At 52.7% G+C, this 269,681-nt stretch overlaps 4 protein-coding genes and 3 long non-coding RNA genes across 14 annotated transcripts; 3 read left to right on the top strand and 4 right to left on the bottom strand.

Annotated features, from left to right (window-relative positions):
- Positions 1 to 20,137: 20,137 nt before the first annotated feature.
- LOC135977730 (fibrinogen-like protein 1-like protein) lies at positions 20,138 to 28,997 on the top strand. 3 transcript variants are annotated; one of them, XM_065578993.1, is made up of 3 exons: positions 20,144 to 20,438; positions 22,865 to 22,983; positions 24,335 to 28,997. In XM_065578993.1, exon 3 carries the CDS (start codon positions 24,433 to 24,435, stop codon positions 25,012 to 25,014), a length of 582 nt encoding a protein of 193 aa, XP_065435065.1. In that variant the 5' UTR covers positions 20,144 to 20,438; positions 22,865 to 22,983; positions 24,335 to 24,432; the 3' UTR covers positions 25,015 to 28,997. The 3 variants fall into 3 exon arrangements, with proteins under 3 accessions (XP_065435064.1, XP_065435065.1, XP_065435067.1); XM_065578992.1 differs by lacking the exon at positions 22,865 to 22,983 and having other exon boundaries at positions 20,138 to 20,438; XM_065578995.1 differs by lacking the exon at positions 20,144 to 20,438 and having other exon boundaries at positions 22,572 to 22,983.
- A 44,922-nt stretch (positions 28,998 to 73,919) lies between these two features.
- Positions 73,920 to 268,117, bottom strand: LOC135977726 (class I histocompatibility antigen, F10 alpha chain-like). 4 transcript variants are annotated; one of them, XM_065578973.1, is made up of 11 exons: positions 267,976 to 268,117; positions 267,323 to 267,415; positions 257,881 to 258,029; positions 257,341 to 257,616; positions 255,440 to 255,715; positions 253,586 to 253,687; positions 253,159 to 253,191; positions 100,954 to 101,217; positions 90,530 to 90,805; positions 88,629 to 88,904; positions 84,087 to 86,863 (listed from the first exon to the last, which is right to left on the bottom strand). In XM_065578973.1, exons 4-11 carry the CDS (start codon positions 257,498 to 257,500, stop codon positions 86,703 to 86,705), a joined length of 1,548 nt encoding a protein of 515 aa, XP_065435045.1. In that variant the 5' UTR covers positions 257,501 to 257,616; positions 257,881 to 258,029; positions 267,323 to 267,415; positions 267,976 to 268,117; the 3' UTR covers positions 84,087 to 86,702. The 4 variants fall into 4 exon arrangements, with proteins under 4 accessions (XP_065435048.1, XP_065435045.1, XP_065435047.1 ...); XM_065578975.1 differs by lacking the exon at positions 257,881 to 258,029; XM_065578974.1 differs by lacking the exon at positions 267,323 to 267,415 and having other exon boundaries at positions 267,976 to 268,116.
- Positions 103,811 to 121,088, top strand: LOC135977727 (fibrinogen-like protein 1-like protein). Of its 3 annotated transcripts, XR_010595143.1 has the most exons (5): positions 103,811 to 106,946; positions 111,955 to 112,060; positions 113,449 to 116,738; positions 119,709 to 119,804; positions 120,975 to 121,088. XR_010595143.1 is itself a non-coding variant. In XM_065578978.1 (3 exons), the coding sequence occupies exons 2-3, from the start codon at positions 111,991 to 111,993 to the stop codon at positions 114,126 to 114,128; spliced, it is 750 nt and encodes a 249-aa protein (XP_065435050.1). In that variant the 5' UTR covers positions 103,811 to 106,946; positions 111,955 to 111,990; the 3' UTR covers positions 114,129 to 116,981. The 3 variants fall into 3 exon arrangements, 2 of the variants coding, with proteins under 2 accessions (XP_065435050.1, XP_065435051.1); XM_065578978.1 differs by lacking the exons at positions 119,709 to 119,804; positions 120,975 to 121,088 and having other exon boundaries at positions 113,449 to 116,981; XM_065578979.1 differs by lacking the exons at positions 111,955 to 112,060; positions 119,709 to 119,804; positions 120,975 to 121,088 and having other exon boundaries at positions 113,449 to 116,981.
- LOC135977735 (uncharacterized) lies at positions 131,400 to 133,048 on the bottom strand. Its single transcript, XR_010595152.1, has 2 exons — positions 132,451 to 133,048; positions 131,400 to 131,721 (listed from the first exon to the last, which is right to left on the bottom strand). It is a non-coding gene; the product is annotated as an uncharacterized LOC135977735 (long non-coding RNA).
- On the bottom strand, positions 153,368 to 183,855 carry LOC135977736 (uncharacterized). The gene is made up of 3 exons (XR_010595153.1): positions 183,677 to 183,855; positions 172,544 to 172,698; positions 153,368 to 153,565 (listed from the first exon to the last, which is right to left on the bottom strand). It is a non-coding gene; the product is annotated as an uncharacterized LOC135977736 (long non-coding RNA).
- Positions 198,499 to 216,414, bottom strand: LOC135977733 (butyrophilin subfamily 3 member A3-like). The gene is made up of 9 exons (XM_065578998.1): positions 216,051 to 216,414; positions 215,091 to 215,372; positions 213,108 to 213,224; positions 211,950 to 211,982; positions 201,013 to 201,045; positions 200,878 to 200,910; positions 200,079 to 200,099; positions 199,948 to 199,974; positions 198,499 to 199,001 (listed from the first exon to the last, which is right to left on the bottom strand). The coding sequence occupies exons 1-9, from the start codon at positions 216,397 to 216,399 to the stop codon at positions 198,499 to 198,501; spliced, it is 1,398 nt and encodes a 465-aa protein (XP_065435070.1). The 5' UTR covers positions 216,400 to 216,414.
- Positions 227,013 to 231,088, top strand: LOC135977728 (uncharacterized). Its single transcript, XR_010595144.1, has 2 exons — positions 227,013 to 227,436; positions 228,930 to 231,088. It is a non-coding gene; the product is annotated as an uncharacterized LOC135977728 (long non-coding RNA).
- Positions 268,118 to 269,681: the final 1,564 nt, after the last annotated feature.

Genomic DNA, 269,681 nt, shown 5'->3' with positions numbered 1-269,681 from the left:
TGGCACAGCTGGCTCTGTCCGTCAGTGACCCAGCCAAGGACATCAGCCGGCAGGCCAGGGAGGGGGTTTACCGGCTCTACCAGCTGCTGCTGCACCAGTGGGGTAAGGAACCCAGCTGGGAAATGGCACCTGCTAGAAGAGTGAGACTGGGACCGCAGCCAATTTCTCTCAGACTGACCCCGGCTGGAGGATGAGTCTCTCTATCTCTTTCTGTGTTCCACACCACGCCCTGCAATTCTGTTGGGCCGGGCACGCAGCGAGGACTCTGCCCAATGTGCAGCCACCAATGGGATTGGAAGGACACAAGCCCTGCAACCAGAAGGACAAATGTGTGTGTGTCTCTCTCCCTGTCACCTACTCCCTCCTGGGGGAAACCCAGCAGCTGATGGGGGACAAGGTGAGCAGCTGCATTAGACTCAGGAGATTGTGGCGGGGCCCAGGCCTCATTCCCATCCTGTGGGGCCTGGCACAAGGAGCCTGGTGGGGAATGAAAGGGAGAGCAGGTGCTCCTGGGAAGGGAGATGAATTCGCCTACATGAGCGGGAGCGAGCCAGCTTGTCCCCGGAGCAGCTCCACCCAGCTCTTAAGCCAGACTAATTAATGACAAGCTTTGCCTCATCCCAGACTTATGTTCTTAGGACAGGGTGCTATCGCTCTTGGGAAGGGCAGGAGAGTCCCCCAAGTGCCCTCTGCGAGACTCTCCTGTCCCACAGGGCCGCACCCAATTCCTAGTGGTCTGGTGTCTGTGTCACCCGAGCCACCACCCAGAATTGCTCCCATCACTGGCAGCCTGGGAAGCCAAGGACTGACGGGTGATGGTGTCTGACCAGGCAGGGCTGAGGCACATGGGCAGGGGACGCTTGTCCTGCTGCTGGCAAGGCTGGACCCGTTCTGGAGAGAACTGGAGGATTCAGTCAGCAGTCGGGTTACCATGTCTAATAAATAAAAAAAGAGGACCCTCCACGGGCCCTGGCCCCGCCCATTTCCCCACCCTTAGACCCGCCCCAACTCCGCTCCTTCCCCGCCCTAATTCCGCCCCCTCCTCCCTACCACTCCCAGCCATGGGGAAAGGGCTGCCCCAGCGCTACCGGCTTCACGGTTTGCCGGGCAGCCCCCAGACCCTGCACCCCCGGCCGGCGCTTCCCCAGAGCACCTGGAACCTTAAAGTCTGAGAGGGGAGGAGCGGAGCAGCTCAGCTGGAGCCGGGGAGGAGAAGTGCCTGGCCCGTGGCTCAGGGTCCGGAGGCAGGGGGGGCTGCCCGAAGCCAGTAGCGCTGGCTCGGGCAGCTCGGCTCTTAAAGTCTGAGAGGGGAGGAGCGGAGCAGAGCAGCCGCGGGAGGGGAAGTGCCCGGCCGGTATTTTCTCGGACATGTTTGGCTTTTCGGCAATTCCCCCCGGACGGGGGTTTGATTGCCGAAAAGCAGGACATGTCCGGGAAAAAACGGACGTATGGTAACCCTAGTCAGCAGGGGCTGCCGATCCGTCCCATTCACCAGGGCTGCCATCCTGCGGCTTCCGCATTAGTGGCTGGGGAAAGGGAAATGGGATGGGGGTGACTTGGGGAAAGGTCTCAACCTCCCCACATCCCACTTCACTGCTGCCAGAATCCCTCCTGCCCCCCCGCTACAGTCCCCTCCCTACCCAACCTGGGTGGGGCTGGAGGAGAGGGGTCTGAGGACTTGAGCTGTGGATTGGAGGTGGAACAGCTGTCAGGGGCACTGAGGGGGAAGTGGCAGGAGCTCCCCGTACAAGGAGGGGGGTTGGCACTGGAGGTCACTAGGAAGGACAACAAGACTCCATCCTGGGGGTCAGGAGGGGGAATCCATCCCTCAGAGGGGGGCAGGGGCTGGGTGGAAATGCTGCTGGTTCCAGGGGCCGTTAATCCCCCCTGATTCCTCGGAGGCGTCTGAGTCTCAGACAGGTTCTCGTTCCTTGCAGCAGGAGGATGTCACAGCCAATGTGATGCGCCAGCTCCGTATCATGCGGCACTTGCGCCAGGTGCCCGAGGCGCTGCAGGGCCTGTGCCTCTGAGGCCACCAGCAACTCCCGCTCCCTGCTGCAGGTACTGCTCTGGCTCTCTGTAAATGGGGAGCTAGTGGAAGGGGAAATGGAGCCCCCTGGCACTCACAGAAACTCTCTCCCCTCTCTGTGGAGCAGGGTCCTTTCCTCTGCCCCCAAATTCCTTCATCTGGGACAGGAGCTCTTTCCCTCACACCCATTCCCCTCCCCCCTTTCCTTGATCTACCCCCATCCCATTCGCCCTGCGCCCAGGCAGAGCTCTGCCTGCCCCATATGGTGCAGAAAGGCCTGTGATATGCAGGGGGTCAGATTAGATGCTCTAACTGTCTCTTCTGCCCATAAAGTCTACTCATTTCTGAGAAACCGAGTGTAGCATTGGGAGCAGCCTCTGCTGTTTTACTGTCTAGCCGGCTTGCTTCCTAGAATGAACACTCATTGAGCGGGGTGATCCACAGGGAGTAGCTCAAACCTCCAAAGGGTCTGGCCTGCGGCAGGACATTAGCACTGCAGGGGAGGGGTGGGTGTGGCAGTGACATCACAGAGGTCTTTTACAGGACCTCAGCCTATTGGCCAAAGGTGCTGGGGAGGTGGTAACCTCACAGAGAGATGCTGACATCAGCCAGGCAGGACAGGGGCGCAGGGCCAGGGAAACCTCTGAGTCCCCTGTAGCTTTCCTTCAGCAAGTCTCCTTCTCGAGGTCTCTCTTTGAGGACTGAGAGAGTATTAGGGGTCACGTACGTGAGCGCCAGGAGGAACCTCTTTTGAGTTTTCTCCTTTCTTTTTCCTGATTTCCCTAGAAAACAGATGTCCCTGTTTAGAAGGTAGGAGCCTCCGAGAGGTTTGGAACCTGTTCAGTCTGATCCATCTGTTCCACAAGTCCTTCAGTCCAATCCACTTCCCTAACTAATTTCCTTAATTTTTTTAAGTTAGCCCTTTTGAAAAAAAAAACTCTAGTCACAGATCTATTTTTGTTTACCCTTCCATTTAGTTTAAACTGAATTAGCTCATGATCGCTCAAACCAAGGCTGTCCCCCACAACCATTTCTTCTAAGAGATCCTCACTACTCACCAAAACCAAATCTAAAATGGCATCCCCTCTTGTTGGTTCAGCAACTACTTGGTGAAGGAATCCATCAGCTATCACATCTAGGAAAATCTGAGCCCTATTATATTACTAGCACTTGTCCTCCAGTCTATATCTGGGAAGTTAAAGTCTCCCATGATCACACAATTCCCATTAGTATTTACTTCATTAAAAACATTGAAGAGGTCTCTATCCCTATCCAAATCAGACTCCTGTTCTAACAGACAGCAACCCCCCCCCACCCCCCACCCCGAAAGGCAGAGATAGAGCCCAGGAATCGAGATGGTGGGGAAATTTCATTGAAACCGTTTCTGACCGAAAATCCTATTCAAACTAAACCAGTTTGTTTCTTGAAATCATAACAAGTGGCAATGAAAATTCTTTGTCACAATGTGTTAAATTGTCTCGTGGCACTCAAAGAGGAGACACTTAGATCTCAAAAATTAGATAAGATGCTTCAGTCTGAGCTAAGTAGTTGCTGCTCTTAACAATTGCAAAATAATACAATACAAATAAAATAAACTATTTCAGCCATTCTATTATGTCCTAATCTGATCTGAGTAAACATGATAGGACACCTCATCTTATGCACTGCTCCTAGTGACACTCTCCAATAGACCCAGCAGTCCTTATTTCCAGGCCCCTTCACTAACCACTGCTGCACACTCCCTCCCACAGCTGGCAATTACAACCAGGCCCTCATGTCCGGTCCCCCTGCTTTGAGAGGGAGTGTGCTCTGTTGGAGTGATTGGAGCAGGGAACTGGGAGTCAGGACTCCTGGGTTCCATTGCTGGTTTCCTATTGACCTGTGGGACTTGGGGTAAGTTGCTGCCCCCTCTAGGCTCTGTCCCCAGCAGTCAAATGGGGATTTCATACTTTCCCACTATTGGAAAGTGCTGGGAGAATCCCCCAGCAAAAGCTGCTCTGACAGTTCTAAGCAGCATCTGTTTGCTTGTGAGAGTGTCCTATGGGACTGTGTCAAAAGCCTTATTAACACCAAGATAGATCACATCTACTGTTTACCCACCTCCACTAGGCCCCTAACCCTGCCAAAGAAGGAGCTAGGATTGGTCTGGAATGATTTGTTCTTGACAAGTCCATGCTCACTAGTCCTAAGAACCAAATTGTCCTGCAGGTGCTGACAAACTGATTGTTTAATAAACAGAGGCTGCTCCCAATGCTACACTCGGTTTCTCAGAAATGAGTAGACTTTATGGGCAGCAGAGACCGTTAGAGCATCTAATCTGACCCCCTGCATATCACAGGCCTCCTGTCTACCACAATAGCTACTTTTGGGGCAAACACATTCCGGAAAGGCATCTAGTCTTTATTAAATGACATCAAGAGATGGAGAATCCACCACTTTCCATGGTAGCTTCTTCCTGTGATCAATCATCCTCGCCATTGAATATTTGTGCCTTATTTGTCATAGGAATTTCTCTCTTTTCCCCTTCCAGCCATTGGGTCTTGTTCTGCCTTTCTCTGCTCGATTAAAGAGCCCTTTAATACCCAATATTTTCTCTCTGCCTTTCCAGTCTCTTCTTTCTAGGAGTCCCCAGGGCTAAGGTAAAACCCCTGCTGCCCCTCCCCATTCTGCTCACCTCCAAGATGTGCTGGAGTTTGTCTGTGCTGGGGGGTGCTGTCAGCAGGATCGAGAGCTCGTCATCCATGTTCTCTGGGCAGGCCTTGCTCAGAGCCTGCCAGCGGAGGGAGACCAGGGGTCAGGATTATGGAACCTGGGGTGACACCTGCCAGGATGACAGCAGGCTCTGTAGTCCTTGCCCAGAGCACATTTCTGCAGAGGCCTTGGTGCACAGCAGTGTAGGGAACAGCCAAGCTGCTAGGGATGGGAGCTGGGCTTCCTGGCAGAGTCCAGCACCCAAAGCCCAGCATCTGCAAGGAAGGGACTCCCCACAGAGGGGCAACATCATCTTCCACACACAGGGAGTCTCCCCCAACACTTGATTCATCCTATGGCCTGTTCCCATCTCTGCCCACCACACTCCCAACTCAGCAGCTCCAGCTACCGAAGGGAGCACGAACCAGAGGCCTTCCTGCTCCTGGGACAGAGGAGTAGGTTGATGATCTACCTGGATGTGAGCGTTGGCCTTCCCCATGCCCAGGGTCTAGACTCCATTCAGGGCAGCGCACAGGAACTGCGATTCCTATTCTGGATCTAGTGGCAGCTTCAGTTCACTGGCAGGAGACTGTACATGAGACCTTGCAGTTGCGGGGGTAACACAGGCACTAACATGTGCATGGGAGTTTGAGCAACAGGGCAGAGGCCTGTGTGGGGCAAGGAGGGCAGGGATTTGGGAAGCAAGAGCAGAGGATCAAACCCTTTCTTAATGTGGGTCGGGATGATCCCCATTTCAAAGACAGAGAAAGTGAGGCACCAGGTGGGAGAGTGACCTGGCCAGGATCACGTTACCGCTCAGTGGCAGGACTGCAAACAACCCGTTCCCTGATCTCCTCACTCGACGCTGCCGCCCCTCCTGTATGACCCCTCCAGCCATCCTCGCCCACAGGCCATCCCCACCACTCTCCAATACCAGGCTGTTTCCACAATGGAAGCAGGCTTGTAACAGAGTTCACTCACTGATAGGTGCCCCTTCCTTCAAGGCCTGGGGTCACAGATTTCTTGGGCTAGCACGCCCGCCAGCAGGTTTTGGGCTGGGAACTCAGCCCTTCGGCCAGGCGACCATCTTTTAGTCCCACTCCTTCCTGGGTCGTGCTCATCCCAACGAAAAGTCAAAAAATGTCTTTAACTGAAACAAGATCCTCTGTCCCTTGGGGGCTTTTCCTCAGCCTGACTTTGGCTCGGCCTGCCCTTGCTGGCCTTGGTAGCCCTTTCTATGGCCCTGTACACCCCCTTCCTTAGAGACCGTGGGAGAACCAGTCCTACCCTGGATTCTAGGTTCTGCCCCAAGGCCCTGTACCGAACAGCTAGGCCTGCTCCTGTACCTTTGTTGCAGTTTCCCCTGGTTTCCCCTCAGCTGGAGCTCACTCTGTAATCCATTTGGCCTAGCTCCAGGCTTTATAGCCCACAGGCCAAGCCCCCCGTTATATACCCTCCTCCTTAGAACCTGGCCCACGCGGGGGCAAGTTCTATTCTTCTCCAAGCTTCATCCCTCCTCATCTCATCGCTGTCACCGGCTGCGCGCTTGTACAGCCTGTGCGCAGGGTCTGCAGCTCCACTCCCAGCTCGCTCGGGGCAAACCTTCTCTTCTGCAGTATCCCGACGCTCTTCCTGCAGCCACTCAGTCTCATGAACAGCTGCTTGCAGAGCCTCTTCTGAAGCCTTTAGCGTCTTCTGTTGCCTTTTTGCTACTGCCGCTGCATCTGCCAAAACCTTTTCGGTCAGGGTCTGAGAACCCACCATGGACTGCTCCACCCTTGTGTTTGTCCCTCCTCCACTCTGCTTCATCTCTGAGCCAATCATTTCGTCCTTCATCTCTCTGCAGCACCCAACAGCCACCCCATGGCCACCCCAGCCACCTCCACCTTGCCTGCCTCATGGGGGATTGTGTCAGAGGACACCTTCTCCTTTCTTTCTAACTTCTTAGGGCCCTGGCCCCTCGTTCAGCCACTCAGCAATTTCCTAAGCAGGCCGTGTCTTTTGATATGGCCTGCTTCTCTGCCCCCAAAACAAAGAACTCTTGCTCCCATCTTGGCATTAGGCCACGCTTGTACCCTTTCTCATGCCCTTCTCCCTGGGCTAACCTTCTCAGCACAGCCCAGGCATGCTCTCCTTCTCTGCTCTTTTTGTCCATGGGCATAGCAGACCCTGGGTTGATTTCCCTTTGCAGGATCTCTCACAGGTATTGCTGCTGCTGCGTCTGTAGCTCCACCTGCACTTCCTTCTGCGTCTGTTGGTTTTCTAGGAGCTGCTGGAGAAACCCCTAGATCTGCTTAGCCAGTCCCTGGAACTGAAGTGGGAAATCCAGCGACCAGCTTGGTCCCTTGATACACCTGCTTGGGGGAGGGATAGCTCAGTGGTTTGAGCATTGGCCTGCTAAACCCGGGGTTGTGAGCTCAATCCTTGAGGGGGCCATTTAGAGATCGCGGCAAAAAACTGTCTGGGGATTGGTCCTGCTTTGAGCAGGGGGTTGGACTAGATGACCTCCGGAGGTCCCTTCCAACCCTGAGATTCTATGATTCCTTCAGCAACCAAGACTTCCCTCACGGATCACAGGGGGAACTCAATCCTGCCGACTATGCCAATCATAAATGAATCTACTCATCGTTAGGTGCCCCCCCGGCGGCCAGGCATGGCATCACAGCCCTCTCGCTGGGCTAGCGTCCCCCATCCATGGTCGCTCCAGCACCACGGCAGTTTCTCTGCCTGGTAACTCCGGCCAGGTCACCACCTTTAGTCCACCCTTCTGGGGCCCAGCTTGCCTCACACTAAAAGTCCAAAGAGGTCTTTCCACAGACAGAAGTCCTTCTGCCATCGCTGGGGCACTTGCTCAGCCTGTAGCCCCCTTGCTGGGCTTGGGAACCCTCTCCAGGTGCGTGTACGCCGCCTCCTCTGGGGCCGGTAGGGGAACCCAGTCCCACCCTGACATTGATAGCAGCTCAGGGCCCTGGACCCAACAGCTAGGTCTGCACCTTTCTCTTTGCTGCACTTTTCCAACCTCTCTTCTCAAGTTCCCCTCCAGGCTTTCCTTGCTGCTCTGAACTTCCTACCTCGTTCTCAATCCTGTTGCTACCCCAGCTGGGCTGTATCACCACCGAAGTCTGGCTCTTTACGGGGGCGGATATGGTGCCTCTCAGTTCGGGCTCATTCTGTAATCAGCTTGGCTAAGCCCCAGGCTGTGCAGCCCAGGGGAAAGCTCCCTGTTACAGGCCTGGTCTGCCCACTCCTCCTGTTACTGGGCTGGGGTCCTTGCTCCCCATTTCACACCTGGAGTCCAGAGGGGCTGAATACGCACAGGCTCCTCTGCCTGGAACTGGAGTTTGCTCGTTCTGGTGACTCTGACATTCAGGCCCTTCATCATCAGAGGCTGACAGGTGTGGTGAGGGAGCTGGAGAAACCCCACTGCTGAGCAGAAGGGGGTCAAAGAGTTGGGATTCTGGGAGCTGATGGCTTCGTTTGCCCTGCTGCGGGAAGTGGAGCTGGAGACCGGAAATGCCATGTGAACGAGACTACCTGATGCTCTCTTTATGCCCGAGGGGCCGGAGCCTCCTACTGGAAACGCTCTCAGGAGTCCAGGTTCGGGACGTCTCTGGGGAGCCTCTTCTTAGGAACAAAACCAGGGTGGCACGATGATGGAGGCGTCTCTGTCCCAGAGCTGGGAGCCAGGGACAGGGGAAGCTCTCAGCCAGGCTGTGCATCGAGGATCCCATTTCTCCCCCAAGAGACCCACACGCCCCAAGGAGTAAATGGCTCCTACCTCCATGAGAGAGCAGGGTCTCCCATCTAAGGCTCTCTGACACCCAGCATTCCTTGCTTGGATGGGACGAGGTGACCTGTCCCCACTGCTCCCTGACGGGGCTTAGCGGCAGGCTGTGCCCGTCTGGGAGGCTTTGCCAGATCCCAGGGCCTGGAAGACAGCTGGGAATGAGGCTCCGATTCATTTCACACCCAGAGACCCCATAGAAGGGCCAAGGGGAGAATAAAGGGCAGGAGGTGAAGCTAGCCCTGAGCCTCTATCCCACCCCCACCTCCTCAAAAGTGGAGCTTTCCGAGCTTCAGTGGGGCTAGGGGTGGGGCCCTGACACAACGGCCTTTCTGCACCATATGGGGCAGGCAGAGCTCTGCCTGGGCGCAGGGGGAATGGGATGGGGGTAGATCAAGGAAAGGGGGGAGGGGAATGGGTGTGAGGGAAAGAGCTCCTGTCCCAGATGAAGGAATTTGGGGGCAGAGGAAAGGACCCTGCTCCACAGAGAGGGGAGAGGGTTTCTGTGAGTGCCAGGGGGCTCCATTTCCCCTTCCACTAGCTCCCCATTTACAGAGAGCCAGAGCAGTACCTGCAGCAGGGAGCGGGAGTTGCTGGTGGCCTCAGAAGCACAGGCCCTGCAGCGCCTCGGGCACCTGGCGCACGTGCCGCATGATACGGAGCTGGCGCATCACATTGGCCGTGACGTCCTCCTGCTGCAAGGGAACGAGAACCTGTCTGAGACTCAGACGCCTCCGAGGAATCAGGGGGATTAACGGCCCCTGGAACCAGCAGCATTTCCACCCAGCCCCTGCCCACCTCTGAGGGATGAATTCCCCCTCCTGACCCCCAGGATGGAGTCTTGTTGTCCTTCCTAGTGACCTCCAGTGGCAACCCCGCTCCTTGTACGGGGAGCTCCTGCCACGTCCCCCTCAGTGCCCCTGACAGCTGTTCCACCTCCAATCCACAGCTCAAGTTCTCAGACCCCTCTCCTCCAGCCCCACCCAGGTTGGGTAGGGAGGGGACTGTAGCGGGGGGGCAGGAGGGATTCTGGCAGCAGTGAAGTGGGATGTGGGGAGGTTGAGACCTTTCCCCAAGTCACCCCAGCCACTAATGCTGAAGCCGCAGGATGGCAGCCCTGGTGAATGGGACAGATCGTCAGCCCCTGCTGACTGGATTCTCCTGTTCTCTCCAGCAGGGCCGGCTTTAGGAAGGGCGGGGCCCAATTCAAACATTTTTGGCGAGGCCCCGGCAGGGATGACTAACAAAAAAAATAATGTGAAAAAAAGCCTTTCATTTCTTCCATGTATTATTTACTTTCCATAACTATATAAATAATAAAATTATATATTATGTACTTTGCATCATATATGCTGTTGATCGGTTATTAATGAGCTCCGTTTCACGTGTGTGGGTCCCCGCCACTCCCTGGGGGTGTGCTAGGGTGACCAGATGTCCTGATTTTATAGGGACAGCCCCGATTTTGGGGTCTTTTTCTTATAGGATCCTATTATCCCCCACCCCCTGTCCTGATTTTTCACACTTGCTGTCTGGTCACCCTAGTGGTGTGCACATGTGTGGGTCCCAGCTGCTCCCTGCCCCCCTCATTGAAGCAGGTGTGCAGGGTTACTGCCCTGGGAACTGCAGGGCACCAGTGGACATGGGACTGGCTGGAGGCAGGGCAGGGGCTCACTGGAGGTAGGGTCTGGCTGCAGGCAGGGCAAGGGGTGCGGGGCTGGCTGGAGACAGGGGTGTGTGGGGCTGGCTGGCTTTGGGCAGGGCCGCAGGGGGGTGCGGCAGGGTTTGCCTGGAGACAGGGCAGGGGGTGCGGCAGAGGCTGGCTGTGGGCAGGGGGTGCAGGGCTGGCTGAAGGCAGGGCAGGGGGGCGGGGCTGGTGCGGGCAGAACAGGGGGGGCGGGGCTGGAGGTAGGGCAGGGGTGCAGCAGGGGCTGGCTGCGGACAGGGGGTGCAGGGCTGGCTGGAGACGGGGCTGGCTGCGGGCAGGGCAGGGGGTGCGGGGCTGGTGCGGGACGGAGTGCAGCAGAGGCAGCTGGAGCCCCGGCCCTTTAAATAACCTCTGAGCCCCCCGCTATCCCAGGGCTCTGGGGGCTATTTAAAGGGCCCAGGGCTCCCCTGCTTCTACCGCCCCGGCCCTTTAAATAGCCGCGGGAGCCCTGGGAAAGCAGCGGGGCTCCAGTGGCTATTTAAAGGGCCGGGGCGGTAGAGGCAGCGGGAGCCCCGGACTTTTTAAATAGCCCCCAGAACCCCGCAGCCCTACCCCAGGGCTCCAGCAGTGGGGGTCTGGTAGCAATTTAAAGGGCCTGGGGCTCCGGCCCCTGCTGGGAGCCCTAGGTCCTTTAAATTGCCCCCTGGGGAAGCCAGGCCACCCTGGTACAGCGCACCGGCTCTTGCCGGTACACCATACCGGGGCTTGGGCCCGGGGCCCGATTCAGGGGAATTGGTTGAATTGGCCTAAAGCCGGCCCTGGTGGGGGGATGGCCACAGAGCCGCAGGGAGGGGAACCCTGAGGTGTGGGGGCTGGGTGGGTACTGGGAGTTCCTCCTGAAGGGACGGGGGTTGGCCAAGGTCACTCAGCCCCGGGGTGTGGGAGGGGGACTGGCTGAGGGCACTCAGAGCCCCAGGAAGTGCGGGAGGCTGAGGGGAGGGACTGGCCAGGGGCACTCAGAGCTCGGGGGGGTGCTGTCCGGTGGGGCACTCACAGCCCCAGGAGGTGGGTGGGGGAGGGGCACACAGGATTTCAGGAATTCCCTGGCAGTGAAGAGCTGCTGGCGGCAGGGAGGAGCCAGCCGTGACAATCCCCACTTGGGATCCCTGGCTGGGCTAGTGGCTATGGGGGCCCGTGGCCAAGCTGCAGCGGAAGGTGACCTGAAGGAAATGCCTCGGCCTCGGCCTCCGGCTAGGAAGGGCCTGGGCCAGACAATGACCCACCGCGCAGTGTCCCAGCTCCCTGCCCCACACCTGCGGGGCACGGCCCCTCCTCTGTAGGGAGGTTGGCATGTACCTTAGTGCTGCTTCCTCCATCTCCAAAGGCCTCTCCCAGCCAGTCTCTGGCAACCCCTGCCGTTCAGTACGCACATTACCCTGCTGTGCCATACCGGGGGGGGGGGAACCCTCGGGGATGGGGGGGCTGTCACACAGCTGGGCAATTTAACCCGGCTCGGCCGGGGGGACTGTCTCCCTGGAGCTGGGGTCTCAGCCCAGGTGTCTCTCTGCCCTTCCCCCCAGTCGCCCCCGGGCGAGGTGGGAGCTCCCTACGTTGCGTTCCAGCCCCACATTCACACCCACAAGTCCTGGTGGGTTCCAATCCCAGCTGAACACGCCCACCCGGCCTTAGTGCAGAGCAGAAGGGCCCAGCGCTGCCCCACAGACCCTCTGGCTCTCCGAGCCCGCTCTTACCCATCACCACAGCACGTCTGGCCCAGGCTGAACGCTGCTGCTCTGTGCAGAGAGGCTGGCACTTCTCGCTCCTGCCGTACGAGGGGCAGGTGCTGCTACCGACTGCTCCCCCTAACCCCGCCCTGCTGCGCTCTGGGGATGCTGCCCTGCTGTGGAGCTCTCAGGTGTCTTGAACTGGAATTTGTTTGGAGAGAAACTGCTAAGGAGCCTTATCAGCCCCGAGCAGAGAGTACCTGGGAGCCTGCCTGGGTCGGGCAGGTCTGGTACAGCCTCCCCCTAGATAAGGCTCTTCCCTGGACCTGCCACCCATTGGAATCTGGAACGATTCCCTCCGAGGTAACACCCAGGGCAGCCAGGGCAGGGCAGGGCACGGTCTGCTCCCCTGGAGCGTTAAGGCTTTCAGGTGTCAGCGGAGCAGGTTGTGGTTGTACGTTAAAGCAGCGAAGAAAGTTGGGGGGGGGCAGAGGAATTGAGTGCTGTGGCCCCCCCGTGCCTGGGGCCTATTTGAAAGGCAGCTGTCACACTGTCCCCTTTATCGGGAGTGCCCACTACACCCATCTCATGTAGTCCTCGGCACGAGGAGGGGGAGCATGTTCCCAGCTGAACGGCATTCGTCTAGGACTCACCGACCCCTATTCCAGGATGGGGGAGTGACCTGAGAGAGAGGTCACCATGTAGCCTGCAATTATCAGTGGCTTCTGGATTCCTCTGGGAAAGGGTTAACCAGGGGCTTAGTTTAGTCCACACTTGGCTTTCTCGGCAGTGCTGGACTCTGGTGGCAGGGATGGGTCCAGCTCGCACCCTTTCGCACCCTGGCAGGGAAAGTGCCCTAAAGGTTAGGATGTTCTCACAGGCTGTCGTAGTTACTGGGACCTTGTCAGGGAGGATTGGTGGCTTGTGGGGCATCGGATACCTCCCCTCCTACTAGAGCTGTGCAGTAACCAGAACATTACCCCCGCGAGGAGAGGGTTTCGGGGACCCTGGGATCTTGGGAGCCAGGGCTTCTCTCAGCAGCCTGGAAGCCCAGGCCCCCCATCAGCCTGTCAAGCAGGTGGGCAGGCGGGCGAGCTGGCAGGGAGCCAAGCAGCTTTCCGTGCGAAACCTGCCTGCTTTCTGTCGGAAGGTTTGTCCAAATCGACGTGTTCCCACGAAAGGTTTGGATTTCGACAAGCTGGCAATTTCTGATGGAAAAAACAGTTCCACTGGCAAATTCTGACCAGCACCTCTCCTGACCGCATAGCTCCCTGCATCTCTGCTGAGCGTGGAATCAGAATGGACTTGACACAGGTGGTTGTGCCCTGGGATGCCATCTCAGCCCAGCTCCCCCAGTGCTCCGGCGCTCACATTCTCCTAGTGGTGACGTCTGACCCTGGGGAGATGAAAGGCCTCTGCAGGTTGTTTCCTGCAGTGTGAGCTTTGGCTGCAGGCTTCTGTCCCCAGCCATGGCACGAAGGAATCTGTCTAGCCAGGCTGGGCGTCCTCCCTCATCTGTGGTCAGAGCTCACACGGGCCCTTCCAGTGACAAGGTGGCAGCATCTGGCCCTGGGAAAACAGACATCTGCTGTGTGCTCACCCCAGAGATTTCTTTCTTTCTGCAAACTGAAGAGGCCTCTTTCCTGTAGCCTCAGCAGAGGCTGCGAGGAGGCCAGCAGGCCCTGTGGCCCCCCGCAGACTGGGGGAGGCCCTGACCAGTAGCTCTAAAGGCCAGAAGACCCCACAGGACAGGTGGGGAACGGGACTGTGACGTTACGTTGCTGTTCCATGGTTCCTTTCTCCTCAGCTGAAGAAGAAACTGAGCCCTGAAGCAAGGCACCAGACTGGCTTGTCCGTGCAGTGACCCAGTATTCACCAGAGAGGGGAGAAGGAACAGTGAGGCTGGTGGGTTCCTTCTTCTAAAAAGAAAACAAATCAGAGCATGTTTTTACATCCGGCTTTTGACTCCCCGGCCAACGGGTGTGATCGTCCCAGGTAGAAAAGTCAGCCTGTAATGCCCGGCTCCTGCTGGCTGCTCCGATGCAGACTCCACTTCCCCTCTCCTCCCCGTAAGGCAGGGGAACTGCCAGCCACTGCCTGGTACTGTCTGCACCCAGCAGCAACACTCCTCTACCTCCCACTGCCCTCTCCTCTGCTGAGGTCCCCCGTGCCCTGCCCTGGCACCCTCTCTGCTATGGGATCAGACACGCGGGGAGAGCAGGGCAGGTCTGTGCCCTCAGCCCCGGGGCTCTCGCACAGAGCTCTGCCCTCAGGCCCAGCCCTGAACATCACGGCGTCAGAGGAGCTTCTCCCACTATCACGGCAGCTGCTCCTGTTGGTGCCCAAAGCCCGGGACCCGCACTCAGCCCCTGAAAGCAGGGCCGGCTCCAGGCACCAGCCGACCAAGCACGTGCTTGGGGCGGCACCTGGTAAGGGGCGGCCAATCTTGGGGTGGTGGGGATTTTTTTTGGGGGGGGGGGGAGTTTGGTCGCTGGGGGTGGGGTGGGTTGTTTTTGTTTCGTCGGCTGGGCGTGTAGGGGGCACTGGGGGGTGGGATTCGGCAGCAGTGCTCCGGGGGGGGGGGGTGGCGGCACGGCGGGGCGCTCCGCGGGGGCAGGGGCGCTCTTTGGCAGCATGGCTCGGCGGTGGGGTGTTTGGCGGCGCGGCGCTCGGTGGGAGATATGTGTGGCGGTGGGAGGGTTCAGCAGCACGGCGCGGCGCTCCGCGGGGGGGGGGTGTTCGGTGGCGCTCGGTGGGGGGGGGGTTCGACGGCACGGCATTTGGCAGCGCTCCGCGGGGGGGGGGGGTGTTCGGCTCCGCGGCGCTCCGCGGAGGTGGGGTGGCGTCGTGGTGCTGAGGGCGTGTGTTATGGCGGCGCTATGGAGGGCGGCACTCTTTTTTTTTGCTTGGGACGGCAAAAAAATTAGAGCCAGCCCTGCCTGAGAGTTGGGAACGTTGCAGCACGGCCCAGCCCCGGCTGCTGGGAGAGGAAGGCCACCCCACCTCCCTGGCTGGGAGAGCTGCCATGATCCCCCCATCTGCCAGCCCCAGTTGTTCCCTATGAATTTAAAGATGCGTTAGGCTCCTTGATTTCCTCGGCAGGACCAATGTTCTCATGAGTTTGTGCGCGCGTTCCCCTCCCTGACAAGCATGCAAAGCTGATCCGTCCACGGCCGAGTTCTCAGAACAGTAATGTTCTTCTCTCTCTATTGAGCCCTGATGTATTAGAAGGTAAAACTCCTGTGAAAGGTGCGCTAGTAATGTTCAAAGCTGGCCGGCAATGCAGGTACTGCCACCAGGCTGCACGGTGATTCATCTCAGAGACATCTCATTAATTTAGCAAATACTGCCTGAAAGGAAGAGAGCGCCGGCCACCCAAACTGTTCACACAAATAAAATCCGTATCAGACGCCGCTCACCTTTCCGAGGCGGCTTTGCCTTCCCCTCCCCTCTCCTCTGAAATGTGCGTGGATATAGGTGAGTAAGCAAAGGTGCACTCACACACAAACACACCGTGACACATCTATAATCATACAGTGCATCACTCTGTTCCTAGGATCTCAACAAAGTTCACCTCCGCTCATTAAAGGTGACATGCTAAACAATTGGGTTTGAGCTCTTATTTTTTTCTTCTTTATGGTGGATAAAGAAAGCATGAAAAGGCTTTTTTTTTTAATTGTTTCTTTCTTGTTTTTCACTTTAGACATACCCAGTCTTAGCTTCCCTGTTTCTGCTGGTGGGCTCCAGAGGGAGTTTTCTAATCCCTCAAACCAAAGGAGCATGACCACTGAATATTTAGCAAAGAGAGCTTTTCTCCCTACTGTGTGTTCGGCATTTGAGTGAAATGGGTGCCAACCAGAACAACCGACCTCCTCCCCATGCACCTGTTTCAAGCAGCCTGACCAAAACCCCCTTCCTTCCTCCCTTGATCACTCAGGTTTCATATCCTTGGTACTTGTGAGAAAGCTGTGCAAATCTGTGATCACACTGAGTGTGCTGTGCACGTTTTAGTATACTTCTCTGTCACCCTGTTTGGACTGTAAGTTCTCTGGGGCACAGACTGTGGGTGATAGTTTTGCTTCTCTGGCACAGTAGGACGCTATAACAAGAGACAGGTTTCAGTGTGGTAGCCATGTTAGTCTGTATCAGCAAAAACAACGAGGAGTCCTTGTGGCACCTTAGAGATTAACAAATATATTTGGGCATAAGCTTTCGTGGGCTAGAACCCACTTCATCAGATGACTTCATTAGACTGACCTCCCACTTGGTAAGACAACTCCCATCTTTTCATGTGCTGTGTATATACCTGTTAGTCTCTAAGGTGCCACTAAGGACCATCCCAAACCGCCCCACCATCCGCTCCAATGCAAGGCATTTCTTTACAGCGCCTTCTCTGATATACACACACAGCAACGTGTGTGTGTGTATTATTAAAAAGCCCTCTTGATCGGGCACACTTCTCACCCTTGGGAGAGGACAAGGGAACAAATATGTGATGGGTGTTAGTCATGTAGCGTAATGCACCACTGGAAGGTGCTGTGATACTGTGGTGGTGAACGTGGTATAATGACCTGCACAGAACAGAATAGCACGGCAGTGACACTTGAGGTATGTCTGTACAGCCCCAGCAAAAGTAGGGCCCAGCTGATAATGGTCTTTCAGCACTACCACGAGAGAAACGTTAAATAATAATAAACCGACCTCGTCAGCCCAGTAGTTCTGTTGTCACCCATAGAGCCAGCCACGAAAAAAGAAGGGTGGACAAGATCTGCATCTCTAATGTAAAAGCAAATCAAACCCCACAGGGCTTTAACAACAACTACCCTTTATTCATCAGAAAGAAGCCAAAAGGAACGTGCCCTGTATTTGGTTCCGAGCACAGGTCCCCGTTTGAAGGATGTGCTGACCTCAGGATAGCCGTATAGGTTTGGTTGAGGGCACAGGCCTGTGCGTCAGGACACCTGGGTTCTATTCCTGACCTGCTCTTTAGCTTTGGTCACTTCATTTCTCCGTGCCTCTGTTTCCCCACCCACTTTTTGTCTGTGTAGACTGTAGGCTCTCTGGGGTGGGGCCAATCTCTCATCATGTGTTTGGACAGCGCCTAGCACCAGGGGGCCCTGGTCTCGTTTGTGGCCCCTAAGCCCTACCGAAATGCATTACCTAGGGAGGTGGTGGAGTCTCCTTCCTTGGAGGTTTTTATGTCCCGGCTTGACAAAGCCCTGGCTGGGATGATTTAGTTGGGAATTGGTCCTGCTTTGAGCAGGGGGTTGGACTAGATACCTCCTGAGGTCCCTTCCAACCCTGAGATTCTATGATTCTATGATTCTATGACTGTCCTCTGCGCACAAACCCTAGCCTCTCCCCTGCCCCCCACATCTCCCTGAGCCTCCCTCCTGCCTCCCTTAGCCTCCTTCCTGTCCCCATCCCCCTGTACCCCCCTCAGCCTCCCTCGGCTCCCCACACCCCGGCCCCCTTAACCTTCCCCCACATTCTTCTGCCCCCTGCCCCCACATGCCCCTGCACCTCCCTCAGCCGCTCTTATATCCCACATGATCACCTCCAACCCCCTCAGTTTCCCCTCTGCCCCATCCCCATGCCCCCCTCAGCCTTCCCCCTGCCCCCCACACTCCCTGGCCCCCTCAGCCTTCTTCCTGCCCTCCACACCTACTACCCCTGTCAGCGTTCCCCCTGCACACTCTGTCTCCCTCATGCCCATATCCCTCTGTCCCCCTCAGCCTGCCCCCTATCCCTGGCCCCACACCCCCCTGCAACCCGCTCAGCCTTCCCCCCACATCCCCTCACAGTCCCCATGCGCTGTCCAGGCCCTGAACCATGGCCTCAGCCAGTCTGCCTGTGGGCTCGGCTTCAGCCTCCTGGAGCCCAGCGGGAGGTGGCAGCCAGCGTCAGGAGGGCAGCCTGCCTGCCACATGCAGACAGAGCGTGGGGACGGGGCGGCCCTCGTGCAGGCCTCAGCCCCGCTGGCAGCAGTGGGAGATGGCGCCATTTTGATGAAGGGACAATTGGCGCCTTTGGCCATGTTTCCATGGGACAGGTGAGAAGCCCCCACAATCCCGAGTCACAATCAGAGCGTGAGGGTGGCCGTGCTGCTGCCCCTGTTGTGCATGGGGTCGGCCCAGCACGCCCAACTGATGGGGGTGATCCTGTCACGGAGTGTGGGGGGACTCAGGGTCCTGCACCCCCGGCTTCCTGCGATTCACCATGACTCTCAGCCAGCCAGTAAAGCAGAAGGTTTATTTAGACGACAGGAACACAGTTCAAGACAGGTCCCGCAGGCACAGAAAACAGGACCCCCTCAGTTAGGTCCATCTTGGGGTCCTCGGGCACCCCAGCCCCCTTGGGAGGTCAGAGCCCTGTCTGCCTCCCAGCCATTCCACCAGCCAGCTCCTGAAACTCTCCCTTCAGCGACCCCTCCCACAGCCTTTGTTCAGTTTCCCGGGCAAAGGTGTCACCTGGCCTCTAACCCCTTCCTGGGTTCTCATGTTACATGCTCAGGTATTCTCCGGTCAGTCTCCCATCCCCCAATGCAGACTATCCCAGCCACACTCCCCTGTCAGCATTCAAAGACCACAGTAAGAACAGTCCCAGTTCGTCACAGATGCGTAGCCAGAATCAGCCAGAATCCACTGGAAGCTGCTTTACCAGTTTGTTGGGGCAGCCAGACTTATGGGGCCGGCTGCAGCTGGCATTCGGGGTGTGCGGGCAGGGGGAGGAGGCAGCATGAATTGCATGTGGGAGATTCATTCGTTGTTTGTGTGACAGCACAAACTCCCCCTCATCCCAAAACCTGGTCCCCAAATGAGCAGACTGGAGCACATCACACTAAGCAAACTGGTGCCACGTGCAACAAAATAAACAGGTCCCATCTCGTGTCCTTTGTTGCACATTTCGATGGCGTGTGCCAGGTGCTGGCAGGTTGCAGGGTCGAGAAGCGTGCATGCGGGTGAACCGCCTGGGTGCTCTTTTCCAGAACTATACGGACGTGGAGCTGTTCCCTCTAATGCACCAGTTCCTGCCCCCTGTATCCCAGCCAGAGAGCTGGGACACAGAGAGCAGCTGCCTTGACAGTCGCTGAATGAATCCAGTTTGATCCTCTTCCCTGTGGGACAGATGCAGCAGCAGCGCAGTCTCGCTCCAGCCCATCCCACTCAGGGATCTCCTCACCCGGCCCTGACCTGTCGGGACAATGGCGGGAGCCGGGGTTCAGTCTCTGTAACCCCACGTGCTAAGCAGGGGTTAGTGATACCAAATGGAACTGAAAGTCCGAGAGGGGTGGGGAGAGGGGTTCCCACCAGGTGTGTGGGTTTGGTGAAAGGCGCCTACAAAACGTTGGGTCTGCCCAGTGCTTAAAGACAGAGCTGACTGGACTCAGCTGGAAGTCCTGGTTTCTTCTCAGTGATCCCTAGAGCTGAAAACACTGTGAAGCCGGTTTGCCTGGGCACCATAGAGCCGGTGCTGTGGTGAAAGACAGTACAGCGGGGAGCAGCAGGGAGGTTCCCCCTAGCCAGGGAAGTCACTAAGAGCTGGACTCACTCCGGGCTGGAGGCCCCTCACAGCATGGCATCGCAGCTCCAGGCAGAGACAGCAGCATGGAGCAGCAGCGGTGCAGAGCAGAGGCAGAGGCATCCCTGGCCCACCCCTTCTCTCCCTGGGGCAGGAGGCGAACCCCCCCCCCCCCCGAATCCCGCCTGAACTCTCAAACTCTGCTGAGCTGGGCCCGTAAACTGGGTAAGGGGACAGCAGAGGGAAAATGGGAGGGGTGTGCCAAAGGGACATTCGTCCATTGGACTCTCTCACCCCAAGCTGGGAAACTGAGGCAAGAGGCTGCTGCCCAATAGATTGTAGGGCGGGCGTTTCACTCACAGTTCACATACTGCTGAGTCACTCTTGTGGTGGTTTCCCCAGTTCATGCTGCGTTTCTTTCTCCTCTAAATAAAAGTTCTCGTGTGTTAGTCTCAGACTCAGCGCTCGCGACGGGGGAACAGCTGCCTGTTAGGGGCGTGCTGGTCAGTTTCCCAGATTTCTGGGAGGGGCGCTCCAGCTGGTTCTGCTTTGCAATGCTAAGAGGAACCCCGAGATCCTGATTCTCGTCCTTGTCACTGCCAATACCACCTGGCACAAGTGTTACACCCCCATCGCGTTCTGCACAACCCCCGTTCCTGCCATCTCCTCTGGCTTGATCCTCTCCATTTAGTGCGTCCTTCGTCTGGAAGGCCGATGATACGGTAATGCCGCAGAGTCCCACTGAGAAATTAAATCCCTGGCTCACACCTGCCCGGCTTCAGAAACGTTGGCATTCTCGGGGAGGAGGGAGGGAGCCCAAGAAATCTGGTATCTGCGGTAAATAAAGGCTGGGCAGACGTTCCGGAGGGGGCTCCCTCCCTGCCCACAGGCCAGGCTTGAGGCCAGCGGTTGAGAAAGCAAGATAAGCTGGGTGTGGAGTGGCGCTTTCCCCATAAAGGCATGGAGCCCCGGCTCTGGTTTCTGATGTAGAAGTGGGACGCTTCAGGGTGCTAACTCGCCCGCTCAGCTGCAGTGTCGGGATGGGTGAGTTTTATTGAAATGCCCAGTATTTCACACAGCCTGGAGATGTAGGGCCAGAGCCTGGTGGTGGGCACCACAGCCCCAGGCGGTGTGGGCACGTGGGGGAGGTGCAGTGGCAGGCATGCTATGTGGCCCCTGTGGGACACCATGTGCCCTGAGTGCCCGGGCACAGAAAGGAACGTGCCCAGACAGACGCAGTAACTACCGCATAGAGAGGGGCAGCCTGCACTCCTCTCAGTGCCGCCCCTCAGCCCGGGCAGGTGCACAAGGGGGAGGGGAGCCCTGGTGCATCCTCTGCTTTCCCGACCCCGCCTGGCCAAGGCACAAGGGATGGGGGCGCAGTGAGGTACATGCTGCTTTTCCTTTGAAACGGAGCAGCATTTCCCCCAGCAAGTGCATGCTGCAGCATGAGCCTGGCTAGCTAGGAGTCTGGCAGTGCCTCCTGGTGGGTAAAGAGTGCCCCCGGGGCCATGGGGTACCAGGAGCCTGGTGGAGATCCCCTGCCCAGCGCTCTGCTGGACCCTAGGCAGGAATCCTCCCTCCCTGCCCCAGGTTCCTTTGGGCATTGGGGCCAAAGTACTTTAGAACACAAAGGAACTAGCATAAGCCATGTTTTAAAAATGGGGAAACTGAGGTATGGTGCAGTGTAATGAGTTTTCCAAGGTCACAGGTCGAACTCAGGCCCTCTGTGTCTTAGACTACTACAGTGTGTGAACGGCTGCTAGCTGGCAGCGTCCCCTCTCCTCTGGGGCGTCAGGAGAAGGGGAGGCATGTTTTCAAGGATGAGTGACTCCAGATTGTTATTTCACTTCAGTTCCAAACATTGTAGTTCTGGCTTGTCAGACTCACTGAAATCCTTCTCCTTTAAAGCGTTAACCCTTTGCCTGCCATGGGGTTATGCCTCTCTCCTCTCTCTCACAAGGATACCTGAGATTGCTGGCAGCGTGTCACAGTTACTTGGGCTGTGACATTGTCTGAAGAATTTGGGGTCCAGGCAGCTCCAAAAAGAAGATGTTTCCAATGAAATCTGTCTGGGGATCATGTCTGGGCAAAGTGTTTCCATTGCGACAGTGTGTTTCGGTGTGTCGTTTACACGGTGTTCTCTCTCTCTCTCTCTAATTCATTTGCACGTTTGTATCACGGTCACTTGTGGGGTTAGTTGTGGACTTTCTAACTTTGCAACACCACATGAATACAATGATGGCTGACAGAAAGCACGGTGCCGGACTCCAGTGCGGCTTTAGCCGGTTCTGGTTTGACACACACACACAACCTATTTACCACTGGGGGCTGCATATGCCGTGCTCTGCGTTCTGTGGGCTGTAGCTACACAAGATGTAATACCAGGGCCGGGATAGATATACCTGGGGGGGGCGGGGGGTGAATGAGCCGGTTTCTGTCCAAGAGTCTGGATTGCTCTGGGCTGCTGATCCCGGCAAGGTCATTGTGAATCCCTGCGCTGAGTGCTGAAGGTGGCCTGGGAAAAGCATGTGTGGGGCGGGGGAGGGGTGTCTATGTTAATCCCGGCTGAAATAAATGGCCATGCCCTTGCTAGGGCAGCGCTTACAGTGCACCCCTCAGCGACCTGGCTCCATTTTGAACTCTTTTTGGCCAGGACTGTGGCCCCTGGCGACTCTGCCCACTTTAAGCCTGGCCTGAGCTGGGCCCACAGAACAGCTGCAGTGTCAGCAGCGTGTCCCCCTCTGGGCTGCTGGGCTGCAGTGCAGGGGGCAGCATGCCTGGCGTGGGGCACACAGCAGCTCTGTGCCCTGGGCCCCTCTCACCTGGTGCTCATCTGAGGGGGGCAGAGCCCTGCCGGAGGCTGCCCAGCTGCTGTCTCTGTGTGGGTGAGCGGGCACTGCCCTCCGGCTGGTGGCAGTGACTGTGGACGGGGGGAGCTGGGACAGAGGGGGTTGCTCCGAGCAGCACTCCCCTTGCAGCGGTGCAGCGCGGGGAGAGAGGAGGCAGCTCCTTCCCCACCACAGGGAGCGCTCCAGCCGGCCCTGACCCGCCCGGGACCCGGGAGCCAGGCCATCGGAGCCGCAATCTTTGAATGGTTTTTACCCTGCAGCTGGGTCCCAGCTGTGTGCTAATCGGGCCGGCTGCAGAGACGGAGACAGTGGCCGGGCCGGGGGAGAGGTGAATGGTGGGCTTCACCCCGTCTCCAGAGACTTGGGCCAACCCCCGCCATGCTGACCCCCTTTGAACATCCAGCCATGTCCTGCGGTGCCTACCTGGGAGCTGAGCTCTTCTGAAAATCTGGCCCAGTAGTTGAGCCCTCTGAAAACTCTGGCCTTAGCGTCTAAGGGTAACATTTTCAAGAGTGGCTAAGTCACTTAAGTGCCTAAATCCCAGTGACGTCTAGTGGGATTTAGGCACTTGTGAAACTCTCTCCTGGTCTCATGTCCAGCGGTTTCTGTCCCCTGCAGGGTTCCAGTCCAGCTCTCTCCTGCTTCTGTCTGCGCTGTCCATGATGGCGCTCCTTTGCGTAGCCCCCGTGCAGGGCAACGTGACCCTGGCCCACAAGAAGGTGGGTGAGTAGAGAGGGGTGAGTAGAGAACCCGTCAGAGAGCTTCTATCATCTGCCATATCCGAGATCAGGGCATCGTGGGCCTGATTCTGCTCCTCTCCCCCATGCTGGGGTCACCCCTAGATCCACTTATCCACTGAATGCACCTTCCCGCCCCCCCGCCAGCGCTGGGCCCAAAGAAACGCTGAGTTCTCCGAAGGGATCGCAAGGCCGGCCTGCGCTAGTGAGCCCACTACTCCCATTCGCAGGCTTCCAGCGCCTGGGAATGGGCCAGCCGGGGTGGGGGAGGTGCTGCTCGACTGGCTGTTTGCTTTCCACAGCTTCGTTATCCCTTTCTCCGGTAACGGCTGCCAAGCCCCCGGCAGTGACTGAAGAGCGCTGGTGCCAACCGCAGGGCAGCGTGTGGGAACCAGGCACCCCCCCCAAATTGGCTGGGAGTTCTACCCTTCCATCTCACCAACTCCTATTCTAGGGCTAGCCCCGGCTAACAGCTGGGGATCTCTCGCTAATGCCTAGAAGCCTTGCCTCCAGAGTCCAGGCAGCAGGGAGAGCCAGTTCCTCCTTGTCAGGGGTTTTCATTCCCTTCTCCCCACACCTCCAGCGGCTCTGGGAGCTGCTCAGGGGCTTGCCCAGGCCGGCCAGGGGCCGAGCCAGCTCCAGAGGTGGCCCTGAGCCCCTGCCCCCGCAGTGCTCAGCAGCTCCTCCCCCTCGGCTCAGCTATGGGGGAGGGGCACACAGGGGGATTGTCAGGGGGGTAGGGGAGCTGGGGGGCTCAGGCTCGAGGGAGGACCCTGCGGAGGGGAGGGGCAGTATAATCACAGTGCTCTCATTCTACCAGGATAGTTCGGAACAATTTCCGCCCCAAAGACAAGCCCTTCGATAGGATGTCTGGAATTTTCAAAGGCGCCACAGGGAGTTGGGTGCCTAAATCCCACTGAATTCCAATCACAGTCGGGTGTCAAACTCCCTTAGGCTCTTTGAAAACTCCCATTTAAATTGTCACCGATGGGTTTCATAATTGACATTCGCTGAGATGGATCTGGCAGCGTCTCCCCCACCCTCCCCAAACGATTTCTTCAGCAGTACGGACTCAGGAAGGATACAGAGCCTTGGTTTACACTTGATTCATCTCTTCAAGGTTTCTTCAAAACCAGCAGAGCAAGAAACTATTCTTATTTTATTTTATTGGTAAAATGAAAGTGTAAGATCTGGAGCCGGATTCTGTGGCTGTAGTATTGTGAAATACACAGGACCTGACTCTAAAAACCCAGCCTCCAGTTACCCCAGGCTGATTTGATTGAGCTAGCTAGCGCGCGCTCTCTCCCCCCCTCCCTCCCGCCCCCTTAACCTGATGTTCGTGGCATTTCAGGGTTCCCCAAAGACTGCAGCAACATTCCCAGGGACAGCCCCAGCGGGGTCCATGTCATCCAGCCGGCAGGCTCTCCCCCTCGAGTGGTGTGGTGTGACATGGACACCGAAGGCAAAGGCTGGACCGTTGTGCAGAGAAATTCTTACAACACAGAGATCACCTGGAAGGAGTCCTGGAGCACCTACAAGTACGGCTTTGGGAACGTGCAGCAGGATTACTGGCTGGGCAACGAGTACCTGTCCCTGCTCACGCGGCAGAACATCTACAAGGTCCGCTTTGTTGTGGAGGACAAATCCAACAACACCCGCTACGCAGAGTACGACATCTTCAGTGTCGAGGATGAGCCCAGTGGGTACCCGCTGAGGCTGGGCAGGTACTCTGGGGACGGTGAGGACTATCTCACCACCTACCACTCCGGCCTGGGGGGCATACACGACAACATGAAGTTCAGCACGACTGACAAGGATCAGGACCAGTCCAGTGGGAATTGCGCAAGTAGCTATGGAGGCTGGTGGTACGACAAGTGTCAGAACGTCCTGCTCAATGGGAAAGGCTACATCTACTGGGCAGGGTTCTGTAAGAGTGGGGAGTGCAGGTCTTCCCTCATCCTGGTTAAGCCAACAGACGTGTGCTGGGTCCGGCAGGAGGAGCCCATCCTCCTTGGGAGCCGGCGCCGCTGAGAAGGGGAGACAATATTAGATCAGACACGGCGCGCCAGCCCCCACCTAATCAGTGCAGTCCCTGCAATGCCTCTACTCTGCTCACTCCCTTCCTGTTGGCTTCTGCATGGTAAATCCCCTGGAATAAATGCTGAGAGCCGACCCCGCCGGTGCGTTCGAATGACACGAAAAGCGTGATTGGTGTGTATAACTGGACCCCCGCTTCCACTCTGCCTCGCTGGAAGCCATGTCACTCACTACGACTTTAGACCCACATTAACCTCTGCTTCTCCCAGCCCTGCCACTGCCCCTTGGCATTAGTGATCAATGAATCATGACACTGGATTTCTAGCAACTGTCATTGAGCGTTTCAATGGGGGATGACTCAAAGCCAGGACTTTACATCTGAATTCTGCATGTATTAGCAGTGGTGAGTTTAGGTTCAAAAACCTGGCCTCTGTGTTTTTAATAAATATGGTTATTACATGAGAAAACATTGCAACAGTAATTAGTTGCTGATGAACCACTGAGATTAGATAGACGTGCAACGAAACCACACAATAAAGATATTGGTGTCCCTCTTCAACCCAAGGGGCTAGTCAAAGTTTGGGGCCCTGGGGATGTTCCAGTGGGGAGCAGAAATTGGCAATGGAGTCTGGTAATTGTTTGATGTCTTGTTTATTGACAAGGAACATACAGAGTCCTGCTTCTCCAAAAACAGCAGGAACCAACAGCAGGGATTAGCCTCCCTGCTCTCAGCTCCAAGCCTCTTTAGCCAGCACCTGGCCCAAAAGCTCTCTATGCTCCTCCCAAGATCACACCATGCTCACAGGCTCTGCTCGGCTTTCCTGCTCTGCCTCCGTGTCCTGGCTGCACTGCCCGGCTTGTCTCTGTCACACACGCACCAGCTCAGAACAATACTCGGTGGCATCCTCTGCCCACCTGGGGCTAGTTTCTGGGCACACGCCATCATGGCTTGTTCTACACGAGGCCCCCTTACCTGTTGCTTCCAGCTGTCTTAAATGAAGAGTGCATCCTCACAGCTGTGTCAATGAGATTTTAACTCCACCCATCACATGGTATAATCCAGCTCCTAGCAGTGTATTTATCTGTCAGGCTGACGTCCTCTGAGCATCTCTGAGCATTTCCTGCCTGTTTGGCTTCAGTCACTTCAATCAAAGTTCATTGTGAGCACATGCTGAACACCATAAATGCTAACAGCCAGGGGCAGGAGCACCCCCCCCCCCCGAACAGGGAAAGAACAGGCTAAAGAACAAGTCAGCTGGGCCTGATGAAGTTCACCCTCAGGCAGGGCTTCCAAATCGTGGGCTGTAGCCCAAAGATGGGCCATGACGTAGTCCTGGCTGGTCCACTGGCAGGGTGAAGATGGGGGGGAATGTGAAGGGGCATTGCCCCCCCCCCCCAAAACTGCATCTTTCCAGTCCCCTCCTGACCATGGCCCTTCAGTGCATCCCCAGGACACAAGGCCCTGTCTAATTGGCCTTCCTGACAGAGCCTGCATGGAGAGCGTGCGTAGGGGGGAGTTTGGGGAGCAGGTTTGGAAAGAGGGATGTTTTCAGGGGGAGGGAAGCTGGGAGCCGCTGAGGTGCAGCTGGAAGGATTCCTCCTCCCTCCTCAGCATCTGGGGTGCAGACAGGTGTGGGAGGGGGTTGCTATTTTGCAGTTGGGAGTATCAGGGACCCCTCACCCCCCCGTGCACTGAGCTGTCCCCTCCATCTCGGTTGCTGGTGGTGAGGTGGGGTGGTGAGGGGGGTGGTGAGGTGAGCTGTTTTGCAGTGGCGGAGCGGGGGATCCCCCTGCCCAGGGCACTGACCTCTCCCCTTCCCGCCTCCCATCTCCGCTGTCCATGCTGGGAGCCACCCCCACCCCCAGTCTGCTCATTGCAGGCTGCGCTTGGTGCCCTCCCCAGCCAGCCATCCCTCGCCGGGCTGGAGCATGACGCTGCAAGCGGGGACATCCTCAGCCTGTCCCGGGCAGCCAGCTCGCTCAGCCGTTTTGCTGACTGGGGGCTCCCTGCCAAACCCAGGGTTCCCCTGCACCATTCCCCCCAACTTGGGGTCCCACCCACACCCCAACTCCCCCCTGAACATGGCTACCCCTCCCCTTCCAAAACAACCTGAACTCTTCATACGCCACAGCCCACCCCCGCCCCTCCCCATGAGCCACCTGGCAGCAGTGCCCTCCATAGGACCAAACTGCTCTCCATGTCGCCCTCCCACCCCCACCCCCCAGGGCCAGGCTGGCGCTCTCTGGGGCTGGACCCCGTCTGTGACTGGGGTTTCATCACTCCTGCTTCACAGATGTATACAGAGCACTGTATAACCAGAGTTGTCATAACTATAAAGGGAAGGGTAACAGCTGTCCTGTGTACAGTACTATAAAATCCCTCCTGGCCAGAGACTCCAAAATCCTTTTACCTGTAAAGGGTTAAGAAGCTCGGATAACCTGGCTGACACCTGACCCAAAGGACCAATAAGGGGACAAGATACTTTCAAATCTTGGTGGGGGGAAGGCTTTTGTTTGTGCTCTTTGTTTGGGAAGTCATTCGCTCTTGGGACTGAGAGGGACCAGACATCAATCCAGGTTCTCCACATCTTTCTGAACAAGTCTCTCAGATTTCAAACTTGTAAGTAAACAGCCAGGCAAGGTGTGTTAGTTTTTACTTTGTTTTCTCAACATGTAAATGTACCTTTTACTAGAGTGTTTACCTCTGTTTGCTGTACTTTGAATCCGATTTCTAACACAGCGTTTTGCTCTGGCCTATTGCTCTTTAAGTTTGATTACCCTGTAAAGTTATTTTCCATCCTGATTTTACAGAGATGTTTTTTACCTTTTTTCTTTAATTAAAAGCCTTCTTTTTAAGAACCTGATTGATTTCTCCTTGTTTTAGGATCCAAGGGGTTTGGATCTTGATCCACCAGGAGTTGGTGAGAGGAAGGAGGGGGATGGTTAATTTCTCCTTGTTTTTAGATCCAAGGGGGTTGGATCTGTATTCACCAGGGAATTGGTGAAAAGTTTCTCAAGGCTTCCCAAGGAAGGGAATCCACTTGGGAATGGTGGCAGTGGACCAGATCTAAGCTGGTAGTTAAGCTTAGCAGTTTTCATGCAGGCCCCCACATTTGTACCCTAAAGTTCAGAGTGGGGAAGCAGCCTTGACAAGAGTCTAGTGACTCTCTCACCCTGGGCTCTCCCCAGTATAGACTCTTGTTCACACTAGTCAAAATGATGTTCAAATGCTGAGAAGGAGCAGGGAAGAGGCACAGAAATGACTTGTGGCCTGGCCAGCACACCTTCAAGCAGGCAACCCGACTGGCTGCAGCTAGTCAGCTTGACTAAGCAGTTCCGAGCTCTGTCATTAAGGTCTCTAGTCACCCAGCAGGAGGAGGTAGCTGCATTTCAGGTTTTTGCTCTAGCAGACAAAGGTGTAAGGAGAGTTGGCAAAGCTGATGTTAGAAACATTGACACTGGAAATCCATGTAAGTGTAGAAGAGTGACGGAACCAATCGTGCGGGGATGTGGGAATTCACTCTCACCTGGCCTCTGGGGATGGAGGCAGCACGTGGCTGGCACTTCTCGCTCCTGCCGTACGAGGGGCAGGTGCTGCTACCGACTGCTCCCCCTAACCCCCAACCTGCTGCGCTCTGGGGATGCTGCCCTGCTGTGGAGCTCTCAGGTGTCTTGAACTGGAATTTGTTTGGAGAGAAACTGCTAAGGAGCCTTATCAGCCCCGAGCAGAGAGTACCTGGGAGCCTGCCTGGGTCGGGCGGGTCTGGTACAGCCTCCCCCAGATAAGGCTCTTCCCTGGACCTGCCACCCATTGGAATCTGGAACGATTCCCTCCGAGGTAACACCCGGGGCAGCCAGGGCAGGGCAGGGCACGGCTTGCTCCCCTGGAGCGTTAGGGCTTTCAGGAGTCAGAGGTGCCAGCGGAGCAGGTTGTACGTTAAAGCAGCGAAGGCAGTTGGGGGGCAGAGGAATTGGGTGCTTTGCCATTGCACTTGATCAGCTCAATTTGAAAATTCTTTCAAAGGAAATCCAGATGTATAGATCTGACTGGGGTACATGTACACACATACACACGCACACTCACATGTGCACACTCTCATGTGCACATACACGTACACACATACATACGCACATGTACACATACAGATGTATACAGACGTACACATACACGCACACACGCTGTCCCTGGAGCGCCCCAGGATGCGACTGACGGGGTGGCTGGCTATTATGGAGGCAGAAGGGGTTTGGGAGAAAATAATCAAGAAGAACTTTTGCTGAAAATGCAAACCTAAGCTGGAAATCTGTGCAGGGCTGGGCTCAGCGAAAATGATCTTTTGAGCTGCTCTTGTTAACCGTGGTCCTGTACTTCCTGGTTTGCGTCGGACCCAGGCAGGAGACTGGGCTGCTCTCAGCTGTAGAAGCCATTGGAATGAGCCAGGTCGGAATGAGCCAGGCCCTCAGAGCCTTCTGCCACCAATCGCCCCAGCAGTCACTGATCCACACCAAACCACGTCCTTCCAGTCAGGCAGTTTCATATGCACACGTCAAACCCTTGGTTTGCCACTCAGACACCACGGTGATGGGCACAGTAAGGACCGAGAGACGCTAAACAGGCAGACAGACAAGGAAATAGTGGCCCTGGCTACAGGTGTGTGTGTGGTGCAAACGGATGAACACCAGTTGCTGGCTGAAGGCACAACCTTAATACCCGCATCTCCTGTCTGTCAGCTATCGTTCGTTTGGCAGCCTGAGCTCCGATTTCTAACGCAGCGTTTTGCTCTGGCCTATTGTGGTTCTCATGTCGGGGGCGCCTTGGCCCCTGGTATCAGGAGCGGTGCGAAGGAGGCTGCTTTTCAAAGGTCCTTAAGTAGAGTTGTCAACTTTCTACTTGCACAAAACCAAACGCCCTTGACCCAACCCCTTTCATGCCCTTCCCCAAGGCCTCACCCCCACTCACTCCAGCCCAGCCCACCTCCCTCAGTCGCTCGCTCTCACACCCTCACTCACTTTCACTGGGCTGGAGCTGGGGGTTGGAGTGCAGGGAGGGGTGAGGGCTCCAGTGGGGATGCGGGCTCTGGGATTGGGCTGGAGATTAGGGGTTTAGGGTGCCAGAGGGGGATCCGGGCTGGGGCAGAGGGTTGGGGTGCGGACTCTGGGAGGGAGTTTGGGTGCGGGAGGGGGCTCAGGGCTGGGGTAGGGTTTCTGGGTGCGAGCTCCGGCCAGGCGGCGCTTACCTCAGCCGGCTCCTGGTCAATGGCACACCGGTGCTAATGCATGCTCCTGACCCCTGGTGTCCCTCCGCTGGCAGGGTCTGAGCAAGGCCTGCCCAGAGAACATGGATGACGAGCTCTCGATCCTGCTGACAGCACCCCCCAGCACAGACAAACTCCAGCACATCTTGGAGGTGAGCAGAATGGGGAGGGGCCGCAGGGGGTTTACCTTAGCCCTGGGGACTCCTAGAAAGAAGAGACTGGAAAATCCATGTTTCTATTGGATCCTTCCGACTATGCATTCGTGATATAAACTCACTGGGTGACCTTGGGGTAACTCACTTCCCCCTTACGGCATCAGTCTTCTCCACTATCAAATCTACACTGGGGAAGAAGGACAGAAGCCCCGACAACCACCTTCACCTCTGGGTGTCTGGTCCTGGGAGCCGAAACCAACTGGACTATCTGCCCCATCTCCTAAACTGCCCTGTCTTTCCCTCCTAGGGCCTTGTCCTTAGTGCTCAGCCTGGCCCCTTCCCAGCTTGTCCCTGACCTTTAAAGGACGCTCCAAGCCCCTCCCATGCCTGCTTCCCTTGGGATCTCTCTCCTGGCTGAGCACAGGCTGCCCTTCTATCTCTCAGCAGGCCTGGGTCCTAGTCACAGGCTGCGTCTTGTCACGTGACCCCCACACTTATTCCCTTCGCCCTTGGGAGCTGCATCACCTGGGCCAGGTGCAGTTCAGCTCCAACCCCTTTCCTGGCCATCTCACCCTGGGACAGGTTGAAACTGGAAACCTGTGGGTAACAGTAACTGGTTGCTCCCAAAGGTGCTGAAGACACAATGGAAGAGGAAATCCTTTGGCCTGGATTGAAATTATTCCGACTGAAAGTGAATGAGAGAAAATAGTTCCAGAGTTCTCTTCCTAGCAGCAGAAAATGTAGCGATTGATAGAGGTTCAGGTCAGAAAGGACCATTCTGTGCATCTAGTCGCCCCTCCTGTATAACTCAGGGCCTAGAATGTGACCAAGTGGTTCCTTCAGCCAACCATAGCATGGGACTGAGCCAGAGCACGTCTTTTGGAACGACATCCACATGCAGGAGAGCCAGCTGGCTACCAGAAAATCTCTCTTCTGCAGTGACGTGGGGTTAAGGGACACGGGGGAAAAGACATGGAGGCTGTGACTAAACTTAGAGCAGCAAGGCCAGGAAAATCAGGGTTAGGTCCCAGGCCTGGCTATCAGATCTGCTGTTTTCTATTCCTGGCTTTGGGACAATGAGCGAGTCTCTGCACCGCTGGGTGCCTCGGTTTCCCCAGCTATCAAATGGAGCTAATCAAGGTTTTGTTTGTTCTCCCCATTTTACAGGGTGGGAAACCGAGACACAGTTGGGACCTGTCTACACTACAGGTCTGTCGTGCGTTTGTAATCTGCTGACCCCCACATGTTGTTCAGAGCCTATGGACAACACAGCTCCTAAAGGTACGTTTGTTCTGTGCTTATCCCATATGTACCAGCAGGGCTGGACAGCATTTCTCACTGTGCTGTGGGGAGCAGGTCCTGGGTACTAAGGGTCTGAAGAAGCTCTCAAGGACTAATTTTTTAAAATAATTGTTGGGAGAAAACATACAATCACTGCGGATAAGATTGGGGGGTGACAAAATACAGGCAGAGTGGTAAATCCTGATGGCGAGAGGGCAGTGATACACAGCGATCTGGCTCATTCGGCCAGCTGGACCCATTCAAAGAAAACAAGTTTGAGCAGAGCCCAATGCAAGGTCCTATATGTAGCCACAAGGCATGCCGGCCACACCTCCAGAATGGGGACGTGTATCCAGGAAAGCAGTGACTCTGAAAAGGATTTAGGGGCCATAGTGGAGAAGCCACTCAACATGAGCTCCCAGTGTGATGCTGTGGTGAACAGGGCTAAAGCCATCATTAGACGAAGGAGCAGAGCCGTGAGTAGGATAGGGAGGTGACACAGCAGCAGTGAGACTGCTATTGGAATACTGCCTCCAGTCTTGGTGTCCTCCTTTGAAAAAGATGGTCCTAGAAATTGGAGCTGGGGCAGCAAAGAGCCACCAAATGTTCTGAGGGCTGGAGAAAAATGCCTTCTAGTGAACTATTGAAAGAGCTCAACCTGTTTAGCTTATCAAAAGAAGATTGAAAGGTGACTTCACTGAAGTGTTGAAATGCCTTAATGGAGAGAAAATATTGGGTATTAAAGGGCTCTTTAATCGAGCAGAGAAAGACAGAACAAGACCCAATGGCTGGAAGGGGAAAAGAGACAAATTCCTATGACAAATAAGGCACAAATATTCAACAGCGAGGATGATTGAACACAGGAAGAAGCTACCAAGGAAAGTGGTGGATTCTCCATCTCTTGATGTCATTAATAAAGACTAGATGCCTTTCCGGAATGTGTTTGCCCCAAAAGTAGCTATTGTGGTAGACAGGAGGCCTGTGATATGCAGGGGGTCAGATTAGATGCTCTAACGGTCTCTGCTGCCCATAAAGTCTACTCATTTCTGAGAAACCGAGTGTAGCATTGGGAGCAGCTTGTGATGTTTTACTGTCTAGCCGGCTTGCTTCCTAGAATGAACACTCATTGAGTGGGGTGATCCACAGGGAGTAGCTCAAACCTCCAAAGTGTCTGCCCTGTGGCAGGACAGTAGCACTGCAGGGGAGGGGTGGGTGTGGCAGTGACATCACAGAGGTCTTTTACAGGACCTCAGCCTATTGGCCAAAGGTGCTGGGGAGGTGGTGACCTCACAGAGGGATGCTGACATCAGCCAGGCACGACAGGGGCGCAGGGCCAGGGAAACCTCAGAGACCCCTGTAGCTTTGCTTCAGCAAGTCTCCTTCTCGAGGTCTCTCTTTGAGGACTGAGAGAGTATTTGGGTTCATGTATGTGACCACCAGGAGGAACCTCTTTTGAGTTTTCTCCTTTCTTTTTCCTGATTTCACTAGAAAACTGACGTCCCTGTTTAGAAGGTAAGAGCCTCCGAGAGGTTTGGAACCTGTTCAGTCTGATGCATCTGGCGCCAGCTGAATTCTAGGCATGGAAAACACTAGCTTAAGGTGGTCGAATTTTATTCCCCACCTGGTATTTTGTCCCTTAGAATCACTGGGGACATTAGGGTTTGTCCTTTTTGTTTTACCTTTTCCTCCATCCCTCCCTCCTTTCTCTTCATCTCTTACGTCTTCTGTCCTTTCCTCTGTTCCCCTCCCACCACCAGGAGGACTCTGTGTGTGTGTCGTGGGGGGTGCTCTGCAGTGGGAACAGGGACAATTCTCCAACTTTGGGCAGTCGAGAGCCTGGGTGAGATAAGGGGCGTTAAAGCCCTTTGTGAAGGAGAAAGGGGAGTTTCACGGTGTTGAGCACCAAGGAATTCTAAACTTTGCTAAAACATCTAGTCTGCAGAAACCAGAAATGGTCGGGGCCACATTGTAACCATTGTCTTTTTTAAAGCCCATTGAGGGATGTGAGTCCCACCCTTTTAGGTATCTGGGGTGCTGGGAGAAGAGAAGGGGTGCCTGTCTCCATTTTATGGCCTCAACAAACTAAGTGCTGTGCCCCAGTTCTCGTCAGAGATCCCTGAAAAAGAACATCTTCCCATCCATTAACATACCTGGAAAGATACTGGAACTCCTTATTAAACAATCAGTTTGTCAGCACCTACAGGACAATTCGGTTCTTAGGACTAGTGAGCATGGACTTGTCAAGAACAAATCATTCCAAACCAATCCTAGCTCCTTCTTTTGCAGGGTTACGGGCCTAGTGGAAGTGGGTAAACAGTAGATGTGATCCATCTTGGTGTTAATAAGGACATTCTCACAAACAAACTAGGGAGATGTGGTCTAGATGCAATTAGTATAATATGTGTGCACAGATGGTTGCAAGCCCGTACTCCAACAGCCCAGAACCAAACAGCAGGAAGCAGATCATGCAATGAACTCCTGCCAGTGCGTGTAGATTGCATTACATGCACCCCTGTGGGGGAGGAGGAGCTGCTCTGGCTGGGGCAGGGATGGGGAGGGACCAAACAGGCTGGTTAGTGAGAGGCTGCCTCGACCCCAGACTCACGCACGCTCCCCGCTCGGTTCCAGGATGGCCAGGCTCCTGAGGAGGTTCAGGAAGAAGGCTCTGCAGGTGGCCCCAGAGCCTGAGGGAAGCAGCTGCCATCTTCCCCCGGAGCAGAGCGGCTCCTCCGTCCCCACTGGCGGGGAAGGAGCTCCCGGCCAGGCCAGGAGGTGGAAGTGCCCAGCCTTCTGGCGGAGAAAACCCGCTCCCAGCGCAGGCGCCGAGGTGAGAGAGGCCAGGTCGAAATGGAGCTGGACTAGGCTGCGGCTGGGCAGGCAGGACCCAGCGCAGGAGGGGAGCCAGGCAGGGTGACTCTGGGGCATGTTGTGTGGGCAGCAGCGGCCCCAGGAGCCCAGCCCTGATTCCCAGCAGGAGGCATTGCCCTGCCCGGTCACTGAGGACCTTCCAGCCTCCCCAGGGCAGGAGGTGGAGGATCCCTGTCCCACCACCAGCAGCTCGGCCCGCTCCCCATGGGACAGCAGCAGTGCCTGGGACTCGGGCAGCAGCGAGGCCGATGGACGCCGCAGCTTTGTTCCAGGTGAGGAGCCAGGCTGGGCTCAGGTAGAGGTGAGGGCGGGGCTGTGAACACCCTGGGCCCAGACCCTCGATCAGTGCTATGGGAGCGGGTCCCCAGCCCAGGGGTCTGGCCTGAGCCACATGAACCCCACTGACACTAGATGCTGCCACTTTGGTCCTTGGTGCTCCAGTTTGGGGGAGGCATCTCTCAGGGAGTCCAGGACAGCGTGTGGGGGGGTCTCTTTGCTATGGGCTCCTGAAGGAGTTGGCTTTGGGGAGAGGCTCACTCCCAGGATCAGATACAGGAGGGGCGGCAGGGTCCAGGGAACAGGTGCTATTCCTGCCCTGCCACTGTCTGTCTGAGAAACCTTGGCCTTGTCATTCCCTGGCTCGGTGCCTCAGTTTCCCTTCTTGCCAGCCTGTGCCTATTTCCCTGCAGTTTCACCTGCGTGTTGGTGCCAGTCCCATCCCCGCACTGCACAGTCTAATACCGGCTCCTCTCTCTTGCCAGCACCATGACACCTGCCGTGGAGCCAGAGCTGGAGACCCACCTCCTCCGAGCTGCCCTGCACGCCGTCTTCACCCTGGGCATGGAGAAGGACACCGCCCAAGTGCAGGTAGATCATGCTAAAGTCATGGATAGAAGAGCCAGCTGTCATCCTGCCATGAATCCTTGCTAATTGCCTGCAGTGGGATGTGAATGAGAGAGGCCAGGATATGTATTTGGGGGTCTCACCAGTGCTTCCCAGAGACCCCACTTCCCATCCTGTGGCAAGTTTAGCCCCAGTTTCCCTAACTCTGACCCATGGCTCTCCCTTGCTTTCAGGATCTGCCTAGGGTCTTGCCAGACCTCCTGGACGCCATGCTGGGGAACCTGCTGGCAGAGTCCCCAGACACCGACAGGTTCCAGTACATCTTGGAGGTGAGCCCGATGAGAGGGATGGGGGCAATTTTACCTTCACTCTTAGATCCATTTTCCAGTCAGTCCTCCTAGCCGGGCCCCCAGTGGGCATCCTTGGTCAGGGCAGTCAGTGCAATGCCTCCTTTCCCCACAGCACATTAACTACTGGATCGTGTCCAGGGTGCCGCGAGAGAGAGCCAGGGCCGTTAAGAGCAGCACAGCCCTGCTCAGATCCACCATCACCCTCCCCGAGTTTGACATAAGTGACCTCTGACCCCAGCTTCCTGACTCCAGGGGTAGGTGATCTGGCTCCGACGGGCTGTAGGATCTGCTGCTGCAGGGGCTGTGGGTTAGGAGTGTTCCTCTTGGGGAGGCAGAGTCAGAGCAGAGAGTGAGCCTGGCTTGTGTCAAGTTCTTCTTCTCCTAGTTAAGTGGTGACTCTGGGCTTTTAAGGGGACTGTGCTCCAGGTTCATGCCTCCCTGTCATCCTGGAGCAGCTGGGGAAGCAAGTCCTCATGGAGGGCCCTGCCCACAGCCCTGTGCTCAAGGCTTCCTTGGGGGCAAAGGAAATTAAGGGTCTGGCTCTAGCATCTCCTGCAGAGGGGCTGAGGGGAAGGAGAGTCCTGGCCCGGGGGGGACTGGGAGCTGACAGGAAAATGCTGATGGAGTCCCCTCTCCCTCTCCCGTCCATTAGAACTCAGCGGAATTCCCCAGGATGGGTCACCACATGGCACAGCTGGCTCTGTCCGTCAGTGACCCAGCCAAGGACATCAGCCGGCAGGCCAGGGAGGGGGTTTACCGGCTCTACCAGCTGCTGCTGCACCAGTGGGGTAAGGAACCCAGCTGGGAAATGGCACCCGCTAGAAGAGTGAGACTGGGACCCCAGCCAATTTCTCTCAGACTGACCCCGGCTGGAGGATGAGTCTCTCTATCTCTTTCTGTGTTCCACACCACGCCCTGCAATTCTGTTGGGCCGGGCACGCAGCGAGGACTCTGCCACTGTGCAGCCACCAATGGGATTGGAAGGACACAAGCCCTGCAACCAGAAGGACAAATGTGTGTGTGTCTCTCTCCCTGTCACCTACTCCCTCCTGGGGGAAACCCAGCAGCTGATGGGGGACAAGGTGAGCAGCTGCATTAGACTCAGGAGATTGGGGCGGGGCCCAGGCCTCATTCCCATCCTGTGGGGCCTGGCACAAGGAGCCTGGTGGGGAATGAAAGGGAGAGCAGGTGCTCCTGGGAAGGGAGATGAATTCGCCTACATGAGCAGGAGCGAGCCAGCTTGTCCCCGGAGCAGCTCCACCCAGCTCTTTAGCCAGGCTAATTAATGACAAGCTTTGCCTCATCCCAGACTTATGTTCTTAGGACAGGGTGCTATCGCTCTTGGGAAGGGCAGGAGAGTCCCCCAAGTGCCCTCTGCGAGACTCTCCTGTCCCACAGGGCCGCACCCAATTCCTAGTGGTCTGGTGTCTGTGTCACCCGAGCCACCACCCAGAGTTGCTCCCATCACTGGCAGCCTGGGAGGCCAAGGACTGACGGGTGATGGCGTCTGACCAGGCAGGGCTGAGGCACATGGGCAGGGGACGCTTGTCCTGCTGCTGGCAAGGCTGGACCTGTTCTGGACAGAACAAGAGGATTCAGTCAGCAGTATGGTTACCATGTCTAATAAATAAAAAAAGAGGACCCTCCACGGGCCCTGGCCCCGCCCATTTCCCCACCCTTAGACCCGCCCCAACTCCGCTCCTTCCCCGCCCTAATTCCGCCCCCTCCTCCCTACCACTCCCAGCCATGGGGAAAGGGCTGCCACAGCGCTACCGGCTTCACGGTTTGCCGGGCAGCCCCCAGACCATGCGCCCCCGGCCGGCGCTTCCCCAGAGCACCTGGAACCTTAAAGTCTGAGAGGGGAGGAGCGGAGCAGCTCAGCTGGAGCCGGGGAGGAGAAGTGCCTGGCCCGTGGCTCAGGGTCCGGAGGCAGCGGGGGCTGCCCGAAGCCAGTAGCCCTGGCTCGGGCAGCTCGGCTCTTAAAGTCTGAGAGGGGAGGAGCGGAGCAGAGCAGCTGCGGGAGGGGAAGTGCCCGGCCTGGATTTTCTCGGACATGTTTGGCTTTTCCGCAATTCCCGCCGGACGGGGGTTTGATTGCCGAAAAGCAGGACATGTCCGGGAAAAAATGGACGTATGGTAACCCTAGTCAGCAGGGGCTGCTGATCCGTCCCATTCACCAGGGCTGCCATCCTACGGCTTCCGCATTAGTGGCTGGGGAAAGGGAAATGGGATGGGGGTGACTTGGGGAAAGGTCTCAACCTCCCCACATCCCACTTCACTGCTGCCAGAATCCCTCCTGCCCCCCCGCTACAGTCCCCTTCCTACCCAACCTGGGTGGGGCTGGAGGAGAGGGGTCTGAGAACTTGAGCTGTGGATTGGAGGTGGAACAGCTGTCAGGGGCACTGAGGGGGACGTGGCAGGAGCTCCCCGTACAAGGAGGGGGGTTGCCACTGGAGGTCACTAGGAAGGACAACAAGACTCCATCCTGGGGGTCAGGAGGGGGAATCCATCCCTCAGAGGTGGGCAGGGACTGGGTGGAAATGCTGTTGGTTCCAGGGGCCGTTAATCCCCCCTGATTCCTCGGAGGCGTCTGAGTCTCAGACAGGTTCTCATTCCCTTGCAGCAGGAGGACGTCACGGCCAATGTGATCGCCAGCTCCGTATCATGCGGCACTTGCGCCAGGTGCCCGAGGCGCTGCAGGGCCTTTGCCTCTGAGGCCACCAGCAACTCCCGCTCTCTGCTGCAGGTACTGCTCTGGCTCTCTGTAAATGGGGAGCTAGTGGAAGGGGAAGTGGAGCCCCCTGGCACTCACAGAAACTCTCTCCCCTCTCTGTGGAGCAGGGTCCTTTCCTCTGCCCCCAAATTCCTTCATCTGGGACAGGAGCTCTTTCCCTCACACCCATTCCCCTCCCCCCTTTCCTTGATCTACCCCCATCCCATTCCCCCTGCGCCCAGGCAGAGCTCTGCCTGCCCCATATGGTGCAGAAAGGCCTGTGATATGCAGGGGGTCAGATTAGATGCTCTAACTGTCTCTTCTGCCCATAAAGTCTACTCATTTCTGAGAAACCGAGTGTAGCATTGGGAGCAGCCTCTGCTGTTTTACTGTCTAGCCGGCTTGCTTCCTAGAATGAACACTCATTGAGCGGGGTGATCCACAGGGAGTAGCTCAAACCTCCAAAGGGTCTGGCCTGTGGCAGGACATTAACACTGCAGGGGAGGGGTGGGTGTGGCAGTGACATCACAAAGGCCTTTTGCAGGACCTCAGCCTATTGGCCAAAGGTGCTGGGGAGGTGGTGACCTCACAGAGAGATGCTGACATCAGCCAGGCAGGACAGGGGCGCAGGGCCAGGGAAACCTCTGAGTCCCCTGTAGCTTTCCTTCAGCAAGTCTCCTTCTCGAGGTCTCTCTTTGAGGACTGAGAGAGTATTAGGGGTCACGTACGTGAGCGCCAGGAGGAACCTCTTTTGAGTTTTCTCCTTTCTTTTTCCTGTTTTCACTAGAAAACAGACGTCCCTGTTTAGAAGGTAGGAGCCTCCGAGATGTTTGGAACCTGTTCAGTCTGATCCATCTGTTCCACAAGTCCTTCAGTCCAATCCACTTCCCTAACTAATTTCCTTAACTTTTTAAAGTTAGCCCTTTTGAAAAAAAAAACCCTAGTCACAGATCTATTTTTGTTTACCCTTCCATTTAGTTTAAACTGAATTAGCTCATGATCGCTCAAACCAAGGCTGTCCCCTACAACCATTTCTTCTAAGAGATCCTCACTACTCACCAAAACCAAATCTAAAATGGCATCCCCTCTTGTTGGTTCAGCAACTACTTGGTGAAGGAATCCATCAGCTATCACATCTAGGAAAATCTGAGCCCTATTATATTACTAGCACTTGTCCTCCAGTCTATATCTGGGAAGTTAAAGTCTCCCATGATCACACAATTCCCATTAGTATTTACTTCATTAAAAACATTGAAGAGGTCTCTATCCCTATCCAAATCAGACTCCTGTTCTAACAGACAGCAACCCCCCCCCCACCCCCCACCCCGAAAGGCAGAGATAGAGCCCAGGAATCGAGATGGTGGGGAAATTTCATTGAAACCGTTTCTGACCGAAAATCCTATTCAAACTAAACCAGTTTGTTTCTTGAAATCATAACAAGTGGCAATGAAAATTCTTTCTCACAATGTGTTAAATTGTCTCGTGGCACTCAAAGAGGAGACACTTAGATCTCAAAAATTAGATAAGATGCTTCAGTCTGAGCTAAGTAGTTGCTGCTCTTAACAATTGCAAAATAATACAATACAAATAAAATAAACTATTTCAGCCATTCTATTATGTCCTAATCTGATCTGAGTAAACATGATAGGACACCTCATCTTATGCACTGCTCCTAGTGACACTCTCCAATAGACCCAGCAGTCCTTATTTCCAGGCCCCTTCACTAACCACTGCTGCACACTCCCTCCCACAGCTGGCAATTACAACCAGGCCCTCGTGTCCGGTCCCCCTGCTTTGAGAGGGAGTGTGCTCCGCTGGAGTGATTGGAGCAGGGAACTGGGAGTCAGGACTCCTGGGTTCCATTGCTGGTTTCCTATTGACCTGTGGGACTTGAGGTAAGTTGCTGCCCCCTCTAGGCTCTGTCCCCAGCAGTCAAATGGGGATTTCATACTTTCCCACTATTGGAAAGTGCTGGGAGAATCCCCCAGCAAAAGCTGCTCTGACAGTGCTAAGCAGCATCTGTTTGCTTGTGAGAATGTCCTATGGGACTGTGTCAAAAGCCTTATTAACACCAAGATAGATCACATCTACTGTTTACCCACCTCCACTAGGCCCCTAACCCTGCCAAAGAAGGAGCTAGGATTGGTCTGGAATGATTTGTTCTTGACAAGTCCATGCTCACTAGTCCTAAGAACCAAATTGTCCTGCAGGTGCTGACAAACTGATTGTTTAAAAAACAGAGGCTGCTCCCAATGCTACACTCGGTTTCTCAGAAATGAGTAGACTTTATGGGCAGCAGAGACCGTTAGAGCATCTAATCTGACCCCCTGCATATCACAGGCCTCCTGTCTACCACAATAGCTACTTTTGGGGCAAACACATTCCGGAAAGGCATCTAGTCTTTATTAAATGACATCAAGAGATGGAGAATCCACCACTTTCCATGGTAGCTTCTTCCTGGGTTCAATCGTCCTCGCTGTTGAATATTTGTGCCTTATTTGTCAAAGGAATTTGTCTCTTTTCACCTTCCAGCCATTGGGTCTTGTTCTGCCTTTCTCTGCTCGATTAAAGAGCCCTTTAATACCCAATATTTTCTCTCCATTAAGGCATTTCAACACTTCAGTGAAGTCACCTTTCAATCTTCTTTTGATAAGCTAAACAGGTTGAGCTCTTTCAATAGTTCACTGGAAGGCATTTTTCTCCAGCCCTCAGAACATTTGGTGGCTCTTTGCTGCCCCAGCTCCAATTTCTAGGACCATCTTTTTCAAAGGAGGACACCAAGACTGGAGGCAGTATTCCAATAGCAGTCTCACTGCTGCTGTGTCACCTCCCTATCCTACTCACGGCTCTTCTCCTTCGTCTAATGATCGCTTTAGCCCTGTTCACCACAGCATCACACTGGGAGCTCATGTTGAGTGGCTTCTCCACTCTGGCCCCTAAATCCTTTTCAGAGTCACTGCTTTCCTGGATACACGTCCCCATTCTGGAGGTGTGGCCGGCGTGCCTTGTTGCCACGTATAGGACCTTGCATTGGGAGAAATGCCGTCCAGCCCTGCTGGTACATAGGGGATAAGCACAGAACAAACACACTTCAGGAGCTGTGTTGTCCATAGGCTCTGAACAACATGTGGCGGTCAGCAGATTACAAACGCACGACAGACCTGTAGTGTAGACAGGTCCCAACTGCGTCTCCGTTTCCCACCCTGCTCTAAGTTTAGTCACAGCCGCCATGTCTTTTCCGCCATGTCCCTTAACCCCACGTCACTGCAGAAGAGAGATTTTCTGGTAGCCAGCTGGCTCTCCTGCATGCGGATGTCGTTCCGAAAGACGTGCTCTGGCTCAGTCCCATGCTATGGTTGGCTGAAGGAACCACTTGGTTACATTCTAGGCCCTGAGTTATACAGGAGGGGCGACTAGATGCACATAATGGTCCTTTCTGACCTGAACTTCTATCAATCGCTACATTTTCTGCTGCTAGGAAGAGAACTCTGGACCTATTTTCTCTCATTCACTTTCAGTCGGAATAATTTCAATCCAGGCCAAAGGATTTCCTCTTCCATTGTGTCTTCAGCACCTTTGGGAGCAACCAGTTACTGTTACCCACAGGTTACCAGTTTCAACCTGTCCCAGGGTGAGATGGCCAGGAAAGGGGTTGGAGCTCAACTGCACCTGGCCCAGGTGATGCAGCTCCATAGGGTGAAGGGAATAAGTGTGGGGGTCACATGACAAGACGCAGCCTGTGACTAGGACCCAGGCCTGCTGAGAGATAGAAGGGCAGCCTGTGCTCAGCCAGGAGAGAGACCCCAAGGGAAGCAGGCATGGGAGGGGCTTGGAGAGTCCTTTAAAGGTCAGGGACAAGCTGGGAAGGGGCCAGGCTGAGCACTAAGGACAAGGCCCTAGGAGGGAAAGACAGGGCAGTTTAAGAGATGGGGCAGATAGTCCAGTTGGTTTCGGCTCCCAGGACCAGACACCCAGAGGTGAAGGTGGTTGTCGGGGCTTCTGTCCTTCTTCCCCAGTGTAGATTTGATAGTGGAGAAGACTGATGCCGTAAGGGGGAAGTGAGTTACCCCAAGGTCACCCAGTGAGTTTATATCACGAATGCATACTCGGAAGGATCCAATAGAAACATGGATTTTCCAGTCTCTTCTTTCTAGGAGTCCCCAGGGCTAAGGTAAACCCCCTGCGGCCCCTCCCCATTCTGCTCACCTCCAAGATGTGCTGGAGTTTGTCTGTGCTGGGGGGTGCTGTCAGCAGGATCGAGAGCTCGTCATCCATGTTCTCTGGGCAGGCCTTGCTCAGAGCCTGCCAGCGGAGGGAGACCAGGGGTCAGGATTATGGAACCTGGGGTGACACCTGCCAGGATGACAGCAGGCTCTGTAGTCCTTGCCCAGAGCACATTTCTGCAGAGGGCCTAGTGCACAGCAGTGTAGGGAACAGCCAAGCTGCTAGGGATGGGAGCTAGGCTTCCTGGCAGAGTCCAGCACCTAAAGCCCAGCATCTGCAAGGAAGGGATTCCCCACAGAGGGGCAACATCATCTCCCACACACAGGGAGTCTCCCCCTGACACTTGATTCATCCTATGGCCTGTTCCCATCTCTGCCCACCACACTCCCAACTCAGCAGCTCCAGCTACCGAAGGGAGCACGAACCAGAGGCCTTCCTGCTCCTGGGACAGAGGAGTAGGTTGATGATCTACCTGGATGTGAGCGTTGGCCTTCCCCATACCCAGGGTCTAGACTCCATTCAGGGCAGCGCACAGGAACTGTGATTCCTATTCTGGATCTAGTGGCAGCTTCAGTTTGCTGGCAGGAGACTGTACATGAGACCTTGCAGTTGCGGGGGTGACACAGGCACTAACATGTGCATGGGAGTTTGAGCAACAGGGCAGAGGCCTGTGTGGGGCAAGGAGGGCAGGGATTTGGGAAGCAAGAGCAGAGGATCAAACCCTTTCTTAATGTGGGTCGGGATGATCCCCATTTCAAAGACAGAGAAAGTGAGGCACCAGGTGGGAGAGTGACCTGGCCAGGATCACGTTACCGCTCAGTGGCAGGACTGCAGACAACCCGTTCCCTGATCTCCTCACTGGACGCTGCTGCCCCTCCTGTATGACCCCTCCAGCCATCCTCGCCCACAGGCCATCCCCACCACTCTCCAATACCAGGCTGTTTCCACAATGGAAGCAGGCTTGTAACAGAGTTCACTCACCGATAGGTGCCCCTTCCTTCAAGGCCTGGGGTCACAGATTTCTTGGACTAGCACGCCCGCCAGCAGGTTTTGGGCTGGGAACTCAGCCCTTCGGCCAGGCGACCATCTTTTAGTCCACTCCTTCCTGGGTCGCGCTCATCCCAAACGAAAAGTCAAAAAATGTCTTTAACTGAAACAAGATCCTCTGTCCCTTGGGGGCTTTTCCTCAGCCTGACTTTGGCTCAGCCTGCCCTTGCTGGCCGTGGTAGCCCTTTCTATGGCCCGGTACATTCCCTTCCTTAGAGACCGTGGGAGAACCAGTCCTACCCTGGATTCTAGGTTCTGCCCCAAGGCCCTGTACCGAACAGCTAAGCCTGCTCCTGTACCTTTGTTGCGGTTTCCCCTGGTTTCCCCTCAGCTGGAGCTCACTCTAATCCATTTGGCCTAGCTCCAGGCTTTATAGCCCACAGGCCAAGCCCCCAGTTATATACCCTCCTCCTTAGAACCTGGCCCACGCGGGGGCAAGTTCTATTCTTCTCCAAGCTTCATCCCTCCTCATCTCATCTCAGGGGAAGCTCCCAGCCAGGCTGTGCATCGAGGATCCCATTTCTCCCCCAAGAGACCCACACGCCCCAAGGAGTAAATGGCTCTTACCTCCATGAGAGAGCAGGGTCTCCCATCTAAGCCTCTCTGACACCCAGCATTGCTTGCTTGGATGGGACGAGGTGACCTGTCCCCACTGCTCCCTGACGTGGCTCAGCTGCAGGCTGTGCCCGTCTGGGAGGCTGTGCCAGATCCCAGGGCCTGGAAGACAGCTGGGAATGAGGCTCCGATTCACACCCAGAGACCCCATAGAAGGGCCAAGGGGAGAATAAAGGGCAGGAGGTGAAGCTAGCCCTGAGCCTCTGTCCCACCCCCACCTCCTCAAAAGTGGAGATTTCCGAGCTTCAGTGAGGCTAGGGGTGGGGCCCTCACACAACGGCCTTTCTGCACCATATGGGGCAGGCAGAGCTCTGCCTGGGTGCAGGGGGAATGGGATGGGGGTAGATCAAGGAAAGTGGGGAGGGGAATGGGTGTGAGGGAAAGAGCTCCTGTCCCAGATGAAGGAATTTGGGGGCAGCGGAAAGGACCCTGCTCCACAGAGAGGGGAGAGGGTTTCTGTGAGTGCCAGGGGGCTCCATTTCCCCTTCCACTAGCTCCCCATTTACAGAGAGCCAGAGCAGTACCTGCAGCAGGGAGCGGGAGTTGCTGGTGGCCTCAGAGGCACAGGCCCTGCAGCGCCTCGGGCACCTGGCGCAAGTGCGGCATGATACGGAGCTGGCGCATCACATTGGCCGTGACGTCCTCCTGCTGCAAGGGAACGAGAACCTGTCTGAGACTCAGACGCCTCTGAGGAATCAGGGGGGATTAACGACCCCTGGAACCAGCAGCATTTCCACCCAGCCCCTGCCCACCTCTGAGGGATGGATTCCCACTCCTGACCCCCAGGATGGAGTCTTGTTGTCCTTCCTAGTGACCTCCAGTGGCAACCCTCCTCCTTGTACGGGGAGCTCCTGCCACCTCCCCCTCAGTGCCCCTGACAGCTGTTCCACCTCCAATCCACAGCTCAAGTTCTCAGACCCCTCTCCTCCAGCCCCACCCAGGTTGGGTAGGGAGGGGACTGTAGCGGGGGAGACAGGAGGGATTCTGGCAGCAGTGAAGTGGGATGTGGGGAGGTTGAGACCTTTCCCCAAGTCACCCCAGCCACTAATGCTGAAGCCGCAGGATGGCAGCCCTGGTGAATGGGACGGATCGGCAGCCCCTGCTGACTGAATCCTCCTGTTCTCTCCAGCAGGGCCGGCTTTAGGAAGGGCGGGGCCCAATTCGAACATTTTTGGCGGGGCCCCGGCAGGGATGACTAACAAAAAAAATAATGTAAAAAAAGCCTTTCATTTCTTCCATGTATTATTTACTTTCCATAACTATATAAATAATAAAATTATATATTATGTACATTGCATCATATATGCTGTTGATCTGTTATTAATGAGCTCCGTTTCACGTGTGTGGGTCCCCGCCACTTCCTGGGGGTGTGCTAGGGTGACCAGATGTCCTGATTTTATAGGGACAGCCCCGATTTTGGGGTCTTTTTCTTATAGGATCCTATTATCCCCCACCCCCTGTCCCGATTTTTCACACTTGCTGTCTGGTCACCCTAGTGGTGTGCACATGTGTGGGTCCCAGCTGCTCCCTGCCCCCCTCATTGAAGCAGGTGTGCAGGGTTATTGCCCTGGGAACTGCAGGGCACCAGTGGACATGGGGCTGGCTGGAGGCAGGGCAGGGGCTCACTGGAGGTAGGGTCTGGCTGCAGACACGGCAAGGGGTGCGGGGCTGGCTGGAGAGAGGGGTGTGTGGGGCTGGCTGGCTTTGGGCAGGGCCACAGGGGGGTGCGGCAGGGGTTGCCTGGAGACAGGGCAGGGGGTGCGGCAGAGGCTGGCTGTGGGCAGGGGGTGCAGGGCTGGCTGCAGGCAGGGCAGGGGGGCGGGGCTGGTGCGGGCAGAACGGGGGGGCGGGGCTGGAGGTAGGGCAGGGGTACAGCAGGGGCTGGCTGCGGACAGGGGGTGCAGGGCTGGCTGGAGACGGGGCTGGCTGCGGGCAGGGCAGGGGGTGCGGGGCTGGTGCGGGGACGGGGTGCAGCAGAGGCAGCTGGAGCCCCGGCCCTTTAAATAGCCCCCGAGCCCCCCGCTATCCCAGGGCTCTGGGGGCTATTTAAAGGGCCCAGGGCTCCCCTGCTTCTACCGCCCCGGCCCTTTAAATAGCCGCGGGAGCCCTGGGGACGCAGCGGGGCTCCAGCGGCTATTTAAAGGGCCGGGGCGGTAGAGGCAGCAGGAGCCCCGGACTTTTTAAATAGCCCCCAGAGCCCCGCAGCCCTACCCCAGGGCTCCAGCAGTGGGGGTCTGGTGGCAATTTAAAGGGCCTGGGGCTCCGGCCCCTGCTGGGAGCCCTAGGTCCTTTAAATTGCCCCCTGGGGAAGCCAGGCCACTCTGGTACAGCGCACAGGCTCTTGCCGGTACACCGTACCGGGGCTTGGTCCCGGGGCCCGATTCAGGGGAATTGGTTGAATTGGCCTGGTGGGGGTATGGCCACAGAGCCGCAGAGAGGGGAACCCTGAGGTGTGGGGGCTGGGTGGGTACTGGGAGTTCCTCCTGAAGGGACGGGGGTTGGCCAAGGTCACTCAGCCCCTGGGTGTGGGAGGGGGACTGGCTGAGGGCACTCAGAGCCCCAGGAAGTGGGGGGGACTGAGGGGACGGACTGGCCAGGGGCACTCCGATCTCGGGGTGGGGGGGTGTCCGGGGGGGGGCACTCACAGCCCCAGGAGGTGGGTGGGGGAGGGGCACACAGGATTTCAGGAATTCCCTGGCAGTGAAGAGCTGCTGGCGGCAGGGAGGAGCCAGCCGTGACAATCCCCACTTGGGATCCCTGGCTGGGCTCGTGGCTATGGGGGCCCATGGCCAAGCTGCAGCAGAAGGTGACCTGAAGGAAATGTCTAGGCCTCGGCCTCCGGCTGGGAAGGGCCTGGGCCAGACAATGACCCACCGCGCAGTGTCCCAGCTCCCTGCCCCACACCTGCGGGGCACGGCCCCTCCTCTGTAGGGAGGTTGGCATGTACCTTAGTGCTGCTTCCTCCATCCCCAAAGGCCTCTCCCAGCCAGTCCCTGGCAACCCCTGCCGTTCAATACGCACATTACCCTGCTGTGCCATACCGGGGGGGGGAACCCCTCGGGGATGGGGGGGCTGTCACACAGCTGGGCAATTTAACCCGGCTGGGCCGGGGGGACTGTCTCCCTGGAGCTGGGGTCTCAGCCCAGGTGTCTCTCTGCCCTTCCCCCTAGTCGCCCGCAGGCGAGGTGGGAGCGCCCCACATTGCGTTCCAGCCCCACATTTGCACCCACAAGTGCTGGTGGGTTCCAATCCCAGCTGAACTCGCCCACCCAGCCCTAGTGCAGAGCAGAAGGGCCCAGCGCTGCCCCACAGACCCTCTGGCTCTCCGAGCCCGCTCTTACCAATTACCGCAGCACGTCTGGCCCAGACTGAACGCTGCTGCTCTGTGCAGAGAGGCTGGCACTTCTCGCTCCTGCCGTACGAGGGGCAGGTGCTGCTACCGACTGCTCCCCCTAACCCCGCCCTGCTGCGCTCTGGGGATGCTGCCCTGCTGTGGAGCTCTCAGGTGTCTTGAACTGGAATTTGTTTGGAGAGAAACTGCTAAGGAGCCTTATCAGCCCCGAGCAGAGAGTACCTGGGAGCCTCCCTGGGTCGGGCGGGTCTGGTACAGCCTCCCCCCAGATAAGGCTCTTCCCTGGACCTGCCACCCATTGGAATCTGGAACGATTCCCTCCGAGGTAACACCCGGGGCAGCCAGGGCAGGGCACGGCCTGCTCCCCTGGAGCGTTAGGGCTTTCAGGAGTCAGAGGTGTCAGCGGAGCAGGTTGTACGTTAAAGCAGCGAAGGCAGTTGCGGGGCAGAGGAATTGGGTGCTTTGCCATTGCACTTGATCAGCTCAATTTGAAAATTCTTTCCAAGGAAATCCAGATGTATACATCTGACTGGGGCACATGTACACACATACACACGCACACTCACATGTGCACACACTCATGTGTACATACACGTACACACATGTACACATACAGATATATACAGATGTACACATACACGCACATACGCTGTCCCTGGAGCGCCCCAGGATGCGACTGACGGGGTGGCTGGCTATTATGGAGGCAGAAGGGGGTTGGGAAAAAATAATCAACAAGAACTTTTGCTGAAAATGCAAACCTAAGCTGGAAATCTGTGCAGGGCTGGGCTCAGCGAAAATGATCTTTTGAGCTGCTCTTATTGACCGTGGTCCTGTACTTCCTGGTTTGCGTCGGACCCAGGCAGGAGACTGGGCTGCTCTCAGCTGTAGAAGCCATTGGAATGAGCCAGGTCGGAATGAGCCAGGCCCTCAGAGCCTTCTGCCACCAATCGCCCCAGCAGTCACTGATCCACACCAAACCACGTCCTTCCAGTCAGGCAGTTTCATATGCACACGTCAAACCCTTGGTTTGCCACTCAGACACCACGGTGATGGGCACAGTAAGGACCGAGAGACGCTAAACAGGCAGACAGACAAGGAAATAGTGGCCCTGCCTACAGGTGTGTGTATGGTGCCAACGGATGAACACCAGTTGCTGGCTGAAGGCACAACCTTAATTCCCGCATCTCCTGTCTGTCAGCTATCATTCGCTTGGCAGCCTGAGCTCCGATTTCTAACGCAGCGTTTTGCTCTGGCCTATTGTGGTTCTCATGTCCGGGGGCGCCTTGGCCCCTGGTATCAGGAGCGGTGCTAAGGAGGCTGCTTTTCAAAGGTCCTTAGGTAGGGTTGTCAACTTTCTACTTGCACAAAACCAAATGCCCTTGACCCAACCCCTTTCATGCCCTTCCCCAAGGCCCCACTCCCACTCACTCCAGCCCAGCCCACCTCCCTCAGTCGCTCGCTCTCACACCCTCACTCACTTTCACTGGGCTGGGGGTTGGAGTGCAGGGAGGGGTGAGGGCTCCGGTGGGGATGCGGGCTCTGGGATTGGGCTGGAGATTAGGGGTTTAGGGTGCCAGAGGGGGATCCAGGCTGGGGCAGAGGGTTGGGGTGCGGACTCTGGGAGGGAGTTTGGGTGCGGGAGGAGGCTCAGGGCTGGGGTAGGGGATTGGGGTGCGGGTGGGGGTGTGGGGTCTGGGAGGGATTAGGGTACAGGAGGGGGTTCCGACCTGGGGCAGAGGGTTGGGGTGCCGGGTGTGAGGTCTGGGAGGGAATTTGGGTGTGGGAGGGGGTTCCGACCTGGGGCAGGGTTTCTGGGTGCGAGCTCCGGCCAGGCGGCGCTTACCTCATCCAGCTCCTGGTCAACGGCACACCGGTGCTAATAGAGGCTCCTGACCCCTGGTCACCCTCCGCTGGCAGTCTCTGAGCAAGGCCTGCCCAGAGAACATGGATGACGAGCTCTCGATCCTGCTGACAGCACCCCCCAGCACAGACAAACTCCAGCACATCTTGGAGGTGAGCAGAATGGGGAGGGGCCGCAGGGGTTTTACCTTAGCCCTGGGGACTCCTAGAAAGAAGAGACTGGAAAATCCATGTTTCTATTGGATCCTTCCGACTATGCATTTGTGATATAAACTCACTGGGTGACCTTGGGGTAACTCACTTCCCCCTTACGGCATCAGTCTTCTCCACTATCAAATCTACACTGGGGAAGAAGGACAGAAGCCCCGACAATCACCTTCACCTCTGGGTGTCTGGTCCTGGGAGCCGAAACCAACTGGACTATCTGCCCCATCTCCTAAACTGCCCTGTCTTTCCCTCCTAGGGCCTGGTCCTTAGTGCTCAGCCTGGCCCCTTCCCAGCTTGTCCCTGACCTTTAAAGGACGCTCCAAGCCCCTCCCATGCCTGCTTCCCTTGGGGTCGTTTATAATGTAAATAAACAAGTTACAATAAGAAAATAGCCAGACTATGTCACTGATTTCTGCTCCAATGGGAAGCCAACCTGCAAGGCCCTGGAATCTGTCAATGCCCAGTAAAGGGGTGACATTGGTGTCGGAAAGGGGACACTGGTTCAGAGGCAGGACCATATGTGGTTCAACCGCATTACACTAATTCCAATTTCTTTTTACTCTCCACCTTTTTTCTAATACCTGTTTCAGCTTGTTTGAATAATACCCCGCCTACCAAAGTTTACATTAGTCTTCAAAAAGAACAGGAATACTTGTGGCACCTTAGAGACTAACAAATTTATTAGAGCATATGCTTTCGTGGACTACAGCCCACTTCTTCGGATAAAGCATATGCTCTAATAAATTTGTTAGTCTCTAAGGTGCCACAAGTATTCCTGTTCTTCTTTTTGCGGATACAGACTAACACGGCTGTTACTCTGAAACCTGTCATTAGTCTTCAAGTTCCCCTAGAGTATTTCCAAGTGGAGGCACCTGGTGCTAGTTTAAAATCAAATCCAGGGATCAATTTCCCTGAGGTGACAGTTTTAGCTCCTGGAACGTGCCATCCTTAGTGTCCAGTGTGTTGGTATTTTGTCCTATACGTTACCTGAGAATGGAAACGCTCACACCCCCATGTACTGATCCAAGCAAATGATGATAAAATGGAGCTAAGGCTGGGAGAACAGATCAGTGATTCAGGGTAAACGACATTGCCGGGCTGTTGCAATAATTCTCAAAACTGAGCCTTCTAAACCCAGGAAATTCAGTTAGGGTTAAATGACTGTGACAAAGTTCCTCCTCTATCTTGGTGGGTCCTGCGCTTATTGGAGGATTTTCTTGCCTCAGAGATTCACCATGTGGATTGAGGAACAGTCCAGAGACCTTCCCCTCTGGGAGAACCCACAGTCCAGGTCAATTGGGAGGTTTGGGGGGAACCAGGGCCCGCCCTCTACTTCGGGTTCCAGCCCAGGGCCCTGTGGACTGCAGCTGTCTATAGTGCCTCCTGTAACAGCTGCATGACAGCTACAACTCCCTGGGCTACTTCCCCATGGCCTCCTCCAAACACCTTCCTTATTCTCACCACAGGACCTTCCTCCTGGTGTCTGATAATGCTTGTGCTCCTCAGTCCTCCAGCAGCACACCCTCTCACTCTCAGCTGCTTGCGCCTCTTGCTCCCAGCTCCTCACACTCGCACCACAAACTGAAGTGAGCTCCTTTTAAAACCCAGGTGCCCTGATTAGCCTGCCTTAATTGATTCTAGCAGCTTCTTCTTAATTGGCTCTAGGTGTCCTAATTAGCCTGCCTGCCTTAACCGGTTCTAGCAGGTTCCTGATTACTCTAGTGCAGCCCCTGCTCTGGTCACTCAGGGAACAGAAAACTACTCATCCAGTGACCAGTATATTTGCCCTCTACCAGACTCCTGTACCCCACTGGTCTGGGTCTGTCACACCACATTAAATTTCATTTGCCATTTTGTTGCCCAATCATTTAGTTTTGTGAGATCTTTTTGAAGTTCTTCACAATCTGCTTTGGTCTTAACTATCTTGAGCAGCTTAGTATCATCTGCAAATTTTGCCACCTCACTGCTTACCCCTTCTTCCAAATCATTTATGAATAAATTGAATAGGATTGATCCTAGGACTGACCCTCGGAGAACACCACTAGTTACCCCTCTCCATTCTGAAAATTTACCATTTATTCCTACCCTTTGTTCCCTGTCTTTTAACCAGATCTCAATCCATGAAATCTCAATCTGGAGCAACCATTTAGGGTCTAGTCTCCCTGCAGACTTGGCATTCCAGGGTCTTTCCCCACTGTGATGGGTTGAGTCACAGAAACCCCTTTGGGACTGCCACATGATGTGCTGGGACTACCTCTGAGCCCATTTTCCCTGCCAGCTTGGGACTTCAGTACCCTGACTTGTTTGAGCTAGACATGCTAGCCTGCTGCAAACACAGAACCAGGTCTGAACCATGTCCCCCACAAGCTGCAGGCTTAACTGAAAAGAGCTTAAGAAGTGCTCCTGTCTCCAGCACTCAGATGCCCAGCTCCCAATGGGGTCCAAACCCCAAATAAATCCGTTTTACCCTGTATAAAGCTTATACGGGGTAAACTCATAAATTGTTCCCCCTTGATAACACTCATAGAGAGATATACACAGCTGTTTGCTCCCCCAGGTATTAATACATACTCTGGGTTAATAAGTAAAAAGTGATTTTATTAATTATAAAAAATAGGATTTAAGTGGTTCCAAGTAATAACAGACAGAACAAAGTAAATTACCAAGCAAAATAAAACAAAAACATGCAAGTCTAAGCCTAATACAGTAGGAAGCTAAATGCAAGTAAATCTCACCCTCAGAGATGTTCCAATAAGCTTCTTTGACAGACTAGACACCTTCTAGTTTAGGCCCAATCCTTTCCCCTGGTACAGTCTTTGTTCCAGCCCCGGTGGTAGCTAGGGGATTTCTCATGACTGCAGCACCCTTTGTTCTGTTCCACCCCTTATATAGCTTTAGGACCCATCCCTCCTTCTAAATGGACCAGCACCAGGTTAAAGATGGATTCCAGTTCAGGTGACATGATCACATGTCACTGCAAGACTTCATTATCCACTTGCCAGCACACAGGTATACAAGAGGACGTACAAGTAAACGGAGCCCTTTACAAACAATCGTCCTGGTAAATGGGAGCCATCAAGATTCCAAGCCACCATTAATAGCCCACACTTTGCATAATTACAATAGGACCTCAGAGTTATATTTCATATTTCTAGTTTCAGATACAAGAATGATACATTCATACAAATAGTATGACCACCCTCAGCGGATTATGAACTTTGTAACGATACCTTACAAGAGACCTTTTGCATGAAGCATATTCTAGTTACATTAGATTCACACTCATTAGCATATTTCCATAACATCATATGGAGTGCAACGTCACACCCACTGTCCCCATTGTGGGTCCTCTTGCCCCCCCACTTCTCTATCTGTAGTTCATGCTTTTGCTGCTTCTCCTGGTTCTTCCGCTGTTCTGCCTAATGATTTTCCTGCTTCTCATGCTCTGCTAGCTCCCTCACCTTCAGATGCAGCTCCCACTGCTTCTAATCTATCAAAGAGGACCCGGATCATGAGGGCACCCTGCTGGATGGGGAACTGCCTCTTGGGGACATCCTGCTGTTGCCTCTGTTGCTCTCAGGCTTCATTGGAAAACCAACCTGAGTCTGGAACCTGTTACTTGGTCCTTCCATCTGTCTCCAGCTGTCTCCAGAGGGCTTAGCCTCTCCCTGCACAGAGTTTGTGATGCCCTTCTTAGGGAGGTGGCCTAACCAAGGCCCATGTTATATGCCATGTTCTTGTTGTTTCCGTTGACGACCCTCGTTTTACTGCTGCAAGTCACTTATTGCAAAATACTACTGGTGCATTCAGCATCCCATCACTGCCACCAATTGTCATGTATCCAGAGGATCGGTGCTACAACCCCAGCTTTGGAAGAGGCTCTAGGAGGAACCCCTTCAATCTACCAGACCCTCCAGGGGTCCCTCTCGTCCTTCAGGATAAGCAACTCTGCTTCACTGCCTCCTTAGATTGGACCTTTAGCACTGCTGGGTCACAGCAGGAGCTCTGTTCAGCAAGTCCTACCGTGATAGTCTCTGAGTCCTGGTAGAGACTTGTCCGCTCTTCAGGGATTAATGCACCTCAGCAAGCATTTGCAGTGACACACACACCGTGTTGTCAAAACAGTCGGGTTTACTAATCAACTGGACACAGCATAGAACGTCCTTAGGTTGGCACAGAGAACTGAAGGTTAAAGCACAGTTCAAGTCCATTCTGGTCAGCCCAGAGCCCAGCCAAGCTGTAGCGAACCCCCTTGCTCAAGTTCTGTCTCTCTCTCAGTCTGAGCTCCTTGGTCAGACTCCAGGGGAGAGCCCGACTCCTTCCAGCAACCAGCTTTGATCCCCCACCTCACACCTCCCCCATCTTTGTTCTTGAGCTGGGGGATGTTGCTCATTTTCCCTGTTATGGATTTCCCCACCTCACCTCCCTCTGGGTCTTTGGATGCTTGGCAACAATGTCTTGGTGATGGGTTTTGCCGTTGTCTTCACATTGGGGCTTGTCTCAGCCAGTCTTTTCCCAATGACCCATTTAATCTCAACTAGGTAGCAGTCACACCCATTGTGACGGGTTGGGATTACAGAAACCCCCTTGGTGCTGCCACCTGGTGTGCCAAGGCTACTTCTGCCCCTGCTTTCCTGCCTTTTCCAGCCTGGGACTCCCGAATCCTGTCTGCTTTGAGTCAGACCCGCTGATCGGCTGCAAACTCAGACCCTGGTCTGAGCCACGTCCACTAACAGCCATAGGCATCCTGGAAGCAGCTCAGGAAGTGCTCTTGTCTACGACACCCAGGTGCCCAACTCCCAATGGGGTTCAAACCCTGAATAAATCCGTTTTACCCTGTGTAAAGCTTATACAGGGTAAACTCAGAAATAGTTCGCCCTCTATGTCAGAGATAGAGATAGATGCACAGCTGTTTGCCCCCCTTCCGCCCCCCCCCCCCGCCCCAGGTACTAACACGTACTCCAGGTAACTTAATAAGTAAAAAGTGATTTTAATAAGTACCGAAAGTAGGATTTAAGTGATTCTAAGTAGTTACAGACAGAACAAAGTGAATTACTAAGCAAAATAAAATAAAACACGCACGTCTATGTCTAATCAAACTCAACACAGATATAAAAACCTCAGTAGTGCCAGTCTTTCTTTTACAGGCTGTAGAACTCCTAGCCTGGGTCCAGCAATCGCTCACACCCCCTATTGTCTTTGTCCTTTGTTCAGTCTCTCTCAGGTATGTCCTTGGGGGGTGGAGAGCCTCTCTCTTTAGCCAACTGAAGACAAAACGGAGGGGTCTTCCAAGGATTTAAATAGACTTTCTCCCCTGGATGGTTACTCCTTCCCATTCCCTGTGTAGCATCATGTTACCCTGGAGTTTTGGGATCACATGGGCAAGTCACATCTCCATGGACCCTAACCAGTCCAGCCATTCGCATTCCTGGCCAAGCTCCGATGTGGATTGGGCTCTGCACCTCCTATTGTCTGTTAAGTTCTTGCACTTAACTTGCACATTCTTTTCTCCAGACATGATCCCATGCTCTTACCAAGGCTATGTATAAACCCAGCAAATATAAAACCAATATTCATAACTTCAACTACAACAATGATATATGCATACAAACAGGAGGAATAGATTCAGTAGATCATAACTTTTACAGAGATATGTTACATGGTACATGTAGCACAAAACATATTCCAGTTACATCATATATACATTTATAAGCATCTCCCCATAAAATTTCATTAGGGACACCATCACACCCATGTCTCTTAGCCTGCCCTGAGAGCAAGCAGTCCTCTGTCTCCCACTGGAATCAATGCAACATTTAGGGGTCATGTAAATAATACAGAACATTCCCACTTCGTGATACACCTGTCTGGTCAGACTGAGCGCTCCATGGGTAGGGACCGGTCTGTGCTCTTTCTCTGAAGAGATCCTAGCGCCACAGGGCCCTGATCCTGACAAAGCCTCTTGGCACTGCTGTGCTGTAAACAAATAATACCAGTAATGGACTGACAATATACAAGGACTTGCACCAAAGCTGTCCAACCTTTACCGAGACCCTTTCCACAGCATTCACCGTGGGGAGGGATACAAGGGTAGGAATCTCTCTCTCTCTCTCTCTCACACACACACACACACACACACACCCTCCAGAGTTTGTCCAGCTGTACATGGAGATGGGTTGGAGTGGCTGCACTGGGCTGGTGCCCAGGAGAGGCTACACCAGGCCTGGGGGTAGTGGCTGCTTCTGGCCAGGTGGTATTAGCGCACATGGCCAGGGTAAAGGGGCAGACCTGGGAGGGAACCTGTCATGGATACAGGGTTACCTGCACCTCTGGCCCCATTCTGGGCTCTCTGAGTGAAACTTTCCAGAGTCAGGGCAGTGTCATGGTAAACTGTATGTTACTGTTCAGCCACTAGGTGGTGCTATGTGCAACAGACCTTATATAAGCTAACCTCTGCCTGGCCGGGCAGAGCGTTAAAGGATCTTGTGGCAGGCACCTCTGGGTGTCTCCCTGAGCTGGAGGCTCTGTAGCCAGGCCAGATCTGGTACTGGAGCCTGACCTGCTGGTAGCAGCCCTGGAACCTGCCATCTCAAAGGGGTACATGACAGGCCTTGTCTCTGTGTTTCCATGTGTATATATATCTCCCCATTGAAGTTTCCACTCCATGCATCTGATGAAGTGGGTTCCAGCCCACGAAAGCTTATGCCCAAATAAATTTGTTAGTCTTTAAGGTGCCACAGGACTCCTCGTTGTTTTTGCTGAAGCAGACTAACACAGCTACCCCTCTCAAACTTGTTTAATAGTGAGGGTAATTAACTATTGGAACCATTTACCCAGGGTCGTGGTGGATTTTCCATCACTGACAAATTTCAAATCAAGAGTGGATGATTTAAAAAAAAAAATCTGCTCTAGTTCGAGCAGGAATTATTGTGGGGCAGGTCTCTGGCCTGTGTTACAGGAGTCCAGACAAGCTGATCACAACAGTCCCTTCTGGCCTTGGAACCAGTGAAAACAATGATCAAATCCAGGTCACACCTGAGACTGACTCCATAAGTCGGTGGGTTAACAATGATGTTGGTTTGGGTCATCAACTCATTAAATCATCCAGTTAATGCAGGAGATGATCAGATCCTGCGGCTAACCTAAGGAAGCACTGTTTTCCTTTCATCCTGCAGCAGGAGATGGGAGAAGTGGCTGTTGTAATTTAAGGAAATCCTGTTTAGACACCAGAGACACTGGAACTGGGGTGGGTGGGGGTGGCGGAGGCTAGCACCCCCTCAAGAGCAGTATTATGAGACTGGGGAAATATTATGAGACTGATCTAGTTTTTGCCCCCATGCTTTGTTCCGCTCAGGCTGGGTGAGGCTCCGTGGCTGTGGCACGTGATAGTCTAGTCTCCTGTGGGCTGCAATAGTTTGGTTTAATTTTTGGTGGTGGGCTTGATGTGAGGGTGCTGGGTGTGTTGGTGGCCTGTGATATAGAGGAGGTCTGGACTGGATGATCTCATGGTCCCTTCTGGCCTAAAACTCTAAATTTAGCTGGTGTAGGACATACCTGTCATTTTGGGTTTAGGATAAGCCTTCCTGATGCTGTGAACCGCATGATCAACACTCATCCAGAGAACCGAGCTCCCGCCATTCCTCTGACTCCGTTTCTTTCACCAATAATGTCACGGAACATGGTTACTGGTTAGGAATCGGCTTTCTTGGAGCCTTTTATCCAGTTGGGACAATGTGATGTTTTGGGACTAGGGTGACCAGATGTCCCAATATTATAGGGACAGTCCCGATATTTGGGGCTTTTTCTCATATAGGTGCCTATTACCCCCCACCCACTGTCCCGATTTTTCACCCTTGCTATCTGGTCACCCTATTTGGGACAGGGTTTGACTCATGTTCTTACCCCTTCCATTCATCAATGGTGGTCAGTTCATAAATTACAGGACTAAGAACCAGGAAACATTCATTGATTATATGCAATTACAGGTGTTAATCAGAGCTGAACAAAAGTTTTCATTCAAAAATATCTTGAGGAAATTTGGCCAATTTACAAAAAGAGATTTTGTGTGTGAAAACATTTGGATTTTCTTGAGATTTTTTTTTTTTTTTTGCATTATTACAAAATTTTCAACTAAACCTTTTATTTGGGGGGAGGGGTCCTATGATGTATTGTGTATTGAGTTCTGTTCTATTCTATGTAGGTAGCGTCTTACACGACACATCACTCAGGATTTCTTCTGCTTTGCCAATTTTGAGCCCTCAGCTTAGTCAAATCGAAGGATTTTCAAAATTGAAAATATTCATTTTGGAAAATTCCAAGTTTTGAAAAGAATAAAAAAATGGAAAATATTGAAAAAATGAAAAATTAGTCCATTTCAGAAAAACAACAGAACAAAAAAAGTCTGACCAGTGAGAGATGCTATGCCCCCCCCCCCCACCCCATGCCATATCTCAGGAACACAGTGTGATTGGGGAGTAGACCCAGAAGAAAGGGTGGAGCTGCCCAGTGAAAGAGGAGGTGAAAGTGAAGATCGGGGCCTCAGTACCAGGCTGATAAAATGATACTAGGCCCTGCTCATAGTCCAGATACACCCCGATCATCCCGGGGCTCCAAGTCAGGGGCAGGAGGGTATCCGGGGAAGTGCAAGCTCGGTAATGGCTCCCACACTGATCCATGGCCCAGATCCTCTCCTCAGGAGCAAAGCTGATCCAGCCCTTCCTCCTGACAGCCCTTCCTCTCCGGCCACCCCCACAGCCCAGGCCCTCCCACCCCCGACGTCTACCTCCCAGTAGTGTCTCCCCGAGGTGAACCCTTCCAAGCCCAGCACGCAGGTTTCATTATCAAATCTCTCGGGGTTGTCAGTCACGTCCTGCTGCAGGCCCCTCCATTTCACAGATCGCCCATTCTCAGAGACCACGAGGCTGGGATGAGCCGTGTCCGGATCCAGAATCACGTTCACTGCAGAGATGGGGCAGAGCATCAGGGGCAGAGCCCAGCCCATCGGGGCTGTTTCCCATCCTCCCCCCAGCTCTGTCTTGGCTAGGACACGCTCTGATTTCCAGCCTCTATCGCCCGGGAACCTGCTTCTCTGCCTGTCACTGCAGCTCTCCTCCCAGGCACTAGAGGCAAATAGCTCCCCTGAAAGAGCTGGAGATGCCTCTAGCTCCCATTGGGCCTGTCTGTAACCTCTACAGAGGCCCCTGTGAGGAGAGAGCTCAGGTGTTACACACACGGACGTCATTTCAACCATTACAAGAACTCAGTGGTCACCTACCACAAAATCTGTGCTGTGGGGCCGCTACCACGTCTCCACAGCTAAGACCACAACTGAGTCTCCAATCTACGCCTGAGCTGGGAGCCCTCTATTCTAACACCCACAGAGTCATATCACACTCAAATTTCGTAGATTTGGTCTGGGTCTGAGGTAGAATTTTTCTACCAAATTTGAACTGAATTGGCCAAAGGGCTACTGATTGACAACTCCGTAAAAACAGAGATTTCACCAGAGTCCAAAAAGCATTAAGACAATTACCCGCAGCCAGTTAAGGTAATTTACACAGTTTCCTAGATCCCTTCTAGTTCATGAAGTCAATTAACAACAACACAACACATGAGAATTCACCACACGTGTCCAGCAAAACCCCAACTCTGACCCACAATTACAAACTCCTGTAAGCGCCTACCCCCGTGAACTGACAGCGGGTAAGTTCCCGGCCTTAGGAGCACTCTGAGTTATCGCTCAGGCAGTCTCTGGGCCAGCCCCACCGGCTGCTGCTCAGATGGTCCCGGGGGCCAGCTGCCCTGGGCCACTCCAGCTGTGGCTGGCAGCCGGTGCAGCTGGCTGTGGGGCTGCCTGAACAACTGGCTGACCTCATTTGAAAAAAGACGTTGAAACACTGGAAAGGATGCAGAAAAGAGCCACGAAAATGATTTGAGGGCTGGAAAAAATGCCTGACAGCGAGAGACTGACTTATAATAATGGGATTATTCACACACTTAAAGTTACACCTGTATCTAGCTGAACTGGGGCCCTGATCGCTCTGGGCCTCAGTTCCCTGAGTGGAAAATGGGATAAGAAGGGTGTGCAGTAACTTGTGCAGTAACTGCAGTGCTTCGAGACGTGTGTTGCTCCACTCTCTGTGTATTCACACCCCTGCGCCTCTCATCGGAGATTTTAAGCAGCCGTTTCTGTTCGGCCCACACATACGCTCTCCCCCTCCCATGCATTAGGTCACTACAGCGCTGTGCAGACAAACTGCCCCCAGTTCCTTCTCTACACAGAGCTCATAGGTAAGAGCTCCAAAACAGAGGGGAAGGAGGGCAAGTAGTGGAGCACCCACAGGGGGACACATCTCAAAGAACCACAGTTACGGCACAAGGTGAGTAACCCTTTCTTCTTCTTTCAGTGGGTCTCTATGGGTGCTCCACTCTCGGCGACGCTGCAGCAGTGCCCTGAATGGAGGGGTGGGCTTTCAGAGTCGAGTCTAGTACTGAGCATCAGACACTGGAATAAAATATAGCAGCGGATGCAGGGGTGCCGGAACAGGGGGATCAAGGGGTCAGCCCTCCCCCCACTTTTTGCCATCTGTACGATCAAGTGACGGGAAGGGGGAGAGGCATGAGCAGCAGGTGGGATCTTGCGGGGAAGGAGGGACAATGCTGGGTTTGGGGGAAGGGTTGGTGCGAGGTCAGGGGTTTGGGGAGAAGAGGTGGCATGAGCACAGGGAGAAGGGGCAGGGGCGGGGCCTCAGGGGGCGGCATGGCACATGGGGTGCAGCCACAATGGGTCAGAACAAAGGTCCATCCAGCCCAGTAGCCCGTCTTCTGACAGTGGTCAATGACAGGTGACCCAAAGGGAATGAACAGACAGGTTATCATCAAGTGATCCATCCCCTGTCACCCAATCCCAGCTTCGGGCAAATAGAGGCTAGGGACACCATCCCTGCCCGTCCTGGCTAATAGTCGTTGATGGACCTGTCCTCCATGAATCTATCTAGCTCCCTTTTGAACCCCGTTATAATATTGGCCTTCACAACACCCTCTGGCAAGGAGTTCCACAGGTTGACAGTGTATTGCATGAAAAAATACTTTGTGTTTGTTTTAAACCTGCTGCCTGTTAATTTCATTTGGTGGCCCCTTGTTCTTGTGTTATGAGAAGGAGTAAATAACACTTCCTTATTTACTTTCTCCACCCCACTCATGATTTTATAGACCTCTATCATATCCCCCCTTAGTCGTATCTTTTCCAAGCTGAAAAGTCTCAGTCTTATTAATCTCTCCTCATACGAAAGCCATTCTATGTGGTGGTGAGTGCACCAGTTCCAGAGTTTCACTGCCTTGGTACAAAGGGAAGGTGAGCTTGCTCTTCTCTAGTGATTTATGTAAAACATACATGCAATGTTGCCTATAATCTTTATATGCTTGCCCCGATCAGTGGTAAGAGATGTGAACAAGCTTTCCTGACTGCTCTGAGTTCCAGTAAGTACATATGCAATGTGGATTCGAAGGGGAACCATTTGCCTTGAATAGCATGGGTGACCAGTTGGGCTCCCCATCCCAATAGGTATGCGTCTGTTGTCATTATTAACACTGGGGGTGGTTGAGTGAAGGGCACTCCTGAGCAGACATTGTGAGACTCTTTCCACAAGTCAAGGGAGTTTTTGAATGTTGAGGGCATCAATAGAAGTTTGTTTAAGCTGTGTGTGCTTGGTATGTATCCTGTACTGAACCACCACTGAAGGCAGTACATGTGTAGTCTCACGTGATTTATTACGAAGATGCCTGCCACCATGCGTCCCAGTAGTTGAAGACCATTTCTGACCAAGGTCTGAGGGTTGGCCTGTCCGTTAGAGATCAAGTTATCTATGGTGTTGAACCTGCATAACGGGAGGAAGGCTTTGGCCTCTGCTCCATCGAGGTAGGCCTCTATGAATTCCAGACGTTATACTGGAGTTAATATGGTCTTTTGGATGTCTACTTATAGAGCCAGTTGGAGGAATAGGTCCATAGTCTTTTGTGGGGGAGTCAAAGCATCATCAAAGGAGCATGCCTTGAGCAGGCAATCATCTAGATACAGGAATATTATCACTCTTTGTTTACGAAGGAGCACCACAACCATAGAAAGGACCTTTGAGAACACTCTGGGTGCAGACAATGAAAGTGGTCTTGTCCCAGAGTGAATACTAGAAACCTTCTGTGGATCACGATATGGAAGTAAGCATCTTGTAGGTCAAGGGTCGAGAACCAGTTTCCATGGTCCAGAGATGGGATTATTGCTGACAAAGTAACCTTCTTGAAGCGCTGTAGCTTTACAAATCTGTCGAGTGATCTTAGATCCAGAACGTGTCTCCAATCACTATTGTTTTTCAGTATCAGTATTTTTATTTTTTAATTTATTTTATTTTATCTGGAAGTACTTGGAGTTGAAGCCCTTCCCTCTGTGTTGAGTAGGAACTATAGCACCTCGGTTCAGAAGATAGCTTGTTTCCTGATGTAAAAGCTACTCATGAGAAGGGTTCCTGAGGAGGGTCGGGGGGAGGGGTAGGCAGGAGTGAGGGCGGTAAAATGGATCAAATATCCTGTGGAGATGATCTCCAAAACCCATTTGATCCCAGTTTTGATTTAAAAAAGTAAGGCCGTTGCCAAAGTAGTGGTGATGTTTGGGTTTTTGCAGCAAATTAAAATGGGGGTGGTAACTCGGGGGCTCAAATAACACATCAAAATTCATGCATAGATGCAGATGGCTGTGATGTTGATGATTGTGGAGCAGTTGATGTTCGCTTTTGTATTCATTGTCTTTTCTGTTGGGGTTCATAATGCTCTGGGGGGGAGAAAATTGATCAGGCCGGGATCTCTGTGTCATCTGTGATTTATTATATCTTCTTTTTTGTGCAGGTGCATAAATTCTCAGTGAATGCAAAGTGGCTCTAGAGTCTTTTAGTATGTGGAGGGATTCATCCATTTTCTCTGCAAATGATTTGGATCCTTCCAATGGAAGGTCCTCCACAGTAGACTGGACTTCCCTTGGAAAGCCAGAAAGGTGAAGCCAGGAAGCCCTCTGCATGCCCACTGCTGTTGAGATGAATCAGGCAGCTGTGTCAGCGGTGTTTAGAGAGGGGCCTGCAACAATGTCCTTGCAAGAACCTGACCCTCAGTAGTGATCACCTGAAACTGCTGGGAGATGGTCAATGAAGGCGTTTAATGTAGAATAACTGATATGGTTGTATTTTGCCATAAGAGCTTGGTAATTAGTCATCTTAAATTGCAGGGTCACCTAAGAATATGATTTTCAAGTTGTTTTAAGTTCTTGTCATAGGGTGTTGATTTAGCACGGTGCTGTCTGCCACATTCATTTACAGCATCGATGACAAGGGAGTTTGGGAATGGGTGGGAAATAAAAAATCCGAGTCTTTAGAGAGAACATAATATTTTTATCCGCTCTCTTGCATGTGGGATGTACCGTGCCACATAGTCTTTGCTGGGTCCAGCAATGCCTCGTTAATAGTGAGTGCACTACAGGCTGATGATGAAGTGTGTAGGATGTCAAGCAGCTTGTGTTGCAACACCTTGACTAGAGAATCCACTTCTCTCTTGCTGAAGTCTTGAAATGGTTTGAAGTCTTTTGCCAAAGTTGGTGGGGGAGGCATAACAGCTTCATCAGGAGAGGATGAAGAGATGTTAGTCACTGGAGTAATCCCTTTGTCTAATCTCACTGCCTGTTCCTGAAAGTTCTTCTCCCGTGGATCAGGAGATCCAGACAGAGAAGCATTAAGAAATTGCCTTTTCCTAAGAGCAACAGTAATGGGAGTCTTTTGCACTCTGATAAATGGCCAGTAGTGTTGTTCTGGTCTTCTGCAGAGCTGAAGTACTCGGTATCGAGGGTCTAGAGCACTCTATCGGAGATGACCTAGAGGAGCTGGTTCTCTCTCTACCACCCCTTTCCCCCCCATGGTACCGAACTCCCATAGCCTGTGCCCTTTGGGTTTTTTAGGCTTACTAGTGGTACCAGTACCCGAGGAGCCAGTCATCTCGTGGGTATCCAGTTGTAGATCAGTCAGTACCAAGGTGGTTGATCTTGTTGGGGATCATGTCTTTGGGGTAGATTCTCTACCCAATGACGTGTAGCCTGCTTTTTTGTGGCTTTTTGAGAGGAATCCAAAAGTTTCCTCTTCAAAGCTGCCATAGAGTGTTGAGCCGAGGAAGTAGATGGGTTCGGCCACTTTGGGGATTGTTGTATGGGGTGGTCCCAGGGCCAGGGTCAGAGGCTGATCCAAGTGAACTTTCCATCATTAGTAGTCATAGTTTTAGTTCAAGATTATTCCTAGCCCTTGATTTTAATGTCAGGCAGAAAGTACACTTTTACGGCATGTGTGACTCTCCAAGACAGCGAATGCAGTGGGAATGTACATCACTGCCTGGAATTGCTTCTTGGCAGGAGAAGCAACACTTAAATCTGGAAGAGCCAGGCGTACCTTGTCCAGGTTTCACTTCCCCAGAGGGAGGAGACAAGAAAGAACTAAGGACAGGGAGTTCGCTAGTCTTATAACAAAATAAAGAGGGGGGATTATTTTATTTTTCTTTTTTTTTTTTAAAGGAAACAGTTATTAACACTAACTGACTGAAACGCAATGAATGAACACTAATAACTCGAAACAGAAAGTAAAATACAGATGAGGCATTCTCAAATCGGAGGCTGCTGAGGCTCCGTCTCAGGTCAAGGCGGTTGAGAAGGAGCTGAGGGCAGTTTGTCCGTGCAACGCTCTATAGCCCTATTGCAGGGCACGAGACAGGGACAGCGTCTGTGGGGGCTGAACGGACACGGCTCCTAAAATCTCTGATCAGAGGCGTAGGGGACACGAATACACCTGCAGTGAAGCATGCACAGGGACACTACTCCAAGAAGAATGATACTTCCTTCCTCCCACCCTTTGTCTTATCTATTTAGCCCTTCAGGCCTTGTGCCATGTGTCTCTGCACCGTCGAGCTCAACAGGGCCTTCAGTTCTATTGTAACATCACCCATAATAATAATAATAATAATGTAACTCTGCTCACCTCATGAAAGGGCAAGCCGGAGAGATTAGAAAATGAGGAGAGGTGCAGAGATCTTCCTTCCTGCTGACAGTAAATCAGAGTCAAGGACGTGTTGAACTAGATTTGATTCTTTGCAACTAGCTGTGTAACCCACTGGCGATGTTAGTTAAAAGTCCCCTGTGGGTCAATCCACAGAGAATACAAGTTGTTACAGCCCCTAGCAGTGGTGAACTGCACCTTTCAGAGGATCTGGCCTGAGCCAGTTGGAACCCGTTGTCATTCCGCACAGGCTCACGTCAGGCAGTGCTGACTGTGGGGTACTGGAGACTGTGTTAAGATGACGAGCTATCATCTTAAGTGTGAGGGGCTCCTGGTCCTGCTTGAAGGCTGCAGGGCTCTGTAGGGAAGTGTCAGTGGGTGATCTGGGGCTTAAGAACATAGGAACAGCCAGACCAGTGGGCCAGCTAGTCCAGTGTCTGTCTTCCAACAGGGGTCAGTGCCAGAGGCTTTAGTGGGAATGAACAGAACACGTCAAGTATCCAGTGACCCATCCCCGTCCAGTCCCAGCTTCTGGCAGTCAGAGGTTTAGGGACTCCCAGAGCACGGGGTTGAATCCCTGACCATCATGGCCACGGATGGACCTGTCCTCCAGGAACTGATCTAGCTCTTTTTTGACCCCAGTTATATTTTTGGCCTTCACAACATCCCATGGCAACAAGTTCCACAGGTTGACTCTGTATTGGTCGAAGAAGCACTTCCTTTTGTTTGGGTTAAACCTGCTGTCTAATCATTTACCTGGTAACCCCTGGTTCTTGTGTTTTGGGAAAGGGTAAATAACACTTCCCTTATCACTGTCTCTAAACCACTTTTATAGAATTCTATCATATGCCCCCTTACTCGTCTCTTTTCTAAACTGAACAAACCCAGTTTTTTAATCTCTCCTCATATGAAAGCTGTTCTATACCCTTAATAATTTTTGTTGTCCTTTTCTGTACTTTTTCCAATCTTATATATTTTTTGAGCTGGGATGACCAGAACTGCACGCAGTATTCAAGATGTGGGTGTACCAGTGATTTATATAGTGGCATTATAATATTTTCTGTCTTATTACCTATCCCTTTCTTAGTTGTTCCTAACATTGTTCACTTTTTTGAGTGCATCTGCACATTAAGTGGATGTTTTCAGAGAACTATTCACAATGACTCCAAGATCTCTTTCTTGAGTGGTAACAGCTAATACAAACTCCATCATTTTGTATGTAGTTAGGATTATACTTTCCAATGTCATTACTTTGCATTTATCAATACCGAATTTCATCTGTGAATTTCAGCCCATTTTGTGAGATCTCTTTGTAACTCTTTGCAGGGAGCTTTGGATTTAACTCTCTTGAGTAATTTTGTATAATCTGCAAACTTTGTCACTTCACTGTTTACCACATCTCCAGCAGCCGGTGTGCAAAGAGCCAGCCTAGACAAGGAGGGGAAGAGTTGTGCTCCTCTGCCTTCAACTCACAGACTTTAAGGCCAGAAGGGACCATCATGATCATGTAGTCTGACCTCCTGCACAATGCAGGCCACAGAACCTCACCCACCCACTCCTGTAATAGACCCAGAACCGCTGGCTGAGTTACTGACGTCCTCAAATCATGATTTTAAAGATTTCAGGTCATATTATATTATAATTATATATAATATATATATAATTATAATAAAAAGGAGGAATTCCCAAGTGCTCCTTCCTGGGTTCAAAGGGTGTTTTTTTTTTTTTTTTTTTTTTTGCATTTGGGTGGTGGCAGCGTTTACCAACCCAAGGTCAGAGAGAAGCTGTAACCTTGGGAGTTTAATACCAGCCTGGAGTGGCCAATATTAATTTTTAAAATCCTTGCGGGCCTCCACTTCCTGCACTGGGAGTGACAGAGTGGGGATTCAGCCTTGACATCGCTCATCTTCATTTTTTTTAAATAGCTCATTTTCTTTTTTTATGAATTGAGCTGAGGAAAAGGTCACAACCCTGGCTGCTGTCTGGGTTTGCAGGTGGTTGGTGGTGTGCTGGGTTCAATAGGGGTGCTAGGGGTGCCAGAACGAGGGGTGCTAGGCCCGCCGCACCCCCTGGCTTGAAGTGGTTTCCATAGGGTGACTGTGCCAGGTTGGGGAAGACGCTTAAGGAAATGGAGGCTCAGGTGATCTTCAGTGGGATTTTGCCTGTGCCTGGAGAAGGGCAGCAAAGGTGTGACAGGATTATGATGCTCAACAGATGACTCAGGCAGTGGTGCTATGAGGAGGGCTTTGGGATGTATGGCCACTGGGAGGCATTCATGGACAGAGGACTGTTCTCTCGGGATGGACTTCACCTGAGCAGGGAGGGAAATAGACTTCTAGGCATAGGCGGTGAGTTATATCTCCATGTGGTGCCCAGGCACCAGCAATATTCAGAGTCCAGGGGCCCAGCTCCACCAATATTTGGGGCCAGGTGTTCTCCCCCCTCCCCCCACCCCCGGCCCCACCTCCCGCCCCCTCACGCCGGCCTCTCTAGCTGCCTCCCTGGAGCAGAGCATCCCTGGCTCCTCTTCCGCCAGCTCCATGCTGCCTCCCTGCAGCAACTGCTCCCGTGGGGTCCTAGTGCCCCCCATCTCGACTGCCAGGGCAGACTGACTGAGCCTTCCCTTCCACCCTCCGACCCTTCCCTTTTCCGGCGGGACCCTCCACCAGCACAGCCCTCCCCCCCCCCCCCGCCGCCCGCAGTCACCGCTCCTGCCCCATGCTGGGCAAGGGGCAGGAGGGAACATGGGGAGGAAGGGGGGTGATGTGGGTAATTATACGCTGTCAGCCTGACATCCATCCCAGGCAAGATGATGGAATATCTGCTATGGGATTATGTAAAACAAGTGGAAAACAGACGTGTCATAAGTGCGCTGAACTGAGTGTCGTCAGAGCACCTGTTTGTTTTCTTTCCCCCTCCCTAGCCCCCAGGCACAAGGGCACAGAGTAGAATGCACTGGGTACTGCTCATCCCGTGCAACTCCATTGGTAATCGGACTCTCCCTCGCCCAGAGTTCAAATCAGGGTAGCTTGTCCGTGATGCAGTGGGAGGTTCGGCTGCATGGCTGTGTTCTTTCTGCAGGCTGTATTGACTCTGGCCGGACACCCCAGCAGGCTCCAATCAAACCAATAAATCCCAGACTTGGTTTGTAGCAAAGGCACTTGGTCAGGTTTCTTGTCAGCGGAGAGGAGAGAGCAGCCATTGGACTATACGCTGAGTAGCTGCAGATTAACAGCTGTGTGCCAGGTGCTTTGGGGAGATCCGCGCTGATGGGTGAGTGGCGGACGGGGAGAGATTTTTCTGGAATGTGTGAAACTGACAGACAAGATGCCACAGTAAAGGAAATAGGGGCATGAAGGTGCGGTGATCCTAGCAAGGTGGAAGAGCGGAAAATGAAGGTGCTTTAAGCAAAGAAATGACTGAACTATGTTGCAGTTTTGATTTTATTAGGAATTGCTCCTGGGAATGTTACGTATTGGTGGGAATATTCTGGACTGATGATTTTTTTTTTTAGTAGATTTGGACAATTAAAAAAATTAAGTAACTCCAATTGATTAAAACAAGTTAACCAATAACATGGTGCAAAGGTAGGAGCAATGGAGCGGAGGCTCCGCATAGCCCAAGTGCTCAATGCACCTCTGTGTGTGTGCTGCTGGGTTCCGACACTCATGAAAGTTGGGTGCTCGGAGCTGGTCCTAGAGGGACCATCAGCTCACCCTTTGCTTTTCCTGGGGGTGGAATAGCGGGGGCAAAGCCCTGCTACTTGTGTGTGGGGGGGTATCAATGGAGATTGCACTACTCTGTGTTCTCCCCTGGGTGCAGTGGGCTCTGTGTTGGGGAAAGGGCCAGACTGCTGGGGGAGGGGGGGCTCTGTCCCTACCAGGCGCTGCTGCCAGGGGCACCAGATGTCCTAATGTTATAGGGACAGTACCAATAGTTGGGGCTTTGTCTAATATCGGCACCTGTTACCCTCCCCCCCGCCCCACCCCGCCCCGCCCCGCCCCGATCTGATTTTTCACACTTCCCGGCTGGTCGCCAGCTGCTGCTGGGAAGCTGCTGGGAGCCTTAGAGGCTGTTGGTGCTTCCCTGGGGTCCGAGCAGAGACTTTTGCTGCTGCCTATAAATCTGCAGAGGGATTTATCACCCTATCCCCGTGTGAGTCACTTGGGCAGCACTGAGCCCAGTCAGCCACATTCCTAACAGCTGCACAGATCTCGTGGTCACAGGTCACGAAGGGCCCCTACAAAGTACATGTACCAACAAGACACTAATTTTACATTTGCTATATCAGGTCACGTGCCTGGGGAAATTCAGGTGTATTATCAGCATGGGCACCAATGACCCTGAGAATAGTGTTTTAACCAGTTACATTATATTTACCTCTTGGTTAATATAATTACTGTGTTGAATTGTGTGTGTTATTTCTTGGGAGCCTCCAAATATCTGGCAGGTAAGTGGGGGTTACACTGGTGTTAGAATTTCCCTCCTAAGCTGCCCTGATGATCCTGCCAGGAAGGGGCACAGGGGATGGAGGCACCGCCAAATAAATTCATACGGGAAGAAAATAAGGAAGTTAAACCCCACTGAGCTGAGGGCAGGATCCAGAAGAACCCAGGCCTGTCCATCAAAACCTATAAGGAGATCACCTCCTTTAGAGCTAACCAGGTGGATGGGGGGCACTGTGATGCTGTGGAATGTGGGAGGCACTTTATCATATTGTTGATACCAGTATGATACAATTGCGATGAATTGTGCTAGATATGCCATGTGAGGTATTTGTGAAAATGTTATCATTTGCCAAGTATGATAATCTTATTTATATGTTTGTATCACCTTTGTAGTGCGAGTTATAGATACGTAGGGCATATCTGTGTTTCCAGACTTGTGCTGTGTTTCTGAGTGACACCGACACACAGACTGGCATCAGCACTGCCTGGCCTCTTCAATGGCCCATCAAGGGTCATCAGCTGTACAATGAACCCATTGAAAGGCCAGGGACTACACCTTATGACTCAGCAGGACTTGTAGGGCCATGTCTATAGACAGGGGACTCTAAGGCTTTGTCTACACTCCCCAGCTTTTAGCAACACAACCCCGCCGCTAAAACTTTGGCAGTGTGAACTTTTTTTGTTGGCACTTTTGCCGACAAAAAATTTCCACCCCCTATGAGTGGGGTTATTGTTGTTGACAGGACCGGGCTCCTGCTGACAACGTGGCATTCATACTGCTGACTGGTAAAATGTTCGTCTTTTATAAAGGTTTTTTTTAAGCACCGGTGAACACCAAAACTTTTGTCGTTCACTTGACAGTGTAGACAAGCCCTAAGGCTTTTCCATGCCCATGTGCTGTTAGTTTGTAGTTGGGACACAGGAAGTACAAGCCACCTGGAAAACGAATATAAAGGGCAGCTGCATCATCTCCATTTTATCATTCCTGCTCCTTATCTCTGGAGTGACTTTTCTACAAGCTGAAGCTCTGAACAAAGGATTGAATGACCCATCCAAGCTGTGGATGTGATCCAGAGGGACTTTCAAGCCAGTGAATTCCCTAGTACTGTTAAGAACTTGATATATGGACCTTGAAGTCGCTGTATGTATCTGAGTGCTTTATCATTTAACACTCTTGTCTTTCTTTTTTCCTTACAATAAACCTATCATTTTACACACTAAAGAATTGCCTGGCAGCGTGGTATTTTGGGTAAGATCCAACTTAATATTGACCTGGCACTGTGGATGACCCTTTGGGGTTACCAGAATATTTTGTATAACGAGCAGAGTTTTAAAATAACTTTCACTGTACTGGACCTAGGGGCTGATTGGGAGCCAGAAAACTGAAACACAATGTGATTTCTTTTTTCAGCTTCTCGATAACCAGCATGGGGGATGAGAAGCAGAGTTTATGACAGGTTGGTGAGTTTAACCTCAGTGTTAACCACCAGTTTTGCTCTCCCTTTTGCAGCCTGCCCTAACCTTGGCAACTGCAATACAATAATCCCTAGCACTTCTAGAGCATTGTTGGCTCCATTTTATTGATGGGGATAAAGGCACAAAGAGAGGAAAATGACTGATTTTCTGTGGAAGCAGCAGAAATGGGAACAGAATCCAGGAATCCTGGCTCCCGGCCCCCTGTTCTAATCAATAACAATTCTTTCCTAAAACTTTGTGGGTTACGCTGGCAAAACCCAGCAAATGATCCCCCTGCACTGGGTAAAGTCACTGAAGGAGTGGGGAACAGGTGGGGTAAAGTTGGGGTGAGGGGTGCCGTGTTTGTAGAACAGCCTCTAGTCCCAACCTGGCTCTGGGAGGACAGGCTTGTTTCTCTGCAGCTATAGCCAGCAGGGGGAGTGCCTAGCATTGTTTTTGTGCAGATCCTACACAAGCATTGGCTCATCTTGCACCTCCAAAGCACCGACTCCGGGACCACTCTCCTTCTCAGTTGGGGCAAGTGGAACCGAATCTGTTCCACTGAGCAGGGTGAGGAAGGGGAATTGGGGCAGCCCCACAGGGACCACACACACACCCAGGGGATGCTACAGGAGGGAAGGGGTTATTCTGCTTAGCCAGAGTAAAGGTACAAACTCCCCTCCTGTACTGGATACCCGGTTCAGAGACAGCAGCAGAAGGAATGGGAACCCACAGCTGCATCTATATCTCACATAGGTTGGTCTACATTGTTTATGGCTCAGGTCTAGATGAAATGACTGTAAAGACTCTCAGTAGTTATCAATGATTCACTCTCACGCTGGGAAAACATTGCTAGTGGGGTCCTACAAGAGTCGGTCCTGGCTCTGACAGTTTTCACCCTTTCATTCATGATTTAGATGCTCTAGTGGAGAGTGTACTTAGAAATGCTGCAGGCCCGAACAAGCTGGGAAGGGCGGCCAGCAGTTGTGAGGACAGGATTAGAATTCAAAACAATCTTGACGAATTGGAGAATTGGTCTGAAACCATCTTTGTTGAATTTATCTTGATTAGTGCAAATATTTCAGCCAGGAGGACAAAATGAAATACATTAAACAGCCTAGGTACCAATATTACAGAACAGGAGCTGGGGTTCCAGTGGACCACAAACTGAGTATGTGTAAACAATGTGCGGCTATTGTGAAAAAGGCAAATATCATTCTGCAGTGTATTAACAAAGGTGTCGTATGCAAGACAGGAGGTTAAAAAAATGGACATCTTTATTCTTGAGAAAGGAAGACTGTGAGGGGACCTGATAAGTTTTCCTATAAGTTAAGGGCTGTTAGGGAGAGGACTGAGATCAACTCCTCTCCAGCTGCACTGAAAATAGAAGAGGGGGGAAATCAGCATGCTTTGCAGTGACGGAGATTTAGGTGAGACCAGGGGTGGGGAAACTACGGCCTGCAGGACCGTCCTGCCTGGCCTCTGAGCTCCCAGCCAGGGAGGTTGCCCCTGGCCCCTCCCCTGCTCTCCCCCACAGCCATGCCATCGCCCGTGCAGCGCTCAGGTGGGTCTGCGCAGTCCAGCAGGGCAGCGCGCCTAGCTCCATCCGGGCTGCTGCCCTGAGTGGCATGGTAAGGGTGCAGGGCTGTGAGCTTCTGCGGGGCAGTGTGTCTAGCTCCAGCGAGGCTGCAAGCTCCTGCTGCTCTGAGCGGCATGGTAAGGGGGCCAGGGCGTTGGATAAGGGGCAGGAGGTCCCGGGGGGCAGTCACGGGACAGAGAGCAGGGGGCGGTTGGATGGGGTGGAGGTTCTGGGGGGGGGGCGGTCAGGGGACGGGGAACGGGGGGGGGTTGGATAGGCGTGGAGTCTCGGGGGGTCTGTCCGGGGGCAGGGGTGTGGATAAGGGGCGGGGCGGCCAGGGAGGGTTGGGTAGGGGGTGGGGTTCCGGGGGGGTGGTTAGGGGCAGGGAGGGTCTCTGGAGGTCAGGGGACAAGGAGCAGGGGGTGGGTTTGGATGGGTTGGGGATTGTGAGGGGGGTAGTCAGGGGGCGGGAAGTGGGAGGGGGGCAGCCAGGCTGATTGGGGAGGCACAGCCCTCCCTACCCGGCTCTCCATACAACTTTGCAACCTCGATGTGGCCCTTGGGACAAAAAGGTTGCCCACCCCTGGGTTAGACATTAAGAAAAACTTTCTATGAGGATAGCTAATCTGTGGAACAGGTTGCCGCAGACCCACAGGCAAATGCGCTCTCAGCTTCCACAACCCATGGGAGGAACCGCTCTTTAATGTATTGACCATACTTGCTGCTTGGGGTTTAAGCCGTAGGCTCCTCCACCTCCCAGTACCACACCTCTGAGCCTTCAGCATGCCTTCCTCGCTGTGACCGCGCCGCAGTGAGTCTACTTGGACTGGACCCCTGGAGGCTTCACACCCAAAAGAAACAATGCAGCCCCCCCGTCTCTGGCCTGCATCGACTCCCAGCTGGTGCAAAACAGAAGGGCTTCTTGTACGTCTGAACCTAACACAGGAAGTTCTCAGGGGCCTTGAGCAAGAAATTCTCAGCACCATCCTGCTGGGCTTGTCCCCACCCAGGTGGGCTCAGGCGGCTCCTTGTTCCCAGCCCAGAAGTGACTCCTCCTTCCTGTGGTCCCTCCTATATCCCCTCCAAGGCCCCGCCGCCATCCTCTGTCTTCTTTCCCAGGCAAACAGATCTCCAGGTGACTCTCTCTCTTCAGCTCTCTGTTCTCTCTGCTGCCCATAACTGGCTGGCTCCAAGTTGGGATGGGCCTTCAGGTCATCAGTTGCTAAGTTACAAAGTGTCCAGACTATGGTCTGGGGTCCAGGCTGCTAGACTGAGTCACACCTGGTCCTCTGCAACAAGAGACACCCCTCCTCCCACCTTGGTTAGACATGCAGCACATGGGGGAAACTGAGGCACACACAGTATACATACGCAACATTAGGAAAATATCCCACTTAGTCACATAGGTTACCTAGAGAGGATGTGGAATCCCCATCATTGGAGGTTTTTAAGAACAGGCTGGACAAACATCTGTCAGGGTGTGACAGATTTATGTTACCAAGCTGCCAGAGACCTTAGGTGATCAGTCTAAGGCAGCGGGATTTTTAGGGGTGGAGATGAAGAGAGCACACCAAGTAACTAAGTTTAAAGTTTTATTAAGAAAATAACAGCGGAGAGTGCTGCGTGTTTCCCACGTCACTCTGAGGAAGGAAGGAAGGAAACGTTAGTGCCTGAGCCCTAACCCATACTCCCACACGCACAACCCAACTCTGGGTGTAATGTAAGAAGAAGGCGGGGGGAAGGGTGGACGGGAGTTCTTCCCTGGGCACAGGTCGTCCGGGGTCCGCTGTAAATCTCCAACTTGCTTCCGCTCTCGGGAGGGTTTTTACCCTAGGTGTTCCAGAGGGCTTTTGCTCTCTGCCCCAGTCTGAACCGGTTATCTGTGGCTTCCTCAGCTTCCCCAAAACACTCCGGCTTCAGGGGATGGGAGACGGCTGTTCTCCCATTCGCTGACCTTCACAGTCTCCCTCGTTTTCGCAGCCCCTGCAGTTTCTGTTCTGCGAGTCTCCTTTCTTATGGCAGGGCAGGGTTGGAAGCTCGGCCCCCCTCTTTCTTGGCAGGTAGCAGAGAATCTGTTGTGTGCAGTGACCTTGGGCTGGAGTCAACCTCTTATCCAGGCCTAGCTGGAGTGTCAAGTTAACCCGTTCCCTTGTCTCTCTCTCCCTCCTTTGGCCTCCTGAAACCTGCAAAGGAACCTTCCATTCCCCACTCACTCACACCTTTAACCCTTCCCAGAATACTGCACCAGCGTTAGCAACATACAATACTGATCTGCCTTCCCAGGGGACTTGAGGGAGAGGGCCATTGGGGTGTGACAAGGGATGGTCTTGGTTTACTTGGTCTTGCCAGTGACCTCTTGAGGTCCCTTCTAGCCCAGCATTTCTATGGCTCTACAAATGGTGAACAGGCCATTAGAGGCACTTATAAACTAAATGCAGACACTTATTCCTGTCCAGCAGACTTCCTCCGCTGATGATAGCAACAGTGCTACCAGCTGTGAGTAGACCAGGCCATTTACCATGTTACAATCATGAAATTCTACAGAAAAAAAATAGGTCCCCCACCATATACACACAAGCAGTTACTGCTCACATATCTAGCATACCGTACAGAGTGTGCAAACAGCACTGCGCAGCGTAGAGCATTGAGTGCACACACTAAATGCTAGCAAATACTAAACTCTTACTAAAAGAGTTTATCCATTAACATTTTGGAAATTATTTTGTGCAAATAAAACATTATTACAGAAAACTATTACATCTAAAAGGTAAAAAGTGGTTCAGTGAGCAGATAAATGAGGCCAGAAATCCCACATGGGACACTCCAAGTGCCAGAGAAAAGCTGGGAGAGGTTGATTGGCTCTTGTAGGGAGACAGAGCAGAGCTCATCCATCTTCCTCTCTGGGGTCCCCTCAGGTTGTGGCACAGACTCCAACAGGCTCTGTTAAGCTGCAGAAGTTAAACACAGGCAACGTCTATTAAAGGGAACCTGCCATAATGGATGGTCACCCTAGTGGCTCCATGTTTAGTGGACAAAATCTCTAACCCCGCCGACAAAGCTTTTAGCTCCAGTGTCAGAGATCTGTGTTCCTGGAGCCTCAGGTGCTGGGCTCTGTCCCTCCTGCAGGTTCACTGGAGACTGTTCTCTGAAGCAGCTGGATTTATCATTACAAATCTCACCCAATGCTCTATCAGCAGCCACAGAGAAACCCCTCTCACTAGAGTCTTTCACACCTAAATTCATCGCAGAGAAAACAAGGGGGCTTTGGCTGCAAACCTGTGTGAATAAAAGGGAAATAAGAGATCCAGAACTCCCTTGTTCTGCTCCGTGGGGCTGGTTTGCTAGAGGGGATGGGCCAGTGAGACTCAGGGTCCAATGACTTGGACTAGGTGTCTCTCTCCAGAGGCCTCAGTGAGAGCAGTGAACCCCCAGGCTAGAGCCCCCCTCACTTACCCTTGGCAGATCTGTCAGAGCCACTAGATCCTTGGTCACTTGCTGTGCAGAGGAGAAGAGAGAGAGTATATTAGCATCTCTCACAAGGCAGGGCTTCAGCGTAGTTAGTAGATACGGGGGACTCTTATCCAAAGGGAACAGTCATCACCTTACTCTTCCCTAGCAGTGAGGTGGTTGGTGCACAGATCAGTCTACAATGCAGCTGCCCTGGATTTCCACTATTCACATGCAAAAAACGTTACCATTGTACGAGGTCAGCACTGACTTGTGCTTTTCCTGTCTCTTCAGAATGGAAGCACTGAACACTCAACAGTTAAAGGCTAGCAAACTAAGAAATGCTGGGCTATGGATACTCAGGCCAAACAACCTCAACTCTGCCCCCTTCGGTCTGTGCCCAAATGGGTCCTTCAAGCAGACCACAGACTTCACCCTCACACCCTGCCAATCGACAGCAATTCCCTGCACAGAACAGTGTGGATGGCATGAAGAGGAATGCTGATTGGGGTGGTGCTGGGCACACAGACAAGGGTGAGTTTGGTTTGGCCTGGTGCTGGTCTATTCCCTGTTCCTATTCCCAGACCCACTGGGGCAGAGTTCGAGTTGCGTGGGAAGCATCATTCTACGTCGGCATATCCTGGTTTGCCAACCTTTGACTTCTGGGAATTCAACACTCTCAGGACACAGGGAGCCCAGGGCAGGGCTGAGCACCTGCAACCTTAATTCCACGTTAACAAAGTTCTTGCATGTGAATTTCCGTTGTTCTGGAGTAAAGAGGAGGAGCGAGGGAGGCACGACTCAGGGCCAACTGTAGGAGGAAGGGGGTGCTCCGAGGGGGTTGTGTTGGCACTTCTCAAACCCCCTCAGGTACCCGCTGGAGACACCCCTGAGAGGGTAAAGAGAGAGCTGGACGGCTACACCCTAGCAGGGCCCGGCAGATCTACGCATTTTATACTGACTCTTGGTGCCAGGCATTAGATGGCCTCTGAGACAGTCCATCATTTATGTAAATATTTCCCATAGTTTTAGTCTTGGTCTTGTCCCTAAAGCTAATTGCAGGAGACAACTGAGGAGGGGATTTGAACTCGTGGTCCTCGAGGTGACAGCTTGGTGCCGATCTGACGTCAATGGAAAGACGCCCATTGGCTTCAACAGGCTTTGGATCAGGCCCAGACTTCACAAGCACCAAACCAACTTTCAGGTAAGTCAAAAGAAGTGTAACATTAAAAGCAGGTCAGACACCTTCAGGGTCACACTCAGCCACACACAGCACAGCACTAGGGGGATAATAATTCTGCCCAACACCACCGTATACATTCCTGACCATCGCCTTCTCTGCACTAGAAAAATTGGGACCCATCCCCGCAAGCAATGCAATTCCACCAGTGATAGCAAAGGTGGAGCAATTGAGGAGATGGGGTTCAGGTGTTTTTAACCACAGCATCATCTAGACTTCCCCTGAGCAAGGTTACAGAACATGTGTCTACAGCCACTCTACACTACTGAAGACGAGCTCTGCTGGGAAAATAACAAAGCAGGGCAGATTATCCAACAAGTTCTTGGAATGTATTGGAGACATTTTTTCTTTCAGAAGGTGGAGAAAGCTACTAGGGGAGAGGCTGTTCTAGATTTAACTTTGACAAATAGGGAGGAACTGGTTGAGAATTTGAAAGTGGAAGGCAGCTTGGGTGAAAGTGATCATGAAATGACAGAATTCATGATTCTAAAGAATGGTAGGAGGGAAAACAATACAATAAAATAATGGATTTCAAGAAGACAGACTTTAGCAAACTCAGGAAGTTGCTAGGTAAGATCCCATGGGAAGCAAGTCTAAGGGGAAAAACAGTTCAGAAGAGTTGGAAAGTTCTCAAAGAGACATTATCAAGCGCACAGGTGCAAACTATCCCACTGCACAGGAAAGCAATGAAGGTTGGCAAGAGACCACACTGGCTTAAACCAGGAGATCTTCAATGATCTAAAAATCAAAAGAGAGTCCTACACAAAGTGGAAACTAGGTCAAATTACAAAGGATAACTGTAAACAAATAACGCAAGTATGTAGGGACAAAATCAGAAAGGTCAAGGTACAAAACGAGATCAAACTATCTAGAGACATAAAGGGTAACAACAAAACATTCTACAAATACATTAGCAGCAAGAGGAAGACCAAGGATAGGGTAGGCCCATTAGTCAATGAGGAAAGAAAGACAATAACAGAACATGGGAGGAGAGGTTGATACGCTGGAGGGTAGGGATAGGATACAGAGGGACCTAGACAAATTAGAGGATTGGGCCAAAAGAAATAAGATGAGGTTCAACAAGGACAAGTGCAGAGTCCTGCACTTAGGACGGAAGAATCCCATGCACTGCTACAGACTAGGGACCGACTGGCTAAGCAGCAGTTCTGCAGAAAAGGACCTAGGGGTTACAGTGGACAAAAAGCTGAATATGAGTCAACTGTGTGCAATACGAGTCAGCAGTGTGCCCTTGTTTCCAAGAAGGCTAATGGCATCTTGGGTTGTATCAGTAGGGGCATTTCCCGCAGATTGAGGGACGTGATCATTCCCCTCTATTCGACATTGGTGAGGCCTCATCTGGAGTACTGTGTCCAGTTTTGGGCCCCACACTACAAGAAGGATGTGGAAAAATTGGAAAGAGTCCAGCAGAGGGCAACAAAAATGATTAGGGGGCTGGAACAAATGACTTATAAGGAGAGGCTGAGGGAACTGGGATTGTTTAGCCTGCAGAAGAGAAGAATGAGGGGGGATTTGATAGCTGCTTTCAACTATCTGAAAGGGGGTTCCAAAGAGGATGGACCTACATGGTTCTCAGTGGTAGAAGATGACAGAACAAGGAGTAATGGTCTCAAGTTGCAGAGGGGGAGGTTTAGGTGGATATTAGGAACAACTTTTTCACTAGGAGGGTGGTGAAGAAGTGGAATGGGTTACCTAGGGAGGTGGTGGAATCTCCTTCCTTAGTGGTTTTTAAGGTCAGGCTTGACAAAGCCCTGGCTGGGATGATTTAGTTGGGGTTGGTCCTGCTTTGAGCAGGGGGTAGGAGTAGATGACCTCCTGAGGTCCCTTCCAACCCTGAGATTCTATGATTCTATGTGAAAATGGGGAAAGAGCTAAATGACTTTTTTGTTTCAATTTTCACCATAAGGTTTTATAGCGATTGGACGTCGAGCATAGTGAACACCAGTGAAATTGAGGTAGAATCTGAGGCTAACGTAGGGAAAGAACAAGTTTAAAATGATTTAGACAAGTTAGGTATCTTCAAGTCACCAAGGCCTGATGAAAGGCATCCTAGAATACTCAAGGAACTGACAGAGCAGATATCTGAACCAATATCTTTGAAAAGTCATGGAAGATGGCAGAGAGGACTGGAAGAGGGGAAACATAGTGCCAATCTATAAAAAGGGGATTAGGCACAACCTGAAGAATTACAGACCAGTCAGTTTAACTTCAGTACCCAGAAAGATAATGGGGCAAATAATGAAGCAATCAATTTGCAAACACCTAGAAGATAATAAGGTGATAGTAACAGTCAGCCTGGATTTGTCAAGAACAAATTGTGTAAAACTAACCTGATAGCTTTCTTTGATAGGGTAACAAGCCTTGTGTATGGGAGGAAATGGTAGATGTGGTATAACTTGATTTTAGTAAGGCTTTTGATAATGTCTCATAGGACCTTCTCATTAACAAACTAGGGAAATATAGCCTAGATGGTGCTACTATAAAGTGGGTGCAGAACTGGTTGGAAAACTGTTCCCAGAGAATAGTTATCAATAGTTCACAGTCATGTTGGAAGGGCATGACAAGTGGGGTCCCTCAGGCCTGGTCTACACTAGGAGGTTATGTTGTATTTAGCAGCGTTAACTCGAATTAACCCTGCACCCGTCCACACAACGAAGCTATTTATTTCGACACAGAGGTCTCTTTAAATCGATTTCTGTACTCCTCTCCGACGAGGGGAATAGCGCTAAATTCGACATGGCCATGTCGAATTAGGGTAGGTGTGTATGTAATTCGACGCTAATAGCTCTGGGAGCTATCCCACAGTGCACCACTCTGTTGACGCTCTGGACAGCAGTCCGAGCTCGGATGCTCTGACCAGCCACACAGGAAAAGCCCCAGGAAAATCTGAATTCCTTTTCCTGTCTGGCCAGTTTGAATCTCATTTCCTGTTTGGACATCGTGGCGAGCTCAGCAGCACTGGCAACGATGCAGAGCTCTCCAGCAGAGGTGACCATGCAATCGCAGAATAGAAAGAGGGCCCCAGCATGGACTGATCGGGAAGTCTTGGATCTGATCGCTGTGTGGGGCGATGAGTCCGTGCTTTCGGAGCTGCGATCGAAAAAAAGGAATGCCAAGATCTACGAGAAGATCTCCAAAGCCATGACGGAGAGAGGATACAGCCGGGATGCAACACAGTGCCGCGTGAAAATTAAGGAGCTGAGACAAGGGTACCAGAAGACCAAAGAGTCAAATGGACGCTCTGGATCCCAGCCCCACACATGCCGTTTCTACGAGGCACTGCATTCCGTTCTAGGTGCGGCCGCCACCACTACCACACCACTGTCCGTGGACTCTGACGATGGGGTATTGTCAACGGCCGCTTCCTCGGAGATGTTCGCGGACGGGGAAGATGAGGAAGGAGATGTGGAGGACGAGGCAGTCGACAGCGCTTTCAACGCTGATTTCCCCGACAGCCAGGGGAAATCACCCTCATGGAGATCCCCTACCAACCCTCCCAAGGTGGTAACCCAGACCGTGAATCAGGGGAAACATCAGTAGGTAAGTGTTTTAAACATTTATTTTGAACAGAATAGGAATGGTATCTTAACAATGGGTTTTTCATGATTAGTTTGCCCTAGGCGCTTTAGTTTCTAGTCCTTGCCAGTGCAGCTACTGGAAAATTCTGTCAATATGTCCGGGGATAGAACAGAAATCCTCCTGGGACATCTCCACGAAGGTCTCCTGGAGGTATTGTGAAAGCCTTTGCATCAGGTTCCTGGGGAGAGCGGCCTTATTGCGTCCTCCATGGTAGGAAACTTTTCTGCGCCAGGCTAGCAGCAGGTACTCCGGGATCATTGCCTCGCAAAGCATGGCGGCATACTGCCCTGGTGCTTGCTGGCATTCACGCAGCATGCGGTCTGTGCCCGAAATCCTCATCAGAGTGATATCACTCATGGTGACCTGCTTTGAATTAGGGGAATGTTAGTATTGGGACTGATTGTCTGTTCCTTTACATAACTGTAACCGGCTGTTTACAGCCATGCGGTGGAGGCATGACAGGGGCAGCATGCAGGGATCTTTCCCAGGGACAGCCGCGACGGGGGTGGGACAGGGGCAGAGTTCACGCTGGCCGGATTGCCGGCAGCAGGAACTGGCCAAGGCTAGGAGCATTGCTTGGAACGTTAAAGGAGGGCACTGCTATAAATTAAGCTTTAAGCAGCCAAAAGTCTACGGCTTACCATGTCCGCCTGCTAGCCGAATTCCGTTGTCCGGCCCCGCTTGTGTGATCTGTACAGCAAGACCCCAGGAACTCAATGGGAAGGCCGAAAATTCGACCTTGTACTGAGTGCGCATGTGATAGGTGCTGTGCATGGTCTTGTTCACAGAGAAAGACTATATTCATTGTTCGCAAAATTGTATCTTTCTGAGGAATTCACTCCCTTTTTCCCATCCCACAGCTGCGAGTGTCTCCCGAGCTACCCCGGCATCCCCCTCCCAGAGGCTGGCGCAGATCAGGCGACGAAAGAGAAGGATACGGGACGAGATGTTCTCAGAACTTATGGGCTGCTCCCGAGCCGAGGCGGCACAGCAGACCCAGTGGAGGGAGAACATGTTGCAATACCAGCGATCACACAGCGAATGGGAGGACAGGTGGCGGCAGGAAGACCAGCAGGCAACTCAAACGCTGCTTGGACTAATGAGGGAGCAAACGGACACGCTCCGGCGCCTTGTAGACGTTCTGCAGGACCGGAGGCAGGAGGACAGAGCCCCGCTGCATTCTCTCTCTAACCGCCCTCCCCCGCCACAAAGTCCCATCCCCCCCTCACCCAAAGTCCCAAGAAGGAGGGGCGGCAGGGGCCGTGAAAACAGTCACTCCACCCCTGCAGACTGCTCAAGTAACAGAAGACTCTCATTCCCAAAGATTTTATAAGTCCTTTCTTTCACTCCAAGCACCTCACCCAAGCCCCTGTCCCAGTTTCATCCCCTAACTGTGTAGTTCTTAATAAAAAATATGTTTCTGTTAATTACTGTTTCCATCATGTTCTTTTAAAGGAGAGTATCAGAGGGGTAGCCGTGTTAGTCTGAATCTGTAAAAAGCAACAGAGGGTCCTGTGGCACCTTTAAGACTAACAGAAGTATTGGGAGCATAAGCTTTTGTGGGTAAGAACCTCACTTCTTCAAATGCAAGTAATGTAAATCTCCAGAGGCAGGTATAAATCAGTATGGAGATAACGAGGTTAGTTCAATCAGGGAGGGTGAGGTGCTCTGCTAGCAGTTGAGGTGTGAACACCAAGGGAGGAGAAACTGCTTCTGTAGTTGGATAGCCATTCACAGTCTTTGTTTCATCCTGATCTGATGGTGTCAAATTTGCAAATGAACTGGAGCTCAGCAGTTTCTCTTTGGAGTCTGGTCCTGAAGATTCCAAGTCTTACCCACGAAAGCTTATGCTCCCAATACTTCTGTTAGTCTTAAAGGTGCCACAGGACCCTCTGTTGCTTTTTACAGATTCAGACTAACACGGCTACCCCTCTGATACTTGACACCATGCAAGGCACTTCATTTAGCCGTATGGAATGGAAATCTATCAACCTCATGAAGAAACTTGCACAAATACAGACAGATATCATCTTCCTTTTCAAATGCAAACGGATGGACATCATACCAAATGGACTAAAGGTGAAAAATCCATTGCTATCTACATACTGCACAGACCACAGTGAGAGATTATGCCATACACTATCAAAGAAACTGAGGAACAAAAAAACTTCAACATTAAGTGGGTAAAGAAACGGGGGCAGGTGCAGCTTCTGTTTAAACAAACTTAATAGTCACAGGTTACCCTGCTCACTGTGGAACCTAGCTTTCAAAGCTTCCCGGATGCACAGCGCGTCCCGCTGGGCTCTTCTAGTCGCCCGGCTGTCTGGCTGGGCATAATCAGCAGCCAGGCGATTTGCCTCAACCTCCCACCCCGCCATAAACGTCTCCCCCTTGCTCTCACAGAGATTGTGGAGCACACAGCAAGCTGCAATAACAATGGGGATATTGGTTTCGCTGAGATCAGAGCGAGTCAGTAAGCTTCTCCATCTCCCCCCTTGAGACGTCCAAAAGCACACTCCACCACCATTCTGCACTTGCTCAGCCTGTAGTTGAAGAGTTCTTTTTCACGGTCCAGGACGCCTGTATAGGGCTTCATGAGCCAGGGCATTAGCGGGTAGGCTGGGTCCCCGAGGATCACTACAGGCATCTCCACATCCCCAACAGTTATTTTGTGGTCCGGGAAGTAAATACCTTCCTGCAGCCATCTAAACAGACCAGAGTTCCTGAAAACGCGAGCATCATGACCCTTGCCCGGCCATCCGACGTTGATGTTGGTAAAACATCCCCTATGGTTCACCAGTGCTTGCAGCACCATTGAAAAGTAGCCCTTTCGGTTAATGTACTGGCTGGCCTGGTGAGCCGGTCCCAGGATAGGGATGTGAGTTCCACATATAGCCCCACCGCAGTTTGGGAATCCCATCGCAGCGAAGCCATCTATGATCACCTGCACATTTCCCAGGGTCACTACCTTTGAAAGCAGTAGCTCAACGATTGCGTTGGCTACTTGCATCACAGCAACCCCCACGGTAGATTTACCCACGCCAAAGTGATTCGCGACTGACGGGTAGCTGTCTGGCGTTGCAAGCTTCCAGAGGGCTATGGCCACTCGCTTCTGGACAGTCAGGGCTGCTCGCATCCGGGTGTCCTTGCGCTTCAGGGCAGGGGACAGCAACTCACAAAGTTCCAGGAAAGTTCCCTTACGCATCCGAAAGTTTCGCAGCCACTGTGATTCATCCCAGATCTGCAGCACTATGCGGTCCCACCAGTCTGTGCTTGTTTCCCGGGCCCAGAATCGCCGTTCCACACCATCAACATGACCCATTGCCACCATGATGTCCACGGCGCGGGGTCCCGTGCTTTGCGAGAGGTCTGTGCCCCTCTCAGACTTAATGTCCTCACTGCGCTGCCGTAGCCTCCTCGCCCGATTTCTCAGCATCTGCCTCTGAAAAAGGTGGATGATAAGGTGCGAGGTGTTGACAACGGCCATAACTGCAGCGATGATCGCAGCGGGCTCCATGCTCGCAGTGCTGTGACGTCCGCGCTGTCACTCACCAGAAAAGTGCATGAACTGATCGCCCGCCGGCGCTTTCAGGGAGGGAGGGCGGGAGTGAGGGTTGAATGACGACAGTTACCCAAAACCACCCTTGACGCATTTTTTGCCCCAGCAGGCATTGGGGGCTCGACCCAGAATTCCAATGGGCAGCGGGGACTACAGGAACTGTGGGATAGCTGCCCACAGTGCACCGCTTCCAATGTCGACGCTTGCCCCGTTAGTGTGGACTCACAAAGTCGAATTACTGTCCTTAGTGTGGATACACACGTTTGACTTTGTAATATCAGTTCCACAAATTCGCTTTAAGTAAAATCGAACTACTCTCATAGTGTAGACATACCCTCAGGGATCAGTTCTGGGTCTGGTTCTGTTCAATGGCTTCATCAAGGGTTTAGATAATGGCATAGAGAGTACACTTATTAAGATTGTGGTGATACTAAGCAGGAAGGGGTTGCAAATGCTTTGGAGGACAGGATTAAAATTCAAAATGATCTGGACAAACTGGAGAAACAATCTGAAGTAAACAGGATGAAATTCAATATGGAGAAATGTAAATTACCCCCACTTAGGAAGAAACCATCAATTGCACACATAAAAATTGGGAAATGACGCCTAGGAAGAAGTACCACAGAAAGGAATCTGGGGTCATAGTGGATCACAAGCTAAATATGAGTCAACCGTGTAACACGGTTGCAAAAAAAGGCAACATCATTCTGGGATGATTAGCCCGAGTGTTGTAAGCAAGACACAAGGAGTAATTCTTCCTCTCTACTCTGTGCTGATTAGGCCTGAACTGGAGTATTGTGCCCAGGAAGGATGTGGACAAATTGGAGAAAGTCCATGGGAGAGCAATACGAATGATTAAAGATCTAGAAAACATGACCTATGAGGAAAGATCGAAAGAATTCGGTTCGTTTAGTCACAGAAGAGAAGACAGAGAGGGGACATGATAACAGTTTTCAAGTACATAAAAGGTTGTTACAAGGAGGAGGGGAAAAATTGTATTCATCAACTTCTGAGGACAGGACAAGAAGCAATGGGCTTAAATTGCAACAAGGGAGGTTTAGGTTGGACATTAGGGAAAAAAATCTTGTCAGGGTGGTTAAGCACTGGAATAAATTGCCTAGAGAGGTTGTGGAATCTCTCTCATTGGAGATTTTAAGAACAGGTTAGTCAGGGATGGTCTATATCAGAGGTCTTAAAACATGCGGCCTGTGGGGCTAGTTCCTGCAGCCTGCAAAATTCCCTGTGGCCTATTCCCCACCCCCTCCAGGCCAGGGGTGAGCAAACTATAGCCCCCGTGGCGCCGCAAGCCCTGCGCCGCTCCCTGAAGCGGCCGGCACCACGTCCCTGTGGCGGCGGGGAGTGGGGGTGGGGGCAGAGGGCTCTGTGCATTGCCCTCCCTTCCAGGCACCGCCCCTCCGCAGCGCCCATTGGCCGGGAATGGGGAACCGTGGCCAATGGGAGCTTTGGGGGAGGTATCTGGAGGAGCAGCAAAGCCAGTGCACGGAGCCCTGTGGCCCCTTCCCCAGGGGCCGCAGGCATGTGGTTCCGGCTGCTTCCCGGAGTGGCGCTGGGCCAGGGCAGGCAGGCAGGGAGCCTGTCCTGGCCCCGGAGCTGCTCTAGGTAAGCGGCGCTGGGCCGGAGCCTGCACCCCAAACCCCTTCTGCACCCCAACTCCCTGCCCTGAGCCCTGGCCACACCCCGCACCCCTCCTGCAACCCCTGGGAGCAGGGAGGGGGTGGAGTTAGGGTGGGGACTTCAAGGAAAGGGGTTGGAATGGGGGCAGGGAAGGGGTGGGAAAGGCAGGGAAGGGGTGGGGCCTAATAGAAGGGGCAGAGTTGGGGCAGGGCTGGGGGCAGCAGGGGAGAGGTGTCAGTGATGTGGCCCTCGGGCCAATGCACTAGTCCTCATGTGGCCCTCGTGGTCATTTGAGTTTGAGACCCCTGGTCTAGATAATATCTAGTCCTGCCATGAGTGCAGGGAACTGGACTAGAGGTCCTCTCGAGGTCCCTTCCAGTTCTAGGATTCTATGGTACTAGAGCAATAGTTGGAGATTTCCCGAAAAGCCTCATTGTAGACAAGGTCTATGAGTGGGAGCGAGGATCTCCTGTCAGTGGCTCCAGGCTAAAATCCACAAGCAAATACTGATGGCTGTTCAGAGATGGTCACTTGAAAAGAGGCGATGGGTCTCAGTGAATGCCGCTCCCGAGATAGGAACCGACTCCGATCTGTGTCCACAGCTCAGAAACAGGACCCCTGGCCCAGCATAGACCCCTGGCGCCAGTAATGGACTCAAGGTCCCAGGCGCTCACGATCGGCAGGTGAGAAAGACACGAGACAGTTTCCAAAGATCTCAGTCCACTGGCTGCTGGGCTCGCTGGAAAACCAAGCCTCATATAAACTGTAACCCGCACCAAGGTTCTGGGTCTGGCCCTCCAGCAGTTCCCATCGGGGTCATTAGCTCAGTCCCGCAGTGGGACAGTCACACAGTACTGACACTGGCTCCTGTATTGCTGTTGGACTTAGGTGGGTGTGCAGGGCCCGGCAAGTCCAGGAAATGCCCCCAACCCAGCCACTTTACCTGGGCATTGCTTTTTCCAGAAGAATACTCCGATTATAACACCAATCAGGACAGCTGCAGTGATAACTCCAGCCACAATGGGAATCAGACTATTATTTGGTTCTGAAATGGAATGGAGAGAATGAGCAATGGGGAAAAATCCCCCACTAAAACTCCCCTTTCATCCCAGTGCAGGGATCAGTCAGTCAGCTCCCCAGATAAGGGCTGAATCCTGCAACCATCCACCCCTTCCAATGCAGCCACCATGTACCTACCAGGCATTATACCCCACCACAGAAAGTCCTGGACACTAGACCCAGCCTCTACCACTTCAATTCATAATAAATATTTAGCACTTAAAATAGAAGACTTTTATAACATTAATCAATCTTCATAAACCGAACTATGGGAGAGCACGAATGTCAGTCTCGTCCCTAAACGGGAAACGGGGAGACTTGCTGAAGATCACACAGTGAGTCAGTGAAAGAGCCAGGAATAGACCCCAGGAATCCTGACTTCCAGACCCTCCTCCCCTAACCCACCTGCCCCCACTCCCCTTCCAGAAACAGAACCCAGGAGTCCTGGCTCCCAGCCCCTAACTCCTTCTTGACCACCCTGACTTTCATGACTAATGGAACACAGTCCCATTGTGTGATTCTGGTGACAAACTGGAAACTGACCTCAAAGCTCTGGATTTCCCTGCCATGAATATAGTTAGACACTATGCATGTTTTTTGAGGGGGCAGGAAGTGAAGAGGGGACGATAGAGATATTTTAATACTGTTCTTGGTTTATATGAATCTGTTAAACCCCAAGTTCTGTATACACTTTAAGTTTCATTAATCAGCTTCTCCTGTTGTCTGAAAGATCCACATAATAATACAGCAAAAAGAAAAATATTTCTAAGAGAATAAGGAAATGTGGTTTATGACACAAAAATTGGCAGGGGACGTAGTAGCAGGATTACGATGTGAAATCTGTTGACTAGATTTCCAGTGCAGGCTGCCCTTTTAGAAATTGTTTGCACTTCCAAATGCTGCATTTTTCCACATCCCAATTAACCAAGCAAAAAGATGGGTAATAAATTCTCTCTCGACTTCCTTGTGCTAGGGGCATAGGAGACTCTCCCCCGATGCGGGGTTCTAATCTGCCTCCTCGCTCCATTCCAAGGCCAGACCCTCTCTTCCAGCATCACTGCACACAGAAACAAGCTGCTCCCAACATTAAATCTCTACCTCTGGCCACATGGGCCCATAGAGTCGTGTTTCTGAGAACCTGCTGAATCCTAGGACTAGAAGGGACCTCGAGAGCTTTTCTAGTCCCGTCCCCTGCACTCATTGGAGGACCACGAGTGCATGAAGTTGAGAACGGGCTGGAAGCTGAAGCAAGACCAACTCTGTCTGGAAATAAGGGGCAGATTTGAGCTTCTCCTGGGATGTGATAAATTCTCCATCCCTTGGAGACTACATCTGGAATGGAAATCTCTTTCTGAAGGATCAGCGCTAGTTTGCCCACAGATGGCCAGACTGTGATTCCCCCCTGCCCTGGACTAGGCAGGAGCTCAGATCAGATGATTAGAATGGTCCCTTCAGGCCTTAATGTCTCGTTGTTAATCTTCTCCCTTCACAGACACTGTATTGCTGAGATGTATCCAACAGCCCCAGAGGCAGCAAACTGGAGAGCAAGACATGAGCCCCAGGCACTGTGGGTCCCAACTCTAGCACAAGAACTTGACTGCAGGGGGACAGAGCCAAAGAGGACAGGGCCTCACAAACCCTGAGAAAGTCCAGCTTCAGCCTATAAATCCAAATGAGAATTTTTCAGGGGTTGAGTTTAATGGATCCCCCCTCTCCCACTAGGAAAACAGGCAAACACACAAACTCCTTACCCCAGGAGACAGAGAGTGGCTCTAACAGGCTTTCATGCTCCACGTGACATGAATAATGGGCTTTGATCTTGGGATCAATCTCCATTGTCACCCAGGTCTGGTAGGTCCCATCCCCATTGGGTAGGATGCCTTCAGAGTAGATCTCCTGCTGTCTGCTCTCCCCATTTTTCAGCCAGGTCACGGTGATGTCCCGGGGGTAGAATCCACTGACCTTACAGGAGAGGGTGGTGAGGCCGTCATGAGATGACCTGTCGCTCACTCTAGCTGTTGGACACACTGGGAAAAAGAAGAAACTCAAGTTAGGTGTTTTCCAGCTCTAATCCAGGCAGCATTTTCTAGAGCTTTGCAGCATGAAATTCTGAGACCCGAGCAGTGGGAGAGGATGAGAGTCCATGAGACAGAATCCCTCTGATGAGAGAGAACCACCATGTTAGAGGATTTCTGTGCCGAATTTACAGTATCAGCAACGGTGAATCCTGAATCCAGGTCCCTGACCTGGCCTCTGCTCCAAACCACAGAGACACAAATACCTTGACAGGCTTCACTAAACTCCAGATACAGGTGTCAATCACACACTAGGTTTGTACCCATCTCCTCTCAGTCCCTAGATTTGAAAGAGAGAAGAATCTTGCCCTGGCCAGGGAGCAAAAACTGGACTGGATAAACTGACCAATTAGAGATGGAAAGGGCCCATTAAACAAAAAGTGACACACAGTGCTAAATTGCCCCTCAAACGAGCTAATTTGAATTGGCTAATTTCTTGTAGGTTGTTACCAAATCTATTTACCCCAATATTATGGATTTCAAAAGGAATTATGCTAATGTTGAAAAATCAGTTTCCCAACCCCCTGGCACTGAAATACCCATTACAATGCTGTGTATGGATTTTTCTTGTTGGCATTTGTAAAGATGGCAAAGGACAAGATAATGTTCTGCTGAGGTTTGTGAGAGAAATAAGCAACTAGTATAATTGTTGCAAAAAACTGGGTAGAAATTTCAAGTAACCTTGAACAGCAAGTGCAAACTGTTTGGGAAGGGAAAGATCAGGGTGTGTAATGATGCTAACTAATCTGGGAAATGTGTGTACATGGTAACAGACAAGGTACATAAACGGGTAATAGTGAGTTAACATTTTGAAGCAGACTGTCCTCCTGAGTTGGAGTGTTAAAGCATTTAACCTCTTCCCTTCTATGTTTGTGATTAATCTTTAACTAAAAAGCTTTGGTAATAAATTTGAGTGTGATTATCTGGTGTCTTATTGATAAAAGAATCGAAAAGTAAGTATGAAAGTGTTGCAGCAAAGGTAGGTCTTGAGGGGGAAAACTTTAAGGACAAGGGGAGCCTTCTTCCAGGTTAGTATGGGGAGGGCAATTCCACATGTAGGGAATGGCATGGAAGGAAGCACATAAATGACTGTAGGAGAAGTTTGGCAACAAGGACAAAGCTACCATCATTGATGGAACACGGGCTGGGGGCAACACAAGAAATATGATGGTACAGACAGTGAATGGGGAAGAATTACATGGTGAATGAAGCTGGTGTCCATGGAAGTGGCACTTCCATAATTAAGCAGAGTGCTCTAACATGCACAAGTACAGATTGCCTTGATAACGGCTGTGTCACATCAGAGGAAGAGGTAGAATTTGTGATGTGAAGTTGCGCTCATTTGGTCAAGTGGCTCTGGAGATGCAGCTTCTCTACAGTGAACTGCTTTTAACATTTTCAATTTCTTATCTTTTTTTCCAGCAGAACTGATGGGGAAGGGGTTGTTTCCCCACCTATCCCTGGTGCAAGGTTCGCTGAATATCCCCCTACCCACCTGCTCCAGTTTGGAACTGGGGCTGGGGAATGGAGATGTAGCCAGTAGTGTCCCCCTAGGTGGGGCTTGTCCCCCGCCTTACCTTTCCTCTGTAGAGTCTCCTTCCCGTACTCTAGAGCACTCCTTAGCCAGGAAATACAATTCCCCTCCACATAGCGTTTCCACTGCTGGTTGTCATTTACTTCAGCCTCCCATCTCCTCTTGGTGATCTGAGCCCCAATATCTGCTGCTACCCAAGTCATGGTCTCCTTATCGAAGGTAAGAAAGTCTCGTCCGTCATATGAATCCTGGTAAAACCCCTGAATGCTGTTGTCTTCCCGGAGATCACAGCCGTATATCGTCTGGATGATGTGAAACCCTGAAACACAGCTGAGGGTCAGAAGCAGTCTCTCTCTGAAAATCTCACCAAGAGCCCACTGCAGGTAGCCCAGTGGTTCTTCTTCTTGCTACTGGGCCCTCCCTCCCCTGAGAAATGGGGTTCCCACTTATGCTGTTGGGTCCTACACCCTCCCAGCTCCTTTCAGGAGGGAACCCAAACCCGCAGGGGGCACCCTCTCCATCTGTTGGGTCTTGTACACTAAAGAGCCCCCACTGCAGAGAGCTCACAACCTTCAAGGAATACCTCACTGCTGCTTGTTCTTGTATGTTCCCTGCAGGAGGAGCAGGGTGGCACAATCCCAAAGGGAGTACTCCGGATATTGCAGGGATCTATCCCCTCCAGCTCTCTTCTGCTCTCTGCGGATCCCCCCAGTTCTCGTAGTCAGGGTCAATCTGGAGAAGAGAGGGAGTTCAGGGTGTCTGTACCCAACTCTCTTCTGCTCTGTTGTATTAATTTTGCAGGGTCCTCAGGATCACTTGGTCCCCCACCTCCGTCATTGACAGTACCCCCATTCCCCTGTGAGGAGGTGGTACAGATCTGTCCCCCACACTAACCTCTGCTCTGGTTTAATGACCTCACAGAATGCCCAGGGTCACTCTGTTTCCCTGCCCCATCTTCTCCGTGCCCCCAACTCAGTCTAGGAATGGCAAAGAACCAACTTCATATGCTTGGCCTCTTTTTCACATGGCCACTGTCTCAAGGTGATTCCCTGTGAGGATCAGGCCACTGACGGCCCTTAGTTCAGCTAGCCACCATTTTCCTACAGCCAGGCTAATCTTCACAACAACGGCCCCCATCTCGCACACAACCAAGAGCAGACTCAGTTAATGGAGCCACCCCTGGGCTGATAGGAGGCAGGGAGGGAGACTGGTGGGGAGGGAAGGGGGATGGGGACAGGAAGGAGAATTTAGGGGAGCGGGAGAGAGGCTGTGGTGAACAGAGAACAGTGTGGGGATCACGAGGAAGACTGAAACGTGGGGAAAGGATCAGACCCCTAGCTTGGCAAACTGGGTAGAATGTTGGGGCACAAAAATAACTCACACAGGGTCCCAAATATTTTCACCCCTCCCTCACCCTGCATTAGATACATTGAGGTAAATGCCAAGATTTTCAGCAATGACTAGTGATTTTGGGTGCCTAACTGAGACCCTTTAAAGGGGCCTGATCAGAAAGTGGGAGCACCCGGCCTCTGAACATCAGACACCCAAAAATCACTAATCACTTGTGGAAAACATTAAAAGTAACAACAGCTACAGAAAGGTTAGTAACCATTTTTTCTTCTTCAACTGTTTGCACAAGTCCCTTCCACGTTCGGGGACTCCCAAGCAATACCGTAAGAGGTGGGCTCGGAGTTCATGGACACATGGATTACAATACTGCCCAACCAAAACCAGTGGCATCTCTCACTGAGTGGGTAATGGCGTAGTTGGAAGAAAAAGTATGTACTGACGCCCAGGTCGCTGCTCTGCAAATGTCCTGGATCAGGCCTGGGCCATGAACGCCACTGAGGAAGCTTGTGCTCTCACAGAATGGGCCGCAAGGAAGGCAGGTGGTGGGACACCTGCCTGCTCGTAGCACATGTGAATGCACAATGTAATCCACAATGAAATTCTCTGAGCCAAAAGGGGTAGGGTTTTCATCCTATCAGAGCGGTGTGAATTTATGGATCAGTTTAGGACACCTGCCTAACATCCAGAGGGTGGAGATGTCATTCCTCCCTATTCTTGTGCGGCTTGAGGAAGGGAATGGGCAGGAAAATACCCTGATTACTATGAACTCCAAGATTACCTTTGGGAGGAACACGGGGTGGGGGCAACGTTGTACCTTGTTGCAGTAGCGTAGCCGAGTTGGGGGGGAGCAGGGGGAGCGGCCGCTCCCCCACTGAGCAGAAGCTGTGCCTTTTTTGTGCTCCGACGCCTTTTGCTCCTGCGCTACTGACTGAGTGGAGCATTTTTTTTGCTCCCAGCGCCTTTTTTTAGCTCCGCTCCCCGTGCTCTTAACCTGGCTACGCCACTGCCTTGTCGTTAAAGAACACTGTATATGGAGGTTTTGACATAAGAGCTCTAATCTCCGAGCCCCTCCAGACTGAGGTAATTGCTACCAGAAAGGCGACCTTCTAGGAAAGGTCCAACAGAGAGCACAATGCTAGAGGCTCAAAGGGAGGCCCCGTGAGCTCTGACAGGACCAGGTTTAAGTTCCCCACGGGGATGTTGTCAAGGCTGATTCCCCACTCTGGCATTTCGAGTGCAGAAGGTGGGAGCCTGCAAGGACTCGAAAAATTAATACTGGCCACTCCAGCCTGGTAATGCTGCCACCACCCAAGTGAAAATCTGCCTTTTGCCAATCCAGAAGAACTCTCTTGGGAAGTTTTTCTGGGGCCCCTCGGCTTTTCCACCCCTTCTTCGGGAAAGCCAAGAAAGGAAACAAAAGAAAAGGAGAACCCAGCGGTTGTATTAGCTGATTAATATATGCACAACCTCTTTACCTCATAAGACACAGAAATCCAGTCATGTTCTTACAAAAAGGAAATTTTATTTAAAAACAAGAAAGAAAACACCCTTGGAAAACTTAGGTTATTGCTAGATCTTAGAAGAGCAACTGCAAGGATTAATCACCAAGAGTAGCTTTCTTGGGATCCAGTTTAAAGGTTACAACAAAACAAAAGCACGTGGGGTTAGCACACAGGAATCCACAAGCCATAAAAAAAGATCGGCCTAATTGTATCTACCTGAACATTTCTTGTTCTACTTCTGTCATAAATATAAAGGGACGGGAGAGAGGGTCTGATGCAGTGCTATAAAATCCTCTTACCAGTAAAGGGTTAAGAAATTCAGGTAGCCAGACTGACACCTGACCTGGCTGGCATCTGACCAACAAGGGGACAAGATACTTTCAAATCTTGGGAGGGGGGAAGACTTTGTGTGTGGCTCTTTGTCTGAGTCAGAGTGATCTTGGGAGACAAGAAGTACCTGCAGAAAAATCAATCTCCTCACCAAACCTCACTTTTCTAAAGTAAGTTTAGTCAGCATTGCGAGTAGGTTTCTGTTTGTTTTGCTTGGTGAGCTTTCCCTGTGTTAGAGGGGGGGGGGGGGTTATTCCTGTTTTTTCTGTAACTTTAAGGTTTTGTCCAGAGGGGGAATCCCTCTGAGTTTGGAAATTGAGTATCCTGTAAAATAGTTACCATCCTGATTTTACAGAGATGATTTTACCTTCTTTGTTTTAATAAAATCCTTCTTTTAAGAACCTGACTGTTTTCTATGGTTTTAAAACCTCGGGAGTCGGTTTTTAGATCACGGTGTAACCAACTGGTTAGGAGATTATTCTCAAGCTTCCCAGGAAAGGGGGTGTACGGGCTTGAGAGGGTATTTTGGGGGGAAGGGGAACTTCAAGTGGTTCCTTTCCCGGATTCCTGTTTAAAACACTTGATGGTGGCAGTGAGAGAAGCATTTCTCAGGGTGCAGGGAATTTTGTACCTTGGGGGTTTTAACCTAAGCTGGTAGAAAAAGCTTAGGAGCTCTTCATGCGGGTCCCCACGTCTTTACCCTAGAGTTTAGAGTGGGGAGGGAACCCTGACAACTTCCATATCGGTGGTTCCAAATGAGTAGTTTCTAGGTATGATCCTGATGATTTTTCATACCTAGCCCAGAGCTTTTTACGGCATAAGTACTGCCCTGTCCCTCTGCAGCCAAGAGAACAAAAGACCCACACACCCAGCACTTTTCCCCACTTTGAGAGGGTACAGCTTCCTTACTGGTTCCCCTGGTCAGGTGCCAACTCATTTTAAGCTTACCTCTTAACTCTTTACAGGTAAGGCAGTTAGGGTACAGCTGCTAAGGAGGATTCTATAGCTACTGAATGGTTGGGGTGCTACCCCCACTCATTTATCACAGATGGGTTCCCAGATTTGTGGGTACAGCCTTTCAAAGCCCTTGAGGAAGGGAATGGACATTTCATGTGAAAAACCTGACTGACCACCCAGCAGGGGTAGAATGCGGAGATCGCTCCTAGGTGTACCTTAACGGATGAAATCGCTAGACCTGGCTGTTCCCAGACGGTTCTGGAGTATCTGCTTCATCTGAAAGATGACTCAGTGGGTGAGGAGGCAGGGGTGCCGGAACAGGGGGACCAAGGGGCCATGGCCCTGCCACATTAGCAGCAGGTGAGAGCGGGGGGAGGGGAAGGGGGGAGTGGGCAGAGCCTGAGAAGAAGTGAAGCGGGGGGAGGGGAATTGGGGAAGAGGCGGAGTCACCGTTTCAGCACCGGTAGCCCCCCCACACTCATAGGGAGATTCTGGCACCCCGGTGAGAGGCCTTGCAGGGTAGACCAAATGGAGAAACGCTTCCACTTGGCAAGGTAAGTAGCTCTGGTAATTGGATTCCTACTGCCTAGCAAAACCTAGCAGACCTGCTCCGAACAGGCCAGTTCTGCAGGTTTAAACATGGACCCGTCAGGCAGATGGAGCATTTGGCCGCGATCTTGCGAGACCAGGTCCAGAAGGGGAGGGAGTGGCATTGGAGTTGCTACTGACAGGTCTAGAAATAAGCCAAACTAGTGCTGATGTGGCCAGGTTGAGGCTATGAGAATAATCTTCGCTCTTGATCTTCAGCAAGATCTTGTGCACAAAAGGAATTGGGGGGAGAGGGGAAAGGCGCAGAACAGGTGATTTCTCCAAGGGAGTAAGACGACATCTGTGAGTGAGCCCGGGTTGCAGTCACGCAGACAGCAGAACGGCTGACATTTCCTGTTCTGTCTGGTCATGAACAGGTCTACGAGGGGAGTACCCACCACTGGAAAATGGTCCTTGCTATGTTGGGGCATAGGGACCATTCATGGTGAGAAGATCTGAGTTGCCAGCTTGTTCTGGGCTCCCGAAAGGGGAGAAGCTTTGAGGTGGATTGAGTGCTTTATGAAGAACTCCCACAAGCAAATGGCCTCCTGACACAGTGGGGAGAAGAGCGGGCCGCTCTCTGCCTGTTGATGTAAAACATGGCTGCCATATTGTCTGTAAGAACTTGCACCACCTTGCTTGCGATGGTGGGTAACAACACCTGACATGCTAGGCCAACCGCTCTGAGCTCTCTGACGTTTATCCATAGCAAGCGTTGCTGCCGGGACCACTGACCTTGTGTCGTGAGGTGCCAAAGATGGGCAGGCACTGTGAGCACCGAGTCCAAATGATGGCTGTTTGGCTGGTACACTGAGGCCAGCCAAGCCTGTAGGGGTCTGAGGTGCAACCTCGCATACCACACCTCGTATAGGCACGCGACCATGCGACCCAACAGCCTGAGTGGGCCTTGACCTGTGACGACACTAACTGGAAGTGGGCTCCTGGGAGGAAGGCCCTGGCCTGGGTAGAATTGAGCAACGCTCCGATAAACACTATCCTCTGAGCCGGGAGGAGTGTTGGCTTCTGCTCGTTTATCAGCAGGCCCAGTGCTCGAAAGGTTGTTTGGACGAGGTGGATGCTGGCTTTCATCTGGGATTGGACTGGTCATTGACCAGCCAGTCACTGAGGTACAGATACACATGCACCCCTCACCTTCTCAGGAAGGCTGCCACTATTACCAGCATTTCATAAAGACCCATTAGGCTGCTGACAGGCTGAACGGGAGGATGGTAAACTGGGAATGAGTCTGGTTCACAACGATCCCGAGAAACCTTCTGTGGCCTCGGAAAATAGAGGTGTGGAAATAGGCATCTTTCAAACCGAGGGTGGCGTCCCAGTCCCCTACATACAGGGAAGGAATGATGGAGACAATGCACAACTTCAGTCTTTGAGATGTTGCAGGTCTAGAATGGGTCAGAGACCCACTTTGGCACTCAGGATTAAGGATCGTGACGTTGCACTCCACATACTTTATGGAAATATGATTATGAATGTGAATATGATGTAACTGGAATATGCTTTATGCAAAACGTCTCTTGTATGATGTCATTAGAAAGCTTGTAATCTACTGAGTGTGTTCATCCTATTTGTTTTCATGTATTATTTCTATGTCTGGAATTGGGGAAATATGAAACTTGTATCACTGTTGTAGTCACACCAGGTGAGGGCCGTCAATGGGGCATTGGGAACTTGATGGCTCCCATTGATTAGGGCAATTGATGGTAAATGATTTATTTACCTGAAAGCCTTCCTGTGTACATAGGGGCCAACCAAGGAGGAATGGAGACTTGACCATGTCACCTGGTAGTGAAATCCATCTTAAATCTGGTACTTTTCCATTTAGCAAGAGGGGCAGGGACCCAGAAAGAGAAAAGATTCCCACCTTGTGCCAAAGTTATAAAAGGGGGTGCCAGTCATGAGAAAACCCCTGCTTATCAAATAAGATGTCTGCTGGATCTAACAAAGACTGTACCAGGGGAAAGGATTGGGCCCAGACTAGGAAAGAGTCCAGTCTGTGAAGTAAACTTATTGGAACATCTTTGAGGATGAGATATTTCCTGTAATCAGTTTCTTAATGTATCAGGCTTAGACTTGAGTGTTTTGTTTCAATTTGCTCTGTTACTTACTTTGTTCTGTCTATTACTTGAAATCACTTAAATCCTACTTTCTATACTTAATAAAATCACTTTTGTTTATTAATAAACCCAGAGTAAGTGATTAATACCTGGGGGAGCAAACAGTTGTGCATATCTCTCTATCAGTGTTATAGAGGGTGGACAATTTATGAATTTATCCTGTGTAAGCTTTATACAGAGTAAAAGGGATTTATTTGGGGTTTGGGCTCCCAAAAAGGTTGAATACTGAGTGCTGGGAAAGTCCCTGTTAACTGAGAAGCCCCTGGGCTGAGTGAAACTGTTTCTGTGGCCCAACCTCTGTGTCTGTGCTGGAGGTGACTGGTGTGTCTAACTCAGCAAGACGGGAGTGGAGGGAAACCTGTTCGGGTAGGAGGGTTGTTCTCAGTGGTATCCCAGGACATGGAGTGACAGTCTCAAGGGGAGTCTCTGTGACCAAACCCGTCACAACTTCAGCCTGGCCTCCCTGTCCTTTTTCGCATGTGGACTGAACTGGTGGAAGAGCTGACAGCGATCCGCCATAGGAGTCTCATCCAAGCACTTTAGACAGCTGGAGTGTAGGTCGCTCAAAGGCATGGGCTTGCCACAGGAGGCACCGGGTCTGAAGCCCGGAAACCGAGACATGCCCAGTTTCAGGAGCAGAAGAAACTCTGCTAGAAGAGTCCAACTAACTATTTATATCAGTGGTGTCCAATACGTTCGCCACTAGCCACAGGTGGCTAATAGGCTATTGAATTGTGGCTAATGCATGTGGCTTTTTTGTAATGTGGCTAATAAGAAAAATTCAAAACCACAAGTGTGGCTAGCATCGAATTTCTATTGGACACTGCTGATTTATACCAATCAACTAAAGTCAAAAAGTGAGAAAACAACTGAGGTGAAAAGGGATGGAGTAACGAGAGAACCACTGAGAATCTGGAGAGATGCAGGGCGGCTGGTCACAGACACGCAGAGATCCCAAGCCAGGTGCCCGAGAGGAGTGGGGTGGGTCAGCCCTCCCCACCCACCCCTCTTCTCCTCCATGCTGCACTCCACAGGGATAAGCAGGGTGGGGCATGTGACCAACTGGGACTGTTCTTAATGTGGTCTGTGAATGCTGACAGGGGAGTGTGGCTGGGATAGTCTGCAATGGGGGGATGGGACACTGACCAACAGAGAATACCTGAGCATGTAACATGAGAACCCAGGAAGGGGTTAGAGGCCAGGTGAGACCTTTGCCTGGGAAACTGAACAAAGGCTGTGGGAGGGGTCGCTGAAGGAGAGTCTCGGAAGCTGGCTGGTGAGGTGGCTGGGAAGCAGAGAGGGCTCTGACCTCCCAAGGGGGCTGGGGTGCCCGAGGACCCCAAGATGGACCTAACTGAGGGGTATCCTGTGGTCTGTGCCTGCAAGACCTGTCTTGGACTGTGTCCCTGTCATCTAAATAAACCTTCTGCTTTACTGGCTGACTAATAGTCATGGTGAATCGCAGGAAGCCAGGGGTGCAGGGCCCTGAGTTCCCCCACACTCCGTGACAGGGCACCGATGAGGTCTCAGAGGGACCAGACCCCGAATTCCCCCATGTGCGTGTTGGGGGCAGACACAGCTAGAGAGAACACTTGGTGGTCAAGATGCAGGACTCAGGACAGTCTCTGGCGATCTGGCAGCCCCAGGATGGGGGGAGGAAGAGGGGTAAATGGGGGGGAGGAGGGCAGGAGGGACAGTGGTTTGGGGAGGGGGCAGTGGGAACAGAACAGCAGCTCCCCAGCGCAGGCGAGCGGAGCCTCTCTCTCAGCACTGGGGAGGCTGGTGTCCGTGTGAACAGGTCAGGCTGGACAGGCTCAGCAGCAGGGGACCAATGGGTGAGACTAGTCAGGAGAGGGTTAAACTAGCTACAGAGGGGGCGGGCTGGGGGGCAGACACTTGGCAACCCTCCACGCTGTCGCTTAGTCCTGGGGCAGGGCCACCAGAAACCCAGGTGTCCAGGGCAGGACAGGAATTAGTTCTCATTGCTGCTGTCAGTGCTGGGAGCCAGGAGGGATTGGAGGTGCTACAACAAGGGGCTGGGGACACTCCTGGGTGAGCACCAATGCGACAGGCCAGTACCACTGACACGGGGGAAACAGGGATTGTCACTCGCGAGTCCCCTGTCAGGAAGGGAGGAGCAATTACGTCAGAGAGACCCTCACCGGCCAGGGACAGTTCAGCAGCGCCAGGCACTGAACGCTTATGGATCATTCCCGTGCTAAGTGAGACAGCACAATCGGGGGCCTGGCCAGATGACTACAGCCCCCCACATCAGGGACTGAGCAGGAAGAACGGCTCTGCACACGTCTATCGATAGCATGCAGGGGAACCTGCCTGACCCCGGGGGCTCCGTGCTGGGTTTGTGCTGCCAGGAGTAAGGCAGCCCGGGAGTCTCTGCACGTTGCAAAAAGAACAGGAGTACTTGTGGCACCTTAGAGACTAACAAATTTATTAGAGCATAAGCTTTCGTGGACTACAGCTAAATTTGTTAGTCTCTAAGGTGCCACAAGTACTCCTGTTCTTTTTGCGGATACAGACTAACACGGCTGCTACTCTGAAATCTGCACGTTGCAGGGGCTGATTCTCTCACTAACTCTCCAGCCCAAGTTGATGACACTCTGCAGAGTCTGACCTGAGATAAACTCACTCTGGAAATAAGACAAAGTGAACAATGAAGGAGGCTCACTGGTGAGCAGCTTCTCCCCAGGGCTGGGGTGAACGCAGCACTGCCTGCTCTTGTGACTTTACTGTGCGTTTCATGATAGTGGGTGGTTTTAATAAATCCCCAGTTCCTGGACTCATGGGATTAGGGGAAAGTCTCAGCTCTCTTTTCTTACAGCAGTAACTTCTAGTCCTTCTAGCAGCAGGGAAAACCCCAGAAATGTGTCCCCTAAGGGCTCAAACCAGAGGGCAAATAAAAATAAGCTCCAGTATTATTCCCAAAATACTTACAACGCTTAAGCCAAACTCAGGATTTTGGGGGTCTGACTCGTGATGTCTGAACACTTGGGGCTGTCGATATTGGGGTTCCCCATCACTCGATATCTGGGAATTGAGACAAGACGTCTCAGAACCCTGTTCTAGCTCTAGGATCTGACAGAGTCACTGTTGTAGCCAGAGGAACAAACCCCCCTGTCCAGAAATCGCTGGGTGCGATTCTCTCGCCTGCATCACCAGGAGGTCGGACTAGCCGGGTCTGCTGGGAACTTCTGGCTTTTGCACCTCTGCCACTCTGTCTGGGAAATATATGTCTGGAAAAGGGCGGGGGTGGGAAGGGGCCCCCCCGAAGGGCAGCAGAGGCAGCTGCAAGTGGGACTGGTAGCAGAAGTCTGGGCTGTTTGGGGAGGGGACAATCTGAGAGTCCCACTTTGGAGGGTGTCAAAAAATCTCTTTCGCATGGACCCTCCATCCTGCAGCCCCTCCCCCCATCCCATATCCCTTTGTCCCCCACATTCACACTGACTCCAGCGAGAAAATGCGCCTTCGGACTCTGTCCCCTCCCCAACACACATCCCGGTGTCCCTTCACCCTGTTTACATCAACCACACTCCCAACCCCCACCCCATTTCCCTGCATCCCTAGGTCGTGTTGTGTCCTTCACTCACCCTCGGTCCGGTTGTAGAGCTGACTCAGGGTGTTCAGACTCGCGTTGTACCATTTCTGGAAGCGCTGTCCCCACCAGGTCACCTCGTCCCAGAACTCCGAACCCTCGTTCTGCGCCATCCACAGTGTGTAGGGCTCCGCCCTCTTCGTCCCACTGGTGTAGACATAGGTGAGCTGATCGTCCACATACACAACACGGCTGTACCAGGGCAGCCCCGGGGCAGGCTCCGACACCACAGTGTCCAAAATGCGCCTGGAGTGCAGGCCTGAGGGGGGAGATTGGGGGAGGGGAGAGTCAGACCGAACCAGACCCTGCCAGGAGCCCCTGGCAATATGCGAGAGGCAGCGCCATCCCTTAGGAGGGCTCCTGTGGGAGGGAGATCTGGGGAAGGGCTCACAGAACGGCCTGACCGGGGAGAAAGAGACGGTGGGGTAGAAGGAGAAAGGGAGGCAGGGCTGGAGGGGGAGTGAGGAGAGGAAGGGGTAGGGAGGTACGGGGGGCTGGAGCATGTGAGGAGTACGGGAGCATATGGGGACAGTGTACTGGGGGTACAGGGGAGTGAGAGGCAGGAGAGGGGGCCCAGGAGGAGGGGCAGGGCTGGAGTGCGGTGTGGGGAAAAGGAAAGGGGTGTTATGGGAGAGGGTGGGGCAGGAGGACTGGGGGAGGGGAGATGCAGGAGCTGAAGCTGGGGAAGGCAAGGTGCGCAGGGGAATGTGTCCAAGCTACAGGTGGGAGCCAGGACACCGGCTGTGCACAGAATTTACTGTAATTTATTCAGAACATAAGAACGGCCAGACTGGGTCAGACCAAAGGCGCATCTAGCCCAGTCTCCTGTCTTCTGACAGTGGCCAATGCCCAGTGCCCCAGAGGGAATGAACAGAACAGGGAATCATCAAGTGATCCATCCTCTGTCGCCCATTCCCAGCTTCTGGCAAACAGAGGCTAGGGACAGCATCCCTGCCCATCCTGACCAATAGCCATTGGTGGACCTATCCTCCATAAACTTAGCTAGATCTTTTTTGAATCGTGTTATGGTCTTGACCTCCACAACGTCCTCTGGAAAGGAATTCCACTGGTTGACTGTGTGTTGTGTGAAGAAACACTTCCTTTTGTTTGTTTTAGACCTGCTGCCTATTAATTTATTTGGGTGACCCCTAGTTCTTGTGTTATGTGAAGGGGTAAATAACACTTCGGTATTCACTTTCTCCATACCAGTCTTGATTAAAACTATGATTTTATCATGGATATTTGTAGTATAAGACCTGGACAGGTCCTGGGCAATGAAGAAAAGCTCACGGAAGCCCGTGACCCATCCGTGACTTTTACTAAAAATATCCATGGCAAAATGGAGAGCTCAGCTGCGTGACCCACAAACCACACACAGGGGCTAGGCAACTGCAGACCACTCAGAGCTCTGGGTCCCCCTGCCACCCACAGCAACTGGGAGCGGTTGGTTCCCCCACAACCCACAGAGGCCGCCCCACCGCTCCTGGCTGCTACAGGTGGCAGGGGGACCGCACAGCTTCCGGCCGCCGTGTTCTGAAGTCATGGAGTTTGCTGGAAGTCACAGATCCCATGACTTCCGCAACCTCTGTGGAAAAATAGACTTTCATTATATCACCCCCCGTCATCTCTTTTCCAAGCTGAGAAGTTCCAGTCTTATTAATCTCTCCTCATGTAGCAGCCATTCCATACCCCTAACCATTTTTGTTCCCCTTTTCTGTACTTTTTCCAATTCCAATATTTCTTTTTTCTGATGAAATGATTACATCTGCATGCAGTATTCAAGATGTGGGCATACCATGGATTTATATAGAGGCAATATGATATTTTCTGTCTTACTATCAATCACTTGCCTAATGATTCTCAACATTCTGTTAGCTTGTTTGATTGCCACTGCGCATTGAAAAAACGAGGAGTCCTGTGGTACCTTAAGACTAAGCTTTCGTGTATGCATCTGACAAAGTGGGTTCCAGCCCACGAAAACTTATGCCCAAATAAATTTGTTAGTCTTTAAGGTGCCATGGGACTCCCCTTTGTTTTTGCAGAAACAAACTAACATGGCTACCCCTCTGGAACTCCACATTGAGTGCATGTTTTCAGAGAACTATCCACAATAACTCCAAGATCTCTCGAGTGGTAACAGCTAATTTAGATCCCACCACTTTATACATATAAACTGGGATTATGTTTTCAAATGTGCATTACTTTGCATTTATCCATACGGAATTTCACCTACCATTTTATTGCCCAGTCACCCAGTTTTGTAAGATCATAGAATCATAGAAGATTAGGGTTTGAGGAGACCTGGGAGGTCATCTAGTCCAATGCCCTGCTGAAAGAAGAACCAACACCAACTAAATCATCCCAGCCAGGGATTTGTCAAGAACGGCCTTAAAAACCTTCTAAGGACGGAGATTCCACCAGCTCCCCAGGTAACCCATTCCAGTGCTTTACCACCCTACTAGTGAAAAAGTTTTTCCTAATATCCAAACAAGACCTCCCCCACTGCAACTTGAGACCATTGCTCCTTGTTTGGTCATCTGCTACCACTGAGAACAGTCTAGATCCATCCTCTTTGGAACCCCCTTTCAGGTAGTTGAAAGCAGCTATCAAATCCCCCCCATTCTTCTCTTCTGCAGACTAAATAAGCCCAGTTCCCTTAGCCTCTCCTCATAAGTCATGTACTCCAGCCCCCTTATCATTTTTGTTGGCCTCCGTTGGACTCTCTCCAATTTTTCCACATTCTTCTTATAATGTGGGGCCCCAAAATGGACACAGTACTCCAGATGAGGCCTCACCAATGCCGAATAGAGGGGACTGATCATGTCCCACGATCTGCTGGCAATGCTCCTACTTATACAACCCAAAAGGATGTTGCCAAAAAAGCTAACAAGGGCACACTGTTGATTCATATCCAGTTTCTCATCCACTGTAACACCTAGGTCCTTTTCCCAGAACTGCTGCGTAGGAAATCGGTCCCTAGTCTGTAGCAGTGCATGGGATTCTTCCGTCCTAAGTGCAGGACTCTGCACTTGTCTTTGCTGAACCTCATTAGATTTCCTTTGGCCCAATCCTCTAATTTGTCAAGGTCCCTCTGTATCCTATTCCTACCTCCAGCGTATCTACCACTCCTCCCAGTTTAGTGTCATCTGCAAACTTGCTGAGGGTGCAATCCATGCCATCCTCCAGATCATTAATGAAGATGTTGAACAAAACCGGCTCCAGGACCGACCCTTGGGGCACTCCGCTTGATACTGGCCGCTAACTAGACATGGAGCCATTGATCACTGTTGAGCCCGATGATCTAGCCAGCTTTCTATTCACCTTACAGTCCATTCATCCAGCCCATACTTCTTTCACTTGCTGGCAAGAATACTGTGGGAGACTGTATGAAAAGCTTTCCTAAAGTCAAAGAATAACATGTCCACTGCTTTCCCCTCATCCACAGAGCCAGTTAACTCATCATAGAAGGCAATTAGGTTAGTCAGGCATGACTTGCCCTTGGCGAATCCATGCTACTGTTCCTGATCACTTTCCTCTCCTCCAAGTGCTTCAGAATTGACTCCTTGAGGGACCTGCTCCATGATTTTTCCAGGGACTGAGGTGTGGCTGATTGGCCTGTAGTTCCCCGGATCTTCCTTCTTCCCTTTTTTAAAGATGGGCACTACATTAGCTTTTTTCCAATCATCCGGGACCTCCCCTGATTGCCATGATTTTTCAAAGATCATGGCCAATGGCTCTGCAATCACATCAGCCAACTCATTTAACATCCTCGGATGCGGTGCATCCGGCCCCATGGACTTGTGCTCGTCCAGCTTTTATAAATAGTCCTGAACCACTTCTTTCTCCACAGAGGGCTGATCACCTCCTCCCCATACCGTGCTACCTGGTGCAGTAGTCTGGGAGCTGACCTTGTTCGTGAAAACAGAGGCAAAAAAAGTATTGAGTACATTAGCTTTTTCCACATCCTCTGTCACTAGGTTGCCTCCCCATTCAGTAAGGGGCCCACACTTTCCTTGACCTTCTTCTTGTTGCTAACATAGCTGTAAAAAAACCCTTCTTGTTACTCTTAACATCCCTTGCTATCTGCAACTCCAAGTGTGATTTGGCCTTCCTGATTTCACTCCTGCATGCCTGAGCAATATTTTTATACTCCTCCCTGGTCATTTGTCCAATCTTCCACTTCTTGTAAGCTTCTTTTTTGTGTTTAAGATCAGCAAGGATTTCACTGTTAAGCCAAGTTGGTCGCCTGCCATATTTGCTATTCTTTCTGCACATCGGGATGGTTTGCTCCTGCAACCTCAATAAAGGATTCTTTAAAATATAGCCAGCTCTCCTGGATTCCTTTCCCCTTCATGTTAGTCTCCCAGGGGACCTTGCCCATTACTTCCCTGAAGGAGTCAAAGTCTGCTTTTCTGAAGTTCAGGGTCCGTATTCTGCTGCTCTCCTTTCTTCCTTGTGTCAGGATCCTGAACTCGACCATCTCATAGTCACTTCTCCCAGGTTCCCATCCACTTTTGCTTCCCCTACTAATTCTTCCCTGTTTGTGAGCAGCAGGTCAAGAAGAGCTCTGCCCCTAATTGGTTCCTCCAGCACTTGCACCAGGAAATTGTCCCCTACACTTTCCAAAAACTTCCTGGATTGTCTGTGCACTGCTGTATTGCTCTCCCAGCAGATATCGGGGTGACTGAAGTCCCACATGAGAACCAGGGCCTGTGATCTAGTACCTTCTGGTAGTTGCCTGAAGAAAGCCTCATCCACCTCATCCCCCTGGTCTGGTGGTCTATAGCAGACTCCCACCATGACATCACCCTTGTTGCTCACACTTCTAAACTGAATCCAGAGACTCTCAGGTTTATCTGCAGTTTCATACTGGAGCTCTGAGCAGTCATACTGCTCTCTTACATACAATGCAACTCCCCCACCTTTTCTGCCCTGCCTGTCCTTCCTGAACAGTTTATATCCATGACAGTGCTCCAATCATGTGAGTTATCCCACCAAGTCTCTGTTATTCCAATCACATCATAATTCCTTGACTGTGCCAGGACTTCCAGTTCTCCCTGCCTGTCTCCCAGGCTTCTTGCATTTGTGTATAGGCACTTAAGATAACTCGCTGATCGTCCTGCTTTCTCAGTGTGAAGCACGAGTCCTCCTCTCTTGTGCTCTCCTGCTCGTGCTTCCTCCTGGTATCCCACTTCCCTCAGGGCTTTGGTCTCCTTACCCCCCCTCCGCCCGGCCAACGAACCTAGTTTAAAGCCCTCCTCACTAGGTTAGCCAGCCTTCTTGCGAACCCCAAGTAAGTTGGGCAGGGTCCTTTTCCCCTCTTCCAACCCTTATCTTCTATGATTCTATGACCCAGTAGGGCCAGGCTGCACTGGGGCCTAACCCTGTTTAGGTCAAACCACACCTGTTACTGAGGTGTCACAAGGGCACCAATGTGCCTTAAGCCATTTTAAACAAACCCCAAATCCACCCTGCACCCTCACCCGGATCAATACGGGCTGCTGAGCTGCCCAGCGTCTGAGCTGCTGCCTCATGGAGAACAAGGGAAATTCAAGTCCATGCCAGGAAAAGCAGGATGTGCCTTCCCCTCTCCTCACCCCATCCTACTGGGATCCGGAAGCTCTTTATCCGGCAGCTACGGGAGATCCTAACAGTACAAACGCAGCAGCTGTTCTGTGCTCTGCAACGGGAGCTCGCACCCAAACTAAGACCTGATTAATCACAGATCCAGGGTTCTAGACTCTCCCCTCGCCCTGGGGTGCTAAAACACCACCAGAGACAGAGGGGAGTTAACATCTCCTCTCTAGGAGGACACCTCTAATGACCTGCTTCCACTACAGATACGACCCATTGCCATTGCTGACTGGGAGTACAACTGGACTGGTGCTGACACAACTTAGCCGTACGTAGCCAAGGACAAACCACACTCAGGAGTTCCAGGCACTGGGGTGAAACCCAGCGTGAAGAATCTTCTGGGAGCCATGAAAGGTCAGAGATCCAAGAAGCCTTTTCCCTTCATTTAACCCTGGTCTATGGGGGGGGGGGGAGGGGGGGCGCTAATTTACTCCCTCTCCCTCAACCTGAGCTCTGCAAACAGGAAGAATCGTGTCTGAAAGCTCCGCCCTGCCCTGAGACGCGGGGAATGAAACACCCTGGGCAGCGCCTGGACCCGGGGATTTCCCAGTCTGAGCACCTCACGGGGCTGCGACGGGCTTGTCAGCGTGTGCAGCACCCATGGGTGCTCTGGCCCCAACGAAGCCTCACCCCCTGGCTGGGTGAGGTTGGCATTAGATGAAGGGGTTACAGTTCAGTGGCTCTCAGCACCCCACTACACACAGTGTCCCAGCAGCGACCCTGGCAGCACCTGGCACAAGGGGGCCAGGACCCCCCCAGTCACTATAGCAACGTCACCGTTCCATGTCAGTGACCGCTCAGTGCTGGGGGGAGCGGTGTGGTTATCCTGACACCTCTGAACGCAGAGCCCAGAACGGCCCCCCCACACCCAGCTCCCCCCTCCCTGCGCCCCCCAGCCCGACTGCCCCCCAACACCCAGCTCCCCCCTCCCTGCGCCCCCCAGCCCGGCTGCCCCCCCGACACCCAGCTCCCCCCTCCCTGCGCCCCCCAGCCCGGCTGCCCCCCCGACACCCAGCTCCCCCCTCCCTGCGCCCCCCAGCCCGACTGCCCCCCGACACCCAGCTCCCCCCTCCCTGCCCCCCCTGCCCGACTGCCCCCCGACACCCAGCTCCCCCTCCCTGCACCCCCTCGGCCCGGCTGCCCCCCCCCACCCAGCTCCCCCCTCCCTGCGCCTCCCAGCCCGGCTGCCCCCCCCCACCCAGCTCCCCCCTCCCTGCGCCTCCCAGCCCGGCTGCCCCCCGACACCCAGCTCCCCCCTCCCTGCGCCCCCCAGCCCGGCTGCCCCCCCACACCCAGCTCCCCCCTCCCCGGGGTCTCCCCCCGATACTCACGGCAGTGGCCCCCCGGCAGGGCTACAGCCCCCAGCAGCAGCAGGCGCAGCGCCAGGGCCATGCCCGGTCTCGGCACCACAACCCGAGAACCCCGCGGGGCGCTGAGACCGGACTCCAGCTCCCAGCTACTGGCCGTGTCTGCAGGGATTGGCTGAGAGGGGAACATCCAGCCAATAGCGGCGCGCAGCCCCGCCTCCGGTCTGCAGGGATTGGCTGAGAGGGGACCATCCCGCCAATAGCGGCGCGCAGCCCCTCCTCCGTCACCGGTCGCTGGGCCGGCTGGCGAAGGGGAACCGAATGTCTGAGCCGGGGGGGGGGGGATGAGACCTGGGCCCCGGGGCTGTAATGGGCGGAGCCGCCATTAGCTCGGCCGGGCTCTGGCCCCGCCTCTCTGGGGTCAGCTGGTCCGTGTGTTCCGAGGCTGGAACTCGGGGGGCCGCACCCCCGGGCTGGGGGCGGTGGCACTAGGTGAAGGGGTCACAGTTCGGGTCAGGGGCTCTCAGCCCCCCACTACACACAGTGTCCCAGCAGCGCCCTTAGCTCTAGTCGGACCTGCAGCCCCCAGGCCCGAGACCCCTTCCTGGAGCTCAGGGACTTGTCTGTCCGGCTGGCAACTTTAATCACTTTCTGGATTTCATGAATTAACCCTTTCCCGCCCCTCTCCCTTTGCGGGGAGTGACCCCACAACAACCCCTGGAACTCCTGCAGCCTCACTGCCCCCAGTCTGTGGCTGGGGAGAGGGGCACAGAGAGAGGCCATTGATTTGCCCTGGAAGCAGCACATATAGGGCTAGAACCCAGGAGTCCTGGCTCCAGCCCCCTGATCTAAGCACAAGGGGACGGTGCCCCAACTCCTGTATTTTCTTTGCTTTTGCAAGTCAGGGGGCTGTTTACCTCATTTCGGGGAATTATTTTTCGTTAGTCTCCTCTTGGGGGCAGAGGAGGTACCAAGGCTCTGGGACCTGAGACGTTTGCCCCGTGCTGCAGGACAGTCACTGTGGGCGTTCGTATCACTGGGCTTTGCACACTGCCCTGGGCCAGTCTCTCCGGGTCTGGGGAGCCAGGCTAATGGGAAACTTCCCCAGCTGGGATGCTGTCAAGGCTGATTCCCCACGCTGGCACTTCGAGTGCAGAAGGGGGGGGGGGGGAAGGGTCCACAAGGACTCTAAAAATTAATACTGGCCACTCCAGGCTTGTATTAAACTCCCAAGGTTACAGATCCTCCTGGCCGTGGATTGGTAAATGCTGCCACCCCTTTGAGAGCCCAGGAAGGCGCACTTGGGAATTCCTTCCTGTGGGGTACCCCCGAACTCTTCCCCCCCCGTCTGGGGAAGAACTGAAAAAAGGAAAAGAAATCAGCTGCTGCCACCAGCTAACTGAAAAACATGCACAGACCTCTTAAAACACAGAAATCCAATAATGTTCTTAAAAAAGGATCTCCCAGCAGTACACCTTCTCACTCTCAGCTCCTAGTGCCTCTTGCTCCCAGATCCTCATACACACCACCACAAACTGAAGTGAGCTCCTTTTTAAACCCAGGTGCCCTGATTAGCCTGCCTTAATTGAGTCTAGCAGGTTCTTCTTAATTGACTCCAGGTGTCCTAATTAGCCTGCCTGCCTTAAATTGGTTCAAGAAAGTTCCTGCTTGTTCTAGTGCAGCCCCTGCTCTGGTCACTCAGAGAACAGAAAACTATTCATCCAATGGCCAGTATATTTGCCTTCTACAAGGCTTCTGTACCCCACTTGTCTGGGTCTGTCACATATCCCTCCCCCCTGCTCAACACCAAGGGGTTGGGCAGCTTGGGACGCCAGACAGTGCACACGTGACAAGCCATCGGCATTACCGTGATGGCTCCCTGCTCTGTGTTGCACACGGAACTGGAAAGGTTGGAGGGATAAGAACCACCTGGTCACCCTAGTGTTCTTCTCCTTGTTCCGTTGCATCCATTGAAGAGGGGCATGGTCAGTCACGAGGACAAATCTGCGCCCGAGCAGGTAGTAGCGCAACGTTTCCATGGCCCATTTTACAGCAAGGTACTCTCTCTCCACCACAGCATATTTTTGTTCCCTCGGAAGGAGTTTCCTACTGAGGTAGAGAACTGGATGTTCCTCTTCCCCAACCATCTGTGATAGAACGGCCCCTAACCCTACTTCCGATGTATCCGTCTGCAGGATAAATTCCTTGGTAAAATCTGGGGCTATCAGTACGGGGTTACTGCAGAGGGCAGTCTGTAGGTCTGTGAACGCTCTCTCTGCTCCGTCAGACCATCTCACCAGATCAGGTCCGTGGGCTTTCAGTAGGTCTGTCAGGGGGCTTGCCCTTGTGGCAAAGTTGGGGCTAAATCATCGGTAATACCCCACCACACCTAGGAATGCCCGGACTTGTTTCTTGCATTGTGGTCGGGGCCAATTTTGGATGGCCTCTAACTTGTTCAGTTGGGGTTTTACCAAACCTTTTCCCACAATGTAGCCAAGATATTTGGCCTCCGTAAACCCTACAGCACACTTAGCAGGGTTAGCTGTAAGGCCAGCTCGCCTGAAGGTATTGAGGACTGCCTCCACCTTCGAGGTGGGTTTCCCAGTCTGGGGTATGAATGACCACATCGTCCAGGTAGGCAGCAGCATAATGATTATGGGGGTGTAGTAGCTTATCCATGAGGCGCTGAAAGGTAGCTGGGGTCCCATGTAGTCCAAAAGGGAGGACAGTGCGGCTTTAGCCTGTTCTGGTTTGACACATACACACACACCCCGCCCCAACCCGCCTCACCCCACAAAAAGCTGCCATTTTGCAACTGTCATGGGCCGGCAGCAGCTGTAATCAAACTTGGGACCTCTGGAGCTTCACACGTGAGCCTCTGCTGTAGGGTTCTCAACCTATTTCGCATTGGGGGCTGCATATGCCGTGCTCTGCGTTCTGTGGGCTGTAGCTACACAAGATGTAATACCAGGGCCGGGATAGATATACCTGGGGGGGGGGGGGGCGGGGGGTGAATGAGCCGGTTTCTGTCCAAGAGTCTGGATTGCTCTGGGCTGCTGATCCCGGCAAGGTCATTGTGAATCCCTGCGCTGAGTGCTGAAGGTGGCCTGGGAAAAGCATGTGTGGGGCGGGGGAGGGGTGTCTATGTTAATCCCGGCTGAAATAAGTGGCCATGCCCTTGCTAGGGCAGCGCTTACAGTGCACCCCTCAGCGACCCGGCTCCATTTTGAACTCTTTTTGGCCAGGACTGTGGCCCCTGGCGACTCTGCCCACTTTAAGCCTGGCCTGAGCTGGGCCCACAGAACAGCTGCAGTGTCAGCAGCGTGTCCCCCTCTGGGCTGCTGGGCTGCAGTGCAGGGGGCAGCATGCCTGGCGTGGGGCACACAGCAGCTCTGTGCCCTGGGCCCCTCTCACCTGGCGCTCATCTGAGGGGGGCAGAGCCCTGCCGGAGGCTGCCCAGCTGCTGTCTCTGTGTGGGTGAGCGGGCACTGCCCTCCGGCTGGTGGTAGTGACTGTGGACGGGGGGAGCTGGGACAGAGGGGGTTGCTCCGAGCAGCACTCCCCTTGCAGCGGTGCAGCGCGGGGAGAGAGGAGGCAGCTCCTTCCCCACCACAGGGAGCGCTCCAGCCGGCCCTGACCCGCCCGGGACCCGGGAGCCAGGACATCGGAGCCGCAATCTTTGAATGGTTTTTACCATGCAGCTGGGTCCCCGCTGTGTGCTAATCGGGCCGGCTGCAGAGATGGAGACAGTGGCCGGGCCGGGGGAGAGGTGAATGGTGGGCTTCACCCCATCTCCAGAGACTTGCCCCCCCCCCATGCTGAGCCCCTTTGAACATCCAGCCATGCCCTGCGGTGCCTACCTGGGAGCTGAGCTCTTCTGAAAATCTGGCCCAGTAGTTGAGCCCTCTGAAAACTCTGGCCTTAGCGTCTAAGGGTAACATTTTCAAGAGTGGCTAAGTCACTTAAGTGCCTAAATCCCAGTGACTTCTAGTGGGATTTAGGCACTTGTGAAACTCTCTCCTGGTCTCATGTCCAGCGGTTTCTGTCCCCTGCAGGGTTCCAGTCCAGTCCAGTTCCTGTCTGCGCTGTCCATGATGGCGCTCCTTTGCGTAGCCCCCGTGCAGGGCAACGGGGCCCTGGCCCACAAGAAGGTCGAGAGGGGTGAGTAGAGAACCCGTCGGAGAGCTTCTATCATCTGCCATATCCGAGATCAGGGCATCGTGGGCCTGATTCTGCTCCTCTCCCCCATGCCGGGGTCACCCCTAGATCCACTTATCCACTGAATGCACCTTCCAGCCCCCCCGTCAGCGCTGGGCCCCAAGGAACGCTGAGTTCTCCGAAGAGATCGCAAGGCCAGCCTGCGCTAGTGACCCCACTACTCCCATTCGCAGGCCTCCAGCGCCTGGGAATGGGCCAGCCGGGGTGGGGGAGGTGCTGCTCGACTGGCTGTTTGCTTTCCACAGCTTCGTTATCCCTTTCTCCGGTAACGGCTGCCAAGCCCCCGGCAGTGACTGAAGAGCGCTGGTGCCAACCGCAGGGCAGCGTGTGGGAACCAGGCACCCCCCCCCAAATTGGCTGGGAGTTCTACCCTTCCATCTCACCAACTCCTATACTAGGGCTAGCCCCGGCTAACAGCTGGGGATCTCTCGCTCATGCCTAGAAGCCTTGCCCCCAGAGTCCAGGCAGCAGGGAGAGCCAGTTCCTCCTTGTCAGGGGTTTTCATTCCCTTCTCCCCACACCTCCAGCGGCTCTGGGAGCTGCTCAGGGGCTTGCCCAGGCAGGCCAGGGGCCGAACCAGCTCCAGAGGTGGCCCTGAGCCCCTGCCCCCGCAGAGCTCAGCAGCTCCTCCCCCTCGGCTCAGCTATGGGGGTGGGGCACACAGGGGGATTGTCTGGGGGGTAGGGGAGCTGGGGGGGCTCAGGCTCGAGGGATGACCCTGGGGAGGGGAGGAGCAGTATAACCACAGTGCTTTCATTCTACCAGGATAGTTCAGGACAATTTCCGCCCCAAAGACAAGCCCCTCGATAGGATGTCTGGAATTTTCAAAGGCACCACAGGGAGTTGGGTGCCTAAATCCCACTGAATTCCAATCACAGTCGGGTGTCAAACTCCCTTAGGCTCTTTGAAAACTCCCATTTAAATTGTCACTGATGGGTTTCATAATTGACATTCGCTGAGATGGATCTGGCAGCGTCTCCCCCACCCTCGCCAAATGATTTCTTCAGCAGTACGGACTCAGGAAGGATACAGAGCCTTGGTTTACACTTGATTCATCTCTTCAAGGTTTCTTCAAAACCAGCAGAGCAAGAAACTATTCTTATTTTATTTTATTGGTAAAATGAAAGTGTAAGATCTGGAGCCGGATTCTGTGGCCAGGAATGGCCGGGGCGGATTGTGTGGCTGTAGTATTGTGAAATACACAGGACCTGCCTCTAAAAACCCAGCCTCCAGTTACCCCAGGCTGATTTGATTGAGCTAGCTAGCGCGCGCTCTCTCTCTCTCCCTCCCCTCCCCCCCGCCCCCTTAACCTGATGTTCGTGGCATTTCAGGGTTCCCCAAAGACTGCAGCAACATCCCCAGGGACAGCCCCAGCGGGGTCCATGTCATCCAGCCGGCAGGCTCTCCCCCTCGAGTGGTGTGGTGTGACATGGACACCGAAGGCAAAGGCTGGACCGTTGTGCAGAGAAATTCTTACAACACAGAGATCACCTGGAAGGAGTCCTGGAGCACCTACAAGTACGGCTTTGGGAACGTGCAGCAGGATTACTGGCTGGGCAACGAGTACCTGTCCCTGCTCACGCGGCAGAACATCTACAAGGTCCGCTTTGTGGTGGAGGACAAATCCAACAACACCCGCTACGCAGAGTACGACATCTTCAGTGTCGAGGATGAGCCCAGTGGGTACCCGCTGAGACTGGGCAGGTACTCTGGGGACGGCGAGGACTATCTCACCACCTACCACTCCGGCCTGGGGGGCATACACGACAACATGAAGTTCAGCACGACTGACAAGGATCAGGACCAGTCCAGTGGGAATTGCGCAAGTAGCTATGGAGGCTGGTGGTACGACAAGTGTCAGAACGTCCTGCTCAATGGGAAAGGCTTCATCTACTGGGCAGGGTTCTGTAAGAGTGGGGAGTGCAGGTCTTCCCTCATCCTGGTTAAGCCAACAGACGTGTGCTGGGTCCGGCAGGAGGAGCCCATCCTCCTTGGGAGACGGCGCCGCTGAGAAGGGGAGACAATATTAGATCAGACACGGCGCGCCAGCCCCCACCTAATCAGTGCAGTCCCTGCAATGCCTCTACTCTGCTCACTCCCTTCCTGTTGGCTTCTGCATGGTAAATCCCCTGGAATAAATGCTGAGAGCCGACCCCGCCGGTGCGTTCGAATGACACGAAAAGCATGATTGGTGTGTATAACTGGACCCCCGCTTCCACTCTGCCTCGCTGGAAGCCATGTCACTCACTACGACTTTAGACCCACATTAACCTCTGCTTCTCCCAGCCCTGCCACTGCCCCTTGGCATTAGTGATCAATGAATCATGACACTGGATTTCTAGCAACTGTCATTGAGCATTTAAATGGGGGATGACTCAAAGCCAGGACTTTACATCTGAATTCTGCATGTATTAGCAGTGGTGAGTTTAGGTTCAAAAACCTGGCCTCTGTGTTTTTAATAAATATGGTTATTACATGAGAAAACATTGCAACAGTAATTAGTTGCTGATGAACCACTGAGATTAGATAGACGTGCAACGAAACCACACAATAAAGATATTGGTGTCCCTCTTCAACCCAAGGGGCTAGTCAAAGTTTGGGGCCCTGGGGATGTTCCAGTGGGGAGCAGAAATTGGCAATGGAGTCTGGTAATTTTTTGATGTCTTGTTTATTGACAAGGAACATACAGAGTCCTGCTTCTCCAAAAACAGCAGGAACCAACAGCAGGGATTAGCCTCCCTGCTCTCAGCTCCAAGCCTCTTTAGCCAGCACCTGGCCCAAAAGCTCTCTATGCTCCTCCCACGATCACACCATGCTCACAGGCTCTGCTCGGCTTTCCTGCTCTGCCTCCGTGTCCTGGCTGCACTGCCCGGCTTGTCTCTGTCACACACGCACCAGCTCAGAACGATACTCGGTGGCATCCTCTGCCCACCTGGGGCTAGTTTCTGGGCACATGCCATCATGGCTTGTTCTACACGAGGCCCCCTTACCTGTTGCTTCCAGCTGTCTTAAATGAAGAGTGCATCCTCACAGCTGTGTCAATGAGATTTTAACTCCACCCATCACATGGTATAATCCAGCTCCTAGCAGTGTATTTATCTGTCAGGCTGACGTCCTCTGAGCATCTCTGAGCATTTCCTGCCTGTTTGGCTTCAGTCACTTCAATCAAAGTTCATTGTGAGCAGATGCTGAACACCATAAATGCTAACAGCCAGGGGCAGGACCACCCCCCCCACTCCCCCCCCCCCCCCGAACAGGGAAAGAACAGGCTAAAGAACAAGTCAGCTGGGCCTGATGAAGTTCACCCTCAGGCAGGGCTCCCAAATCGTGGGCTGTATCCCAAAGATGGGCCATGACGTAGCCCTGGCTGGTCCACTGGCAGGGGTGAAGATGGGGGGGAATGTGAAGGGGTGTTGCCCCCCCCCAAACTGCATCTTTCCATTCCCCTCCTGACCATGGCCCTTCAGTGCATCCCCAGGACACAAGGCCCTGTCTAATTGGCCTTCCTGACAGAGCCTGCGTGGAGAGCGTGCGTAGGGGGGAGTTTGGGGAGCAGGATTGGAAAGAGGGGTGTTTTCAGGGGGAGGGAAGCTGGGAGCTGCTGAGGTGCAGCTGGAAGGTTTCCTCCTCTCTCCTCAGCATCTGGGGTGCAGACAGGGGGGAGGGGGTTGCTATTTTGCAGTTGGGAGTATCAGGGACCCCGCCCCCCCGTGCACTAAGCTGTCCCCTCCATCTCGGTTGCTGGTGGTGAGGTGGGGGTGTGCTGTTTTGCAGTGGGGGAGCGGGGGATCACCCTGCCCAGGGCACTGACCTCTCCCCTTCCCACCTCCCATCTCCGCTGTCCGTGCTGGGAGCCCCACCCCCACTCTGCCCATTGCAGGCTGCGCTTGGTGCCCTCCCCAGCCAGCCATCCCTCGCCAGGCTGGAGCATGACGCTGCAAGTGGGGACATCCTCAGCCTGTCCCGGGCAGCCAGCTCGCTCAGCCGTTTTGCTGACTGGGGGCTCCCTGCCAAACCCAGGGGTCCCCTGCACCATTCCCCCCAACTTGGGGTCCCACCCACACCCCAACTCCCCCCGGAACATGGCTACCCCTCCCCTTCCAAAACAACCTGAACTCTTCATACGCCACAGCCCACCCCCACCCCTCCCCATGAGCCACCTGGCAGCAGTGCCCTCCATCGGACCAAACTGCTCTCCATGTCGCCCTCCCACCCCCACCCCCCAGGGCCAGGCTGGCGCTCTCTGGGGCTGGACCCCGGCTGTGACTGGGGTTTCAGCACTCCTGCTTCACAGATGTATACAGAGCACTGTATAACCAGAGTTGTCATAACTATAAAGGGAAGGGTAACAGCTCTGCTGTGTACAGTACTATAAAATCCCTCCTGGCCAGAGACTCCAAAATCCTTTTACCTGTAAAGGGTTAAGAAGCTCGGATAACCTGGCTGACACCTGACCCAAAGGACCAATAAGGGGACAAGATACTTTCAAATCTTGGTGGGGGGGAAGGCTTTTGTTTGTGCTCTTTGTTTGGGAAGTTATTCGCTCTTGGGACTGAGAGGGACCAGACATCAATCCAGGTTCTCCACGTCTTTCTGAACAAGTCTCTCAGATTTCAGACTTGTAAGTAAACAGCCAGGCAAGGCGTGTTAGTTTTTACTTTGTTTTCTCAACATGTAAATGTACCTTTTACTAGAGTGTTTACCTCTGTTTGCTGTACTTTGAATCCGATTTCTAACGCAGCGTTTTGCTCTGGCCTATTGCTCTTTAAGTTTGATTACCCTGTAAAGTTATTTTCCATCCTGATTTTACAGAGATTTTTTTACCTTTTTTCTTTAATTAAAAGCCTTCTTTTTAAGAACCTGATTGATTTCTCCTTGTTTTAAGATCCAAGAGGTTTGGAACTTGATCCACCAGGAGTTGGTGGGAGGAAGGAGGGGGATGGTTAATTTCTCCTTGTTTTTAGATCCAAGGGGGTTGGATCTGTATTCACCAGGGAATTGGTGAAAGGTTTCTCAAGGCTTCCCAGGGAAGGGAATCCACTTGGGAATGGTGGCAGTGGACCAGATCTAAGCTGGTAGTTAAGCTTAGCAGTTTTCATGCAGGCCCCCACATTTGTACCCTAAAGTTCAGAGTGGGGAAGCAGCCTTGACAAGAGTCTAGTGACTCTCTCACCCTGGGCTCTCCCCAGTATAGACTCTTGTTCACACTAGTCAAATGATGTTCAAATGCTGAGAAGGAGCAGGGAAGAGGCACAGAAATGACTTGTGGCCTGGCCAGCCACCTTCGAGCAGGCAACCCGAGGGGCTGCAGCTAGTCAGCTTGACGAAGCAGTTCCGAGCTCTGTCATTAAGGTCTATAGTCACCCAGCAGGAGGAGGTAGCTGCATTTCAGGTTTTTGCTCTAGCAGACAAAGGTGTAAGGAGAGCTGGCAAAGCTGATGTTAGAAACATTGACACTGGAAATCCATGTAAGTGTAGAAGAGTGACGGAACCAATCGTGCGGGGACGTGGGAATTCACTCTCACCTGGCCTCTGGGGATGGAGGCAGCACGTGGCTGGCACTTCTCGCTCCTGCCGTACGAGGGGCAGGTGCTGCTACCGACTGCTCCCCCTAACCCCGCCCTGCTGCGCTCTGGGGATGCTGCCCTGCTGTGGAGCTCTCAGGTGTCTTGAACTGGAATTTGTTTGGAGAGAAACTGCTAAGGAGCCTTATCAGCCCCGAGCAGAGAGTACCTGGGAGCCTGCCTGGGTCGGGCGGGTCTGGTACAGCCTCCCCCCAGATAAGGCTCTTCCCTGGACCTGCCACCCATTGGAATCTGGAACGATTTCCTCCGAGGTAACACCCGGGGCAGCCAGGGCAGGGCAGGGCACGGCCTGCTCCCCGGGAGCGTTAGGGCTTTCAGGAGTCAGAGGTGTCAGCGGAGCAGGTTGTACGTTAAAGCAGCGAAGGCAGTTGGGGGGCAGAGGAATTGGGTGCTTTGCCATTGCACTTGATCAGCTCAATTGGAAAATTCTTTCAAAGGAAATCCAGATGTATACATCTGACTGGGGTACATGTACACACATACACACGCACACTCACATGTGCACACACTCATGTGCACATACACGTACACACATACATAAACACATGTACACATACACATATATACAGACATACACATACACGCACACACGCTGTCCCTGGAGCGCCCCAGGATGCGACTGACGGGGTGGCTGGCTATTATGGAGGCAGAAGGGGGTTGGGAGAAAATAATCAAGAAGAACTTTTGCTGAAAATGCAAACCTAAGCTGGAAATCTGTGCAGGGCTGGGCTCAGCGAAAATGATCTTTTGAGCTGCTCTTATTAACCGTGGTCCTGTACTTCCTGGTTTGCGTCGGACCCAGGCAGGAGACTGGGCTGCTCTCAGCTGTAGAAGCCATTGGAATGAGCCAGGTCGGAATGAGCCAGGCCCTCAGAGCCTTCTGCCACCAATCGCCCCAGCAGTCACTGATCCACACCAAACCACGTCCTTCCAGTCAGGCAGTTTCATATGCACACGTCAAACCCTTGGTTTGCCACTCAGACACCACGGTGATGGGCACAGTAAGGACCGAGAGACGCTAAACAGGCAGACAGACAAGGAAATAGTGGCCCTGCCTACAGGTGTGTGTGTGGTGCAAACGGATGAACACCAGTTGCTGGCTGAAGGCACAACCTTAATACCTGCATCTCCTGTCTGTCAGCTATCGTTCGCTTGGCAGCCTGAGCTCCGATTTCTAACGCAGCGTTTTGCTCTGGCCTATTGTGGTTCTCATGTCGGGGGGCGCCTTGGCCCCTGGTATCAGGAGCGGTGCTAAGGAGACTGCTTTTCAAAGGTCCTTAGGTAGGGTTGTCAACTTTCTACTTGCACAAAACCAAACGCCCTTGACCCAACCCCTTTCATGCCCTTCCCCAAGGCCCCACCCCCACTCACTCCAGCCCAGCCCACCTCCCTCAGTCGCTCGCTCTCACACCCTCACTCACTTTCACTGGGCTGGGGCTGGGGGATGGAGTGCAGGGAGGGGTGAGGGCTCCGGTGGGGATGCGGGCTCTGGGATTGGGCTGGAGATTAGGGGTTTGGGGTGCCAGAGGGGGATCCGGGCTGGGGCAGAGGGTTGGGGTGCGGACTCTGGGAGGGATTTTGGGTGCAGGAGGGGGCTCAGGGCTGGGGTAGGGGATTGGGGTGAGGGTGGGGGTGTGGGGTCTGGGAGGGATTAGGGTACAGGAGGGGGTTCCGACCTGGGGCAGGGGGTTGGGGTGCCAGGTGTGAGGTCTAGGAGGGAATTTGGGTGTGGGAGGGGGTTCCGACCTGGGGCAGGGGGTTGGGGTGCCAGGTGTGAGGTCTGGGAGGGAATTTGGGTGCGGGAGGGGGTTCCGACCTGGGGCAGGGGGTTGGGGTTCCGGGTGTGAGGTCTGGGAGGGAATTTGGGTGTGGGAGGGGGTTCCGACCTGGGGCAGGGTTTCTGGGTGCGAGCTCCGGCCAGGCAGCGCTTATCTCAGCCAGCTCCTGGACAATGGCACACCGGTGCTAATGCAGGCTCCTGAACCCTGGTCTCCCTCCGCTGGCAGGCTCTGAGCAAGGCCTGCCCAGAGAACATGGATGACGAGCTCTCGATCCTGCTGACAGCACCCCCCAGCACAGACAAACTCCAGCACATCTTGGAGGTGAGCAGAATGGGGAGGGGCAGCAGGGATTTTACCGTAGCCCTGGGGACTCCTAGAAAGAAGAGACTGGAAAATCCATGTTTCTATTGGATCCTTCCGAGTATGCATTTGTGATATAAACTCACTGGGTGACCTTGGGGTAACTCACTTCCCCCTTACGGCATCAGTCTTCTCCACTATCAAATCTACACTGGGGAAGAAGGACAGAAGCCCCGACAATCACCGTCACCTCTGGGTGTCTGGTCCTGGGAGCCGAAACCAACTGGACTATCTGCCCCATCTCCTAAACTGCCCTGTCTTTCCCTCCTAGGGCCTAGTCCTTAGTGCTCAGCCTGGCCCCTTCCCAGCTTGTCCCTGACCTTTAAAGGACGCTCCAAGCCCCTCCCATGCCTGCTTCCCTTGGGGTCTCTCTCCTGGCTGAGCACAGGCTGCCCTTCTATCTCTCAGCAGGCCTGGGTCCTAGTCACAGGCTGCGTCTTGTCACGTGACCCCCACACTTATTCCCTTCACCCTAGGGAGCTGCATCACCTGGGCCAGGTGCAGTTGAGCTCCAACCCCTTTCCTGGCCATCTCACCCAGGCACAGGTTGAAACTGGTAACCTGTGGGTAACAGTAACTGGTTGCTCCCAAAGGTGCTGAAGACACAATGGAAGAGGAAATCCTTTGGCCTGGATTGAAATTATTCCGACTGAAAGTGAATGAGAGAAAATAGGTCCAGAGTTCTCTTCCTAGCAGCAGAAAATGTAGCGATTGATAGAGGTTCAGGTTAGAAAAGACCATTATGTGCATCTAGTCGCCCCTCCTGTATAACTCAGGGCCTAGAATGTGACCAAGTGGTTCCTTCAGCCAACCATAGCATGGGACTGAGCCAGAGCACGTCTTTTGGAACGACATCCACATGCAGGAGAGCCAGCTGGCTACCAGAAAATCTCTCTTCTGCAGTGACGTGGGATTAAGGGACATGGGGGAAAAGACATGGAGGCTGTGACTAAACTTAGAGCAGCAAGGTCAGGAAAACCAGGGTTAGGTCCCAGGCCTGGCTATCAGATCTGCTGTTTTCTATTCCTGGCTTTGGGACCATGAGCGAGTCTCTGCACCGCTGTGTGCCTCGGTTTCCCCAGCTATCAAATGGAGCTAATCAAGGTTTTGTTTGTTCTCCCCATTTTACAGGGTGCGAAACCGAGACACAGTTGGGACCTGTCTACACTACAGGTCTGTCGTGCGTTTGTAATCTGCTGACCCCCACATGTTGTTCAGAGCCTATGGACAACACAGCTCCTAAAGGTACGTTTGTTCTGTGCTTATCCCCTATGTACCAGCAGGGCTGGACAGCATTTCTCACTGTGATGTGGGGAGCAGGTACTAAGGGTCTGAAGAAGCTCTCAAGGACTAATTTTTTAAAATAATTGTTATCAATGACTTGGGAGAAAACATACAATCACTGCGGATAAGATTGGGGGGTGACAAAATACAGGCAGAGTGGTAATTCCTGATGGGGAGAGGGCAGTGATACAGAGCGATCTGGCTCATTCGGCCAGCTGGACCCATTCAAAGAAAACAAGTTTGAGCAGAGCCCAATGCAAGGTCCTATACGTAGCCACAAGACACGCCGGCCACACCTCCAGAATGGGGACGTGTATCCAGGAAAGCAGTGACTCTGAAAAGGATTTAGGGGCCAGAGTGGAGAAGCCACTCAACATGAGCTCCCAGTGTGATGCTGTGGTGAACAGGGCTAAAGCCATCATTAGACGAAGGAGCAGAGCCGTGAGTAGGATAGGGAGTTGACACAGAAGCAGTGAGACTGCTATTGGAATCCTTCCTCCGGTCTTGGTGTCCTCCTTTGAAAAAGATGGTCCTAGAAATTGGAGCTGGGGCAGCAAAGAGCCACCAAATGTTCTGAGGGCTGGAGAAAAATGCCTTCTAGTGAGCTATTGAAAGAGCTCAACCTGTTTAGCTTATCAAAAGAAGATTGAAGGGGACTTCACTGAAGTGTTGAAGTGCCTTAATGGAGAGAAAATACTGGGTATTAAAGGGCTCTCTAGTCTAGCAGAGAAAGGCAGAACGAGACCCAGTGGCTGGAAGGTGAAAAGAGACAAATTCCTATGACAAATAAGGCACAAATATTCAACAGCGAGGATGATTGACCACAGGAAGAAGCTACCAAGGAAAGTGGTGGATTCTCCATCTCTTGATGTCATTAATCAAGACTAGATGCCTTTCCGGAATGTGTTTGCCCCAAAAGTAGCTATTGTGGTAGACAGGAGGCCTGTGATATGCAGGGGGTCAGATTAGATGCTCTAACTGTCTCTTCTGGCCATAAAGTCTACTCATTTCTGAGAAACCAAGTGTAGCATTGGGAGCAGCTTGTGATGTTTTACTGTCTGGCCGGCTTGCTTCCTAGAATGAACACTCATTGACCGGGGTGATCCACAGGGACTAACTCAAACCTCCAAAGTGTCTGGCCTGTGGCAGGACATTAGCACTGCAGGGGAGGGGTGGGTGTGGCAGTGACATCACAAAGGCTTTTTGCAGGACCTCAGCCTATTGGCCAAAGGTGCAGGGGAGGTGGTGACCTCACAGAGAGATGCTGACATCAGCCAGGCAGGACAGGGGCGCAGGGCCAGGGAAACCTCAGAGACCCCTGTGGCTTTGCTTCAGCAAGTCTCCTTCTCGAGGTCTCTCTTTGAGGTCTGAGAGAGTATTTGGGTTCATATATGTGAGCACCAGGAGGAACCTCTTTTGAGTTTTCTCCTTTCTTTTTCCTGATTTCATTAGAAAACTGACGTCCCTGTTTAGAAGGTAAGAGCCTCCGAGAGGTTTGGAACCTGTTCAGTCTGCTGCATCTGGCGCCAGCTGAATTTTAGGCATGGAAAACACTAGCTTAAGGTGGTCAAATTTTATTCCCCACCTGGGATTTTGTCCCTTAGAATCTCTGAGGACATTAAGGTTTGTCCTTTTTCTTTTACCTTTTCCTCCATCCCTCCCTCCTTTCTTTTCATCTCTTACTTCTTTCGTCCTTTCCCCGTTCCCCTCCCACCACCAGGAGGGGGGGGTGTGTGTCGTGGGGGATGCTCTACAACTCCCATTGTGGGAGGTCCACCGAAAAATGTGGGGCTGAAATAGTGCTCAGACAGTGATCCCCAGCGATGACCTGGGCCATCCTTTGGGCTCTCTGGTGAGAACCCTCATCCTCCCGCCCCTCGGTCTATACCCTGATTGGCTGAGCAGGGGGTTATTGACAGGGAGGAGACTCAGGTCCCTGTTGTTTTCTTTTAAGACCAAGTAAATAGTCATAACCAGTCATATGTTCGACAAATTTTGCTGCTTCTCTGCAGTTCATTATTTTCTCTACCATTCCAGTTCTCCTAAAATACTTGCTGAATAATTACTATGAACTCTTGCTGGTCTGGAACTCACTTGAGAGCACTTTATTCAGGTCATTCAATGTCTGAAATTCAAGATCCAATGGTTAGTTTGAAAATCGGGGCTCTTGGGTCCTATTCCCAACTCTGCCACGGACTGGCTGTGTGACCTAAGAGAAGTTAATTCTCCTTTCTCAGCCTTAGCTTCTCCCTCTTTCAAGTAGGGATAACAATCCGCCCCTACCTACCTCCCGGCCGGTGGAGGATGGGGATCTATTGGAGAGTGTCACTAGGAGCAGTGCATAAGATGAGGTGTCCTATCATGTTTACGCAGATCAGATTATGACATAATAGAATGGCTGAAATAGTCTATTTTATTTGTATTTTATTATGTTGCAATTGTTAAGAGCAGCAACTACTTAGCTCAGACTGAAACATCTCATCTAATTTTTGAGATCTAAGTGTCTCCTCTTTGTGTAGCTCAAACCTCCAAAGTGTCTGCCCTGTGGCAGGACATTAGCACTGCAGGGGAGGAGTGGGTGTGACAGTGACATCACAAAGGCCTTTTTCAGGACCTCAGCCTATTGGTCAAAGGTGCTGGGGAGGTGGTGACCTCACAGAGAGATGCTGACATCAGCCAGGCAGCACAGGGGCGCAGGGCCAGGGAAACCTCAGAGTCACCTGTAGCTTTGCTTCAGCAAGTCTCCTTCTCGAGGTCTGTCTTTGAGGACTGAGAGAGTATTTAGGTTCATGTACATGAGCGCCAGGAGGAACCTCTTTTGAGTTTTATCTTTTCTTTTTCCTGATTTTATTAGAAAACAGACGTCCCTGTTCAGAAGGTAAGAGCCTCCGAGAGGTTTGGAACCTGTTCAGTCTGATCCATCTGGCGCCAGCTGAATTTTAGGTATGGAAAACAAAAGCTTAAGGTGGCCAAATTTTATTCCCCACCTGGGATTTTGTCCCTTAGAATCACTGGGGACATTAGGGTTTGTCCTTTTTGTTTTACCTTTTCCTCCATCCCTCCCTCCTTTCTCTTCATCTCTTACGTCTTCTGTCCTTTCCTCTCTTCCCCTCCCACCACCAGGAGGACTCTGTGTGTGTGTCGTGGGGGGTGCTCTGCAGTGGGAACAGGGACAATTCTCCAACTTTGGGCCGTCGAGAGCCTGGGTGAGATAAGGGGCGTTAAAGCCCTTTGTTAAGGAGAAAGGGGAGTTTCACGGTGTTCAGCACCAAGGAATTCTAAACTTTGCTAAAACATCTAGTCTGCAGAAACCAGAAATGGTCGGGGCGAAGAGACGGGAGAAATTCGGAGAGTGGTCACTATTGGGCAGGAATCGGAGGAGCGGGAGGCAGGTGGGGGGATCCTGCTGGCTGTGTGGGGCCCTGGCTGTGTAATCTCCTCACTGGGAAGTGTCAGTGTGGCCCGAATCTCACACGCTCCTTTGTCTCCTTTGGGTCTCACAGGAGCTCATTGAGGAGCTGCCTGATAACTCTCCACCCGGCGCCGTCCTCGCTAACTCCCTGATTGCTGTGGGCAACCTCAGGTACCGAGACCCTCCGGCCCGGTTCCCCTAACCACAGTGCTGCTCAGGCCCAGGGCGGGGAGTCACTGCCCCTCCCACTCCCAGGTCACCGCCCAAGGGTGGCTCCTCTGGCAGAGGTGCGGGGAAGGGTCACTCTCTCCTGGCTTGGCTGTTCTTTTCACTCCAGTAACATTGCAACGGCTTTGGGAGAGGCTCACTCCCAGGATCAGATACAGGAGGGGCAGCAGGGTCCAGGGAACAGGGGCTATTCCTGCCCTGCCACTGTCTGTCTGAGAAACCTTGGCCTTGTCATTCCCTGGCTCGGTGCCTCAGTTTCCATTCTTGCCAGCCTGTGCCCATTTCGCGGCAGTTTCACCTGCGTGATGGTGCCAGTCCCATCCCTGCACTGCACAGTCTAATGCCGGCTCCTTTCTCTTGCCAGCACCATGACGCCTGCCCTGGAGCCAGAGCTGGAGACCCACCTCCTCCGAGCTGCCCTGCACGCCGTCTTCACCCTGGGCATGGAGAAGGACACCACCCAAGTGCAGGTAGATCATGCTAAAGTCATGGATTGAAGAGCCAGCTGTCATCCTGCCATGAATCCTTGCTAATTGCCTGCAGTGGAACGTGAATGAGAGAGGCCAGGAAATGTGTTTGGGGTCTCACCAGTGCTTCCGAGAGACCCCACTTCCCATCCTGTGGCAGATGTAGCCCCAGTTTCCCTAACTCTGACCCATGGCTCTCCCTTGCTTTCAGGATCTGCCTAGTGTCTTGCCAGACCTCCTGGACGCCATGCTGGGGAACCTGCTGGCAGAGTCCCCAGACACCGACAGGCTCCAGTACATCTTGGAGGTGAGCCCGATGAGAGGGGTGGGGGCAATTTTACCTTCACTCTTAGATCCATTTTCCAGTCTGTCCTCCTAGCCGGGTCCCCAGTGGGCATCCTTGGTCAGGGCAGTCAGTGCAATGTCTCCTTTCCCCACAGCACATTAACTACTGGATCGTGTCCAGGGTGCCGCGAGAGAGAGCCAGGGCCGTTAAGAGCAGCACGGCCCTGCTCAGATCCACCATCACCCTCCCTGAGTTTGACGTAAGTGACCTCTGACCCCAGCTTCCTGACTCCAGGGGTAGGTGGGCTGGCTCCGACGGGCTGTAGGATCTGCTGCTGCAGGGGCTGTGGGTTAGGAGTGTTCCTCTTGGGGAGGCAGAGTCAGAGCAGAGAGTGAGCCTGGCTTGAGTCAAGTTCTTCTTGTCTAGTTAAGTGGTGACTCTGGGCTTTTAAGGGGACTGTGCTCCAGGTTCATGCCTCCCTGTCATCCTGGAGCAGCTGGGGAAGCAAGTCCTCATGGAGGGCCCTGCCCACAGCCCTGTGCTCCAGGCTTCCTTGGGGGCAGAGGAAATTAAGGGTCTGGCTCTAGCTCCTATCCTCTAGCATCTCCTGCAGAGGGGCTGAGGGGAAGGAGAGTCCTGGCCCGGGGGGGACGGGGAGCTGACAGGAAAATGCTGATGGAGTCCCCTCTCTCTCTCCCGTCCATTAGAACTCAGCGGAATTCCCCAGGATGGGTCACCACATGGCACAGCTGGCTCTGTCCGTCAGTGACCCAGCCAAGGACATCAGCCGGCAGGCCAGGGAGGGGGTTTACCGGCTCTACCAGCTGCTGCTGCACCAGAGGGGTAAGGAACCCAGCTGGGAAATGGCACCTGCTAGAAGAGTGAGACTGGGACCCCAGCCAATTTCTCTCAGACTGACCCCGGCTGGAGGATGAGTCTCTCTATCTCTTTCTGTCTTCCACACCACGCCCTGCAATTCTGTTGGGCCGGGCACGCAGCGAGGACTCTGCCCACTGTGCAGCCACCAATGGGATTGGAAGGACACAAGCCCTGCAACCAGAAGGACAAATGTGTGTGTGTCTCTCTCCCTGTCACCTACTCCCTCCTGGGGGAAACCCAGCAGCTGATGGGGGACAAGGTGAGCAGCTGCATTAGACTCAGGAGATTGGGGCGGGGCCCAGGCCTCATTCCCATCCTGTGGCCATTCGCTGGCCTGGCACAAGGAGCCTGGTGGGGAATGAAAGGGAGAGCAGGTGCTCCTGGGAAGGGAGATGAATTCATCTCCATGAGCAGGAGCGAGCCAGCTTGTCCCCGGAGCAGCTCCACCCAGCTCTTTAGCCAGGCTAATTAATGACAAGCTTTGCCTCATCCCAGACTTATGTTCTCAGGACACGGTGCTATCGCTCTTGGGAAAGGCAGGAGAGTCCCCCAAGTGCCCTCTGCGAGACTCTCCTGTCCCACAGGGCCGCACCCAATTCCTAGTGGTCTGGTGTCTGTGTCACCCGAGCCACCACCCAGAGTTGCTCCCATCACTGGCAGACTGGGAGGCCAAGGACTGACGGGTGATGGCGTCTGACCAGGCAGGGCTGAGGCACATGGGCAGGGGACGCTTGTCCTGCTGCTGGCAAGGCTGGACCCGTTCTGGAGAGAACAGGAGGATTCAGTCAGCAGTAGGGTTACCATGTCTAATAAATAAAAAAAGAGGACCCTCCACGGGCCCTGGCCCCGCCCATTTCCCCTCCCCCGGCCCCGCCCCAACTCCACCCCTTCCCCCGCCCTAACTCCGCCCCCTCCTCCCTCCCACTCCCAGCCATGGGGAAAGGGCTGCCCCAGCGCTACCGGCTTCACGGTTTGCCGGGCAGCCCCCAGACCCTGCGCCCCCGGCCGGCGCTTCCCCAGCGCAGCTGGAACCTTAAAGTCTGAGAGGGGAGGAGCGGAGCAGCTCAGCTGGAGCCGGGGAGGAGAAGTGCCTGGCCCGTGGCTCGGGGTCCAGAGGCGGGGGGGCTGCCTGAAGCCAGTAGCGCTGGCTCGGGCAGCTCGGCTCTTAAAGTCTGAGAGGGGAGGAGCGGAGCAGAGCAGCCACGGGAGGGGAAGTGCCTGGCCGGCATTTTCCCGGACATGTTTGGCTTTTCGGCAATTCCCCCCGGACCGGGGTTTGATTGCCGAAAAGCAGGACATGTCCGGGAAAAACCGGACATATGGTAACCCTAGTCAGCAGGGGCTGCCGATCCGTCCCATTCACCAGGGCTGCCATCCTGCGGCTTCCGCATTAGTGGCTGGGGAAAGGGAAATGGGATGGGGGTGACTTGGGGAAAGGTCTCAACCTCCCCACATCCCACTTCACTGCTGCCAGAATCCCTCCTGCCCACCCCCCCGCTACAGTCCCCTCCCTACCCAACCTGGGTGGGGCTGGAGGAGAGGGGTCTGAGAACTTGAGCTGTGGATTGGAGGTGGAACAGCTGTCAGGGGCACTGAGGGGGACGTGGCAGGAGCTCCCCGTACAAGGAGGGGGGTTGCCACTGGAGGTCACTAGGAAGGACCAGAAGACTCCATCCTCGGAGTCAGGAGGGGGAATCCATCCCTCAGAGGTGGGCAGGGGCTGGGTGGAAATGCTGCTGGTTCCAGGGGCCGTTAATCCCCCCTGATTCCTCGGAGGCATCTGAGTCTCAGACAGGTTCTCGTTCCCTTGCAGCAGGAGGATCACGGCCAATGTGATGCGCCAGCTCCGTATCATGCGGCACTTGCGCCAGGTGCCCGAGGCGCTGCAGAGCCTGTGCCTCTGAGGCCACCAGCAACTCCCGCTCCCTGCTGCAGGTACTGCTCTGGCTCTCTGTAAATGGGGAGCTAGTGGAAGGGGAAGTGGAGCCCCCTGGCACTCACAGAAACCCTCTCCCCTCTCTGTGGAGCAGGGTCCTTTCCTCTGCCCCCAAATTCCTTCATCTGGGACAGGAGCTCTTTCCCTCACACCCATTCCCCTCTCCCCTTTCCTTGATCTACCCCCATCCCATTCCCCTTGCGCCCAGGCAGAGCTCTGATTGCCCCATATGGTGCAGAAAGGCCTGTGATATGCAGGGGGTCAGATTAGATGCTCTAACTGACTCTTCTGCCCATAAAGTCTACTCATTTCTGAGAAACCGAGTGTAGCATTGGGAGCAGCCTCTGCTGTTTTACTGTCTAGCCGGCTTGCTTCCTAGAATGAACACTCATTGAGCGGGGTGATCGACAGGGAGTAGCTCAAACCTCCAAAGGGTCTGGCCTGCGGCAGGACATTAGCACTGCAGGGTTGGGGTGGGTGTGACAGTGACATCACAAAGGCCTTTTGCAGAACCTGAGCCCATTGGTCAAAGGTGCTGGGGAGGTGGTGACCTCACTGAGAGGTGCTGACATCAGCGAGGCAGGACAGGGGCGCAGGGCCAGGGAAACCTCTGAGTCCCCTGTAGCTTTCCTTCAGCAAGTCTCCTTCTCGAGGTCTCTCTTTGAGGACTGAGAGAGTATTAGGGGTCACGTACATGAGCGCCAGGAGGAATCTCTTTTGAGTTTTCTCCTTTCTTTTTCCTGATTTTACTAGAAAACAGATGTCCCTGTTTAGAAGGTAGGAGCCTCCGAGAGGTTTGGAACCTGTTCAGTCTGATCCATCTGTTCCACAAGTCCTTCAGTCCAATCCACTTCCCTAACTAATTTCCTTAATTTTTTAAAGTTAGCCCTTTTGAAAAAAAAAAAACCCTAGTCACAGATCTATTTTTGTTTACCCTTCCATTTAGTTTAAACTGAATTAGCTCATGGTCGCTCAAACCAAGGCTGTCCACTACAACCATTTCTTCTAAGAGATCCTCACTACTCACCAAAACCAAATCTAAAATGGCATCCCCTCTTGTTGGTTCAGCAACTACTTGGTGAAGGAATCCATCAGCTATCACATCTAGGAAAATCTGAGCCCTATTATATTACTAGCACTTGTCCTCCACTCTATATCTGGGAAGTTAAAGTCTCCCATGATCACACAATTCCCATTAGTATTTACTTCATTAAAAACATTGAAGAGGTCTCTATCCCTATCCAAATCAGACTCCTGTTCTAACAGACAGCAACACCCCCCCCACACACACCCCGAAAGGCAGAGATAGAGCCCAGGAATCGAGATGGTGGGGAAATTTTATTGAAACCGTTTCTGACCGAAAATCCTATTCAAACTAAACCAGTTTGTTTCTTGAAATCATAACAAGTGGCAATGAAAATTCTTTGTCACAATGTGTTAAATTGTCTCGTCGCACTCAAAGAGGAGACACTTAGATCTCAAAAATTAGATAAGATGCTTCAGTCTGAGTTAAGTAGTTGCTGCTCTTAACAATTGCAAAATAATACAATACAAATAAAATAAACTATTTCAGCCATTCTATTATGTCCTAATCTGATCTGAGTAAACATGATAGGACACCTCATCTTATACACTGCTCCTAGTGACACTCTCCAATAGACCCAGCAGTCCTTATTTCCAGGCCCCTTCACTAACCACTGCTGCACACTCCCTCCCACAGCTGGCAATTACAACCAGGCCCTCATGTCCGGTCCCCCTGCTTTGAGAGGGAGTGTGCTCCTCTGGAGTGATTGGAGGAGGGAACTGGGAGTCAGGACTCCTGGGTTCCATTGCTGGTTTCCTATTGACCTGTGGGACTTGGGGTAAGTTGCTGCCCCCTCTAGGCTCTGTCCACAGCAGTCAAATGGGGATTTCATACTTTCCCACTATTGGAAAGTGCTGGGAGAATCCCCCAGCAAAAGCTGCTCTGACAGTGCTAAGCAGCATCTGTTTGCTTGTGAGAATGTCCTATGGGACTGTGTCAAAAGCCTTATTAACACCAAGATAGATCACATCTACTGTTTACCCACCTCCACTAGGCCCCTAACCCTGCCAAAGAAGGAGCTAGGATTGGTCTGGAATGATTTGTTCTTGACAAGTCCATGCTCACTAGTCCTAACAACCAAATTGTCCTGCAGGTGCTGACAAACTGATTGTTTAAAAAACAGAGGCTGCTCCCAATGCTACACTCGGTTTCTCAGAAATGAGTAGACTTTATGGGCAGCAGAGACCGTTAGAGCATCTAATCTGACCCCCTGCATATCACAGGCCTCCTGTCTACCACAATAGCTACTTTTGGGGCAAACACATTCCGGAAAGGCATCTAGTCTTTATTAACTGACATCAAGAGATGGAAAATCCACCACTTTCCATGGTAGCTTCTTCCTGGGTTCAATCATCCTCGCTGTTGAATATTTGTGCCTTATTTGTCATAGGAATTTGTCTCTTTTCACCTTCCAGCCATTGGGTCTTGTTCTGCCTTTCTCTGCTCGATTAAAGAGCCCTTTAATACCCAATATTTTCTCTCCATTAAGGCATTTCAACACTTCAGTGAAGTCACCTTTCAATCTTCTTTTGATAAGCTAAACAGGTTAAGCTCTTTCAATAGCTCACTAGAAGGCATTTTTCTCCAGCCCTCGGAACATTTGGTGGCTCTTTGCTGCCCCAGCTCCAATTTCTAGGACCATCTTTTTCAAAGGAGGACACCAAGACTGGAGGCAGTATTCCAATAGCAGTCTCACTGCTGCTGTGTCACCTCCCTATCCTACTCACGGCTCTGCTCCTTCGTCTAATGATGGCTTTAGCCCTGTTCACCACAGCATCACACTGGGAGCTCATGTTGAGTGGCTTCTCCACTATGGCCCCTAAATCCTTTTCAGAGTCACTGCTTTCCTGGATACACGTCCCCATTCTCGAGGTGTGGCCGACGTGCCTTGTTGCCACGCATAGGACCTTGCATTGGGAGAAATGCCGTCCAGGCCTGCTGGTACATAGGGGATAAGCACAGAACAAACGTACCTTTAGGAGCCGTGTTGTCCATAGGCTCTGAACAACATGTGGGGGTCAGCAGATTACAAATGCACGACAGACCTGTAGTGTAGACAGGTCCCAACTGCGTCTCCGTTTCCCACCCTGCTCTAAGTTTAGTCACAGCCGCCATGTCTTTTCCCCCACGTCCCTTAACCCCACGTCACTGCAGAAGAGAGATTTTCTGGTAGCCAGCTGGCTCTCCTGCATGTGGATGTCGTTCCAAAAGACGTGCTCTCTTTATGCCCGAGGGGCCGGAGCCTCCTACTGGAAACGCTCTCAGGAGTCCAGGTTCGAGGACGTCTCTGGGGAGCCTCTTCCTAGGAATAAAACCAGGGTGGCACGATGATGGAGGCGTCTCTCTCCCAGAGCTGGGAGCCAGGGACAGGGGAAGCTCTCAGCCAGGCTGTGCATCGAGGATCCCATTTCTCCCCCAAGAGACCCACACGCCCCAAGGAGTAAATGGCTCTTACCTCCATGAGAGAGCAGGGTCTCCCATCTAAGCCTCTCTGACACCCAGCATTGCTTGCTTGGATGGGACGAGGTGACCTGTCCCCACTGCTCCCTGACGGGGCTCAGCTGCAGGCTGTGCCCGTCTGGGAGGCTGTGCCAGATCCCAGGGCCTGGCAGACAGCTGGGAATGAGGCTCCAATTCCTGTCACGCCCAGAGACCCCATAGAAGGGCCAAGGGGAGAATAAAGGGCAGGAGGTGAAACTAGCCCTGAGCCTCTGTCCCACCCCCACCTCCTCAAAAGTGGAGCTTTCCGAGCTTCAGTGGGGCTAGGGGTGGGGCCTGACACAACGGCCTTTCTGCACCATATGGGGCAGGCAGAGCTCTGCCTGGGCGCAGGGGGAATGGGATGGGGGTAGATCAAGGAAAGGGGGGAGGGGAATGGGTGTGAGGGAAAGAGCTCCTGTCCCAGATGAAGGAATTTGGGGGCAGAGGAAAGGACCCTGCTCCACAGAGAGGGGAGAGGGTTTCTGTGAGTGCCAGGGGGCTCCATTTCCCCTTCCACTAGCTCCCCATTTACAGAGAGCCAGAGCAGTACCTGCAGCAGGGAGCAGGAGTTGCTGGTGGCCTCAGAGGCACAGGCCCTGCAGCGCCTCGGGCACCTGGCGAAAGTGCCGCATGATACGGAGCTGGCGCATCACATTGGCCGTGACTTCCTCCTGCTGCAAGGGAACGAGAACCTGTCTGAGACTCAGACGCCTCCGAGGAATCGGGGAGATTAACGGCCCCTGGAAACAGCAGCATTTCCACCCAGCCCCTGCCCACCTCTGAGGGATGGATTCCCCCTCCTGACCCCCATTTTGGAGTCTTGTAGTCCTTCCTAGTGACCTCCAGTGGCAACCCCCCTCCTTGTACGGGGAGCTCCTGCCACGTCCCCCTCAGTGCCCCTGACAGCTGTTCCACCTCCAATCCACAGCTCAAGTTCTCAGACCCCTCTCCTCCAGCCCCACCCAGGTTGGGTAGGGAGGGGACTGTAGCGGGGGGGAGGAGGGATTCTGGCAGCAGTGAAGTGGGATGTGGGGAGGTTGAGACCTTTCCCCAAGTCACCCCAGCCACTAATGCGGAAGCCGCAGGATGGCAGCCCTGGTGAATGGGACGGATCGGCAGCCCCTGCTGACTGAATCCTCCTGTTCTCTCCAGCAGGGCCGGCTTTAGGAAGGGCGGGGCCCAATTTGAACATTTTTGGCGGGGCCCCGGCAGGGATGACTAACAAAAAAAATAATGTAAAAAAAAGCCTTTCATTTCTTCCATGTATTATTTACTTTCCATAACTATATAAATAATAAAATTATATATTATGTACATTGCATCATATATGCTGTTGATCGGTTATTAATGAGCTCCGCTTCACGTGTGTGGGTCCCCGCCACTCCCTGGGGGTGTGCTAGGGTGACCAGATGTCCTGATTTTATAGGGACAGTCCCGATTTTTGGGTCTTTTTCTTATAGGATCCTATTATCCCCTACCCCCTGTCCCGATTTTTCACACTTGCTGTCTGGTCACCCTAGTGGTGTGCACATGTGTGGGTCCCAGCTGCTCCCTGCCCCCCTCATTGAAGCAGGTGTGCAGGGTTACTGCCCTGGGAACTGCAGGGCACCAGTGGACATGGGACTAGCTGGAGGCAGGGCAGGGGCTCACTGGAGGTAGGGTCTGGCTGCAGGCAGGGCAAGGGGTGCGGGGCTGGCTGGAGACAGGGGTGTGTGGGGCTGGCTGGCTTTGGGCAGGGCCGTAGGGGGGTGCGGCTGGGATTGCCTGGAGACAGGGCAGGGGGTGCGGCAGAGGCTGGCTGTGGGCAGGGGGTGCAGGGCTGGCTGCAGGCAGGGCAGGGGGGCGGGGCTGGTGCGGGCAGAACACGGGGGGCGGGGCTGGAGGTAGGGCAGGGGTACAGCAGGGGCTGGCTGCGGACAGGGGGTGCAGGGCTGGCTGGAGACAGGGGCTGGCTGCGGGTAGAGCAGGGGGTGCGGGGCTGGTGCGGGGACGGGGTGCAGCAGAGGCAGCTGGAGCCCCGGCCCTTTAAATAGCCCCCGAGCCCCCCGCTATCCCAGGGCTCTGGGGGCTATTTAAAGGGCCCAGGGCTCCCCTGCTTCTACCGCCCCGGCCCTTTAAATAGCCGCGAGAGCCCTGGGGAAGCAGCGGGGCTCCAGTGGCTATTTAAAGGGCCGGGGCGGTAGAGGCAGCGGGAGCCCCAGACTTTTTAAATAGCCCCCAGAGCCCCGCAGCCCTACCCCAGGGCTCCAGCAGTGGGGGTCTGGTGGCAATTTAAAGGGCCTGGGGCTCCGGCCCCTGCTGGGAGCCCTAGGTCCTTTAAATTGCCCCCTGGGGAAGCCGGGCCACCCTGGTACAGCGCACCGGCTCTTGCCGGTACACCGTACCGGGGCTTGGGCCCGGGGCCCGATTCAGGGGAATTGGTTGAATTGGCCTAAAGCCGGCCCTGGTGGGGGGATGGCCACAGAGCCGCAGGGAGGGGAACCCTGAGGTGTGGGGGCTGGGTGGGTACTGGGAGTTCCTCCTGAAGGGACAGGGGTTGGCCAAGGTCACTCAGCCCCGGGGTGTGGGAGGGGGACTGGCTGAGGGCACTCAGAGCCCCAGGAAGTGGGGGGGGCTGAGGGGAGGGACTGGCCAGGGGCACTAAGAGCCCTGGGGGGGGGGAGCTATCCCGGGGGGGGGCACTCAGAGCCCCAGGAAGTGGGGGGGGGCTGAGGGGAGGGACTGGCCAGGGGCACTCAGAGCTCGGGGGGGGGGGGATGTCCAGGGGGGGCACTCACAGCCCCAGGAGGTGGGTGGGGGAGGGGCACACAGGATTTCAGGAATTCCCTGGCAGTGAAGAGCTGCTGGCGGCAGGGAGGAGCCAGCCGTGACAATCCCCACTTGGGATCCCTGGCTGGGCTAGTGGCTATGGGGGCCCGTGGCCAAGCTGCAGCGGAAGGTGACCTGAAGGAAATGCCTCGGCCTCGGCCTCCGGCTAGGAAGGGCTTGGGCCAGACAATGACCCACCGCGCAGTGTCCCAGCTCCCTGCCCCACACCTGCGGGGCACGGCCCCTCCTCTGTAGGGAGGTTGGCATGTACCTTAGTGCTGCTTCCTCCATCCCCAAAGGCCTCTCCCAGCCAGTCTCTGGCAACCCTGCCGTTCAATACGCACATTACCCTGCTGTGACATACCGGGGGGGGACACCTCGGGGATGGGGGGGCTGTCACACAGCTGGGCAATTTAAGCCGGCTGGGCCGGGGTGTCTGTCTCCCTGGAGCTGGGGTCTCAGCCCAGGTGTCTCTTTGCCCTTACCCACAGTCGCCCCCGGGCGAGGTGGGAGCGCCCCACGTTGCGTTCCAGCCCCACATTCGCACCCACAAGTGCTGGTGGGTTTCAATCCCAGCTGAACACGCCCACCTGGCCCTAGTGCAGAGCAGAAGGGCCCAGCGCTGCCCCACAGACCCTCTGGCTCTCCGAGCCCGCTCTTACCCATCACCGCAGCACGTCTGGCCCAGGCTGAATGCTGCTGCTCTGTCCAGAGAGGCTGGCACTTCTCGCTCCTGCCGTACGAGGGGCAGGTGCTGCTACTGACTGCTCCCCCTAACCCCCGCCCTGCTGCACTCTGGGGATGCTGCCCTGCTGTGGAGCTCTCAGGTGTCTTGAACTGGAATTTGTTTGGAGAGAAACTGCTAAGGAGCCTTATCAGCCCCGAGCAGAGAGTACCTGGGAGCCTGCCTGGGTCGGGCGGGTCTGGTACAGCCTCCCCCCAGATAAGGCTCTTCCCTGGACCTGCCACCCATTGGAATCTGGAACGATTCCCTCCGAGGTAACACCCGGGACAGCCAGGGCAGGGCAGAACTCGGGGCTGGTAGTGCCCGGGCCAGGCCAAGGCCCTATCATTCAACCATTATTCCTGCCAATGTGTGACACGAACAGGCCAAATGGGTGCCACACGCCTGCAAACAGCTGGGCTTTGGTGCTCCCCCTGCCGTAGCTGACGGGTACTAACGGGCTGAAGGATGTTCTCTTGCTGGGTGCTTTAAATAAACAAAACTAGAGCTGCACATTCCAGCCCACAGAGGTGCCACTGCCCATCCCCTATGGCCTGCAGACCCCAGAAGTTGTGTTACAAGCCCTACGCAGTCAGGCCCCAGCGGGAGCCACGGTCTCCCAGCACCCTGCATGCTTTGGGCCAGGTCCCTACTGCAGATGCACCCTGCCACCGCCAGCTTCCCCGGGCCCCCGTTTCTCTGCCTGGCCCACAGCTGACCCCCACATGGTCAGGAAAAGCCATCAAGTGCCCCAGACACATTCAGGCTTCTTCTCACCAATGAGTCCCAGAGATGGGGCACCGGCTGATTCATCACCTGCCTGAGAGCAGGCAAACGTGCGAGATTTGTGTGTCCTGGTGACATTAAAGCTCACAGTGTAACGTGCCTCTGCTTGGCAACTCCCTCCCCTCTCGGTCAGAGATGGGTCGCCCTTCCCGGCCCTTTGCGAAGCCCCTCTATATGCGCAGCGTTCGGGGAGGGCTGAGGCAGGAGCGGGGGTGCTTGGCGGAGTCTATTTTGGGAGATTAGGGGTGGCAGAGTTGTGCTTTATTTGCAGTTTTCTTTCTTTCTTCCACTGCCTGGGGACTGTAGCAGGGAAGGCAGTATCAGATACTAGGGTGGTGGGCACCCTGATCAAAGCCTGGACAGACAGACAGACAGACGTGCTGCAGTTCCGTATTTACCTGGGTTTGGTGTTGGAGTTGAAGGCCAGAGCGCCTAGAGTCTGGGATCGACGTCCTAGCCTGGCTCACGGTTGCAGTCCAGATAACCACTGCAGCCGGTCCTTGGACCGTTCATCTGAGCCTCTCGTGGCATTTGTGCAGAACTCCTCACCCCCAGGAACACCGCCAGGCTCAATAAGGGATCGGATATTTGTGTGCCCAGCCAGAACCTCCAGGGTTGGACGCGTTACTGCTGCACATCCTGGAAGGGACATTGACCCTCCAGCTCCGGGGCGTTAGCTGGTCTCTGGCTAGGACCTCCCTGTACCTTCCTATGCAGCATCCGGCCGTTGTCAGACACCAGAAGGATCCCAGCTCAGCTGTGGTCTGGCGTTTCCCCTGCTCCTCCTGGGTCAGGGCATTACCCAGCTCTAACTAAAGGGCCTGAGATGGGGCAGATCATCCCACATCTGTTCCTGTGGGGTTCTCACCCCTTCCGGTGCAGCAACCAGTGCTGGTTGCTGTCTGAGAAGGTCACTGGCCCAGGTGGACTTTGGGTCACAGCCAGGCTGGCAATTGCCACATCTCTACGTGTGCTTTTCTGGGAAAACCCCTTTCCTTGTACGCTTGGGATGCGCTGCCCGATGGGGGAGGTGGCATGTGGGAGGGAAAGTAGCCTGGGCCCAGATGCTGCCAGGAGCTCAGGGTGGGCACTGGGGATCCCATACTGCTGCCTGCAGTGACAGCCTGACCCCTAGTGGCTGCAGTTCATTGCTGCAGCGTGTGCTGAGAGTGGGAGACAGGCGCACCCAAAGCATGAGGCAGGAGAGGAGAGGAGTCGGGGAAGGGGCAGCCTTTCCCAGCTCTGGTTCTGCTGATCGCTGTGGCTATCATCCCAGCAGAGGACAAAGTGGCCAGTTTAGTCCCTTTGGGACTTGGTTCATTGCTTACTGGTAAGGGACTTGCGTGAGTCTCACTGCTCCAGCCCAAATTTGAGCTTCTGTTTGCATTGCTCCTTTGTGTCTGTGGCATAATTTTATTCTTTCTTTGCTCTTGTGTTCTCATTAGCTCACGGGCTGAACTCTGGTGCTGTTGACGGGACCAGTATCATTTATCTGAAATATTTATCAGCTACTTCTCTCACTGTTGGAAATTGTCATTGGAATCAACAACACTAGAATTTGTTTTTTCTGTTCTGAAAATGAAACAAGTTATGTTTAAACAAATTTTAAAATATCCAAATATCGGTAAGTCATTTCCCATAGTACAGCCGTTGGCTATGAAGTGGTTTTAAATTCAATGTTTAAGACGCAGGACATTTTAATACAGGACATATCAGTATGCAATATTTAAAGAGTGAAAGCTGCATATGGTCAATCATTTAATTTTGCCATAACAAGAAATAACAACTGTTTTGTTACCACAGATATACACAAACATATAGACTGAATCTTGAATATGTTCCTTTTTTATTTTCCAGAATTTAGACCTTGGGTGCAGAATTGGTAGAATGAAAAGAGATGCAAAAAAATTATGTTAAGAGGAAACAGACACAGTTTAATGAAAGTTAATCATAAAAAGACCCTTCTTGCCCATGTCAAAGTTAGAATCAGGACTCACAATTTTGTCAAGACCACTCTGTTTATTAGCACAGCGCTCTGCTAATACATTCAGATAATGTGAGCCCCCATGCAAGACCCAAACGGTCTTATTTATACAGATAAAAGGGTGCGAACTAAACAAAGGGACAGAGAGAGCAAAATTGTAAAATTTGTATGGGGCACAATATGCATATCCTGTTTCCTTATTAACTCTTATCGATCTAAGGCTAATGCTTCACCAATTGCCCTTACGTGGGGCAATTCATTAAGCAGTTAATGTCTGCTTTCCTGCCCCCTGGCTTGCAGCATTTCTCATTTCTACTTAAAGGTACATACAGCATTCTTTAATTCTATTTCTTTAATAGAATTCATTTCACTTTCACAATCCCTCCTTTTGGTCAAGTTTACGCAAAGACCAACAATTACTGGGTTCCACATATTAATCATTCTTTATCTCTTCGTTCATCAGTGATATTTAACATCATCATATTAGCACTCTATTTTGGGGCCATCACCTGGGTGGCATACCTTACACAATTCTGGATGCAAACAGGAGATTAACTGAAAACATACAAAAATCATTAGGATTCCAAACAGGATAGTCAGGGCTCCCTGAAACAACCAGTTTCCTATGCCAGAGACATTGAACAGGTTACTTAGCCACTTCCATAAAGAATTCAGCTCTTCATGGGGAAGATATGCGATTTGTTCTAAGTGACTAGCGCGATCTATTACCTCATTAGTGTCATCAGGTATGAATCATAGAATCATAGAATATCAGGGTTGGAAGGGACCTCAGGAGGTCATCTAGTCCAACCCCCTGCTCAAAGCAGGACCAATTCCCAGCTAAATCATCCCAGCCAGGGCTTTGTCAAGCCTGACCTTAAAAACCTCTAAGGAAGGAGCAACAGAGGGTCCTGTGGCACCTTTGAGATTAACAGAAGTATTGGGAGCATAAGCTTTCGTGGGTAAGAACCTCACTTCTTCAGATGCAAGTAATGGAAATCTCCAGAGGCAGGTATAAATCAGTGTGGAGATAAGGAGGTTAGTTCAATCAGGGAGGGTGAGGTGCTCTGCTAGCAGTTGAGGTGTGAACACCAAGGGAGGAGAAACTGCTTCTGTAGTTGGATAGCCATTCACAGTCTTTGTTTAATCCTGATCTGATGGTGTCAAATTTGCAAATGAACTGGAGCTCAGCAGTTTCTCTTTGGAGTCTGGTCCTGAAGTTTTTTTGCTGTAAGATGGCTACCTTTACATCTGCTATTGTGTGGCCAGGGAGGTTGAAGTGTTCTCCTACAGGTTTTTGGCGTACGTCAGCAGCAGATGCCAACACCTGACAATATGCAATCAGTTCAGAAAGAACTCGGAGTTTTATGGATCTGTCAACATTTCTTCCACGCCTCGGATATGTACGTGAGCCCGAGATGACTACGGGACAAAGCTGCAGGCTGGACATGGGCGCTTTAGCATGATGTAGCCTGCAACGTATCAAGGAGCAGGTGACCAACTATCCCACCCTGAAATACTAGGATGTGAATGGAGAGACAGCCTGACAGTGGGATGGGGCTGAAGGCTGAGAGTTTACACAAATCCCCTTTTGCCAGCAGCCGGCTCTCCTGCCAGCAGCTCCCGCCCTGCCCCAGCTCAGGGCTCCTGTCCTGCAGCTTCTCTGTTTTCTTTCCAAATTTCCCAGGCTGCCCCACACCATTCGTTCAACCTCCCAGGGTCAGAGTTAATGCTGTGTGTTTGAGTGGTACTCCCCCAGCCAATCAGGTTTTTTCAGTGTAGCCTGGGGGGCGGGAGCGCTCTCCCAGCTTCACACCAGAAAGTGTCTACACACCAGCTGGTGGCCCCCAAGGGCCTGCCCTACATGCGGCTGATACCGCGATGCCACAGCTCTTAGCCATCAGCTATGAGAAAGGGGCTGGGATGTGCATCACTGACTTCTTACCCAGAGCATTTATTCTGGCACTTTCCGCTCAGAACCACCTCCATTCCCTGCAGCCTGGCTGGGGGGGGTGGGGGAGGAAGGAGGAGAACAGCTGCACTGCACTGCACAGCTGGAAAGGCACCCCCTGGTGGGTGCCTGGGGCAAGGCCCCTCCAGCTAGAAGACCTGCTCTTCACCAGAGGAAGCTGGGTTGGGATCCCTCCCACAGCTCTGCCCCAGGGGCCTTGGCAGGTCTCTGACTTACAACAGGTCTGGATGGGAACTGCAAGGAGACAATCTCCCCAGAGGAAAAGATTCAGTGTTAACGTCCCAGAGACTGGGGAGACCTTGGTGCCTCTGTCGGCGATGGGGCCATCCATGGGCCAGAGTGCCCAGGGCTGGGGAGCTCAGGGACAGGGGGGCAAGTGTATCGGGCTGGGAGGACCCACTGGTGGACATCACACTTCTGAACAGGGGTTCGGGTCCCTTGGGACCGGAATTGGAGGTGGGGTTGGGTGCAGGTGGCACAGTTACGCGGCATTGGCTGGGGTTGGCATGAGTTACGCCTTGAGAGGCTTTTGTTGATTTGGTGTCTCTTTAGGGGACAGCTAGATCCTGGTGGGAGTCTCAGAGGCCTCCGGGGGGAGGAAGAAAAGCAGCCAGGAGCCACCATCAGACACTCCTGACTAGGGTACACTTGCCCCCCATCTCTTCCTCCCCACATGGAGCCTGCAGCTCTATTTGTGGGGTCAGGGTGGGGTGAATGGTGGCACAGCAAGGAGGCCTGCCTGGGGCACGTGGGCAGCGGGGAGTGGTGGTTTGGAGGATTAAAACGGGCTGGGGAAGGCATCTCAAAGGAGCTCTGTGCTGGGGCTGGGCTGTGTACGGTGTGCTGGGTTCAGACTCCTGTCTATTTCTGTTTGTCTGTTTAGACTGGCAGCCCTTCTGGGTGTGGGCAGCACCCAGCAATGGCCCTGGTCCTGACTGGGCCTCTTGGCGCTACCGTAACCCAAATCAACAGGAATATGAATGGTCCTGCTCGTCAGTCTGTGCCAGCACAAAGCCAGAGGCTATGGCTCCACCCTCCCTGATCGGACCCCGGATGGGCCCGCCCGGGCCTTGTGCAGCATAGACCCAGCTGAGTGGTTTGGCTGGGACCTCATGAACTCGGCCCTCCATGGACGGGACACGAGGAGGGTCGGCTGGACCCGAGAGCAGCTCGCACAGAACTGAGCAGTGTCATCCCAGCCGGCAATGACCTCACCCAGCTCAGAACTTCTGAGCCGTTTGGATCCAAACAGCCTGATGCCGTTGGGACCAGAACATTCCAGGACGATTTAAACCACAACCGTCTGGTGCCACTTGGATCAAACCCTTGGCTCAGGTCAATCGTGATCCTGTCTCTGCTGCCTGCACTGTGAGATCTGGGGATTTAGCTGAAGAATTGGACCAGAACCACCATCCCTTCCCCAGCAGAGACCCGGACCTTCGGGCTGGTGCTGGGACAGAGAATCCAGGAGGTTTCGAGGACTGTGACAGGCACCAGCCTTGACCCCAGTCCCCAGAGCCAGGACCATGGCGCACAGCCAGGGGCTTCCTGCTGACGCCCCAGAGACGAATCCTGGAGCTGCCCAGGAGGGGTCAGGTGAGCAGGACGTTCCCTGGGGCCACAGGACACTCGGGGGAGAGGCTGGCAGGGGTCCTAGGTCAAGGATGAACTCAAATTCTCTCTCTGCCTGGCCCAGGGAGGTCTCAGAGGGGGAGGGGGAGAGAAACAGAGACTCCACCAGGGCACAGTGGGGGAAACAGACTCCAAGTGGGGAGAGACAGAGCCCTCCAAATGGTTAAATGGAAAAGAGGAAGGGGGAGACACAGACACCCGCCCCCCCAGGGGTGAAGGAGACACCAGGAAGAGGAGATATCTGGGGGCACAAAATGGCTCTTCCATGTAGAGACGCCAGTGCAGAGTCCTGGGCCCTTGGGGTAACGAGCCTAAGCCAGGGGCCTTGGAGATGGGCACAGCCAGGTCTCAGGCTGCTCCTGGTAACCTTGCCAGGGTCAGATGTCAGGGCTGGGGCAGACCAATGGGGCAGAGTGTCCATCTCCCCCAGGCCAGGGCAGCATCGGCACCGACAGGACGTTGTCTAGGGCTCTGTCCAACCTAGTTGCCAGTGTGTCAAGCGAGGGGGATGTGGCCCTTCCCTGGGCACAGCGTGTCAGATCCCTGACTGGTCCCTCCCCTGATATTCGTACTCAGTGAGTCCCCTTCCCGACCCCCTCCCCCTGCCCACGGGGGGCCCTTTGGGCCTGGGACACAGGGCTGGGAGCCGGAGGGGGATGTGCCGCTGGGGGCGATGGCCGCAGGAGTTGCGCTTTCATTCTGCTTTCAGAGTCACAGAGATCAGGAGAGTCGCCCCCTCGTCAGGGGGTCTCTGCCGGGAGCCCCGTTCCTGAGGAAATGGCGGAGCAGAGGGTCTCTGCCTCTGCAGGCCCCAGGGACCCAAGCCAGCAGACCACCACGGCCACATCCGTCACCAGCCACCCCTCCGCCCGCGGTGTGCAGCCTACGGCCTCCAACCGCCTGTGTGCGCAGCCCCCAGATCCACCCGGCGCCGGAATGAAGAGAAAGCGCTCGGCACGTGTCAGAGAGGCTGAGGGTGAGGGAGAAGAAAAGACCCTTTTTTACATGCAGGTCAGGGTCGTGAACGGCGTCTCGGTGGCCTGGGAGACGGGGGCCGGCTTTGCAGCCATTAGGAAGCGCCCCCGCATCTTTAAGGCCAATTACAGCGGAGGAGAAAGCTTTGCCGGGTCGGACCTGAGCAGCTCCCACACCAGGTCCGACCTGGGGGACGTGGACCCCGAGGCGGGGGACGTGGACCCCGAGGCAGAGAGCGACGCTGGGGGACCAGCGGAGGAGGCTCCGAAGCAGCCGATGGGAGCGCCCCCTGAGTGGCTCCTCACCCCCGAGCAGGGCCTGCGCTGCCTGGCCTGCTGCCGAGTCTTCCCCAGCCTGGAGGCCCTGACCCAGCATGTGAAGCAGGGGCTGCGCGAAGGCTTCAGCTGCCGCGTCTACTACCGGGTGCTGGGGCAGCTCAGGGCGGGAGAGCCGCCCCGGAAGAGACGGCGACGTGGGGGCCGGGAGTGCAGCAAGTGTGGGGGAGAGATACGGCGCCCACACAAGGCTGCCAGATAGGCCTGGCAAGGACGCACCAGGGGAGCCAGCTGCTGGCTGAGACCAGAGACGACTCTGCCAGGAGAGCCCTGAATACACAGAGTGGCGACCACAGCCAGCAGCGGGTCCGGGCACACACGCCAGTCGCTGCCCCCGGCTAGGAAGCCCTGCCCGCTGCCGGCTTGCCAGCCAGACGCGATCTCCACGTGAGGCCAGGACAACGAGCTCTGGGACTCGCCATGATACGCCCGGGCCCCTGCTTGGGAAACGCCAGCCCTACGAGCATCAGGGCTGAGAACTGGCAGCTCCAGCAGTGCCAGGCCAACGGCATCCCAGCCCAGCGCGCCAGATCCGCACCAGGCTCCCCCCCGGGGCCAACAGGCCGAACCGGAGCTGCCAGGCTCCCTCCCCTCCCCCAGCCCGGCCGGAGGAGCAACCTGCAGCTCCCGCAGCAAGGCCCTGCCGGATGCCAGCAGAGCCCCAGACAGCAACGCCGAGCCCCACCCCTCCATAGGGCCGTGGCCGCACCCGACCCAGCCACCAGGGACGGGGAAAGAACTGACGACATCAGCCAGCCTTCTCCCTGCCTGGACCCACCTAAAGCCTTGGCCACTGCCCAGAGGGCTGGAGGTTAGGTAGCAGAGACACATCCTTAGAGACGCACACGGACTCCGGCCCATCGACGGGAGGCAGGTGATGAGAAGACGTCTCTCTGCAGCATCCCCAGAGACGGACGCACAGGGCGGCTACGACACACAGCCCCTGAAGGCTGAGCCGTGGCCTCTGCCGCCACGGAGCAAGGAGCTGGGAGCGCGCCACGCCGGCACAGACATCAGCTAAGTGACTTACTGCAGGGTTCTCGTCGGGGCGGGGGGGTGGGGGGGGGCCTAGGTTCCCGGAGAGACTCAGGGGCTTGTGAGCTAGGGCAGGTAGCTAAAGGGTCTGGGCAGGGGGCTGGAGGTCAGGAAGGCAGATGGGGGCAAGGGCTGGGTGAGAAAAAGGGGGGGGGTGGGCGGGGGGCAAGGATGTGAGGAAGGGGGTGTGGGCGGGGGCAAGGATGGGAGGAAGGGGTGTGTGGGCGGGGGCCACACCTCGACCAGCCACAAGGGAGCTAAAGCTCTTACCTGTATCTTCACTAGGAGCAGGTTTAGCTGACCCACAGTAGATCCACCTGACCTAAACCCCAGCCCGTGTCTTAGTCCAGGCAAAGGGCCGGTGTCCTCCTCAGCGCCTGGCCCAGCTCGGTCAGGTGCTAAATTGAGCGAGAGGGACATAAAAATCTGCTAGGAGGCTTTGACATGCTCAGGCTGGCGCTCAGATCCCAGCTGTAAAGCAGGGGAAACATTCTGTGCTCCCACGTGCACCAAACGCCACAGCCGCCCGCCCGCCCTTCAGCTGAGGGGACGAAAGGCTTTCACCAACATTCATTAATGAAGCTTCACGCCCCTTGGCAGGAGTGGTAGCATCCAGAGCCTTGTGCTGCTGACCGGGAAACTGAGGCACAAAGAGGCAAAATGACTCAACCGAGATCACACAGTGACTCTGGGAATCTGACATTTCTTTGTGCCAGACAAAGGCAGAACCCCTTCCATGCAAAACAGCAACTAACCTGGGAAGGGAAGCAGCGTGTGTGACCATCAGAGCATCCCCCGTTTAGTTTGGCTACTAAGGAGCACAGCCCTAAAGTCACCATATAACCCCCTGTTCATATGTTACATTCCATGCAGCTATCCATTCTTATCAAGGGCACGAAGCCCTGTCGGAGGCAGTGGGGGCTGCCCGGCAAACCCTGAAGCCGGTAGCGCTTGGGCAGCTGTTTCGTGTGGCTGGGAGGGAGGAGGGGGAATGCGGGGCGCTCAAGGGAGGGGGCGGAGTTGGGGGCGGGGACTTTGCGGGAGGGGCGGAGTTGGGGCAGGGCCGGGGCAGGGAAGGGGCGGAGTTGGGGCGGGGACTTTGGGGGAGGAGAGGGGTTGGAGCAGGGCCGGGGCGGGGCAGGGAAGGGGCGGAGTTGGGGCGGGGACTTTGGGGGAGGGGTGGAGTTTGTACAAAGGGGACACTGACCTGCACTGTAAAGAGCTTAGCGATCTATGGATGAAAAGTGCTATATCACAGCGAGGGATTAGTATTAATTCCTTTTCTCTTCCTCCCCGTTGTGAGCCCCAGCTACTGCCATGAAGACCCCTGTGTTCCAGAAAGAACGTCAACCAGATGCTTCCCGAGTGACCTACTCAGGCTGCCACTTGCCCCCATCCGGCCAGGAGGTAAATATCAGAGTGTGGCCGACCTACCGGGTTGACCAAAACAATCGCTTGCCCTTTAGCCACAAACCTGATGATTCTCAGACCCAGTTTTTGGTCTCCACCAACCGTCCCGCTTGGTAGCAGAGTTTTAGTAGCAGAGGCTGTAGTGAGGACTCGCAGGGCTAAGATCATGCTAAAAACACTGTGGAACATTCATATATCAACCTAAAGGAACAGAATGCATTGTGGGATATGTTGGCCTTGCCTATTTTTATCATGTGTGCAACTTGCTGGGGGATAGGGTGACCAGACAGCAAATGTGAAACATCGGGACTGTCCCTATAAACCTATGTAAGAAAAAGACCCCAAAATTGGGACTGTCCCTATAAAATCGGGACAACTGGTCACCCTACTGGGGGAGGGAGCGGGGGTTGTTTGCAAATTAGCAAATAACCAAACAACATTAGTCACTCCCCGAATTAACGAGGTTTGGCTAGACAGTTACTAAGGGGCAGATGGCGCTAGGTGCCGCTGTTGGCTAATGGTGATATCTGTAGCAGTGAGACGTTTCTGTACTTCCACAGGGCTGGGCTAGCAAGGACTTGGCCCTGCAGGCAGCAGGCAGGTGCTTTGGCAGAGCTGGGGCCGGGAGGAGGGAGCAGAATTGGACTGCCAGGGGATACTCCAACCTCGGACAGCAGTGCATTGGCAGAGCGGGTGGGAGCTGTGCTGGAGTGGCTGGGAGCGTGGCAGGCCATGCTCATGGTGTATGGACCGGTCCGTGTGGGGGGACCACAGATTGCAATAGCACAAGATGTTGCAGGTCCGATTGAGGTGTGTTGTCAGAGCTGGGGGAGGCAAGTGCCCACAGCAGCAGCCCCGCAGCATCGTGCCTGGGCCCAGGCAGCTCTGTCAGCCTCCTGCGTTCAAGAGACCCGATTTCACTCCAAAGAGGAGAGCATTTCCAGAACAAGCGCCTTCGTTCCCAGCCCGCTCACAGTAACTGCCCCGGCCGCATGGCTGCCTGCCATGAGCAGAGTCTGGGTGTGACGCTGCATTTCTTAAGGGAACCTGCCTCACAGCTCTCTCTCTGTTTACAGAGTGACACTCGCACAGGGGAAGGGCCCGGAAGGAAGTCTGCCTTGATACGGTTTGCGTCCAGGTTGCGGGGCAGACACATCAGGAGCTGACCACATCCCCAGCTTAACACTCCCCATTCTTATAGCAGCGCCGGGTCCTTTGTTAAGGTCAGACGTCGGCAGCCGAAAAGGAGCTTTACATCTTCTATCACCAGAATCTCATTCAAAAAGGAAAACAACCAAAGGCAGAAGGCCTAGAGGCCAGCCAGGCCTGGACTCCAACAGACAGAGCTAGTGTCTTCCTAGATGCCAACCACACATGCCCATGGGCTGAAATCAGAGCACATGGAAAAAGCTAACGTTAGCGTGGTATCAAAGCATCACTCCAACTGGTAGAGACATTGTCTACACCCAGTGGTCTCTGGTACCCATTTGTGATACACTGCATGCACAGAAGGGAAGAAGGGAGGTTAGTTCTGTGGGACAGTGAAGAACAGAGGAGATATGTGGATTTTTTTCATGAATTGTCTCTTTGATTGCAATCATGAAATCTGCCACATGGATGCAAGGAGTTAACTCAGTCCTAGGTGGCTTTGTTGTGCGGGGGGTCCTCACAGTGTTTTTGTTTCGTTTTCTTGTTCGGCTGGGCAGCGCTCGAGGGTTTGGGGTTTTTTGTTTTTATGTTGTTGTTGTTGTTTCGGCCGGGCAGCGCGGGGGCGTTTTCGGCGGCACGACACTGGGGGCTTTCGGTGGCCCGGCCCAGTGCTCCGGAGGTTTGGGCGGCCTGGCCCGGCCCTGCGCCCCAGGGGTTTGGGCAGCCTGGCGCAACGGTAGGGGGCGGGGGTTGGGGCGGCCCGGCATGGCGCTCAGGGGCGGGCGGGGGTTTGGGCGGCGTGGCGCTGTCGGGTGGGCGGGGGTTTGAGCGGCCCGGTGCGGCGCCAGGGGGGGGGGGCGCGGGGGTTTCAGCAAACCAGCGAGGTGCTTGGGGGGGGACGGGGGTTTGGGCGGCCCGGTGCAATGCTCGGGGGGGTGGGGGGTTGTGCGGCGAGCTGCTCGGGGGGGGGCGGGGGGTTGAGCGGCCCGGTGCAGAGGCTGGGGGCGGGGCAGGGGGTTTGGGCGGCCCGGCGTGGCGCTGGGGGTGGGGCACGGGGGGTTTGGGCAACCCAGAGAGGCGCTCGGGGGGGGAGCGGGGGTTTGGCCGGCCCAGCGCAACGCTCGGGGGGGAGCGGGGGTTTGTGTGGCGAGCTGCTCGGGTGGGGGCGGGGATTTCGGCGGGCTGACGCTCGGGGGGGGGGGTTCGGCGGCCCCGCAATCGGGGGGGGGGGAGTGGGGGTTAAGGCGGCCCGGCGCGGCACTCGGGGGGGTGTTGGGCGGCGTGGCACATGGGGGGGGCTGGGTTTGGGGCGGACCCAGCGCAGTGCTGGGGGGTGTTACGACAGGGCGGCGCTCTTCTTTTTTGCCTGGGGCGGCAAAAAAGTTCGAGCCGGCCCTGCTTGAAGCTCACAGAGAAGCAGGATCTGCAGAGAAAGAGACTGTTAGTGGCCCCAGAAGAGCTGGGGTACGAGGACTAAGTCGGGCCTACCTAATTCTGGAGGGAAATTGTCTACATGGTCAGTTAGTGCGCAGCAAGTTAGCGTGCTCTAGATTCACACCCTGGCTTGCTGTGCACTAACTCGCCCTGTGGACAAGCCCTGAGAGAGGTGCCGCTCATCCCTGAACCGGGACAGGAACAAACCATCAACTTCCACCCTTTCAGTTTACGGACACTGGTCCAAAATTTTCCATTGCAAGATTTTTCCTGTTGAGAGAAAATGGCCTTTTTGTAGCAAAAAAATCATTTTCACCTGCACTGTTTGGGGGAGTGTAGCAATGTGGGACTCACCCCTGCGGCACCTCCTGCTGGTCATCTCAGGGAATTACCTCGCCAGCCTCCGGAACGCCCTCTGCAGGCCAGTGATCCCCCTTACCGCTGGCCCCGTGTCCCTCCCAGACCCCGGTGCCCTTTTATCTGGGGTGCTGCCCCCTGGCAATGCCCCCACACTCTGCCTCTGGGTCTCCCCTCTCTGGGGAACCCCCAACCCTCTAATCCCCACCTTGCCTCACTCTGGGCTACTGCCAGTCACCGACTAGCCCCCGCGCCGTGGGGCGGGCTGCAGGGTCAGCCACTCATCATAGGCAAGGTCAGGTCTGGACCTGCTGCCTCTCTCTGCAACCCAGTGCCTCTATGGGGCCTTGGATAATGTTACCATACGTCCGGTTTTTTCCCGGACATGTCCGGTTTTTTTGGTAATCAAACCCCCGTCCGGGGGGAATTTCCAAAAAACCGAACGTTGTCCGGGGAAAAATACTCCCAGCTTTGCCGGCATCCCCGGCTTACCCTAGAGCAGGCTCCGGCTATTACTGCTGCTCCCTGACTCCTCAGCTCTGTGCAGCTGAAGAGCGGAGTTGTCCAAGTGCTACCGGCTTCACGGTTTGCCGGGCAGCCCCCCAGACCTCCAGACCCTGCCCCCGGCCGGGCGCTTCCCCTCACGGACTCCGGCTGCGCTGGGGAAGTGCCCGGCCGGGGGCGCAGTGGGTCTGGAGGTCTGGGGGCTGCCCAGCAAACCGTGAAGCCGGTAGCGCTCGGGCAGCTGTTTCGTGTGGCTGGGAGGGAGGAGGGGGAATGCGGGGCGCTCAAAGGAGGGGGCGGAGTTGGGGCGGGGACTTTGGGGGAGGGGTGGAGTTGGGGAGGGGAAGGAGCGGGGCCAGAGCCCCATGGAGTATCCTCTTTTTTAAAACCTTAAGTATGGTAACCCTAGCCTTGGACAAGGCCCTGCAGCCTGGGGAGTTGTCAGCCTGGAGCCCCCCAGCCCCTCTGGCCTTTCCCCAGCCCTGCCTCACTCTAGGCACCTCTAGGTAGGCCCCCTCCCTCGAGGCAGAGAGAGTCTGTCTGCTCCTGGCCCACGGTCCCTCTTATAAGGGCAGGCTGTCTCTGCTACACTCCTGCATTTCTCATCCAACCTCTGGCTTCTCTTGAGAGCCTGCTGCTCCCGGCAGGTGCCGTGGAGATTATGACGCTAGCAGACCAGGTGCCATCTCATGCCAAGGTCCCCCTGTCTCCGCTGAAAACAGCCAAATACAGAGCTGGAAACAGTCTTGCTCCCCTGTGTATTAGTGTTGTTAAAACAGTTATTCGAATTATAAGAATGTGTTTAGCGTTTAGACTGCATTAAATGCATGTGAGTTGCTGCAGCTTTAATCTAATGTATAACATCTGTATCCTATATGGCAAGGTAGTATTTGAGCAGTTATATTGTAAGCCTCTGTAACTGTATAAATCACCCGACTGGAGAGAGAGATTAACTCGTGTGATGGACGGATCTGCAACTGAAGGTGTTACATCATGCTTAGCAAGAAAGGCCCATGGACACCAGATGGACTATTGTGGAACATTAAAAAGGACAAAAGACTTTGTTGCTCTGCTCTTCCCCCCCCCCCCCGCCCCAATGAAGATGAGTCATGCAATTGGATTCCTCACATCAGTAGAGTTTGCAGCTCAGAGCACATGAGAGGAGGAGGATAAAACCCCTAACAAGGAGGCGCTGATTATCTTTGTGCTGCTTGGAGTCTGGGGGGCAAGGTTTGTTAGGCATAAGCAAGAGATCCCCAGTTGCTTAGTCTTAAAGGACACATAGAGCTTGCTTATTATAGACTTCTATTACCTTTTGAAACTTATGATTGTAACTCATTTGTGCGTGTATGTTTACCTGCTTTAACCTTGTAAATAACCTTCTAGTTTCCTTTTCCTATTAATAAATCCCTATATAGTTTATTATAGGATTGTCTACAAATGTTGTCTTTTGGTATGAGATTTAAGGTACAATTGACATGGGGTAAGTGACTGATCCTTTGGGACTGGGATTAGCCTGAATATTGCTGCGTCTGACGAAGTGGGTATTCACCCACGAAAGCTTATGCTCCAATACATTTGTTAGTCTTAAAGGTACTACAGGATTCTCTGTTGCTTTTTACGGAATATTGCTGTGATTCTTGGTGTAAAGGACCATCTATCACAAGGGTGGCTCACCTGCGTGGCAAGACAGATTGGAGTACCCACGGGGACTGTCTGTGACTCCATGGTTAGGCTTTTTTAGCGCCTGAGGAGTTTGCACTTGATGATTGGTTGGTGAAATCTAAGTGGAGACCTCACAGCCAGTTTGGGGTTTGTGCCCTGGGGTTGGTACGCATGCTCTTGGGGCCCGGCAGGCAGCATGACAGAGATTAGCTGTAGGGGTAACAGTTGACAGAGGTGCTGAGACAGGTTTTCTAACCTTAGCAGTAGATGGGGGCTGTGACCGCAACATGGCTCAGCCCAGGCATTCGAGCACCACTAGTCAGCCTGGCTTCAAAACCATGAGATTTTTTTCCTAATGTTACACCTGTCTCCCATCCCGTAGTATTGGAGCATCCCCCAGTCTCTACAGTATTTACCCTCACAGCACCTCGTGCGGCAGGGCTGGTATCCCCATTGGACAGCTGGGGAGCTGAGGCTGAGAGAGACTAAGGCCCAGACGCTCAAAGGTGTTTAGACTCAATGGAAATTAGGTCCCACAGGGAGTCTGCGGCAGCGCAGGGACCTGAAGCCGGTCTCCCTGTGTCCCAGGCTGGAGCGCTGACCTAGGCCCACCACCGCTGTCTTTTATTTCCCTTCTGCTTTTTGAACCTCGAGGGGTCACGTTTCAAAGAAAAACGACAGCCGAGAGTCCCCTGGGATCACAGGAGTCTGGGAGCTGGGACTTTAAGCAAAAACACTAAAATCATGAGCTGCCCATGCTGTGACACTGGTTTTGTAAACGAATAGACCCTCTGGTGACGTCTTCAGTTGGATTCTCACCTAAGCTTTGCCCCTGTTACGATCCCGCGTCCCAGCGATGTTCTTACACTACGTCATTGCACGGCTGCCCCAGGGATCTTCTTTAAAGGGTTAAAAAAGCCATTGCCACTTTGAGCTGAACCGCCCCCTTCATTGCTTGGCTGCAGGGCTGTGCGCCACAAACCCTGCCGGTGCCCGTCCCGCTGCAGCCTTGTCTGCACTATTGCTACCGTAACCCACGGTCACATGGTGTCTCTGTCCCCCTTTAGTGGCCAGGCCATAGACAGCGGTTTGTGTCCCCTCCGGCGCTTGGGTTCACACAGCTGGTCCTTTAACATGAGCAGCGGCCGATCCTGCTTTTAGATCCAGAGTCTCAAGTCCCTACCAATGGTCCCCGTCCATTACATTGGCACTGCTCTGATCTACCTCTCTCGGACGTCAGCTGTGGACGCTGTTTTAAGCGCCCGATCCATGATACCTACTCTGAGCAGGGACAGCTAACACGGTGTCTAAAAAAAGCCAGCAGCCCAGATTCCCTCAGGCTCCCACGGCCGCTATGACCCATGGGGTTGGCCCGGTGCTGGTGCTGGTGGGAAGTGTTTGCAAACTTTCCCTGGCTTAGACAGAGTTAAGGAAGTTCAGAAACCAGGATCCTGACATGAACGTAAATCCCGACCCATTGTGACTTAAACACACTCCTTGGTGACTGGGGGAGCGGAAAAGCCCCCGACAGCTCGTGCCCTCACAGCTAACGGCTGGTGCATACGGACCACAAAAGCAGCAGGCCCGGAAAGAATTTGTACCACCAGTGTCAGAGGTCATTGCCTCTGGGAGGCAGCAATGCCAGCAGACGCGCTGTATTTACACAGGCAGTCACTAGAGGGGCGCTGGCGCCATTGTATTGTTGCCTTGAACCTGTTGCCCAAAGCACCTTGCGCTTAGGCTGAGATTCATTTTTACCATTGCCACCGGCTGGGTCCTGCCATTTGGGCCCTGTGCTGCGTCGGGGCTGTGCGGGGCCGTGCGGGGCTGTGCGGGGCTGTGGTGACTGTGATGACTGTGATGCCGGAAGCAAACCCCTCCCACACAGCCTGGCACGCAGCCCGCTCCCTGCACCATCCAGTGCCCACAGTGCCCCTCTGCAGACCAGCGGGTACAGCCAGGACCCTGCCCCTCCCGCACGCTAGGTGGGGGCTGTCTACTACGTCCATGTGCCTCTAGGGGAACAATCTGCTGCCCTAAGCCATTGTTCCTGGCAGCCTCCTCCTCCAGGAGAAGCCAGTGGGCAGCTAGTGACCCTGTGCTGGAGGAGCTGAGCTGGCCGCTGGCGGCAATGCTGCGGAGAGGCAGGGATGGGGCTCTCAGAGTCTGCTGCTCTGCTGGTCAGTCTCTCCAGGGGAGCAGAGCCGTGGACTGGGGACCTGGCTAGCAGGGGCGTAGCCAGGTTCTAGGAGCAGGGGGAGCGAACACACACAAAACGGCGCCACCCGCTGCCAAATGCTTCAAGATGCTCAGAGAGAAGCATACGTACAAAGTACTATCATGAAGGACCCGTGTCATGTCCTTGTAAGTGCCCCCTGCTGGCCACCCGCTAACATTGCTGTGAGGGGCATTCCAGCCTATGAACTCTTTATCCCTGGGATAAAGAACAGAATCCAGCCACTGCCCCAATCTCGGGATCCCTGGGCCCACCCTTAGGGTACAGACTTCGGTGCATGTTGGAAGCTGCTATCCAGCTACCTAGTCCCTCTGGTTGCATCCCTGACCCCCCTGAGTTCCTGATATTTAAACACACCTCTCTCCCAGAACTCCAAACGGTGTAATGCGTCAGTTTTAGCATTGAACCCCTCGGGGGCATGCAGTAGTGGTGAAGAGCAAGACACTTTCCTGAGACTCTAACACATTAACGCACTTTTATACTTCATCACGTAGAGCACAGGAGAGCGCAGATCATACAGAACAATCAACACTAAACGCATGTTCCTCACCGCTCCAGGGCATTCTCTGGGCTGGGGTCCAAGTCCCTCGGGTTGTCTGCAGGCCTTGGGCTCAGGAACGTGGGCATGAGGCTGCTACATACTGAGGAGTGCTCCAGTCCTTTCAAAAAAAAAAAAAAGGACTGGAACGTGCTCCAAGTCCACCGCTAAGTGATACTGGCAGCACCCAACTGCCATTGCAGCTCCTCCAGAAGGTGCTAGAATGGCGTTCCGGAGTGTTCCGGCACAATTCCAGCCCCGGTGCTGAGTGAGCTCTCTGCTCCCCCCAGCTACGCTCCTGTGGCTAGCACTTCCCGGCCAACATTGGGTCAGTCATGCCCCCACTTCTCCACAGGGACAGGCACCTCTGTGCATGGGGTTCGCCCCTCCTCCATGCAGCGCTATCGTCCCACAAACCCCTTGAAAGGGGTGCTGAAGACAGTCTTCTGTGGAAGTGGGGGTGCTGGCGCCCCAGAGCCGGTGCCCGTGCACAGAGCCCAATGCTGATGACCCCAGTGTCCCACAGGACCCCATGACCTGCTGGGACTGTCCCATGGAGGGCGCTACATATCAATCATGTACCCTTATCAAAGTGACAGTCTCAAGGCTCAGTGTTTCTAACATTGCTTCTTTTTGTTTTGTGCACCACACCCCTGCTCTTGCGTCAGAGGGGCACTGTCTTTATTCTTTTACTACAGCTCTCATCTGCTATTTTGTTACAAAAAAAACAAACAAAAAAGAATCCAGAATCTCTCCCTAGTCGCCTGATTTTGACGGCCCTGCTGCAGCCATGACGTGGTCTTTATTTAAAAACATTTTACATTTTGTAAAAGAATCAAGTTACCCCGTAAGGGTTAAATGCCAAATCCCAAAGACACTGACTACCTGTGTCTGGCAAAAGGTCTTGTCAGTTTTGCAACTTTGAATTCAAGAGTCAAATGGATTTTTAGTGGCATTATTCAAAATAAAACAAAACCAATTTATCTTAAACCTACAAAGCAGGAGTTTTACAAACCAGGTGAGTTGGTTTAGGTTCTTAGAACCTCACATATTTCCACAGATAGATACATACACATTTTCTTTTCCTTAACATTCCTTCTACACTACTCTGGTTTTCCATAGCTGTATATAGATGATATTCCCTTTCTTCATTTGGGTCAGTTAAGTTCCAGTAGACCCCCCCCCCCCATGTTTTAGCAAATTTGACTAAATTGTCCATAGTCAAATGATTTCAACCAGAGTCTCTCTTTATTTGGATTATTTACAGACATTCTTTTGGAAAAGGGCCCATTTTCCCTTCAGAATGGCTGCAAAGAAAGCATGATTTTTTTTTATTATTTTATTTTTTTTAAAACATGGTCCTTAACCTTTTTACAAGGTTTAACTGCTTAATTCTTTCCAGCCTCTGTTAACTTTTCACTCTCTTTCCTTAAATCACTTGTTTATCTCCCAAAATGACACCTTTACCAACGCAGATTTCACCATTTTAAGTATTGTTCCAGGGATTCATGCCTTTTCTTACTCCTGACACTATGCCCTTAGGGCTTCCAACCTGTTTCAGTTTCTTTATCTGTTGCTTGTCTGGGCCCGATCCTGCTTTTTCCAATGAACCGTTTTTGTGAGGGATATTGTGCTCACCTCACAATTCCGAAAGAAACGTCCAAGGAAAGGGACCAGGAAGGATGGGGGCCAGCCGAGGAGCCCACCCTCCCTGCTGAACCGGTAGTGGAACAGTAAAGAATCAGTTTCTGAGGCAGACAACAAAGGGGAACAGAACAAGGGGCTTTTTTTCTTCTTTCTTTCTTTTCACAATGAGATGGGAGTATGAAGGGGGTTGGGATCGATCCGGGGTGTTATTTTTGTTTTGTTTTTGGAGAACAGGGTAAAGGGGAGCGCTCGGTCTGGTGGTGGGAGAGGAGGCTTTTAATAAAGCTTTTAACTTATTATTTGAATCTTTGAGAGAGGCGAGTTTCAATTCTGTCCACCTACGATTTGCCTCTTCCCACCATTGCATGAAACAATCAACCTCTCCTTTAGCCGAGTTTGTCTTTTAAGACGTCCACTCGGTCCTTGTCCCAAGATCCTAACAGTGGCCACTGAGTTTTGCGATCTCCCTGAGTTAGCCTAGACCATTTCTCCAGAAATTTACAGGAGTCTGGACCCTTCCTAAAATACATAAAATGAGCCGGCGTTCCTTTAGGGAACTGTCCCGACTTAGACATCTGGTTACCCATACAGGAGGACTTCACACACACCAATCACACAAGAAGGAAATTCGGGTTCGTCAGAGCGATGCCCGGTGCAACACACAAAAGGAGCCCACAGGCTACTGCCTCAATCGCCCTTGCCTTCACACCAAGGGTTTTACCAAAGGTGTTGTGCACCTGCGATTGTGAAGATTTCACTCACTCAGACCGTGGGGACAGGAACCCCTTGGTTGGCCGATACCCGGACGGAGACGGCATCCAGACTCAAACACTCCACGGGAGGACTGATAGACACAGAGACAGGACAGTCCTCAATCCGGATAAAACACAGAAATAATTACCTGACCAGATTCCTGATGTCAGATCCCGGGATCCCTACCAGAACAGAGTGGGAACCAACAGGATCAATGGCGTAGACTTCACTGTGGTCGTGCGCCCTTCCATTCAGGAGGAGGGCCGCTTGGGCAAAATGCCCAGGTGCCGGCTGCCACGGTCGTCCTACAGAAACGGTCAGGAATCACACGGCCCCAGTGAAGATGGTTGCCATCTCAGTGGGACCTCCAAATTGTCAAAGTCAGACTGAGGACTCACAATTTGTCAGACCATTCTGTTTATTAGCACAGCGCTTTGCTAATACATTCAGATAATGTGAACCCCTATGCAAGACCCAAACACTCTTATTTATACCGATAATAGGGAGTGAACTAAACAAAGGGACAAAGAGAGCAAAATTGTAAAAATTTACCTGGGGCACAATATGCATATCCTGCTTCCTTACTAACGCTTATTCATCTAAGGCTAATGCTTCACCAATTGCCCTTAAGTGGAGCAATTGTTCTATCTTAATGTCTGCTTTCCTGACACCTGGATCGCAGCATTTCTCATTTCTACTTAAAGGTACATACAGCATTCTTTAATTCAGTCTATTTCTTTAATAGAATTCATTTCACTTTCACAGGCCCCACCCCTCAGCGCGGACAGAGGAGCCCCTGGCCACCCTGCGCCAGCTGCCCCAAGCCCCAGGCCACTGATCCGAGCTGAGCCCCCCACCAGCTTATACCCGCCTCCCCTACATAGAAATCTACCAGACAGACCCACATGGCACCTGCTTTGTCAGGACGAGGACACTGCTCAAAGACACCTAGAAACCTGGCAGGACCCATCAGTTTGAAAGACACCTTTGATTTTCCCAACAGATGCAGGAATTGGCAAGGAGCAGAACCCGCCCCCCACCTGCCACACGCAAGCAGAAACCTTTCCACTGCTACAAATACACCAGGCCGATGCGCATGGCGTACGTCAGCAGCAGATGCCAACACCTGACGGTATGCAATCAGTTCAGAGCGAACTAGGAGTTTTATGGATCTGTCAACATTTCTTCCACGCCTCGGATATGTACGTGAGCCCGAGACGACTACAGGACAAAGCTGCAGGCTGGACATGGGCGCTTTAGCATGATGTAGCCTGCAACGTATCAAGGACCAGGTGACCAACTATCCCGCCCTGAAATACTAGGATGTGAATGGAGAGACAGCCTGGCAGTGGGATGGGGCTGAAGGCTGAGAGTTTACACAAATCCCCTTTTGCCAGCAGCCGGCTCTCCTGCCAGCAGCTCCCACCCTGCCCCAGCTCGGGGCTCCTGTCCTGCAGCTTCTCTGTTTTCTTTCCAAATTTCCCAGGCTGCCCCACACCATTCGTTCAACCTCCCAGGGTCAGAGTTAATGCTGTGTGTTTGAGTGGCACTCCCCCATCCAATCAGGTTTTTTCAGTGTAGCCTGGGGGGCGGGAGCTCTCGCCCAGCTTCACACCAGAAAGTGTCTACACACCAGCTGGTGGCCCCCAAGCGCCTGCCCTACATGTGGCTGATACCGCGATGCCACAGCTCTTAGCCATCAGCTACGAAAAAGGGGCTGGGATGTGCATCACTGACTTCTTACCCAGAGCATTTATTCTGGCACTTTCCGCTCAGAACCACGTCCATTCCCTGACTTACAACAGGGCTGGATGGGAATTGCAAGGAGAGAATCTCCACAGAGGAAAAGATTCAGTATTAATGTCCCAGAGACTGGGGAGACCTTGGTGCCTCTGTTGGCGATGGGGCCATCAATGGGCCAGAGTGCCCAGGGCTGGGGAGCTCAGGGACAGGGGGGCAGGTGTATCGGGGTGGGAGGACCCACTGGTGGGCATCACACTTCTGAACAGGGGTTCAGGTCCCTTGGGACCGGAATTGGAGGTGGGGTTGGGTGCAGGTGGCACAGTTACGCAGCATTGGCTGGGGTTGGCATGAGTTAAGCCTTGAGAGGCCTTTGTTGATTTGGTGTCTCTTTAGGGGACAGCTAGATCCTGGTGGGGGCCTCAGAGACCTCCAGGGGGAGGAAGAAAAGCAGCCAGGAGCCACCATTAGACACTCCTGACCAGGGTACGCTTGCCCTCCATCTCTTCCTCCCAACATGGAGCCTGCAGCTCTATTTGTGGGGTCAGGGTGGGGTGAATGGCGGCACAGCAAGGAGGCCTGCCTGGGGCACGTGGGCAGCGGGGAGTGGTGGTTTGGAGGATTAAAATGGGCTGGGGAAGGCATCTCAAAGGAGCTCTGTGCTGGGGCCGGGCTGTGTACGGTGTGATGGGTTCAGACTCTCTGTCTATTTCTATTTGTCTGTTTAGACTGGCAGCCCTTCTGGTGTGGGCAGCACCCACCAATGGCCCTGGTCCCGACTGGGCCTCTTGGCGCTACCGTAACCCAAATCAACACGAATATGAATGGTCCTGCTCGTCAGTCTGTGCCAGCACAAAGCCAGAGGCTATGGCTCCACCCTCCCCGATCGGACCCCGGATGGGCCCGCCCGGGCCTTGTGCAGCATAGACCCAGCTGAGTGGTTTGGCTGGGACCTCATTAACTCGGCCCTCCCTGGACGGGACTCGAGGAGGGTCGGCTGGACCCGAGAGCAGCTCGCACAGAACTGAGCAGTGTCATCCCAGCTGGCAATGACCTCACCCAGCTCAGAACTTCTGAGCCGTTTGGATCCAAACAGCCTGATGCCGTTGGGACCAGAACATTCCAGGACGATTTAAACCACAACCGTCTGGTGCCCCTTGGATCAAACCCTTGGCTCAGGTCAATCGTGATCCTGTCTCTGCTGCCTGCACTGTGAGATCTGGGGATTTAGCTGAGAATTGGACCAGAACCGCTATCCCTTCCCCAGCAGAGACCCGGACCTTCTGGCTGGTGCTGGGACAGAGAATCCAGGAGGTTTCGAGGACTGTGACAGGCACCAGCCTTGACCCCAGTCCCCAGAGCCAGGACCATGGCGCACAGCCAGGGGCTTCCTGCTGACGCCCCAGAGACAAATCCTGGAGCTGCCCAGGAGGGGTCAGGTGAGCAGGACGTTCCCTGGGCCCACAGGACACTCGGGGGAGAGGCTGGCAGGGGTCCTAGGTCAAGGATGAACTCAAATTCTCTCTCTGCCTGGCCCAGGGAGGTCTCAGAGGGGGAGGGGGAGAGAAACAGAGACTCCACCAGGGCACAGTGGGGGAAACAGACTCCAAGTGGGGAGAGACAGAGCCCTCTAAATGGTTAAATGGAAAAGAGGAAGGGGGAGACACAGACCCCCCCCCCCCAGGGGTGAAGGAGACACCAGGAAGAGGAGATATCTGGGGGCACAAAATGGCTCTTCCATGTAGAGACGCCAGTGCAGAGTCCTGGGCCCTTGGGGTAACGAGCCTAAGCCAGGGGCCTAGGCCGATGGGCACAGCCAGGTCTCAGGCTGCTCCTGGTAACCATGCCAGGGTCAGATGTCAGGGCTGGGGCAGACCAATGGGGCAGAGTGTCCATCTCCCCCAGGCCAGGGCAGCATCGGCACTGACAGGATGTTGTCTAGGGCTCTGTCCAACCTAGTTGCCAGTGTGTCAAGCGAGGGGGATGTGGTCCTTCCCTGGGCACAGCGCGTCAGATCCCTGACTGGTCGCTCCCCTGATATTTGTACTCAGTGAGTCCCCTTCCCCACCCCCTCCACCTGCCCACGGGGGGCCCCTTTGGGCCTGGGACACAGGGCTGGGAGCCGGAGGGGGATGCGCCGCTGGGGGCGATGGCCGCAGGAGTTGGGTTTTCATTCTGCTTTCAGAGTCACAGAGATCAGGGGAGTCGCCCCCTCGTCAGGGGGTCTCTGCCAGGAGCCCCGTTCCTGGGGAAACGGCGGAGCAGAGGGTCTCTGCCTCTGCAGGCCCCAGGGACCCAAGCCAGCAGACCACCACGGCCAAATCCGTCACCAGCCACCCCTCTGCCCGCGGTGTGCAGCCTGCGGCCCCCAACCGCCTGTGTGCGCAGCCCCCAGGGGATCCACCCGGCGCCGGCGTGAAGAGAAAGCGCTCGGCACGTGTCAGAGAGGCCGAGGGGGAGGGAGAAGAAAAGACCCTTTTTTACATGCAGGTCAGGGTCGTGAACGGCGTCTCGGTGGCCTGGGAGACGGGGGCCGGCTTTGAAGCCATTAGGAAGCGCCCCCGTATCTTTAAGGCCAATTACAGTGGAGGAGAAAGCTTTGCCGGGTCGGACCTGAGCAGCTCCCACACCAGGTCTGAGCTGGGGGACGTGGACCCCGAGGCGGGGGACGTGGACCCCGAGGCAGAGAGCGACGCTGGGGGACCAGCAGAGGAGGCTCCACAGCAGCCGATGGGAGCGCCCCCTGAGTGGCTTCTCACCCCCGAGCAGGGCCTGCGCTGCCTGGCCTGCTGCCGAGTCTTCCCCAGCCTGGAGGCCCTGACCCAGCATGTCAAGCAGGGGCTGCGCGAAGGCTTCAGCTGCCACGTCTACTACCGGGTGCTGGGGCAGCTCAGGGCGGGAGAGCCGCCCCGGAAGAGACGGCGACGTGGGGCCCGGGAGTGCAGCAAGTGTGGGGGAGAGATACGGCGCCCACACAAGGCTGCCAGATAGGCCTGGCAAGGACACACCGGGGGAGCCCAGCTGCTGGCTGAGACCGGAGACGACTCTGCCAGCGGGTCCGGGCACACACGCCAGTCCCTGCCCCCGGCTAGGAAGCCCTGCCCGCTGCCGGCTTGCCAGCCAGACCCGATCACCACGTGAGGCCAGGACAACGAGCTCTGGGACTCGCCGTGATACGCCCAGGCCCCTGCTTGGGAACTGCCAGCGCTACGAGCATCAGGGCTGAGAACTGGCAGCTCCAGCAGTGCCAGGCCAACGGCATCCCAGCCCAGCGCGCCAGATCCACCACCAGGCTCCCCGCCGGGGCCAACAGGCCGAACCGGAGCTGCCAGGCTCCCTCCCCTCCCCCAGCCCGGCCGGAGGAGCAACCTGCAGCTCCCGCAGCAAGGCCCTGCCGGATGCCAGCAGAGCCCCAGACAGCAACGCCGAGCCCCACCCCTCCATAGGGCCGTGGCCGCACCCGACCCAGCCACCAGGGACGGGGAAAGAACTGACGACATCAGCCAGCCTTCTCCCTGCCGGGACCCACCTAAAGCCTTGGCCACCGCCCAGAGGGCTGGAGGGTTGGTAGCAGAGACACCTGCTTAGAGACGCACACGGACTCCGGCCCATCGACGGGAGGCAGGTGGTGAGAAGACGTATCTCTGCAACATCCCCAGAGACGGACGCACAGGGCGGCTACGACCAACAGCCCCTGAAGGCTGAGCCGTGGCCTCTGCCGCCACGGAGCAAGGAGCTGGGAGCACGCCCCGCCGGCACAGACATCAGCTAAGTGACTTACTGCAGGGTTCTCGTCGGGGGCGGGGGGGGCCTAGGCTCCCGCAGCGACTCAGGGGCTTGTGAGCTAGGGCAGGTAGCTAAAGGGTCTGGGCAGGGGGCTGGAGGTCAGGAAGGCAGATGGGGACAAGGGCTGGGTGAGAAAAAGGGGGGTGTGGGCGGGGGCAAAGATGGGAGGAAGGGGGCGTGGGCGGGGGCCACACCTCGACCAGCCACAACTGAGCTAAAGCTCTTACCTGTATCTTCACTAGGAGCAGGTTTAGCTGACCCACAGTAGATCCACCTGACCTAAACCCCAGCCCGTGTCTTAGTCCAGGCAAAGGGCCAGTGTCCTCCTCAGCGCCTGGCCCAGCTCGGTCAGGTGCTAAATTGAGCGAGAGGGACATAAAAATCTGCTAGGCGGCTTTGACATGCTCAGGCTGGCGCTCAGATCCCAGCTGTAAAGCAGGGGAAACATTCTGTGCTCCCAAGTGCACCAAACGCCACAGCCGCCCGCCCGCCCTTCAGCTGAGGGGACGAAAGGCTTTCACCAACATTCATTAATGAAGCTTCACGCCCCTTGGCAGGAGTGGTAGCATCCAGAGCCTTGTGCGGCTGACCGGGAAACTGAGGCACAAAGAGGCAAAATGACTCAACCGAGATCACACAGTGACTCTGGGAATCTGACATTTCTTTGTGCCAGACAAAGGCAGAACCCCTTCCATGCAAAACAGCAACTAACCTGGGAAGGGAAGCAGCGTGTGTGACCATCAGAGCATCCCCCGTTTAGTTTGGCTACTAAGGAGCACAGCCCTAAAGTCACCATATAACCCCCTGTTCATATGTTACATTCCATGCAGCTATCCATTCTTATCAAGGGCACGAAGCCCTGTCGGAGGCAGTGGGGGCTGCCCGGCAAACCCTGAAGCCGGTAGCGCTCGGGCAGCTGTTTCGTGTGGCTGGGAGGGAGGAGGGGGAATGCAGGGCGCTCAAGGGAGGGGGCGGAGTTGGGGCGGGGACTTTGTGGGAGGGGCGGAGTTGGGGCAGGGCCGGGGCAGGGAAGGGGCGGAGTTGGGGCGGGGACTTTGGGGGAGGGGCGGAGTTGGGGCAGAGCCGGGGCAGGGAAGGGGTGGAGTTGGGGCGGGGACTTTGGGGGAGGGGTGGAGTTTGTACAAAGGGGACACTGACCTGCACTGTGAAGCGCTTAGCGATCTATGGAGGAAAAGTGCTATATCACAGCGAGGGATTAGTATTAATTCCTTTTCTCTTCCTCCCCGTTGTGAGCCCCAGCTACTGCCATGAAGACCCCTGTGTTCCAGAAAGAACGTCAACCAAATGCTTCCCGAGTGACCTACGTGCCACTTGCCCCCATCCGGCCAGGAGGTAAATATCAGAGTGTGGCCGACCTACCGGGTTGACCAAAACAATCGCTTGCCCTTTATCCACAAACCTGATGATTCTCAGACCCAGTTTTTGGTCTCCACCAACCGTCCCGCTTGGTAGCAGAGTTTTAGTAGCAGAGGCTGTAGTGAGGACTCGCAGGGCTAAGATCATGCTAAAAACACTGTGGAACATTCATAGATCAACCTAAAGGAACAGAATGCATTGTGGGATATGTTGGCCTTGCCTATCTTTATCATGTGTGCAACTTCCTGGGGGATAGGGTGACCAGACAGCAAATGTGAAACATCGGGACTGTCCCTATAAACCTATGTAAGAAAAAGGCCCAAAAATTGGGACTGTCCCTATAAAATCGGGACATCTGGTCACCCTACTGGGGGAGGGAGCGGGGGTTGTTTGCAAATTAGCAAATAACCAAACAACAATAGTCACTCCCCGAATTAACGAGGTTTGGCTAGACAGTTACTAAGGGGTAGATGGCGCTAGGTGCCGCTGTTGGCTAATGGTGATATCTGTAGCAGTGAGACATTTCTGTACTTCCACAGGGCTGGGCTAGCAAGGACTTGGCCCTGCAGGCAGCAGGTAGGTGTTTTGGCAGAGCTGGGGCAGGGAGGAGGGAGCAGAATTGGACTGGCAGGGGATACTCCAACCTTGGACAGCAGTGCATTGGCAGAGCGGGTGGGAGCTGTGCTGGAGTGGCTGGGAGCGTGGCAGGCCATGCTCATGGTGTATGGACCGGTCTCTGTGGGTGGACCACAGATTGCAATAGCACAAGATGTTGCAGGTCCGATTGAGGTGTGTTGTCAGAGCTGGGGGAGGCAAGTGCCCACAGCAGCAGCCCCGCAGCATCGTGCCTGGGCCCAGGCAGCTCTGTCAGCCTCCTGCGTTCAAGAGACCCGATTTCACTCCAAAGAGGAGAGCATTTCCGGAACAAGCGCCTTCGTTCCCAGCCCACTCACAGTAACTGCCCCGGCCGCATGGCTGCCTGCCATGAGCAGAGTCTGGGTGTGACGCTGCATTTCTTAAGGGAACCTGCCTCACAGCTCTCTCTCTGTTCACAGAGTGACACTCGCACAGGGGAAGGGCCCGGAAGGAAGTCTGCCTTGATACGGTTTGCGTCCAGGTTGCGGGGCAGACACAGCAGGAGCTGACCACATCCCCAGCTTCACACTCCCCATTCTTATAGCACCGCCGGGTCCTTTGTTAAGGTCAGACGTCGGCAGCCGAAAAGGAGCTTTACATCTTCTATCACCAGAATCTCATTCAAAAAGGAAAACAACCAAAGGCAGAAGGCCTAGAGGCCAGCCAGGCCTGGGGCCAGTTGTGCTGGGGACTCCAACAGACAGAGCTAGTGTCTTCCTAGATGCCAACCACACATGCCCATGGGCTGAAATCAGAGCACATGGAAAAAGCTAACGTTAGCGTCGTATCAAAGCATCACTCCAACTAGTAGAAACATTGTCTACACCCAGTGGTCTCTGGTACCCATTTGTGATACGCTGCATGCACAGAAGGGAAGAAGGGAGGTTAGTTCTGTGGGACAGTGAAGAACAGAGGAGATATGTGGATTTTTTTCATGAATTGTCTCTTTGATTGCAATCATGAAATCTGCCACATGGATGCAAGGAGTTAACTCAGTCCTAGGTGGTTTTGTTGTGCGGGGGGCCCTCACAGTGTTTTTGTTTCATTTTCTTGTTCGGCTGGGCAGCGCTCGAGGGTTTGGGGTTTTTTGTTTTTATGTTGTTGTTGTTGTTTCGGCCGGGCAGCGCGGGGGCGTTTTCGGCGGCACGACACTGGGGGGGTTGGGGCTTTCGGTGGCCCGGCCCAGTGCTCCGGAGGTTTGGGCGGCCTGGCCCGGCCCTGCGCCCCAGGGGTTTGGGCAGCCTGGCGCAACGGTAGGGGGCGGGGGTTGGGGCGGCCCGGCATGGCGCTCAGGGGCGGGCGGGGGGTTGGGCGGCGTGGCGCTGGCGGGTGGGCGGGGGTTTGAGCGGCCCGGTGCGGCGCCGGGGGGGGTGCAAGTGTTTGGGCGGCCCGGCGCGGCGCTGGGGGGGGGCGCGGGGGTTTCGGCAAACCAGCGAGGTGCTTGGGGGGGACGGGGGTTTGGGCGGCCCGGTGCAACGCTCGGGGGGGTGGGGGGTTGTGCGGCGAGCTGCTCGGGGGGGGCGGGGGGTTGAGTGGCCCGGTGCAGCGGCTGGGGGCGGGGCAGGGGGTTGGGGCGGCCCGGCGTGGCGCTGGGGGTGGGGCACGGGGGTTTGGGCAACCCAGAGAGGCGCTCGGGGGGGAGCGGGGGTTTGGCCGGCCCGACGCAACGCTCGGGGGGAGCGGGGGTTTGTGTGGCGAGCTGCTCGGGTGGGGGCGGGGATTTCGGCGGGCTGACGCTCGGGGGGGGCGGGGGTTTCGGCGGCCCCGCACTCGGGGGGGGAGTGGGGGTTAAGGCGGCCCGGCGCGGCACTCGGGGGGGTGTTGGGCGGCATGGCACATGGGGGGGCTGGGTTTGAGCGGCCCAGCGCAGTGCTGGGGTCGGGGGTGTTACGGCATGGCGGCGCTCTTCTTTTTTGCCTGGGGCGGCAAAAAAGTTCGAGCCGGCCCTGCCTGAAGCTCACAGAGAAGCAGGGCCTGCAGAGAAAGAGACTGTTAGTGGCCCCAGAAGAGCTGGGGTACGAGGGCTAAGTCGGGCCTACCTAATTCTGGAGGGAAATTGTCTACATGGTCAGTTAGTGCGCAGCAAGTTAGCGTGCTCTAGATTCACACCCTGGCTTGCTGTGCACTAACTCGCCCTGTGGATAAGCCCTGAGAGAGGTGCAGCTCATCCCTGAACCGGGACAGGAACAAACCATCAACTTCCACCCTTTCAGTTTACGGACACTGGTCCAAAATTTTCCATTGCAAGATTTTTCCTGTTGAGAGAAAATGGCCTTTTTGTAGCAAAAAAATCCATTTTCACCTGCACTGTTTGGGGGGTGTAGCAATGTGGGACTCACCCCTGCGGCACCTCCTGCTGGTCATCTCAGGGAATTACCTCGCCAGCCTCCGGAATGCCCTCTGCAGGCCAGTGATCCCCCTTACCGCTGGCCCCGTGTCCCTCCCAGACCCCGGTGCCCTTTTATCTGGGGTGCTGCCCCCTGGCAATGCCCCCACACTCTGCCTCTGGGTCTCCCCTCTCTGGGGAACCCCCAACCCTCTAATCCCCACCTTGCCTCACTCTGGGCTACTGCCAGTCACCGACTAGCCCCCGCGCCGTGGGGCGGGCTGCAGGGTCAGCCACTCATCATAGGCAAGGTCAGGTCTGGACCTGCTGCCTCTCTCTGCAACCCAGTGCCTCTATGGGGCCTTGGATAATGTTACCATACGTCCGGTTTTTCCCGGACATGTCCGGTTTTTTGGTAATCAAACCCCCGTCCGGGGGGAATTTCCAAAAAGCCGAACGTGTCCGGGAAAAATACTCCCAGCTTTGCCGGCATCCCTGGTTTACCGTAGAGCAAGCTCTGGCGACTGCTGCTGCTCCCTGACTCCTCAGCTCTGTGCAGCTGAAGAGCGGAGTTGTCCAAGTGCTACCGGCTTCACGGTTTGCCGGGCAGCCCCCAGACCTCCAGACCCTGCCCCCGGCCGGGCACTTCCCCTCACGGACTCTGGCTGCGCTGGGGAAGTGCCCGGCCGGGGGCGCAGTGGGTCTGGAGGTCTGGGGGCTGCCCAGCAAACCGTGAAGCCGGTAGCGCTCGGGCAGCTGTTTCGTGTGGCTCGGAGGGAGGAGGGGGAATGCGGGGCGCTCAAAGGAGGGGGCGGAGTTGGGGTGGGGACTTTGGGGGAGGGGTGGAGTTGGGGAGGGGAAGGAGCGGGGCCAGAGCCCCGTGGAGTATCCTCTTTTTTAAAACCTTAAGTATGGTAACCCTAGCCTTGGACAAGGCCCTGCAGCCTGGGGAGTTGTCAGCCTGGAGCCCCCCAGCCCCTCTGGCCTTTCCCCAGCCCTGCCTCACTCTAGGCACCTCTAGGTAGGCCCCCTCCCTCGAGGCAGAGAGAGTCTGTCTGCTCCTGGCCCACGGTCCTCTTATAAGGGCAGGCTGTCTCTGCTACACTCCTGCATTTCTCATCCAACCTCTGGCTTCTCTTGAGAGCCTGCTGCTCTCGGCAGGTGCCGTGTGAGATTATGACGCTAGCAGACCAGGTGCCATCTCATGCCAAGGTCCCCCTGTCTCCGCTGAAAACAGCCAAATACAGAGCTGGAAACAGTCTTGCTCCCCTGTGTATTAGTGTTGTTAAAACAGTTATTCGAATTATAAGAATGTGTTTAGCGTTTAGACTGCATTAAATGCATGTGAGTTGCTGCAGCTTTAATCTAATGTATAACATCTGTATCCTATATGGCAAGGTAGTATTTGAGCAGTTATATTGTAAGCCTCTGTAACTGTATAAATCACCCGACTGGAGAGAGAGATTAACTCGTGTGATGGACGGATCTGCAACTGAAGGTGTTACATCATGCTTAGCAAGAAAGGCCCATGGACACCAGATGGACTATTGTGGAACATTAAAAAGGACAAAAGACTTTGTTGCTCTGCTCTTCCCCCCCCCCACCCGCCCCAATGAAGATGAGTCATGCAATTGGATTCCTCACATCAGTAGAGTTTGCAGCTCAGAGCACATGAGAGGAGGAGGATAAAACCCCTAACAAGGAGGCGCTGATTATCTTTGTGCTGCTTGGAGTCTGGGGGGGCAAGGTTTGTTAGGCATAAGCAAGAGATCCCCAGTTGCTTAGTCTTAAAGGACATATAGAGCTTGCTTATTATAGACTTCTATTACCTTTTGAAACTTATGATTGTAACTCATTTGTGCGTGTATGTTTACCTGCTTTAACCTTGTAAATAACCTTCTAGTTTCCTTTTCCTATTAATAAATCCCTATATAGTTTATTATAGGATTGTCTACAAATGTTGTCTTTGGTATGAGATTTAAGATACAATTGACCTGGGGTAAGTGACTGATCCTTTGGGACTGGGATTAGCCTGAATATTGCTGCGTCTGACGAAGTGGGTATTCACCCACGAAAGCTTATGCTCCAATACATCTGTTAGTCTTAAAGGTACCACAGGACTCTCTGTTGCTTTTTACGGAATATTGCTGTGATTCTTGGTGTAAGGGACCATCTATCACAAGAGTGGCTCACCTGCGTGGCAAGACAGATTGGAGTACCCACGGGGACTGTCTGTGACTCCATGGTTAGGCTTTTTTAGCGCCTGAGGAGTTTGCACTTGATGATTGGTTGGTGAAATCTAAGTGGAGACCTCACAGCCAGTTTGGGGTTTGTGCCCTGGGGTTGGTACGCACGCTCTTGGGGCCCGGCAGGCAGCATGACAGAGATTAGCTGTAGGGGTAACAGTTGACAGAGGTGCTGAGACAGGTTTTCTAACCCTAACAGTAGATGGGGCTGTGACCGCAGCATGGCTCAGCCCAGGCATTCGAGCACCACTAGTCAGCCTGGCTTCAAAACCATGAGATTTTTTTCCTAAAGTTACACCTGTCTCCCATCCCGTAGTATTGGAGCATCCCCCAGTCTCTACAGTATTTACCCTCACAGCACCTCGTGCGGCAGGGCTGGTATCCCCATTGGACAGCTGGGGAGCTGAGGCTGAGAGAGACTAAGGCCCAGACGCTCAAAGGTGTTTAGACTCAATGGAAATTAGGTCTCACAGGGAGTCTGTGGCAGCGCAGGGGCCTGAAGCCGGTCTCCCTGTGTCCCAGGCTGGAGCGCTGACCTAGGCCCACCACCGCTGTCTTTTATTTGCCTTCTGCTTTTTGAACCTCGAGGGGTCACGTTTCAAAGAAAAACGACAGCCGAGAGTCCCCTGGGATCACAGGAGTCTGGGTCCTGGGGCTTTAAGCAAAAACACCAAAATCATGAGCTGCCCGTGCTGTGACACTGGTTTTGTAAACGAATAGACCCTCTGGTGACGTCTTCAGTTGGATTCTCACCTAAGCTTTGCCCCTGTTATGATCCCGCGTCCCAGCAATTTTCTTACACTACGTCATTGCACGGCAAGGGTTAAAAAAGCCATTGCCACTTTGAGCTGAACCGCCCCCTTCATTGCTTGGCTGCAGGGCTGTGCGCCACAAACCCTGCCGGTGCCCGTCCCCCTGCAGCCTTGTCTGCACTATTGCTACCGTAACCCACGGTCACATGGTGTCTCTGTCCCCCTTTAGTGGCCAGGCCATAGACAGCGGTTTGCGTCCCCTCCAGCGCTTGGGTTCACACAGCTGGTCCTTTAACATGAGCAGCGGCCGATCCTGCTTTTAGAGCCAGAGTCTCAAGTCCCTACCAATGGTGCCCCGTCCATTACATTGGCCCTGCTCTGATCTACCTCTCTCGGACATCAGCTGCGGACGCTGTTTTAAACGCCCGATCCATGATACCTACTCTGAGCAGGGACAGCTAACACGGTGTCTAAAAAAAGCCAGCAGCCCAGATTCCCTCAGGCTCTCATGGCCGCTATGACCCATGGGGCTGGCCCGGTGCTGGTGCTGGTGGGAAGTGTTTGCAAACTTTCCCTGGCTTAGACAGAGTTAAGGAAGTTCAGAAACCAGGATCCTGACATGAACGTAAATCCCGACCCATTGCGACTTAAACACACTCCTTGGTGACTGGGGGAGCGGAAAAGCCCCCGACAGCTCGTGCCCTCACAGCTAACGGCTGGTGCATACGGACCACAAAGGCAGCAGGCCCGGAAAGAATTTGTACCACCAGTGTCAGAGGTCATTGCCTCTGGGAGGCAGCAATGCCAGCAGACGCGCTGTATTTACACAGGCAGTCACTAGAGGGCGCTGGCGCCATTGTATTGTTGCCTTGAACCTGTTGCCCAAAGCACCTTGCGCTTAGGCTGAGATTCATTTTTACCATTGCCACCGGCTGGGTCCTGCCATTTGGGCCCTGTGCTGCGTCGGGGCCGTGCGGGGCTGTGCGGGGCTGTGATGCCGGAAGCAAACCCCTCCCACACAGCCTGGCACGCAGCACGCTCCCTGCACCATCCTGTGCCCACAGTGCCCCTCTGCAGACCAGCGGGTACAGCCAGGACCCTGTCCCTCCCCCACACTAGGTGGGGGCTGTCTACTACGTCCATGTGCCTCTAGGGGAACAATCTACTGCTCTAAGCCATTGTTCCTGGCAGCCTCCTCCTCTCCCACCCCCCGGGGGCGGACCCCAATCCAGCCCCTAATTAGCAGCTATAAATCAGTCCCCTTTCTAGCAGACAACTCCACTGGTGCTCCCGGGGGGATCTGCGGCACACTGAGGTGATCACCTGAGCGGGCGACACCGTTCTCACTCCTGCTGGCGTCGCTCAGGCTGTGAGAGCTCGCGGGGACATTTCTGTAACACACAACAGCCCATCCGTTAGTCCAGTAGCAATCCACGTGAGGCTAACGCGGCTAAGCCACTGGGCCACTCTTCAGCATCAAAGATTTGAAAAGGACGTCCCGAAGCCTTGAAAACCGCCGCTGGGACTGGGTCGCGTTAACCAACGGCTGGCAAAAGGCCAGTGAGAGGAACCACGTGGAAGCTGGATTACATATGAATCAGCATGTCTGGCCAGGGCAGCGCGGCATGTTTAGAGATTAGCTACTGACTTTACCAACCCAATGGCACGTGGCTTTGAAAAGCCACAGGGGAACTAAAGTCCCAGAGCTTGTCTGCAGGGGGAGATTCACTGGCATTATCATACCAGTATACTTATAGTGGATCAGGATGTGAACTGAACTAAACTTGAATTAAAGCCAATTTTATTCCAAATTAGAGTGTGAACATAGGGGATTAATCCAGTTTAACTAATCCAGTTTTAATTCACACCTTTACTGGATCCAGATTAATGTTCCTGTGTAGACGAGGCCCCAGATAGAAGCAAATGAGCTGCCAGGCTTCAAATACAGTAATGAGAGATCCTTAAAGTCCCTCCTGGAAAATCTAGCTTTGATTTTGAGTAAGATAATGGCAGAAATAATGCGCGGAGGCCTCAAGGATGATGGGACCATGAGCAAACGACAGCACTGGGGTTAGGTGAGACAGGCTGTGGCCACAGCTGAGGAGGCGGTCAAGATTTCATCCAGTGACGTGATTTTGAGGGCCCATCTTCAGACACATGCAAGAGGCCTTATTTTCAGTGCTTATTTTCACCCTCGGAAAATCGGGCCTCTTTAAACTGTGTCCAGTTGGGGCCCAAAAGTCAAGGGACCCAAAATCGCTGGGCACTTTTAAAAGTCTTGGCTGGGAGTCTGAGCCAATCGTGCCCAGGGATTAAAAACGGCGCTGGGCCCTGTGCTAAGAGGTGCCACAGCAGGCTGATGGGACTCAGAGGTGGCATCGCGGGAACCTCTGAACCGCGGGGAAGTGCCGCATGGTGACTTGCTCTCCCTCTCAGATACCACTGGCAACATTAGCCATCCCGAGCGAGTTCATAGTGTTCTACAGGGATGTGTACTGTACACCTCCCCTAGTGACATAGGGCAGGGGATAAACGGTAGGACACCACAGCAGCAGCGGGGGCCAAGCTGGGAGGGGTGGGTAGCCCCAGGGAGGAGAGAGAGCGGAAGGAGAGCTGGAGCCATGGGCAGAGAACTGAGATCCCGCCTGAGACAGTGAGGAAACGCAGGACGCGCTCTCAGGAGTTGCCCTGTCTCTCGAGGGACATCCACGCCTTGGCAGCTGTAGATCTACCTTCTGTCAAAGCAGGTGAGCCCGTGGGTGCCAGGGAGAGCCCGGACGGCAGAGGTGGGAGAGGAGAGCGCTGGCGGAGGGGGTGGGGGGGTTGCATTGAAATAAACCACCAGGGAATGACAAGCTCACAGACCTGTAGGTAGCAGAGCCAGGGACCGGGACAGTGAAGGGTCTTCACGTGCAGGGACGGGAGAGTCTGGCTGTTGGGGTGAGTGTGGTGGGTCCTGGCCTCCTGCCCCTGGTTCCACGCGCAGCCTGGCTGGTTGCTGATCTCCCTGGGGCGGGGAGCTGGCGGGATGCTGGAATCAGAGGCAGATGGGTGACCGTCACCACCCGGCAGCCCCCTGCACAGCCCCAGGAAAGCCAGCAGTGCCCGGCCCTAGGGCAGGAGAGGCCAATGGGCAGCTAGTGACCCTGTGCTGGAGGAGCTGAGCTGGCCGGTGGCGGCAATGCTGCGGAGAGGCAGGGATGGGGCTCTCAGAGTCTGCTGCTCTGCTGGTCAGTCTCTCCAGGGGAGCAGAGCCGTGGACTGGGGACCTGGCTAGCAGGGGCGTAGCCAGGTTCTAGGAGCAGGGGGAGCGAACACACACAAAACGGTGCCACCCACTGCCAAATGCTTCAAGATGCTCAGAGAGAAGCATACGTACAAAATACTATCATGAAGGACCCGTGTCATATCCTTGTAAGTGCCCCCTGCTGGTCACCCGCTAACATTGCTGTGAGGGGCATTCCAGGCTATGAGCACGTTATCCCTGGGATAAAGAACAGAATCCAGCCACTGCCCCAAACTCGGGATCCCTGGGCCCACCCTTAGGGCCCAGACTTTGGTGCATGTTGGAAGCTGCTATCCAGCTACCTAGTCCCTCTGGTTGCATCCCTGACCCCCCTGAGTTCCTGATATTTAAACACACCTCTCTCCCAGAACTGCAAAAAGTGTGATGCGTCAGTTTTAGCATTGAACCCCTCGGGGGCATGCAGTAGTGGTGAAGAGCGAGACACTTTCCTGAGACTCTAACACATTAATGCACTTTTATACTTCATCACGTAGAGCACAGGAGAGCGCAGATCATACAAAACAATCAACACTAAACTCATGTTCCTCACCGCTCCAGGGCATTCTCTGGGCTGGGGTCCAAGTCCCTCGGGTTGTCTGCAGGCCTTGGTCTCAGGAACGTGGGTAACAGTAACTGGTTGCTCCCAAAGGTGCTGAAGACACAATGGAAGAGAAAATCCTTTGGCCTGGATTGAAATTATTCCGACTGAAAGTGAATGAGAGAAAATAAATCCAGAGTTCTCTTCCTAGCAGCAGAAAATGTAGCGATTGATAGAGGTTCAGGTCAGAAAGAACCATTATGTGCATCTAGTCGCCCGTCCTGTATAACTCAGGGCTAGAATATCACCAAGTGGTTCCTTCAGCCAACCATAGCATGGGACTGAGCCAGAGCACGTCTTTTGGAATGACATCCACATGCAGGAGAGCCAGCTGGCTACCAGAAAATCTCTCTTCTGCAGTGACGTGGGGTTAAGGGACATGGTGGAAAAGACATGGAGGCTGTGACTAAACTTAGAGCAGGGTGGGAAACGGAGACGCAGTTGGGACCTGTCTACACTACAGGTCTGTCGTGCGTTTGTAATCTGCTGACCCCCACATGTTGTTCAGAACCTATGGACAACACAGCTCCTAAAGGTACGTTTGTTCTGTGCTTATCCCCTATGTACCAGCAGGGCTGGACAGCATTTCTCACTGTGTTTTGGGGAGCAGGTCCTGGGTACTGAGGGTCTGAAGAAGCTCTCAAGGACTAATTTTTTAAAATAATTGTTATCAATGACTTGGGAGAAAACATACAATCACTGCGGATAAGATTGGGGGGTGACAAAATACAGGCAGAGTGGTAATTCCTGATGGGGAGAGGGCAGTGATACAGAGCGATCTGGCTCATTCGGCCAGCTGGACTCATTCAAAGAAAACAAGTTTGAGCAGAGCCCAATGCAAGGTCCTATACGTGGCAACAAGGCACGCCGGCCACACCTCCAGAATGGGGACGTGGATCCAGGAAAGCAGTGACTCTGAAAAGGATTTAGGGGCCATAGTGGAGAAGCCACTCAACATGAGCTCCCAGTGTGATGCTGTGGTGAACAGGGCTAAAGCCATCATTAGACGAAGGAGCAGAGCCGTGAGTAGGATAGGGAGGTGACACAGCAGCAGTGAGACTGCTATTGGAATACTGCCTCCAGTCTTGGTGTCCTCCTTTGAAAAAGATGGTCCTAGAAATTGGAGCTGGGGCAGCAAAGAGCCACCAAATGTTCTGAGGGCTGGAGAAAAATGCCTTCTAGTGAGCTATTGAAAGAGCTCAACCTGTTTAGCTTATCAAAAGAAGATTGAAAGGTGACTTCACTGAAGTGTTGAAATGCCTTAATGGAGAGAAAATACTGGGTATTAAAGGGCTCTTTAATCGAGCAGAGAAAGGCAGAACAAGACCCAATGGCTGGAAGGTGAAAAGAGACAAATTCCTATGACAAATAAGGCACAAATATTCAACAGCGAGGATGATTGAACACAGGAAGAAGCTACCAAGGAAAGTGGTGGATTCTCCATCTCTTGATGTCATTAATAAAGACTAGATGCCTTTCCGGAATGTGTTTGCCCCAAAAGTAGCTATTGTGGTAGACAGGAGGCCTGTGATATGCAGGGGGTCAAATTAGATGCTCTAACTGTCTCTTCTGGCCATAAAGTCTACTCATTTCTGAAAAACCGAGTGTAGCATTGGGAGCAGCTTGTGATGTTTTACTGTCTGGCCGGCTTAGTTCCTAGAATGAACATGCATTGAGCGGGGTGATCCACAGGGAGTAGCTCAAACCTCCAAAGGGTCTGGCCTGCGGCAGGACATTAGCACTGCAGGGGAGGGGTGGGTGTGGCAGTGACATCACAAAGGCCTTTTGCAGGACCTCAGCCTATTGGTCAAAGGTGCTGGGGAGGTGGTGACCTCACAGAGAGATGCTGACATCAGCCAGGCAGGACAGGGGCGCAGGGCCAGGGAAACCTCAGAGACCCCTGTGGCTTTCCTTCAGCAAGTCTCCTTCTCGAGGTCTCTCTTTGAGGTCTGAGAGAGTATTTGGGTTCATGTATGTGAGCACCAGGAGGAACCTCTTTTGAGTTTTCTCCTTTCTTTTTCCTGATTTCACGAGAAAACTGACGTCCCTGTTTAGAAGGTAAGAGCATCCGAGAGGTTTGGAACCTGTTCAGTCTGCTGCATCTGGCGCCAGCTGAATTTTAGGCATGGAAAACACTAGCTTAAGGTGGCCAAATTTTATTCCCCACCTGGGATTTTGTCCCTTAGAATCTCTGGGGACATTAAGGTTTGTCCTTTTTCTTTTACCTTTTCCTCCATTCCTCCCTCCTTTCTCTTCATCTCTTACTTCTTTTGTCCTTTCCCCTGTTCCCCTCCCACCACCAGGAGGGGTGTGTGTGTCGTGGGGGGTGCTCTACAACTCCCATTGTGGGAGGTCCACCGAAAAATGTGGGGCTGAAATAGTGCTCAGACAGTGATCCCCAGCGATGACCTGGGCCATCCTTTGGGCTCTCTGGGGAGAACCCTCATCCTCCCGCCCCTCGGTCTCTACCCTGATTGGCTGAGCAGGGGGTTATTGACAGGGAGGAGACTCAGGTCCCTGTTGTTTTCTTTTAAGACCGAGTAAATAGTCATAACCAGTCATATGTTCGACAAATTTTGCTGCTTCTCTGCAGTTCATTGTTTTCTCTACCATTCCAGTTCTCCTAAAATACTTGCTGAATAATTACTATGAACTCTTGCTGGTCTGGAACTCACTTGAGAGCACTTTATTCAGGTCATTCAATGTCTGAAATTCAAGATCCGATGGTTAGTTTGAAAATCAGGGCTCTTGGGTCCTATTCCCAACTCTGCCACGGACTGGCTGTGTGACCTAAGACAAGTCAATTCTCCTTTCTCAGCCTTAGCTTCTCCCTCTTTCAAGTAGGGATAACAATCGGCCCCTACCTACCTCCCGGCAGGTGGAGGATGGGGATCTATTGGAGAGTGTCACTAGGAGCAGTGCATAAGATGAGGTGTCCTATCATGTTTACTCAGATCAGATTAGGACATAATAGAATGGCTGAAATAGTCTATTTTATTTGTATTTTATTATGTTGCAATTGTTAAGAGCAGCAACTACTTAGCTCAGACTGAAACATCTCATCTAATTTTTGAGATCGAAGTGTCTCCTCTTTGTGTAGCTCAAACCTCCAAAGTGTCTGCCCCGTGGCAGGACATTAACACTGCAGGGGAGGAGTGGGTGTGGCAGTGACATCACAAAGGCCTTAAGGTGGTCGAATTTTATTCCCCACCTGGGATTTTGTCCCTTAGAATCACTGGGGACATTAGGGTTTGTCCTTTTTGTTTTACCTTTTCCTCCATCCCTCCCTCCTTTCTCTTCATCTCTTACGTCTTCTGTCCTTTCCTCTCTTCCCCTCCCACCACCAGGAGGACTCTGTGTGTGTGTCGTGGGGGGTGCTCTGCAGTGGGAACAGGGACAATTCTCCAACTTTGGGCAGTCGAGAGGCTGGGTGAGATAAGGGGCGTTAAACCCCTTTGTGAAGGAGAAAGGGGAGTTTCACGGTGTTGAGCACCAAGGAATTCTAAACTTTGATAAAACATCTAGTCTGCAGAAACCAGAAATGGTCGGGGCGAAGAGACGGGAGAAATTCGGAGAGTGGTCACTATTGGGCAGGAATCGGAGGAGCGGGAGGCAGGTGGGGGGGTCCTGCTGGCTGTGTGGGGCCCTGGCTGTGTAATCTCCTCACTGGGAAGTGTCAGTGTGGCCCGAATCTCACACGCTCCTTTGTCTCCTTTGGGTCTCACAGGAGCTCATTGAGGAGCTGCCTGATAACTCTCCACCCGGCGCTGTCCTCGCCAACTCCCTGATTGCTGTGGGCAACCTCAGGTACCGAGACCCTCCCGCCCGGTTCCCCTAACCCCAGTGCTGCTCAGGCCCAGGGCTGGGAGTCACTCCCCCTCCCACTCCCAGGTCACCGCCCAAGGGTGGCTCCTCTGGCAGAGGTGCGGGGAAGGGTCACTCTCTCCTGGCTGGGCTGTTCTTTTCACTCCAGTAAAATTGCAATGGCTTTGGGAGAGGCTCACTCCCAGGATCAGATACAGGAGGGGCAGCAGGGTGTAGGGAACAGGGGCTATTCCTGCCCTGCCACTGTCTGTCTGAGAAACCTTGGCCTTGTCATTCCCTGGCTCGGTGCCTCAGTTTCCCTTCTTGCCAGCCTGTGCCTATTTCGCTGCAGTTTCACCGGAGTGTTGGTGCCAGTCCCATCCCCGCACTGCACAGTCTAATATCGGCTCCTCTCTCTTGCCAGCACCATGAAGCCTGCCCTGAAGCCAGAGCTGGAGACCCACCTCCTCCGAGCTGCCCTGCACGCCGTCTTCACCCTGGGCATGGAGAAGGACACCACCCAAGTGCAGGTAGATCATGATAAAGTCATGGATTGAAGAGCCAGCTGTCATCCTGCCATGAATCCTTGCTAATTGCCTGCAGTGGGATGTGAATGAGAGAAGCCAGGATATGTGTTTGGGGTCTCACCAGTGCTTCCCAGAGACCCCACTTCCCATCCTGTGGCAGATGTAGCCCCAGTTTCCCTAACTCTGACCCATGGCTCTCCCTTGCTTTCAGGATCTGCCTAGGGTCTTGCCAGACCTCCTGGACGCCATGCTGGGGAACCTGCTGGCAGAGTCCCCAGACACCGACAGGCTCCAGTACATCTTGGAGGTGAGCCCGATGAGAGGGGTGGGGGCAATTTTACCTTCACTCTTAGATCCATTTTCCAGTCTGTCCTCCTAGCCGGGACCCCAGTGGGTGTCCTTGGTCAGGGCAGTCAGTGCAATGCCTCCTTTCCCCACAGCACATTAACTACTGGATCGTGTCCAGGGTGCCGCGAGAGAGAGCCAGGGCCGTTAAGAGCAGCACGGCCCTGCTCAGATCCACCATCACCCTCCCTGAGTTTGACGTAAGTGACCTCTGACCCCAGCTTCCTGACTCCAGGGGTAGGTGTGCTGGCTCCGACGGGCTGTAGGATCTGCTGCTGCAGGGGCTGTGGGTTAGGAGTGTTCCTCTTGGGGAGGCAGAGTCAGAGCAGAGAGTGAGCCTGGCTTGAGTCAAGTTCTTCTTGTCCTAGTTAAGTGGTGACTCTGGGCTTTTAAGGGGACTGTGCTCCAGGTTCATGCCTCCCTGTCATCCTGGAGCAGCTGGGGAAGCAAGTCCTCATGGAGGGCCCTGCCCACAGCCCTGTGCTCCAGGCTTCCTTGGGGGCAGAGGAAATTAAGGGTCTGGCTCTAGCTCCTATCCTCTAGCATCTCCTGCAGAGGGGCTGAGGGGAAGGAGAGTCCTGGCCCGGGGGGGACGGGGAGCTGACAGGAAAATGCTGATGGAGTCCCCTCTCTCTCTCCCGTCCATTAGAACTCAGCGGAATTCCCCAGGATGGGTCACCACATGGCACAGCTGGCTCTGTCCGTCAGTGACCCAGCCAAGGACATCAGCCGGCAGGCCAGGGAGGGGGTTTACCGGCTCTACCAGCTGCTGCTGCACCAGAGGGGTAAGGAACCCAGCTGGGAAATGGCACCCGCTAGAAGAGTGAGACTGGGACCCCAGCCAATTTCTCTCAGACTGACCCCGGCTGGAGGATGAGTCTCTCTATCTCTTTCTGTCTTCCACACCACGCCCTGCAATTCTGTTGGGCCGGGCACGCAGCGAGGACTCTGCCCACTGTGCAGCCACCAATGGGATTGGAAGGACACAAGCCCTGCAACCAGAAGGACAAATGTGTGTGTGTCTCTCTCCCTGTCACCTACTCCCTCCTGGGGGAAACCCAGCAGCTGATGGGGGACAAGGTGAGCAGCTGCATTAGACTCAGGAGATTGGGGCGGGGCCCAGGCCTCATTCCCATCCTGTGGCCATTCGCTGGCCTGGCACAAGGAGCCTGGTGGGGAATGAAAGGGAGAGCAGGTGCTCCTGGGAAGGGAGATGAATTCACCTCCATGAGCAGGAGCGAGCCAGCTTGTCCCCGGAGCAGCTCCACCCAGCTCTTTAGCCAGGCTAATTAATGACAAGCTTTGCCTCATCCCAGACTTATGTTCTCAGGACACGGTGCTATCGCTCTTGGGAAAGGCAGGAGAGTCCCCCAAGTGCCCTCTGCGAGACTCTCCTGTCCCACAGGGCTGCACCCAATTCCTAGTGGTCTGGTGTCTGTGTCACCCGAGCCACCACCCAGAGTTGCTCCCATCACTGGCAGCCTGGGAGGCCAAGGACTGACGGGTGATGGCGTCTGACCAGGCAGGGCTGAGGCACATGGGCAGGGGACGCTTGTCCTGCTGCTGGCAAGGCTGGACCCGTTCTGGAGAGAACAGGAGGATTCAGTCAGCAGTAGGGTTACCATGTCTAATAAATAAAAAAAGAGGACCCTCCACGGGCCCTGGCCCCGCCCATTTCCCACCCCTAGCCCCGCCCAACTCCGCCCCTTCCCCGCCCTAACTCCGCCCGCTCCTCCCTCCCACTGCCAGCCATGGGGAAAGGGCTGCCCCAGCGCTACCGGCTTCACGGTTTGCCGGGCAGCCCCCAGACCCTGCACCCCCGGCTGGCGCTTCCCCCGAGCCGCCGGAGCAGAGCAGCTGGAACCGGCAAGGGAAGTTCCTGGCCGGCAGCTCGGGGTCCGGAGGCGGGGGGGCTGCCCGAAGCCGGTAGCGCTGGCTCGGGCAGCTCGGCTCTTAAAGTCTGAGAGGGGAGGAGCGGAGCAGCTCAGCTGGAGCCCGGGAAGGGAAGTTCCTGGCCGGCGGCTTGGGGTCCGGAGGCGGGGGGGCTGCCCGAAGCCAGTAGCGCTGGCTCGGGCAGCTCGGCTCTTAAAGTCTGAGAGGGGAGGAACGGAGCAGAGCAGCCGCGGGAGGGGAAATGCCCGGCCGGCATTTTCCCGGACATGTTTGGCTTTTCGGCAATTCCCCCCGGACGGGGGTTTGATTGCCGAAAAGCAGGACATGTCCGGGAAAAAAACGGACGTATGGTAACCCTAGTCAGCAGGGGCTGCCGATCCGTCCCATTCACCAGGGCTGCCATCGTGCGGCTTCCGCATTAGTGGCTGGGGAAAGGGAAATGGGATGGGGGTGACTTGGGGAAAGGTCTCAACCTCCCCACATCCCACTTCACTGCTGCCAGAATCCCCCCTGCTCCCCCGCTACAGTCCCCTCCCTACCCAACCTGGGTGGGGCTGGAGGAGAGGGGTCTGAGAACTTGAGCTGTGGATTGGAGGTGGAACAGCTGTCAGGGGCACTGAGGGGGAAGTGGCAGGAGCTCCCCGTACAAGGAGGGGGGTTGCCACTGGAGGTCACTAGAAAGGACAACAAGACTCCATCCTGGGGGTCAGGAGGGGAAATCCATCCCTCAGAGGTGGGCAGGGGCTGGGTGGAAATGCTGTTGGTTCCAGGGGCCGTTAATCCCCCCTGATTCCTCGGAGGCGTCTGAGTCTCAGACAGGTTCTCGTTCCCTTGCAGCAGGAGGACGTCACAGCCAATGTGATGCGCCAGCTCCGTATCATGCGCCAGCTCCGTATCATGCGGCACTTGCGCCAGGTGCCCGAGGCACTGCAGGGCCTGTGCCTCTGAGGCCACCAGCAACTCCCGCTCTCTGCTGCAGGTACTGCTCTGGCTCTCTGTAAATGGGGAGCTAGTGGAAGGGGAAATGGAGCCCCCTGGCACTCACAGAAACCCTCTCCCCTCTCTGTGGAGCAGGGTGCTTTCCTCTGCCCCCAAATTCCTTCATCTGGGACAGGAGCTCTTTCCCTTACACCCATTCCCCTCCCCACTTTCCTTGATCTACCCCCATCCCATTCCCCCTGCGCCCAGGCAGAGCTCTGCCTGCCCCATATGGTGCAGAAAGGCCTGTGATATGCAGGGGGTCAGATTAGATGCTCTAACGGTCTCTTCTACCCATAAAGTCTACTCATTTCTGAGAAACCGAGTGTAGCATTGGGAGCAGCCTCTGCTGTTTTACTGTCTAGCCGGCTTGCTTCCTAGAACGAACACTCATTGAGCGGGGTGATCCACAGGGAGTAGCTCAAACCTCCAAAGGGTCTGGCCTGCGGCAGGACATTAGCACTGCAGGGGAGGGGTGGGTGTGGCAGTGACATCACAAAGGCCTTTTGCAGGACCTCAGCCTATTGGTCAAAGGTGCTGGGGAGGTGGTGACCTCACTGAGAGATGCTGACATCAGCCAGGCAGGACAGGGGCGCAGGGCCAGGGAAACCTCAGAGACCCCTGTAGCTTTCCTTCAGCAAGTCTCCTTCTCGAGGTCTCTCTTTGAGGACTGAGAGAGTATTAGGGGTCACGTACGTGAGCGCCAGGAGGAACCTCTTTTGAGTTTTCTCCTTTCTTTTTCCTGATTTTACTAGAAAACAGACGCCCCTGTTTAGAAGGTAGGAGCCTCCGAGAGGTTTGGAACCTGTTCAGTCTGATCCATCTGTTCCACAAGTCCTTCAGTCCAATCCACTTCCCTAACTAATTTCCTTAATTTTTTTAAAGTTAGCACTTTTGAAAAAAAAAAAAACCCTAGTCACAGATCTATTTTTGTTTACCCTTCCATTTAGTTTAAACTGAATTAGCTCATGATCGCTCAAACCAAGGCTGTCCCCTACAACCATTTCTTCTAAGAGATCCTCACTACTCACCAAAACCAAATCTAAAATGGCATCCCCTCTTTTTGGTTCAGCAACTACTTGGTGAAGGAATCCATCAGCTATCACATCTAGGAAAATCTGAGCCCTATTATATTAATAGCACTTGTCCTCCAGTCTATATCTGGGAAGTTAAAGTCTCCCATGATCACACAATTCCCATTAGTATTTACTTCATTAAAAACATTGAAGAGGTCTCTATCCCTATCCAAATCAGACTCCTGTTCTAACAGACAGCAACCCCTCCCCCCCCCCCCGAAAGGCAGAGATAGAACCCAGGAATCGAGATGGTGGGGAAATTTCATTGAAACCGTTTCTGACCGAAAATCCTATTCAAACTAAACCAGTTTGTTTCTTGAAATCATAACAAGTGGCAATGAAAATTCTTTGTCACAATGTGTTAAATTGTCTTGTCGCACTCAAAGAGGAGACACTTAGATCTCAAAAATTAGATAAGATGCTTCAGTCTGAGTTAAGTGGTTGCTGCTCTTAACAATTGCAAAATAATACAATACAAATAAAATAAACTATTTCAGCCATTCTATTATGTCCTAATCTGATCTGAGTAAACATGATAGGACACCTCATCTTATACACTGCTCCTAGTGACACTCTCCAATAGACCCAGCAGTCCTTATTTCCAGGCCCCTTCACTAACCACTGCTGCACACTCCCTCCCACAGCTGGCAATTACAACCAGGCCCTCATGTCCGGTCCCCCTGCTTTGAGAGGGAGTGTGCTCCGCTGGAGTGATTGGAGGAGGGAACTGGGAGTCAGGACTCCTGGGTTCCATTGCTGGTTTCCTATTGACCTGTGGGACTTGGGGTAAGTTGCTGCCCCCTCTAGGTTCTGTCCCCAGCAGTCAAATGGGGATTTCATACTTTCCCACTATTGGAAAGTGCTGGGAGAATCCCCCAGCAAAAGCTGCTCTGACAGTCCTAAGCAGCATCTGTTTGCTTGTGAGAATGTCCTATGGGACTGTGTCAAAAGCCTTATTAACACCAAGATAGATCACATCTACTGTTTACCCACCTCCACTAGGCCCCTAACCCTGCCAAAGAAGGAGCTAGGATTGGTCTGGAATGATTTGTTCTTGACAAGTCCATGCTCACTAGTCCTAACAACCAAATTGTCCTGCAGGTGCTGACAAACTGATTGTTTAAAAAACAGAGGCTGCTCCGAATGCTACACTCGGTTTCTCAGAAATGAGTAGACTTTATGGGCAGCAGAGACCGTTAGAGCATCTAATCTGACCCCCTGCATATCACAGGCCTCCTGTCTACCACAATAGCTACTTTTGGGGCAAACACATTCCGGAAAGGCATCTAGTCTTTATTAAATGACATCAAGAGATGGAGAATCCACCACTTTCCATGGTAGCTTCTTCCTGGGTTCAATCATCCTCGCTGTTGAATATTTGTGCCTTATTTGTCATAGGAATTTGTCTCTTTTCACCTTCCAGCCATTGGGTCTTGCTCTACCTTTCTCTGCTCGATTAAAGAGCCCTTTAATACCCAATATTTTCTCTCCATTAAGGCATTTCAACACTTCAGTGAAGTCACCTTTCAATCTCCTTTTGATAAGCTAAACAGGTTGAGCTCTTTCAATAGCTCACTAGAAGGCATTTTTCTCCAGCCCTCGGAACATTTGGTGGCTCTTTGCTGCCCCAGCTCCAATTTCTAGGACCATCTTTTTCAAAGGAGGACACCAAGACTGGAGGCAGTATTCCAATAGCAGTCTCACTGCTGCTGTGTCACCTCCCTATCCTACTCGCAGCTCTGCTCCTTTGTCTAATGATGGCTTTAGCCCTGTTCACCACAGCATCACACTGGGAGCTCATGTTGAGTGGCTTCTCCACTATGGCCCCTAAATCCTTTTCAGAGTCACTGCTTTCCTGGATCCACGTCCCCATTCTGGAGGTGTGGCCGGCGTGCCTTGTTGCCACGCATAGGACCTTGCATTGGGAGAAATGCCGTCCAGCCCTGCTGGTACATACGGGATAAGCACAGAACAAACACACTTTAGGAGCTGTGTTGTCCATAGGCTCTGAACAACATGTGGGGGTCAGCAGATTACAAATGCACGACAGACCTGTAGTGTAGACAGGTCCCAACTGCGTCTCCGTTTCCCACCCTGCTCTAAGTTTAGTCACAGCCGCCATGTCTTTTCCCCCACGTCCCTTAACCCCACGTCACTGCAGAATAGAGATTTTCTGGTAGCCAGCTGGTTCTCCTGCATGTGGATGTCGTTCCAAAAGACGTGCTCTCTTTATGCCCGAGGGGCCGGAGCCTCCTACTGGAAACGCTCTCAGGAGTCCAGGTTCGAGGACGTCTCTGGGGAGCCTCTTCTTAGGAACAAAACCAGAGTGGCACGATGATGGAGGTGTCTCTCTCCCAGAGCTGGGAGCCAGGGACAGGGGAAGCTCCCAGCCAGGCTGTGCATCGAGGATCCCATTTCTCCCCCAAGAGACCCACACGCCCCAAGGAGTAAATGGCTCTTACCTCCATGAGAGAGCAGGGTCTCCCATCTAAGCCTCTCTGACACCCAGCATTGCTTGCTTGGATGGGACGAGGTGACCTGTCCCCACTGCTCCCTGACGTGGCTCAGCTGCAGGCTGCGCCCGTCTGGGAGGCTGTGCCAGATCCCAGGGCCTGGCAGACAGCTGGGAATGAGGCTCCAATTCCTGTCACGCCCAGAAGGGCCAAGTGGAGAATAAAGGGCAGGAGGTGAAGCTAGCCCTGAGCCTCTGTCCCACCCCCACCTCCTCAAAAGTGGAGCTTTCCGAGCTTCAGTGGGGCTAGGGGTGGGGCCTGACACAACGGCCTTTCTGCACCATATGGGGCAGGCAGAGCTCTGCCTGGGCGCAGGGGGATTGGGATGGGGGTAGATCAAGGAAAGGGGGGAGGGGAATGGGTGTGAGGGAAAGAGCTCCTGTCCCAGATGAAGGAATTTGGGAGCAGAGGAAAGGACCCTGCTCCACAGAGAGGGGAGAGGGTTTCTGTGAGTGCCAGGGGGCTCCATTTCCCCTTCCACTAGCTCCCCATTTACAGAGAGCCAGAGCAGTACCTGCAGCAGAGAGCGGGAGTTGCTGGTGGCCTCAGAGGCACAGGCCCTGCAGCGCCTCGGGCACCTGGCGCAAGTGCCGCATGATACGGAGCTGGCGCATCACATTGGCCGTGACATCCTCCTGCTGCAAGGGAACGAGAACCTGTCTGAGACTCAGACGCCTCCGAGGAATCGGGGAGATTAACGGCCCCTGGAACCAGCAGCATTTCCACCCAGCGCCTGCCCACCTCTGAGGGATGGATTCCCCCTCCTGACCCCCAGTTTGGAGTCTTGTTGTCCTTCCTAGTGACCTCCAGTGGCAACCCCCCTCCTTGTACGGGGAGCTCCTGCCACGTCCCCCTCAGTGCCCCTGACAGCTGTTCCACCTCCAATCCACAGCTCAAGTTCTCAGACCCCTCTCCTGCAGCCCCACCCAGGTTGGGTAGGGAGGGGACTGTAGCGGGGGGGGCAGGAGGGACTCTGGCAGCAGTGAAGTGGGATGTGGGGAGGTTGAGACCTTTCCCCAAGTCACCCCAGCCACTAATGCTGAAGCCGCAGGATGGCAGCCCTGGTGAATGGGACGGATCGGCAGCCCCTGCAGACTGAATCCTCCTGTTCTCTCCAGCAGGGCCGGCTTTAGGAAGGGCGGGGCCCAATTTGAACATTTTTGGCGGGGCCCCGGCAGGGATGACTAACAAAAAAAATAATGTAAAAAAAGCCTTTCATTTCTTCCATGTATTATTTACTTTCCATAACTATATAAATAATAAAATTATATATTATGTACATTGCATCATATATGCTGTTGATCTGTTATTAATGAGCTCCGTTTCACGTGTGTGGGTCCCCGCCACTCCCTCGGGGTGTGCTAGGGTGACCAGGTGTCCTGATTTTATAGGGACAGTCCCGATTTTTGGGTCTTTTTCTTATAGGATCCTATTATCCCCCACCCCCTGTCCCGATTTTTCACACTTGCTGTCTGGTCACCCTAGTGGTGTGCACATGTGTGGGTCCCAGCTGCTCCCTGCCCCCCTCATTGAAGCAGGTGTGCAGGGTTATTGCCCTGGGAACTGCAGGGCACCAGTGGACATGGGACTGGCTAGAGGCAGGGCAGGGGCTCACTGGAGGTAGGGTCTGGCTGCAGGCAGGGCAAGGGGTGCGGGGCTGGCTGGAGACAGGGGTGTGTGGGGCTGGCTGGCTTTGGGCAGGGCCGTAGGGGGGTGCGGCAGGGTTTGCCTGAAGACAGGGCAGGGGGTGCGGCAGAGGCTGGCTGTGGGCAGGGGGTGCAGGGCTGGCTGCAGGCAGGGCAGGGAGGCGGGGCTGGTGCGGGCAGAACGGGGGGCGGGGCTGGCTGCAGGCAGGGGGGCGGGGCTGGCTGCAGGCAGGGGGGCGGGGCTGGAGGTAGGGCAGGGGGGCGGGGCTGGAGGTAGGGCAGGGCAGGGGGGCGGGGCTGGCTGCAGGCAGGGCAGGGGTGCAGCAGGGGCTGGCTGCGGACAGGGGGTGCAGGGCTGGCTGGAGACGGGGCTGGCTGCGGGCAGGGCAGGGGGTGCGGGGCTGGTGGGGGGACGGGGTGCAGCAGAGGCAGCTGGAGCCCCGGCCCTTTAAATAGCCCCCGAGCCCCCCGCTATCCCAGGGCTCTGGGGGCTATTTAAAGGGCCCAGGGCTCCCCTGCTTCTACCGCCCCGGCCCTTTAAATAGCCGCGGGAGCCCTGGGGACGCAGCGGGGCTCCAATGGCTATTTAAAGGGCCGGGGTGGTAGAGGAAGCGGGAGCCCCGGACTTTTTAAATAGCCCCCAGAGCCCCGCAGCCCTACCCCAGGGCTCCAGCAGTGGGGGTCTGGTGGCAATTTAAAGGGTCTGGGGCTCCGGCCCCTCCTGGGAGCCCTATGTCCTTTAAATTGCCCCCTGGGGAAGCCGGGCCACCCTGGTACAGCGCACAGGCTCTTGCCGGTACACCGTACCGGGGCTTGGGCCCGGGGCCCGATTCAGGGGAATTGGTTGAATTGGCCTGGTGGGGGTATGGCCACAGAGCCGCAGAGAGGGGAACCCTGAGGTGTGGGGGCTGGGTGGGTACTGGGAGTTCCTCCTGAAGGGACAGGGGTTGGCCAAGGTCACTCAGCCCCGGGGTGTGGGAGGGGGACTGGCTGAGGGCACTCAGAGCCCCAGGAAGTGGGGGGGACTGAGGGGACGGACTGGCCAGGGGCACTCCGATCTCGGGGTGGGGGGGTGTCCGGGGGGGGGCACTCACAGCCCCAGGAGGTGGGTGGGGGAGGGGCACACAGGATTTCAGGAATTCCCTGGCAGTGAAGAGCTGCTGGCGGCAGGGAGGAGCCAGCCGTGACAATCCCCACTTGGGATCCCTGGCTGGGCTCGTGGCTATGGGGGCCCATGGCCAAGCTGCAGCAGAAGGTGACCTGAAGGAAATGCCTCGGCCTCGGCCTCCGGCTAGGAAGGGCCTGGGCCAGACAATGACCCACCGCGCAGTGTCCCAGCTCCCTGCCCCACACCTGCGGGGCACGGCCCCTCCTCTGTAGGGAGGTTGGCATGTACCTTAGTGCTGCTTCCTCCATCCCCAAAGGCCTCTCCCAGCCAGTCTCTGGCAACCCCTGCCGTTCAATACGCACATTACCCTGCTGTGCCATACCGGGGGGGAACCCCTCGGGGATGGGGGGCTGTCACACAGCTGGGCAATTTAACCCGGCTGGGCCGGGGTGACTGTCTCCCTGGAGCTGGGGTCTCAGCCGGAGGTGTCTCTCTGCCCTTCCCCCAAGTCGCCCCCAGGCGAGGTGGGAGCGCCCCACGTTGCGTTCCAGCCCCACATTTGCACCCACAAGTGCTGGTGGGTTCCAATCCCAGCTGAACACGCCCACCCGGCCCTAGTGCGGAGCAGAAGGGCCCAGCGCTGCCCCACAGACCCTCTGGCTCTCCGAGCCCGCTCTTACCCATCACCGCAGCACGTCTGGCCCAGGCTGAACGCTGCTGCTCTGTGCAGAGAGGCTGGCACTTCTCGCTCCTGCTGTACGAGGGGCAGGTGCTGCTACCGACTGCTCCCCCTAACTTCCGCCCTGCTGCGCTCCGGGGATGCTGCCCTGCTGTGGAGCTCTCAGGTGTCTTGAACTGGAATTTGTTTGGAGAGAAACTGCTAAGGAGCCTTATCAGCCCCGAGCAGAGAGTACCTGGGAGCCTGCCTGGGTCGGGCGGGTCTGGTACAGCCTCCCCCCAGATAAGGCTCTTCCCTGGACCTGCCACCCATTGGAATCTGGAACGATTCCCTCCAAGGTAACACCCGGGACAGCCAGGGCAGGGCACGGCCTGCTCCCCTGGAGCGTTAGGGCTTTCAGGAGTCAGAGGTGTCAACGGAGCAGGTTGAACGTTAAAGCAGCGAAGGCAGTTGGGGGGCAGAGGAATTGGGTGCTTTGCCATTGCACTTGATCAGCTCAATTTGAAAATTCTTTCAAAGGAAATCCAGATGTATACATCTGACTGGGGCACATGTACACACATACACACGCACACTCACATGTGCACACACTCATGTGTACATACACGTACACACATGTACACATACAGATATATACAGATGTACACATACATGCACATACGCTGTCCCTGGAGCGCCCCAGGATGTGACTGACGGGGTGGCTGGCTATTATGGAGGCAGAAGGGGGTTGGGAAAAAATAATCAACAAGAACTTTTGCTGAAAATGCAAACCTAAGCTGGAAATCTGTGCAGGGCTGGGCTCAGCGAAAATGATCTTTTGAGCTGCTCTTATTGACCGTGGTCCTGTACTTCCTGGTTTGCGTCGGACCCAGGCAGGAGACTGGGCTGCTCTCAGCTGTAGAAGCCATTGGAATGAGCCAGGTCGGAATGAGCCAGGCCCTCAGAGCCTTCTGCCACCAATCGCCCCAGCAGTCACTGATCCACCCCAAACCACGTCCTTCCAGTCAGGCAGTTTCATATGCACACGTCAAACCCTTGGTTTGCCACTCAGACACCACGGTGATGGGCACAGTAAGGACCGAGAGACGCTAAACAGGCAGACAGACAAGGAAATAGTGGCCCTGCCTACAGGTGTGTGTGTGGTGCAAACGGATGAACACCAGTTGCTGACTGAAGGCACAACCTTAATTCCCGCATCTCCTGTCTGTCAGCTATCATTCGCTTGGCAGCCTGAGCTCCGATTTCTAACGCAGCGTTTTGCTCTGGCCTATTGTGGTTCTCATGTCCGGGGGCGCCTTGGCCCCTGGTATCAGGAGCGGTGCTAAGGAGGCTGCTTTTCAAAGGTCCTTAGGTAGGGTTGTCAACTTTCTACTTGCACAAAACCAAATGCCCTTGACCCAACCCCTTTCATGCCCTTCCCCAAGGCCCCACTCCCACTCACTCCAGCCCAGCCCACCTCCCTCAGTCGCTCGCTCTCACACCCTCACTCACTTTCACTGGGCTGGGGGTTGGAGTGCAGGGAGGGGTGAGGTCTCCGGTGGGGATGCGGGCTCTGGGATTGGGCTGGAGATTAGGGGTTTAGGGTGCCAGAGGGGGATCCAGGCTGGGGCAGAGGGTTGGGGTGCGGACTCTGGGAGGGAGTTTGGGTGCGGAAGGAGGCTCAGGGCTGGGGTAGGGGATTGGGGTGCGGGTGGGGGTGTGGGATCTGGGAGGGATTAGGGTACAGGAGGGGGTTCCGACCTGGGGCAGAGGGTTGGGGTGCCGGGTGTGAGGTCTGGGAGGGAATTTGGGTGTGGGAGGTGGTTCCGACCTGGGGCAGGGTTTCTGTGTGTGAGCTCCGGCCAGGCGGCGCTTACCTCATCCAGCTCCTGGTCAACGGCACACCGGTGCTAATAGAGGCTCCTGACCCCTGGTGTCCCTCCGCTGGCAGGCTCTGAGCAAGGCCTGCCCAGAGAACATGGATGACGAGCTCTCGATCCTGCTGACAGCACCCCCCAGCACAGACAAACTCCAGCACATCTTGGAGGTGAGCAGAATGGGGAGGGGCCGCAGGGGTTTTACCTTAGCCCTGGGGACTTCTAGAAAGAAGAGACTGGAAAATCCATGTTTCTATTGGATCCTTCCGACTATGCATTTGTGATATAAACTCACTGGGTGACCTTGGGGTAACTCACTTCCCCCTTACGGCATCAGTCTTCTCCACTATCAAATCTACACTGGGGAAGAAGGACAGAAGCCCCGACAATCACCTTCACCTCTGGGTGTCTGGTCCTGGGAGCCGAAACCAACTGGACTATCTGCCCCATCTCCTAAACTTCCCTGTCTTTCCCTCCTAGGGCCTGGTCCTTAGTGCTCAGCCTGGCCCCTTCCCAGCTTGTCCCTGACCTTTAAAGGACGCTCCAAGCCCCTCCCATGCCTGCTTCCCTTGGGGTCGTTTATAATGTAAATAAACAAGTTACAATAAGAAAATAGCCAGACTATGTCACTGATTTCTGCTCCAATGGGAAGCCAACCTGCAAGGCCCTGGAATCTGTCAATGCCCAGTAAAGGGGTGACATTGGTGTCGGAAAGGGGACACTGGTTCAGAGGCAGGACCATATGTGGTTCAACCGCATTACACTAATTCCAATTTCTTTTTACTCTCCACCTTTTTTCTAATACCTGTTTCAGCTTGTTTGAATAATACCCCGCCTACCAAAGTTTACATTAGTCTTCAAAAAGAAGAACAGGAATACTTGTGGCACCTTAGAGACTAACAAATTTATTAGAGCATATGCTTTCGTGGACTACAGCCCACTTCTTCGGATAAAGCATATGCTCTAATAATTTGTTAGTCTCTAAGGTGCCACAAGTATTCCTGTTCTTCTTTTTGCGGATACAGACTAACACGGCTGTTACTCTGAAACCTGTCATTAGTCTTCAAGTTCCCCTAGAGTATTTCCAAGTGGAGGCACCTGGTGCTAGTTTAAAATCAAATCCAGGGATCAATTTCCCTGAGGTGACAGTTTTAGCTCCTGGAACGTGCCATCCTTAGTGTCCAGTGTGTTGGTATTTTGTCCTATACGTTACCTGAGAATGGAAACGCTCACACCCCCATGTACTGATCCAAGCAAATGATGATAAAATGGAGCTAAGGCTGGGAGAACAGATCAGTGATTCAGGGTAAACGACATTGCCGGGCTGTTGCAATAATTCTCAAAACTGAGCCTTCTAAACCCAGGAAATTCAGTTAGGGTTAAATGACTGTGACAAAGTTCCTCCTCTATCTTGGTGGGTCCTGCGCTTATTGGAGGATTTTCTTGCCTCAGAGATTCACCATGTGGATTGAGGAACAGTCCAGAGACCTTCCCCTCTGGGAGAACCCACAGTCCAGGTCAATTGGGAGGTTTGGGGGGAACCCGGGCCCGCCCTCTACTTCGGGTTCCAGCCCAGGGCCCTGTGGACTGCAGCTGTCTATAGTGCCTCCTGTAACAGCTGCATGACAGCTACAACTCCCTGGGCTACTTCCCCATGGCCTCCTCCAAACACCTTCCTTATTCTCACCACAGGACCTTCCTCCTGGTGTCTGATAATGCTTGTGCTCCTCAGTCCTCCAGCAGCACACCCTCTCACTCTCAGCTCCTTGCGCCTCTTGCTCCCAGCTCCTCACACTCACACCACAAACTGAAGTGAGCTCCTTTTAAAACCCAGGTGCCCTGATTAGCCTGCCTTAATTGATTCTAGGAGCTTCTTCTTAATTGGCTCCAGGTGTCCTAATTAGCCTGCCTGCCTTAACCGGTTCTAGCAGGTTCCTAATTACTCTAGTGCAGCCCCTGCTCTGGTCACTCAGGGAACAGAAAACTACTCATCCAGTGACCAGTATATTTGCCTTCTACCAGACCCCTGTACCCCACTGGTCTGGGTCTGTCACACCACATTAAATTTCATTTGCCATTTTGTTGCCCAATCATTTAGTTTTGTGAGATCTTTTTGAAGTTCTTCACAATCTGCTTTGGTCTTAACTATCTTTAGCAACTTAGTATCATCTGCAAATTTTGCCACCTCACTGCTTACCCCTTCTTCCAAATCATTTATGAATAAATTGAATAGGATTGGTCCTAGGACTGACCCTCGGAGAACACCACTAGTTACCCCTCTCCATTCTGAAAATTTACCATTTATTCCTACCCTTTGTTCCCTGTCTTTTAACCAGATCTCAATCCATGAAATCTCAATCTGGAGCAACCATTTAGGGTCTAGTCTCCCTGCAGACTTGGCATTCCAGGGTCTTTCCCCACTGTGATGGGTTGAGTCACAGAAACCCCTTTGGGACTGCCACATGATGTGCTGGGACTACCTCTGAGCCCATTTTCCCTGCCAGCTTGGGACTTCAGTACCCTGACTTGTTTGAGCTAGACATGCTAGCCTGCTGCAAACACAGAACCAGGTCTGAACCATGTCCCCCACAAGCTGCAGGCTTAACTGAAAAGAGCTTAAGAAGTGCTCCTGTCTCCAGCACTCAGATGCCCAGCTCCCAATGGGGTCCAAACCCCAAATAAATCCGTTTTACCCTGTATAAAGCTTATACGGGGTAAACACATAAATTGTTCCCCCTTGATAACACTCATAGAGAGATATACACAGCTGTTTGCTCCCCCAGGTATTAATACATATTCTGGGTTAATAAGTAAAAAGTTATTTTATTAAGTATAAAAAATAGGATTTAAGTGGTTCCAAGTAATAACAGACAGAACAAAGTAAATTATCAAGCAAAATAAAACAAAAACATGCAAGTCTAAGCCTAATACAGTAGGAAGCTAAATGCAAGTAAATCTCACCCTCAGAGATGTTCCAATAAGCTTCTTTGACAGACTAGACACCTTCTAGTTTAGGCCCAATCCTTTGCCCTGGTACAGTCTTTGTTCCAGCTCCGGTGGTAGCTAGGGGATTTCTCATGACTGCAGCACCCTTTGTTCTGTTCCACCCCTTATATAGCTTTAGGACCCATCCCTCCTTCTAAATGGACCAGCACCAGGTTAAAGATGGATTCCAGTTCAGGTGACATGATCACATGTCACTGCAAGACTTCATTACCCACTTGCCAGCACACAGGTATACAAGAGGACGTACAAGTAAACGGAGCCCTTTACAAACAATCGTCCTGGTAAATGGGAGCCATCAAGATTCCAAGCCACCATTAATAGCCCACACTTTGCATAATTACAATAGGACCTCAGAGTTATATTTCGTATTTCTAGTTTCAGATACAAGAATGATACATTCATACAAATAGTATGACCACCCTCAGCGGATTATGAACTTTGTAACGATACCTTACAAGAGACCTTTTGCATGAAGCATATTCTAGTTACATTAGATTCACACTCATTAGCATATTTCCATAACATCATATGAAGTGCAAAGTAACACCCACTTTCCCCTCTGTGGGTCCTCTTGCCCCCCCACTTCTCTATCTGTAGTTCATGCTTTTGCTGCTTCTCCTGGTTCTTCCGCTGTTCTGCCTAATGATTTTCCTGCTTCTCATGCTCTGCTAGCTCCCTCGCCTTCAGCTGCAGCTCCCACTGCTTCTAATCTATCAAAGAGGACCCGGATCATGAGGGCACCCTGCTGGATGGGGAACTGCCTCTTGGGGACATCCTGCTGCCACCTCTGTTGCTCTCAGACTTCATTAGAAAACCAACCTGAGTCTGGAACCTGTTACTTGGTCCTTCCATCTGTCTCCAGAGGGCTTAGCCTCTCCCTGCACAGGGTTTGTGATGCCCTTCTTAGGGAGGTGGCCTAACCAAGGCCCATGGTATATGCCATTTTCTTGTTGTTTCCGTTGACGACCCTCGTTTTACTGCTGCAAGTCACTTATTGCAAAATACTACTGGTGCATTCAGGATCCCATACCTGCCACCAATTGTCATGGATCCAGAGGATCGGTGCTACACCCCCAGCTTTGGAAGAGGCTCTAGGAGGAACCCCTTCAATCTACCCAGACCCTCCAGGGATCCCTCTCGTCCTTCAGGATAAGCAACTCTGCTTCACTGCCTCCTTAGATTGGACCTTTAGCACTGCTGGGTCACAGCAGGAGCTCTGTTCAGCAAGTCCTACCGTGATAGTCTCTGAGTCCTGGTAGAGACTTGTCCGCTCTTCAGGGATTAATGCACCTCAGCAAGCATTTGCAGTGACACACACACCGTGTTGTCAAAACAGTCGGGTTTACTAATCAACTGGACACAGCATAGAACGTCCTTAGGTTGGCACAGAGAACTGAAGGTTAAAGCACAGTTCAAGTCCATTCTGGTCAGCCCAGAGCCCAGCCAAGCTGTAGCGAACCCCCTTGCTCAAGTTCTGTCTCTCTCTCAGTCTGAGCTCCTTGGTCAGACTCCAGGGGAGAGCCCGACTCCTTCCAGCAACCAGCTTTGATCCCCCACCTCACACCTCCCCCATCTTTGTTCTCGAGCTGGGGGATGTTGCTCATTTTCCCTGTTATGGATTTCCCCACCTCACCTCCCTCTGGGTCTTTGGATGCTTGGCAACAATGTCTTGGTGATGGGTTTTGCCGTTGTCTTCACATTGGGGCTTGTCTCAGCCAGTCTTTTCCCAATGACCCATTTAATCTCAACTAGGTAGCAGTCATGCTCATTGTGACGGGTTGGGGATCACAGAAATCCCCTTGGTGCTGCCACCTGGTGTGCCAAGGCTACTTCTGCCCCGCTTTCCTGCCTTTTCCAGCCTGGGACTCCCGAATCCTGTCTGCTTTGAGTCAGACCCGCTGATCGGCTGCAAACTCAGACCCTGGTCTGAGCCACGTCCACTAACAGCCGTAGGCATCCTGGAAGCAGCTCAGGAAGTGCTCTTGTCTACGACACCCAGGTGCCCAACTCCCAGTGGGGTTCAAACCCTGAATAAATCCGTTTTACCCTGTGTAAAGCTTATACAGGGTAAACTCAGAAATAGTTCGCCCTCTATAACACTGATAGAGAGAGATGCACAGCTGTTTGCCCCCCCTTCCCCCCCCCCCGCCCCAGGTACTAACACGTACTCCAGGTAACTTAATAAGTAAAAAGTGATTTTAATAAGTACCGAAAGTAGGATTTAAGTGATTCTAAGTAGTTACAGACAGAACAAAGTGAATTACTAAGCAAAATAAAATAAAACACGCATGTCTATGTCTAATCAAACTCAACACAGATATAAAAACCTCAGTAGTGCCAGTCTTTCTTTTACAGGCTGTAGAACTCCTAGCCTGGGTCCAGCAATCGCTCAAACCCCCTATTGTCTTTGTCCTTTGTTCAGTCTCTCTCAGGTATGTCCTTGGGGGGTGGAGAGCCTCTCTCTTTAGCCAACTGAAGACAAAACGGAGGGGTCTTCCAAGGATTTAAATAGACTTTCTCCCCTGGATGGTTACTCCTTCCCATTCGCTGTGTAGCATCATGTTACCCTGGAGTTTTGGGATCACATGGGCAAGTCACATCTCCATGGACCCTAACCAGTCCAGCCATTCGCATTCCTGGCCAAGCTCCGATGTGGATTGGGCTCTGCACCTCCTATTGTCTGTTAAGTTCTTGCACTTAACTTGCACATTCTTTTCTCCAGACATGATCCCATGCTCTTACCAAGGCTATGTATAAACCCAGCAAACATAAAACCAATATTCATAACTTCAACTACAACAATGATATTTGCATACAAACAGGAGGAATATATTCAGTAGATCATAACTTTTACAGAGATATGTTACATGGCACATGTAGCACAAAACATATTCCAGTTACATCATATATACATTTATAAGCATCTCCCCATAAAGTTTCATTAGGGACACCGTCACACCCATGTCTCTTAGCCTGCCCTGAGAGCAAGCAGTCCTGTGTCTCCCACTGGTATCAATGCAACATTTAGGGGTCAGGTAAATAATACAGAACATTCCCACTTCGTGATACACCTGTCTGGTCAGACTGAGCGCTTCATGGGTAGGGACCGGTCTGTGCTCTTTCTCTGAAGAGATCCTAGCGCCACAGGGCCCTGATCCTGACAAAGCCTCTTGGCACTGCTGTGCTGTAAACAAATAATACCAGTAATGGACTGACAATATACAAGGACTTGCACCAAAGCTGTCCAACCTTTACTGAGACCCTTTCCACAGCATTCACCGTGGGGATACAAGGGTAGGAATATCTCACACACACACACACACACACACACACACACACGCTCCCTCCAGAGTTTGTCCAGCTGTACATGGAGATGGGTTGGAGTGGCTGCACTGGGCTGGTGCCCAGGAGAGGCTACACCAGGCCTGGGGGTAGCGGCTGCTTGTGGCCAGGTGGTATTAGCACACATGGCCAGGGTAAAGGGGCACACCTGGGAGGGAACCGGTCATGGATACAGGGTTACCTGCACCTCTGGCCTCTCTCTGGGCTCTCTGAGTGAAACTTTCCAGTGTCAGGACAGTGTCATGGTAAACTGTATGTTACTGTTCAGCCACTAGGTGGTGCTATGTGCAACAGACCTTATATAAGCTAACCTCCGCCTGGCCGGGCAGAGCGTTAAAGGATCTTGTGGCAGGCACATCTGTGGTGTCTCTCTGAGCCAGAGGCTCTGTAGCCAGGCCAGATCTAGTACTGGAGCCAGACCTGCTTAGGGTGACCAGATCACCCAAGTCAAATATCGGGATGCGGGGGGGGGGAGGAGGGAGGGTGACGCGGGGGGCGCGGGGGGGCGGTGCCAAAAACAAAAAAAAAACAAAAAAACCCCTTCCTCCGCAAGCGCTGGAGGGAGGCCCGGGAGACTCAGGGGAAGCGCGGGGCCAGGGTGAGTAAGAGTCCGGCCTGGTCCCGAGCAGGCAGGACTCAGTCGGGTGGTAGGGAGAGGAGGGGGGCGGCCCGCGGTGCCAGGCGGCGGCTGTTCTCACCCCCGGGCAGCGGGACTCGGGAGCAGCCGCTGCTGCAGCTCCCACTGCCGCAGGGGAGGAAGCGGCCATGGCGCTTGGCGGCTGCGGCTCTGGCGCCCCCGAACCCCCGAAGCCGGGGCTTGCTGCGGGGACCCAGCAGCGCGCACGCTGCGCCCAGCCCCTGGCCAGTCGCGTCTGGGCTGCTGCCCAGGTGGTGCTATCCCGCGGCGGCCCCAGAGCGGGGGCAGCAGGCCCCAGCTCCCCTGTCCCGCTCGGGTCCCGCAGGTTCCAGCCCACGAAAGCTTATGCCCAAATAAATTTGTTAGTCTTTAAGGTGCCACAGGACTCCTCGTTGTTTTTGCTGAAGCAGACTAACACAGCTACCCCTCTCAAACTTGTTTAATAGTGAGGGTAATTAACTATTGGAACCATTTACCCAGGGTCGTGGTGGATTTTCCATCACTGACAAATTTCAAATCAAGAATGGATGATTTAAAAAAAAAAATCTGCTCTAGTTCGAGCAGGAATTATTGTGGGGCAGGTCTCTGGCCTGTGTTCCAGGAGTCCAGACAAGCTGATCACAACAGTCCCTTCTGGCCTTGGAACCTGTGAAAACAATGATCAAATCCAGGTCACAACTGAGACTGACTCCATAAGTCGGTGGGTTAACAATGATGTTGGTTTGGGTCATCAACTCATTAAATCATCCAGTTAATACAGGGGATGATCAGATCCTGCGGCTAACGTAAGGAAGCACTGTTTTCCTTTCATCCTGCAGTAGGAGATGGGAGAAGTGGCTGTTGTGATTTAAGGAAATCCTGTTTAGACACCAGAGACACTGGAACCGGGGTGGGTGGGGGTGGCGGAGGCTAGCACCCCCTCAAGAGCAGTATTATGAGACTGGGGAAATATTATGAGACTGATCTAGTTTTTGCCCCCATGCTTTGTTCCGCTCAGGCTGGGTGAGGCTCCGTGGCTGTGGCACGTGATAGTCTAGTCTCCTGTGGGCTGCAATAGTTTGGTTTAATTTTTGGTGGTGGGCTTGATGTGAGGGTGCTGGGTGTGTTGGTGGCCTGTGATATAGAGGAGGTCTGGACTGGATGATCTCATGGTCCCTTCTGGCCTAAAACTCTAAATTTAGCTGGTGTAGGACATACCTGTCATTTTGGGTTTAGGATAACCCTTCCTGATGCTGTGAACCGCATGATCAACACTCATCCAGAGAACCGAGCTCCCTCCATTCCTCTGACTCCGTTTCTTTCACCAATAATGTCACAGAACATGGTTACTGGTTAGGAATCGGCTTTCTTGGAGCCTTTTATCCAGTTGGGACAATGTGATGTTTTGGGACTGAGAGAACTGGGATTGTTTAGTCTCCAGAAGAGAAGAATGAGGGGGGATTTGATAGCAGCCTTCAACTACCTGAAGGGGGGTTCCAAAGAGGATGGAGCTCGGCTGTTCTCAGTGGTGGCAGATGACAGAACAAGGAGCAATGGTCTCAAGTTGCGGTGGGGGAAGTCCAGGTTGGATATCAGGAAAAACTATTTCACTAGGAGGGTGGTGAAACCCTGGAATGCGTTACCTAGGGAGGTGGTGGAGTCTCCTTCCTTGGAGGTTTTTAAGGCCCGGCTTGACAAAGCCCTGGCTGGGATGATTTAGCTGGGAATTGGTCCTGCTTTGAGCAGGGGGTTGGACTAGATGACCTCTTGAGGTCCCTTCCAACTCTGATATTCTATGATTCTATTCTATGATTCTATGACTAGGGTGACCAGATGTCCCAATATTATAGGGACAGTCCCGATATTTGGGGCTTTTTCTCATATAGGTGCCCATTACCCCCCACCCACTGTCCCGACTTTTCACCCTTGCTATCTGGTCACCCTATTTGGGACAGGGTTTGACTCATGTTCTTACCCCTTCCATTCATCAATGGTCAGTTGATAAATTACAGGACTAAGAACCAGGAAACCTTCATTGATTATATGCAATTACAGGTGTTAATCAGAGCTGAACAAAAGTTTTCATTCAAAAATATCTTGAGGAAATTTGGCCAATTTACAAAAAGAGATTTTGTGTGTGAAAACATTTGGATTTTCTTGAGATTTTTTTTTTTTTTGCATTATTACAAAATTTTCAACTAAACCTTTTATTTGGGGGGAGGGGTCCTATGATGTATTGTGTATTGAGTTCTGTTCTAGTCTATGTAGGTAGCATCTTACACAACACATCACTCAGGATTTCTTCTGCTTTGCCAATTTTGAGCCCTCAGCTTAGTCAAATCGAAGGATTTTCAAAATTGAAAATATTCATTTTGGAAAATTCCAAGTTTTGAAAAGAATAAAAAAATGGAAAATATTTAAAAAATGAAAAATTAGTCCATTTCAGAAAAACAACAGAACAAAAAAAGTCTGACCAGTGAGTAATGCTATCCCCCCCCCCCCCCCCACATGCCATATCTCAGGAACATAGTGTGATTGGGGAGTAGACCCAGAAGAAAGGGTGGAGCTGCCCAGTGAATGAAGAGGTGAAAGTGAAGATCGGGGCCTCAGTACCAGGCTGATAAAATGATACTAGGCCCTGCTCATAGTCCAGATACACCCCGATCTTCCCGGGGTTCCAAGTCAGGGGCAGGAGGGTATCCGGGGAAGTGCAAGCCCGGTAATGGCTCCCACACTGATCCATGGCCCAGATCCTCTCCTCAGGAGCAAAGCTGATCCAGCCCTTCCTCCTGACAGACTCTCCGGCCACCCCCACAGCCCAGGCCCTCCCACCCCCGACGTCTACCTCCCAGTAGTGTCTCCCCGAGGTGAACCCTTCCAAGCCCAGCACGCAGGTTTCACTATCAAATCTCTCGGGGTTGTCAGTCACGTCCTGCTGCAGGCCCCTCCATTTCACAGATCGCCCATTCTCAGAGACCACGAGGCTGGGATGAGCCGTGTCCGGATCCAGAATCACGTTCACTGCAGAGATGGGGCAGAGCATCAGGGGCAGAGCCCAGCCCATCGGGGCTGTTTCCCATCCTCCCCCCAGCTCTGTCGTGGCTAGGACACTCTCTGATTTCCAGCCTCTATCGCCCGGGAACCTGCTTCTCTGCCTGTCACTGCAGCTCTCCTCCCAGGCACTAGAGGCAAATAGCTCCCCTGAAAGAGCTGGAGATGCCTCTAGCTCCCATTGGGCCTGTCTGTAACCTCTACAGAGGCCCCTGTGAGGAGAGAGCTCAGGTGTTACACACACGGACGTCATTTCAACCATTACAAGAACTCAGTGGTCACCTACCACAAAATCTGTGCTGTGGGGCCGCTACCACGTCTCCACAGCTAAGACCGCAACTGAGTCTCCAATCTACGCCTGAGCTGGGAGCCCTCTATTCTAACACCCACAGAGTCATATCACACTCAAATTTGGTAGATTTGGTCTGGGTCTGAGGTAGAATTTTTCTACCAAATTTGAACTGAATTGGCCAAAGGGCTACTGATTGACAACTCCGTAAAAACAGAGATTTCACCAGAGTCCAAAAAGCATTAAGACAATTACCCGCAGCCAGTTAAGGTAATGTACACAGTTTCCTAGATCCCTTCTAGTTCATGAAGTCAATTAACAACAACACAACACATGAGAATTCACCACACGTGTCCAGGAAAACCCCAACTCTGACCCACAATTACAAACTCCTGTAAGCGCCTACCCCCCTGGACTGACAGCGGGTAAGTTCCCAGACTTAGGAGCACTCTGAGTTATCGCAGTTACACTGGAGCGCTGGTGACTCCATAGTTAAGTGTGAGCATTGTGACGAATCTGGCATTTTCATTGACCACACTGCTTTCCCTGTGACTTCTGGCATGTGTGCATCTGCTGGGCAGCAGAGTGGTGCAGGGGGTCTGACATTAAAATACCAGCTTCACTTACCTGCATTTTTTCTGACTTTACTCCAGCCTGAAATCAAACACACCAAGAGGTGAGCACTTCCCGGAGCACGGACTGCTAGCGTAGGACACAGTGTTATATGGGGTGGTGGGAAGGGGACACATGGCACTTACCAAGTTCAGCCAGGGATTTCCCTGCAAACAGAGAGACATGGGTGTGCAGTCAGTTCTACAACAGCTCCTGGGTTAGGGAATGTGCCTTTAAAGGACCACTTTGCCCCCTCCACTGTGCTCTCTGCTGGCTTCTTTCTGCCCAGGTCTCCTGGCCTGAGCTCCATCCTCATAGATCTCTCCATGGATCACACCCCCCCTTCTTGACATCTTTCCCTCGCTGGGTTCCCATGCCCTGCCCTAGCTGGGCTCACCTGTGGTGTAGTGTCCACACTCCCCATGTGCCTAGAAGCTTGGTGAGGGGCTAGGCCCTGATAACGTGGAAGTGAGGGTTTAATGCGCTAAACCTTGGCTCTGGATGCTGGATCTCAACTCAGGGATCAGCAACATTAGCTGGCTCCTTCTCATTGACTTTGTGCCTCAAAGAGTCAGAGAGTGCTTGGAGACTTTAGGACTCTGCTGAGCCTCTTTTTCCAGGGCATCAGGATCTCCCCACCCCGCCATTCCTTCAAATTCAGTAGCAAAAAGGTACATTGGCACAGGCAGACCCACCAGTTTGGGATATGGACACTCCCCTGTGTGTGTAGTTTAGAGGAAGGGCTAAAATCAGGCTTACGATGGAAACTGAGCAGCAACTTTATCTATGGAGCAGTTACCCCGTTCCATGATTAGTCAGAGCTCCCCGGCCGTTTGGTTCCCAGAGCCTCTCCTAACAGACAGTGCAGAGACAGAGGCCAAAGTCTGTCTGACTATGTACAGTGAGAGAAAATCATTCAAGCCTCCTGAGAGCCCAGACATTTACCTCTCTCGTTCTCCAGCTCAGAGCGCAGAATCTCTGGAAGAGAAAAGGAAGAAAGAGGTGAGGTTTCATGCTGTCGCATTAACGAGGTTATTCATTTCCTACTGTTAGTTTGGTGAACTTGTCCCAGGAACTTACCTCTCTCTTTCTCCAGATTAGATTGCAGATCGTCTAAAGAAAGAAGAGATTGAGAGAGGTGAGATTCCAGTGGGTGATGGTCTCTTCTAATACTAGCAAAGAGCTGCTATTTTGCAGAAAATCATAGCTTCATAGAGTTTAAGGCCGGACGGGTCGTAGTCTGACCTCCAGTACATCACAGACCTTAGACCCTCACTCAATCACCCCTGTACCATGCCCAAGGCTACGATTTAGTCATGGGTATTTTTAGAGAAAGTTTTGGACAGGTCACGGGCAATAAACAATAAAATTCACCGCTTGTGACCAGTTCAGGACTTATACGAGAAGTACCCCTAAGTAAATCTTAGGGGGGGCCCTGCTGGAGAGGGGGCAGGGCCAGTGGCACCAGCTGCCAGGGGGCCTTTGAGCAGCAGCAGCTGTGGCCGCCCGAGGGACCACTGCTCAGGCAGTCTCTGGGCCAGCCCCACCGGCTGCTGCTCAGATGGTCCCGGGGGCCAGCTGCCCTGGGCCACTCCAGCTGTGGCTGGCAGCCGGTGCAGCTGGCTGTGGGGCTGCCTGAACAACTGGCTGACCTCATTTGAAAAAAGACGTTGAAACACTGGAAAGGATGCAGAAAAGAGCCACGAAAATGATTTGAGGGCTGGAAAAAATGCCTGACAGCGAGAGACTGACTTATAATAATGGGATTATTCACACACTTAAAGTTACACCTGTATCTAGCTGAACTGGGGCCCTGATCGCTCTGGGCCTCAGTTCCCTGAGTGGAAAATGGGATAAGAAAGGGTTACTCACCTTGTACAGTAACTGCAGTGCTTCGAGACGTGTGTTGCTCCACTCTCTGTGTATTCACACCCCTGCGCCTCTCATCGGAGATTTTAGGCAGCCGTTTCTGTTCGGCCCACACATACGCTCTCCCCCTCCCATGCATTAGGTCACTACAGCGCTGTGCAGACAAACTGCCCCCAGTTCCTTCTCTACACAGAGCTCATAGGTAAGAGCTCCAAAACAGAGGGGAAGGAGGGCAAGTAGTGGAGCACCCACAGGGGGACACATCTCAAAGAACCACAGTTACGGCACAAGGTGAGTAACCCTTTCTTCTTCTTTCAGTGGGTCTCTATGGGTGCTCCACTCTCGGCGACGCTGCAGCAGTGCCCTGAATGGAGGGGTGGGCTTTCAGAGTCGAGTCGAGTACTGAGCATCAGACACTGGAATAAAATATAGCAGCGGATGCAGGGGTGCCGGAACAGGGGGGATCAAGGGGGCAGGCCCTCCCCCCACTTTTTGCCAGCTGTAAGATCAAGTGACGGGAAGGGGGAGAGGCATGAGCAGCAGGTGGGATCTTGCGGGGAAGGAGGGACAATGCTGGGTTTGGGGGAAGGGTTGGTGTGAGGTCAGGGGTTTGGGGAGAAGAGGTGGCATGAGCACAGGGAGAAGGGGCAGGGGCGGGGCCTCAGGGGGCGGCATGGCACATGGGGTGCAGCCACAATGGGTCAGAACAAAGGTCCATCCAGCCCAGTAGCCCGTCTTCTGACAGTGGTCAATGACAGGTGACCCAAAGGGAATGAACAGACAGGTTATCATCAAGTGATCCATCCCCTGTCACCCAATCCCAGCTTCGGGCAAATAGAGGCTAGGGACACCATCCCTGCCCGTCCTGGCTAATAGTCGTTGATGGACCTGTCCTCCATGAATCTATCTAGCTCCCTTTTGAACCCCGTTATAATATTGGCCTTCACAACACCCTCTGGCAAGGAGTTCCACAGGTTGACAGTGTATTGCATGAAAAAATACTTTGTGTTTGTTTTAAACCTGCTGCCTGTTAATTTCATTTGGTGGCCCCTTGTTCTTGTGTTATGAGAAGGAGTAAATAACACTTCCTTATTTACTTTCTCCACCCCACTCATGATTTTATAGACCTCTATCATATCCCCCCTTAGTCGTATCTTTCCCAAGCTGAAAAGTCTCAGTCTTATTAATCTCTCCTCATACGAAAGCCGTTCTATGTGGTGGTAAGTGCACCAGTTCCAGAGTTTCACTGCCTGGTACAAAGGGAAGGTGAGCTTGCTCTTCTCTAGTGATTTATGTAAAACATACATGCAATGTTGCCTATAATCTTTATATGCTTGCCCCGATCAGTGGTAAGAAATGTGAACAAGCTTTCCTGACTGCTCTGAGTTCCCGTAAGTAGATATACAATGTGGATTTGAAGGGGAACCATTTGCCTTGAATAGCGTGGGTGTCCAGTTGGGCTCCCCATCCCAATAGGTATGCGTCTGTTGTCATTATTAACATTGGGGGTGGTTGAGTGAAGGGCACTCCTGAGCAGACATTGTGAGACTCTTTCCACAAGTCAAGGGAGTTTTTGAATGTTGAGGGCATCAATAGAAGTTTGTTTAAGCTGTGTGTGCTTGGTATGTATCCTGTACTGAACCACCACTGAAGGCAGTACATGTGTAGTCTCACGTGATTTATTACGAAGATGCCTGCCACCATGCATCCCAGTAGTTGAAGACCATTTCTGACCAAGGTCTGAGGGTTGGCCTGTCCGTTAGAGATCAAGTTATCTATGGTGTTGAACCTGCATAACGGGAGGAAGGCTTTGGCCTCTGCTCCATCGAGGTAGGCCTCTATGAATTCCAGACGTTATACTGGAGTTAATATGGTCTTTTGGATGTCTACTTATAGAGCCAGTTGGAGGAATAGGTCCATAGTCTTTTGTGGGGGAGTCAAAGCATCATCAAAGGAGCATGCCTTGAGCAGGCAATCATCTAGATACAGGAATATTATCACTCTTTGTTTACGAAGGAGCACCACAACCATAGAAAGGACCTTTGAGAACACTCTGGGTGCAGACAATGAAAGTGGTCTTGTCTCAGAGTGAATACTAGAAACCTTCTGTGGATCACGATATGGAAGTAAGCATCTTGTAGGTCAAGGGTCGAGAACCAGTTTCCATGGTCCAGAGATGGGATTATTGCTGACAAAGTAACCTTCTTGAAGCGCTGTAGCTTTACAAATCTGTCGAGTGATCTTAGATCCAGAACGTGTCTCCAATCACTATTGTTTTTCAGTATCAGTATTTTTATTTTTTAATTTATTTTATTTTATCTGGAAGTACTTGGAGTTGAAGCCCTTCCCTCTGTGTTGAGTAGGAACTATAGCACCTCGGTTCAGAAGATAGCTTGTTTCCTGATGTAAAAGCTACTCATGAGAAGGGTTCCTGAGGAGGGTCGGGGGGAGGGGTAGGCAGGAGTGAGGGCGGTAAAATGGATCAAATATCCTGTGGAGATGATCTCCAAAACCCATTTGATCCCAGTTTTGATTAAAAAGAGTAAGGCCGCTGCCAAAGTAGTGGTGATGTTTGGGTTTTTGCAGCAAATTAAAATGGGGGTGGTAACTCGGGGCCTCAAATAACACATCAAAATTCATGCATAGATGCAGATGGCTGTGATGTTGATCATTGTGGAGCAGTTGATCTTCGCTTTTGTAGTCATTGTGTTTTCTGTTGGGGTTCATAATGCTCTGGGGGGGGGGGGGGGAGAAAATTGATCAGGCCGGGATCTCTGTGTCATCTGTGATTTATTATATCTTCTTTTTTGTGCAGGTGCATAAATTCTCAGTGAATGCAAAGTGGCTCTAGAGTCTTTTAGTATGTGGAGGGATTCATCCATTTTCTCTGCAAATGATTTGGATCCTTCCAATGGAAGGTCCTCCACAGTAGACTGGACTTCCCTTGGAAAGCCAGAAAGGTGAAGCCAGGAAGCCCTCTGCATGCCCACTGCTGTTGAGATGAAGCAAGCAGCTGTGTCAGCGGTATTTAGAGAGGGGCCTGCAACACTGTCCTTGCAAGAAGCTGACCCTCAGTAGTGATCACCTGAAACTGCTGGGAGATGGTCAATGAAGGCATTTAATGTAGAATAACTGATATGGTTGTATTTTGCCATAAGAGCTTGGTAATTAGCCATCTTAAATTGCAGGCTCACCTAAGAATATGATTTTCAAGTTGTTTTAAGTTCTTGTCACAGGGTGTTGATTTAGAACAGTGCTGTCTGCCACGATTAGGGTGACCAGAGGTCCCGATTTTATCGGGACCATCCCGATATTTCCTTGTTTGTCCCGCGTCCCGACCGACGTGCGGTCGGGACAACCGGACAAACAAGGAAATGCCCCGAGCCTCGAGCCCGGAAGTGCTCGCGCCCCGCCCCCCTGCCCCGACTCCGTCCCCTCCTCCCCCGATTGGCTCCCTCCCCGAATCCCCGCCTCTTCCCCAGGCTCACCATTCCCCCTCCCTCCGCAAGTGCTGGAGGGAGGCCCGGGAGACTCAGAGGCAGCGCGGGGCCGGGGTGAGTAACAGTCCGGCCTGGCCCAGTGCAGGCAGGACTCAGTTGGGTGGTGGGAGAGGAGGGGGGCGGCCCGCGGGGCCAGGCGACGGGGGAGGAAGCGGCCATGGCGCTCGGCGGCTCTGGCGCCCCCGAACCCCCCGATCTGGGGCCTGCAGCAGCGCGTACGCTGGGCCCAGCCCCTGGCTAGGCACGTCTGGGCTGCCCAGCTGGTGCTATCCCGCGGCGGCCCCGGGGCGGAGGCATCGGCAGCCCAGCCCCGTTCGTTCCCCTGCGGGACGGGGGGGCTGGGGCCTGCTGCCCCCACTCCGGGGCCGCCGCGGGATAGCACCAGCTGGGCAGCAGCCCAGACACTGGCCAGGGGCTGGGCGCAGCGTGCGCGCTGCTGGGTCCCCGCAGCAGGCCCGGGCTCGGGGGGTTCGGGGGCGCCAGAGCCGCAGCCGCGGAGCGCCATGGCCGCTTCCTGCCCCCGCGGCAGTGGGAGCTGCAGCAGCGGCTGCTCCCGTGTCCCGCTGCCCGGGGGTGAGAACAGCCACCGCCTGGCCCCGCGGGCCGCCCCCCTCCTCGCCCTACCTCCCAACTGAGTCCTGCCTGCTCGGGGCCAGGCCGGACTCTCACTACCCCGGCCCCGCGCTTCCCCTGAGTCTCCCGGGCCTCCCTGCAGCACTTGCGGAGGAAGGTTTTTTGTTTTTTTTTTTTGGCCCCGCCCCCCCGCCACGCCCCCCCCCACGTCACCCCCCCTCCCCCCGCGTCCCGATATTTGTCTTTGGTGATCTGGTCACCCTAGCCACGATCATTTACAGCATAGATGACAAAGGAGTTTGGGAATGGGTGGGAAATAAAAAATCCGAGTCTTTAGAGGGAACAAAGTATTTTTATCCGCTCTCTTGCATGTGGGATGTACCGTGCCACATAGTCTTTGCTGGGTCCAGCAATGCCTCGTTAATAGTGAGTACACTACAGGCTGATGATGAAGTGTGTAGGATGTGAAGCAGCTTGTGTTGCAACACCTTGACTAGAGAATCCACTTCTCTCTTGCTGAAGTCTTGAAATGGTTTGAAGTCTTTTGCCAAAGTTGGTGGGGGAGGCATAACAGCTTCATCAGGAGAGGATGAAGAGATGTTAGTCACTGGAGTAATCCCTTTGTCTAATCTCACTGCCTGTTCCTGAAAGTTCTTCTCCCGTGGATCAGGAGATCCAGACAGAGAAGCAGTAAGAAATTGCCTTTTCCTAAGAGCAACAGTAGTGGGAGTCTTTTGCACTCTGATAAATGGCCAGTGGTGTTGTTCTGGTCTTCTGCAGAGCTGAAGTACTCGGTATCGAGGGTCTAGAGCACTCTATCGGAGATGACCTAGAGGAGCTGGTTCTCTCTCTACCACCCCTTTCCCCCCCATGGTACCGAACTCCCATAGCCTGTGCCCTTTGGGTTTTTTAGGCTTACTAGTGGTACCAGTACCCGAGGAGCCAGTCGTCTCGTGGGTATCCAGTTGTAGATCAGTCAGTACCAAGGTGGTTGATCTTGTTGGGGATCATGTCTTTGGGGTAGATTCTCTACCCAATGACGTGTAGCCTGCTTTTTTGTGGCTTTTTGAGAGGAATCCAAAAGTTTCCTCTTCAAAGCTGCCATAGAGTGTTGAGCCGAGGAAGTAGATGGATTCGGCCACTTTGGGGACTGTTGTATGGAGTGGTCCCAGGGCCAGGGTCAGAGGCTGATCCAAGTGAACTTTCCATCATTAGTAGTCATAGTTTTAGTTCAAGATTATTCCTAGCCCTTGATTTTAATGTCAGGCAGAAAGTACACTTTTACGGCATGTGTGACTCTCCAAGACAGCGAATGCAGTGGGAATGTACATCACTGCCTGGAATTGCTTCTCGGCAGTAGAAGCAACACTTAAATCTGGAAGAGCCAGGCGTACCTTGTCCAGGTTTCACTTCCCCAGAGGGAGGAGACAAGAAAGAACTAAGGACAGGGAGTTCGCTAGTCTTATAACAAAATAAAGAGGGGGTATTATTTTATTGGGTTTTTTTTGTTTTTTGTTTTTTTTAAGGAAACAGAAGGGGAGTATTAACACTAACTGACTGAAACGCAATGAATGAACACTAATAACGCGAAACAGAAAGTAAAATACAGATGAGGCATTCTCAAATCGGAGGCTGCTGAGGCTCCGTCTCAGGTCAAGGCGGTTGAGAAGGAGCTGAGGGCAGTTTGTCCGTGCAACGCTCTATAGCCCTACTGCAGGGCACGAGACAGGGACAGCGTCTGTGGGGGCTGAACGGACACGGCTCCTAAAATCTCTGATCTGAGGCGTAGGGGACACGAATACACCTGCAGTGGAGCATGCACAGGGACACTACTCCAAGAAGAATGATACTTCCTTCCTCCCACCCTTTGTCTTATCTATTTAGCCCTTCAGGCCTTGTGCCATGTGTCTCTGCACCGTCGAGCTCAACAGGGCCTTCAGTTCTATTGTAACATCACCCATAATAATAATAATAATAATGACAGGTTTCAGAGTAGCAGCCGTGTTAGTCTGTATCCGCAAAAAGAAAAACAGGAGTACTTGTGGCACCTTAGAGACTAACAAATTTATTAGAGCATAAGCTTTCGTGGACTACAGCCCACTTCTTCGGATGCATCCGAAGAAGTGGGCTGTAGTCCACGAAAGCTTATGCTCTAATAAATTTGTTAGTCTCTAAGGTGCCAATAATAATAATGTAACTCTGCTCACCTCATGAAAGGGCAAGCCGGAGAGATTAGAAAATGAGGAGAGGTGCAGAGATCTTCCTTCCTGCTGACAGAGTCAAGGACGTGTTGAACTAGATTTGATTCTTTGCAACTAGCTGTGTAACCCACTGGCGATGTTAGTTAAAGTCCCCTGTGGGTCAATCCACAGAGAATACAAGTTGTTACAGCCCCTAGCAGTGGTGAACTGCACCTTTCAGAGGATCTGGCCTGAGCCAGTTGGAACCCGTTGTCATTACGCACAGGCTCACGTCAGGCAGTGCTGACTGTGGGGTACTGGAGACTGTGTTAAGATGACGAGCTATCGTCTTAAGTGTGAGGGGCTCCTGGTCCTGCTTGAAGGCTGGGGGGGCTCTGTAGGGAAGTGTCAGTGGGTGATCTGGGGCTTAAGAACATAGGAACAGCCAGACCAGTGGGCCAGCTAGTCCAGTGTCCTGTCTTCCAACAGGGGTCAGTGCCAGAGGCTTTAGTGGGAATGAACAGAACAGGTCAAGTATCCAGTGACCCATCCCCATCCAGTCCCAGCTTCTGGCAGTCAGAGGTTTAGGGACTCCCAGAGCACGGGGTTGAATCCCTGACTATCTTGGCCACGGATGGACCTGTCCTCCAGGAACTTATCTAGCTCTTTTTTGACCCCAGTTATATTTTTGGCCTTCACAACATCCCATGGCAACAAGTTCCACAGGTTGACTCTGTATTGGTCGAAGAAGTACTTCCTTTTGTTTGGGTTAAACCTGCTGTCTAATCATTTACCTGGTAACCCCTGGTTCTTGTGTTTTGGGAAAGGGTAAATAACACTTCCCTAATCACTGTCTCTAAACCACTTTTATAGAATTCTATCATATGCCCCCTTACTCGTCTCTTTTCTAAACTGAACAGACCCAGTTTTTTTAATCTCTCCTCATATGAAAGCTGTTCTATACCCTTAATAATTTTTGTTGACCTTTTCTGTACTTTTTCCAATCTAATATATTTTTTTGAGATGGGATGACCAGAACTGCACACAGTATTCAAGATGTGGGCGTACCAGTGATTTATATAGTGGCATTGTAATATTTTCTGTCTTATTACCTACCCTTTCCTAGTTGTTCCTAACATTCTGTTCACTTTTTTGAGTGCATCTGCACATTAATTGGATGTTTTCAGAGAACTATTCACAATGACTCCAAGATCTCTTTCTTGAGTGGTAACAGCTAATACAAACTCCATCATTTTGTATGTAGTTAGGATTATACTTTCCAATGTCATTACTTTGCATTTATCAATACTGAATTTCATCTGTGAATTTCAGCCCATTTTGTGAGATCTCTTTGTAACTCTTTGCAGGGAGCTTTGGATTTAACTCTCTTGAGTAATTTTGTATAATCTGCAAACTTTGTCACTTCACTGTTTACCACATCTCCAGCAGCCGGTGTGCAAAGAGCCAGCCTAGACAAGGAGGGGAAGAGTTGTGCTCCTCTGCCTTCAACTCACAGACTTTACGGCCAGAAGGGACCATCATGATCATCTAGTCTGACCTCCTGCACAACGCAGGCCACAGAACCTCACCCACCCACTCCTGTAATAGACCCAGAACCGCTGGCTGAGTTACTGACGTCCTCAAATCATGATTTTAAAGATTGCAGGTCACAGAGACTCCACCATTTACACTAGTTTAAACCTGCAAGGGATCCATGCCCCATGCTGCAGAGGAAAGCAAACAAAAAAGAAAAAAACAGGGTCTCTGCCAATCTGATAGAGGAGAAAAGTCCTTCCTGACCTCAAATATGGTGTCTCTTTGTTTTTGGTGTTGTAGTAATTGGGCCTGCAAATTTACCCTAATTATGAGCTCAACTGTGAGACAGGAGTGAAAGCTCACAAAATGTCACAATAACGTATAACAGTGAATGTGGAGGGGAAAAGGGGAGTGAGACTGAATTAATCCAAACAAAAATCCCTCCTGCTATAACTCAAAGACTGTGTTAAGATCATGCCTGGTAAACAAGAGAAATATGGGATCAGAAATCAGTGAAACAAAATTTGTCAGAAATTAGGCCTAATTGGTGGACAAAATAATGAGCGGACGGACTATTCCACCCCATACTCCATTTTGGGTTCTTCAAAAAGATTTTGGCGGGAATACGTTTGAACAGACGCAGGGTACTGCTATTCCGTCTGACTGAAAGAACGGGGAGGAGTGAGCTTTGCTGTCATGGCTGCCACTCCTCCCTCCCCTGGAACCCCAGGTCTTCTTCAGCCTAATCCTGAGAGATGCCCTGACCAGACCAGGCCAGAGAGAGGGACCCAGAAGGCAATGCCACTTCCACCAGCTCTGGCTGACTCCTGAATACCACCGGCAATGTGATGTCTGCCCCAGCCAATGTGTCTTTTTCCTTCTCTTCCCTGTTGCTCTCCTTTTTCTTTATAAGAAGAATCTGGCTTAGCTGGCTAAAAAAAACGTATTTTGCAGCACTGCTGTGATCCTGCGACCAGAGAGGCAGATAAAAGCTATGCCCCAAACAGCCCAACGCTGGTGTGATTTTTCCAGAGTGGCTAATCAAACTATGGGCTGGGTTGCATTTCTCCGCAGTGAGGCTGCCAGCGAGAGTCAGCACCAGAACAGAAGCTGCATTTTCTCTCTTTGCTACTCTTCTTTCTCTCTGTTGGGAAGAGGTGCCAGCATCAGAAGAAAGGAGCATCACACGCTGGACAGAGGCAAAGGTGGGACAACTGGGGTGACAACTCTGCAGCCAGGGAGAGAAGGAACTGACTCCCTCCCGGGGTCACACCCCATATTAATCAAAAACTTCTTTTATTGTGAATGATGATTTACAGTTTAATATTTTCCTAAGTGAGTATTTGATGTTACTGTCTAGTCTATCATCACTCCACACTTTCTAGTATAGTATTGTTCCTGCCAAATTTGGGGTTTTTTTCTTCATTAAGTTTAAAATATAAGATTAACTCCATGGTGCTGGTTTGCCTCTGCCTCTCCTCATGGTAGGCATAGCCTAGCCAAGCCATGGGTCATTGCCCAGTTCAAACTTCTACTTCTCTACTAACGTCTTCTCCTTTCTCCAAAAAGGACACTTATTCCCATCTTTAACACCGTCTAAGAGACTCTCAGCCATGGTCGGGGTCTGGGGAGGGGCAGGTTCCTTCTAAACTCTTTCACTGAAGGCAAAGGGGACAGGGGATGTCATTAAAACAAAAGTCTTGTGCAAGACTTTACATTTCAAATGCTTTACCTGTTTTTCCTTCTTTTCTGTATTTTTAATGAGAGGTTAAAAGATTTGTAATGGTGTGTTTGCCATGGTACAAAGCAGGCTGAGGTCTCTGGATACCAAACCCCCAAGGTGTCTAACTCTGTTTAATATTGGACAGTGACATGTTGTGTTGTCGTCTTTAACTGTTTGTTCCATCTAACTTACTACAACCATGTCGGGATTCTGGATTCCAGGCAATTATGTCATGTTACGTGACAAGCACACATGCACTTGCTGGAAGCGTGCAGCTAACTTCTCTGGGTATGTGCTGGGGGCGTAACACTCATCAGCAGGAACTCAGACACGGAAGTTCCCACTTCAGTCCCCAGGGTGTTGGCCAGAAGGGCAGTTATCACATTCATGGGGGCTTATCCAGTGTTCGTATTGATTGGGACAGAGAAAGTACATAATCGACTGGTGCATGGGTCACAGGTTCCCCCTGTCCCGTTCCACAGAGGACAGGAGCTGTTACAGCCCCAGCCAGAGAGCCTGGCTCTGCGAATTGGCTCACAGGGGGGCCTGTAACACACTCACCAGGGGGTCACATCCACAAGCCTGTTTTTTAATTTGTTATTAATCATAACGATAGTAGTAACAATAGACACTCACGTATCTGTTTCTTCAGTTCAGCTTGCTGAGTGTCTAGAGGGGTCATGTTTACAGGGATCTCACTCCTGTTCATGAATGTCACTGGGCTGTAATTACTAAGGCCCGGTGCACGGATAGCATTTGTAGCTATGGCGGTTGGGGGGGGTGATGTTTTACCCAGATAGTTATAGTGGTACAACCCCCTAGTGTGGATGCAATTACACTGGGACAAAGGTGCCTCATACCATTATAGCGTCTCCCCCTCCCCAATGGCAGTAGCTCTACTGAGGTAAGCGCCTTCATCCTGCTATAACTGCATCCACACCAGCAACCTGTGCTGCTTTCTTTCCATATCCTGGTGGGGTCACAGCGACACCGTGTTTGGATGTAGACAAGGACTAAGATTAAGGGGGTGGACGGTGCCATCCCCCATAGCCCTACATGCTGTCAGTGCCCTTTCAGTCTAACTAGCCTCACCAATCCCCAGGGAACCCCATAAGTCTTGCTGGATGTGGGAGGGACCTTGATGAATAGCTCCTGCTCCTTGTTGCCTGCAAGCAGGCCTGTTCGATACACGGACGTTAGCAGGTAGCTTGGGCAATGGATGAGCTGCGGAGCTGGGTCTCGGGAGACTTGGTCTCTATTCCCAGCTCTGCCACTGACTTGCAGAGTATCCTTGGGCAAGTCCTTTCCCTGCTTTGTGCCTCAGTTTCCCCCTGCTCTTCATGTGCCTGCCCTAATTAGATTATAAACTCATTGGGGCCAGGACTGTCTCCCCATAGGTGTGTGGGGTGCTCACAGGTGCGAGTGTGATACAAGTGACTATACAGATTCATGCCCAGTTTTCCGGGTCTCGTTCCTGCTTCAGACGGAGTGATCCCGACACTCACTGAGCACCTAGGGTCAGGTTCTTTCTATTCTACAGTGAGACCCAAAGGAGTGACTCTACATCTGGCGCTTCTCAGGTCACACCCAGAGTCGTGGCTCATCCAGGATCCCCACCCCAGGGTGAGTTCAGCTCCTCTCTGCCATTGCTCACTCCCTCTCCCGCCGGCCCTCTCACTGACGTCACCCAAATCTCTCTTCCTGGCACGGGACGGAAGCCCCCCGACAACCTTCTCTGAATTCAGGAGACCCTCGCTCCGGTTCCACAGCACCCCTTCCCCTCGGCCACCCTACCTTTCGCTCTGTGCTGCTTCCAGAAGCAGTAACTGGCCAAGAGGGTGAGAAAAACCACACCAGCCAGGGTCACCGACAGAGCCAGCTGGCAGGGAGAGGTCCTTGGGAGGAACACATCTGCAAGGCAAAGTTGCATTGATTTGAACCCAGACAGAGTGGATGTGGCAGCAACAGGAGTGAGGGGAGCCTGCAGCATCCTGCAGTGGTCTGGGAGGATCTCACAGGCATCTTTGGTCAGGCTTTTGAGAGATGAGAAGTGGCTCCTCCCATGAAGCTGACGGGAGCCCAAGCTTTGGCCTGGTCACTGAACTTGGCTAGGCCCTGGCTACACTGCAGATAGGCCGTCTGCTGTGAGAGCTTCTGTTCTGCTGGGGACGAGCACGCTGGCCGTGCTGGGCTTGGACCTGCTCACGTCTGGCCTTAGGGGTGGGCTGCCTGGGAGACTGCCCAGGGCACTGTCAGAGGAGCTCGCTGCCAGCCAGCACGAGAGCGCAGCAAACTCCCAGAGGCACCGTGTGAGGGGCACCAGATTTCTCCTGCTTCCTCCTGGCGGAGGAATGTGGTGGAGCCGTGATGCACAGATACTGCTTGTGCCCCCTACATTCTTCCATGCCCCCCTAGGGGGCTGTGTGGGAGGGGGCAGAGCAAGGAACAGTGCCAGGGCCCCCTGCATCCAGGTCACTTTCCCCATCTGGGCTGTGCTGTGGGGCATCAGGAGCTGCTGCTCTCTGCCCTCCCCGTACCCAGCCCAGGGGAGGAAGGTGACTTGGATGCAGGGAGCCCTGATATTACTCCTCGCTCCCCCCCTCAGAGCCCCGCAGGGGGCACGAGGGGCAATGCGAGCGAGGAGTTGGAGAGGGGAGCGAGCAGCAATGCCAGCTGCCCCTTGCATCCAGGTCACTTTCCCCACCTGCGTGCAGGAAGGGAGTGCAGGGGCTAAGAAAGAAGGGATGCAAAAGGGGGCTGGGGAGAAGGGGGTGCAGGGGTTGGAGCACAGGTGTGTTGCTGAGGTTAGGGGTGAAGGGGGTACAGTGCAGGGGTTGGGGTGCAGGATGGGAGTGCAGGGCTTAGCTGCAGAGGGGGTTCAGAAAGGTTTAGCAGGGAATGTGGAATAGGAGAAGAGAAGGGGTTCAGAAGGTGGTTGGGGACAAGGGGCGCAAGAGAGTTAGGGGAGAAGGCGGCACAGTGCAGGGGTTGGGGTGCAGGAGGGGAGTACAGGGGGATAGGGAAGAAGGGGTGCAGTAGGGAGTTGGGCAGAAGGGCTGCAGGGGTTAGGGACACAGGATGGGGTTCAGAGGTTGGGGAAAGGGGGGAAGGGCAGGGATTAGGAGAGAAGGGTTCAGAAGGGTTTAGGGGAGAAGGGGCACAGGGAGATGGGGAGAAGGGGGAGCAGGAGGGGTTGGGGAGATGGGGTTTTTCATTAGTATTGTTATTGTGTATTTTACAAATAGTTTGACACACACACACACACACACACACACACACACCCCTCAGATTAGAAGTGTGAAATCCCACTCAGTTTGATCAGTGAGCACCACCTCTCAGCTACTCGGCACTAGCACAAGATGGGTCCATCTCCCCCCGTCTGCCTGGTTCCCTCCTTCCCTTACTCTAGTCTTGGAGCATGCAGAAACCGAAGTAAGGGCAGCAACACACCCTCTGCCATGCCTCCCTTATTACTGCGCTGCTGCTGTCAGGGGCACTGCCGTCAGAACTGGTGCCCCAGCCAGCACCCGGCGCTCTCTGGCTGGCCAGCCAGGGCTACATTCTGAGCCCCAGAACCTCGTTCAATACAAATTAGGCACTGGGAAGAGGCAGTGGGACCCTGGGGCTGTGGGGAGCCGGGAGAGCCTGTGAAGGCCAGGGGCAATGGGAGGGCAGCCACAGGGGTTGGGGCAATAGGGGTCACTGCATCCATAGGGGCCAGGGTGCCAAAATACAAGGTCACCCAGGGTGCCATTTTCCCAAAGGCTGGCCCTGGACCTGCTATGTGCATCGTTGCTGTTCTCTCTTGGCCGAGACGGGGGTTGAGGACAGAGCAGGACAGGTTCTGGTTCGAAGCGTCTCTTATAACAGCAGCAGTGTGAGTATCAAACAGCCGGTCAGCCTGCTGGGATATTTTCTCCATCACTGGTGCTAGTCGCTGCCCGCTGAGGTCTCTCCACAGCACTTGGGGCTTTGGATACCATCCGGCCGATTCACACACCATGTGGATCCCTCCATCCTGATATCCATCGACAGAAAGGTGAGGGGTGGAGCCCAGGCCTGGAGGGGAATGGAGTGAACCTGTGTCATTGCTACACCCTGGGCCCACCAGAGAACTGCTCTGGTGCAGACTGGAGTGTGGGCCTGTGGCAGTGGGAGTCCCAGCGGTGTAGCAGTGTCCTCCCTCACCATGACGTTACACATACAGATCTACCACATGATGAGTAGATCACACACAAAGCGCCCGTCACCCCCTGTGGCCGCACGGACCTCACGGTATCCATCTCACAGTTCATAGCACAGTGTGTCTATCTGGAGTTTTTCCATCAGCTCCTGGAAGCAGAGGCCTCAGGGAGATTTACACAAACTTTCTCAGTGCCCAAGGAAATTGTGGGAGAAGGGGTCACACCCCCTGGGATGAGCAGCCGCATCTGGGGCATGTCCCCTGGAGTTCAGGGGAAACAGATGGGGCCTGATCCTTGCTCAGACAGATGCCCCAGCAGCTGAGGGGTGGAGAAGCTGGACATGGAGCTGGTTACTCCAGTGGGTATGAGGAGTTGGCAGGCAGGTGCATCGATCCCATTAACAGCAGGCCTCGTTCCCTAGCGCTCCGGTGCCTTTCCTGTGAGAGGTGACTAGTCTGAACACACCGGAACTGTGGGGGTGGGGGGATGAGACACACCATTGACCAGTGCTCACTGGTGCTGGGAAGGGCAAACAACAGCCCGTGCTACTGACCAGCCACCTCCAGTTCCAACGCAGCTTCTTCGTAAAAGGTGGGTGATTGGAAGAGGCAGCCGTAAGTCCCTTCATCAGAGGGGGTGATGTTGTGTATCCTCAAGGAGACAGTCCCATTCGCAATACCGTCCTTCAGTAGCTTCGTCCTGCTTCGATACGGTGCGGTCTGCTGGCCAGCCTGATCTCTCCCATCCCGATAGAGATGGACAACTGCAGACAACGTGGATCGGAACCAGCGCACCGCCATGCTCTCGGCGCTCATGCTGGGGGAGAGGTGACAGGGTAACAGAGCATCTTCTCCCACAAGGACCCTGATGGGGCGATCGGGTCCAATCACCTTGAAACTCATTGTAGAAGGAACCAGGAGAAAAGAAGCTGTAGCCAAAGTGGAACTAGGAATACATCATGGCGATGGAAATGGGAATTTACTGTAATATTTTTATCAGCAATGTGTGTCTCCCTGTCAGCCTCTGCATTGTTGTCCCCTGAATGCACAAGGGTTCCATTGCCTCTCCAGGCAGATGGAAGGCATGGGGTGTCTGAAATATGTTGCCTCCTGGTTCCAGACCAGAATAATTAAAATGAACTGAATACAACCTGCACCTGTGAATGCAGGACCAGCCTGGAAGAGAAAAAGGAAGAGCCGGGACTGGGACATCATCAGGTAATGGCTGGGGAGCCAATGCAGGTTGGCTATATGAACTGAGCATGGTTTGGCAGCAGGAGAACAAGGGATGAGGGGTGTCAGGGAGCCTGTGTTAAGAACAGTGTTCACAGACACACAGGGCCTTTCATTTAGGACTCAGAGACCAAGGGACAGAGAGAGAGAGAGCCCAGATGGATCCACACCAGCTTGGCTTGGTAGAGCCCTGGCTTCAGTCTCTATGAGCCTTGTTTTAACCTCTGCCCCTCTGTGCTAACCTAAGGATTTCCCAACACTGTCTCCCAGTTGAGTAATAAACCCTATTCTGTAGTCACTGGGCAGAGCTCACCATGAGAAACAGGAGAGCTAGAGCCCAGAGGCCGGTCTCAGAGGCACTGAGGCCAGGTGGCCTATCCTCTTGGAAAATGTGACCCCTTGAGGGCCTGGCATGCTGAAGGGGTCACTCCCAAGAGACTTTTCAAAGGCAGGGCAGAGCACAGACATAGTGACAGTCATATCAATGGAAGCAATATGATGCTGTGAGCCCTGAGAGGCTGGGGACTGAGCGTGGGACTAGAAGCCACAAACACCTGCATCCTGTTCCCAGCTCTGCCACTGACTCGGAGTGGCCTTGGCCCGTCACAGACAGATGGATTCTGGCCTCTGGCAGAGTAAAGGGGGTTGGGCAATTCCCCCTCTGCAGGAGTGGCTCAGGGCTGGCATACTTGACCGTATCCTCAGAGCACCAAAGTGTGTCACATGGTGTGGCTGGAGCACTTGGCGTTCTGCCAATAGCAGGGCTGCAGAGCCGCTGAGGCTGCTGCAAGCTAGAGCAACCCTAGGGGTGCTCTAATGGACACTGGGGGCTGTTGCAATCCCTGGAACAGCCCAGGATCCAGGAGATGCAAATGTGGCTAAAAGCCAGGCTCTCTCCTGGGCTGCACCTCCCGAGAGGCAGAATTTCATTTTTAGATTTGGCACAATATCTCCTTAAGGGCTAATTACATCTCGTAGGTGATCTTCTTACTGAGACCTTTACTACACTCTTAGGGAAACATTTTAAAATGCTCCTTCTCCTAGAAATCAACTCCTCTTTTCTCGTCATTTTTTTCTGGCTTCCTATATCATATAAAGTGTTTGTCATTATTGTGCTCTACATTCCTCCTGCTCTACATTCCCCAGCCAGGGCTCAGAGTTAGGCGAAGCACTCAGAGGGACTGTAACTGATCATCTTATCAGAATCACTGCTCGTTGAAATTTTTTCATCAAAACATTTTTGACCAAATGTGGCTTTTTCAACAAAATGAAAATTTTCAATTTCAGTCAAAAATTTCCCTTCTTGTTGAAAAACCATAAATAAAAAAAATGTGCTTGAAAACTGAAAAATTTTCAATAAAAAATACATTCTCAGTAAGTATTTTTGGTTTACTTCCCAGTTTTGGGGGGGGAAAAAAACTAAAAAGAATTGGTAGGAAATTTTGAAGAACAGTTTAAAATTTTTTCCCATCACCAATAATTGGCCTTTTCAAACCACTTCTAATCAAACCTGATTCCGCCAGGTTTCCTCTTTTTCAGTTTTTGCCATTTGAAAATCATCTTTGTAACTACGTAAATTCTCCCAGAGTTTGGAAGAGTGTGACCAAAGCCCTGCTGTGTGTTGGAGCTACTCCTTGTTTTCCCGCCTTCCCCACCTAGCCCCCACGCTCCCCCCAAGCTAGTCTGCCCTTTTCTTCTCGGCACCAGAGCTGAAATCCTGGCCCCACTGGCGCCGGTGGGAGGATTATTACCACGTGTTACCCCGTATCTCCACTACCCAGCTCTCCCCCACGTGGTGAACACTCAGACTCATCCCTGGCCCCCGTAACTCTCCACTGTGTTTCTGGACAGAGGTTTCTAGTTGCTAAGGGCAGGGCCAGGATATGGGCACAGTTTCTAGTTGTTGGGGGCCATTCTATGGAACTGACTGTCCCAGCAAGCAGGACCCAGCTATACATCTCCACTGCCCCTAGGAGCAGGACACGTCCCACTGAACCAGGAATCAATCAGCCTCAGGGGGACATTTCTGGGCACAGCCACCACATGCTACCCAATGGGGACTTGCTGTGGGGGCTTCTTGTAGGCCACAAGACACATTTATTGCCCAACGCTCCCTGGCTTCTTTGCCCACCAGCTGCCACCTTTGCTGCTCTGCTCATAATCCCTGAGTTCCCTCAGACAGAGCTCAGGCTGGGGGCCCAGCCTTCCCCAGCACAGCCGCTGGCTCCTGTGGGAGAGAGACTAGGCCCTAAAGCCCCAGGAATCCTACCTGAGTCCAGCCGGTGAATGTGGAGAGAAAGGAGGGAAATGGTGAAGGCAAGCAGCGGCAGTGACCTCACGGAGCCAGGGGACATCGAGGAATCCTCCATCTCCCTGATGTCGAGACGACCACACAAGCCCTGGGCGAGCGAGTCGGTGAGCGAGACCCTGCGATCCAGGACATGAGAGTGGTAAATGGGCAGAGCTGGTGCAACCATGCTGACTCCACTGGGCGCTGGAGTGCGACAAGCCCACATTCAGGCCAGACCTTTCAGAGGGGCCCAGCACCTGCAGCTGAAGCCAGATTCTCCAACGGGCTCAGTGCGCCGGGCGCACAGAAAGTGCTGAGTTCTGCTGAGTCTGGCCCAAACCCAGGCCAGCTCTAGCACTGGCACAGAAATAAACTCGCTCTTAAAGGAACGATTTCTAGATAGGTCCCAGAACGACTGGCTGAAAGCTCCTGACCCCCGGCCTGCAGGTGCCCTCAGCCCAGGGAACTCCGTGCTGGTTCAGAACTGCAGCCCTGAGCTACAAAGAGGGCTTGGGGGGTGGGGAGGGGGGTCTTTCTTAAACCACACGCAGGGCAGCCCCCTCTGCCACTCCTTATGGCAGGGGGCCCTGCTGCCACCCAGCTGCAGCTCATGGGGGAGGAGTTGTTCTCCCAGCCTCCATCCCTGCCCATCTGGGAAGGGGACTCCAGACTGCCAAAAGGGGAGTCCCCGGGTCTCCCCCATTTGCTGCCACTTTCTGCTGAGGAGGAAGTGGCCGGACAGTGGATTGCCGGTCCCTGGAATGGGGAGAACCGAGTGGGGCGCAGCCAGAGGTCTGTGTCCAGAAGAGGATGCCGCAGTCCTGGGGGGTGACATGGGTCCTGGAGCAGAAGTGACGGTGGCGAGCCATCACCAGATAAAGGCGCACTGGCTAACCAAGCTAATTCCCAAGACAGCCAGCAGGAGGTGCCACAGTGGTGAGTCCAAACTGTGTCAGTCTCTCTTGCAGGATCTAAGGTTTTTGCAAGTGGAATCAGGATAAAAATGCAAGAAAGAATGTAGGAGCGGGTGGAAGTGGGTATTGTGGGACAGGATGGGAGCGGGATTTTAAAGATAGTCCCACGCAGGGCTCTAGCTCCAGGCAGGCGAGCAGGAACCACTGGATCTGTTCCCCAGTCAAGTAGCTTTCATGTTGAAGGAGTGCCTTTGAGAGGCAGTGACAAGGGCAGAGTGCACACAGAAAGGGGCATTTCTGCATGGCTAGTACTCCTGGCTGGGAGCTTTGGGGGCTGGGGCTCAGGTCCACTGCAATGAGCATTGGGCACTAACGCCATCAGGCTCCTTTAGAGATCTCAGTCCCACAGTTGAGAGGCGAGCCCCCCTTGACTCACCCCTTACTCTGAGCAACAAGAGGGCGATTCACCCTGTGCTGGTTCTGAGCCCAGGGCAGAGGCCCAAAGGAAAGAAAGCAAGGCACCTTCCTGACCCCAGGGCTGCCAGGGGCTGGTTTGAAGCAGCCTATAGTCTGTTCTGGTGCAGGATTGTCCATCACACCCCAGTCTGCCCCTGGCATGCCCCATGCACCCTGCAATGCTATGGGTGGTGATGCAGAGTTGGCTACACCAGCCCTATGCCCAAACACTGGGCAGCCCCAACCCTGGGCATACCTGCTTTGTTTGCTAATCAGGATACTGTGTAAAGCTAACATAGTTACTGAGGGTTTATGCTTGAGGAGCAGAAGCTTATTGGGAAAGATGTGTACTGTGTAACCTTAACTACTTGTGTGATTCTTCCTCAAATAAATGACTGTGCATTAAGCATATTGGTTTCCAAATTCTCACTGGTACTGGTACCAGTCCGCCCAGCTTGGGCCATTAAAGATCAGCTCTCAGGCAGGTAATGTCAGGGCTCAGTGTTGAAACGGATCTTTAATGGCCCACAGCTGGCAATTCTCCTGCCAATTTCAGCTCCATCAGCAGTTTGCACGGAATGTTTGCAGTTCAGAGTCAGACAATGCCAGGTGAGCATGAGCAGGGACCCTCCGTAGAGGAGCCCCATCTCTTGGGCAGGCTAGCTGAGTCATGAGACACTGCTGGGGGGAGACAGGGGGATGAGACAGGAGTTAAAATAACTGGTGTCCCCAGGCAACTCTGACATCTCCCCTAGAGGAAAACATGCAAGCCCTGTGCTGTTATTTACTACTAGCCTTTCTTAGAGTGAAATACCAATCAAATACCCCTGTAAAATGCTCCGGGTGCCTGAACAAAAAATCAATAAATCAAAGCTGCAAAACAGCCCTGTTAGCCACCCAGAAACAACCCTCAGTCTTCCCCTGTAACTCCATCAAATAAAGAAGGGCCCGCTAGGCTCTGGTGAAGGGGCTGGTCCCTTCTCACATACCCTGGAGACCAGCAGGACCTTTCTGATTAGAAGCCAGGGCAGGGAACTCTGGAATTACGAGGATATTGGTTGGGCTATAGCACATGCAGTGGGAGCATGCCAGCTGCTGCACCCCTTCGTAGGGCGGCCCTGCCCTAGTCCTGCTGGCACAGGACAACAAATTTAAAAGCAAAGTAAAAGGATGAAAACTTCCTGCCACTATCTGATGAACCCAGGAGAAACCTCAGCTGTAACAGAAGTGCCGTCATCCAGCTTCTTGACAGTCAGTTAAATGGAGCCCTAGTCCAGGAGGTGCCTTACAATTAATGAATTATGGTTATGGTCTGAAGCAAAATCATTTAGGAAAAGAGAATCAGTTGGGTATCAGTCTGGCCTAGTGTCATTTTCTGTTAATGCTTGTTCAATGACAGCAGAATTTGTTCTTTTCTCCTGCACGTAGCAAGGCTGAAGAAGAAAGTGAAAGAGTAAAGCAGAACAAGGGGGTTGCCAGAGGTAAAAAAATCATTTTTGCTGCTTTTTAGCAAAACTGAGAACCAAAATCGCCACTTTTCCCACAGCTCCTGGTCCCCAGCACCTCACAGCCTGGATAGTAGATCCAGGGCCTCCCTCACTTACGCAAGCTAATCCCACTGTAAGGATTGAGCGACTCCCAGGGTTAGGCCAAGCTGTTCCTAAATTCCATAGGTACCAGCATCGGCAAAATAACCCTAACCCACATAGTAACCCTGAACCTTCGAGTGGACATGCCCCTCCACAGGGTTATGTGTTTAGATTCCATGTAGGGGCCCGGGACCGTGTTCCTTTCTTTTCAGATGCCGCACAGAACAATTCACACCTGCAGAGACCCAAGTAAAAAATGAGGACTCAGTTGTAATGAAGTTTAACCAGAGGCTTAAGGTTTAACGATGGGATATCCGGAAACTCCAAGCCCACGTGAATGAGTTGATGATGGAAGGCGAGAGAGAGAGAGAAGGAAAATCTGTAGATTATTTGTCTGCATATTCTACAAATTACTCAGCGTAACGCCAATCGGCCCCGAGTGTAGTTATCGCCCCTTTAGGCAGGAAGGCAAGAGGGAGATTCAGTGTCTGCAGCGGTAGGGGGCTGCCACAGAAATTTTATTATAGATACTGGGACAGCAATTAGCATTATCCATGTTAAGGATCTTAGATCCTCTTCTCTGTCATCAGGGTGTACAAAAACACTTGCAACTTTTGCAAGAATCAGGTTGTTACCACACTTCCTATACTCATTGAAGTTCAGATAGGTCACCTAAGAAAGGTTCAGACCTTTGTACTGATGAAATTAGCAGACCCAGGGAATTGCCTATTGGGAACTGATTTCCTATACAAATAAGGATGTGTTCTTGATTTGGTTAACCAATTGTTGTGTCTTACTGTAGAACAGGCAAAGGATGACTCAACAGTGCTCATACCTGAGTGTGGCATGGTATCTCCAGTGGAGGAGACTGAACCTGAGGGGTATGATTTAACCAAAATAGTGGCTAATCATGCAGACCAACCAGAGTTACAGGTGTTACTTCGCAAACATGCAGATGATTTTGTTAAATACAAGCATGATTGTGGATGTATGGCTGTCACTATTGTTGTAAAAGGAGGAGATATATCAACCCAAAGACAATATCTTTACCGAGAACTGGCAAACCCATATATGGAAAAGACTATCAAGTCTTTACTGACACAGGGAGTACTACGTAGATGTACTTCCACTGCCAATTCCCCTATTTGGCCTGTAAAGAAACCAAATGGTTCTTGGCATCTCACAATTGATTACAGATGCCTGAATCAGGCCACGACCACTTGTACCCCTACAGTGGCCAAGATGCAAAATTTAATCAAGTCCTTTGATCCAGAGGCTAAGTAGTTTACTGTCCTTGACATCAGTAACCGCTTTTGGACATTATCATTGGCCCACATTGTACAGTACCATTTTGCATTTAGTTTCCAGGGAGTCCAATATTCCTGGACACATTTACCCCAGGGGTATAAATCTGGACATGACTTATGAGGAGAGGCTGAGGGAACTGGGGTTATTTAGTCTGCAGAAGAGAAGAGTGATGGGGGATTTGATAGCAGCCTTCAACTGCCTGAAGGGGGGTTCCAAAGAGGATGGAGCTCAGCTGTTCTCAGTGGTGGTAGATGATAGAACAAGGAGCAATGGTCTCAAGTTGCAGTGGGGAGGTTTAGGTTGGATATTAGGAAACACTATTTCACTAGGAGTGTGGTGAAGCACTGGAATGGGTTACCTAGGGAGGTGGTGGAATCTCCATCCTTAGAGGTTTTTAAGGCCCAGCTTGACAAAGCCCTGGCTGGGATGATTTAGTTGGTGTTGGTCTTGCTTTGAGCAGGGGGTTGAACTAGATGACTCCTGAGGCCTCTTCCAACCCTAATCTTCTATGATTGCTCTACAGTACTTGTATGATGTGAACTGAAAAATACTATTTTTTTTGTTTATCATTTTTACGGTGCAAATATTTATAATCAAAAATAACATACTTTCTGATTTCAGTTACAACACAGAATACAATATATATGAAAATGTAGAAAAACATCCAAAATATTTAATACATTTCAATTGGTATTCTATTGTTTAACAGTATCAGAGGGGTAGCCGTGTTAGTCTGGATCTGTAGAAGCGACAAAGGGTCCTGTGGCACCTTATAGACTAACAGAGGTATTCGGGGTTTTTTGTTTTTTTTCCCCACTGCTTGCATTCGAAAAAGTGGGTATTCACGCATGAAAGCTTATGTTTCAATACCTCTGTTAGTCTATAAGGTATCACAGGACCCTTTGTCGCTTCTATTGTTTAACAGTGCAATTAAAAATGCGATTCATTGTGATTAATATTTAAGTTAATCACGTGAGTTACCTGCGATAACAGCCCTAGTCTATAGTTTTTAGTCTCAGTTTCTAGTCAGCGCTATTGGCCTTCTCCATATGGAAACCTTTTCAAAGGGTCTAAAATGCTTGGGAATCTTTCCTTTCCCCAATATTTGTCAGGCCCTGCTGCACCTCTGGCTTCGAGCCCGCAAATGGGCCCCAATACGTTAGGACAGGATGTCCTGCCAGCATTTCCAGCCCCACCAGAAGCAAGAAGCCACCCAGACTCTGAGAATAAAGCCAAGCAAAAAGAGTTTCAATAACTCACCCAAGGATAGCACAGTGAAGAGCTAGAAAGAAAGAACTGAAGACTCTCTTCTACATTCTCTTGCTAAAATCTTCCCAGTTTCTCTTGGATGCGGTGTCATGTTTTACTTTTTGAGTAATTAAACTGCTGTTATATTATCTCCCAAGGTGGCTGCATGTTAGTGGTTGGTAAAGGGATCTCTGCATACACTGTAAAATAATTTGACCTCTAAATACATCACAATTATCATTTGGCTGCACTGCATGGCTTCTTAACACACCATGGAGAGAGCAGAGATAGAGCTTAGATACCCCTGCTCCAAAAACTCCCACCAGATGGCCTAAAGGAAATTCGCCCTTGGCTAACAAGCAGCATGAAGCCTATGACACACCATCATTCTGGGGCTTCTGTTGTTTCTGATTCCACCATGCATTAATTTACATAGCAGAGCTGTGACATTCCCTACAGTCCATGCAGACTGGACAGCCTAATATTAACGAGTCTCCATAATTCCTTACATGGTGTTAATACAGACATTTCACAAGGATATTCATCACCAGAGTACCATTAGCTTTCAGAAAAGGCCTCACTCGGTGCACTCTTAGACCGTAGTATTGTATGCAAGCAGTTGATTTAATTGTTTATCACTCTTGCCTCAGCCCCTGAAAGGGGGAGGGATGTTAACAGATGGGTGGTGCCCAGAGAACCTCCGAGTGTGATGATTGGCTCCCCCTGTGGTGGGAGCACCTCCAGAACTGGCAACGGATCAGTGGGGCGCAGGTGACTGTGCTGGGCTGTCCCCTGACAGGGACTTTGGATGTAATTTGACTAATAAAGTTGTGGCCTGGTTAAAACCCAGACCATGTGTCCTTAGGATTCTTCTACGCAGTGAGTGCACCAACCCCTCTTTATGAGATGCAGCCTGCTTCCCCATTGCAGGTCAGTCCCATTCTGTGGGCAGGGACCCAGGCCTTCCTCCCCTTTTGGCTGCCTTTCTAGAGGAGACCTAACTCTGCTGCTGCTGCCATGGCATGGCTGATTAGCAGCCTGACTCATCGTTAGAAAAGAGACCTTAGTCAGCCAAGTGGGACTGCAAGAGAGCTCCCCTCTCAATACCACTTCTCAGAGAACCTGCTTCCGAGCTGATCAAAGTCTGTTTGATGGATAATGGAACAAGACATGGAATAACTTATTTGATCTATTTTAACCCTCTCTCTCAAGGATGCAGTCAGCAGTGGTTATATCTCTGGCCGGAAACTTGGTGCTCACACGCGACGTGAGATGATTTCAGTTTACACCCTCTTACTTGTTCATGAATTCAACATTACCCAGCAAGACCTCCGTTTGCTCTGAGGTCAAACCTCTCCTTATTTATTGAGGGCCAGGCACTTTCCAAACATTCTCTGCTCCAAGGAGCTCACAATCTAACCTTTAAACCCTAGGATGATTTCCCAGAGGAATATGGGCTCATTAAAGCAGGAGACTGAGTCAGAGAACCGAGTGACTTCTTGTAGCTGACCTTCCGCATGGGGTGAGGTGAGTGCCAGGAGCCTGGTCTGGCCCTCGGACCGTGGGCCAGCCAAAGCATGGCTGGAGTTATTTTCAATTGCTTATTTAATTTGGCAGGCTGCTACATTTTGGTTCTTCCAGGCCTGCTGGAAGCAATGGTGGGTACTCCATAACTCCTTGTAGCACCAGTGCCATCTTATCTTGCAGTATCCGAGTACGTACCTCATGCCTAAGGGCCAAATTCTGAAATCGGATGCTTGCATGTGGCCCCTATTATCTGCAAGAGGGAGACACATGAGCAATTCCAATAAGGTAGAATTTTGCCTTAACTGATTACATTGCTTCTAACATCTTTTTAATCATAAAGTCCCCATTGTTAGAGCGCACAGTTGTCAGTGCCTTAATGCTAAGCAGAAGAAGAATGTGGCATCCTTGTAAGTTCCCCCAAAGCAGGTATTTGTCTTTTCAGTGAACCACAGACAATTACTGTAGCAGAGTCTCCCTGGCCCCTCACCTAGGAGCCACAGGGACCTGCCAGTCACTTCCCGGGAGCCACCTTAAGTAAGCACTGCCTGGACCCTGCACCCCCTCCCATGCCCCAACCCCCGTCCCACCCTGAGCCCCTTCCCGCACCCCAAACCCCTCGGCCCCAGCCCAAACCAGAGCCTCCTGCACCCCAAACTCCTCATCCCCGGCCCCACCCCAGAGCCTGCACGTCAACCATCTGCCCCAGCCCTGAGCCCCCTCCTGCATGCAAACTCGCTCCCAGAGCCTGCACCCCTCCCGCACTCCGAACTCCTCAGCCCCAGCCCAGAGCCTGCATCCCCAGCCGGAGCCCTCATCCCCGCCCCAAACCCCTGCCCCAGCCCTGAACCCCCTCCTGCACCTCAGACTCTTCACCCACGGCCCCACCCAGGAACCCGCACCCACAGCCGGAGCCCTCACGTAGTACGGCCCTACAGACTGGGTGAAGGGCTGTCAGGCTGGAAAGCCAGAAAGGCGGAAGTTGCAGGAGTCAAGGCAGAAGATGATGATGGGCCTGGATGATGGTGTTAGTGACGTGGTAGAAAGAGACGGTCAGATCTCAGAAATGACATGGAGGAAAAAAGCAGCTAGTCTCTTGTGATAAATGAAGGGGGGTGTAGCTCCCTTTGATAGACAGCCAGCCAGCTAGCTGTAAAATCCCTCTTGGTCTGTTCTCTGCTTGCTTTGCCTGTAAAGGGTTAACAAGCCCACAGGTAAAAGAAAAGGAAGTGGGCTCATGACCAAAAGAGCCAATGGGAAGGCAGAACTTTTTAAAATGGGAAAGAAACTTTCCCTTTTGTCTGTTGTTCTCTGGAGAAGCAGGGAAGCACGGAGCAGCAATGCTATAAGGGGGAATGCTGTGTATGTTTTGAACCAGGTATGAAAAATTATCTTCCATACCTAGAAGGAACCATTTGGAGAGGGAACATTTAGATAAATGTGATCAGGTTTATTCTTTATTTTGGCTTGTGGAGCTCCTCTGTGCTAACCCCAGATGCTTTTGTTTGCTTGTAACCCTTAAGCTGAACCCACAAGGAAGCTAGTTTGGGTGCTTAATTTTTGGAATTGCTCTTTTAAAATCTAGCAAAAGCCTAAGTTCCCGATGTATTTTCTTTCTTTTTGTTTTTAATAAATAATAAAACTGCACTGGGAGTGACAGAGTGGGGATTCAGCCTTGACATCGCTCATCTTCATTTTTTTTAAATAGCTCATTTTCTTTTTTTATGAATTGAGCTGAGGAAAAGGTCACAACCCTGGCTGCTGTCTGGGTTTGCAGGTGGTTGGTGGTGTGCTGGGTTCAATAGGGGTGCTAGGGGTGCCAGAACGAGGGGTGCTAGGCCCGCCGCACCCCCTGGCTTGAAGTGGTTTCCATAGGGCGACTATGCCAGGTTGGGGAAGACGCTTAAGGAAATGGAGGCTCAGGTGATCTTCAGTGGGATTTTGCCTGTGCCTAGAGAAGGGCAGCAAAGGTGTGACAGGATTATGATGCTCAACAGATGACTCAGGCAGTGGTGCTATGAGGAGGGCTTTGGGATGTATGGCCACTGGGAGGCATTCATGGACAGAGGACTGTTCTCTCGGGATGGACTTCACCTGATCAGGGAGGGAAATAGACTTCTAGGCATAGGCGGTGAGTTATATCTCCATGTGGTGCCCAGGCACCAGCAATATTCAGAGCCCAGGGGCCCAGCTCCACCAATATTTGGGGCCGGGTGTTCTCCCCCTCCCACCCCGGCCCCACCTCCCGCCCCCTCCCGCCGGCCTCTCTAGCTGCCTCCCTGGAGCAGAGCATCCCTGGCTGCCTCTTCCGCCAGCTCCATGCTGCCTCCCTGCAGCAACTGCTCCCGTGGGGTCCTAGTGCCCCCCATCTCGACTGCCAGGGCAGACTGACTGAGCCTGCCCTTCCACCCTCCGACCCTTCCCTTTTCCGGCGGGACCCTCCACCAGCACAGCCCTTCCCCCCCCCCCCCCGCCCGCAGTCACCACTCCTGCCCCATGCTGGGCAAGGGGCAGGAGGGAACATGGGGAGGAAGGGGGGTGATGTGGGTAATTATATGCTGTCAGCCTGACATCCATCCCAGGCAAGATGATGGAATATCTGCTATGGGATTATGTAAAACAAGTGGAAAACAGACGTGTCATAAGTGCGCTGAACTGAGTGTCATCAGAGCACCTGTTTGTTTTCTTTCCCCCTCCCTAGCCCCCAGGCACAAGGGCACAGAGTAGAATGCCCTGGGTACTGCTCATCCCGTGCAACTCCATTGGTAATCGGACTCTCCCTCGCCCAGAGTTCAAATCAGGGTAGCTTGTCCGTGATGCAGTGGGAGGTGTGGTCAAATGTTCGGCTGCATGTCTGTGTTCTTTCTGCAGGCTGTATTGACTGTGGCCGGACACCCCAGCAGGCTCCAATCAAACCAATAAATCCCAGACTTGGTTTGTAGCAAAGGCACTTGGTCAGGTTTCTTGTCAGCGTTGAGGAGAGAGCAGCCATTGGACTATACGCTGAGTAGCTGCAGATTGACAGCTGTGTGCCAGGTGCTTTGGGGAGATCCGCGCTGATGCGTGAGTGGCGGACGGGGAGAGATTTTCTGGAATGTGTGAAACTGACAGAGAAGATGCCACAGTAAAGGAAATAGGGGCATGAAGGTGCGGTGATCCTAGCAAGGTGGAAGAGGGGGAAATGAAGGTGCTTTAAGCAAAGAAATGACTGAACTATGTTGCAGTTTTGATTTTATTAGGAATTGCTCCTGGGAATGTTACGTATTGGTGGGAATATTCTGGACTGATGTTATAGGGACAATCCTGATAGTTGGGGCTTTGTCTAATATCGGCACCTGTTACCTCCCCCCCGCCCTGATCCGATCCGATTTTTCACACTTCCCGGCTGGTCGCCAGCTGCTGCTGGGAAGCTGCTGGGAGCCTTAAAGGCTGTTGGTGCTTCCCTGGGGTCCGAGCAGAGACTGTTGCTGCTGCCTATAAATCTGCAGTTGGATTTATCACCCTATCCCCGTGTGAGTCACTTGGGCAGCACTGAGCCCAGTCAGCCACATTCCTAACAGCTGAACAGAAGATCTCGTGGTCACAGGTCACGAAGGGCCCCTACAAAGTACATGTACCAACAAGACACTAATTTTACATTTGCTATATCAGGTCACGTGCCTGGGGAAATTCAGGTGTATTATCAGCATGGGCACCAATGACCCTGAGAATAGTGTTTTAACCAGTTACATTATATTTACCTCTTGGTTAATATAATTACTGTGTTGAATTGTGTGTGTTATTTCTTGGGAGCCTCCAAATATCTGGCAGGTAAGTGGGGGTTACACTGGTGTTAGAATTTCCCTCCTAAGCTGCCCTGATGATCCTGCCAGGAAGGGGCACAGGGGATGGAGGCACCGCCAAATAAACTCATACGGGAAGAAAATAAGGAAGTTAAACCCCACTGAGCTGAGGGCAGGATCCAGAAGAACCCAGGCCTGTCCATCAAAACCTATAAGGAGATCACCTCCTTTAGAGCTAACCAGGTGGATGGGGGGCACTGTGATGCTGTGGAATGTGGGAGGCACTTTATCATATTGTTGATACCAGTATTCTACAATTGCGATGAATTGTGCTAGATATGCCATGTGAGGTATTTGTGAAAATGTTATGATTTGCCAAGTATGATAATCTTGTTTATATGTTTGTATCACCTTTGTAGTGCGAGTTATAGATACGTGGGGTATATCTGTGTTTCCAGACTTGTGCTGTGTTTCTGAGTGACACTGACACACAGACTGGCATCAGCACTGCCTGGCCTGTTCAATGGCCCATCAAGGGTCATCAGCTGTACAATGAACCCATTGAAAGGCCAGGGACTACGCCTTATGACTCAGCAGGACTTGTAGGGCCATGTCTATAGACAGGGGACTCTAAGGCTTTGTCTACACTCCCCAGCTTTTAGCAACACAACCCCGCCGCTAAAACTTTGGCAGTGTGAACTTTTTTTGTTGGCACTTTTGTCGACAAAAAATTTCCACCCCCTACGAGTGGGGTTATTGTTGTTGACAGGACCGGGCTCCTGCTGACAACGTGGCATTCATACTGCTGACTGGCAAAATGTTCGTCTTTTATAAAGGTTTTTTTTAAGCACCGGTGAACACCAAAACTTTTGTCGCTCACTTGGCAGTGTAGACAAGCCCTAAGGCTTTTCCAGGCCCATGTGTTGTTAGTTTGTAGTTGGGACACAGGAAGTACAAGCCACCTGGAAAAGGAATATAAAGGGCAGCTGCATCATCTCCATTTTGTCATTCCTGCTCCTTATCTCTGGAGTGACTTTTCTACAAGCCGAAGCTCTGAACAAAGGATTGAATGACCCATCCAAGCTGTGGATGTGATCCAGAGGGACTTTCAAGCCAGTGAATTCCCCAGTACTGTTAAGAACTTGATATATGGACCTTGAAGTCGCTGTATGTATCTGAGTGCTTTATCATTTAACACTCTTGTCTTTCTTTTTTCCTTACAATAAACCTATCATTTTACACACTAAAGAATTGCCTGGCAGCGTGGTATTTTGGGTAAGATCCAACTTAATATTGACCTGGCACTGTGGATGACTCTTTGGGGTTACCAGAATATTTTGTATAACGAGCAGAGTTTTTAAATAACTTTCACTGTACTGGACCTAGGTGCTGATTGGGAGCCAGAAAACTGAAACACAATGTGATTTCTTTTTTCAGCTTCTCGATAACCAGTATGGGGGATGAGAAGCAGAGTTTATGACGGGTTGGTGAGTTTAACCTCAGTGTTAACCACCAGTTTTGCTCTCCCTTTTGCAGCCTGCCCTAACCTTGGCAACTGCAATACAATAATCCCTAGCACTTCTAGAGCATTGTTGGCTCCATTTTATTGATGGGGATAAAGGCACAAAGAGAGGAAAATGACTGATTTTCTGTGGAAGCAGCAGAAATGGGAACAGAATCCAGGAATCCTGGCTCCCGGCCCCCTGTTCTAATCAATAACAATTCTTTCCTAAAACTTTGTGGGTTACGCTGGCAAAACCCAGCAAATGATCCCCCTGCACTGGGTAAAGTCACTGAAGGAGTGGGGAACAGGTGGGGTAAAGTTGGGGTGAGGGGTGCCGTGTTTGTAGAACAGCCTCTAGTCCCAACCTGGCTCTGGGAGGACAGGCTTGTTTCTCTGCAGCTATAGCCAGCAGGGGGAGTGCCTAGCATTGTTTTTGTGCAGATCCTACACAAGCATTGACACATCTTGCACCTCCAAAGCACCGACTCCGGGACCACTCTCCTTTTCAGTTGGGGCAAGTGGAACCGAATCTGTTCCACTGAGCGGGGTGAGGAAGGGGAATTGGGGCAGCCCCACAGGGACCACACACACCCCCAGGGGATGCTACAGGAGGGAAGGGGTTATTCTGCTTAGCCAGAGTAAAGGTACAAACTCCCCTCCTGTACTGGATACCCGGGTCAGAGACAGCAGCAGAAGGAATGGGAACCCACAGCTGCATCTATATCTCACATAGGTTGGTCTACATTGTTTATGGCTCAGGTCTAGATGAAATGACTGTAAAGACTCTCAGTAGTTATCAATGATTCACTCTCACGCTGGGAAAACATTGCTAGTGGGGTCCTACAAGAGTCGGTCCTGGCTCTGACAGTTTTCACCATTTCATTCATGATTTAGATGCTCTAGTGGAGAGTGTACTTAGAAATGCTGCAGGCCCGAACAAGCTGGGAAGGGCGGCCAGCAGTTGTGAGGACAGGATTAGAATTCAAAACAATCTTGACGAATTGGAGAATTGGTCTGAAACCATCTTTGTTGAATTTATCTTGATTAGTGCAAATATTTCAGCCAGGAGGACAAAATGAAATACATTAAACAGCCTAGGTACCAATATTACAGAACAGGAGCTGGGGTTCCAGTGGACAACAAACTGAGTATGTGTAAACAATGTGAGGCTATTGTGAAAAAGGCAAATATCATTCTGCAGTGTATTAACAAAGGTGTCGTATGCAAGACAGGAGGTTAAAAAAATGGACATCTTTATTCTTGAGAAAGGAAGACTGTGAGGGGACCTGATAAGTTTTCCTATAAGTTAAGGGCTGTTAGGGAGAGGACTGAGATCAACTCTTCTCCAGCTGCACTGAAAATAGAAGAAGGGGGAAATCAGCATGCTTTGCAGTGATGGAGATTTAGGTGAGACCAGGGGTGGGAAAACTACGGCCTGCGGGACCGTCCTGCCTGGCCTCTGAGCTCCCAGCCAGGGAGGCTGCCCCTGGCCCCTCCCCTGCTCTCCCCCACAACCATGCCACCGCCCGGGCAGCGCTCGGGGGGGCAGGGCTGCGCAGTCCAGCAGGGCAGTGCGCCTAGTTCCCTCCGGGCTGCTGCCCTGAGCGGCATGGTAAGGGTGCAGGGCTGTGAGCTTCTGCGGGGCAGTGTGTCTAGTTCCGGCGGGGCTGCAAGCTCCTGCTGCTCTGAGCGGCATGGTAAGGGGGCCAGGGCGTTGGATAAGGGGCAGGAGGTCCCGGGGGGCAGTCACGGGACAGAGAGCAGGGGGCGGTTGGATGGGCTGGAGGTTCTTGGAGGGGCGGTCAGGGGACGGGGAACGGGGGGTGTTGGATAGGCGTGGAGTCTCGGGGGGTCTGTCCGGGGGCAGGGGTGTGGATAAGGGGCGGGGCGGCCAGTGAGGGTTGGGTAGGGGGTGGGGTTCCGGGGGGGTGGTTAGGGGCAGGGAGGGTCTCTGGAGGTCAGGGGACAAGGAGCTGGGGGGGGGGTTGGATGGGTTGGGGATTCTGAGGTGGGCAGTCAGGGGGTGGGAAGTGGGAGGGGGGCAGCCAGGCTGATTGGGGAGGCACAGCCCTCCCTACCCGGCCCTCCAGACAATTTTGCAACCTCGATGTGGCCCTCGGGACAAAAAGGTTGCCCACCCCTGGGTTAGACATTAAGAAAAACTTTCTATGAGGATAGCTAATCTGTGGAACAGGTTGCCGCAGACCCCCAGGCAAATGCGCTCTCAGCTTCCACAACCCATGGGAGGAACCGCTCTTTAATGTATTGACCATACTTGCTGCTTGGGGTTTAAGCCGTAGGCTCCTCCACCTCCCAGTACCACACCTCTCAGCCTTCAGCATGCCTTCCTCGCTGTGACCGCGCCGCAGTGAGTCTACTTGGACTGGACCCCTGGAGAAGGCTTCACACCCAAAAGAAGCAATGCAGCCCCCCCCGTCTCTGGACTGCATCGACTCCCAGCTGGTGCAAAACAGAAGGGCGTCTTGTACGTCTGAACCTAACACAGGAAGTTCTCAGGGGCCTTGAGCAAGAAATTCTCAGCACCGTCCTGCTGGGCTTGTCCCTACCCAGGTGGGCTCAGGCGGCTCCTTGTTCCCAGCCCAGAAGTGACTCCTCCTTCTTGTGGTCCCTCCTATATCCCCTCCAAGGCCCCGCCGCCATCCTGTCTTCTTTCCCAGGCAAACAGATCTCCAGGTGACTCTCTCTCTTCAGCTCTCTGTTCTCTCTGCTGCCCATAACTGGCTGGCTCCAAGTTGGGATGGGCCTTCAGGTCATCAGTTGCTAAGTTACAAAGTGTCCAGGCTATGGTCTGGGGTCCAGGCTGCTAGACTGGGTCACACCTGGTCCTCTGCAACAATAGACATCCCTCCTCCCACCTTAGTTAGACATGCAGCACATGGGGGAAACTGAGGCACACACAGTATACATACGCAACATTAGGAAAATATCCCACTTAGTCACATAGGTTACCTAGAGAGGATGTGGAATCCCCATCATTGGAGGTTTTTAAGAACAGGCTGGACAAACATCTGTCAGGGTGTGACAGATTTATGTTACCAAGCTGCCAGAGACCTTAGGTGATCAGTCTAAGGCAGCAGGATTTTTAGGGGTGGAGATGAAGAGAGCACACCAAGTAACTAAGTTTAAAGTTTTATTAAGAAAATAACAGCGGAGAGTGCTGCGTGTTTCCCACGTCACTCTGAGGAAGGAAGGAAGGAAACGTTCGTGCCTGAGCCCTAACCCATACTCTCACACGCACAACCCAAGTCTGGGTGTAATGTAAGAAGAAGGCGGGGGGAAGGGGGGACGGGAGTTCTTCCCTGGGCACAGGTTGTCCGGGGTCCGCTGTAAATCTCCAACTTGCTTCCGCTCTCGGGAGGGTTTTTACCCTAGGTGTTCCTGAGGGCTTTTGCTCTCTGCCCCAGTCTGAACCGGTTTTCTGTGGCTTCCTCAGCTTCCCCAAAACACTCCGGCTTCAGGGGATGGGAGACGGCTGTTCTCCCATTCGCTGACCTTCACAGTCTCCCTCGTTTTCGCAGCCCCTGCAGTTTCTGTTCTGTGAGTCTCCTTTCTTATGGCAGGGCAGGGTTGGAAGCTCGGCCCCCCTCTTTCTTGGCAGGTAGCAGAGAATCTGTTGTGTGCAGTGACCTTGGGCTGGAGTCAACCTCTTATCCAGGCCTAGCTGGAGTGTCAAATTAACCCGTTCCCTTGTCTCTCTCTCCCTCCTTTGGCCTCCTGAAACCTGCAAAGGAACCTTCCATTCCCCACTCACTCACACCTTTAACCCTTCCTAGAATACTGCACCAGCGTTAGCAACATACAATACTGATCTGCCTTCCCAGGGGACTTGAGGGAGAGGGCCATTGGGATGTGACAAGGGATGGTCTTGGTTTACTTGGTCTTGCCAGTGACCTCTTGAGGTCCCTTCTAGCCCAGCATTTCTATGGCTCTACAAATGGTGAACAGGCCATTAGAGGCACTTATAAACTAAATGCAGACACTTATTCCTGTCCAGCAGACTTCCTCCGCTGATGATAGCAACAGTGCTACCAGCTGTGAGTAGACCAGGCCATTTACCATGTTACAATCATGAAATTCTACAGAAAAAAAATAGGTCCCCCACCACATACACACAAGCAGTTACTGCTCACATATCTAGCATACCGTACAGAGTGTGCAAACAGCACTGCGCAGCGTAGAGCATTGAGTGCACACACTAAATGCTAGCAAATACTAAACTCTTACTAAAAGAGTTTTTATCCATTCACATTTTGGAAATTATTTTGTGCAAATAAAACATTATTACAGAAAACTATTACATCTAAAAGGTAAAACGTGGTTCAGTGAGCAGATAAATGAGGCCAGAAATCCCACTTGGGACACTCCAAGTGCCAGAGAAAAGCTGGGAGAGGTTGATTGGTTCTTGTAGGGAGACAGAGCAGAGCTCATCCATCTTCCTCTCTGGGGTCCCCTCAGGTTGTGGCACAGACTCCAACAGGCTCTGTTAAGCTGCAGAAGTTAAACACAGGCAACGTCTATTAAAGGGAACCTGCCATAATGGACGGTCACCCTAGTGGCTCCATGTTTAGTGGACAAAATCTCTAACCCCGCCGACAAAGCTTTTAGCTCCAGTGTCAGAGATCTGTGTTCCTGGAGCCTCAGGTGCTGGGCTCTGTCCCTCCTGCAGGTTCACTGGAGACTGTTCTCTGAAGCAGCTGGATTTATCATTACAAATCTCACCCAATGCTGTATCAGCAACCACAAAGAAACCCCTCTCACTAGAGTCTTTCACACCTAAATTCATCGCAGAGAAAACAAGGGGGATTTGGCTGCAAACCTGTGTGAATAAAAGGGAAATAAGAGATCCAGAACTCCCCTGTTCTGCTCCGTGGGGCTGGTTTGCTAGAGGGGACGGGCCAGTGAGACTCAGGGTCCAATGACTTGGACTAGGTGTCTCTCTCCAGAGGCCTCAGTGAGAACAGTGAACCCCCAGGCTAGAGCCCCCCTCACTTACCCTTGGCAGATGTGTCAGAGCCACTAGATCCTTGGTCACTTGCTGTGCAGAGGAGGAGGAGAAGAGAGAGTATATTAGCATCTCTCACAAGGCAGGGCTTCAGCGTAGTTAGTAGATACGGGGGACTCTTATCCAAAGGGAACAGTCATCACCTTACTCTTCCCTAGCAGTGAGGTGGTTGGTGCACAGATCAGTCTACAATGCAGCTGCCCTGGATTTCCACTATTCACATGCAAAAAACGTTACCATTGTACGAGGTCAGCACTGACTTGTGCTTTTCCTGTCTCTTCAGAATGGAAGCACTGAACACTCAACAGTCAAAGGCTAGCAAACTAAGAAATGCTGGGCTATGGATACTCAGGCCAAACAACCTCAACTCTGCCCCCTTCGGTCTGTGCCCAAATGGGTCCCTCAAGCAGACCACAGACTTCACCCTCACACCCTGCCAATCGACAGCAATTCCCGCTTTAATCAATGGCGCTGCACAGAACAGTGTGGATGGCATGAAGAGGAACGCTGATTTGGGTTGGTGCTGGGCACACAGACAAGGGTGAGTTTGGTTTGGCCTGGTGCTGTTCTACTTCCTGTTCCTATTCCCAGACCCACTGGGGCAGAGTTCGAGTTGCGTGGGAAGCATCATTCTACCTCGGCATATCCTGGTTTGCCAACCTTTGACTTCTGGGAATTCAACACTCTCATTCTGAAAGGACACAGGGAGCCCAGGGCAGGGTTGAGCACCTGCAACCTTAACTCCACGTTAGCAAAGTTCTTGCATGTGAATTTCCGTTGTTCTGGAGTAACGAGGAGGAGCGAAGGAGGCACGACTCAGGGCCAACTGTAGGAGGAAGGGGGATGCTCCGAGGAGGTTGTGTTGGCACTTCTCAAACCCCCTCAGGTACCCGCTGGAGACACCCCTGAGAGGGTAAAGAGAGAGCTGGACGGCTACACCCTAGCAGGGCCCGGCAGATCTACGCATTTTATACTGACTCTTGGTGCCAGGCATTATATGGCTTCTGAGACAGTCCATCATTTATGTAAATATTTCCCATAGTTTTAGTCTTGGTCTTGTCCCTAAAGCTAATTGCAGGAGACAACTGAGGAGGGGATTTGAACTCGTGGTCCTCGAGGTGACAGCTTGGTGCTGACCTGACGTCAATGGAAAGACGCCCATTGGCTTCAACAGGCTTTGGATCAGGCCCAGACTTCACAAGCACCAAACCAACTTTCAGGTAAGTCAAAAGAAGTGTAACATTAAAAGCAGGTCAGACACCTTCAGGGTCACACTCAGCCACACACAGCACAGCTCTAGGGGGATAATAATTCTGCCCAACACCACCGTATACATTCCTGACCATCTGTGACGTTATTGATATAATCTGGGACCATATAGGTCATTGTTGCAACCAAGGTCCTGTAGTGGCACGCAAATCTTGTATAAAGGGGATCAAATGGGGTGTCTAAGACAAGGTTCTGGTTTACTGGTTATGATTATGCTGTCTATATGTGTGTATCACTTTTGGAGTTGAAGTTATGAATATTGGCTCTATACTGTCTGTATTTCAAACTTATGCTATGCTGCTGGGTGACATCCCAGACAAACTGGTGTTAGCTCTGCCTAGCCTGCTTGATGGCCCATTAAGGACCATCAGCTATACAATGGACCCATTGAGAGAAGGCAGATACGCCTTGTAACTCAGCAAAGTATGCAGGGACTGGCCCATGTGACTCCAGACTCCATTTTGTTGTAATTTTCCACAGTAAGAACAAAGAGGTGTTCTTACACCTGGAAAAGACTATATAAGGCTGATGCCTCATCTCCATCTGGTCTTCAATCCTGCTTCATACCTCTGGAGGAACTTTGCTACAAGCTGAAGCTTTGAACAAAGGACTGAGGACCCATCCCAGCGGGGGATGTATTCCAGAGACTTGATTTGAACCTGCAGTTTATTCCATCGCTGCTGCAAGCCTAAACCAAGAACTTTGCCATTACTGTATGTAATTGATCCCATTTAACCAATTCTAACTCTCATCTCTATCTTTTTCCTTTTATGAATAAACCTTTAGATTTTAGATTCTAAAGGATTGGCAACAGCGTGATTTGTGGGTAAGATCTGATTTGTATATTGACCTAGGTCTGGGGCTTGGTCCTTTGGGATCAGGAGAACCTTTTTCTTTTACTGGGATATTGGTTTTCATAACCATTTGTCCCCATAACGAGTGGTACTGGTGGTAATACTGGGAAACTGGAGTGTCTAAGGAGATTGCTTGTGAGACTTGCAGTTAGCCAGTGGGGTGAGACTGAAGTCCTCTTAGTCTGGCTGGTTTGGTTTGCCTTAGAGGTGGAAAAAACCCCAGCCTTGGGCTGTAACTGCCCTATTTGAGCAATTTGTCCTGAGTTGGCACTCTCAGTTGGGTTCCGCCAGAACCGCATTGTCACAGTGGCGTAGTCGTGCTTGGATCCACAGAACCAGGTCAATTAAGCTTTGGATCAGAACCCCACGTTATCCAAATTTGAATTTTGGGATTGAGAGTTTGGTTGGTTAAAGAGCAGTTGCAATGGGTGAGCAAAGAGCATATGAGGGCCTTGACAAAAAAGCCCTGAAAGATTTGTGTTCAGAAAAGGGGATAAGCTTTAGAAAGAAAGCTACAAATCAAGAACTGAGAGAGCTGTTAATGGCCAGTGATCAGAAGGCAGAAGCAATTGAAAAGCAAAAGGCAGCAAGTAAACTTCAACTTGAACATGAACAAAGACTGGCAGAAATTCGATTGCAGGAACTAGAAGCTGAGGCAAAAGTGCAAAGATTTCAGCTCCAAGTCAGAAAAGCAAGGGAAGAAAAGCAGAAATTGTATCCTCTTGAAAGTCCAGTTTATAACAATGTTGGTATGTTGTATAACTCTGAGCAGTTGTCTGGGTGTAACCAAATGTACCCCAATTCTGCCACCTTTTATGTAAATGCTTTTACTGTGTGTTCAGTAACGGGTGACTCCATAACTGGTGCCAATGCTCTGTATGGGAGTGGTAATGAAAGATTCACAGAGAATGTAAAAGTCAATGGTAAAAGCTGTGTAGGGCAAATTATGGCTTCTAACATCACTCTTGTTAAAGCAGATCTTGTCAAAGAGGAAGATTATTTACCAAATCAGAGTGTGAATGTTGTAGTCCTCTATGAGTTCACTGTCCGTGTGCCTTTAGCCAGAATCCACCTTGAATGGAATGGTGCTAAGCATGAAGTTATAGCTGGGGTAAGGAAGTTATTGCCTAAGGATCTTTTGATTGGGGAAAATGTTAAAGCTTTGTTCAGTCCAGGTGGTCAGTCACAGGACAGGAATGATCTTAAACCTGTGTCTATTGTGGGCAATGATTTGCCTGGGGAGGGTTGCTCCAAAGGTTTGTCTGAGAAGAGCTATTTGTCGGTAAATGAAGTTTCTGAATGTCGGTCTAGTGTCTCAGAAGTGAATCTGGAGTTGAATCAAGAGCAGCAAAATCTTATTGGGCAGGAAAATGTTTCTCTGGAGCAGACTAAAGAGGATGGTCAGGTGGAAGCCCTAACTGAGGAAGGAGAGGGTGGATTTTTGATGGGTGATGCTTTGGTGGCTAGTACAGCTTGTAAAAGTGAATCTGAAAAGGGTAACTGTGATTTGCTGGCAGTGGCTCAGTGTAGTAAAAAGAGCAGTTTATCTGCTGGGAGTGGCAAGGTGCCTGGTAAGGAAGCTGCCCCACTCTCCCAGTCTTTGTCTGTAGTCAGCCCTGTGTGCTGGGACAAAGGAGAGGAAGGCAGGAAAAGTTTGGAGGAGCCTGGGCAGCCTTGTGAGCTGATGGCTTTGTCTAGTCAGCAGTTTGGGAAGGCAGGGAGAGTGGAAGATGAATGTCCCTATACCTTACCTGTTTCCTGTGTGGAGAATAGTGACAGTGAAGGAAATGTGCCTGTGTCTGTCAGGGGTATTGACTTGCCTATGGAGGAAGCTACCTCAGTCTCCAAGCAGTTGTCTGTGAACAGCCCTGTGTGCTGGGACAAGGGAAATGAAATCCCGAGCTATGTGTCTGGTAAAAAAGGTGTCTCCAGCTCTTCTTTGTCTGTGGAGCAGACAGAAGGTGCCTTTCGGCCTGTGATGGTTGAGGTTAGTGCAGTTGTCTCAAAGTTGGTTCTGAATTCAACTAAAGCCCAGGAAGGGAATGGTCCTAAGTCTGTGTCTGCTGGGGAGAATGGCACTGTAACTAAGTTGCATACAGTTAGTGTCTTAGCAAAATCCCAGAGACCAGACAATTCTGGTGCTTGTATTTTGCCTATTGCTAGTGTGTGGTTGGTAAAGGGTGTAGCAACACGGTCTAATCAGGGTAATACCCTAGCCGGGGCACACGGAGAGCATGCAGGTGATTTGGTTGTGTTACCTACTGATGGTGTGGAAACTTGTAGCAAGAAGGAAAGGATTCCTAAACTTGTGTGTGGCAAAGGAAAGGGAAATGTTTCTAACCTTTCATCTAGGAAGTCTATGGGTTTGCCTGAAAGGGGATTGTGTAGAAATCTGCCTGATGGGCCAAAGGAGATCCTGGATGTAAGTAAGACCCAGAAAAAATCTGTTGTTGCTCAGGAAAGTGTTCCTTTAGAGCAAGCCCTAGGTGAAGAGGGTAAGGGCAGAATTTCTGTGAGGGGTGATTTGCTGCTTAAAAAAGCTCCTGGGGAAAGGAATCCTCATGGTAATTTGTGCAAGCAGTTCCCTGCAAATGAAGGGTGTGAGAGTAATTTAATCAAGGAAGTTTCAGTTCCTAACAGCCAGAAATTTTCTGTTGTGAATGGATCCACTGACTTTCCTTTCCAAAGATCCAGTGTGGGTAGCTTTGAGAAGGTCTCAGATGGAGTAAGAGCTGTTAAGAAAATTGAGCAGCCCTATAACCGAGTGGCTGTGTGTGGCCAGCTTGTTGGGAAGACAATGGTGTTGGAACAGGAATGTCTCCATTCTAATTCTTTAAGTGAGCAGTCTGTGCTTCAGGGTCTGAGGACAGATTTGGTTACTGGTGTTTCAAAGCAGAACAGTTTTATGGCTAAATGCTTGAGGATGCAGGGGAGAGCAAGCAAACTCTCACCCTCAGACTCTTTGGATTTGTGTGGTATCTCTTTAAGACAGAGTCCAGCCTTGGAAATGATAACAGTTAAGGATATGAAAACTGGTGGACTGGCTTCTGTCTGTGGTAATGCAAATTACTTGTCTGGCTGGGAGGGGAAGGACTTGCTAATAGCTGTTAGCACAGAGAGCCCACCCCATCAGCCAGTAAATTCTGTTAAGCAAGAAAAATCAGGGTGTGATCCTGCAGGACAAGGAGGAAAGAGAAAACTGAATTTTGCAAAGGAAAGCCACAGGTTAACCCTAAAATGCCCAAACTCCAATGGTATTGAGCCAAAGGTGTGGCATGACAACCATGATTGTAGATGGACACTTGCAATGGATTTGTTGTTAATGCTAATGGTAATTTTGTAACTGATGTGTTGCTATTACCAAGAACTGTAAGAATGTACAATGTTCCTAATCTGTTGGAAAATCCCTTGAACATGTTAAAAGGAATACATGAGAACACACTTTATGTTAAAAGGCCTTGCTATACTAATGTTTCACAGTTGATGCCTGTAAACAGTATTGGAACTTTTCACAGGAGAAAAGACATTCCAGACCTAATGTACTGTATGAGAAGGGAAACTAAGGCACACTACCATATTGCCTTCATGGCTAAATGCCAAGATTCCTGTACTATGAACATCATTAATATCTGCATTTATTTGATGTTAATTGGGTTCCAAACATTTGCCCGAGCTTGTATGGATAAAGTAGCTGTTTTCTTTAGCTCTTAGCAAGGTCACATGAGACATACAGGAACCATGCTGCAAGAGCAGATCCAATCCACTATTGTTCTAACCAAGTTTTACCTTGTTTGTAAAGAGGTTCAATCATGTTGTTGAACACAATTTTGATAAACCATTTCTGTTGTTCTTTAGCCAGCTAAGCCATAGTGCCTAACCCCGATACTAGCCATAGTGAGATAAACCCAAGGATGGGGAGCTCTTGGGATGCAGTCAGTGATGTTTGTGTCATCCCTTCCTGCATCAATTTTGCGTTGGGGGTGTGACGTTATTGATATAATCTGGGACCATATAGGTCATTGTTGCAACCAAGGTCCTGTAGTGGCACGCAAATCTTGTATAAAGGGGATCAAATGGGGTGTCTAAGACAAGGTTCTGGTTTACTGGTTATGATTATGCTGTCTATATGTGTGTATCACTTTTGGAGTTGAAGTTATGAATATTGGCTCTATACTGTCTGTATTTCAAACTTATGCTATGCTGCTGGGTGACATCCCAGACAAACTGGTGTTAGCTCTGCCTAGCCTGCTTGATGGCCCATTAAGGACCATCAGCTATACAATGGACCCATTGAGAGAAGGCAGATACGCCTTGTAACTCAGCAAAGTATGCAGGGACTGGCCCATGTGACTCCAGACTCCATTTTGTTGTAATTTTCCACAGTAAGAACAAAGAGGTGTTCTTACACCTGGAAAAGACTATATAAGGCTGATGCCTCATCTCCATCTGGTCTTCAATCCTGCTTCATACCTCTGGAGGAACTTTGCTACAAGCTGAAGCTTTGAACAAAGGACTGAGGACCCATCCCAGCGGGGGATGTATTCCAGAGACTTGATTTGAACCTGCAGTTTATTCCATCGCTGCTGCAAGCCTGAACCAAGAACTTTGCCATTACTGTATGTAATTGATTCCATTTAACCAATTCTAACTCTCATCTCTATCTTTTTCCTTTTATGAATAAACCTTTAGATTTTAGATTCTAAAGGATTGGCAACAGCGTGATTTGTGGGTAAGATCTGATTTGTATATTGACCTAGGTCTGGGGCTTGGTCCTTTGGGATCAGGAGAACCTTTTTCTTTTACTGGGGTATTGGTTTTCATAACCATTTGTCCCCATAACGAGTGGTACTGGTGGTAATACTGGGAAACTGGAGTGTCTAAGGAGATTGCTTGTGAGACTTGCAGTTAGCCAGTGGGGTGAGACTGAAGTCCTCTTAGTCTGGCTGGTTTGGTTTGCCTTAGAGGTGGAAAAAACCCCAGCCTTGGGCTGTAACTGCCCTATTTGAGCAATTTGTCCTGAGTTGGCACTCTCAGTTGGGTTCCGCCAGAACCGCATTGTCACACCATCGCCTTCTCTGCACTAGAAAAATTGGGACCCATCCCCGCAAGCAATGCAATTCCACCAGTGATAGCAAAGTTGAAGCAACTGAGGAGATGGGGTTCAGGTGTTTTTAACCACTGCATCATCTAGACTTCCTCTGAGCAAGGTTACAGAACATGTGTCTACAGCCACTCTACACTACTGAAGACGACCTCTGCTGGGAAAATAACAAAGCAGGGCAGATTATCCAACAAGTTCTTGGAATGTATTGGAGACATTTTTTCTTTCAGAAGGTGGAGAAAGCTACTAGGGGAGAGGCTGTTCTAGATTTAACTTTGACAAATAGGGAGGAACTGGTTGAGAATTTGAAAGTGGAAGGCAGCTTGGGTGAAAGTGATCATGAAATGACAGAATTCATGATTCTAAAGAATGGTAGGAGGGAAAACAACACAATAAAATAATGGATTTCAAGAAGACAGACTTTAGCAAACTCAGGGAGTTGCTAGGTAAGATCCCATGGGAAGCAAGTCTAAGGGGAAAAACAGTTCAGAAGAGTTGGAAAGTTCTCAAAGAGACATTATCAAGCACACAGGTGCAAACTATCCCACTGCACAGGAAAGCAATGAAGGATGGCAAGAGACCACACTGGCTTAAACCAGGAGATCTTCAATGATCTAAAAATCAAAAGAGAGTCCTACACAAAGTGGAAACTAGGTCAAATTACAAAGGATAACTGTAAACAAATAATGCAAGTATGTAGGGGCAAAATCAGAAAGGTCAAGGTACAAAACGAGATCAAACTAGCTAGAGACATAAAGGGTAACAACAAAACATTCTACAAATACATTAGCAGCAAGAGGAAGACCAAGGATAGGGTAGGCCCATTAGTCAATGAGGAAAGAAAGACAATAACAGAACATGGGAGGAGAGGTTGATACGCTGGAGGGTAGGGATAGGATACAGAGGGACCTAGACAAATTAGAGGATTGGGCCAAAAGAAATATGATGAGGTTCAACAAGGACAAGTGCAGAGTCCTGCACTTAGGAAGGAAGAATCCCATGCACTGCTACAGACTAGGGACCGAATGGCTGGGCAGCAGTTCTGCAGAAAAGGACCTAGGGGTTACAGTGGACGAAAAGCCGAATATGAGTCAACAGTGTGCAATATGAGTCAACAGTGTGCCCTTGTTTCCAAGAAGGCTAATGGCATCTTGGGTTGTATCAGTAGGGGCATTTCCCGCAGACCGAGGGACGTGATCATTCCCTTCTATTCGGCACTGGTGAGGCCACATTTAGAGTACTGTGTCCAGTTTTGGGCCCCACACTACAAGAAGGATGTAGATAAATTGGAAAGAGTCCAGCGGAGGGCAACAAAAATGATTAGGGGGCTGGAGCACATGACTTATGAGGAGAGGCTGAGGGAACTGGGATTGTTTAGCCTGCAGAAGAGAAGAATGAGGGGGGATTTGATAGCTGCTTTCAACTACCTGAAAGGGGGTTCCAAAGAGGATGGATCTACACGGTTCTCAGTGGTAGAAGATGACAGAACAAGGAGTAATGGTCTCAAGTTGCAGAGGGGGAGGTTTAGGTTGGATATTAGGAACAACTTTTTCACTAGGAGGGTGGTGAAGAACTGGAATGGGTTACCTAGGGAGGTGGTGGAATCTCCTTCCTTAGAGGTTTTTAAGGTCAGGCTTCACAAAGCCCTGGCTGGGATGATTTAGTTGGGGTTGGTCCTGCTTTGAGCAGGGGGTTGGACTAGATGACCTCCTGAGGTCCCTTCCAACCCTGAGATTCTATGACTCTATGTGAAAATGGGGAAAGAGCTAAATGACTTTTTTGTTTCAATTTTCACCATAAGGTTTTATAGCGATTGGACGTTGAGCATAGTGAACACCAGTGAAATTGAGGTAGAATCTGAGGCTAATGTAGGGAAAGAACAAGTTTAAAATGATTTAGACAAGTTAGATATCTTCAAGTCACCAAGGCCTGATGAAAGGCATCCTAGAATACTCAAGGAACTGACAGAGCAGATATCTGAACCAATATCTTTGAAAAGTCATGGAAGATGGCAGAGAGGACTGGAAGAGGGGAAACATAGTGCCAATCTATAAAAAGGGGATTAGGCACAACCTGAAGAATTACAGACCAGTCAGTTTAACTTCAGTACCCAAAAAGATAATGGGGCAAATAATGAAGCAATCAATTTGCAAACACCTAGAAGATAATAAGGTGACAGTAACAGTCAGCCTGGATTTGTCAAGAACAAATTGTGTAAAACCAACCTGATAGCTTTCTTTGATAGGGTAACAAGCCTTGTGTATGGGAGGAAATGGTAGATGTGGTATAACTTGATTTTAGTAAGGCTTTTGATAATGTCTCATAGGACCTTCTCATTAACAAACTAGGGAAATATAGCCTAGATGGTGCTACTATAAAGTGGGTGCAGAACTGGTTGGAAAACTGTTCCCAGAGAATAGTTATCAATAGTTCACAGTCATGTTGGAAGGGCATGACAAGTGGGGTCCCTCAGGCCTGGTCTACACTAGGAGGTTATGTTGTATTTAGCAGCGTTAACTCGAATTAACCCTGCACCCGTCCACACAACAAAGCTATTTATTTCGACACAGAGGTCTCTTTAAATCGATTTCTGTACTCCTCTCCGACGAGGGGAGTAGCGCTAAATTCGACATGGCCATGTCCAATTAGGGTAGGTGTGTATGTAATTCGACGCTAATAGCTCTGGGAGCTATCCCACAGTGCACCACTCTGTTGACGCTCTGGACAGCAGTCCGAGCTCGGATGCTCTGACCAGCCACACAGGAAAAGCCCCAGGAAAATCTGAATTCCTTTTCCTGTCTGGCCAGTTTGAATCTCATTTCCTGTTTGGACATCGTGGCGAGCTCAACAGCACTGGCAACGATGCAGAGCTCTCCAGCAGAGGTGACCATGCAATCGCAGAATAGAAAGAAGGCCCCAGCATGCACTGATCGGGAAGTCTTGGATCTGATCGCTGTGTGGGGCGATGAGTCCATGCTTTCGGAGCTGCGATCAAAAAAACGGAATGCCAAGATCTACAAGAAGATCTCCAAAGCCATGACGGAGAGAGGATATAGCCGGGATGCAACACAGTGCCGCGTGAAAATTAAGGAGCTGAGACAAGGGTACCAGAAGACCAAAGAGTCAAATGGACACTCTGGATCCCAGCCCCACACATGCCGTTTCTACGAGGCACTGCATTCCATTCTAGGTGTGGCCGCCACCACTACCACACCACTGTCCGTGGACTCTGACGATGGGGTATTGTCGACGGCCGCTTCCTCGGAGATGTTCGCGGACGGGGAAGATGAGGAAGGAGATATGGAGGACGAGGCAGTCGACAGCGCTTTCAATGCTGATTTCCCCAACAGCCAGGGGAAATCACCCTCACGGAGATCCCCTACCAACCCTCCCAAGGTGGTAACCCAGACCGTGAATCAGGGGAAACATCAGTAGGTAAGTGTTTTAAACATTTATTTTGAACAGAATAGGAATGGTATCTTAACAATGGGTTTTTCATGATTAGTTTGCCCTAGGCGCTTTAGTTTCTAGTCCTTGCCAGTGCAGCTACTGGAAAATTCTGTCAATATGTCCGGGGATAGAGCAGAAATCCTCCTGGGGCATCTTCACGAAGGTCTCCTGGAGGTATTGTGAAAGCCTTTGCATCAGGTTCCTGGGGAGAGCGGCCTTATTGCGTCCTCCATGGTAGGAAACTTTTCCGCGCCAGGCTAGCAGCAAGTACTCCGGGATCATTGCCTCGCAAAGCATGGTGGCATACGGCCCTGGTGCTTGCTGGCATTCACGCAGCATGCGGTCTTTCTCTGTCTCCGAAATCGTCATCAGAGTGATATCACTCATGGTGACCTGCTTTGAATTAGGGGAATGTTAGTATTGGGACTGATTGTCTGTTCCTTTACATAACTGTAACCGGCGGTTTACAGCCATGCGGTGGAGGCGTGACAGGGGCAGCATGGAGGGATCTTTCCCAGGGACAGCCGCGAGGGGGTTGGGACAGGGGCAGAGTTCATGCTAGCCGGATTGCCGGCAGCAGGAACTGGCCAATGCTAGGAGCATTGCTTGGAACGTGAAAGGAGGGCACTGCTATAAATTAAGCTTTAAGCAGCCAAAAGTCTACGGCTTACCATGTCCGCCTGCTAGCCGAATTCCGTTGTCCGGCCCCGCTTGTGTGATCTGTACAGCAAGACCCCAGGCACTCAATGGGAAGGCCGAAAATTCGACCTTGTACTGAGTGCGCATGTGATAGGTGCTGTGCATGGTCTTGTTCACAGAGAAAGACTATATTCATTGTTCGCAAAATTGTATCTTTCTGATGAATTCACTCCCTTTTTCCCATCCCACAGCTGCGAGTGTCTCCCGACCTACCCCAGCATCCCCCTCCCAGAGGCTGGCGCAGATCAGGCGACGAAAGAGAAGGACACGGGACGAGATGTTCTCAGAACTTATGGGCTGCTCCCAAGCCGAGGCGGCACAGCAGACCCAATGGAGGGAGAACATGTTGCAATACCAGCGATCACACAGCGAATGGGAGGACAGGTGGCGGCAGGAAGACCAGCAGGCAACTCAAACGCTGCTTGGACTAATGAGGGAGCAAACGCTCCGGCACCTTGTAGATGTTCTGCAGGACAGGAGGACAGAGCCCCGCTGCATTCTCTCTCTAACCGCCCTCCCCCGCCACAAAGTCCCATCCCCCCCTCACCCAAAGTCCCAAGAAGGAGGGGCGGCAGGGGCCGTGAAAACAGTCACTCCACCCCTGCAGACTGCTCAAGTAACAGAAGGCTCTCATTCCCAAAGATTTTATAAGTCCTTTCCTTCGCTCCAAGCACCTCACCCAAGCCCCGTCCCAGTTTCATCCCCTAACTGTGTAGTTCTTAATAAAAAATACGTTTCTGTTAATTACTGTTTCCATCATGTTCTTTTAGAGGAGAGTATCAGAGGGGTAGCCGTGTTAGTCTGAATCTGTAAAAAGCAACAGAGGGTCCTGTGGCACCTTTAAGTCAGTATGGAGATAACTCCAAGATAAGACTTGGAGTCTTCAGGACCAGACTCCAAAGAGAAACTGCTGAGCTCCAGTTCATTTGCAAATTTGACACCATCAGATCAGGATGAAACAAAGACTGTGAATGGCTATCCAACTACAGAAGCAGTTTCTCCTCCCTTGGTGTTCACACCTCAACTGCTAGCAGAGCACCTCACCCTCCCTGATGGAACTAACCTCGTTATCTCCATACTGATTTATACCTGCCTCTGGAGATTTCCATTACTTGCATCTGAAGAAGTGAGGTTCTTACCCACGAAAGCTTATGCTCCCAATACTTCTGTTAGTCTTAAAGGTGCCACAGGACCCTCTGTTGATTTTTAGAGGAGAGTGTGTTTGAAGGGAGGGAAGGGAGTTGGTAATTGGAGAGGACAGTCACCTTTACCAGGGTACAGACACGGGGGCAGGTTCAGCGGAAGGTCACACACACATTGCAGTCACTAGGCACCCTGGTCAGGCTGGGAGGTGGTTTTCATGTTCTGTGTGGGGGGGCTATGTGAGTGTGTGGCGGGGGAGGGTGGTTACAGATCTTATGCAGCGGTCCTTAGCCTGGATGACAGAGCCACGCAGCAGGGGATCTGTAACTCCCCCTCCCCCCCCGCCACAAAGTCACATAGCCCCCACACACAGAGTCCCGAAAAGGAGGGGTGGCAGGCTCCGTTGAAACAACCAGTCCACCACTGCGGACCGCTCTAGGAGCAGGAGCCTGTCATTCCTCGAGTTTAGAAGCGTCCTTTCCATCACTACACCCACTCCCCACCAGTCTGCGTCCCAGTTTCAACACTTTACCACGAAATCCTTAATAAAGAAAACAGTGTTAATGAACAAAGTTTAATTTATTTTATTTTTAAAGGTGTGTTGGAAGGGGCGAGACGGGGTGAACAAGGTATGTAACTGGAGAGGATAGTCAACATTAAGTGGGTAAAGAAATGGGGGCAGGTGCAGCTTCTGTTTAAACAAACTTAATAGTCACAGGTTACCCTGCTCACTGTGGAACCTAGCTTTCAAAGCTTCCCGGATGCACAGCGCGTCCCGCTGGGCTCTTCTAATCGCCCGGCTGTCTGGCTGGGCATAATCAGCAGCCAGGCGATTTGCCTCAACCTCCCACCCCGCCATAAACGTCTCCCCCTTGCTCTCACAGAGATTGTGGAGCACACAGCAAGCTGCAATAACAATGGAGATATTGGTTTCGCTGAGATCAGAGCGAGTCAGTACACTTCTCCATCTCCCCTTGAGACGTCCAAAAGCACACTCCACCACCATTCTGCACTTGCTCAGCCGGTAGTTGAAGAGTTCGCTTTCACTGTCCAGGGCACCTGTATAGGGCTTCATGAGCCAGGGCATTAGCGGGTAGGCTGGGTCCCCGAGGGTCACTATAGGCATCTCCACATCCCCAACAGTTATTTTGTGGTCAGGGAAGTAAATACCTTCCTGCAGCCATCTAAACAGACCAGAGTTCTTGAAAACGCGAGCATCATGAACCTTGCCCGGCCATCCGACATTGATGTTGGTAAAACGTCCCCTATGGTCCACCAGTGCTTGCAGCACCATTGAAAAGTAGCCCTTTCGGTTAATGTACTGGCTGGCCTGGTGGGCCGGTCCCAGGATAGGGATGTGAGTTCCATCTATAGCCCCACCGCAGTTTGGGAATCCCATCGCAGCGAAGCCATCAATGATGACCTGAACGTTTCCCAGGGTCACTACCTTTGAAAGCAGTAGCTCAACGATTGCGTTGGCTACTTGCATCACAGCAACCCCCACGGTAGATTTACCCACTCCAAATTGATTCGCGACTGACCGGTAGCTGTCTGGCGTTGCAAGCTTCCAGAGGGCTATGGCCACTCACTTCTGGACAGTCAGGGCTGCTCGCATCCGTGTGTCTTTGCGCTTCAGGGCAGGGGACAGCAACTCACAAAGTTCCAGGAAAGTTCCCTTACTCATCCGAAAGTTTCGCAGCCACTGTGATTCATCCCAGACCTGCAGCACTATGCGGTCCCACCAGTCTGTGCTTGTTTCCCGGGCCCAGAATCGCCGTTCCACACCATCAACATGACCCATTGCCACCATGATGTCCACGGCGCGGGGTCCCATGCTTTGCGAGAGGTCTGTGCCCCTCTCAGACTTAATGTCCTCACTGCGCTGCCGTAGCCTCCTCGCCCGATTTCTCAGCATCTGCCTTTGAAAAAGGTGGATGATAAGGTGCGAGGTGTTGACAACGGCCATAACTGTAGCGATGATCGCAGCAGGCTTCATGCTCGCAGTAGTGTGGCGTCCGCGCTATCAATCACCAGAAAAGTGCGCGAACTGATCGCCCGCCGGCGCTTTCAGGGAGGGAGGGCGGGAGTGAGGGTTGAATGACGACAGTTACTCAAAACCACCCTTGACACATTTTTTGCCCCAGCAGGCATTGGGGGCTCGACCCAGAATTCCAATGGGCAGCGGGGACTACAGGAACTGTGGGATAGCTGCCCACAGTGCACCGCTTCCAATGTCGACGCTTGCCCCGTTAGTGTGGACTCACAAAGTCAAATTACTGTCCTTAGTGTGGCTTTGACTTTGTAATATCGGTTCCACAAATTCGCTTTAAGTAAAATCGAACTACTCTCGTAGTGTAGACATACCCTCAGGGATCAGTTCTGGGTCTGGTTCTGTTCAATGGCTTCATCAAGGGTTTAGATAATGGCATAGAGAGTACACTTATTAAGATTGTGGCGATACTAAGCAGGAAGGGGTTGCAAATGCTTTGGAGGACAGGATTAAAATTCAAAATGATCTGAACAAACTGGATAAACAGTCTGAAGTAAATAGGATGAAATTCAATATGGACAAATGTAAACTACCCCACTTAGGAAGAAACCATCAATTGCACACATCAAAATTGGGAAATGACGCCTAGGAAGAAGTACCACAGAAAGGAATCTGGGGTCATAGTGGATCACAAGCTAAATATGAGTCAACCGTGTAACACGGTTGCAAAAAAAGGCAACATCATTCTGGGATGATTAGCCCGAGTGTTGTAAGCAAGACACAAGGAGTAATTCTTCCTCTCTACTCTGTGCTGATTAGGCCTGAACTGGAGCATTGTGCCCAGGAAGGATGTGGACACATTGGAGAAAGTCCACGGGAGAGCAATACGAATGATTAAAGATCTAGAAAACATGACCTATGAGGAAAGATCGAAAGAATTGGGTTTGTTTAGTCACAGAAGAGAAGACAGAGAGGGGACATGATAACAGTTTGCAAGTACATAAAAGGTTGTTACAAGGAGGAGGGGAAAAATTGTATTCATCAACTTCTGAGGACAGGACAAGAAGCAATGGGCTTAAATTGCAACAAGGGAGGTTTAGGTTGGACATTAGGGAAAAAAATCTTGTCAGGGTGGTTAAGCACTGGAATAAATTGCCTAGAGAGGTTGTGGAATCTCTCTCATTGGAGGTTTTAAGAACAGGTTAGTCAGGGATGGTCTATATCAGATGTCTTAAAACATGCGGCCTGTGGGGCTAGTTCCTGCAGCCTGCAAAGCTCCCCGTGGCCCACTCCCCACCCCCTCCAGGCTGGGGGTGGGCAAACTATAGCCCCCGTGGCGCCGCAAGCCCTGCGCCGCTCCCTGAAGCGGCCGGCACCACGTCCCTGTGGCGGCGGGGCGTGGGGGTGGGGGCAGAGGGCTCTGTGCGTTGCCCTCCCTTCCAGGCACCGCCCCTCCGCAGCGCCCATTGGCCGGGAACGGGGAACCGTGGCCAATGGGAGCTTCGGGGCAGGTATCTGGAGGAGCAGCAAGGCCAGTGCACGGAGCCCTGTGGCCCCTTCCCCAGGGGCCGCAGGCATGTGGTTCCGGCTGCTTCCCGGAGTGGCGCTGGGCCAGGGCAGGCAGGCAGGGAGCCTGTCCTGGCCCCGGAGCTGCTCTAGGTAAGCGGCGCTGGGCCGGAGCCCACACCCCAACCCTCCTGCACCCCAACTCCCTTCCCTGAGCCCCCTGCCGCACCCTGCACCCATCCTGCACCCCAACTCCCTGCCCTGAGCCCTGGCCACACCCCGCACCCCTCCTGCACCCCCTGGGAGCAGGGAGGGGTGGAGTTAGGGTGGGGAATTCAAGGAAAGGGGTTGGAATGGGGGCAGGGAAGGGGTGGGAAAGGCAGGGAAGGGGCGGGGCCTAATAGAAGGGGCAGAGTTGGGGCAGGGCTGGGGGCAACAGGGGAGGGGTGTCAGTGATGTGGCCCTCGAGCCAATGCATTAGTCCTCATGTGGCCCTCGTGGCCATTTGAGTTTGAGATCCCTGGTCTAGATAATATCTAGTCCTGCCTTGAGTGCAGGGGACTGGACTAGATGTCCTCTCGAGGTCCCTTCCAGTTCTAGGATTCTATGGTACTAGAGCAATAGTTGGAGATTTCCCGAAAAGCCTCATTGTAGACAAGGTCTATGAGTGGGAGCGAGGATCTCCTGTCAGTGGCTCCAGGCTAAAATCCACAAGCAAATACTGATGGCTGTTCAGAGATGGTCACTTGAAAAGAGGCGATGGGTCTCTTGTCACTTACCCTGAGCTACAGCGTAGCCGTCTCCCGTCCTCCCTGCAGAGAGAAGGCAAATTTCAGTGAATGCAGCTCCCGAGATAGGAACCGACTCCGATCTGTGCCCACAGCTCAGAAACAGGACCCCTGGCGCCAGTAATGGACTCAAGGTCCCAGGCGCTCACGATCGGCAGGAGAGAAAGACACGACACAGTTTCCAAAGATCTCAGTCCACTGGCTGCTGGGCTCGCTGGAAAACCAAGCCTCATATAAACTGTAACCCGCACCAAGGTTCTGGGTCTGGCCCTCCAGCAGCTCCCATCGGGGTCATTAGCTCAGTCCCGCAGTGGGACAGTCACACAGTACTGACACTGGCTCCTGTATTGCTGTTGGCCTTAGGTAGGTGTGCAGGGCCCGGCAAGTCCAGGAAATGCCCCCAACCCAGCCACTTTACCTGGGCATTGCTTTTTCCAGAAGAATACTCCGATTATAACACCAATCAGGACAGCTGCAGTGATAACTCCAGCCACAATGGGAATCAAACTATTATTTGGTTCTGAAATGGAATGGAGAGAATGAGCAATGGGGAAAAATCCCCCACTAAAACCCCCCTTTCATCCCAGTGCAGGGATCAGTCAGTCAGCTCCCCAGATAAGGGCTGAATCCTGCAACCATCCACCCCTTCCAATGCAGCCACCATGTACCTACCAGGCATTATACCCCACCACAGAAAGTCCTGGACACTAGACCCAGCCTCTACCACTTCAATTCATAATAAATATTTAGCACTTAAAATAGAAGATTTTTATAACATTAATCAATCTTCATAAACCTAATTATGGGAGAGAATGAATGTCAGTATCGTCCCTAAACAGGAAAGGGGGAGACTTGCTGAAGATCACACAGAGTCAGTGAAAGAGCCAGGAATAGACCCCAGGAATCCTGACTTCCAGCCCCTCCTCCCCTAACCCACCTGCCCCCACTCCCCTTCCAGGAGTCCTGGCTCCCAGCCCCTAACTCCCCCTTGACCACCCTGACTTTCATGACTAATGGAACACAGTCCCATTGTGTGATTCTGGTGACAAACTGGAAACTGACCTCAAAGCTCTGGATTTCCCTGCCATGAATATAGTTAGACACAATGCGTGTTTTTTGAGGGGGCAGGAAGTGAAGAGGGGACGATAGAGATATTTTAATACTGTTCTTGGTTTATATGAACCTGTTAAACCCCAAGTTCTGTATGCACTTTAAGTTTCATTAATCAGCTTCTCCTGTTGTCTGAAAGATCCACATAATAATACAGCAAAAAGAAAAATATTTCTAAGAGAATAAGGAAATGTGGTTTATGACACAAAAATTGGCAGGGACGTAGTAGCAGGATTATGATGTGAAACCATCTGTTGACTAGATTTCCAGTGCAGGCTGCCCTTTTAGAAATTGTTTGCACTTCCAAATGCTGCATTTTTCCACTTCCCAATTAACCAAGCAAAAAGATGGGTAATAAATTCTCTCTCGACTTCCTTGTGCTAGGGGCATAGGAGACTCTCCCCCGATGCAGGGTTCTAATCTGCCTCCTCGCTCCATTCCAAGGCCAGACCCTCTCTTCCAGCATCACTGCGCACAGAAACAAGCTGCTCCCAACATTAAATCTCTACCTCTGGCCACATGGGCCCATAGAGTCGTGTTTCTGAGAACCTGCTGTATCCTAGGACTAGAAGGGACCTCGAGAGCTTATCTAGTCCCGTCCCCTGCACTCATGGCAGGACCACGAGTGCATGAAGTTGAGAACGGGCTGGAAGCTGAAGCAAGACCAACTCTGTCTGGAAATAAGGGGCAGATTTGAGCTTCTCCTGGGATGTGATAAATTCTCCATCCCTTGGAGACTACATCTGGAATGGAAATCTCTTTCTGAAGGATCAGCGCTAGTTTGCCCACAGATGACCAGACTGTGATTCCCCCCTGCCCTGGACTAGGCAGGAGCTCAGATCAGATGATTAGAATGGTCCCTTCAGGCCTTAATGTCTCGTTGTTAATCTTCTCCCTTCAGAGACACTGTATTGCTGAGATGTATCCAACAGCCCCAGAGGCAGCAAACTGGAGAGCAAGACATGAGCCCCAGGCACTGTGGGTCCCAACTCTAGCACAAGAACTTGACTGCAGGGGGACAGAGCCAAAGAGGACAGGGCCTCACAGACCCTGAGAAAGTCCAGCTTCAGCCTATAAATCCAAATGAGAATTTTTCAGGGGTTGAGTTTAATGGATTCCCCCTCTCCCACTAGGAAAACAGGCAAACACACAAACTCCTTACCCCAGGAGACAGAGAGTGGCTCTAACAGGCTTTCATGCTCCACGTGACATGAATAATGGGCTTTGATCTTGGGATCAATCTCCATTGTCACCCAGGTCTGGTAGGTCCCACCCCCATTGGGTAGGATGCCTTCAGAGTAGGTCTCCTGCTGTCTGCTCTCCCCATTTTTCAGACAGGTCACGGTGATGTCCCGGGGGTAGAATCCACTGACCTTACAGGAGAGGGTGGTGAGGCCGTCACGAGATGACCTGTCGCTCACTCTAGCTGTTGGGCACACTGGGAAAAAGAAGAAACTCAAGTGAGGTGTTTTCAAGCTCTAATCCAGGCAGCATTTTCTAGAGCTTTGCAGCATGAAATTCTGAGACCCGAGCAGTGGGAGAGGATGAGAATCCATGAGACAGAATCCCTCTGATGAGAGAGAACCATCATGTTAGAGGATTTCTGTGCCGAATTCACAGTATCAGCAACGGTGAATCCTGAATCCAGGTCCCTGACCTGGCCTCTGCTCCAAACCACAGAGACACAAATACTTTGACAGGCTTCACTAAACTCCAGATACAGGTGTCAATCACACACTAGGTTTGTACCCATCTCCTCTCAGTCCCTGGATTTGAAAGAGAGGAGAATCTTGCCCTGGCCAGGGAGCAAAAACTGGACTGAATAAACTGACCAATTAGAGATGGAAAGGGCCCATTAAACAAAAAGTGACACACAGTGCTAAATTGCCCCTCAAACGAGCTAATATGAATTGGCTCATTTCTTGTAGGTTGTTACCAAATCTATTTACCCCAGTACTATGGATTTCAAAAGGAATTATGATAATGTTGAAAAATCAGTTTCCCAGCCCCCTGGCACTGAAATACACATTACAATGCTGTGTATGGATTTTTCTTGTTGGCATTTGTAAAGATGGCAAAGGACAAGATAATGTTCTGCTGAGGTTTGTGAGAGAAATAAGCAATTAGGATAATTGTTGCAAAAAACTGGGTAGAAATTTCAAGTAACCTTGAACAGCAAGTGCAAACTGTTTGGGAAGGGAAAGATCAGGGTGTGTAATGATGCTAACTAATCTGGGAAATGTGTGTATATGGTAACAGACAAGGTACATAAACGGGTAATAGTGAGTTAACATTTTGAAGCAGACTGTCCTCCTGAGTTGGAGTGTTAAAGCATTTAACCTCTTCCCTTCTATGTTTGTGATTAATCTTTAACTAAAAAGCTTTGGTAATAAATTTGAGTGTGATTATCTGGTGTCTTATTGATAAAAGAATCGAAAAGTAAGTATGAAAGTGTTGCAGCAAAGGTAGGTCTTGAGGGGGAAAACTTTAAGGACAAGGGGACCCTTCTTCCAGGTTAGTATGGGGAGGGCAATTCCACATGTAGGGAATGGCATGGAAGGAAGCACATAAATGACTGTAGGAGAAGTTTGGCAACAAGGACAAAGCTACCATCATTGATGGAACACGGGCTGGGGGCAACACAAGAAATATGATGGTACAGACAGTGAATGGGGAAGAATTACATGGTGAATGAAGCTGGTGTCCATGGAAGTGGCACTTCCATAATTAAGCAGAGTGCTCTAACATGCACAAGTACAGATTGCCTTGATAACGGCTGTGTCACATCAGAGGAAGAGGTAGAATTTGTGATGTGAAGTTGCGCTCATTTGGTCAAGTGGCTCTGGAGATGCAGCTTCTCTACAGTGAACTGCTTTTAACATTTTCAATTTCTTATCTTTTTTTCCAGCAGAACTGATGGGGAAGGGGTTGTTTCCCCACCTATCCCTGGTGCAAGGTTCGCTGAATATCCCCCTACCCACCTGCTCCAGTTTGGAACTGGGGCTGGGGAATGGAGATGTAGCCAGTAGTGTCCCCCTAGGTGGGGCTTGTCCCTCACCTTACCTTTCCTCTGTAGAGTCTCCTTCCCGTACTCTAGAGCACTCCTTAGCCAGGAAATACAATTCCCCTCCACGTAGCGTTTCCACTGCTGGTTGTCATTTACTTCAGCCTCCCATCTCCTCTTGGTGATCTGAGCCCCAATATCTGCTGCTACCCAAGTCATGGTCTCCTTATCGAAGGTAAGAAAGTCTCGTCCGTCATATGAATCCTGGTAAAACCCCTGAATGCTGTTGTCTTCCCGGAGATCACAGCCGTATATCGTCTGGATGATGTGAAACCCTGAAACACAGCTGAGGGTCAGAAGCAGTCTCTCTCTGAAAATCTCACCAAGAGCCCACTGCAGGTAGCCCAGTGGTTCTTCTTCTTGCTACTGGGCCCTCCCTCCCCTGAGAAATGGGGTTCCCACTTATGCTGTTGGGTCCTACACCCTCCCAGCTCCTTTCAGGGGGGAACCCAAACCCACAGGGGGCACCCTCTCCATCTGTTGGGTCTTGTACACTAAAGAGCCCCCACTGCAGAGAGCTCACAACCTTCAAGGAATACCTCACTGCTGCTTGTTCTTGTATGTTCCCTGCAGGAGGAGCAGGGTGGCACAATCCCAAAGGGAGTACTCCGGATATTGCAGGGATCTATCCCCTCCAGCTCTCTTCTGCTCTCTGAGGATCCCCCCAGTTCTCGTAGTCAGGGTCAATCTGGAGAAGAGAGGGAGTTCAGGGTGTCTGTACCCAACTCTCTTCTGCTCTGGTTGTTAATTTTGCAGGGTCCTCAGGATCACTTGGTCCCCCACCTCCGTCATTGACAGTACCCCCATTCCCCTGTGAGGAGGAGGTACAGGTCTGTCCCCCACACTAACCTCTGCTCTGGTTTAATGACCTCACAGAATGCCCAGGGTCACTCTGTTTCCCTGCCCCATCTTCTCTGTGCCCCCAACTCAGTCTAGGAATGGCAAAGAACCAACTTCATATGCTTGGCCTCTTTTTCACATGGCCACTGTCTCAAGGTGATTCCCTGTGAAGATCAGGCCACTGACGGCCCTTAGTTCAGCTAGCCACCATTTTCCTACAGCCAGGCTAATCTTCACAACAACGGCCCCCATCTCGCACACAACCAAGAGCAGACTCAGTTAATGGAGCCACCCCTGGGCTGATAGGAGGCAGGGAGGGAGACTGGGGGGGAGGGAAGGGGGATGGGGACAGGAAGGAGAATTTAGGGGAGTGGGAGAGAGGCTGTGGTGAACAGAGAACAGTGTGGGGATCACGAGGAAGACTGAAATGTGGGGAAAGGATCAGACCCCTAGCTTGGCAAACTGGGTAGAATGTTGGGGCACAAAAATAACTCACACAGGGTCCCAAATATTTTCACCCCTCCCTCACCCTGCCTTAGATACATCGAGGTAAATGCCAAGATTTTCAGCAATGACTAGTGATTTTGGGTGCCTAACTGAGACCCTTTAAAGGGGCCTGATCAGAAAGTGGGAGCACCCGGCCTCTGAACATCAGACACCCAAAAATCACTAATCACTTGTGGAAAACATTAAAAGTAACAACAGCTACAGAAAGGTTAGTAACCATTTTTTCTTCTTCAACTGTTTGCACAAGTCCCTTCCACGTTCGGGGACTCCCAAACAATACCGTAAGAGGTGGGCTCGGAGTTCATGGACACATGGATTACAATACTGCCCAGCCAAACCCAGTGGCATCTCTCACTGAGTGGGTAATGGCGTAGTTGGAAGAAAAAGTATGTACTGACGCCCAGGTCGCTGCTCTGCAAATGTCCTGGATCAGGCCTGGGCCATGAACGCCACTGAGGAAGCTTGTGCTCTCACAGAATGGGCCACAAGGAAGGCAGGTGGTGGGACACCTGCCTGCTCGTAGCACATGTGAATGCACAATGTAATCCACAATGAAATTCTCTGAGCCAAAAGGGGTAGGGTTTTCATCCTATCAGAGCGGTGTGGATTTATGGATCAGCTTAGGACACCTGCCTAACATCCAGAGGGTGGAGATGTCATTCCTCCCTATTCTTGTGCGGCTTGAGGAAGGGAATGGGCAGGAAAATACCCTGATTACTATGAAACTCCAAGATTACCTTTGGGAGGAACACGGGGTGGGGGCAACGTTGTACCTTGTCGCAGTAGCGTAGCCGGGGGGGGGGGGGAGCAGGGGGAGCGGCCGCTCCCCCACTGAGCAGAAGCTGTGCCTTTTTTGTGCTCCGACGCCTTTTGCTCCTGCGCTACTGACTGAGTGGAGCATTTTTTTTGCTCCCAGCGCCTTTTTTTAGCTCCGCTCCCCGTGCTCTTAACCTGGCTACGCCACTGCCTTGTCGTTAAAGAACACTGTATATGGAGGTTTTGACATAAGAGCTCTAATCTCCGAGCCCCTCCAGACTGAGGTAATTGCTACCAGAAAGGCGACCTTCTAGGAAAGGTCCAACAGAGAGCACAATGCTAGAGGCTCAAAGGGAGGCCCCGTGAGCTCTGACAGGACCAGGTTTAAGTTCCCCACGGGGATGTTGTCAAGGCTGATTCCCCACTCTGGCATTTCGAGTGCAGAAGGTGGGAGCCTGCAAGGACTCGAAAAATTAATACTGGCCACTCCAGCCTGGTAATGCTGCCACCACCCAAGTGAAAATCTGCCTTTTGCCAATCCAGAAGAACTCTCTTGGGAAGTTTTTCTGGGGCCCCTCGGCTTTTCCACCCCTTCTTCGGGAAAGCCAAGAAAGGAAACAAAAGAAAAGGAGAACCCAGCGGTTGTATTAGCTGATTAATATATGCACAACCTCTTTACCTCATAAGACACAGAAATCCAGTCATGTTCTTACAAAAAGGAAATTTTATTTAAAAACAAGAAAGAAAACACCCTTGGAAAACTTAGGTTATTGCTAGATCTTAGAAGAGCAACTGCAAGGATTAATCACCAAGAGTAGCTTTCTTGGGATCCAGTTTAAAGGTTACAACAAAACAAAAGCACGTGGGGTTAGCACACAGGAATCCACAAGCCATAAAAAAAGATCGGCCTAATTGTATCTACCTGAACATTTCTTGTTCTACTTCTGTCATAAATATAAAGGGACGGGAGAGAGGGTCTGATGCAGTGCTATAAAATCCTCTTACCAGTAAAGGGTTAAGAAATTCAGGTAGCCAGACTGACACCTGACCTGGCTGGCATCTGACCAACAAGGGGACAAGATACTTTCAAATCTTGGGAGGGGGGAAGACTTTGTGTGTGGCTCTTTGTCTGAGTCAGAGTGATCTTGGGAGACAAGAAGTACCTGCAGAAAAATCAATCTCCTCACCAAACCTCACTTTTCTAAAGTAAGTTTAGTCAGCATTGCGAGTAGGTTTCTGTTTGTTTTGCTTGGTGAGCTTTCCCTGTGTTAGAGGGGGGGGGGGGGTTATTCCTGTTTTTTCTGTAACTTTAAGGTTTTGTCCAGAGGGGGAATCCCTCTGAGTTTGGAAATTGAGTATCCTGTAAAATAGTTACCATCCTGATTTTACAGAGATGATTTTACCTTCTTTGTTTTAATAAAATCCTTCTTTTAAGAACCTGACTGTTTTCTATGGTTTTAAAACCTCGGGAGTCGGTTTTTAGATCACGGTGTAACCAACTGGTTAGGAGATTATTCTCAAGCTTCCCAGGAAAGGGGGTGTACGGGCTTGAGAGGGTATTTTGGGGGGAAGGGGAACTTCAAGTGGTTCCTTTCCCGGATTCCTGTTTAAAACACTTGATGGTGGCAGTGAGAGAAGCATTTCTCAGGGTGCAGGGAATTTTGTACCTTGGGGGTTTTAACCTAAGCTGGTAGAAAAAGCTTAGGAGCTCTTCATGCGGGTCCCCACGTCTTTACCCTAGAGTTTAGAGTGGGGAGGGAACCCTGACAACTTCCATATCGGTGGTTCCAAATGAGTAGTTTCTAGGTATGATCCTGATGATTTTTCATACCTAGCCCAGAGCTTTTTACGGCATAAGTACTGCCCTGTCCCTCTGCAGCCAAGAGAACAAAAGACCCACACACCCAGCACTTTTCCCCACTTTGAGAGGGTACAGCTTCCTTACTGGTTCCCCTGGTCAGGTGCCAACTCATTTTAAGCTTACCTCTTAACTCTTTACAGGTAAGGCAGTTAGGGTACAGCTGCTAAGGAGGATTCTATAGCTACTGAATGGTTGGGGTGCTACCCCCACTCATTTATCACAGATGGGTTCCCAGATTTGTGGGTACAGCCTTTCAAAGCCCTTGAGGAAGGGAATGGACATTTCATGTGAAAAACCTGACTGACCACCCAGCAGGGGTAGAATGCGGAGATCGCTCCTAGGTGTACCTTAACGGATGAAATCGCTAGACCTGGCTGTTCCCAGACGGTTCTGGAGTATCTGCTTCATCTGAAAGATGACTCAGTGGGTGAGGAGGCAGGGGTGCCGGAACAGGGGGACCAAGGGGCCATGGCCCTGCCACATTAGCAGCAGGTGAGAGCGGGGGGAGGGGAAGGGGGGAGTGGGCAGAGCCTGAGAAGAAGTGAAGCGGGGGGAGGGGAATTGGGGAAGAGGCGGAGTCACCGTTTCAGCACCGGTAGCCCCCCCACACTCATAGGGAGATTCTGGCACCCCGGTGAGAGGCCTTGCAGGGTAGACCAAATGGAGAAACGCTTCCACTTGGCAAGGTAAGTAGCTCTGGTAATTGGATTCCTACTGCCTAGCAAAACCTAGCAGACCTGCTCCGAACAGGCCAGTTCTGCAGGTTTAAACATGGACCCGTCAGGCAGATGGAGCATTTGGCCGCGATCTTGCGAGACCAGGTCCAGAAGGGGAGGGAGTGGCATTGGAGTTGCTACTGACAGGTCTAGAAATAAGCCAAACTAGTGCTGATGTGGCCAGGTTGAGGCTATGAGAATAATCTTCGCTCTTGATCTTCAGCAAGATCTTGTGCACAAAAGGAATTGGGGGGAGAGGGGAAAGGCGCAGAACAGGTGATTTCTCCAAGGGAGTAAGACGACATCTGTGAGTGAGCCCGGGTTGCAGTCACGCAGACAGCAGAACGGCTGACATTTCCTGTTCTGTCTGGTCATGAACAGGTCTACGAGGGGAGTACCCACCACTGGAAAATGGTCCTTGCTATGTTGGGGCATAGGGACCATTCATGGTGAGAAGATCTGAGTTGCCAGCTTGTTCTGGGCTCCCGAAAGGGGAGAAGCTTTGAGGTGGATTGAGTGCTTTATGAAGAACTCCCACAAGCAAATGGCCTCCTGACACAGTGGGGAGAAGAGCGGGCCGCTCTCTGCCTGTTGATGTAAAACATGGCTGCCATATTGTCTGTAAGAACTTGCACCACCTTGCTTGCGATGGTGGGTAACAACACCTGACATGCTAGGCCAACCGCTCTGAGCTCTCTGACGTTTATCCATAGCAAGCGTTGCTGCCGGGACCACTGACCTTGTGTCGTGAGGTGCCAAAGATGGGCAGGCACTGTGAGCACCGAGTCCAAATGATGGCTGTTTGGCTGGTACACTGAGGCCAGCCAAGCCTGTAGGGGTCTGAGGTGCAACCTCGCATACCACACCTCGTATAGGCACGCGACCATGCGACCCAACAGCCTGAGGGGGCCTTGACCTGTGACGACACTAACTGGAAGTGGGCTCCTGGGAGGAAGGCCCTGGCCTGGGTAGAATTGAGCAACGCTCCGATAAACACTATCCTCTGAGCCGGGAGGAGTGTTGGCTTCTGCTCGTTTATCAGCAGGCCCAGTGTTCGAAAGGTTGTTTGGACGAGGTGGATGCTGGCTTTCATCTGGGATTGGACTGGTCATTGACCAGCCAGTCACTGAGGTACAGATACACATGCACCCCTCACCTTCTCAGGAAGGCTGCCACTATTACCAGCATTTCATAAAGACCCATTAGGCTGCTGACAGGCTGAACGGGAGGATGGTAAACTGGGAATGAGTCTGGTTCACAACGATCCCGAGAAACCTTCTGTGGCCTCGGAAAATAGAGGTGTGGAAATAGGCATCTTTCAAACCGAGGGTGGCGTCCCAGTCCCCTACATACAGGGAAGGAATGATGGAGACAATGCACAACTTCAGTCTTTGAGATGTTGCAAGTCTAGAATGGGTCAGAGACCCACTTTGGCACTCAGGATTAAGGATCGTGACGTTGCACTCCACATACTTTATGGAAATATGATTATGAATGTGAATATGATGTAACTGGAATATGCTTTATGCAAAACGTCTCTTGTATGATGTCATTAGAAAGCTTGTAATCTACTGAGTGTGTTCATCCTATTTGTTTTCATGTATTATTTCTATGTCTGGAATTGGGGAAATATGAAACTTGTATCACTGTTGTAGTCACACCAGGTGAGGGCCGTCAATGGGGCATTGGGAACTTGATGGCTCCCATTGATTAGGGCAATTGATGGTAAATGATTTATTTACCTGAAAGCCTTCCTGTGTACATAGGGGCCAACCAAGGAGGAATGGAGACTTGACCATGTCACCTGGTAGTGAAATCCATCTTAAATCTGGTACTTTTCCATTTAGCAAGAGGGGCAGGGACCCAGAAAGAGAAAAGATTCCCACCTTGTGCCAAAGTTATAAAAGGGGGTGCCAGTCATGAGAAAACCCCTGCTTATCAAATAAGATGTCTGCTGGATCTAACAAAGACTGTACCAGGGGAAAGGATTGGGCCCAGACTAGGAAAGAGTCCAGTCTGTGAAGTAAACTTATTGGAACATCTTTGAGGATGAGATATTTCCTGTAATCAGTTTCTTAATGTATCAGGCTTAGACTTGAGTGTTTTGTTTCAATTTGCTCTGTTACTTACTTTGTTCTGTCTATTACTTAAAAAGCAACAGAGGGTCCTGTGGCACCTTTGAGACTAACAGAAGTACTGGGAGCATAAGCTTTCGTGGGTAAGAACTAAGTGAGGTTCTTACCCACGAAAGCTTATGCTCCCAGTACTTCTGTTAGTCTCAAAGGTGCCACAGGACCCTCTGTTGCTTTTTACAGATTCAGACTAACACGGCTACCCCTCTGATACTTGTCTATTACTTGAAATCACTTAAATCCTACTTTCTATACTTAATAAAATCACTTTTGTTTATTAATAAACCCAGAGTAAGTGATTAATACCTGGGGGAGCAAACAGTTGTGCATATCTCTCTATCAGTGTTATAGAGGGTGGACAATTTATGAATTTATCCTGTGTAAGCTTTATACAGAGTAAAAGGGATTTATTTGGGGTTTGGGCTCCCAAAAAGGTTGAATACTGAGTGCTGGGAAAGTCCCTGTTAACTGAGAAGCCCCTGGGCTGAGTGAAACTGTTTCTGTGGCCCAACCTCTGTGTCTGTGCTGGAGGTGACTGGTGTGTCTAACTCAGCAAGACGGGAGTGGAGGGAAACCTGTTCGGGTAGGAGGGTTGTTCTCAGTGGTATCCCAGGACATGGAGTGACAGTCTCAAGGGGAGTCTCTGTGACCAAACCCGTCACAACTTCAGCCTGGCCTCCCTGTCCTTTTTCGCATGTGGACTGAACTGGTGGAAGAGCTGACAGCGATCCGCAATAGGAGTCTCATCCAAGCACTTTAGACAGCTGGAGTGTAGGTCGCTCAAAGGCATGGGCTTGCCACAGGAGGCACCGGGTCTGAAGCCCGGAGACCGAGACATGCCCAGTTTCAGGAGCAGAAGAAACTCTGCTAGAAGAGTCCAACTAACTATTTATATCAGTGGTGTCCAATACGTTCGCCACTAGCCACAGGTGGCTAATAGGCTATTGAATTGTGGCTAATGCATGTGGCTTTTTTGTAATGTGGCTAATAAGAAAAATTCAAAACCACAAGTGTGGCTAGCATCGAATTTCTATTGGACACTGCTGATTTATACCAATCAACTAAAGTCAAAAAGTGAGAAAACAACTGAGGTGAAAAGGGATGGAGTAACGAGAGAACCACTGAGAATCTGGAGAGATGCAGGGCGGCTGGTCACAGACACGCAGAGATCCCAAGCCAGGTGCCCGAGAGGAGTGGGGTGGGTCAGCCCTCCCCACCCACCCCTCTTCTCCTCCATGCTGCACTCCACAGGGATAAGCAGGGTGGGGCATGTGACGAACTGGGACTGTTCTTAATGTGGTCTGTGAATGCTGACAGGGGAGTGTGGCTGGGATAGTCTGCAATGGGGGGATGGGACACTGACCAACGGAGAATACCTGAGCATGTAACATGAGAACCCAGGAAGGGGTTAGAGGCCAGGTGAGACCTTTGCCTGGGAAACTGAACAAAGGCTGTGGGAGGGGTCGCTGAAGGAGAGTCTCGGAAGCTGGCTGGTGAGGTGGCTGGGAAGCAGAGAGGGCTCTGACCTCCCAAGGGGGCTGGGGTGCCCGAGGACCCCAAGATGGACCTAACTGAGGGGTATCCTGTGGTCTGTGCCTGCAAGACCTGTCTTGGACTGTGTCCCTGTCATCTAAATAAACCTTCTGCTTTACTGGCTGACTAAGAGTCATGGTGAATCGCAGGAAGCCAGGGGTGCAGGGCCCTGAGTTCCCCCACACTCCGTGACAGGGCACCGATGAGGTCTCAGAGGGACCAGACCCCGAATTCCCCCATGTGCGTGTTGGGGGCAGACACAGCTAGAGAGAACACTTGGTGGTCAAGATGCAGGACTCAGGACAGTCTCTGGCGATCTGGCAGCCCCAGGATGGGGGGAGGAAGAGGGGTAAATGGGGGGGAGGAGGGCAGGAGGGACAGTGGTTTGGGGAGGGGGCAGTGGGAACAGAACAGCAGCTCCCCAGCGCAGGCGAGCGGAGCCTCTCTCTCAGCACTGGGGAGGCTGGTGTCCGTGTGAACAGGTCAGGCTGGACAGGCTCAGCAGCAGGGGACCAATGGGTGAGACTAGTCAGGAGAGGGTTAAACTAGCTACAGAGGGGGCGGGCTGGGGGGCAGACACTTGGCAACCCTCCACGCTGTCGCTTAGTCCTGGGGCAGGGCCACCAGAAACCCAGGTGTCCAGGGCAGGACAGGAATTAGTTCTCATTGCTGCTGTCAGTGCTGGGAGCCAGGAGGGATTGGAGGTGCTACAACAAGGGGCTGGGGACACTCCTGGGTGAGCACCAATGCGACAGGCCAGTACCACTGACACGGGGGAAACAGGGATTGTCACTCGCGAGTCCCCTGTCAGGAAGGGAGGAGCAATTACGTCAGAGAGACCATCACCTGCCAGGGACAGTTCAGCAGCGCCAGGCACTGAACGCTTATGGATCATTCCCGTGCTAAGTGAGACAGCACAATCGGGGGCCTGGCCAGATGACTACAGCCCCCCACATCAGGGACTGAGCAGGAAGAACGGCTCTGCACACGTCTATCGATAGCATGCAGGGGAACCTGCCTGACCCCGGGGGCTCCGTGCTGGGTTTGTGCTGCCAGGAGTAAGGCAGCCCGGGAGTCTCTGCACGTTGCAAAAAGAACAGGAGTACTTGTGGCACCTTAGAGACTAACAAATTTATTAGAGCATAAGCTTTCGTGGACTACAGCTAAATTTGTTAGTCTCTAAGGTGCCACAAGTACTCCTGTTCTTTTTGCGGATACAGACTAACACGGCTGCTACTCTGAAATCTGCACGTTGCAGGGGCTGATTCTCTCACTAACTCTCCAGCCCAAGTTGATGACACTCTGCAGAGTCTGACCTGAGATAAACTCACTCTGGAAATAAGACAAAGTGAACAATGAAGGAGGCTCACTGGTGAGCAGCTTCTCCCCAGGGCTGGGGTGAACGCAGCACTGCCTGCTCTTGTGACTTTACTGTGCGTTTCATGATAGTGGGTGGTTTTAATAAATCCCCAGTTCCTGGACTCATGGGATTAGGGGAAAGTCTCAGCTCTCTTTTCTTACAGCAGTAACTTCTAGTCCTTCTAGCAGCAGGGAAAACCCCAGAAATGTGTCCCCTAAGGGCTCAAACCAGAGGGCAAATAAAAATAAGCTCCAGTATTATTCCCAAAATACTTACAACGCTTAAGCCAAACTCAGGATTTTGGGGGTCTGACTCGTGATGTCTGAACACTTGGGGCTGTCGATATTGGGGTTCCCCATCACTCGATATCTGGGAATTGAGACAAGACGTCTCAGAACCCTGTTCTAGCTCTAGGATCTGACAGAGTCACTGTTGTAGCCAGAGGAACAAACCCCCCTGTCCAGAAATCGCTGGGTGCGATTCTCTCGCCTGCATCACCAGGAGGTCGGACTAGCCGGGTCTGCTGGGAACTTCTGGCTTTTGCACCTCTGCCACTCTGTCTGGGAAATATATGTCTGGAAAAGGGCGGGGGTGGGAAGGGGCCCCCCCGAAGGGCAGCAGAGGCAGCTGCAAGTGGGACTGGTAGCAGAAGTCTGGGCTGTTTGGGGAGGGGACAATCTGAGAGTCCCACTTTGGAGGGTGTCAAAAAATCTCTTTCGCATGGACCCTCCATCCTGCAGCCCCTCCCCCCATCCCATATCCCTTTGTCCCCCACATTCACACTGACTCCAGCGAGAAAATGCGCCTTCGGACTCTGTCCCCTCCCCAACACACATCCCGGTGTCCCTTCACCCTGTTTACATCAACCACACTCCCAACCCCCACCCCATTTCCCTGCATCCCTAGGTCGTGTTGTGTCCTTCACTCACCCTCGGTCCGGTTGTAGAGCTGACTCAGGGTGTTCAGACTCGCGTTGTACCATTTCTGGAAGCGCTGTCCCCACCAGGTCACCTCGTCCCAGAACTCCGAACCCTCGTTCTGCGCCATCCACAGTGTGTAGGGCTCCGCCCTCTTCGTCCCACTGGTGTAGACATAGGTGAGCTGATCGTCCACATACACAACACGGCTGTACCAGGGCAGCCCCGGGGCAGGCTCTGACACCACAGTGTCCAAAATGCGCCTGGAGTGCAGGCCTGAGGGGGGAGATTGGGGGAGGGGAGAGTCAGACTGAACCAGACCCTGCCAGGAGCCCCTGGCAATATGCGAGAGGCAGCGCCATCCCTTAGGAGGGCTCCTGTGGGAGGGAGATCTGGGGAAGGGCTCACAGAACGGCCTGACCGGGGAGAAAGAGACGGTGGGGTAGAAGGAGAAAGGGAGGCAGGGCTGGAGGGGGAGTGAGGAGAGGAAGGGGTAGGGAGGTACAGGGGGGCTGGAGCATGTGAGGAGTACGGGAGCATATGGGGACAGTGTACTGGGGGTACAGGGGAGTGTGAGGCAGGAGAGGGGGCCCAGGAGGAGGGGCAGGGCTGGAGTGCGGTGTGGGGAAAAGGAAGGGGGTGTTATGGGAGAGGGTGGGGCAGGAGGACTGGGGGAGAGGAGATGCAGGAGCTGAAGCTGGGGAAGGCAAGGTGGGCAGGGGAATGTGTCCAAGCTACAGGTGGGAGCCAGGACACCGGCTGTGCACAGAATTTACTGTAATTTATTCAGAACATAAGATCGGCCAGACTGGGTCAGACCAAAGGCGCATCTAGCCCAGTCTCCTATCTTCTGACAGTGGCCAATGCCCAGTGCCCCAGACGGAATGAACAGAACAGGGAATTATCAAGTGATCCATCCTCTGTCGCCCATTCCCAGCTTCTGGCAAACAGAGGCTAGGGACAGCATCCCTGCCCATCCTGACCAATAGCCATTGGTGGACCTATCCTCCATAAACTTAGCTAGATCTTTTTTGAATCGTGTTATAGTCTTGACCTTCACAACGTCCTCTGGAAAGGAGTTCCACTGGTTGACTGTGTGTTGTGTGAAGAAATACTTCCTTTTGTTTGTTTTAAAGACCTGCTGCCTATTAATTTATTTGGGTGACCCCTAGTTCTTGTATTATGTGAAGGGGTAAATAACACTTCGGTATTCACTTTCTCCATACCAGTCTTGATTAAAACTATGATTTTGTCATGGATATTTGTAGTATAAGACCTGGACAGGTCCTGTGCAACGAAGAAAAGCTCACGGAAGCCCGTGACCCATCCGTGACTTTTACTAAAAATATCCATGGCAAAATGGGGAGCTCAGCTGCGTGACCCACACACCACCCACAGGGGCTAGGCAACTGCAGGCCACTCAGAGCTCCAGGTCCCCCTGCCACCCACAGCAACTGGGAGCAGTTGGTTCCCCCACAACCCACGGAGGCCGCCCCACTGCTCCCGGCTGCTACAGGTGGCAGGGGGACCGCACAGCTTCCGGCCGCCGTGTTCTGAAGTCATGGCGTTTGCTGGAAGTCACAGATCCCATGACTTCTGCAACCTCTGTGGAAAAAAACCAAAGCCTTAGTCTTGATTTTATAGACTTTCATTATATCCCCCCCCAGTCATGTCTTTTCCAAGCTGAAAAGTTCCAGTCTTATTAATTTCTCCTCATG

Source organism: Chrysemys picta, unplaced genomic scaffold (assembly GCF_011386835.1).
Source record: "Chrysemys picta bellii isolate R12L10 unplaced genomic scaffold, ASM1138683v2 scaf20, whole genome shotgun sequence".
Taxonomy (NCBI): Eukaryota; Metazoa; Chordata; order Testudines; family Emydidae; genus Chrysemys; species Chrysemys picta.
Note: the sequence above shows the minus strand (reverse complement) of the source record. Positions and strands in the feature narration are given on the sequence as shown.

Coding starts and splice junctions, on each gene's coding strand:
- LOC135977727 (XM_065578978.1), top strand. CDS start 111,991: ATGATGGCGCTCCTTTGCGTAGCCCCCGTGCAGGGCAACGGGGCCCTG. Junction 112,061..113,448: donor CCACAAGAAGGTCGAGAGGG/GTGAGTAGAGAA, acceptor GTGGCATTTCAG/GGTTCCCCAAAGACTGCAGC.
- LOC135977733 (XM_065578998.1), bottom strand. CDS start 216,399: ATGAGTTTCAAGGTGATTGGACCCGATCGCCCCATCAGGGTCCTTGTG. Junction 211,983..213,107: donor GAAGCAGCACAGAGCGAAAG/GTAGGGTGGCCG, acceptor TGACCCCTCTAG/ACACTCAGCAAGCTGAACTG. Junction 201,046..211,949: donor TGAACTGAAGAAACAGATAC/GTGAGTGTCTAT, acceptor TTCTTTCTTTAG/ACGATCTGCAATCTAATCTG.
- LOC135977726 (XM_065578973.1), bottom strand. CDS start 257,500: ATGACTTGGGTAGCAGCAGATATTGGGGCTCAGATCACCAAGAGGAGA. Junction 253,688..255,439: donor GCCACTCTCTGTCTCCTGGG/GTAAGGAGTTTG, acceptor ATTCCATTTCAG/AACCAAATAATAGTTTGATT. Junction 101,218..253,158: donor CGGCTACGCTGTAGCTCAGG/GTAAGTGACAAG, acceptor CTCCCCCCTCAG/GCCTGCACTCCAGGCGCATT.